Source organism: Phyllostomus hastatus, unplaced genomic scaffold (assembly GCF_019186645.2).
Source record: "Phyllostomus hastatus isolate PE091 unplaced genomic scaffold, TTU_PhHast_1.1 phas_scaffold_501, whole genome shotgun sequence".
In the NCBI taxonomy this organism is placed as follows: Eukaryota; Metazoa; Chordata; class Mammalia; order Chiroptera; family Phyllostomidae; genus Phyllostomus; species Phyllostomus hastatus.
The window spans coordinates 14,783,274-15,027,066 of record NW_025334033.1 but is presented as its reverse complement, the minus strand read 5'-3'; the positions used below and the strand labels follow the sequence as shown (position 1 = coordinate 15,027,066).

Genomic DNA, 243,793 nt, shown 5'->3' with positions numbered 1-243,793 from the left:
CTTTTCCTCCACCCTTCCTGCTTCCTGCTCCTCTCTTCCACGGGTGTTGATCCCAAGGGTGCTCCTCAATAACATGCTCCACACTCAACTCTAAGTCTGTTTTCCAGGGAACCCAAACTGAAACAGTCTCTCAAAGAAACAAGAGCCAGACTTTGCTGTTACAGAAGTCATTACTTCTCACCTTTCCCATAGACCCTCCCAAGTGCTTCAGAGAATGTCAGACCCAGGTGAAGCTGGGCACACCTGCCCCTGGTCACCACTTCTAGTCATTTGGATTTCAGGTGCAGAGGGCTCACGAGGGAGGGTCTAATCCAGAGCTGAGTTAAGTCAAATGCTCCCACACAGGGAGTGGGGATAGCCTACTGCTGCAGCTTTTTGGGCTCATTTGCTTCCCTGGTCATCCTTCTGAGACGAGTCTGGGCTTGGAAGTCCTAATCTTAAATCCCACTTTTCAATAACCTTCAGATGGGCAAATGATAGAAATTTTAAGGCTCGTATCTGCTCCACCAGTGCACTGTGATCTCAGTGACTGAAAAATAAAAACATGACCTAGGCCAAAGCGAATGAATTTCAGTGCTTTTATTTCAGGCTTACTGTTTCCTTTATATTTTAGCAGTTAGTTTAAACAGTTAAAACATGTCAGGAAAAAAAAACAAGTCAATCATCAGAAAACAAAATTTTGTTGTTTTTTTTAATGTGATTAACTATTATAGGAATACTAACAAAAATGGGAAAACAATTAGTACTTATATATTTCAAATTTCGCAAGTTTCTTCACATTTTAATTGCTCTTTTAAATCTATATAATCACTATATAAAGTAACTAAGTAAATGATTCAGGATATATTTCTTTATAATGTTTAAAAATTTGTGGTCGTTGGTTTTCAATTTCTAGACATCTGAAGATTTCATCTGCCCTAACCACTCAATTAGAAAAATATGCAAAGAAATACTGTGGTGGAAATTTCAAAATACTTGATAGGGAAGGAAGTTAAGTTTCCGCATTAATAATGGAACATTCTGCATTTAATGAGAGTACGTGTTGCCTCCTAGTGCAGCCGCGCGCACCTCAGCCGGCAGCACAAGGACATGCATGTTATCGCCAGGGATCGCTCTGATCACTCTAAGTGCGTAATCTGTGCTACATTAAATAACCTTATTTTGGGAACCGCTTTAAACATTTTGTAGACTCCAGTGCTTCTTAAAGTTTTCAGTTATTGATTCTCAAATCTTCTTTGTAGGTATAAGCCTCTCAGAAGGGCAAGCATAATCACGTTTCCTGCCCAGCTGGCCTTTCCCTTTGATAACCAGCCGAGTTCCTCCACCAGCCTGTCAATAAGCATTTAGTGAGAACCTGCCGTGGGGCTGGGGCCTCCGTGGGGGCCTAGGAGCAGACAAAAGGTTAGTTTTGCCTGGAGAAGCTTACAGTCAAGTTGCTGCTTCTCATGAGCATAAACCAGTGTGGGTTTGCTTAATTTTCTGGTGTGTCAACAGCAATGACAAAGATGTTTTTCTTAGGTGTACCAGTGGCTTTGACGCTGCCCTTAAGCTGACAGGAAAAAAACCCAAACAAACCCTCCTATTAACTAATAAAAGAACAATGACAAAGTGTATGTAGAATCCTGTAGTATAGCCCCCAGAGGTTGCATAAGTGCGGGTCGGATTTACAATATCAAGTACTAGACCGGTTCTTAATTATCCATATGTTCAGTTAAAATGTGCTGTGATTTTTCATGGTTTAAGAGTAAAATGTCAGGACATTTTTGTGGTTTCCTCTAACTAGTAAGACAGGAGGGAGGTTCTTCGTGAGGATTTCCAGCCAAGCCATGTACAACCAGTCTGATATGGATCCTTTTCTGGCCACTGGGAGGCTCCTGACAGAAGGGGAGGAAAACAGAAAACAAAGGCGGGAGTTACTGCATGGAGTCAGTGAACACCTCCAGTCGTCTGAGCTGCTTAGTAAGCAGTGGTCTGAAACTTTCATACCCCTTCTCCCCAAGATGAAAGCACTTAAATTACTGTGAATACAGGTATTATCCTGATGTATTTCTCAGATAACACAAATACCTATAACCAGAGAATTAGGTTTAGGCATTGTAGAGACAAAACACAACTATAGATTTTCACTCCTCTTTAAATGAAAAATTGTATCAATCAATACTTCTCCCCCTTTTTTGGCAGAAGCAATTTTTCCCAGTAGTTTAAAGCTCTTATATTTGGAGAAACCTCAGAAACCAAGTGTTTGAACCACTCAGTTCAGGAGGCCATTTCATGTCTTTGATGGACAGTCCTCCAGGCTGGACCTCTCTTGAAGACATATTATCTTTGTGTGTAGGAGTCAGTTCATAGACTATAAATGTGAAATAGTTGGAGATTTTCATATTTAGCTATCAATCTTTAGGCAAACAAACATTACTATTTTCAGGAGGTGCACCCCTAACATGTGTGGGGTGGAGGGTCTCCCCTTCACCTCTATGCAAACGGCAAGGAGCCTTGTGAACATGCAGTGGACTCCTCACCGCAGGAGCACCCACCTACCAAAGGGGCCTGTGGGCCTCGCTGGCCGACTCGAAGCTTGTTAGGCAGGGAATTCCAGGGCCAGGCTCCTGGAGCACGGTCTGGAAGGGCCGCTGGGGCCGCCGGGGCTGCGGGTGGGCACTGCCCTGCTGCAAAGTGCAAGTGGGGCCACTAGAGTCTGTGGGTCCCAGTTTTCTAGGTCTTAGCGTGACAAGTATTTTTTTTTCATTGTCTAAAATCCCACATGTTCTGAATTTTTTAAGTGTCCACCTGAGTAGGCATGAACTTTTAAATTGATTAACCCATTTACCTAAGATTTTGTTTAGGTAACATTCTTAGGTCTCATGCTGGAACATTCTTAAATGTCTGCCGTGATACTTACAGGACTATGAGATTAGCAGCTCTCGAGTGCTCCTGTAAGAGCTCATTCAGCCGAACTTGGCGGTAACTCTGTGGACAACATTCAGATTTTGTTGAGGGCAGTTTTCCCAGAATTACGAATAAGAATTTTTCTTCTTACCTCAAATTATAGACAAGTAGAAAAACCTCACTCTTAAAAAATATTACAGTGATTTCATTCAGGCTTAGAAACATGAGTGTTTTAAAAAACCCATGAGAAATTTTAGAAATATGAAGTATAGAACCAAGTCATCACTGTGCTGTAGTGTCTCATTAAATCCCAGGCAGGATAAACCGAGCAAACAACACAGACAGGAGGAGAAAGAAGCTGACGGCAACCAGTTCTGGGGACAAGGTTTGTGGCTGAAGAAAGCTGACCTGATCTTCATGCTAACTTGATATTCTAAGAATATAAATTATGTCCTCATCTACCTTTCTTTAAACTCTTTGCATGTTTTATCAGCAGAGGGTACTGGTTCAACTAAACAGGCACCAAAAGACTAACCGGGGAAAATAATTACACTTGACTATTTTGCAGTAATAAGAACAATAATATATATTATTATATTTTACTGGTTTAGAATGTGATTCCAGATATGTGATTTGTTCAATTATATGAAAAGGCTTTGTTAGAACTGGGCAGTTTGTTATGCAGTTTATGATTTTTAGTAATTTTCCCACTAACTTTGAAATGCTTTTACTACCTCTTGCTCTAATTTGTTCCAACTTCTGTTCCTAATATAATTTATTTAAAATTTTTAAATTTTACAATATGTGTCAATAACCTGTGTTTTTTAAAAAAGGTTCTTGCGGTTCGTCTTGAACATCCAATTCAAGTCAAATGTCAGTCCTTCCACTTTACTCTTCTGTCCCTGCCCTATTCACCCTCCTCCTCATCACAGCCTACTTCAGTACCGGCCAGATGGGGGAGTAACTTCCTTCTTGTGTTTTCCAGAAAAGCCCACCGTTTTACATCCATCCTACAACCTGTGCCTGCTCCTGCTTTCATCCTTACTATCCTCATTACCTATTTTCTCAGATCCCTATGCTAGTTTTCACAGCTATCTTTATTTGTTATTGCATCAAATGGTGAGACAATCTATCTTTATTTACTTTGCATACATGCTGACTTGACTTAAATTATTTTAGACTGGTGAGTCTGTCTCCTGTTCTAGAAAATGAAACTTGAAAGGACTTTTTACAATACGTGTCAATAACCTATGATTTTTAGCTGTTAAAAGGAATCAATTTCATACTAAATAAATAAAAAGTTTTCTAAATCCTCCTATCTGGTAATATAATTGAAAAGCACTTGAAAAATGCAGGAACCCTGGATCTTAAGTAATGAAATTCTGTAATAAATACTTCTTGATCTTTAAATCAACCACTGTTTCCTTTTTTCAGCTAGTTAGACAGCAAAGTAAAAATTAAGGAAGACAAGACTTTTACCTTTTCCTTGACTGCTTCCAGTTCGGCATCTGTAATTTTCCATGGAGTTTCTCTCTTTAATTTCTCAGCAGTTGTTACATCTTTGCAGCTTTCATGGAGCCGATATTGTTCTATCATCTCTTCAAAGACTTTCCAGCTGAAATTGGAATTATAAAGGAGGTCTCACAGTGGGAAACTAACTCATTATTTCACAGATACTTCTGGTCTGACCGGCTCCCCTGGCTGCTGAATCAGAGCTGAATGTCATGAAAATCTTTTAAGAGTTATTCTTGCAAGGGATGTATTGTGAGTGAAACCATGACTACAGTACTGCCTCCTTATCCAAGGAAAGGCCTTAGCATGCTTGAGGACTTGTTTAGATCCGCAATATAAACACACAAACACAGAGATAGTATTTATCCCGTAAGTATGTTTTCTATACAGTATAGTCAAAGACACAGTTGTAATGCAGACACTGTAGCCCAGAAATGAGTTTCCATCAGCCTAATTTACAGATTCCATGGCAGACATGCATGAATCAGTGCAGGAGATAAACTAGGTTCCTTGGGGGTTGGGGAGGGCTATCCTTTCACCTTCAGTCCACATGACAATGCCCACTCATGGCAGGCATGAGGTGTGGGCAGGTGGGAGAACAGCAAGGCTCCCACAGGTTCAGTGGCTACAGAGCAACTTGAATGTTTGCTGCTAATAATGCACCTTGTCCTTCTGTTGTTGCCTGAGCTTTTCAAATGACTGTTGTTAAGGTGCATGTTAGAAAAAAGAACAAAAATCAATAATGTCTAAAATTCTGAGGCATTTTAGAGTAATTAAGAAGAAATTATTTAGTAGAGAGTTGGGAGCAGTAGTATGCCAGCACTGTGGGACTTCTAAAAAATTGCTGAACAATCTCACGCTTGTCCTTCATAACAATCTCATAAGATATATCTCTTTTAAATGATAGCACAAAACAAAGCTTGTGATTGATGAGATTAGTCGTCTTTGGTATGCTACTCTAATGATCTCGAATATAAATAATTTTCTTTGGTTTTATATAACGTAGCTTGTGTGTAATTTAGTAACTTTGGAATGAGTGATAATTACATTCAATGTGCTGGTAGGCTTTGTAAAATACGAAGCTGTGAGTTCAATGATCTTATCAGCTGTCATGATTTAGGATTTGCAGATCAAAGTACACGGACTACTGATGAGTAGAAGGCCCCTACCCGTGTGCCTTTGTTAAGGGATTGGAAAGATACTTAATGCAGTAGATTTCTGACATGAGAACTTACTTAGAACTGTGGACAATGACAGAGAAGGAATAAGACTAATATGCCCTATTGTTCTTTCAACCATGCAGTACTTGTATTCACAGTTTGTTCCCACAGTGCCGTGGTTTCAGAAGCCTTGGGTGGAAATCAATGGGAAGGGGCTGGCCTAGGAGAGAAGAGCCTGGATTCTCCCTCCAGCTCTCCCCTCCTCCTCTACAACATGGGTGACCCCGCCTATAAAAGGGGTGACAATGGCTGCTCAGAGCTGGCATGAGGGTTGGCATGAGGGTCAGTATGATGATTTTGGTGACAGTGCTGTGAAAAGTGTGCAGTGCTCTGTAAAGGCAAGGAATTCATTTTACTGCAGAGCCCCAGGTTGAGGTTAGCCACTGAGAGGCTCTCTCTTTAAGCTCTCCACATGCTTATTTTGATCACGATAAGAGTTTTCTTTGTATCTTAGTGGGCTTATTAGAAAGAGCAGTTCAGAAATAGTTTCCTAAGAAATAGAAGGTGGAATGGAGGTAGCTGGTTGTCCCCCAGCATTTGTACTACCTTCCCCATTGTGGTCTGGGTGGGAATGACTCCATCCGAAGCATTAGCCAATCTGCACAATTCTATCCTTTCTGCCACAGTGGCTGGGCAGGGTGGGCACATAACCCAGGTAAGCGTGATCAATAGGGACCTAGCATTCCACCTGACCATGGTGAGTGGTGCAGTGTCTTACAGCCTAAATGGTGCCCATGACCTGAATTCAATGACTGGGGAAGAGACAAACTTTCTCACTGAACATAAATTCGCAAAAATGTAGTCCTGGTTGCTATGGACAGTTGTTTTTATCAGCAAAATCAATTTGAACTTACAATTTCATAATGAAAGGTAGAGTAGAGAGAATGAAAGAGAATTAGTCTTTGATTGCAAAATTAACTTTCTAGATCAAGCTTTGCCTGAAAACCAAAATACAAGGGGGGGACTCCCCCCAAAATGTAATTTATTAATAAAAATTGTGTATTTATTCTTACATGTGTAAACTTCAGTCACTTTCAAAGTATTCTCCATTTCATGCAATACCCCTATTGAGATGTTTTTTCCACTGCTCAAAACAGTTTCTGAACTCATCTATTTTGATGCCTTTTAGTACTGTTGTTTTTTGTTTCAATTCTTCCACATTGGCAAAACATTCCCCTTTGAGGCCTTTTTTTATCCAGGGAAACAAAAAAAGTCACTCAAGGTGAGATCGGGTGAACAGGGAGGGTGGGGCATGGGGGTCATGTCATTTTTTTGCTCAAAAACTGCTGAACACTCAGCGTAGTATGGGCAGGTGTGCTCGTAAATCACCCATCATGAAATGGGCAAGTGCGCTGAAAGAGTCTTCAAAAAAACATTCACTGAAGCTGAATGTAGCCTCTCACAACAACACCAGCTGGTACACTGCTACAGATGGGTTCCTAGAACACTCAACTAGCAGTGAGGAGCCAGTATTGCAAGGGGTCCACTTGCCAGGAGATAATTCCATTTTTTGTTTTTGTTTTTTGGTCCCCCCCATGTACATTTGTACTTTTTAGTTATGTTTGACATAATTTCTATTACTTAAGTCACTATGTGTTTTCTTTTACTTGCAATTGAAACATGCTAAAGTGACACAGAAGGTTGTCACGGGCTGTATTTGCCCATATGTTTTCTCTGAATTCTTACTACTCTTTGACTATGTTCACCTTTAACTTCATCCTCACCCTGAGCTGGTCATTTCCTATCTTCTAGCTAGGTAACCCAAAGTTAGCTGAAGACTTTTATTTTAATTCTCATTAAATGTGATTTTTCTTATAAGTATTTTTTTAAATGACTCAAGAATAGGCCAAGCATTACATGCTATTAAAAATAAATGAGATTTAATTCAATTAAAATATTACCTCCAGCTGCCTTGCCTTCTCCATCCTGTTCTTCATAATAACAAAGTTTAAAATGTTTTAATTGTATAAAAGTTCCCCCCCAATTTACATAAGATTTCTTCTTTCCAATTAACGTACTAGTTATTTTTATGGCCACTCTAGCATCTTTAAACTAAATTGTCTAGTTAATTGCTTCTAGTTTCTCCTGATTTCTATATAAAGACTATTGTCCTTTTGGCCTATGACTTTTAATTCAGTTACACAATAAAAAATGAAATTCAACCACAAGAGCTTTTCAGTTTTTCCTGGCTCAATTAGTTTCTCATTAACTTTGCTTTTGTACTCCCTCTCACCCTTGCTCTATATTATAGATAATGTTTCTATGATAAAATGTCCCCATATGACTTATTGATGTTTTATGGTAGTTGAAAGATTTATTAAACACAATTTAAGGACATTTAACCTTAGCCTCCAGCACCGAAATCACTAACAAACAATCCTGGACATTCAGCATCACCCAGTGACCAAAAACCAAAACCAGGGACCCGGCGACAGTTGTTGATGGTAGGTAAGGGCTGCTCAGCCGGGGAGGCCCAGGTGGGAGCCGACGCTGAGCCAGTGCTCCCAGCTTTGGGACCTGGGCCCAAAGCTGCGTCAGCCCACAGGAAGAGTACTCTCTCTCATTGATACACCCTGAGGTGTTGCCTTTTTAAAATCATCACCAAGGTGCCAGATGTGCTACCAAGTAGCCATATGTAAGATTTACTGAATCGCCATTCTGTCTTCTAAAATTTACCTGCCAATGTTGGAACAGCCGTTGCCAACATCAGATAGGTAGATGACTTGTATAAAGGAACATGGCATCAGGTGCAGCAGAGGCTGAAGAGAGGGGGGCAGCACACCCAGCACACTTCCTCCTGGTGGCCTCTTAGCTTTGTGCCAGGGTGTTCACTGCAAAAGTTCGCTAACTCCAGTGAGAAATTCAATTTTAATTCCTCCCCTGCATCTTCCTCAAGACCTTGAAATATCAGGGAAAAAACCCTCAGAGATTGTGAAAACTAACTCATGTTTTTTTCCTGAGAAAGGGAAATAGATCTCTTCATTGCAGGATGAGGAGGGTATGTAAGAAACACCCAATTAAAATGGTATCTAAAATTAAATTTAGCTACCAGGAAACAAGCAAAAATGCCTGGGTCTCTGCTTCTTACTACTGTTCATAGAGTTTGATCCCTGAAAAGAGGAAACCTTGATACAAAGGTCAGAGGTAGTAAGATGAAGAGTGGCTAGATGATGCTGGGCAATGGAAGAATGCAGAGGCATGGCTAATGGAAGCAGTACATTGACATTCTTGGTGATTGGACATAAATGATGGGTATGATAGGCTGACCATGGCACAGACTAGCATGAAAGAAAGGGAAGGAGCCCTGGACAGTGTGGCTCGGTTTGTTGGAGAATCAGCCTGTAAACCAAAATGTTGCAGGTATGATTCCTGGTCAAGGCACATGCCTAGGTTGTGGGTTCAGTTCCTAGTCAGGGTGCATATGAGAGGCAACAAATGAATGTTTTTCTCCCTCTCTCTCCCTGCCTTCCACTCTCTCTAAAATCAATAAGCACATCCTTGGATAAAGATAGAAAGAAAGGGAAGGAAACAAGGAGTTGGGTAGAGAAAATCATATTAATGGGTAAGGGGACAAAGAAGTAGGAACAAATTGATCAACAAGAATAGATAGTCCTTAGCTGCTAAGACAAAAAACAAATAACAAGAAGAAGAATTCAGCTACAAGTAGGTGACTAATTTGTGCCCAGGACTGAACCAAGGCTTATAGAAAATCCAGTCAGCAGGGCACGCTGTGACCACCCTCTAGGCAACAGTAAATGGCCCTGTACTTGAAAAGCATTGGCAGGCTCTGGTCTGCTGCTAAGTGGCACATGCTAGGGAGTCACTGGACCTGCAATGTTATGAAATTTCCACCAATCAGAGTCATAAGAATAGTTCATTTGATCACATCCCTGCAAATGCCAAGAGACAATGTCTTAGACATTAAAATTCTTCAAATGAAATATGGAAGGCTATCAGAGATTATTGCATGAAGGAATTTGTGGTATACGTGATATGAAGAAATATTACATAGTGATAACCTAGGTCAACCCTGACAACTACAGCTTATCACAGCTAAGGTGTTCGTAAAGCCATTTTAAGTGACCCATAGCCTTGGAGAAATCATGAATACCTTGCAACAGCATGAAGTTCAAGGTTATTCATTGTTAAATGAATACATGTTAAATGTTAAATAACAATGTATCCTAAATTCAGATGACTTTCAGTTAGTTATTAAGCTCATACAGGATATATGAACCAAAGTAAGGGAAGAGCAAGAAGACCCGAGGAACGTGGAACGGCAACCCAAGACCAGCAGGAGGAGGGAGCAGTGAGGGCCAACGGAAATGAGAAGAGGCCCGCGGCCGGGGAAGGCCTAAGGCACACCTTCCTGCCTCTCTCCACGCTAGCCTTAGGAGCCCCATTCCACACCAAATCAAACATGTAAAATCACATTCAGACGCAATACTAAACATGATTTCAGACTGTAAACAATTGAAAACATTTATAATGGTTAACTTACTGCTCTAAGTTGTTCACTGAACTCATATCAGCTATCATTTCCAGGTAATCTTGCACCTCTGGGAATTGCTGTGAAGATCTAACCTTCAACTTGTTTTTAAATATCCTGGACTTGACAATTTAATAATTAAAGAAGGTTAAAATGAAGTCATATTTTGAAGACACTTAAACAAGTGTTTCAATTCTGTTATGTTTAAATTTTGGAGCCAATACATTTCCTTGTCAGACTTCAGGTAGTATTAAAGACCTCCTTTTGGGGACCTCATAGACTCTAATTATTGAAACCTTAGTGCCTAAAAGCTAGAATGGCTGTAGAGGGCTGGTGCCGTCACTGTGCCAAGAAGACACAAGCTGTTTCCATGTCTTCTCCACCGGAGCTCTCCATCCAGGATGCCCCACCAGTAACTTTAAATAACAGGAACTTGCCCTGACTGTTCAGGTCAGAGTCCTCTCAGCTTATACTTCCTGCTATTCTTGCCATCATAGACACAAAGAACATGAAGGGCAATTCTAAAATGCTAACTAAACTGCATTTCAACAATTCTCCCTCTCAAGCTCGTCTCCACCATAAGAGTTTTTCTTTCTTTAGAATGTATTTGATAATCCTGTGTCGTGATCATTTGAAGTCCCTTTTTCTTACATCCTATGAGGAAGTTACTGCAGTTAATACATAGCATTTTTACCCTTTTAATAATTGACACAAAAGAGATGACAGACCATCACAGATTAAAAAAATGGACCTTGTTAAATGATTCATACCTTTCTTTGTTTGGTTTAATATTGATGTCACCAATGATATGGATGTCTGCAAATTTTATTCTAAATTTGCTCAGAAGGGAGGCCATTCTGAAAATATAAGGAGAAAAAAACCTTTGTCATTCCATATTTAGCTACATTTCATAGAGTTCTGTGTTTAAGATATCCAAAGCAATCATGTCTTATTTCCACTTAGCTTTCAGACAAAGTCTTGTTCGTGTTTGATTTTCATTATCATACTTGATAGATATATTAAGTGTGAATCAAGCTTCCACTGAAGGAAAAAAAAATAAAACAACTTCCTACAGGTACAGACATTGGAAATAGCGAACCCAGCTCTGCGTTAAGTTTCAGGGAAAATAATGTAGAGCTGTCGAAATGTCTTTATCATTTGAAAAAAGAACAAGTTTTAATACTTATTGACTACTATTTTGCTGATAATTTTTAGAGTTTACTGTCAAGATACTCACAAACTAATAATTACAGTGGACTCTGAGAAAGAAGATACCTTCTGAGAAGGGCTCCTGGTGGCTAACTGGACTCAAATTTACAATCAAAGTCCAGCAGCTGTTTCTAAATAGGGGCCTTGTGCACAAACCGCACTTGTGGGAGAAGCCTGCACTGCACTGCCTGCCTCCTGCACTGAACTGCCTGTCTGCACTGTGTTCCTGCCATCTGAGCCTGCTCTTGTAGAGAAAGTCTTGGAATTCGATTTCAACCAATAAGACTGAGACTTTCTCAGTCCAATCAGAGCTGCACAGCTATAGCCGCAACAGCATCTTCTTTGACCAGAGCGACTCCATTCTGACCAATGAAGACAGTGATTTTTGGACCAATCCAACTGTGACTATTTGGAGTCCTCATTTACATGAGGACAGACTAGTCAGGGACCAGGGGTTGGGACTTCTCTCTATAAAGCACTCTCCTCTGGCTTGGAGAGCGCACTCTCCCTTTCCACCAAAGACAGAGACTGCCTTTTCCCAACTGGAGCTGAAAAAGTCTCACTGGAGCAAGGGAGGGCAGAGCAGGATGAGTGACTGGTACAGAACAGGCCAGCGCAGGTGGAGCAGACTGGAGCAGAGCAGAGCCACCTTGCCCCAGGGCCGCCTCACAGCCATGCTGTTCCACAGCTGTGCTGCTTCGTAATTGAGCTGTAACACTACTGAACTGTTTCACAGCTGCGCTGTTCTCACAGTTGTGCACTATCACAATTGAGCTGTTTGGACTGATTAAAGTTTTCTTCTTCAGTACACCCCAAACTGGTGCTCCATTGATGCCAGTGACCATTGGTTGACAGTATATTATTATATATTAGAGGTTTTCTTCCACTGACAACTGAAAATTTTCATACAATTTCAAAGTTACAAAAAAATTGCAGGGATAGTGCAAAGAAATCAATTTTATGTTCTGCCCTTTTTGATTTATCATTCTTTTTTCTCTCTTTATATGTTTCCATCTATCTACATCTGTCTCCTCCTTTCTTTTCTTTGCTTGCTTTCATGCTTTCTCGTTATCTGCCCACCTACCTACCAAAGACAATCTCTTATATAGAGTACAATTTTTGAAATCAGGGAATTTAACATTGATTCCATGCTGTCATCTAATCCACTAACCATTTTCAACTTTTGTCAGTTGTCCCAATGAGACCCTAGAGGCTTTAAGAAAATGTAACTGTTATAGACATCATGTTTGTTTTCATTTTAATATGACCCTCTTTGAGAGAAATTAAATATATGATACCTCGTAAGAAGGGGGAGAAAATATTTAAAAACATCATCAAGTAAGAGCCCATTGCTACTTTGTGATTTCTGGAAGCAGATTCCAGAAAGGGCTCAGGACGCACACATGCCATGAAGGCCTGGAAGCTGCTGAAGGTCCTTCAGAGTTCCTGCAGAACTCTGGCTGCACTACATTCTTGCTCGGTATGCCTGTTGTTCTCACAACTACGCAGCAGCTCTTCATGAGTTAATTAATAAAGATAGAGACTTATACTGTGAGACTTTCTTTGTTTCTATTTTTAATTAGAAAGATTCTCAACAGTCATGCATTTAAACTCTTCCACACTACAAATGAGAAGGTGGGGACCCATAGGGGTGCAGTGACTGCAGAGTCGGGCAGCCGGGTGGTGGTGGGGCCGGGACTAGGACCAGGGGCAGCCTCTCAGCTCTCTGTTAAAAGTGATCTGTGCTGCAGTGCCTGCTGGGAATGACTGCGTGTGGGCCTCCCAGAAGGAGCTGTTGGACACAAATGCCAGCAGGCTCTTCCTTTCTGGGATTCACTTACTAGTCAGAACACAATAAACTCTATACAAGATAATGATACATTCATTCAAGACAAGATGAGGCTTCTGTGCCAAACTCCTTTTTGAAAGTATTTGTGGCAGAGGATGAAAGGACAGTGGTTAGAAAACTTACACAGATAATATATTGACTAGAACACCAAGTAACTATGAAGTGTATCATGGTGGGTTTTCTTTAAATCTATTGTACCTCAAAGTCACTTAAAGTTCTTATAATTAAAACATTAGAACAACAAACACCCAAAATGTGCTAACACAAGTGATAAGTTGCTTACGCAATTTTTTCTTCTTCAATGCGGTTAACCTTCCCTCCGACATAGATTCTTAATTTACAGTCTTTCCATTTTTTCCTGAGAGTCAAGATATAGGGGATAAGGAGTGTTAACCCTGAAAAAAAGTAAATTATGACAGAAAGAATGAGTATATCTTACTGAAAGGAAATGAATGGCTTTACATCTTTTCCATTCCCACATTCACAGCTCCTAAATAATGTAAAGTCTTTGGAGAGCACAGAAATGTTATTCTTTAACTGCTATCTTTTTCATATACCTTCCCATGCTGTTTGTTAAATTTATCAACACAGAAATTCTGCTCCCGAGAGTATATTCCAGAAAATTTTACCTCCATCATCAAACAGCCACCAAACATCAATTGTGCCTTTTCCTTGCTTCTTTTTAAATTGTGTGCTGGCTTCTACCAGTTTCTGGTTGAACTCCCCCACGTGCATAGACTGGATTGTGTTAATGCTGCTGTCTGCAATGAAAAAGAAAGTAGTATATCCATTCGTCTTTTGAGGAAAGAAACAAAATAATTTTCCAATAGATCTATTTATGAAAATGGAGGAAGGGTCACGAATTAAGAATTTTTTTACTTATAGGTAAATAGTGAACTTTGTTCTCTGAAAAGGGTAGATAAATGTTGAACACATGGTAATTTATATCATCTTCAGTAGTTTAAAAAAACTTAAAAAATCTTTACCCCAGAATATGTTTTAGAGAGGAAAGGGGGGAGAGAGAGAGACATCCATGTTAGAGAGAAACATTGACTGGTTGTCTCCCATAAGCACCCTGACCAGGCAGAGAACCCAACCTAGGCATGTGCCTTGACCTGGAATCGAACCTGTAACCTTCTGATGTATGGGATGATGCTCTAAGTGAGTGAGCCACCTGGTCAGGGCTGAAAATTTAAGATATTGGTTTTATGGATTATTTTCAGATTAGATCTTTTTCCATTCCCACATTGTCAGCTAAATAATGTAAAGTCTTTGGGAGAAATGTTATTCTTTAACTGCTATCAGTTACTGGTCTTAGAGTGAAATCATTACTTAGACACGTAACAATGCTAAATTAGCTAGAAAAAAATCCTGAGTTTTACAAATTTCATATATAACTCAATTTAATCATATTTTCAGATTTACTTGAAAGTAGAACACATGGTGATCAATTTTCTGGAAAGAAGTAATTGAATCAGTAGTATTCCTTCATTAGACAATTCCTGGTGTGAATTCCATGAATGCAAATCGTGCAGGAGGCCAGGGATGATATGTATGACTGTGTGCGACCCTTCGATCCTAACGCCAGCCTGTTTAAGGAGTCTTGTGAAGTTAAAATAAAGCCATTCGAGCTATTTCAGTTTCTGTGAATGAGATGAAAAACCCAAGAAATATGGAAAGACAATTTTTTTTACTTGAGCTATAATTAAGGGTGCACATGAAATACTTGAAAAAAGTTTTAGTGCGATTTCCAATCTGACATGGACACAATGAAAGTGTTCTGGGGAACTAGGCCAGTGTTTGAACTGGACCCTTGCTTCTGTTTGCCAGTAGGGGTTTCTTTGCTACACTGTATATATTATTTCTTATTTCCATGTCTTTCAAAGTTGTGACTTTATTGCTTATTTCAAAGAGGTGGTGTCACTGTAGTGCTTGGAGGAGAGCTGACAGCATGCAGAGCTTCCTCTCTGATCTAAGAGGTTCTAAAGATGCTTTGTTCTGTCTTTTGCTGTTTTCCTGTTTTGGGCCTCCCCCTTCTAAAGCAATTATCTTATATTGTTTTTATCTCCCCAGGACTGCTGAGGGAGAAAGTAAATGCATTTACAAAATGGACCAAACCCTGCCCCCACTTACACGCACATCAAAGCCCCCAGAGGGCTCTGAGCATGAGTACCTGGAGGCAGAGCTGGTCTTGATCTAGAGCTCAAAAGAGCTGCTAACCAGCAGAAGCCCAGAGCAGTGCACGGGCCTGCCTTAGAGCTGTGTCTGAAATTTTAGGTGTTGGGTAGAACACACAACCTTACTTTGCTTTTTCAAACAATGAGACGTGTTGACTTTCAGAGCAATATCTTTTTGCCAAAAGTATTGTGATGCAGAAACAGGCTTCTGGAATAAATAATACGTCCCCCTCATTAATAAGGACGTGAATACTGCCCTCCTTGCCATCAGCTAGAGAATGATACAAACAGTATTGGGCTATGACTTCTAAATTTTCCATTGCTTTTCCAGACTGTGCTACTGAATAGAACAGATTCAATGGAGAGTTAACTCTTCTAATGAATTAACCAAATAGTTGGAAAGAAAAGAAGATAGCAGTTAGCATCCAGATGGTGAGACTCTAATATTTACAGCCTTAAAGTCCTGATAATACCACCAACATTAGATTTAAACACGTTGTTTTCCTAGAAAATGACACTTTAAGGGTGACAATACAGACTCGGCTTTCTTAATTGCCCATGCAATATTGTAGGTACCTACGGGAAGCTCTGGCATTTGAAGGGGTATATAAAGATATATATATTTTATGTGTATACATAAATTTCACCCTTGGGTTACAGTAGAAAAACAAGGAAAGAAAACCAAACCTTTGCCAGGGTAGGAGACAGCTTCTTCAAAAGGTTGGATTCTGTCAGCCTAGTCTAGAAGACTGCTATATCACAGTTTGGATCTTGCTGTTTGACTTCAAGACCCTACTACAGAAAATCTTTCGTGGGCTGCACACCAGTGAATGACTCCAGTAACTAGGATTATTAGTTGTGTGACAGAAATAAATGTTAACATTCTAACTTTCTACCAGCAGAGGTCGCTGTGGACCTCATTAAACTCAAAACTGCTCTGTTTCTGGAAATCCAGAGCAGTTTTCAAAAAAACAAAAAACATAAACAAAAAAACCCCCCAAATGTTTGAATCAACTGTGTTTTATGAAATTTATAGCAAGATTTTTCATTTCCAGTCCTCTGTTCCAGGATGTACACCTAATATTTAGATATAAGTGTACTACTCCACCACTTACCTTTTTTAGAAGGTGTCTTAGTAATGTTCAACTTGCCAGCTTTTTTAAACAAGCCTCGGATGCCTCCACTTCCTTCCTCACTGTCATTGTCTTTGATAGTGGCTTCCAAAGCCAGCCTCTCCTGTTCTAATTTCTCTAGCTCATCTGAAGAGAGAAGACAAAGTCACTTACTAAACTCAGAGAAGCAAAATTTTTAGGAACACTCATAAACGATTTTAATATCAAAATGGCATATCAGCAACAAAATGATTATCATAATATGATTTTTTTCTGAATGATTATTAAAAAGTAATGTAATGTCAGTAAATGATATTAAGAAAGTAATAATTACCTAAAATAGCTCTATGTGTTAATTAGAACATATGAAAGTTACTATGTTTTTATTTATAAGGGCTAGTTAATGTCATCTTTATTCACTTCATGCAAAAACCAAACAGCCAGACCCACTGTACACAAGATCTTATATACTGAAAGCCGCTGATTTTCTGACCTGAGCCACCGAGTCAGGTATTTTCCAGGTGGAAGCGACCGAACTACAGAAGTATGCTGGGTGTAGAGCAGGCACAACAATGCCTTCCGAATCGAAACATAAGACTAGAGAACAGGAATTAAGGAAAGGTAACCAAACCTTACAGTAAAATTTATGGGCTCTGAATACAAATGATGGTGACAAATGTCCACCTCCAATTCTTCCCGATAAACAAAATACTTTCTGGAGTGAGTGACCAAAGCAAAAGCAACCAAAGCTAAGATGTTTGTGTGCTTGTCTGGGCTCAGATTGCTAAAAAGGGTCTCATGACACTAGAGTCTGGAATAACAGGCTGTGCAGAATTTCCTGTCCATGGTTCAGACCCACTATCCAAACTTTGACATTGTGTCTGGCTGCCTTTTATCTTTTGGGGATTCTGACTGTGATGAAAAACTAGCTGCTGTGTGATGTGTTACAGTCTTCTCTGGCCTCACTTGCACTGGAGCAGGGTAAATAAAGACTTTGAGAGTGGTCGTAGGACAGTGCTGAAGAGTGGTGGGCATTCCCGCTTCCAGTGAGCACAGTGCGCCTCTGGTCAGATCCCCTCATCTTCTTGTCTGCTGAGAACAGAGCCTTAGAAAAGGAGCAATGTTCTGAGACAGAGAGTAGAAAACCTAGATTCAATGTTACAAAACACTGGTAAGGCTTCTGCAAATGTCAACCCTCCGAGCCTGTTGCCTCATCTATCTGGGAAGCGAAGCTATACAAACTCTAGATTTATCAATTATGCACTAACTAAATCTGTCAGGACACTCACATCCCTAGACAGTGCTGTTATTCAGCTACACGGAATCGTCTGGCCCCTTTCCAGGTCTTAGCAATTAATCTTTTGCCAGTGGCATGAGATGTAAGGTCAAATCAGCCATGTGATTTCCCCAAAGCTTCAAAGGTTCTCAAGATCAGCAGCTATAGAAAATCTGAGAAATTAGACTGATGGTATTAAAGCTCAGAAAGGAGTTTCTTACCCCTGACTTTTGAAAAGTGAATACAAGCTGCATTGCACTGGGGGTCGTGACCGATTATAGCTCTGCTGCTGGCTTTATGTGACATTAAGCAAGTCATTGACTTTTTCTATGCCTCTGATTTCCTATCTGTGAAATGGAAAACTGTAACCCTTCCCCATTTTCCTAGCATTGCAAAAAGAGTAAATGACAGTTCTTGTGTAGTGCTTTGGAGCTCCTTAAAAAGCAAAGCAACCAGTACATTCTATAGGCAGTGTATTTATGCAACTCCTGGAAATGGGCTTAGTCATGCAAAGCAAATTGAGTATTTTGGAAAGCCTGGGAATTATTTTAACAGTTACTATTTATTATACACTCTCCAGGTGCCAGGAATGTGTGCATGTTATTCCTTGGCAAACAACTCTGAAATAGTAACTGTGATAATCCTCATTTTGTGGATGAAGAAACTGAGGCTCAGAAAGGTGACTAACCTGTCTGATGTCTGCTTTTACACAGCAAGTAAAAGGATTCAACTACAAAGAGGTCTGCTTGATTCCAAATCCCGCATATTTCCAACATGGAAGACCTTTTGCTTTTGGCTTATTGCTGTTATGTCAGAGTTGTCTTATTAACTTCCAGCTCTTCATCATCAGAGGAACGCAAACACTCTCAACCATGTGGGATAATGCCAAGTTAATTCTCCCAAACTATAGCCCCTCAAACATATCGTTGTAAAGGGAAGGACCCTAAAGATTCAGGTACATATATCAGGCTGCCCAGAGTAGCAACATCAGCATCATCCTGGCCCTGGGTGACAGTCCCCCAGCTATTATTATCCACATTTTGGGGTGCTGCAGGGGGCAGCTGTAGAGTAACTGCTCTTTTCAGGCATCTGGAAGGTGCATATTTGGGAGCTTCTTTGGGGGCAACTGTAAGGACAGGTGGGGAAGAGGTTCACTTGCTTTCATTTTTTGGCTGGCTCCAGCACACCCTGTGATTGGCCAGTTAGTTGCCATGCTCTTTGTCCTCTAGTTTGGACAAAGGAGAACAGAAGATAAATCCTTCTTTGTAACAGAGTCAGCTGGCTGAGTACACTGGGAGCTGCTCCAACAGTCTGCTCGAAGGTGGGTACACAGCCCATGCTGGACAGCATGAGCTGCAAACTCCCAGGCCTGAAGGACAAAGCCAGACTTTGCTTGAATGAGTCAGTTTTGACAGTTCCCTCAAAGATGACAGAAACAGAGGCTATTCTAAAGGCTAAAATCTGCTTGCTTGGCCATCTGGAATTTTCAGATCCACACAGTGGTGTGATCCTTGGCACAGTGATTTCACAAGTTCTCATTAGAGTTAATTCTTCATTATTCACTTTGTAGGTGATCTAAAGCCTCCTTCTGCGTACTCCCTCCCCTCTCATTTCAGCACCAAGTAGAAGGGATGTTTTGATGCTCTGTTCTGAATTATCTATCTGGTATACTGTTTGCCTATGTGTGCAAAAGAAATCAAGAGCAGACTCCGTCAAACATTTCTTTCAACAGGAGGGGGCAAGCTGACCATTAGGCACAGGCAGGTGATCCAGGTAGAATGGAGAGACATAAACTGATTTCCACAGGGCTGACAATAAAAACAACTCACTTCATCACTGCTACTGTCACTACCATACTACTTTTGTGACCTTCAGGGTTCACAAAGCCTTTCCACGTGGTATCTAATTTGATCCCCATGCCAATACTGGGATGCAGGCAGAGCTGGTAATAGTCTCCCCATTTTAATGTAAAGGAAACTTGGGTTCAGACAATTCGAGTGATTTGCCCAGGGTTGCACAGTCGGCCACCCAAGCCCTCTGCTTCCAGCTCTGGTGCTCGCCGCTCTTTACCATTGTTCTTCGGTGACATGCTCTGACTGCCAGCATCTGCCAGTTGAAGGAACACCCAATCTGCATTTTTTGAAGAACCGCGCCCCCCACCCAAATTTCCCAATCAGAGAAATTCACATAATGCTCTCCATTTCTGCAATACTCTGCTTCCACTTTATTGCCAAGGGACACAGAGCATTTGGAAGACTCACGCCTGTTCCACCCCACTAGACGGCAAACTGCTGAAGGGCAGCGTGGGCTCTACTTTATCACCACTGTTTACTGCGACTTTATTTTGTGCCAAGCACAGTCACACCTTGGCACTCATCTGCTTCAGATCTCGTCAAACTCTGTACTCGTGGCATTTTGATGAGAAAAAAATGTTTCAGCCCTCGGCACTTGCTTGGGATTCGTTGCATGAGCTGGAATTGGTATGAGTCACAGCACTGCCCCCCAAGAGAAAATGCTTCATCTCTGGAAGGGTCCTGAGGTACCACTGTACAGTGTTGAACACGTGGCAGCCATCGTATATTTTAGTGCAAAATAGTAAATCTATATGGCAGGCACTATAATTATTCCAATGTGGAAATGCGCAGTGAAACACAGAGGGTAAATAATTTGACTAAGGTCACACAGCCAACAAGTGTCAAGCTGGGGTTTGAGCCCAGGCTTGTCAGAGTCCTATGTTTAGACTTCACATTCTCCCTCTCTCAGTTTCTTAGTTTTCCCCACACCTCTTTGCTCGTACCACTATAACAAGTACCCAAGAATAGTGTGTTGAAATAAAAGAACAGGTCAGCACTGTTAGTACAGCTCAAAACACTTGAAAGTATTTCCTCTAGAAAGGGAAAAAAATAAGTGGAGAGTTGTCAGGGATGAGGTGAGTAATGTGTGTGTGGGGGGGTAGGTACAAAAGACAATGTTTGGAAAAAGTGGAGTTAATGCTGTACACAGAGGGATAAGAGGAGGTGCTAATGTACTGGTGGTATAAACCAGGCTGGAAGGGGCCAAAGGTAGGACAGGTGGCATTAGTCAGAAGAATGAGGGGCAAGGAAAGGGGTCCTTTCCCTGGAAAAGGCTACCACCTGTGCATCAGGTGGAAATTTTAATTTTCCATGTTAGATAATTCCATACTCCATCATAATTTGCAAAGCCACAATACTAGAGAGAGAGTGTAATCCTGCCATTCTCTCAATCTAAGATTAGGAGAATCCCTAATGTTGGATGAAAAAGGTTAGGCTTTAGGCTCTCTGTTGAGTGAGTTTATAACCAATTGTTCATACATAACCCCAAACAGTTCTTACAGTAAAAACAGTGAATCCTGAGCTGTATCTTCATAAAAATGCCAAACCACTTGAATAGTAGTTATTCTATTTTCATGTGCTTTATAAGTTGATTGTATGGTAACTAGCTGGAGTCACCATATTTTGAAATTCAATTTAGTGCTAAGATTGCCTCAAATGTTCTATCCTCAGTCTTTTTTTAAAAAAAGGTATCTTTTAGAAATAGTCAGGAGTCTGCACATCACAATTCACTCTGAATCTTCAGGAGAGAGAGCAGTCAATGATGTCACAACACCAGGGAGAACAGGGAAACCCCCTGAGGAACTGCATCCCCTCCCACTTTGCAGCATCCTTTTTCTTTATTAATTATTAAATCATGCTTCTTCCTTTGGTCAATCAACTCAACGCTGTAAACGCTCACATGAATCAATGTGCTGTAGCCTGGGCAAAGTCTAGTTGAACCAAAGGCAGGAAGCAGTCCTGCAGTGGCCACCGCCCAATGAAGTAGTTATTCACTGCACCGCCATCTGTCTCTATTTTGCTAAGCCACTTCCTCAGACACAGCAGAATCCCTGTGCTCTGAGATGCTCATAAATTGTGCAGTTCTTCCATGGACTACTTGATCACAATTATTGCAAACCACATGTCATCACTTGATTTCTTACCAGAATAACTTGGACTCTCTATTGAAGTTGGCAAACTTGCTAAACACCCCTGGGAAGTGAACAACATGAAATACTGAGGTTTTTGTGTTTTTGGGCAATAAATTAATTTATTAAGAGACGCTATCAGCCACCAGTATTGAATGAGTTGCTGCAGAGTACAAATTAGAATGTTACGAGTATCGATCTTATTTATACAAAAAGTTATTCTCTTCACATAAGCCTGTGGCACAGAATAGAAATAATTGTCATTAGCTACCAAATTACCTATAAAGTTGATTTCTATTCACTGCTTTATTAACTACAGTATATGGGCACTCTGAATTGCTAATATTTCCTTTAAATTATAATCTGTGATGACACCTTGGTGCCTGTGTTGGAAAAGCTATGATGATAATCATTAGCATAGTGTAATGCAATACTTAAGATTTATCAGGCTCTTATTAAGCCTTGTATTACAGTGTAATATAATGAAACACAAGCTTATTTCTTCCAATTCAAAATCTAATATGAGGGTTGTGCTATAAATTAAATAAACTTCAAAAGAATGCATGGAAATTCAGTGTAAAGTTAATTTCTATCATTATGCTGTTGTTTTTCTGCATGTTCTTCATGTATTTGTGTAATATTGTTTTTTTTAGCCTAGATAATTGGTACTTATAATTATTTTATTAGCATTCAACTATGCTTTCCCTTTCTTGACTAAGAAGCAGAAATATTTCAAACATCAAAGTTGATATAAATCAAATACATCCCTTGGGAAATTAAAAGGGGATGCAGTTCACTGCCAGGATTCCTTCAGAAATACTACATGCAAAATGAGCTTCTGTATTGCTTTAGCTCTGTATAGAGCTAAATTGATGATGCCTTTTGGTGGATGGAGTAGTGGGGGTGGGAGCAATATTTTTTAGCTATATCAGATCTTTCAGCTTGAAGAGATCAACATAGCATACAAAGCAAAGATGTAATCTAAATACAGTTGCATGTTTTATTCTCACTGTTTAGGGAAAAACATTACAGCACAAAAGGCAGCCAAAATTAAAGTAAAATATAGAAATTTAGCAACACAGCAGGTCTCTTAATATTAGGTTCTTACAATTGTCCTCGATGTCATGTCTATTTTGTCACAGACAGGCAGACCCTGTGCTGGGGTTTTGAAGAAACAGGTGGGAACAGCCTTGTTCCATTCCCATATTTCAGATTTTACAACTGTCTCTCATTATGTATGTCATTGTCTTCTCTAGCTTTCCTTTTTAGGGAAATTGAAGATACCAATTGGGAGATTGAAGATACCAAAGATAACCTTCATGCTACAATATTGCATAGGATGGACTCTGTTCTCAATTCTTTTAAAGCTCTTTGTACATAATCATAGAGTGTACATAACAGATAGTTATTCTCTGTCCTATACAAACTCTTGATCTCTAGTTTCCTTTTCCTTCTCCTTCTCCCTCACAACACACCAGAATGGTTGCATCAGAGAACTCACCTAATCCACTCATGTTTCCTCCTGTTACGATGGAGACAATCGTGAAATGGCCAAGTAGAATCTGGACCCGTCAGGTGCCAGCACCCTCAAATCCCTCCTAGGCCTTTCCTTTCTGTTGGACCTACCCAGCAAAACCCTAATCCTTATACACCCTGGAGGCCAAATGCTGCTGGAGAATAACTGGACAATGAGACAAATTGCTCCGACTTCAAAAAAATTGAGACTAATGTACACAATCCTCCTCAATTCATCACTCCACTCTTACAAAACCACATACTTCATGAAGCATTTTTCTTTTGTTTCAGGTCAACTCTTCTGTTCACACCTTTCTCTTGACCCCTCCTGATCCTCCAGGATCTTACTCCAAGGTCATTCCCAGCCCCCACCCCATCCCCACACTTTTTTTTAACTTTCATCTTCAACCTCTCCCACTCTGTTGGGCCCACTTTCTCAGTCTAAAAACATGGCTCTGTCTTCCATTCTAAGGTCTATAGGTCTCCCTGTAGTAAACCTCCTCAACATCTAAACTTCTCAGAATGGCTGGCCACATCCACATTCTCTGCTTCATCTCCTCCTATTCTTTCCTCAACCCACTATAATCTGGCTTCTGTGAATACAGGTTGACAGGAATTACTCTCACTAAGATTATCTGTGTTGTGTCAATTACATTCTATTCACCAGTCTTTGCAGTGTATTTGACAATGTTAATGATTCTTCCCATTTTGGGCACTCTGCTGCCATGGCATCATGGATGTCTGGTTCATTGCTTCTCTGATTGCTCCTTTTCTGTGCCTTAGGGCTCTTGACTACACACACTCTTTTGGCTATATTTTCCAATGTCCTACTTTTAACTTTCACCTTCACTATGATGTCTCCTGTATTAATTTGGTAGGGCTGCTATAACACATACCATCAACTCAGTGGCTTAAACAACATAAATTTATTTCCTACAGTTCTAGAGACCACAAATCCAAGATCAAGGTGGTGGCAGGCTTGGTTTCCTTCTGGTGTCTCTCTCCTTGACTTGTAGATGGCCGTCATCTCCCTTTCCTCTATGTTTGTCTGTGTCCTGATCTCTTTTTATAAGGACATAAATCCTATTGGATTATGGCCCACCCTAATAATCTTATTTTACCTTACTTCTTTAAAGATCCTATCTCCAAATAGTCAGATCTGAGGTGATGACTTCAACATATGAATTCTTGGGCAATACAGTATGGCCCATAATATCTCCTAAATCTACATCTTAAGCTCATGACTCTTCTTTAAGACCAGGACTATCTTACTGCTTATTGCACATTTCCAATAGAATTTCCCAGAGGAGATTATTTAAAACTGAACCAGGCATTCCGTCACTAAACCTACTCCTCTTGTGTTTCCTATTCCATTGGTAGAACCACAAGGAATCTTTTTTCACTTCTCCCTCTCTCATGTCCTATCCATCCACCCAACCCTCAAATACTTCTCTTTGTACCTCCAAAGTACTCCCATCCTTCTCTCTCCATCCATAGCTCTAGTTTAGGCTGTCACCTTCTCTAGCTTTGATTAAATAAAAATCTTTTTTGATTTGTCTCTCTGTTTCCATTCATGGTCCTTATTGAGTCCATGCCAATATAATTGAAAGAGTATAAGATTTAAAACCTAAATTTGACCACATTACTCTTTCACTTAAATCTCAATAGTTTCTCATTGCTTATGGAGTATGAGCCATGTTTTTTTAATATGGCAAATGAGGTCTTTTAAAATCAGGACCTTATATCAGCAGCCTCATATTTTCTATTGTCTACTTGAACTTTTCACTTAACTAACACTAATTTGCTTTTGGTGGCCCATACATTGCATTCCTCCATCTTACCATGCCTTCACACCTTTGCTGATGCTTTTCTCTTTGTCAGAAATGCTAGTCCCAAGACTCAGTTTTTTCTTCCCCAACATTGCCTAGTTAACTCCTACTTATCCACCAGATCTCAAAACCAAGGTAATTTCTTCCAGGAAGCCTTCTTGGAGTTAGATGCCTTTTCTCTCTTCCCCACAATGCCCTATCAATATACCCATCATCACACTAATCATATACTCATTTCCATTACTAGGCTGTGAGTCTATTGGGGACAGAGGCAGACTCTCACCAGTCTTTATACTCGGCACTGATACCTATATTGTGGCTGCTACATAAGATGCACCCCCAAAATCCTTTGTTTTAGTGCTGTGTCATCAGTGGACTCTATTGTGAAGTTAAGTAAAAGATAAGCCATGGATTATTGTTTTGTTCTAATATTGCAGTGACTTTTTAGATGTGTTCTTTATTTTATACACTAGAGGGTATGTTTAAGACTAAACAAGTACAGCTGATCCTTGAACTGTGCGGGTCAATTGAACTGTGAGGTTCAGTTGAACTGTGGTCAATTGAACTGTGCAGGTCAATTAAAAAAAGTCCTGTATACATGGACCTGCTATCATGTAGAGGGAAAAAGCAGAATCACTAATCGAATTAGTGTGCTTGCCTCGGACTTCGATTAGTGATTCCTAGCATGATGCATTCAGGTTCATTTCCATGTTAGTTGTAAACTAGATCATAGACTCTTAAAAACAAAATACATGGTTTTCCAAGGAAAGAATTAATCTTCATCTTCTGAAACATCTTCTAGTTTAATTTACCAAAGGTGTTTATTTTCAGTGATGCTGGCTTTGTGGTTTTGTGATAAGAAGAATAATTGATGACAGCTATGGATTATTTTATATTTCTGGTTATCAGGACAAAGGCCACTTGTGTTAGCGATGGGAAGAACACTGGGAAGTGTACCAACCTCAAGTCAGCACAAGAACGTCAGCTCTGTTTGTTGTTAGAGGCTTTTGTCTGTACTGTGCACTGCTCTATCCCCAGCACCTAGTACTCCGCGCCAGCCATGGAGTAGGGGCTCGATAAATGTTTGTTGATTCAATAAGGAAAGTACATACCTTGTACCTGAAGAACCTGAGAGATGTCAAACCCTTGGCTGATTCTGACTATGACCACACCAATCTCAAAATCAAATGCATCACTGAAAGTGGAAGCAAAGTGGTTAGTGATTTAAATGACTCTTTAATCCTCAAGCTTTGGACAAATTTAGAACTTGCCTCTAGGATTTTAATGTAATTAAACTAAGAAAATTTACTTCAGAATACTACCAAGAACTTATAACTTTCTGTTTTAGCTTGTCCTCCTTTTATACCTTTTTTTAAAAATATTTTATTTATTTATTTTTTAGAGAGAGGGGAAGGGAAGGAGAAAGAGAGAGAGAAACATCAATGTGTGGTTGCTTCTTACGTTCCCCCCACTGGGGACCTGGCCCACAGCCCAGGCATGTGCCTGACTGGGAATCGAACCAGTGACCCTTTGGTTCATAGGCCAGTGCTCAATCCACTGAGCTACACTAGCCAGGGTTCCTTTTATACCTTTAAAAAAATGTATTCTGGATAAAGGTAACTAACTTTTTACTCTGGAACCGATTTATTCAAATATACTATCAACTAGAATTCTGTTTAAGAGCTTATAAAATACTTTTAAATAATTGATTCTAATGTAAACAAAACAATTATTGAAATATTTAAAACAGAAACTTTGCAGACTGCAAAAACCCTTTAAAATTATCAACCAAATTTCTTCACCCACTGAGGAGGAATCCTATAACATTTCTGACATCAAGTTCCCAGTTAAAAATGTCTCCAGTTTCTCTAAAGAAATTACGCCATTGACTTTGGACAGACACTAGAAGCAACACTTTTTCATGGTAACTCTATGCTGTTGAAGTTAGCTGTTGCGCCTTCTCTACGCCCAACCCAGTGGAATTAGATAATCTAGAAGGGACAGAAAGGCTTTCTCTCTTTTATCTACATTCCTGTAGAATATTTTTTTCTCTGCCTGTAAATATAGGGCAAACCAATTAGTACTTTGAGTTCATTTACAGTTTTCTCCTTGGGAGTTCCTTTGTTCACTGTGTGTGGATCTGCAGCCCAGGACCCTTTCCACTGGGTCACCGTCCCCCAGAAACAGTGCAGTTTATGATGAACTCACTACGTATAAACAAGCTTCCAATAGCTGATGTAAACCTGAATTTTCACACAATGATATAAATAGTTCAGTATACTGCACATATATGCATCCAAAATTCTGTTAGGTGATGCTCTCTTAACAAAATAGATCCATTCTAGCAAAAGTTGCCACACATTCCTGATAAATCTCATTTCTAGCCATCCTAGATTATAAAAAGCAGACAATATGCTCCACAAAAACATATTTGGATTCTGTTAGGCAGAATAATTTCAGACCCCCAAAGACATTCACATTTTAATCCCTGGAGCCTCTGAATACGTTACTTCATGTGGCAGAAGGGACTTGGCAGATGTGATTAAGTTAAGAACCTTGAGGTAGAGAGATTATCCTAGGTGACTGGATGGGCCTTGTAATCACCAGTGTCCTTGAAAGTGGAAATGGGAGGCTGAAGAGGAGGTTAGAGTAATGTGATATAAGAAGGACTTGACCCATCAAGGGCTTTGAAGGTGGAGGAAGAGCCGAGAGCAATGGGCAGCCTCTGGACGCTTTTAAAGGCAAGGCCACCAATTCTCTCCTAGAGTCTCCAGAAGGTGACACTGCCCAGCCCACACCTCAAGGTTAGCCCCATGAGTTAGTGTCAGCCTTTTAACCCACACGACTGTAAGCTAATACATTTGTATTAAACCACAAAGTTTGAGATAACTTGTTAATGCAGCCAACAAAAACTAGTACAGATTCTCATTAAAACTAAACATACTTTAGAATATTACAGGCATTTAAAGTCTTTTATTCAAAGAAAAATGTTAAAATACTAAACTATTATAATAATATCTTTATGATAACAATAATACTGTGCTTGCTTTAGATCATACAACAAAGCAAAGCCAAAATGCAAAAGAGAAAAATGCTGCAGTATCATTTATGGTGGTCTTCCTCCTATACTAACACCATTGCTGTGGTAGGAAGGCCATTTAACGCTACCAGGCCAGCCAAATTTTACACTAGTACAAATTTGAACCACCTTAACACTGAACTTTATTACCAAGGAGACCAATTATTAATTTGGTATAAAAGTCAGAAGTCTCTTTGGCTTAATATTACTAGGTTTAATTATTTTGGTCCCTTTGAAATTCTAGAACTGTTTGGGCTAGTGTAGAGGTTGGAAGATAGTTCCAGTTAATTTTGTTTCAAATAATGGACTCTGTGACTATAGATTTACATATTTCTTCTTATAGACTCCACCTCTTTTTTTGCTCCCAAAAGTGAAGATAAAATTTTTTCCCTTCACCTTGTTTTTTTCTCCCAAAGGTAAAGATGAAATTGAATGGACAAATCTGGATAGTAGAGAGCAGATCTAAGCCCATTTCAAAGAACATCAGGTCAGCAGCACCCTGTGATTCTAAACATATCAAAATGCTATTTGCTGAGCCTGGCAAAATTCTAACCCTGATCTCCTGGTTTAGGCTCAACTTATTTAACTGGGAGCACCAGCAGGAGCCAGAGAGTGGCACGTGGTGTCTGGACTCCGCATGTTTGCAGAACACAATTTGGGAGCATGTATTTAATGCATAGGTTGCCCATGTTAGGAAGAGTAAGTGAATTTGTTTGATCAAGTAATGCATATAATTTCAGAAGATTAAACATTATTTTCTATGCTTCTTTTTTAGTAGAACTAATACTAGAATGCTTCTGTCATGTTGCCTAAATCTCCCCCAAATGATGATAAATGTGTGCTGGTTCTAGCAGGGGCCAGAGGATGTAGAGGCACAGAGCATATGCTTATTTGATGAGTGGGAATTTCTTTCCTGTGTATTCTGGACTTTTCAGACCACTCAGGGCATGTTCTTTACCCTTTGATATAAAATCAGAGTGAAATCAGCCCTGGAACAAGGAAATCTTCCATTGTCAGAGCTGTTGACACAAAAGATAGATGCTGTCTAGAGCTGGTAGTGCCTCCCTTGGGTGAATCTGGTTAAGTATTTTCAAGCCTGGAAGAAAGGACCAATTTCCTAGAATGGTCACTGAGGGCAACCTGTGCCTCTCTGTAAGTGTAGCTTTTGTCTACTTTTATGCAAAGGAAGGAACCAAACCAGGCAATACTCAGGGTGTGTACTATTGTGTACTTCTGGAGGCAGCATAACATGTGGTCAGGAGTGTAAACTTTGAATTCAGATGGTCCTGGGGTGAAATTACAGTTCTGACTTATACAACTTGCTCATTTTCTGCATGTTACTTGATTTTCAATGTCTGTGCCTCTACTTATAAAATGGGAACAATAACAGTACTCACTTCAAAGTCTTCTTGTGAGAATTAAATGGAATGACTCATGTTGAAGAGATGAGCCTGGTGCCTGCTCATCCTTTAACACCTATGGTTATTGCCTTTATCCCGAAATTCTTCCAATATTTAAATATCAGATGTCATGTACCATACCACTTAACACTCACTTTCTGTGCATACACTAGCACTGCTATGTAGCAGAGACAACTGGTATATGGGCCCCTTGTGCCAATGAAGGGAGACTTGAGGCTTTGGGCTGGTGACTACGTTACCCAAGGCTCAGAGGAAGACAACGACTGAATTGGGCACACCAGCTAATCCAAGATTCCAGCCGTTTTAAAAGAAATTCTTTTCTTACCTAGCTGGCCTTTGCTTTTAATCTCATAAATAGGTTTTAAGGTTGTAACTCTTCATATTTACCTTTTTTCTTTGATGCCAAATCTCCCCCACTCTGTTTCCTCTGATGCTATGATTCCTTTAAGTTCCATTATTGGCAGTGTGTTTTCACTTGGGTAAGGAATTCAGAGTACCAGGGGGATGTCCTCCTGTCAGGCAATTTCATCTAGTAAACCAGTGTCTGTCATGTTCTGCCCTGGCTAGTACTTTATAAACAAGAACATGCCTTGAAAGCCATCACTTACTGTATGATTCCCACGTAGTTCTCGATCTCTGCTAAGGGAGCCTTCCTCCAGTTTCTTTTATATCCAATCACCAGAGTGTTTGGTTTCATTCTTCCTAAGCCTGAGGCCTACACAGAGGCGATAAACACATAGACAATCCTTACCATACCAGGAAACCACCAAAGCAAATGAAAACTATTGTCCAAAAGAGCACTGAAGTAGTGTTCTGATGATTCTGAAGACTGGATTAGACTTCAGTGCATGTCCCTCATGCCCATACCCAGGCATAAAATAGAAAGACTAGTTCTAAATCATCTCAGCCATAAAAGGATTTTAGATGACAGAAATGTAGCTTTTCTAAATTAGCAGTCATTTGTATTTCTTCTGATACACTCATTAAAATGGTTCAATAACTTAAAATCAAGAGAGGGTTGACTTAACTGTTGGCATGTGTGTTATATAACTTAGTGGTTCAAAGCTCGTTTCCACCTGTTATGTCCATAATGTCTGTAGCAATAAAATCCATGTTTGTAAAATTCATATATATACAAAGTCACTGAAACTTCTACTTACATTATTTATTGAAGACTAGCTGGGCTATGTTTCCAGAACCTAACTTTTCTACATGACAGTATCATTAACAGCTATCTTCCATAGCAGAAGTTTCATTCTCCCATGAAATGACAGGGTATGACTTCCAGTTAATTAAATTTAATCTAGCAAAGTACTATGTTAGGTGCCATGGGACAATGGTGAGGAATGTTTTTTGGCCATAAGAAGCTTAGAATAGGTGGAGGAAACAAAATATACACAATGGAAAATTCAAGTGCAAATGCAGCCGGAACTCATCTGGAAGCATAAAGAAAGAGACCTTGAATTCCAGTTGAGGATTCATGGGGAGAGGCGGCATTTGTTCTGGATCTTGCAGGTTGGTTAGATGTTGACAAGTAAAGATAAGGAGGGCAGTGGGAGTGAAGGCAGAACATCCTGGGCCATGGGGATAGTGAAACAAATGCTCAGAGCAGGAGATTTTAGAGGCCAGTAGCAAGTAGAAGATGGGCATTGATGGAGGGTTCCTAAAATAAGCTCTGCCTCTAACACATTTGGTATATCGCTCTTAGAAATGTACAGGTAACAGAACAGCTCGTTTGGCCGCTGGCAGATGTATGGCAGTAGGGATGGATGGAGTCTTTTCCATAACTACAGTTTGGAGATGTGATTCATACCATAATGTCTTAGATGAGAAGGCTTTATCCCAAATGGTATCACCGGCAGTACTCCCCTTCATTACCACTCTGTCCTTCCCTTTGCTGAGACCCTTCTCTGCTCCACTTTTCTTTGAAGAAACTTACCAGGACAAATTCATGCACTGTCCTTTTTAAAACAATTTCTTTTGGATTAATATATGAACTGTTTTTTCATACTTAGGTCTTTTCTCTCCCTGTTCTTATTCTATACATGTCCTATTCCCAGTGGAAATTTTTATTATTTTTTCAATCTTCTGTGATAGTTTTACATTAACTGTGTAACCTTCCCAGTACATTTGACCAAAGAGCTACTGAAAAATAGCTCAGTAATGAAGGAAAACTCAGCTTCTTGCAATGACCTCTATTTTCGTGTTTTAGCAAATTAATAACAGCTGAAAAGAGGCTCATTGGGGTAACAGGACTTTCAGAAACTGTTTCTCTGCATATTCAGCCACTTCACAATTGTTTGTCAGGGATATTAGAGACAGGAATGCATCAGGACTCTTAATCTCCAAAATATTACACTTTAATCAATAGTTTTTCTTTTCTGCCTTCATAAACATCAGAGTTACCTGGATGCAGTTCGGAATTTTGAGTCCCTGTGTAGAGCAACTCTGAAAGCTAAATAATTCATTTGGTGTGTGTACAATCAGGGCTATTCAACCATGTTAATGCCACAATGATTAGAAAGCCAGTCTCCTGGATTATTTTAAGGAAACTCTAACACTCTGAATTATGAAGGTCAGAACAAGGGAAAAATTTTATGTACTTATTTTAGAAGGGAAAGGAAAAAGAAAGAATGAATGAGAAAAGATGGTAGAACTGTGGGTTTTAGTGTTGGACCACAGAGATTATTACATTTTATTCAACATTCTGGAGCTAAGTTAGAAGAATAGAGAAATTTTTGTGTCCACATCACCACACTTTTATTTAGCTTAGCAACTGCCCTTAGACCATTTGCAAAAGAAAAAGGATAAAGAATGCCTGACTTGAGCATTTGTAGATGCAAAAATAGTCTGAAGTTTTAATAGGAGCCTGAATAGCCTTGACCATCAGAACAAAATTGCGTTTCAGTAACCACGGGGACAGAATGTAGCTGTGGGCCGAGGGCAGCCTCGTTTCCCATTTCCAGTGGACGACTCATAGTTCATGGCAATAGGGCCTCTTTGCTCTTGTTTTAGCTTTGTCTGTCCCCAGGAACTCAAAACGAATTCCTTAACCATCTGCATTGGGCTCTGATGGTGGAATGCCTAGGCAGAGCCACTTGCTCTGGGAACTTCTCTAACATGGAGTGTTAATTGTCTTTGCCTCTGTACGCATTCCCTCCATACTAGCCTTACCTGGAGGAGACTCCGGACGCCATCCCTGAAACAGTCCGCCGCCACTGCAGCATAGAAAGCCTTGATTTTGTTCTTTATAAGCCAGGCCTGCTTCTTCGCCATGCCACTGTTCATCTCTTTAACACACAGCTTGCGTGGTCCCTGGATGACACAATGAAATATTGGTTAGAAGCCCTGCTATTATACATTGCATCGCTGTTGTTTTCTAACAGGCAAAAATAGCTGGCAATGCCCCACTGAGTTAAGAAGTGGGGAAGAAGGAAAACACTGCAATAAACAGGGTTCACACAGGTTCAGCTTTTCAAGAGGATCTGTGTTACTACCATTAATCACTGTCTGTCCAGAATGTCTAGATGTATTAATATCTGCTTAATTAACTGCTTCATGTGGAATGATAGGAAAAGCCAATTAAATAAAAACAAACAGGTAAAGTTAATTTAAATAATATACTTTATTTAATATAATATATTCAGAATATTGGGAAAATAGTGAAAATGTGATTGAAGAAGGTCAGAATAAATATACAATCAACCTGTGACTCAATAACAAGAGCCACTTTTAAGAACACCAGTTAGAATTAGCCCAATGGCAAGAAATGGATAGCCCTCTTGGGAGCCAGGGCATGATGATCTGCAAACGCTGCCATGGACTACTTTGTTCTGACAATTTTATCAGGCCCATCAATTTCTTTTGGTGTGTGATAAGGATACCACTGCATCACTTTTCCCTGTGTAATGTTAACATAATCCCACTCAGGTAAATAAACATTTCCCACTCAGTGAATTTGGTGAGAGCAAAAACTCACATACCTACAGCACAGGAAGAATAGAAGGGAGTAAGAGAGAAGGAGGCAGGTGCTGTCCTAGAAGGTGAAGCATTTTTTAGTTTCAAGATCTGAGTTCTGGAATCACATTTTTAAATAAAAATTTGTTCTTGTATCTTCTACCTAAAAGGGCCAAGCTGGCTTTTCCTTGCATGTTTCAAATCAATCCAAAAGGTATTTCTGACAGATAGGTACTATGGGCCTACAGGGTACAAATCTATTGTTGTCCTGGGAAATTATTTCAATTCATGGAGAGATTTAGAATTTTGTTGACTTGTTTTAGATTTCTTACAATCCATATGGAATCTTTTTTTTTTTAAAGATTTCATTTATTTGCTTCCAGAGAGAGGGGAAGGGAGGGAGAAAGAGAAGGAGAGAAACATCAATGTGTGGTTATCTCTCGTGAGTCCCCCACCGGTACCTGGCCAGTAACCCAAGCATGTGCCCTGACTGGGAATTGAACTGGTGACCCTTTGGTTCACAGGCCAGCATTCACTCCACTGAGCCACAGCAGTCAGGGCCCACCTGAAATCTTCATAAATTGCAGTGTGTAGGCCTGGAATGGGGCTCAAAATTCTGCATTTCTAATAACTCCCAGGCAACATGGATGCTGCCTGTCCTCAGACCACACTTGGAGTTGCAGTCTTAGAGGGTCTTTGATTTGAGAAAAAGGGCTTTGGATGTATGAAAAAGAAAGCAGCCTTTGTGGTCAGACAGGCTGATTTCAAATCTAAGCTTGGCTACTTTGGAGGTAATTGATGATCTCTGAACTTTCAGATATTATTCTGAAAACAGTATAAAAATGTTATGCTGCAAGGTTGTTTTAGGTAATCATGATAAGTGCCTAGTTCAAGGCTGATTTTTATTATCTTAACTGAGTGCTCCCAACCTCATTGAAGCCCCTGACCTAATTATAAACAGAGACAGAAGAGGGCTGAACTGGGAACCAGAGTGCTGGGTGGAGGTCTGGCTCTGGCACTGACCAGCTAACACCCTGGGTATGCCATTCGTTCTCTCTTGATGTGAGCTATACATTTAAAAGAATAAGGAAATTGTCTAAGTCATCACTGCCCACTCTCATAGTCCTTATCCACATATTATCACTGAGCATTTGAAATGTGGTCCACATTGACAAATGTTAGAAATGTAAAGTACATATACATACTGAATTTTGAAGTCTTAGAATGAAAAAATATAGTAAAATACTTCATTTACAATTTTATATTGATTGCATTTTGCATAGATAGAGAGCAGGATGACAGCTGGGGGTGGGTAGGGTGTGGAGGGATTGAGCAAAGAGGAAAAAGGATTCATGGACATGGACAACAGTGTGGTGACTGCAGGGAGGAAGAGGGTATAGGGGGACTAAATGGGAATCAAATAAAATAATATTTTGAATACATTATATTAAATAAAATGTTATTACAATTAACTTACCTGTTTCTTTTTACTTTTTAAAATTGGCTACTAGAAAATTGTACTTGTAGCACATATTAACTTTCTATTACATAACACTAGATGACCTCTGGGGTAACTTCTACTTCATTATTCTATTTAAATTGCATCAGATCCTTATGTACTTATTTTTACCAGGATATTTTCTAGAACATGTGACAAGTTTTCGAGGCCATTTGAATGGCTTACATTAAAGTTAAAAAACAAGACCCTCCAATGGAGATGGAGAAGGCAAAGCCATAGAGAGGGCAGTTACTAAGCCAGAAGACTTAGCCTAAAGAAGGACTTGTCATTATGGGTCAAGTTTTGCTCAGGGTTATAGATTTTCCATGTATTTTGAACCATTGGTCCTTCTTGGGCATTCTAGACTCTGTCAACTTCAAAAGTAAGAAGGAATATTTCATTCATGTAAGCGTGTTGATAACAACAGCCATGAAACAGAAGAAAAACCAACAGCTAGGAAAGGTATGGGGCTGTCAATATGTTGAGTTGTGTCACAATGACTGTGAACCCCGGGGAAACTCACATTTATTTAAATAAATACAGTGTAACATATGTCTATTTGTAATACAGAAATCCATATTAAATGCTAATTGTGACAGAGAGATTTACTTTAATGCCTAAATTTGCCATATTGAGAAGTCATAAAAATATTTCATGTAGAATCTCTCTTGGCTAAAAAATATTATCATATCCTTTTAGCACACTTATTAATGTGAGGCAAGACTGCAATACAAATGTAGTGAGCAAAAAGCCAACTAACAAAGAGGAAAGACATACTAGAAAATAATTATTCAACATTCACATGTATCATATCATAAAAATGAATTTTACCACTCTGTTAATATATTATAGAGATTAGCTTAGTTAGAATCCAAAATATGAGTACATAAATTAACTCAGGATTTAAACAAAGAAGCTTTAAAAGTCTTAAATACATTATAACTTTGACATTTATTGAGAAAAGGGGAAAGAAATGATAATTATTTAGTCTGGAGAAGTTGATGTGACACTACTTAAAAAAAAAAGGATATTATGAAAGAGAATTTACAAAGAAATTCCAGTATCAATAGGATTAAATAGAGGAATTTGGGCCAAGTGCAGTGTCCTTTCAAACTTTTATTTTTTCAGAACATTAAGAATCCTATTGCTCTGTTTATGCTTTTATTGCCATTCTGTTTAGAACTGTGGGAAAGAGAGTTTTTCCTTTTCTAATTTACCCATATTTTATCTCCCCATGCATCCTAGTGCCCATTCATAGGTCATTCATTCTTCTTGTATTTGGTCATGTCACTATTTTATTAACATCATGATAGAAACTCATTGACTTAAGGAGAAGAGATGCATCTAAAGAAAAATGAATTTTCTTCTCAGTGGATATGAGAGTTGAATTAAGAAAAGGTTGAAGACAGAAGGAAAATGAGAATTTTAGTTTTCCCTGGGTTATCTATGCTTGAACTGCCCTCCCTTACAATGAGAGGAAAGGTCAGGACATTCAAAGTTTAAAGAATATTAAAGAGAAAAAAAAGTTAAAGTAAATTTACATTTCAGTACACATATGTGAAATGACTAGAAGAGTGCCAACAAAATCTGTATAACACTCCCTTTGGAGAGCAAGAAGAGCCATGGGCCACGTGGTTAGAATGGGGACTTTAGCTTGATCTGTAATGGCTTATTTCATTCAAAAAGTGAATGGAAGGATCTCTGACAAAAAAAGTTAACAGTAGTTTATTATGAGAAGTGGAGTATAAAGCTTCTTGGATATAAGTATGCCACTGATTTATTACATGGTAATTCAAAGGAGAAAAAGAGACAGTATTTTATATCACCAAGCTGGATTCCTTAAAAAGGATCCCCAAATTTGTCTTGATGAAGGGTCCCCCATTTGAAATCTCAGGCTGCGTAGGAAAAAGGCATAAGAGAAGGAAGAAGCTCTGATGGGAGTGTGTAAGAGTGAGTTGGATGGCTGGAAAGCTGTAGTGTGGGCGATGGTGTAATAATAACTCTCTTCATTCCAGTTTCAGCAGCTTTGAGGGCTATGACGTCTAGTCCTTTAAAAATGCCTTGGTTGTAGGAAATGGCAGCTGTCGCCACATGTTGCATCTACCCACCAGCATCAAAATGTCAGTGAGCTCTGAATCTTGCTCCTTCCTTGTAGTGTAACTGCATTTTAAGCTAGCACTTTAAATACTGAAGGGGCCCAGAAGGACAGAGCGTAGAGCCTGCTGTCTTGTGATCACTCCAGTGGGAGCACATATCTCATTCTCTCATGATCAAGCTGTTGGATACCTAAAAGGTCCAAGATCCAGGGTCTGGACCTAGTTTGTTTAAGAGTAAGTGTTTTAGATTTCTGTTGAAGGGGATACATATATATTTTCTTTTAATCCTCACCCAGGGATATATTCATTGATTTTAGAGGGAGAGGAAGTGGGAGAGAAAGAGAGAGAAACATTGATGTGAGTGATAAACATCGATTGGTTGCTTCCCATATGCTCCCTGACCCGGGATCAAACTAGGTACGTGCCCCAACTGGGGACTGAACCCACAATGACACCAACCACCTGAGACATCTGGCCAGAGCAAAGGGGATATATTTTTGAAATGAAAATGGCAACTATGGTATATACTAAAATAAATATAATTAAAACAATGATAATGCTTATTATTTAGTTGAATAACAATGTCAATTAAAATTAACTGAGCATTTTTTATTTGACAGAAACACAGTTGAACACTAGAATGCTTATTTTATATAATTCTCACAACAACCCTGAGAAAATCAAGGCATAGGGAGACTAGATTTTATACCCTAGGGACCCACAGCTATTAGATGGCAAAACAGTGATTCAGATCTTGACCGTGTGTCTCAAAAGTCCATGAGCACCAGCTTCCCAGCATTAACCATTAAATTGTCATTCCTTAACAGCATCGTTACTATTTAACCTTTTCCACAAGGTTAGCCTAACCACCAAGCACATGCTTTTGGAAAAATTTTTCTGATGGTACGTAGACTTTACCCACATCCAACTTCCATCTATTTCTTTGCAAAGATGATTGACGACTGAATGAGGAGTTGAAAAACACTGACAGTATCTGCAGCCACAGGAGCTCACAGAAAGTAACTAACTGGGAAGTCATTAACTGAAGCAACAACTATTCTCTGTCCCCAAGAGAACCTCAGTACCTGGGAATAAGTAAGACTCCTGGGCCTTACTCAGAGAGACCAGCACGGTAATTTATAATGCGGTCCAATGTATGTGCCAAACAACCAGGGCTATTGGATGCATGGATTTAGGCACCTACTTCACATGAAATGATATTCCAGAATCATACTCTTGGATTGTAGTTAAAGTAGCAAAGGGTTAATTAAAAGCAATATCTTTTGTTTCTATAAAAAGACCTTTCTCCCTTGCCAATATATGACTGTTTATCTCCCAGTTCATTTCTCCTGCCCTAAAGGTATCTTATTGCCTGCTAAACTAAGTTTTCTCTAAATTGCTGGAGAAGAAAAATACCCCAAACTGCTTATTTCATCAAAACCCACTTCTGTATTATATTGGCCAAAATGAAATCCACTCATCCAGGGCACCAAAGTTGATAATATGAGAAAAGGGTGCCTGATAAGATTGTTTAAAACCCTCTGGAGTCACAGTTGGTCATTACTTAACCCGTCAATCTTATGTAGTCAGTAAGATCCCTGCACTGCCTACTAGATAATTGCACTGAGTTATATTGTTTGAGTTACTATCATATAAGCACAGAGGGGAAAGAGAATATGACCAACTGGCTTCATATAGCATTTAGAGTACTGCCAAGTATAAAAAGATGCTTAAGTGCTAGTTATGATGATGTGATAGATTAAGCCCTGAGGATGGCACAGCTGACTGGCTCCAGGGTTACACAGCTTCCTGATTGGCCCTATTATTCTCTGGGAGGTATTGGTGTTTAGGGAGTGGTGCCTGATTCTAATAACACTGTCAGAATACAAGTCTGCTATACCTTTCCCCTCATGATGTAACACAAAGTATAATCGGATGGCCTAGACTCACCTCCTGGATCTGCTGCTTTCCTGTCATTTGACCCTGTGCAATAACTTAAGTTCCCCAAATCTCACTTTTCTAATCAGTAAAGTGAGAACAAGGTTTCTTTTCCTTTCTGCCTCACCAGGCTGTTATGTAGATGAAATAAAAACAGTAGGAAAATGCTCTGAAAAATAGGTAACTATTATAACAGTGCATTGAAGTAGCTAAGAATTTTGAGTGTGTATGTGTGAGAGAGAGAGTGTTAGGGGAACACAAGCTACAAGTAGCAGTAGACTGGTTTGGACAATTTAGATTTGTTATTTTGCTATAATTTTAATGCTTTCTCCTAAATTTAGAGTTTGGTTATCAAGCAATAATTATGGTTAAATTTTTAGCATCTACTTTGATACCTCTTGGGAAAACCACTCTGAAGTTATCATTAGTTTACCAGATACTTCCTGAATAAAAAGGCATTCATTCAGCTCTGAATATTTATCTAAGACATGGAAAACTTGGTTTAATTCCCTAGATATCTATAGTGTCATCAAGGTTATCCAAATATTCAATCTAAATTCTCTGTGCTCTCATTTAAGGCCATTACGTCTGGTTCTGCCCTCATCAGGTAATCTCTATATGAGCACCCTCTGGCTCATTTCAGCCTTTTATAGTTCTGTGGACAGTTATGACCTCAAATGCCTTCCTTTTATTTATTTATTTCTGAGCCAAAAAGCCATCATTTGGAAATACTTATCACATTTAGTTGGTCTCTGATGAAATCAGAAACACATATTTTCTGCTCATTTAAATTCAGAACCACAGGCTCTTGCTGGTTCTTGCTATATGAATCAAGGAAAAGGGCTCTTGTCCAAACTGCCTTGCCATTCCTGACTCAAAGGCCATCATTTGGAAATATTTATCACTTTTAGTTGGTCTCTGATTTACATTCTCCTTCCATTACCTGTACCCGCTTGGCTCGCCTAAAATAACACAAGCTGAGCAGGGAGGGAAAAGGGCTTTGCTGGGATGAAGTGGCTCTTACCACAAAGACTTCGCAGCATATGCAAAGACCACTGTTCTTGGTAAAGGCGTGACTTATATCCAAGAGAGCAGGTCTTGTCATGGGTCCCCCTGTTAAGACAATGCACTGGGGCCTGGAAGTGGAAAAAAGAAAGAAGATGTGAGGACTGACCATTGCAAGAGGCCTATGAGCTCAGAACTACCCTACTAGAAATGGCAGGTACAGGAGGCTTAGCAAAATGGGAGAACCAACTCTCCCCTAAATATATCTTGGGTTTCTCACCAGAAGTCTTGAATCATCCTGCCTGTCCATCTTGCCACCTTTGCCATCTTAGTTTAGTTAGTGACAGCAAAAATGTAAAGCCAGGCAAGGTGGTCTTGGGTTCTCCCTGTCTTTTTTTCTCTGGATACTATCCTATTCTGAATCCCAATGTAGCCTATCCTTTTCCACCCAGTATTTTCCTTCATCCTCCTTGCAAAGCTTGTGTTTTTAGGGTACAACTGAAATAAGATATAACTAATAAAGATCTTAATGTGTTACTTCTAAGAGAATTCTGTAAGCCACAAAGCATTCAATTGAATGAAGATAGCACCAAGGGTTAAGGTTGGTGGGCATTTGGTGACATCTCCCTAAAATCATTTCACTCAGACCACCTTTTTGTCCCCATGAATGGAAGGTGATCCTTGGTACTAGGAGGGTTAATACTTGGAGGTGGGCATACCTCAGAGGGGAAGAGTTGGAGCTCTTATTTACAGGAGGTGCTGGCATGAGACTGTGGTAGTTTGTATGACTGCCTAGCCCTAGACTAGACCCACAGACCATTTGTCCCCCACAGAGAAAAACAACTTCTAATTTGGAAAAATACCAGGACTCCTGAGAAGCCAATTTTACCTGAAATTTTTTACATGGTCTTCCACTGTGGTTAATTCCAGAGCATTGTCTAAAGCACTCACGTAGGAAAGGGCCTGGGTGGAGGAGCCCCAGTTCACATCTGTGGATTAAAGAGGAGTATGGCATAAAAAGTATTGATCTTCCCTCTGTATATTATAAATAATTTTTATAAACCTTCTATGATTTTCCCTGGATGTGTCGGCAGTGATGAGTGCCCAAATAACAGAACATATAATGTATTGCCCAGAAAGAGCATTGTTCTTTTAGGAACACTTTGTGAATTCTTAGAAGTGAGACCTCTCTTTCCAGGTAAAGACCAGACTTGAAAGCTGCGGCCCCAGAAATCCTGCTTTGTGGAGAGGCTGGGTCATAAACAAACAGCAGGTGATACACCTGGAAAAATGATCAGCCCCTGAATAGATTCAAGGGTTTTTTAAAAAAATTCTTAAATAAAAAAAGAGGTATTTATATACACAGATAGTGTGTAGCAATCTTTGTATTTGGAATCATAAAACTGAACAGTTCAGTAATTCTTACTTCTGGGTGTCCATGAGTAGGGTTAATCATGATTAAGCATTTTAGTTTGATTTTTTAGGACCTAATCTTCTTAATAAGGGAGGTAAGCACTATTATACTTCACCTTTTTTTGAACAAATTAAACATTAGATGGACTTTGTACATTGTATAAGAGAAAGTACCTGATGGGAATGTACAGATTCACCCCAGATGGCAGACAGGGCCATCTCTCCAGCCTTGTTTAGAGGAGTGAGGGAAATGGTGGGGGGTCATTATCTTGAGATAAAGAAGATTAAAACTGATTAAGTGTTGATTAGACTTCAGGTATTTAGCATACTTTGAATTATTTTTTTTCTTATAAAAACCCTACTAGTCAACTGGATATTTATATGTCAAAAAATAAAGCTTGAAGCATTACTCACATATACAAATAATAATTCAAAATGGATAATAAACATATGTTTAAAATCTAAAGCATTAAACTTGTAGAAGAAGTTTATGACCTTAAATTGGGAAAGGATATCTTGATTAGAAGCAAAAAAACCAAACCATAAAAGAAATTGATAAATTAGATTTTATAGAAATTAAAACTACTTTTCAAAACAAACTATAAGAAAAATAAAAAGAGGGCCAAGGTGGAGGTGTAAGTAGATATACTTTGACTATTTGCACAATCAAAAGAAGGACAACAAATTAAAAAACCAAAAAACAACCAGAATTGCTAGAATTGAACTGTATGGAAGTCCAACAACCAAGGAGGTAAAGAAACATTCATCCAGACCGGTAGGAGGGACAGAGATGGGCAGCCGGATGGAGAGAGCTCGCTGCAATGTGGTGGCTGGAGGACCAGGTGAGGTGGCAGCTGGCAGAGCAGGCAGTCCCACAGTTGCGTGCGGATAAACCAGGAGGAATAACTTGGGAGTGAGACAGACTGCACAACCCAGGGTTCCAGTATGGGAAATAAAGCCTCAAAACCTCTGATTGAAAAAAACCTGTGGAGGTTGTGGCAGTGGGAGAAATTCCAAGCCTTATAGGAGAGATTGTTGGAGAGACCCACAGGGTCCTGGAATGTACACAAATCCATCCCCCTGGGAATCAGCCCGCTTTGCTTGTGGGTAGAGGAGGAAGTGACTGAAAGCCTACTGAGAGCCAAGCAAGTGGCATTGTTCCCTCTTGGACCCCTGCTCTACATACAGCCCCACAATGCAGTAAGAGGGTTGCCCTACCTGGTGAATACCTAAGGCTCCACCCCTTACTATGTGACAGGTGCACCGAGACAAAAAAAAATATGGCCCAAATGAAAGAACAGATCTAGCTCCAGAAAAAATACAACTAAGTGATGAAGAGATAGCCAACCTATCAGATGCACAGTTCAAAATACTGGTAATCAGGATGCTTACAGAAATAGTTGAATATGGTTGCAAAAGAGAAGAAAAAGTGAAGGCTATGCAGAGTGAAATAAAGCAAAATATACAGGGAACCAAGAGTGGAGGGAAGGAAACTGGGACTCAAATCGACAAATTGAAGCAGAATGAAGAAAGAAACATTCAACCAGAACAGAATGAAGAAATAAGAATTAAAAAAAATGAGGGCCCTGGCTGGTATAGCTCAGTGGATTGAGCGCAGGCTGCGAACCAAAGTATCACAGGTTCGATTCCCAGTCAGGGTACATGCCTGGGTTGCAGGCCATGACCCCCAGCAACCGCACATTGATGTTTCTCTCTCTCTCTCTCTCTATCTCCCTCCCTTCCCTCTCTAAAAATAAATAAATAAAATCTTAAAAAAAATGATGAGAGGCTTAGGGACCTCTGGGACAACTTTAAAAGTTCCAGCATCTGAACAATACAGGTGCCAGAAGGAGAAGAGGAAGAGCAAGAAATTGAAAACTTATTTGAAAGGAGAGCTTCCCTAGTCTGGCAAAGGAAATAGACTTCCAGGAACATAATACACACTGTAGTTAAAATGTCAGCTCCATCAGATTCTGACTGTTACCTTGGCAAGTGGTCAACTCTTTGAACTCATTTCTTCATTAATAAAATATGTCTAATAATGCTTAATATGCAGCCTTATTATGAGAATTAAATGAGTGCAAGATACATAATAGGTGCTCAAAAAGTTAACTATTGTATTACATTATATTACTAATATGTACCACACACATACACACCTAAGAACGTAGGAGCTGCTCAATAAAACTTTGTTGAGTAAATGGGGAGTTACAGGCTACTTTGTAAACCCATTCCTACACAGTCCTTCTTATCTTACCTGGCTTCTTATAGGTCACATAGATGTAGAGGAAGAACTCAATGACGTAGGTGATGACAGCAGCCCACCAGTTGATGACAAACATGACTGCACAGCACAAAACAGCCCCAAAAAGAGATACCCACATGTTGTAAATTCTGTATGCAGGTCTCCATCCTGAAAGCAAAAGAACAACAACAACAAAATGTATGTGCAGAAGGAAAACTTCCATGCTTTCACCATCATGCCACTGCAAATTATTAGAGTACAGGTAACATGTTTTTTCCTAGCATAAAAATCAGAGCTTTTAGGTCAAGTTTCTGTTATTAGTTTTCTGTGATCTTGGGTCCCTGGCCTATGAAGGTATAATTATACCAAATAAGGATGCTGTGAAATACAGTAAAATGTGTTTCTCATGCCCCCTACACTTTTTTGCATGTTCCCTGATTGTCTTTTCAAACTACAAAACCTTGAGCATCTGATATCTATGCCATTAGGAATTTAAAGGAGGCAGAAGGAATGGAAAAGTGGGCTCTTTCAGGGGAGGGGTGGGAGGCATTGCTTGGTGGACCAAGAAAGAGAAGGCTAAAACAATGGCTTTATTCCCATGAAGAAGGCAGAGCAGTCATCAAAAGCCAGTCCATTAACTTCCTCCTAGCTCTTCCTTTCCCCTGAGGAGATAGTGCTTGCCCTTTCAGAAATAATCATCAATGGGACAAGAGGGAGAAATTTGTCTGCAAGTCTTCTTAAACCTAATGCATTAACATATTTTGCATTTGCAGTGAAACTATTTCTCACAATTCATGTATGCAAGGGGGTTTTCCCCATGTTTCATTAGTTCCCTGAAATAAAGAAGCTGGGAGACAGTATGGCCAGGATGGGGAAACTCTGATTTGAAGGGTACATTTGGTCTATGGATAAAGTCCATTTTAAATTTGGAGTTGCCAAAACACAACAGAGCTTTCAAAGGCTGCTAGAGCAAATTCCTAAATGGCCACAAGATGGATATATCACCTTGAGAATGTCACTGGAAATGCCCTTATTTTTCTGCAGCTGGCTGTGTACATGCTAGCATGTGTGCACGCATGTGTGAAACAGAGGGAGGTGGAGGGGGTGGGGGGAGATGGGGAAGAGTCTCAGTTTCTGGGTCTGCAGACCTATGTGTCTCCTCTATGTGCTTTTCTATTTTCTTCTTTTTCTCTCTTCCCCTTTCCCTCCTTCCCTTTCAATCTTTCCCCTCCCCATCTCTGTTACTTCCCCTTATTTTTCAAAAATGAACATAACATGGCATGGAGCCGCACATTTCTGTGGCTTGTTGTATTCTCTGACTAGAGCTTTCTGTTTTCCGCTTGAAAGAAGACAACAAAACAGAAACAGAATGTCCTCAGTGTTTTCTGGAGCCTAGTGGCTTTGGGGGGAATGAAGGTTCCCCTCTTTTATCTACCCTTTGTTTTACTGGCAGCAGCTTTTCCAAAGGAGGTTCAACTGTAGCAGGCCCTAAAAGCGGAAATGTGTTTATATCCCTAATGAAAGTCCTCACGGTGAGGGACTTTCTGAAGGTCGATAAAGACTAGTCTCTCTTCTGGTGGAAAGGCAGAAGAAATTCTACTGGCCAGTGGAAGTGAAGAAGAGGTGAGGGATGACTGGACAGGGGAAGGTTTTTTGGTGTGAAATTTTACAGCACTTTAAACCACAGTCTGAGAGGGCAGGGATGTCAGCAGCTCCACTGTGAATCTGCATTGACTACACTCAGCAGGTAATTATGGGAGCTACTCATCCTTCTCTTCTGCACCATGGGACGGAAACAAATTGATAGTAAGGAAGTTTCAAATATATACATTTATTCCACTTCTGTGGTCACTTTCACCCTGGAAATAAATAGTGGTGTTTTTCTACTGCTGAAATAAATGTGGTTTCTCTTGCAATGAATAATTTATTGCTGTAGGAGAAAATTGACTTTACGGTTGGTCAAAAAGGCCATTGCTCAAATGATTCTTTTTCCATTTCAGAAGTCATCCCCCAACTCACCAAAACAAAGTGGATTACACTGCCCACTAGGATATAAAAAACAGATAAACACAAATTAAGCACTTCCCCTGACTTATTTCATTTTATTGATGCTAACTGTTGGCTTAGGCTTATTTTAGTTTGGAAAAATCAGCTTACCTGGAGATTTGGCATAAGAAGCATGGAAGCAGGAGAAATTAATAAGCGCATATGAGGCCAGGAAAAAGTTGGAGATGATGGGAGCGATGGTGTTCAGTTCCGCTGTGAACAAAGCAGAATTGAGCATGTACATATGACTGATGAGACCAGGGGCTGAAACAGCTGTGACAGCCTGGAAGCTTGACTTCATTTGGAAATTGAAAACATAGCTAGCATCTGTCAAAATTTACGAAGTTAGTGATTTTTCTTTGGGGCTGCATTCACTTTAAAATCTATTCTTAGACAGAGTTCCTTTTCTATAAAGAACCAGGAAAACCTACCATTCAGGAAACAAGCATCGTGACCTCTACCTGAATAAAAGTTTTTGTGGGAATCGATAGAGGGTTTGAGGAATGGGATGATAAACTCCCCTGTAGGTAATCCAAAGGTACCAAACTCTGTGTTCTTTGTCTGCTATGCATACCTCCATGGGGCGACAGAGCAGTTGAACACCAGTGCACCAGAAATGCCTACTTGGAAGTCTCTCTGCGTATTCCCAACTTGTTTTCTCTGACTTTCAGAATTCTTGTTAGTCATTTGTACTTTTCTACCTCTCTAGAGAGTTCTACCTCTCAAGATTTGTCAAAGATCTTTTACTGCAGTAGCTAAATATCCAGCATGATTTAATTCCAGCTGAATTGTTTACTTTTCAATAGAAGTAATAATTTAGAGGTAGTTCTGCTTCTCTGAGCGTCAGGTGTCTATCAGCCTCAAGTGCAGGTGGCAGCTGTGTGTGCTTCTAGCACATGGAGGCCAGCCAGGAAGCAGACAAAACAGGTGCCACAAAGCTGGGGCCGTGAAGCTGCCCTGCGTTGTTCTAAAAGAGTGATTTGTATGGATATTATTTGGTTTATACCATTTTTAAAACTTTGTTTATTTGATCACTTAAATGCAGGATATGGCTGTGATTTGAAGTCTTAAGAGTACATAATTGAAACATCTATACAGAATCACTTTTTTGTATGATTTAAAAAAAACTAACAAAACTTATTAGCTATAACAAATACCTTCAACCTTGTGGAAATGTTATGAGGATTCACGAATTACAGTCACTTCCTGAGTTTATGTGAAGAGGAGGAGCCCTCGTTGTTTGGTACCTCAGTGCTGAGAAGGCTCTGCCCATCCCTACAGAGTTGCCACCATCCCCACCTCTTGCTCCTTCTCCTTTAACATGCCCCCTAGCAAAGCTGATGCCTCGGGGGGCAGTGAGGAATGTGCAGGCTACATTGATGCATGTGCCTCTCCAAGACTAAGTAGTTGTTTCCATATTGTTTAGGGAGAAGGAGAGGAGGTTAAGTTCTAGTAAGAGGTTCTCAAATTTTAGTGATTTATGAATCTCTTGAGGAACTTGTAAAAATGCAGATTCCTTATCACTGGAGATTCTGATTGTAACTCTTGGGTCGAGCCTAAAAAATCTGCACTCTGAAAAACCCACAGGTGGTTCTGATTCTGACACAGGTGGTCGACAGAACACATTTGGAGAACAGACACTTCAACTCTCCTGCTCCCTGCCAGGCTGGGAGATGTAAAGACCCGTGGCAGCTGGGGGATGCTCTGGGATTAGACAAGAATGGGCAATTTGGAGGATGGATTCAGTTACATTGGGTTGGATGGATTTCCAACTCAGATTCAAAGAGGAGCTTAAAGTCCGAAGTCCACCTCAAGTCTTCAAAGGCCCAGTTGTACAAGGATTTCTCATTTCCTTTTTAGATAGAGTCCAATATTCCCAAATAGAATATTAAGCATAAAACAGGTAACTTCTCAAGCTAAAAGGGAAACTTATGAGTATCAGAAGAATTATTTGGCTTTCGATAAGAACAAGGACTCTACGAACCAATAAGAATGAATGCCATGGCAATAACAAAAGTGAGGATGTATCCTCTCAGCGGCTCGTTGTTTTTCCCATATCCTTTTGCAAAGAACTGCAGGGCTTTGTAGATGTTGTCCTTGCACAGAGCCTAATGGGAAAAAAGAGGAGAGCTTCGTCATTTATATCTATATACGATCCTTTTCCCTGGGTGACTCAAACAAGAAGATATGGCAAAAGATGAAGTGATACACAGTACGAGGCACAAGTTAACACTGCAGTTCATCATTCTTTGTATTATTTGAATCGATCTTGACTATGTGGCAGACATAGCATTTGAGCCAGATGCAAACATTAAACTGTTTCAGAAAATGATGGAAAATGATTGCTGGTGAGAATGAATATTTCAGCTTCATCTGCATTCAGTGGCAACAGCAGGAGAGAGAAGCACATGCTCTTGTGCCCGGATCACCTGGAACACTTTGGGAGCGCTGACGAGGGAGGCCAGGGCGGAGGAGAGTGTTGCAGAAAAGATGCCAGCCGTGATGAGGGGGCCAAACCCTGACACCATGCTCATGACCTTGAGAAGAGAGGTTCACGTAAGGAAACTCATCCAACAAACAGTAAAAACAAACAAACAAAGAAAAAGATTCAAGTTTTTATTCAAATGATTCTCTTGGGCCCTGGCTGGCATAGCTTAATGGATTGAGCGCGGGCTGCAAATCAGGCATTGCAGGCTCAATTCCCAGTCAGGGCACATGCCTGCGTTGCAGGCCATGGCCTCCAGCAACCGCACAACTGCACATTGATCTCTCTCTCTCTCTCTCTCCCCCCTCTCTAAAAATAAATAAATAAATAAATAAATAAATAAATAAATAAAATGCTTCTCTTTCCACTTTTTGTGATTTGGAATCTCCTTTATAAGCTAATTATTTCTAACTAGAATCCCCTCTCCCCTTCCTCCAGCCATTCTCAAGTTCTTAAGAGCTGTTTTTTTTTAATGGAAATGGCCTTTTTGTTGATTATAAAAATAATCAATGCTCAATGCAATATATTCAGAAGATACTGGAAAGAATAAAGTAAGAGGTTTCAAGGATTTTGACATGTCCCCCTTGTCCTTTGTGAGTATGTTTCTTTCAGAATGGGAAATTCTATCTTAAAGAAAGTGGGATTTTAATAAGGTTTGGGGGAGGACTCAGATGTTTCCCAGTCTTTTTAAAGGCATTGGACTTTCTTGTTCATCTTACATAGAGGCTTTTCAAACCTTTGTTTTTTCTGTACTCATTTAACATAATTTCAGATATGAGACATGATGAGATTCTATCCATTTAAGTCATATTTTGGAATGATGGCTTCAGCTGAGTTAATTTCTCTTTGTTGATTGCAAAAATAGATGAATGAAGCCTTCACAACAAAATTGCCTCTCCCTCTGCTCACCAATAGTGCAAACAAATCAGTTTGTTTCAAGTCCTACAGTTTTCCCAACTTCTCTATTCTTTCCCCGTTACTTACCTCCCCCTCTGCTACTCATATTTCTCTCTTGGCCTGGAGTTCCAGGCACTCCAGAGCCACTGCTGTTCCTAAGCCAAGGTCCATGCATGAAATGCATTCCAATGCTACCTAAGCTCTAAGTCTCTCCTCCCCTCCATGAAACAGTGCACAACTTCCCCCTTGCACAATGGCTGGAAGGCACAATGTTGGGTGGTGATCCTTCCCTGGTGGAGCAAGTCATACCAAGTGCCTGTTCTCTCCTCACCACAGTAAATGCAATCACAGAATTTGCTATGATTTAATGTCTGTGCAACTCCCTTCCCTCCCATACCATGTGTTCCATGTTGAATTCAAATTAATCAGTAATCTAATTAGTTGCAGCATCAGAAGTTTCATTTTACGTGATGCTAGAAAAATGGGAACAATGGCAATAAGCATCATTATAATTACTGCAGTTCAAACCTGGAAATTGTTCATCAGCCCATACTGACATGGCTCGTGTCGACATCTTGAGAAGTCATAGCCCAGCCCACAGGCTGCTGAGCCATTGCAGTTCATCCCAGAAATGATGGTGTCATTCACGTTCCCAGTGGCATCTCGGACGACACAGGCCCCTGGGGAAACAATGGTGGCTTGTCATTTCTTTATGTGAGGAGTTCTGTTCCCTGAGGGGTCTCTTCTGAAAACATACTTGGTTTACTTGGAGTCTGAGCAGGTCCCTTGACTCTCCTGTCTTCACTGTCAATGCTTCCTGGGACGAGGTACCTGGAGGCTCCTATCCCCTGAAGCTTGGGAACAGCCCTTTTTGTCTAACAGGCTGCCACTGCTACTGTCTTGGGGGAGGGGCTAGTCCTAGCTCTCACTTGCTTCTGCAAGACACTTGGGTATTAGAAATATCTTACTTTCTGATCTCCTAAAATGCACATACAATTCAGATGTCATAGCACTCAATTCAGATTTCGGGCTTAGTGCTACCGATTCAGTGTTTTTGCAGTAGGATTTATTGTCTCATCTATGAGAGAACCAAGAGATAGCATTTTTGAATTCAAGTAATGAAGAGGACCAAGCCCCTGCTTTCAACTAATGATATTCCTTGCATAATTTTTAAGCAGTTGTAATTCTACTTGACATATAATTTTAATAGTTGAAATAATAAATGAAATATTTTGGGACAAAATATTATAATTTATTAAGTGATATTAATGGTCAAATAATATTCTATCAAATATTTGCCTCAGTTTGTTCAATTTTTTCATACATTTAGGTGTTTCTGTTATTTTCTATTATAGATATTCTATGAACATCTTTGTGCATACATTTTTTCCCTGTGTATCAAAGTATTTCTCTAGGATAGCCTCCCAGAAATGGAATTACCAACTTTTTTAAAGATCCTTAATATATATTTTAATCACCTACATTCCTTATGAATTTTTCTAACCATAATCTCTGACATTATGCATTTAATAGGATTATTGAAATATATGAACATAAGCATGAAATGTATGTAAACTTTTCTGAACTACCTGAAGGATAAATACTTGACAAACCAATGCCAACCAATAAAACTGCTTATTTTGCTTTCTTCCTGTTTGCTCATAACTGTAAGAGAGGTCCAGTGATAGTTAGGTACTAATGAGAATGCTGAATTTTTGCCATGAATTCATATTCTTTAAATCTAGGAAAGACTTAAGAATCATAGAATCTTCAAGTTGAAAGAACCACTTCAGTACAGAAATTTTTTTCCTAAAGCCCTGAGAGATGGCCTGATTACTCTATACCTGAACCAGAGACATGTGTGTTACAGTTTAATTGCATTCAAACCCTAGAGCATCTAAGAATAGAATTAAACTGTTGCCTTTAAAAAAATGTTCTGCTTGTGTTCCATTGAAAGTCCATTGGACACAAAAACCCATAAAACCCCTTGTAAATCTGGCGTTCCAACACCAGAGACATACTACTTACCTACACAAATAGCAACTCCTATGTAGGCAACAGTGGTGATGAAAATGGCCAGCATGGTTCCTCTGGGGATAGCATCTTGGGGATCCTTTCAAATAGTAACATATAAGTACAAGGAGACAGGGTGGAATCAGCAACAGAGGTCACTAGGAGTTATTTCTCTGTTTTCAAACTTTTAGGCTACTCTTCCTGAGGCAAGTTCTAAAGAAAAGATCAAGCTAATAGCAAAATGGTAAGCTCAAATTCTATGGGGATAAAGCCGAAGTGTTTAGAGTGAATAAAGAAATCTGTAGATTTTTGCACTGAACAGAAGAGATCTCCAATTGTCCAAGAGGGAGTTTTTATAAAAAAGTATATTAGTTAGTTCACTCCCTAATGCCTCTCTCTTCCCCTTATCTCCTGTGAATTTCATGCTGATTTATTAAACCTTAAATTATTAGGAGAAATGTCCAACCATACCTGGCACATTGATGATATGTGTGTGTGTGTGTGTGTGTGTGTGTGTGTGTGTGTTTGTTTTGTACTAAGCTTAAGCTTGCCTTAAAAAAATAACTTTTGACTGAACAAAAAGGATCATCTTCTAAATTCTCCAATCTCTCAAATTTCCCATTGGAGTCTTATTCAGGAATGACTGCAATGGGGAATATTTAATTTTCATAAGCAGGCATAAAGAAAGAGGCAAATATAAACTTATACCCCAAAATGGGCTATTCTCTTGCTTATAAATATATATAAATTCACTGAGCTGAATCCACATCATACATAATATACTTTCTTATATCCTATTTGAAGGACTAAATCATATCATAATCAATTCCAAGCAGCATAACTTCTAAATAATTGAATTCAACTTAACAGGGATCATTGAATAGATATTTTAATATATTTATTGACTATACAGGACAGTGGCTGGCATGTAGTAGGAGTCAATGAATATTGAATTGAAGGAAGCACAGTTTCAGTAGGCATTAGTCCCTCCACCAGAGGACATGAGACTCATCAATGTGAATAAACAATCAATGCAGTTAAAGTATGAAGTTGTTTTTTGTTTATTTGTTTTTTAGCTTAAATCTGCTGATCAAACCCATCAGAAAGGTAAACTCGTGGTGAATGTATACTCAACCTGACAGCTGCAGAGTCAAGCAAATCTGTCCTCTCACAGGAGTGACCATCCCTGTGGAGTCACTCCGTGATCATTAATTCTTTCCTACTCATTAGGAATATCTCCACACATGCCTTGTCTAATACAATGATTTTCAATGTTTTCATCTCATGGCACACATAGACATATTACTAAAATTCCGTGGCACACAAAAAAATATGCTTGCCTATCTGACAAAAATAGGTATAATTTTTTTATTTATTTGTACTGGATGGCTGAATCCAGTATGGGATCCAGTATTGTTGTATTGGCTGTTGTCATTTTTTTAATTTGACAGTCTATGGTAAAAGAAGTCAGTGCCTCTGACTAAATAGTTAGGTTTCACATGCTTTAAAAATTCTTGCAGGACACCAGCTGGAAGTCACTGGTCTAACACATACATATGCAGCCTCTTCCTCCCAAGCTGTTGTTTCCGAAAGTGAATGTGGCAAGTGTGTGCAGTTGAGAAGCATGTAGAGAGAAGAAGAAGACCATTGCAGTTGAAATGGGCCCCGCTCAATCTTCTAATTCAATTATGTTTTAACATTTATTTTATTGATTAAGGATTTCTTGGGATCTAAGTGAAATGTGAAGACCTGATTTAAGTGGGAAGAAAGGAAATATATGTAAGTATTAAGAGGTATAAATATGGAAAGCAGCCTTGTACCTAAAACACAAAAACTTAGTTTTTGTTTAGAACAACCTGTTATAAGCTCTAAGATTGCTTATTTAGAATTTACATGAGGGTCAAACTTGACCTGAATGCCAATATCTTAATGTGTGATTGTATGTTCATATTGTCTGGTCTGGCTACGTTTCTCCTAGACAGGGCTCAGGACTTTGAAAAGTGCTTAGTTTTCATTCTAAATGTTAGTTTCCATCCCCCTCCCCAAGCAGTAAACCCCAATATCACTTCCCTTCACCTTTTCATTAAACATTATATATATTATATATGTATATATACAGAACACAAACATTTTATTAGACTGCTGCTTTTGGAGTATGTCAGCCATATCCTAATCTTGCATCTCTCAAACTGCATCCCAACTCTCTTGATTTGACTACAGTATCTCCCAAATTTTCTCCCAGGCACATATTTACAGGTTCTCAATGAATATGTTAACAAGTAGGAGGTTCAGGATGGAACTCTATTTATTCTAACTCTTACTGACTGCCATCTTCAGAAGAATGCTGGGTTGTGAGCAGAGGCAGCATCTTGCATATTCCTACAGTATGTAGAACATGAATGTTTACTTTGAACTGAATTCATTATGTTTTGATTATTTAGTTTCTCAGAAAGAAATATGTACTGAAGTTTCTTTACTATTTCCCAATACACAGTCACATCTCAGTCCTTACAATGCCTGATGACTCTGGTTTTTGATCATAAACTATTACTTCTCAAAGTATTCTCCCTTGGCTCACAGGACTCCACTCTGTCTTGGGTTCTCTTAAGTCTTAGGCAGCTTTTTCTCTTCTTCAGGGACTCCCTTTCCACCATCAGTACTTCCCTTTGCACAGCCCTGGATGAACTCAAGCACACCATGCCTTCTGATCTTGCTCTAGCTCTTTTCCAGAGCTCCAGACTCATAAGTCTAGCTACATGCCTAGACATCTCCACCTTGAGGTCTTTCTGCAAGTTCAACCTCAGGGGCCAAATATGAGCTTATTTTTTCTCACTTATTACACCCTGGAATTAATGCAGTTGGTTGCAACCAGCATGAAATGAATATAATAAAATAGAAATGATATGAAAATAATCAGAAGACATCATTTGTAGTAAAGAACTATTTGGGGAAAATTTTGTATGTGTACAGTTGGTTGTAATGTACATGTTTTCTTACTGAAAATCATAGTAAAATAAAATATCCTTTTTATTTCCTGTTCTAACTCTAACAAAAGCTGACCATTTTGACCCATTTCCCCAGCCACAGCCTTAATTCAAGTCCATGTCACCTCTTGACTAGACTTCTGTTATGTCCTTTAATTAATCTTTTTGCAGCTCTAGTCTCCCTACCTATCACCCCCCAGCATCCCCACAACAGACAGACACACACACACACACTCCATCCTTCACAGTCAGCTAGCAAGCTCTCTCTAAAACATATATCTTGATCTAAACTCCTTAGTGTCTCCAGCTAGTTTTGGGATAATATTCAAACTCCATTGTCTTCAGTTCAAAGAACCTCTGAGTTTTATTTAATAGTATAAATGAGGGTATATGTTGAAAGTCAAGCTTAATTGTAAAATAACCAAAATATTTTTAAATGGAAAGGAAAAAAACTTTTTACAACATTGCTACAACCGCTTGTGCCCTGAAAATCACGATGGGATACCTTTGCATTTTCTTCACATGTAAAATCGAAATAGGAGATTTCTCAGTAGAGATGGATAGATAAGTAAACATTTTCACTAATACGGTATCCCTAACTTGAGTTAGCATTTACCTTGGAAGAAAGATATTATAAGTTTTGCTTTTTTAGATAGTGATATTTTTTAGTTCATTGCTTACTCCTAGAGCGCCCAGGACACAGATAAGTTCCTTTATGAATATGTTTATTAATATATAGATGAAAAGATTTTTCTGCCTCATTGTACTCATTATGCATGTAAAATCATTTCCATCAGCAGCATCTATCTCTGTGCCTTCTTACATTCCATTTCTTCTGTTTCAAACATCCCTCTCTTCTTCATTCTATTGATGAATCTGGATGGACTGTCTCTCCTCTGAAAGCCTTCCCTTATTTCTTTAGGGAAAGCAATTACTGTTTCTTCTTTACCCTGCATGTGATCTGTTTTTGCTTCTTATGACTTTATTACAGTACGTCTGTCTCTCCGCTAGACCCTGAGCACTCAGAGGGAGGGACTGAGTTCTTCTTTGCCTCCCCAGTGGCTGGTGTAAGTGTTGGTTGAGATGAACTGACTAGTAAACATCTCATACAAAATTGTATTTAAGGAGTCTAAGAAAAGCACAGTATTCTTTAATTCAAATGTGTACTCTGTAGAAACTTAAGTCAGTGACACCTGATACTTTTCTGAATTTGAGAAACTGGAAGCTCAACATCCATAGCTAAATTTCACTAAGCAGTGATATTTACTACTTAAATCATTTTTGAACAAGTCACTTAATTTTTCTGAGCCTCAGCTAATCTTTTCTTGTGCCATATCTCTGCTCAGGAATTTACTGTGGCACTGTGGTTCTTAATGTAACAAATGCAAAAGCCTCTATTCATTCACTCAATAAGTGTTGAAGCTTTGCTAGCTAGCTCCGAGGATACAGCAATGACCAAAACCAAAGGCAAAGGCTCCACTTTCACAAGTTGAATTCCAGAGCCAGCACCTCTGGCTCAGGTCTCTCCAACACTGACACCTGTTTCTCCTCACCTTACAAGGTTATCCAGCCTCATGAGGGCTTCTCCAGGTAAACCATGAGAGATGCTTCCTCTCCCTAGTTTTCCCCATGCCTGACTGTTCCTCATCTCCTCTGTCTGCAATACCTTCTCTCACCAATAGTGAGTCTTTAGCCTTTGCTTTCAGTTCACACTTGAATGTTACTGCTAGGAGGATATCATCCTTAACTAAATTGCCCATTAATTTTTATCTCACAATCCATTTGGACAGTGCAAATGGTTTGAATGTATACATATCTCTCTTTTAAAATATATTTTATTGATTATGCTTATTACAGTAGTCCCAACTTTTCCACCTTTGGTCACCTCCACCCAGCACCCCCACTCCCTCTGGCAATCCCTCCTCCCTTAGTTCATGTCCTTGGGTCATGAATATAAGTTCTTTGTATACAAATCTCTTGATGGCTCTTATAAATATTTCTTGTTTTCCAAAGTAATTATAGATTTATTGATGTAAAACTTGTGCCTTCTATGGTGTGCATGTGTGTGTGTGTGTTAGACACTGTTTATTGCCTCCTAATATTTTTTCTCACCTTCTTCCTTTTACTATTAGAATATGATAAAATTTTATCTGGACACATGGCAGCTGAGCTAGAGACCACATTTCCCAGCCTTCTTTACAACTATGTAAGGTCTCAGACCAAATTCTGGCCAATGGAATGTCAGCAGAAGTGATACATTGAAGGTCCAGGAATTGCTTGTCCTCTGCTTCCGTATTCCCCTCCCTATGGACTAGAATGTGATCTTGGACATGATCAGTCAACTTTGACCTTGCAGATGAAGGCAATCCCCAAGGGAATGGTAAAACAAGGGAAGTTATCTGGGTCCCTGGGCTACCTTTCGGAGCACATCTTTCTTACTCCACTGGGTGGCTATGAGTGCAAACTTTTATTCACTAGAAACACTTCTGTCTTGTTTAGGTCAAAATTACTGGTCTCTTATAAAATACTTAAACCAATATCCTAACTAATACAATGCTCCATATAGTACTTAACATAGGATAATATGAATAAATGTTAAATAAATACCTATTAAACAAGTGAGTGCGTTCCTGAATTTAATATCAGCATCTAGCAATACAGTAATTTATCTTTGTTTTTTTTCTTAAATGTTCCATGTTCTTATACATTATATGTTTAAGAGAGAAATTGGTGGTTCTTCTATTTGTTTCATTGAATAGTATTGATTTTGTTGGAAATGTGACACACTGTCATACTCTTTCCTTCTGATATGACTAAGACTTGTGGAAGGACTATCAGAAATAGGATCGTTTGGCATTAAAATACGATTTTTTAATAATGAGGAAACCTTATGGAAATTTTATGATTTCAAAGCTGTAGAGAGACATGGCCACTGTCAATCTCTACAGCTCTTTGTGCTGCCTGCCAACTGCACCGCCATCTCCCTGGACTACAAAAGCAGAGAAAACAACATACCTCCAAATCTCCTGAGATATTGGCACCTGCAAGAATCCCAGTAGCTGCTGGGAAAAAAATGGCAAAGACAGAGAAGAAGCCTTCGCCTTTTGTGAAGCTTGGTCCAAAGTTTTCTGCAAATATTGATGCTGCAACACAAATAATGAGAAATTACCATTTAGATGTTCTTCACAGAGTAGGAGATAAAATTTCCTTTGGCTTCTATAGCCCTAAATGCAAATGAGTTTCTATAATCTCAATGAAACCCAAAGGTGTTGGTGTACTGATAAACCTCATGTTAATATTTGCCAAAGGTCAACACACATTTCACAAGGCTTTAGATCTCTAGAACAGAGCTCTGAGAAATCAATCAATTTTGTGCCAACAGAGACACCTGAATTCCTTGAATCTAGAAGACTGAAAAACAAAGAAATGGAGAATTCTCTCATGGTGTTACAGGCATACTCACAAATATACCACACATATACCCTGTTCTGCATATATATAACTATATTTTCACATGCATAAATACCTTAATCAACACATTGCTTTTCCATGTCTCTTTTAAAAAAATTGTAGAAACCTGTGAATGAGGCTATCTTACAATTTTTTAAAAACTGTATTTATTTATTTTTAGAAAGAGGGGAAGGGAGGGAGAAAGAAGGAGAGAAACATCGATGTGCAGTTGCCTGTCATGTCCCCCCAACCAGGGTCCAGCAACCCAGGCATGTTCCCTGACTGGGACTTGAACTGGCAACCCCTTGGTTCCCAGGCCAGCACTCAATCCACTGAGCCACACCAGCTGGGGTGCTACCTTACAGTTTTGCTCTTAATATTCTAGCCTACTCACCGCCTGCTGAGATTGAATTTTAAATTCTTATACCAAATTCTCACATATAGGAGAATAATATTATAATAATATTGTGATGGTATCAAAAAATAATACCATCCCACAGGTTGTCACCAAATTACTTAAATGAAAAAAATTATCTAGAAGAAAAAAAAAGAGAAGGGGAAAGAGAGCAAGAAAAGGAAGATAAATGTGGGCAAAAGAATCTAGAATAATGCAAAAACAAGGAAAGAAGATTTATAGCATCAGAAAAGAAATACAGCAGGAGCTGGAAGGAGAAAAAAGAATTAAAAAGCAAAAGGAAACGAACATGCAAAGCAAACAAGATGATCTTTACAGAGAAAAATAATCAGAAAGAAAGAGATGATGTGACATAAGAAGGAAATGAATACTGACAACTGAGCAAATGAAGGGGAATGTTTAAAAAATCTCAGCCGTGGATTCTGGAGTAAGCTAGAGTGGAAAGTTAGGAAAGAGTAGACAGGGGAAGTAGCAGAGGGGAGAGAAGTCAAATTCCATGCTCAGCTAAGGTATCACAGGACGCTGCCCTCAGTACTTCCTACAATCATTTATGCTTGAAAACTTGACAGTGCTGCTTAGCTAGGAAATACTATTAAAGCAAGGTGCAAAAAAAGTCTAGCAGAAAAAAACAACTGTCTGGCTTTAGTGGTCTTAATGGTTGGACAAATGGTCTGAGCTTCCTTCTCTTTCTTTGCATGTGCATTTTTCCCCTACTCTTTTGACAACAATAACAAATTGTCTTGCACTTCAAGGTTTTCGAAAATACTTTTACATCCACTATCTTAGTTGCTTTTAAAAATCCCCACAGGAAGTTATTATTTTCACTCACACCTGGCCAGGAAAATCTGAGAGCCAAACAGGTTAGTGAGCCATCTAGCTGGTAAGCAGCAGAGTTACGACTCACTCTGGCTCCTGAACCCAACATCTGGCTCTTCCTTGGATCACAGGGCTGGAGTAGGGGGTCACAGGGATGGCGATGGAGGGGAGCAATGAAGGACCGTTTATTGCAAAGCAACTCATTTGTCACATGCACATACCTTGATAATTAAAGAAACCTCTGGACCTCTTCTCGTTGTTGGATGGAATGACAGTTCCAATGAAAAAGTTTGCTATAGCAATAAGAAGAATAACCAGAAGGATCACTTGAGCCTGGAATGGCAAAGTAAAAAAAAACAAATTACATTTATTTAACAATTTTTTTACATAATCATGAAAGTTATGTGCCCACTGAAGAAAGATTCTATCTGGTTATTCCAGTTAAGACTCTACTACTCGGATTAAATGATAAGTGGACCCTTACAGAATGGCATCTTAATGAGCCTTATTTGGTCTGACTATAGATGTCACATTTTCAATGGGAGCATGTGATTGGTCACTTGAAGTTGACATTACAAGAACATTCTAAGTACTGAGCAGGTACCTTACTTATTCCTCAGGAATATAAATGGAGCCCAAAGCTTTAACACTGATAGACTTTATTTCCTTTTCAGGCAGAGCACCATGGATTCCTCCCATTCCCAGTGCTAACTGAAGGAGTATGAGAACACAGATTGACTCATAGAGTTCCCCTGACCCTCAGTGCATTTGATGTTGGGCTGCCATTATGTGTCCTGCAGAAGTAGTCTGCAAGGCTGATCAGCCAAATTGCCTTTTTTTTTTTAGTTCCTCATACATTTAGAGGTGTTTATTGGCTTGGCATTTCCATGTGCTGTTCATTCTGCTAAGAAGGCACTTCTACTTTTTACAGAACTGTTTCCTTCTCTTCCTTTCAGTCTTAGTTACCTCCTCAGACAGGCCTTTCTTAGCAGCTATTGTTCACCAAGGGCTTTCAATATAACAGCTGCAGATTTAACTTTACCATTATGCTTTCAGATATGGATTACCACCAATAACTCTGTGAAGCAGGTAATGTTATCATCATTTAAAGATAAAAAAATTGAGGCACAGATAAGTTAAGCAATTTATTAGAGGTCAAATGGATATAAACTAGATTCAGATCCGGGCATTCTGAGAGCAAAGCTGGGATTCTACCCTCTGCTCCTTGGGACTGCATTGCTTCCCTCAGGGAACAAAGTCATTGAAAGTACATTCCCCATTATTTTCCATCTCAGTGCCCTGTTTATTGCTGTTATAGTACTTTTACAATTTACCATTTTATATGTACTTGTTATCTCTTTGATTATTACTCATATCCTCATAGAGCATGTACTCAGCTGGGGTAGAAATTGTGCCTGTTTCTTTAATAATGGAATAAATATCCAGTGCCTAGCAGAATCCCCATCATGTGTAAGCACTTAATCCATTTTTCTTTAATGTGTGAATGCATAATCCATAGATAAGTGCAGTGCAGGAATGTCTCCTATTGCCTTACGTAGGTGGAAGGCTTAGGCCATCTTTCCATTGCTGGTGCCTTCTCCAGGCATACAGATTCATTTTCAATTGTACCAGTCACTGTACAGAGTTACAAAAGATGCAAAAAGGCATGTTTCCTGTCATTTAGAATTTTACTAATGGTTTTATTACGATTTAAATACAGATATTTACTAGTTCCAAGGCCTGTGTTGTCCTCCAATTTTCTGCTGGAGAACTGGATTTCAGAGAATTATAGTTTCTGCCTCTATTACCTTCTCTCAATGCACTTGCCATTTCTTTTGGTTTTGGCACCCACAACCACCTGAAAGGAGTTAACAAAGGTATGACTGGGAGACATAGGCTTCCAGCATGTGCTGCTGCTATGATCATAACTCGACCTGTGCATAAAGATGGGGCCAGCCTTGATGGCTCTGTAGCTACAATGAGAACAGAGAAGCACAAAGCTCAGGTCTGATCATGTGTGGCACATGCACTATGAGTCCAGACTGCTTGGACTCATGCTCTGAGGGCTTAGTGTTCCCCCCAGCACTAATCTGCAACTTTTCCATGGCTAGTAATAACAGTACTTCTTTCTACATAGGGGTCCCATCTATCCCTGCAATTTATCCAGGGTCTGACCAGAAGTCGTTGGAAGCCAGATTTTGAGAAATTTACCTTTGCTTCCCATTCCATTCCAGCCACCGAAATTCCTAAAAGGATCACCACTGTGATTGAGCCTATTATCCGGATGTCATTGGTTGGATCTACCATCATTGAATCACTCTCCTGGGGAAAAATCACAACAATGGTTAGAGTTGGAGCCTTTTCTTTTTTCTTTTGCATATTTTATTGTATCATTTAACAGTAAGATGAATACTAATATACTAATGTCTGGGGCCATACAGGATAATAGAAAAATGAAGTGCTCATAAACTTGAGAAGATAAAGAACTTAACATTAATTTTTTCCTATGATAATAGGCCTTTGATAGCTAAGGTTAGAAGATGGAAATTTTGGAGATTCATTCTAGTCACAGCTTCAGAAGCTATTATAGCACTAAGTAAAAGTATGTGCACATACACATATCATGTTTTGTTTCAGAATGACTAGTTATTTTTGTGTGTCAGGGATATCCTAGAAGAATAAAAATGAGTAGTTTCCAATGTACATATTGGAAAATAAGTGTTATTCAATTAAAGAACTAACTACACAAAGCAGATAATGTATCTCTTGAAGATAGTATATCTTATGAACTATATACCCCACTCATTCATTCACCTAATTTTTCAATAGAGGTAGTGTTAGCAACTAAATTCAGTGAATGCTATCCCTACCACAAAGGAGGACTAGATGTGAGTTCATCTGCCAGCTAATTCAAGTCTCCCATATGCACCACCTACACTAGGAAATGCCTGGTTTTCTGCAGTGAGTTATTCTAATGTTTTAACTTTCTTTCTGTTTGGAAATCTATACTCATAATAGTAATACAGTAGTTTCCCCTTTATTGGTGGTTTCTCTTTCCATGGTTTCAGTCACCCATGGTCCAGAAATATTAAATTGGAAATTTCAGAAATAAACAATTCACACATTTTAAATTAACTGCCATTCTGAGTAGTGTGGTGAAATCTTGTGTTGTTCTGTGCTGTCCCACCCGGATGTGAATCACCCCCTTTGTCCAGGGTGTCCATGCTGTAGATGCTACCCGCCGGCCTCTTACTTAGTAGCCATCTGGGTTCTCAGATCAACTATCACAATAACTTGGTGCTTATATTCAAGTAACCTTATTTTACTACATGATTTCAAAGTGCTAAGGTGGTGTGCTGGCAATTCAGATAGGCCAAAGTTACAGAGTGCTTCATTTAAGTGAAAAAGTGAGTGCAGTACAATAAGGTATTTTGAGAGAGGTCATATTCATGTAACTTTTATTATAGCATATTCTGCTAATTGCTCTATTTTCTTAAGAGTTATTGTCAACCTCTTAGTGTGCTGAATTTATAAACTTTATCATAAATATCTATAGGAAAAATATAATATATATATAGGCCCAGTAATACCCATAGTCTTAGGTATCCACTGGAGGTCTTAGAGCACATCCTTAGTGAATGGAATGGGACTACCATACTGCTGATGATAGTAACATCCATTATGTATCTGATGGTTTGTATTTTATGCAGTATTTCATGTACATTACTTCATGATCTGTACCACATTTATGTGAAATGTATAAAGCAATATTAGCCCACATTAACCATTTGGAAAACAAAGTTCAGATGAATAGAGGGACTGGTCCAAAATCTCTCAGCTGGAAAATGTGAGAGCCCAGATTTTAAGCTAGCTCTGATGTCAAACCTAGGGTTCCTTCAACTATATTCAATTTCCATATTCTGCAGAATAAATCTATTTCTTCTCATCATGCCATAATACCATAATATGACCTAGTGCCCTAAAAAGGCAAACTGAGCAAAATTATGTTGCATGGCTAAAGAAAAGCTTTTACTTACCTTAAGAAGGTCTACCACAGTCTCAGCAAATCCCACCACATACATAGCAACAGCCACTGCATTGGCAAAAGCAAAGATCAAGCCTATTGACCCACCGAATTCTGGCCCTAAGCTTCTAGAAATAAGATAGTATGCTCCACCTGAAACAAAAAGGAATATGCTTTACTTTGAGAAACTGCTAAGGGACTTAGTTTATATGACAAAGTAACTTTGAAAACTGAGAACATATGAAATATTAATTATTCTAAGAAAAAGATGATAATTTCCTAATAATTTTGGGAATCTTGTTTTACCTTAATGAATAGCTGAACCCTTCCTTGCACTCTGTACATAACCTACAATAGAACTATCCTGATTTAGTAAAACCCAAGTTATTGAAAGCTAATTATACACAAATGTTACAAAAAAGAATATAGTAAACTTTACCAATGATGCTTTGTCTTTTACAAAAGTTCATTGGAGAGTTCAGTTACATTATTGAATGTAACTGAGGTAAAATTTTATATCTGAAATTCCCAAGAACAGGTAGGCACAGGCAAACAATGAAGTGGGTGAAGTTTATTGTTGTTATTCTAACTTCCTTTCTGTTATAATTTTCTGGTACATATTTGCTGTATAAAAATGGTACCTGTATAGTGCTCTATAATATCCACTCTATAAATCAGACTTTTAAAAAATGTTTTTAGCTCAAAAAGGCATGATGTGTATGGAGGTGACAAACGGGAAGAAAGGGAAGGAGAACTTGGAACAATTGCTTCTGCCTCAGACCTTCAAAAGGCAGCCCTACATATGGCTGTATTTCTGTGCATGTGAAAGACTGACCTGGGCTGGTTAGCTGCTTAGGGGGCACTGAGAGTGTGTCAGTGATGGAAAAAGGACCAGAAATTGAGAGGCCTGGATAACTAGATGTTCGTGCAGACATAGTAAATTAATAGCTTCTTATACCAAGCTAGTCTTTGAGGTGCACAGAACTGGTAGAGAAATGACATTGAACAAATGTGTCTATAGCTAGTGGTGGAGGGAGGTTGGGGGATGGAGGAATTGGGCAAAAAGGAAAAAGGACTCATGGACATAGACAGCAGTATGGTGACTGCTGGGGACAGGGGAGTCTAAAGGGACTAAATGGTAATAGAAAAATTATAATAAAGATTGAATAAAAAATTTAAAAAACTAAAAAAAAATCAAACAGTCTTTTACTGAAGAGGAATTTCTTCCACTGTAGTGACTCTTATGGGTTAAGGGGTCAAAGCCCTCTCTAGAAATGTAACCTATTATCTAAGTGGGGCAAATCCCCATTATTTCCTTTGTGCAGATTATATTAAATAAATTGGCTAGCCAGTTCCTTAAGCCTGGCCAAAATGAGAGCCAGGCAGAAATTGTGAGAGGAGGTATGCTGTGGGTAGGATGGTGCTTTGAAGGCCTTGGGTGGGAGACCTGGATAAGACACCCAAGTAGAGACCCTGAAGAACCAAAGCAGAATGGGAAGGGAGAAGAAAAGAATTCAGAACATGGATCAACTTTACCCACTTCATTTTCTACTTAGGCCTGCTTGTTCCTGGATGATCTGAAAGAAACTTTGTTTTGTTTGCTTTTCTTTTCTTTTCTTTTTGAAGATCTTTCACAGCTTTGGCCACTGGAAGCAGAGTGTCCTTGGGGTGAGCTACGAGGACTGACTGAGTGGGAAGTATCAGCACTGTTGGCCGGGGCACTGGGGAAGGGCCCTGCTGAGGGGACCTGGGGGATGGCCTGCAGGGCTCGTCCGAGGCACAAAGGAATGCTTTCTTCCTACACACCTGGTCACTCTCTACTTTATAAACACGTTTACTCACTGGAAATGGGTTGGAGAAGTCTTTTCTGGAGATCTCTTAATATTAGTTGAGAAGAATTTTGCCTTACTCCTTACATTTTGGGTTCTTTTATTTTAAAGCTTTGGAGACTAATTATCAATACACAAATTTTATTTCCAACATTAAACCAACTCTAGACATTACCATGTCACCAAAGCTTGCAGTCATAGGTAAATGAATTGGCTTACCTCCTCTTACTACTCCATTTGTGCAAATGGCAGACATAGAAATACCTGTGAGTGTTGTCACTACCACACTCAGGCCAATGATGATGACTCCAAGACCTGCAAAACCCCCCAAGAAAACTGTTTGGCTCCAGGACTTCCCGAAGTCCTCAGTACTTCAGGAGGCAGCAGCCTGACTCTTGTCACAGAAGGATCCGTCTCCCCACGAAAAACCTGGAATGTTCTAAAGAGTCCCATTCCACGAAGATCTAGGAAACACCTGAAATGTACTGAACTTTAAAACTGAAGCCATGTCCAGGGATCATTTTCCAAGAAACACCAGTCGGAGGAATGCAGACTTGCCTGAAAAAGGAAACATTTACCCAAGGGATGTGAACAGCTGTACACCAGGACCTGCAGCGTGCAAGTTTCGAACAGGACCTCCCGTTCGAAAGGAGGTGGCAGTGGACCGGAGCGAACCGGGACGCACTCACAGTACCTTACGTTTCCTTCAGGCTCCCACTCATCCAAAGGGTTAGCCAGGCTTCAAGGACATGGGGCTACTTTCTCGTTCCCATAAAAAAATATATATATATATAAAGTTTTTGCCTACCCGTAACAAGTGATGAGAGCATTAGATATCTTAGAAATTTTACCTCCACGAACAAACCCGTTAGTTGCTATTGCGGCAGTTGACAACCCAGTAATAGAAGTTACCATGGTGGAAAGAAGAATTATGAGAACTCCGAGACCTGTCAGCAACGAAAGATAAAAGATATTATATTTTACTTGTCTTCCGTGGATTCCCTGTTGCCACAAACTACACTGCCTTTAATTTTTTATGTCCGAGACTTGGGCCCCAATGGAGTTCCTTTGTGCTACAGAGAAACCGGCTTGCCTGGCACACAGATCAAGTCAGAGAGCTGCTCATTAGGATGAAGGATGGTTTCCAGGAGTAAAAGTGTGAGCTGCAGCCCTGGAAAGGAAAAGTTGACTTGTGCTGGTGTCCTGGGAGAGAAACCACCCTGGCTATGAAAAGAGAAAACATGACATTTGACCTTCTCTCTTGCTTGAAAGGAACCTGAGTGAGAAAGTTGGGGGGTTGACAAAGGTTAAATCCTTCACCATTCTTCTTGCCTCTCTCTTGCCTGAGGGGTGGGGGGAGGAAGGAACCAACTTGGATTACCTTTAAAAACACTCCAGAAAGTTCACTGGTGAACAATTTGAGCCTGTGTTGCTTTTACCTTACAAATGATCATGCGGGTCACAAGTTTAATTACCTCCTCTGACATATCCATTTGTGGCAATAGCAGAGGTGGATAAACCAGTGATAGCAGTCACTGTCACGGCTAAGCCGATGATAATCACACCAAGACCTCAGTTGAGAGAGGAAAAATAAAGGCAATTAATCGGTGGAACAATCCATTAGATCGTTTACAAAAAAAGCCAGCAAGTCTAGGATCACATTTCACCAAAGGACCACATTTGAGTTAACAAGCTGGCCTAACAGTCACCACAGAGTAAGTGCTCAGCTTTAAACTTTCCTGCTATAGCAGCGCAGATCCTAGAAACTCAAGAGCTAAGACGGAGTGCGAACTTGCACACAACTAAGCAGCTATGGCCAGTCAAACTTTAATGTGAACCCCATGTATCATGACAAAGTTCTAAGGACACCTGTAAACATCGTAATTGATCTACACAGTACTAAGCTGTTCATCTAACTAAAGAGTGAATGTTCACCTTTCCAGGTAACTATCTTTTTATGGACATTTGGTTGTGTAGGAGTGGAGAATTACAGGTAATATAGCAGATTGTTCACCTAGCAGGGAAGTAATGAGGAAAGAATCAAATTGAACTATTTTCACTCATTGGCTATGTGACCTCTGACAAGTTACTTATTTTCTGAGACAAAAGTGGCAATAAAATTAGAAAGGGTGCATGGGTAAGTGGCTAGCATAGTGCGTGGTATGCACGTCACAATCGGTGGCACTACTTTTTGATCAGATCCCAGCAGTCATAACAACTATTTTTTATGAAAAGCCAGGTGTATATCCAGCCATGTGTTGGGTAACATGAGAAGTACAAGGAGCAAATAAAATGAGAAAAAAGCTTCCCTCAAGAAGCTTATGGTACAGAAGTCAATGATTATAAGAGGGAGAAAGTGGTAAGCCAGAATTTAAAGGAAGGCAAGGGTGCCTTTAGCTAAGGATTATTTTCAGCTAGAGACAATTGAGAAGTAGATAACTCTCCATATTTGCCTAAAAACAAGACACAAATTTGTAAAGATACCCGAGACCATTCTAGACCCTTATAAGCTGGAATTGATACCAGGGGAACATAACAAACTTTACTTATCTTCCATTAGTTCCTCCATATATTTGCCTTCCCACAATTTGCCAACCTAGAAATTCAGTCCTGTCCCTTTGTCTTGTCACTTCTCTAAAAATCTATCATCCTGTCAAGATTCTGTATAAGCCCAAGTTCTAACCACCACTTTGTTACCCATTGCTGAGTCTTTTTCCCATGTGTATGTACACTGCGCGTGTTAGTAAACTTCTGATAGTTTTTCTCTTGTTAATCTGTCTTTTGTCAGTCTCATTTACAGAGCTCTAGGCAATGAGCCTAATATCATTAGAGGGAAAACAGTTTTATTTTTCTATGATATCCTCCTCAATGAAGGTTGACCCCGAATTTGGGGAGAATTCAGAGGTCACAGGCATTGAAATCATACTGGCTCCAGCCAGAATGATTTTGCCTTGGCCTGTTTTGTCTGACCCCTGACATAAAATGGATGCTCCATAACTGTTGGCAATCTCTCTTATTCCAAGGATGATTAGAAAGGTAATCAGCCAAGAGAGGCTGTGATCTGCCTGGACATTCTCCAGGAGAAACGGAAGTCTAAGGAAGTTAAGGATAGAAATAGGAACGAGGTATTGGAGGCTGGCCCTTTTGACACTCTCAGCTATATCCTGGCTCTAGCGGAAATCTTTAGGCTATTTTACTGGTTAGAATGTAGTAGCAAGAGGCTAAGTGTGGGCACAACATGCATATTTGGACCCTATTGCTTTGGCTCTGTACACTCTTGAAAATTTGGTGTTGAAAGAAACAGTTGCACTAAATTCTTCATATCTATGGCAGGAATCCTAGGGTGAGCCTCACCTCTACAACACTATGTGACCTCAGTTCTTTTTACCCATAAAAGTAAGTTTTTACGATACTTACTTTTGCACATCATTTTGCTCTTGACTTTGTTTTGAGTAAGTTTGATATCAGATGTTTAGCTCACCCTATTGATTGTACAGAACTGTAGTTTGCATTTCAGGGCATTAAACCAACTCTTATTTTATTATTTCCCTACTCTTGCTTCTATTTTCAACAATTCTTAATTTATCCTTTGGCATTGATTGCGTACATTTCAGTTAACCATATTAAACCCTGAAACAAATTTTATATACTTAAACAGTGAGAAATTTGCTTCTTTCTCACAAACATAAAATCCCAGTGTAAAAGGCAGCTTAGAGACCATTCAATTCATGATTTTCTCAAAGTACAGTCCTTTAACCACCTGCTTCAGGAAATGCCTGGGGTTCGCATTAAAAATGCCAGACCTACTGAGTTTGGATCTTTCAAAGTAAGTCCCTGGATTCTGCAGTTTTACAACTTAATTTTCCAGGTAGTTCTTATGTACAGCACAGTCTGAAAAACCATTGCACTATCCGCAGCCTATCTCAATGTGTGTCTGCCTATTCAGCAAGGTTCTTTAGCATTATCTTTGAAGAATTAATTGGGAAATAATTAATCCAGCTCCCTAATTTGTAGATGAGAAAATAAAGCTCACAAAGTATAAATAACTCACTTCAGGTTGTACCTGCTTTTCACACCCTTCTTCCCTACCTGACGGTTACATTTATGGGAAACCCCAAATTATTCCCAAAGCAAAAAGAAACTACTTGTATTGTTTCTTTTCTTGCTCAATAAAGGAGGCTCCAACAGGACCCAGGTGGCGGTGACTTGATGAACTCATTTAGCTTTAAGCTTAGAGCAAAGGCCAGTAAAACTGAGTAAGAGTGGTAATAAGTTTCTATTACTCACTAAAGTCTATTTTCTGAGAATTAGAAGGAAAATGCCTGCCATTCAAAGGAAAGGATAATGCAAAACTTAACACTCATTTAGTTAGAAGAACTCTACTCTCTTCTAAGGTAGGATTGAACTACTTAAATAAAGGGTCCTTATTAAAACAACACTGATGTCTGAAAGCATAATAAAGAGTTTAGCAGAAGATAGGATTCTTCAGATTTTATGGTTTCGCAGTAAACATGAGCCTGGATTGCCTGTGAAGAGTAATGTAAGATCTGATTAAAGTTCAGATTATTGCACAAACATATGGATGTTAAATAAGTTGCATTAAAAAGAATTACTCTTGCCCTTGGCTATGCTCACACCTCCAAACAAAGTAATGTTTCTTGATGATCTCAATAAGTTACTAAACTGCCCTTAAAAACCTAATTTTGCATGAAACCCTGGAGCAAAACTTGGCAATATTAAGATGCAGATTTTCCATGGACCAGCATGCACTTACTTTGGGCCCTGTGGCGGTAAGCATTCATTTGACACGCATCATAAAGCCAGCAAGCAGCCCTTTGTCAGGAACCAAGCAGTTGCCAAACATGAAACATGGAGAAACTATGGGAACTGGTTCCAGTTTTTCAATTTACAACCCAGCCCTTTCTTTTTCAGAGTTAGTCTTCTGATGATTCTGAAATGTGTTTTAAGGAGCGAAGGCAATAAATAATGACCAACTACCTTTTAACTGTGAATTGAGATACATTCTGGAGTAGAATCTGAAAACATGTCCAAACCTGTATGTTTTTGATGCTAATGATTTATAAGTCTCCCCCAAGAGTAAATCCATAATGTATTTTCCATACATAGAGTAGAATGCCATGAGTTTTTATCACAGTAAGTCAGGAACTTTGATAAAATTCAAATAAATTTTTCAAAAAATTTTTATTAATATATTCTCAATAAAAAGATTTGCCATAGGAAAAATACTTTAAATAGAATATAATATTTGAAAACATTAAATAATTACTCATAATAATTTCAACATCATCAATTTTTCATTTGGAAAAAATTACCAAGTTATATACGTTATCTCAGTCATTTTATCTATGACTTTAAGCTTCTATCTGGCAATATTTTGTTAACCTTTTTTTCTTACTGGTGATATCTGAAAGTAACACAGTTATTTTCTTTGGAAAATGTTCAACAATTCAGCATTTTTATTAGTCAGGTCACATTTTCACCTGTTTTCCACCAGTTATTTTTACTTAGTGAAGTTTCGCCAATAATCCTAAGGGGGATGGATACTCTGATAAATGTCTGTATGTCCCCAAATATGAATACTATTATTTAAAATGAATGTGTGTCTATATACCTGTCACCTAAAACTCTATGAAAATATTGAAAATTTCCTTCAGCATTTATCTGGTTGGCACACTGGAAAATTCCAGTCCCCCAGGGGTTAACACTTCACCTTTCCTCTCAGACAAACATGGTCTGAGAGAAAAAGTAAAAGAGCCCAAAAGCTCTTCTGTGACCTTCAACTCATGTTCAGCATTAATGGTGAACACAAATTGCTTATTGAGCTTATCATTTACATCAGAGATGATAGAGGAGAGGAAAAAGTGCTTACCAATTCCAGCTTCTCCAACAATCCAGGAGAGGCGAATGAAGAGCATGACACCCCAGATATTCAGCATGCATCTTACCTGTGAATCAAAGGCACATTGACAGGGACGTGAGAAGTGAGAAAGGGGCAAAACCCAGGTCTTTGCAAGTCTGGCGTTCAGGCCTTGCTAAACTTCATCTACTAGAACACTGAGTGGATAACTTTCATTTGTAAACATAGGAGCTTTCTCACCAGCACACCTTTCACCCATCCAAACTTCACAGCACCGGATTTATCTTCTTCTTCTTTGTTTTCAGCTTGATCATCTCCAGACATCCCATCACCGTTAGCCACCCTGTCAGTCGAACCTGGGGCCACTGCCACATTCTGCATTTTTACAGACAGTTGAAAACACAGGATATGGTCAATAAACACTCGGTTCCGTACAAAGTTTGGAGCCAATCAAAACAGTGGACATACACTTTTAGACAAAAAAAACTGTAGACATTTTAATAAGATAATTAATTTTTGCCCTGGGAAGCTGAGTGATTTTAGGCACCAAGACTGCAGGTGTGGTAAAGGAACCTAGGCAGTTCTGCTGGTAAGAATATTACTGTAGAATAAATGGCTAGATTTGCATTTGTTTAGAACACAAAAGGAAAAAAGAGAAAAGAAGGGGTGCAATCAAGAGAGGACAGTCTATCATAAGCAAATGAGGGCCTTTGAGAAGAGGGCCTGAAAGTTAACCTTCCTTGTATTATGGAGGTCCTGGCCTTCCTTCCCTTATGATCTATGGGCTTCATTTTGCTCATCTAAAATAATGAGGACAAAACTTCTCTACTCACATCAGAGTATCTTTAAGAAGATTCAATGAAAGAATATAGACCTTTTATTTTATTTTTAAGAAAAACGTGTGAAGGCACCACATGGCTACAAGGATGCTATTTCTGTAGGGAGAACTTCCTTCAGATGCAACATGGCTTTGCCAGAGAACGGTGCTGTTAGTATTGCACAGACGGAGAGAAGTCTCACCATTAGACAGATAGGCTGAGTAGAAACAAGAAGTGAGTAGTATAAAAAAGGTTAAACCTTTATTTATTTGTTTATTTTCCCTGGGCCTAATTTTGAAAAAGAGCTTTCTCATCAGTAGGAAGTCTATGAATTCAAGGGGAGAGAAAGCAGCTCAGTTTCTCTCAAGAACAACTCCCTAATTTCTCTTTTAGGCATGACCTTTATTTATTTCAGCTGCATCCACTGGATTTAGCCTATCTGACACTTACCTGACTCATTAATGGTTAGACTACACCCAGTGTACTCCCCAAAGCAATCTTCCCAGGAAGGGGTTTGAGACAATTGGGGAAGTTTTTTAATTCAGCACTTAATTACCATTATTAAAGAACAACTTTATTTTGTTTAAATGTTTTAAATGATTTAAGCACAGAGTGATGTGTAATAGGTCTTAGGCAAGGGCATGTTTTCCCCCCTAAAATAGAACTGTATGAAATAAATACTCAGTACTTATTGTAAGAACCTTATTTGGGGATGATTGAAGTTCTTGCCCTTGCCCTGCTCAAGGATTCTTGCTGCTTTGGACTTTGTGTGCATTAGTCTACTCACTGTAAACTGACCCTAATTTGGGCTGTTTACTCCAATTGACTTTTACTTTATGTCTCCTTCCAGCATGTTTTTTTACCTCTCTTTGTACTTAAGGATTTCTCCCAACTTTGTTCTCCTGTAAGGCTTTTTTCATGATACTAATGTGAGGGGGGAAGCCAATGTAATACAATGCAATGAGTCATTGTATGTCAACTGAACTGAAGGAAGATGGTGATGTGGGTTACTTCTTGTCAATGCCAGTCAAGGCCTCATCCAGTAGGCCATCGATAAACAGCATTGAATCCATAAAGTGAACTTGAAGGCCACCTGATCTCCATCTCTTAGGAGCCGATAACTTAGTTTCTTATCCATTCATGCTTTTTATTTCTTTTCTCTTCCTCATCTGTTGGGCATTCCATTTTTCACTGTTTTCTTTGTGTAGGCCACATTAAAAGAGAAAAAGGAATGGAAAAAATCCAAAGCCAGATTGTTTTATTATCTGACAACAGCATTGGGGAGAAAAGTTGGATGACAAAGGATACAACTTGATAGTTAAAATTTAGTTCTGAATTACCCAAGGTATATCTTAATTAAGCATCCTTAAGTCCCAATTTATACAGATAATTGAAAGCTGACATCATATATTCACATCAGTGTAAGATATGAATAAACAAAGTCCATGGAAATGGAGGCTGAACTAACAGCGAAGGACCTGGTGCTCTATACCAACCACAAATGCAATTCACAATTTTTCAGTAGTTACTTTTTAAAAAGTAAAAAGAAACTAGTGAAATAGCATGGGTTCCAATGTGGACCCTTAAATTTAAAATGTATATTTAATTTCTGTAGAATATCATATTTTTTATATTTGCAGTGTAAATATTCATGAACAGTTTAGCACCCCACCTGGTAGGAGGAGCCTGAATCACAGACCATCTTAATAATATAATTTACTTAATAGAATCTATATAAAATATTATCATCTCAATTATATAATTGATATAAATGTAGTAATGAGGTAGCTTACATTCCTTTTTTCACACTGTGTCTTGGAGATCTGGCATGTGGTTTACATTGACAACCAATTATCATATCGATATCATACAGCCAATTACAGATAGATGAAACAGTTAAGGTTGTTTTCCAGTTAATTATAAACTCAACTTTTCTCTAAGAAAATTCTACACATGTAAGGTGGCTGGGTGTGTCAAATGTAACTTTCATTTTCCACAGCTGGAAAATCAGTGAGAGCAGGAAATTGAGAAATGTGTTAAAATGTCCATGAATGTTGAAGAGATTATTTGGTTAGGAGATTCATTTATTGACTTATCAAGAGAAAAACTTTAAAACTTGTCAGTACTTTACATGGGATCTTAATCAAGATCCCATGGCCAGATTAAGAAGTACAAATTGTCAATTATAAAAATAGTCACAGGGTTATAAAGGAATATAGTAATAAAATTATAATAACTATATGTGGTGTTAGATGGGTGATCACTTCGTAAGGTATATAAATGTCTAATCACTGTATTGTACACTGAAACTAATATAATATTGCATGTCACTACAATTGGAAAATGAATTAATTTAAAAATTGTTATTTAAATGTTAATATGCTGGGGGGCAAAAAGATCCATGGCCAGACCATTGGCAGCTACTCATTCAGGGAGAAGGCAATTTCCCTTCCTTGCATTAAGTGGGGATCCCATGAGACAAAGTCTTAATCACTTGCTCTATAAAAGCTGCCCTGGGAATAAAACCCACGTTTTATGATTAAACCTGAACTTGAAGGTTTGGTCCAGGAAATTGCTCTGCTCTCTGATGAACTCTGAGGGTAACTGTGACCCTTAGATCTGGATGAATGAGAATGCTAATTCCTGTGAAAAACATCTCACAAAGTAGACTACAGGATGACTAAGATATTTAACATTACCCTTTAAATGAACATTTCTATCTGATTGATATTCTTCCACTAATGTTTAACAGTTCTTTAATTTATAACTAAGACATCATAATATAATGTGAAAAGAATATTCTGTAGGGCATGTGAGGGAAATAATAATATATGGAAATTAGTAAGGCAATATTTTCTTAACTCTTCAAAAATAGAGTCAATGTAAGATGTCTAGCCCTCCCTCAGGTAAATATGTTCAACCTGCTAGAGTTTCAAAGTTTTAAATATATTTATACATTAGAGAGCAAAAAAACCTTGAGTGCATAGATTTCTTCTATTATCTGTAAAGGTCTGATAGTAAATTTACAAGTACAGAATGCATTCCATTGCTTGCTCTCATGTGGGAGCTGAACCACCGATGCACCACATACACTAGAAAACTTGGAATCTGGTTTGGGCTATTCAATTAATTCAGGGTGAGTCCTCCAGCAAGTTATGTAACCTTTTCCTGGATACTGCAAATGAGGATAAATCCACTGGGTTTTCTGAAAATCTTACTTTGAAGTAATTTACTCTAAGGCAAAATCATTTTTCTGTGTTTGCCATCTTCCTGTTCCGACATGGCAAAGAAAAACTTGGTATCACTTCTTAATAAAAGCCTCTTTTATAAGCCCAAACAGCAATTATAAAGTCACCTTATCATCAAAGTACGGACAAGGCTGCGGGTGGAGGCTTTGTGGGGACTCCGTGGCTGTGAGCTGTAGCCAGTGGCGGGCAGACTTCTGGCTGCTCCATATTCTTGGGACCAAAGTCTGTGAGACTAATAAAAATTTTATGATTGCTGCCTGAAACCAGTTTTTTCCTGTATACTTTGAATTAATTTGTTCACACTCCATTATCATAAGTGATGACCCACAACCTTTCATAAATGCATTTTAAATTGCATCGCTTTAGGGAATGATTATTTATTTACTGAGAGTTTGTACCTGTGCATCAAGTATTCAGAGGAAACAAAATAAAGTGACTCCGAAAGAAAAACAGGAAAAAAAGGCCATTTGATAAAAATTTTTGTTCCACTAATGCTGATAAACTAGTAAAGCTTCAGTCATATACAATTAAGGGGTAAATGAAAAAATTAACGTATTTATTCTTTAAGTTCTAATTAGATACATGTTTTCAAGTTTTTAGCCTGTCATCTAGGGAAAGCAGAAATTTAAGAGCACTACTAAGTAGTTCCATAAATATTTAGGCCTACATGATACCTTCCTCATTGTTTTAAACTTTCCTTTATTATTGAAATGTTTAAACCTATGTACCCTAGGAAGAGTACTGTATCTGACAGACCCACCACTCTGCTCCGACAGTTACCAACAGGTGGCCAACCTCATCCCACCTGTGTCTCTCAGACTGCTGCCCCTGGATTGTTCTAAAACTAATTCCAGGAAGAACCAGAGAATTCTGAAGGTTCATTTCAGGAAAAAAAGTATAATTCTACTAATATTTTATATCTTAATGATCAATATTATTATGTTTGTGCATTTCTAGCCCTTGTGATAAAAGGGAGCATTTTAAATCATGAAAATAAAACAAAACAGAAACAGACTCATAGATACAGAGAACAGACTGATGGTTGCCAGAGGGGAGGGGGTGGGGGTGGGTGAAAAAGGTGAAGGGATTAAGAAGTACAAACTGCTAGTTGTAAAGTTAGTTCTGGTTGCATAATATCATAGTATATACAGTCAAGAATATCATAACTGTACGGTGACATCCTGGTGACCGACTTTTAAGGTATAGAAATATCTAATCACTATGTTGCACACTCTAAAGGAATGTAATATAGTCAACTATAAATAAAAATAAAACTTAAAAAAGGAAATAAGAGGGTTTTTTTCTTGTTTTAAAACTTATTATAAACCATGCCTCTAAATCATACCAATGCTATAGTTTATAATCACAGTATTTTTCCTACATCCAAAAACACAGGGCTCACACGCAAAGTGACTTATGTTTTTGATACCTTGGGCCATAAGGTAGCTATATGTGATAAACCATGATAAACCTGAATGAGAAAATGAAATTAAATGATTCTTAACATTTTCAAAGTATGCTTTAAGGGAACTCCCACTCTACTCACCATCTATCACTAAACTATTTTTAATGGGAAACTAATCTTGTTTGTTTTCACAGAGTATTTTAATAGCAAGAGCTCCCAGGTATGGCCTTGGGCACTAAAAACTCAAACAGGTATGAGAATGAGGGCTAAGTTGCAGAGTTCCACTCCTACAAATATTTCAGGGGTAGCTTTTGGTCCTCACTGGCCTTCAAGGAATTCATTGTCTCAATTTTAATGTCTATTTTATTTGCCTTGGTGATATTTCTAATATCCCCAATTTGAAGGCTAAAGTTCAAATCTGACCTTCAAAATACTTTACAAAAAATTACTTTCTAGAGAACACATTTGTACATTTTGTTTTTCCTTTTATAGAAGATAAACATTTCTATACTAACTTATGTGAGTTAATGTTTTTTGACTACATATCCTTTATTTCTACCCATAGCAATGCTATTTGACTTATAAAATAAAATTTTAGAGAGTAGAGGTCAAACCTCTTTAACTCACTGTATGCAGTACCTCTTGTAAATAAATTGCAAATAAATGCTTTTGATGATGACAATGAAAATTGAGACCTACTGAATTTTGTAGGGAAAGCACCATAATCTCTTGACACCTTCCCAAAATAAGGAAGGAACTGGGATCTCCTGCTAAACCCATCATTACTGAGGTGCATTTTCTTCTTTGTGCCTTTCTTCTTTGTGTGGTTTTCTATCGCCATGGAATGAGCTGAGGCAAAGAACTATGGGAGAGCAGGCTGAGGATGAAATAGGTTATAAAGGACATGGACTTCAGAGTCATGTAAGCGTGGGTTCAACTTATTAATCACATGACCTTTGCTTCTTGACCTTGGAAGTTTGAGTTCTCTAAATGATTGTTTTTTCTTCTAACGTCTACAGGATTTTATAAAACTTTCACCATCTATAAAATAAAAATAATAGAAGCACCTAACTTGAAAAAATGTTAAAAAGATTGAATGAGATTTTGCTAAGTGTGTCATGCTTGATACATATATAGTTTATTATATATATCAGAGTCATATTTAATGCTTTTATTCATAAATTTCTTTTATTACTTAACAACCTAATGATCTGAATGTGAAGTCATTCTTCACATTCTGCTGTTTTTGTTTTGAATCAATTTGTAAACAGTTGACTTCCTAAGAGAATATATTTCCATTTTAACTTTTTAAAATATTTCATACTTTTTATAAACAGTTTATTTCAATGACTTCAGAATACCAATTTTGATAAAAAGGCTATATATTTTTTTGATTCCCTTGTAATTATATCTTTTCTGAAATGCTAACAACAATGGTTGTTAGTAAGGCTGAAAAGGAGTTCTATGGAAAGGTAGCTATAAGAATTAGGCTGGATACTAAAAATGGGATTAGTTTTACACAGTAAAAAATACTAGATTAATATTTGCCAGATATATAATAATCATTATACATGTTTTGATATGGAAAGATCTCCAAAGTACATTGTTAAATGAAAACAGCTGAGTGTAGGACAATGAACAATATTGTCCTACACTTTATATATATATATATTTATTTATATATATATATATTTATATATATGTGTGTGTGTGTGTGTGTGTATAAACATTTGTATAGGCATAGAAAATTTCAGGAGGGATTTTTAAGAAACCCTCAGTAATGAGTCCCTTGAAGAGAATAACTAAATATTTACATTATTTAAGAGAGATTTCATTATATATATTTTAGTACTTGTTAAAATATTGGATTGGTGTATACTTTTTAAATAATATTTTAAATAAAAATTAGCTAGTATAAAAAATATCATCATCACTAGCAACAAACATATTTGAGTTTCTATCTATTGGAGGCAATATGCTAGACTTTAAATTCATATAAAAACATTAGTATTCACAAGCATCTTGCAAGATCATTTGAAGTTATGTAGCTTGTATAACTGTAGAGCAAATAGGGGATGAAGTACTTTTTTTCTGCTTTTAGTTAGAGTTTTCAAAAATCCTTACTTCGTACTCACCAGCACAGACATTTAACTCTTTAGGACATAGATAATGAAAAGGATTTCTTCATCTATGATTTCAAATCACTAGGATTACACATTCTGTCAATATCTATCACTGCTAGAGTTTCACTTAAGATAGAAACTTAATATCTTTCAAACTTATTTTCTATTTTATCTATTAGGACAAATTTGTCATGTAATTTTTTCTGGCTTGGAAATTATAGCTACAGTTTGCACAAAATCCAATTGCTTTCTTACTATATATGTTCTGCCATTTAGTATAAATGTACTGTTCCTATAAGGCTTTTTAAAGTAATATAATCATGGATATAAAAAAGATCACCAAACATGTAATATTTCAACTACTTTCTACTTTTAAATTAAGTAAACACTATCATTCACAATTTTTTGCACACCAAATCTGTGACATATCTTTATATTATCATGTAATGTTCACTCTAGTTATGATTTGAGAAACTGTGCTAAAAGTGTCAAGGGCCACAGGAAGCTGGCAGTACAGTTACATTATGGGCAGGTCTTCATCTTTTATTTGGGGGTGTGGGCAGTGAAAAGCAGGGGGAATAGTAGTGGCAAATTCACTGTCAAGGAAGAATGAGTTGAACCTAAGAAGGTACAACTGTTACTGTCTGCAGCCAAAGGCTATCACAGGATAGAACACAGAGAGAAAGACTTGTCCCTACAACTTTAGTAACACTACAATGGCCCTGGCTATAAGAATGTGCCTATTGTAGATTCTGTGGTTGTATTTGAATTCTGCTCACAAGTTGGCTATGTGGATACTTCTGTGTGATTCAATCAAAATGAAGTACCCTAGATAATAAGGATCAAATTCATAAAAAGAGTAACTTATTACTATACTAATTCAGAATGACTTTTCAGGACATAGGACATAAACCTGATTTTTAATTTATTTAACTCGCTATGCTTTTGTATCTGAGAAAAAAATGCTAAAAGTCAGTTAAGTCCCCAGTCTCATTTTATCATTTAAAAATAATCTGAATCCCAAATAGCTATCACATCTGTCAAGCATAGCTATTGCATTGCTACTGAATCAGATGGCTTTTAACAATGTTCCCTCAGAGTTTTTCTCCCCATATTTAAAGATTTGTTTACATGTTGTGCATAAGCTACTCTTCTCTCTCCAGAATATCAGCCCCAAGGACAATGTTGAGTTTACTCCATTCCTTATTAATAGAGTTAAAATTTTATTTTATTTTGTTGTAAGTTGGGGGTGAATAAGAATGTTGAAATCTGAATCAAAATTTTATGAAAAATCAGCTCTAAAAATGTGTACTGTCCCCTGGCTGGCGTAGCTCAGTGGATTGAGCGTGGGCTGGGAACCAAAGTGTCCCAGGTTCGATTCCCAGCCAGGGTACATGCCTGGGTTGTAGGCCATAACCCCCAGCAACTGCACATTGATGTTTCTCTCTCTCTCTCTCTCTCTCTCTCTCTCTCTCTCTCTCTCCCTCCCTTCCCTCTCTAAAAATAAAAAAATAAAAATAAATTAAAAAAATTAAAAAAAATGTGTACTGATGTGGAGTATAGTGGGACAGAATTTCAGGTCTTTTTAAAGAGGACTTAGGCTCATTTCACTTCTTCAGAGTAAACTGAAATCTCTTTATAATACCCTAAATTTCTCTTTCTGCCGCCCCTGCATCTTGGAAACTCCTTGTACCTTCTTCTCTCAGCCTTCTTTCCCCTCCCTTTTTTTCTTTTTTTCATTCCTCTTCACTCAAATAGAAAAGGAAAGTGACACCTCAGCTTGAGTTCAGGAGCTTCAAGTTGCCCCCTTTTTCAAAAATCTTCGTGGGGGCTGTCATTTGGTTCAACATTGCCACATTACTAACTTCTTTTGATTTTAGTATCAAACATCCCAGATAAAGTCTAAGTCTCAGGTCTATAAAGAAACCAGCCATGCAGCAGAGTGCTGCCGATATAGCACACAGAACAGTCAGGTCTGGTGGGGAGGGGGCACAGGACAAAGTTCAGAGTGCTGGCTCCCCCTGTCTCCACTGGTAGAACCCAGAGTCAGGAACCTTAAACAGCTAAGGGAAGCAAGTTTTGGAAATGGGTTTCCTCATGAAAAGATGGATGAGCAGAAGCCAAAAGGAGATTTTCACCTTTATTAGCATCTTCCACGAGATCAGTGTTCCTAGATTCCCGAGAGGAGACAATCATTTAATTTAAAAATTGTTGAATGAATGAATGAATTTGAAACTTTGTTCCAATAAATTTTTTCTTATCTCAAAACTTGGGCAAGAGTAAACTATATTTGGATATGTGACAGCTAATTATTTTTCTTAGCAAGTAATTATATCCATAAAGAAGTATGTTAATTCCCAACTGTGTTCCAAAAGAACAGGAAGATAAAGTACATCGAAGTATTTTAGGGCAAGTTGTGGAAGAAAAAATCTACGAAGCTTATAAATGATTTGCTACCAGATTAGAAAAAGTGCTGTCTCATGTTTTTGGCAGATTTGGGAACCTTAACTCTATTCTTTAAATAAAAAGTAGTTTAGCCACATCTGCTGCTTCTGTACTTTAATTTAGTTACTTTTAAATGCTTAAGTGCACACTGGAGCCTCAGGCAAAGCTTTGAAGAGGAAGGGATAAAATGCTAAATCTTATAAATCTCTGCTGTCTCTTTAAAGAATGTAAAAAATACCCATGTGCAATAAAGGCTGGCACCACAGTATTAACTACAGCAAGCATCAGGATTTCCTTCTTTCTTTCTTTTTTTTTTTACAGCTGTTGTGCAGGCATTAATCCTAAGGTGAAATCAGCTTAGTATTCCGTTTGACATGTTTAATCAAGTGTGAATTGAATAGACTACAATTGTAAACAAGCTACGACATACTGCCTAACTTTCAGTCAATTCTCTAGTTCTCTGTCCTCAGTCAGTAAACATTTGTGAGACACTTTTGTGTATTTTCTGTTTATTGGAAACTAGGGACAGTGGAGTAAGTAAGATAGACGATTTAAATAGACTTCTTCATTGGACCCTTTTATATTCCTAGTGTCTTTGGAGATCAGGAAATCATCTGAAAGAGGAAGGGAGGCTCCCTGCTTGTGCCCATAAGCTTACCTTTGCAAGTTGCTCATGAATCTCCAGCAGGCTTGGTCGGTTGACCTTGGGCCCACTGACACTGCCGGTGTTGCGATAGTACTCGATCTTGGGAACAGCATCCACCGTGTTGTGGCCAAAAGTTTGCAGGTAGTATGTGTTTGTGTGAGAATCGTAAGCATGAAAACTAGCATCTGTTTTAGTGGTTTCTCCATTTTGGAGGAAATTGTCATAGCACTCCTGTTTCCCAGGCCTAAAACTAATTCGGAATCTGTTCTGGGCTTCCTCCGCAAAAGAGGTTTCCTCATAATGTGGAGGGTCGGTATTATCCACTGCAGCACTGCTCTCGTGGCTCTCGCTTATGACATTTACTTGAAAGCGACTGGTATTACTGGGCACTGAGTCCAGAAACACGTTGGAAGAATTGTTCACTGACATCTTCAAACTAGGTATTTTTTTTTGACTCAGATATTTACTTAGCAGTGGTTGTGGTTGTTTTTAATCTATATATTTCCTCCTCAAAATAAACACTAATGTGTTTACATTAGGGAGCTCCTGGCTTCTGTTCTAGAAGAACGCAAGTAGATTCTTGTTGTATTGCCTCCTATACAATCTTCACATTGTTCTTCAAAGCTGTGATTGACAAAGAAAATTAAACTGGTTCAAAGATATTTAAATAGGAGTGGGGGTATGAGGAAACAGTGTTCTTTCACAAGACTTGCAATTTAAAAATTCATTTCATTAAAAATTACATGTCCAGGAACCCTAAACACCTGAGCAATTAAATCTCATAATAAATAACTGAGGAACTGTTTCAGCAACCAGAATTTCCAATGGAGTCATTAAAATGTTACCTGTGTTTGTAGTGTTTGCTTAGATCCTATGTAGTTGGATTCAATATGATTTTAGAAAAGATATAACTACCAATTTCATACAGTAAGAGCTGATGAGAATATTCTTAGCCTGAAACACAGTTCTAAATGTTGAAACTGCAAAGTGTTTCATGACTGATATCTATATACATTAAATAAGTAAAATGTTAAAATATTTAATCTTCTAAAAATAATTCTTGTTAGTTTATAAAAATGTCTTGTCAAGATGATGTCTCTCTAAATTACCAGATATTTCACTAGCCTTTAAAATGTTTGATTTGCTCATAAATTTGTCTGTTTTACAAATGCTATTATAGAATCTTTAAAATAACATATGAGTATTCAGGGCAAGGATATAAATCACAGTCTTCAACAAAATCATATGCAATATGTAGGTTAAATAATCATGTTCCACTTATTCTCTTTAATGAAATATTCTCAATCTTCACTGATAAATTTGTATTTGACTTTCAGATAAACAGACTACATAATCATTTTCAAAATTTATGGTACAACCCTATCTTAGAGCCTTATTTTATTAAAATAATCTTTTATCAAAGAAAGTTCTATTGCCTCTCTTTAGAAATTACTAAAACTATTCAAGTAAAAGACAGAAAACAGTACTTGAACAACAATTAAAGTAAAAAAAATCATAAAAAATTTCAATTTCAACCCTAAGTAAACTTTTCTGGGAAAATCTCAAGTGAATCTGTCATCTCTTTAGTTTTTATGGAGTATCTCACTTCTCTTTATAGTCCTTGATATCCTCACCCTTCCTCTACTCTTCAGAATTTCCTTTATGACATAATATTAAGTATAATTTTCATCCTGCCCAGGAATGTTTAACTTACCACCGGGAGCCTTCTTCTGAAAAAGTGTAACTTGCTTCAGCATCACCCAGGCATATATGGGGCACTTAGCTTTCAGCTCAGAACCTTAGGCTTCTTCTTATTGGTTAGAATCTTCTTTGAAAGAGATGACTGAGCAATGGTTGGTCTGGAATAATACTGTATGTCCTGCCCAGTCATTAGCCCTGAGGAACCTTAAGTACTACATCAACTAGTAACTAGTAGTAAACCATTAATCCTTTTAGACAGAAAGTAAAATAAATTTTCTTTAATGCATAAGGGAGTTGTATTATTCAACAGCAATTGCCAATAATATGTGAGTAGTGCTGTAGTTGGTTGGAACTAAATAAATTGAATCCTGTCTTCTTATTTCCCATGATTCTTAGTGACCTCCTATTGTTCAGCATGTGCAGAAAATACAGTCCTCCAGAGATAATTTCTATATTTTGGAACTACAAAAAGATATTTGAGATCATTTTATCTTGCTTATAGCACATATTACTCTGACTCTTCTCTGCATGAGAAGTGAGCAGATTGAGAGTACAATCAATGATTTATTGAAAATATTTCTACCTAGTGGGAAAATGGTTTCAAGAAGAAATCAAACTGTGGGTAAGTTTTCCAGTGGCAGTGCTAAATGATCTTTCTGTCTCCCTTAGGGAAACATTGTTATCAAACCAGGTTTTTGAGTTTTGTGGAGGGAAAGGTTTGGCTCACATCCGTGACATGGTGATTATTAAGATGGTAGTGATTATTAAGATAGCACAAACAACTCCTCCCTGCAGGTTCTGTCACGGTTTCCAATTGTGATGATTGAATGAGTTCTCCCTGTGTTTTATAAGAAACTATCCACAGGAGTTCCAGTTGCCTGAGCAGGGTGGTGGTGGTGGTGGTGTGATACAGTGGTTAGGAGCAAGTCTACGGAGTCAGGCTGCTCCATTCCCATCCTGACTCTGCCACTTTCTACCTGTGTGATCTTTGGCAAGTTCCGCAATCTCTCTCTGATTTAATTTTTCTCATCTCTAAAATGCAGTTGTGGATCATAGTTATAGAGTTATTGTAAGGATTAAGTAAGTCAATTTGTGTTTATACTTAGCTCTTGCTTTTACTATTTTAGTAATACTTAACAATTAGTGACTTTTACTTAGTCACATCCAAGATTCTGGGGTGAATCATTAGAGACTAGAATAGGTACTATGCCTATTAAAACAGGAGGAAACGTAGGTTGGTGAACAGATAACAAGATTGTAGAAAGGGACTTGGAGTTACCTAAGTAAAACCTCTCAGATGCTCTTGGTCAGGTAATTATCTTGCTACTCAGGCCAGTATCATGAGGCTGTATCATATCAAGGTCTGTCCAGAAGGTATCTAGCCACATAATAGAGACATTTATTGAAGAAGATGCAAGCTATAAGAAACATTGTACATTGTACAATGGCACCTCAGTCCCCTCAAAGTAGGCACCTTGGGACCTCACATAGTTCTCCCAATTGCCATCAGCTACCCTGTCATATTTTCCTGAATCTCATTAACAGTCTGAAATCCCTTCCCTTTCAAAGGTGGTTTTAGTTCTGGGAAAAGTCAGGATTTGCAGGGCACCAAATCTGGGCTGTAAGAGGGCTGAGCCATCTGGGTGATTTGATGTTTCGCCAAACATCTCTTCACGAGACATGATGAATGAGTGGATGTGCTTTTCGTGATGAAGCTGCCAATCGCCTATTGCTCACAGTGGCCTTCTGAGTCAGCCTAATAGTTTCCATGGAGGAATCTTCAAGCTTAATGCAAAATTTGATGCCTATGGTACATCTACACAATGGAACACTACGCAGTGGAAAGAAAGAAGGAGCTCCTACAGTTTGTGACAGCATGGACAGATCTGGAGAGCATTATGCTAAGTGAAATAAGCCAGGTGGTGAAAGACAAATACCATATGATTTCACCTATAAGTGGAACCTAATCAATAAAACAAACAAGCAAGCAAAATATAACCAGAAACATTGAAATAAAGAACAAACTGAAAGTAACCAGAGGAGAAGTGGGAGGGATAATGGGGGGGGAAGGGGAAGAGTTTTCAGGAACACATACATATAAAGGACATATGGACAAAATCAAAAGTGGGTAGGAACAGGGGGGAAAGTGGGGATGGCTGGTGTGGCGGGGAGTAGTGGGAAGAAAATAGAGAACTGTACTTGAACAACAATAAAAGGTGTGAAAAAAATTTAAAAAGAAAGAAAAAAATGATGCAGATTTGTTTCTCTACTAGCTGTCATTTGGAATATGATGGCCACACAGTCCACATGCTTACTCAAAGGCATCTACTGCCCCCACTGACTAGTACAGTGAAGTCGTCATTGTTCACGCATGTGCATTCCAGTCCACTCTCCTTGGCTGCCAGGTTACATCAATGTTGTGCAAACATTCTTGTTATATTAACAATGTCTAAACTTCCTCTGGACGGACTATATATACATATACATATGGAGAGAGAGATTTACAAAAATGCACCTATAATTTCTGCTCCTAAAGGCCACTGGGACAAGGCATTTATCTGTTCTACAAAGGATTCTGACTTGCCATATAGAAGGTAGTCAGGCATATGAATTAGTCACATTTCAGATTCAGCTAGGTGGGGATGGTTATTTAAATCAGCTGAGATGAGGCTGAAACCCCAAACAAGTCCTATTCACTGGCCCTGGACATGAGCTGTGGACGTACTTGCAGTTACTTCTGCCACTCTAGTCTCTCTCCCTTTAACTGTTCCCCCAACACCTGCCCTCTTTCAGGAGTCTACCTATTTCTCTCTTTCTTTGTATTTTTTGGGGGGAGGGGGATAGAATGGACATTTATTATATTCCCTGTCTGAGATCTGGTGCCGGGCAGGTTTGTTGTGTTTTGCTTTTGCATTTTCACTATGGTAAAATACACTTATAAAATTTATTGCCTTAACCATTTTTAAGTGTACAGTTCAGTGATATCAAATGCATTCACGTTGATGTGCAACCATCACCACCATCTATCCCTATAACTCTATGTGTTGTTTAAAAAAATCTCTATACTAATTAAACAATAACTTCTTATTCTTCCTTTCCCATTTCCCAGTCTGTATTTATGATTTTTACTACTTTAAGAACATCATATAAGTGGAATCATATAGTATTTTTCTTTTCATAAATGGCTTATTTCACTTTGCATAATGTCCTTAGGTTCATTCATGTTGTAGCATATTGAAGAATTCTTTTTCAAAACTGAATAATACTTCATTGTATGTATAGACTACAATTATTATTCATTGATGGGCACTTTGATTGCTTCCACATTTTAGCTGTTGTGAGTAATGCTGCTAGGAATATGGGTGTCCAAATATTACCTGGGTACCCTGTTTTAAATTCCTTGGGGTATATACCAAGAGGTGAATGAACTCATGGTTGCCAGAGGAGAGGCATGGGGGTATGGTTGAAAAAAGTGAAGGGAAATATGAGATATAAACTTCCAGTTACAAAATAATGTATACAATTGGGGAATACAGGCAATAATATTGTAATAACTTTATCTGGTGACAGACAGTTACTAGGCATATTGTGGTGATCACATTGTAAGGTATATAAATATAGAACCACTATGTTGTATACCTGAAACATATAATATTGTATAAAACTATATACTTTAATAAAAATAGAATCACCATATGATCCACCTATTTATTTCATAAAGTTTTTTGTTCTACATCAGACTGTGAATGCCTGTGATAGCAGTCAATTTTTTTTTCTTGCTGACTGCTTGACTACAGGGTAGTGTGAATTAGTTTTAGTTTTGGTCTTACATCAAGCAGACACTGAAATTCTAAGACTTTTATCTCTAACTGTGAAATAAAAGCCTTTGTTCTCTGTTAAAGAGATTTGGACATCCTGGAGCTGGGGAGATGGTTTGGGGGATATGAGTGAAGCCAGCCATAAATCCAAACTTGAAAGGTAAACCTGAGTTAGGTATTTCAGACTGGTGGGTAAAGTACCAAGGGAAACCTGTCTGGCGGTGTGCTCTTCTATCTCTCTTCCTATCCCCCTTGACAGGGCTCTTGGGAAAGGACAGCTGGGGGATGATCTGGCTATGACATTGGACATCTATGTCTAGAAGGGTTAACATTTCAAAAAGTCTCTATGTTGTGTCCATACTAGAGCCAGCCTTTAAAATTTTTCATATTGTTCCTTGCTGTGAAACTATAGAGGCTGGCCTCTCTTCTTCTCTCCACACAAAATGTCTCAGGTGCACAATAGGCCATGAATATATCCCATTGCTGAAGGGCACTTTTGGTTAAAATAATTTCTCTCTAGAGGGATTGAAATAATATTACAGTGAAATTGATATCTGAAAAAGCTTGTCGATATTGAACTTTCTGAAATAATGTTCATACTTCATAAAATTTCCTTTTCCCTTGGTTTGGGTATTTTTTTTCTGAAATAAAGATCTAACCTTGTGTTCTAGTCACCAAAATAAAGGGACTTAGTAGCTCTCTTTCTTGGCAGACAAATGGAGCATCTGGTACTTAGACATATATCCTGGTGAGTACTTTAAAAGCCTGGGTCCCGAAGAAGATGCCAAGTGTCCTGGTAAATACAACTTTCAGTGTGTCCAGCTGACATGGCTCAATGAGGTGTTCTTGGACCAAATAACTTTTTGACTACAAGATGTCCCAGGCTGATACTCCTGTACCTACTGGGGTTTAAAGAACCTTGTTGAGGTATGGGTTTAGTCCAGAAGATCTATGACCAACCAGGATGTGTTCTAAATCTACTAGGAGATAGAAAGTGTCTGGGAATCTCACTGAGGCAGCTGGTTTTGTGGTGCTGTAGCCCTGAGCAGTGACCATATTTATAAGATATGTAGAATTATGAGGACAATGTTGGAGTACAGCAGGATGTTCGCAGACAAGGACTCTGACACTAGATTGCCCAAGTTCAATTTCTAAAGCAGCCACTCCCTAGCTTGGTGACCTTGGGAAATCAGTCTCTCTCAACTTCCGTTTCTCATCTGTGAAACTGAGATAATAAAATGGAAATAGTAGTACTGAACTCAAAAGATTGATAAGAGTATCATATCACATAATTAATAAAAAGCACATAATTTAGTGTTCACTCTCAGTAAATATTACTCATTCCTTTTAGGTATGTTTAGCAGTTCTTTGTTCTCAAGTGACACAAATATTTTTTGTATTTGTTTATCTCCTGTTAGTCCTCTATTCAATGATTACAGAGAATCAGAATTTTATAGCTTTAAAGAATTTGGAATTATATAATTCTATCTTTTTACTTATCAAATAGATTGAAAACTGAAGAGGTTCAATAATTTATACTAAATCAGTGCTTTTTAAATTTTAAGAACTTCTGTAACTGTTATCAATGAGGATAATAATGATAGTAAGTTATGTTTGAATAGGGCTTTATGGTTTTCAAATTCCTTTCACATTTTTTGTGTCACTTAGTCCCCTCAGCATCCTTGCAAGACATATAGGATAGGTTTCTTTATCCTTGTTTTGCAGATGTGGAAAATAAGTCTCCTGTAAGTAAATTTATAGATCATAAAGCTTGTTCTTAGCTGGGCCAACATGAAAATTCCTATCTCTGAGTTTGGGCTCCTAAACTAAAAAAAGTTTTCATCACATCTTAAGCCCTCATTCATCTCAGATTTCTGGGTTTCCAGGCATGCTTGTAGAGTTCACAGGACTGTAGGATTCAAAGGGCTGTTAGAACCCTCTAGTTAGCTTCCTTACTGAAGTCCACAGAGAGTAGTTGGCTTGACCATGTTCACATAGCTGCCACGGCAGCAGGGCAGAGACTGGACTTCCTGTTTCTGGAACAGTGCTCTTCCCACCAGATCACACTGGAAACTCCATTCCGTGCTGTTTATAAAAGGAGAGAAGGGCACTCTCAAGGCTCATCTATGTTGTCACAAGTGGCAGTATTTCATCTTTTCTTGTGGCTCATTTACACACACACACACACACACACCATTTCATGCTAAGAGAAATAAGTCAGACAGATAAAGTAAAGCACCATATGATTTCCCTCATATGTGGGATATAAAACTGAAAGCAACAAATGGACAAAAAAGACAAACTAAAAGGCCTCAAAACACTCATAGACACAGACAACAGTACAGTAGTTACCAGGAGGAAAAGAGGGTAGTGAAGAGTAGAGGCGTCAAGTGTGTGCGATGTCAAGGAAATTTGCTTTTGTGTGGTAGAGATACAATGCAATATACAGATTATATATCATAGAATTGTACACTTGAAACCTATATAATTTTATTCACAAATGTCACCGCAATAAATTTAATTTAGAAAGGAGGAGGTGGAGGAAGCATCAGTATGAAGCAGATCTGGTTTGAATCTCAAGCTATGGGGTGGTTTATTGCAAGATATTCTAGAAGAATAATTAGAAGGGTCAGGGCACTGTCAGATTTGGAAATCTTTAGGACCTGTGTCTATTTGTAGGTTTGTGTGTTAGTTTTGTGAATTTTTTTTTCACCTGTGAACATTTTAGATCAATGGCTATTATTAGGAAAATCATATTTGATTTATCCTTTTCAATGAGGGTCCCTTATGCTTAAGAGACCTGATTTTCTAATGCTAAATGGGCTGGAATTGGGAATGCAGAGAGAGTGTGTTGGCATTGCAGAGGGTCAGAAGCAGGAAGGCCCTGGCATAATTTATAAGCACAAAAAGGGAGCAGAGATTTAAAGCAGATGTTTGAGATAAGAATAAAGATGGTATATATGGCTGGAATAATCCTTCTACTCTATTCATTGGAAACCACAATACTGGCGGACAGGGAAAGTTAGGAAACCCAGCAGTGGTCTATGACTTAAACAGCATAGTGGATAAGTTAATGACACATGTTTATTGAATGTAGTGAATGACATAAGCCTGTCTCCAGCACTTTCAATGTAATCACAACTGTACCCATCACGTGTCCCAGTGGCACAGCACTACAAGCCGTAAAGCTGCAACTGTCATGCGAGTGCATATTCAAATGTCCCTTTGTCAAATTCTTCCACTTCATCTTCCCATGTAGAGGAAGGCATGCTACTATATGGGTCTAACAGGATTTTGAAGCATCTGATAATAAGAAGTCCCAAGAAAATACATAAAATCCCAACAAAAGCAAAGCCAGTTTTTTGCTCCAAAGTCAATGAGAAAGCTGATACTTCGTTGACACTCATCTTAGCTGAAGAGTTGCCACAGTAGGTACTACTCATTATTCACTGTTACATCGTTGCAGCTCTTCAGAATTCCAGCTGGAGTCACCTCTTGGCCTAGATATAAAATTGGAATCAGTTAGTTTTATCTGTGTGTGTTATTGAGCAGGTAATTATTTTATAAAATCTGGCAGTTTTTAAACCTTTTTGACTTAACTCGCAAAAAATGTTTGCAGACACCATTAGATATGAATCACAATCGAATTATGATCAAATCATGAGCATTGGAGAAGTTACTCCTATTGTAGTAATTGCCTTTGTGGACACATAAAACTGTACCTATATATGCTAAATATAAAGTCAAGTATGAAGGTAAATATTCAAAAAATTAATCCTAAAAGCTTTTAATCAAAAGCTTTGTGAGTTAGTTAAGCCATTGCTTTTTTCCCCGAATTAGATGAATTATTGTCTAATTTGGCACGTGTAGATACTACTATAAATAAATAATTACAGGATGTCAGCTGGTCAAATTCTTTAAAGTCCAGATTTCAAGGTCTATCTCCATTGCCCCTTTGTCTGGTACAGATTCTTATCTTTTTCGTGTCTTCTCTCTTTTTCACTCCTTAGCCTTTAGACTTATATCTATGTATTTTCTACTACTATTCCATACACTAAATCTCAATTTGTTAAAGAGGGAAATTGTATTTTTTAAAATTTGTTTATAAGTGCAGTGCCCAACATAGCAGCTTGCAAGTAACACACAACAGTAGCCGTGGACCATTAAGCATCCATCTCTCCCCCATCTCCATCAGTTTTCAACACCCTAAATAAACATAAAGTCCAAATTAAACACATGTTTACTATAAAAATGCAGCTTTAAGGCAAGGTCCTCAGTCCTCTTCCAAAGGGAACTTTCCTATCCCTAAGTTCCTACTATAGTGGGATTCTAAAATTACAGCAAAAGTGTTGGGAAAGTGGGTTTCAAATTGAAGTCAAATTTTTTTCCCATTCGATGTCTTAATGTTAATTACATTTATTCCAATTTGAATCAGTTAATTAAATCAATGGCTACTAACTCACAGGTTCCCTTCTTGAGAGGACTGTCACCAAATATCTTGTCATCAAATAACTGAGGACAATAGATTGTTAGTATTTTTATTTTTGTTTTTTGTCATTTTGAAGTTTTGTTTTAGGGTTTGGTTGCTGCTTCTTCTGATAATTTTTAAGAACTATGTTTATTAAAATGACTGGCTCTTGAGGGTTTTTTATGAATGGTAAGGAGTGGAGAAGGGAAGTAATTGATAAAAACAAGCCTTGTAGTTTTTAAAATTACTTACCAACTAATATACCAGTTAATATCAAACAACATTTTATTTTGTAATGGCTTGGATTACAATACATTCTGGAGTGTGCTGGTTATTTGACATTTTTGTTTAATAAAAGGAAAAATATTGTTTTAATCCATCTGCTGAATTTCTTTCCATCAAATCATTTTATGTCCTAATAAGTATGGTATAGTGAGTATACTTTAAAAAATTAGAATCACTTAGAGTGGCTCTGAATGGTTTTTCTGAAGATTGAGTTTTTGTACAATTTATCATATAGAAGGTATAGGAGATGGCACTGAATATCTAATGACCTTGGGACTTAACTAGAACTTTTTTTCCATCTTAATCTCTAATTTTATTGCCTTTGTCACTTGAACGTATTTTGTTGAGATCTATACATGCTCTGTTTTTTGTTGTTGTTGTTTTGTTTTGTTTAATGGTGGAGAAACAGAAAAGCAGTATGTTTTCTACTTGGAGATGCTGGACCCAACATTTGTCATATACCTGAATGATTCAGCCAAGTAACTTGTTTGAATTGTTTTTTCATTAAAACCATGACCTTTCTAGGCTATACCATTAGACTATATCAGGGGACATGTGGGTAAGAGGAGGCAGTAAACTCGGTTTACTGGTGAACACTGTGGTGTGTCCAGCAGACTCCCTCTACTGAGTGACCAACTGCCCAGCAGCCGGGAGTGCTGCCAGCAGCTGGTGTTCAACCATTAGCCCTGTTCACAGGTGGCCTCAGTAGCAGAGAGCTGCCTCACCAAGGTCAGGACACTTCCTAGGGAAGACCATTTGCAATGGCCTGTTGCCATTAGAATAAAAAGACCTGGCTATCTTGACACAAAGGGGCACGATTTTGAAGGACAATTCTAGTTCTAGAGTGTCACATGGGATACACCAAAGCTGTTGTTTGTTCCAATCACAGGTCAACTTCTGCCCACTCCTGCCTAATTCACACTTTTCCACAGGGTTGAGCCCAAGGGCATTACTTAATAAACATTCTGTGTGCTAAACTCTGCCTCAGAATCTGGTTTCTGAGGACACCAACCTGGAATAATTTGTATCACAAAAGTTAAAACACCTAACAGTTTCAATGATCTGTACATTTCTCAGCTAGTTAATTTTGCCATCATGCAGAAACAGCCTAAATTGAGTATAATTATGCTTTCGCTAAATTTATTTGTTTTTTAAAAGTCATAAAGCAGACAGACACAGGGTGACAGCTGATCATTACAAGAGTTAAGTCTTGTTAAGTTGGCTCCTAGCCAGTAATTAATCCACTGGACTCTTTTTCTCCATTCAAATCTACTAAATGACCAAAACAAACAAACAAATAAAAAATGCATTTTCCAGCTATCACAATAAAACACAACTAATTTGTCACTAGTAAATTAGAACAAGGTATCTTCCTACAAATAGGTAGTTACAAAGTAGTCATGAAGATGTAAAGTACAGCATAGGAAATATAGTCAATAATATTGTAACAAAACTATTTATGGTACCAGGTGGTAATGGAAATACCAGGGGAAACACTTTATGAAGTATATGATTGTTTAACCATTATGCTATACACCTGAAACTAATGTAAAATAATAATATTGAATGTGAATAGTAATTAAAAAACAAGGTATCTTTCTACTTAGAGATACAAACACCCTTATATTTTTAATTATAATTTGTCTAATATATATCAGATAATGCTTTGTTCTTAGAGTCTTAGACAGTCTGTAAATTGAGTTACTTATCATTTTTATGGAAAAATAACTACTTAAGCTGTGGCCACAGTTCTTGGCATATTTTAAATGCTCAGTAAATATTTTAATTGAATTGAATTAAATATATTGAAAATATAATATTTGATGAATAAAGTTCTGGTTTTAAAATACCTAAGTTTTAAACATCCAGAACCTTAAAATACATTTAGCAAAGTAAAAAGAGCAAGAAAACTTTTATTTGATTTTTTAAAAAATTCTGAAGATACCATGTAAAAATATTTACTAAGTTGCTACTAATATGTTCTAGTAGATGTGGCCCTCTCTATTCAAAGAGATTGCTCAACTTGTAAGAGAGGGAACCTATGCACAAACAAGAATGAAACAGTATAGGCTTCTACAAAGGAAATAAACCTGTATTTAACATAGACTGGGTATCAAGCATTCCTTTACATGCTATTTTATTTAATCTCCATAATAATGATACAGAGCTGATATTATCTTCAAAAACTTGATAAAAAAAGAGATTCAAAGAGGATAATCAAATTTAGAGGTATTGAATAGAAACTTCACCCATTTAGGGATCAGGAAAGTTTTTCTTGTAAGGGACTGTATTTGAACCTCAGTTCAAATACATGAACTGAGGATTGAAACACAGAAGATTTAGATATGTGTAGAAGGAAAGAGCATGACAATAAATATGAAGCAGAAAAGTTCTGAATTTGTTTAGAGGACAGTGAACAATTTGGCCCAAGCAAAGTAGAGTAATGGAAACAAACCATTAGGTATTAGGATAGGTTTGTATAAGCCAAAATGTGAAATATCTTGACTGTCAGGTTGAGTTTGAAATTTCTTTGCCTAGAGGCCAAGTGGTCAGATGATGAGACTGAAGTAGACATAGATTTCAGGAAGGAAGCATCATGGAAAGAAATGGTCCGGGTGAGAAGCAATGAGGGCCTGGACTACGAACTGAATGTGTGGAAGATGATAGGGGTTTGAAAGATATTTACAAAGATATGAAGGCTAGGATGTGGCAACTAACATAGTGGCCCATGAAGGGAGAGACATCAAAGGTGACTCCACTCTGTGAAGACTGGACAAGTGCAAAAACAGTGTTTTCATTAACCAAAATAAAGGAAAAATGAGCAAAGTATAAACTTACTTATAAAGGAAATGAAGAGTTCTGCGCTGGACTTAGTGAGTTAGTGGATCATAGCGGACACTTTAATGGGCAATAAATTAATCTACATCATTTTGTCCAGCATAAAATTGCTGGTGGGGAGAATATCTCAAGGGCATTATTGTCAAATAAATTTTGTGTAGAAGAATGCATCCCAGATGGAGTATCCAATACATACAAGCATCAAAGTTTTGCAGATTAAAATTTAAGAGATGGAAAGAACTGCTGAGTTTTGACTAGGAAAGGAAAGATCAAGGAAGATGATAGTTGCATCCAAATATTTGAAGTGTGATACTATAGGAAGTCAGATCTACTTGTTACTAATTGATCCAAAGGCAATTTGTTGTAATTCCATTAAGGTTCTATGTGCATGTGCTAGAAAGGATTGAAGATGAAAGAAGCCAAGGAATGAGCCTCAATGAATGTTTCTTTTGAAAGAAGAAAACAGGATCTGCTTGTGGAGTTGTATGAGGAGTGATCCTACTATGAGTAAAACCATAGGAGGAAGCTCACCTGCAACAAAGGAGGCTAGAGTGTCTAAAAGGGGTGGGTAAACAGTGTCAAATTCATCAGTGGTAATTAGAACTAAACACTGAAAAATAGGGCATTGCCATTCAGGATGTTTGTATCATTTAAAAATTTCAGTTGAAAGTCCAGGAAAGACAATCAAATGAAGAGGGTTTAAAAGAATAAAGAGAACATGGAGTCAGACGGTAAAGGAAACTTGACAGAAAAGAAGTTTTATTTGCACAAAAGTTAAAAGTGCAGAAGTTGAGATCATTAGACTAAGAACTTTCAATAATAAGAACATGACTATATATTCAGTTTTTAAAAGTAGAGCTGAGTAAATTCACATGGGTTTCAAAAGAACTATGAAATTTCAATTTTTAACAAAAAATTTGGGGTAAAAAAGAACAGACATTTTGTTAGTATCTTAAAAGAAAGGCCTTAGACTTTTATAGTAATCTTAAAATTCTACCTTCTACTGAAAATAAAAACAAAATATAGGTCAAGGAGAATAACTGAAAGGGTAGTATCCAAGGTTGAAGAAAGTCTGGCCATTTCTGTTGGCTGTTTCTATACAAGAAGAAAGGTAAAAAGTTAAGCAATTGCCTAACAATATCTTCAGCGAATAGGTGCTTTTGGTAATTTAAGCCATATACATAGAAATTGAAATACCAGTATTTTCAGGCCTAAATTTCCTAAACATTTGCCCAAACTCTCCATTTTTCTTGCTCTGTGAGGTGAACAACTTGTCTCATTTCAACACAGAGTCTAAAGTGTTTGAGAATATACTGCTAAGTGTGCTGAGCTTTGCACCTTTATATTGGTGAAGAGGATAATATGATATGAAAGCAATGTCAATAATAAGATACTGTTAACAATAAATGGAAGTCTTCAATTACAACAGTGATTTCTTCATAATTAATAAGTATCCAAAATTATTCTACAAGTATGGGTAAATGGTACATTTCAGTTTCTCTAATCCCTGGATAGATGGGAAAGCAAAAAAAAAAAAATCAGCAGGTTCTTCCTGCACAACAGACCCTTTAATGCATACCTCAGAGGGAAGCCATCATCTTAACATCCTGTTTACTGAGAATAGTAAATGAGAGAAATCTAGACCATGAAGTTACGAAAACAAATGTTTATTTGTGAGAAAAAACAGTTAAAAATACAATTTTCAAAAAAGAGTAGAATGTAAAATTGTGGGGTGAAAGTTATTTTTAAAATACTGTATAACAAAAATGGGTAAAATTATCAACACTGTACAGTTTAAATATCAGGGTCTATACTTATTATGATGAAAGCATTTAAGTACATTTTTATAGTATTACTGCAAAAAGATATTGCCTTAAGCCATATTCACTGAAATAATTATTTATATACTTCTAGAAATAAATAATTGAGTTAAAAGACACATCATTTCCTAGATGGCAGTTGTCAAAATCTGGGATCTCTAAGTCCTGACAAGTCATAGGATTGAGCCAAGCTTATACCTATAGATACCACAAGGCCCAAATCTCACTGTAGTTATTAACCAATAAATAAAATCTTTCCATTTTAAGTCTTACAAATCATACCATTGTGGGTAGTCAAGCAAAGATAGCAATATTTTTTATACCTGATATATAACCCTTTATAAACATGAATGTTATGTGTGATGTTTGCTTTTCTCTGATATAAGTTTACTGATGGAGATATAAAATTTCATTTTTCAGAAACATAGCTATTTAATTTGTATGCAGCAATGTACAATTTGAGAACAAATATTGAAAATATTGCCCATTAAAGATAAGGAAACTCCTGTATTTTATTTTAATCAACAGGTTTTTTTCCCATTTATTCTTCTATTAATAATATTCCAAACAGTAAATTGGAAATAACAACTATTACAGTATAATATGATGTTCTGGATGGAAAGTATTTTGATATTGGTCATTAGATACAATAATCTCTAATGCTAATAATGTGCACATTTATAATTTCATGAAATGAGATATATAAGAAAACCCAAGCTTAAAAATAATGAATCCTCCCCCCAACACACATACCCCCCTTCCACACCATATATCAAGGTTATTAAATCCCATTAAAATAGAGGGGAAAGAAATATTATTGAGGCCACATCTGCACAGAGCTAGTTAATCGTGAGGAATGGAATGTGTTGGAATCAAAAGAAAACCCTAAATTACAAACCCAGATGTCTTCATCATGATGAAATGCATAAATTTCGGGCCTTCCAGGGATGCAAAACCTTGGGGTCTGCCAAAATTCATCCCCCAACCATTTGGATTTCAACCTTAAGAGAATTTCCTTCTTAAGAGAATCTTTGGATGACTCCTCAAGGACTCTGATATTCATTCCTCTCAAAGCACTGAAAACCTTTTCTGTAAATTCTCAAAATGTCTTACTAGAGAAACCTAGACTATCATTGTCATTCTGCCTTGTTTGTCTGCAGTACTCTTTGGACATATTAAACTGAAGAAGCATAAAAATCTCCTGCAAAACATGAGAGAAGCATCAGCAAACTGCACACACACATTCTCTTTGTTTTGTTTTGCTCTTTTGGCAGCAGCAGCAGCAGCAGCAGCAGCAACAGAAACATTTGGGTTCTTTCTCCTTTAGAATTTGAACTTACCAGACCTGCAGGCTCCTTCCCCCCAGTCCCCCACCTCCTTTCCCTCTTCCTAGCTTCAGAAATACAAGAGCCTGAAGACATGCTTCTCATCTGGACCTGCCCTGGAACCCTTCAGTTAATGCGCAGGGTAGGGGGAGAAAGTTACTTCTTAGGCAGGGTTGTCTCACCTTCCATGCTTGTTGCCATGGAGATGAAATCCAGTGAGTAGACTTAAGTGCTGGCAGGTTTGTCTGTGTTCGCTGATCGGTTCAGTAATAATGTAAAAGGCGTGTCTTGGGAACCTGCGTGGAGTCACAGGACCGTGGTTAGCGCTTTCCTGGCCTACGTGTGTAAATGTCTGTATCTGTCGGTGAGAGGAAGAGGACGTGGGCGCCCGCGAAGTACGTGTGCGCGTGCGAGTGTATTTGCAGGAAAATGTGCATAGATTACTTCGATGTTGCAATGTGTAAAAATTTGCGCGCTCGTGCGTGTTTGTGAGGTTCTAAATTCTTATGCCTTTCTTCTCCGATACAGGAAAGACACAGTGAAAGGTTTAACTGGGGACTGCATGCGGCATTTCGGTTATTTTCCCCTGCTCCACCTTTTCTCCTCTACGCACACCCAACCGGATCCCCTCCCTTTCGCAGAAGTAGGTGCCTAGGCGCTGTCCATCGTGCTGAAACATTGCGTAGTAATACCTAGCTCCAATACAGGAGCTGGATGACACCAGGCAAGGGACGCTCCGATAAAGCCCATATGCAGTTGTGAGGCATGTTTTATAAACAGTGTTAAATACATAGAACCCAAGCCTAAACCACATTGAAAGCAAAACAAAATGAAAAGAGCAAAAACCTCTTACCTCATTCTTACTTAGGGGTCTTGTTCTCCAAACTCAGTTAAAAGGTTCCACTTCTATTCTTATTTGGATACAATATCCAGAACCTACAAGTTGCAAACACCTGTAGATTTCCTAAAAACTTAATTATTGACCTTATGAATTATTAAATTGTCATCAATTTGGGAAATGTAAGTACAGAATTGGGTCATCGTTCATATAAAAATAAAACTGTAAAATCATGTTATAGTTTAATAATACTCATTTAGAGTATTTGCTAATTTAGAAAATTTAATGGTCTTTCAGAAATGGGCAATGTGTAACTTGGAATTCATACATTATTTTACTAGAAACAAAAAACGTTATTCTTATTCATTTAAAACTAATAAACACCTTATAATATGGGTGAATTAACTGCCCACCAAAGAAAAAATAAAAGTATCTTCTTCCAGTCATAGCTATGGTCTTATTGACATTTTTAAAGCTTACTAACATCCTTTTTTTGGGGGGAGGTACTAGGTGCTAAAGCAGTGCCTCTTGAAATTTAATGTGCATATAAATCCCCTAAGTGTTAAGTATGTTGAATCCAAGCTTAAACCACATTGAAAGGAAAACAAAATAAAAACAGCAAAAACCTCTCACTTCGTCTTTACTTAGGGATCTTGTTCTCCAAACTCAGTTATAAAGATCTTACTAATATGAATGTTCTCATTCAGTAAATGTGAGGTTGGGCCTCAGATTTAGCATTTCTAACAATATCCAAGGTGATGCCAGAGGTTGCTAGTCTCCAAACCACACTTCAAGTAGGAAGGTGCTAGAAATATTGTGTTCTGGCAATGCAGTCACCTATAGAGTATGGGAAGGAGGTCATTTTATTTCACCTATTATTCTATGTATGTTTCCAGCCTGTTACAAGAATACTCTATTTATATTAAGTGCAGGGGTTAACCATTTTATTTGCACAGTATTAACAAACTTTGTGAATTTGATCATTTGATTTGATTTTGACATTGTTTGGACACACACTATAATTTACTCCACTCTATATTTCCATACTATGATCTGCTATCACCATTCTCTTTTCAAGCCCGGCTCAAGGAAGCGGGACTAAGTTGAATGATTCTACTGTTGATGTATGGGCCCTACTCAAAGGATTTATTATAATTGGAGAACTTGACTTATAATATTATGACTTTAAATATGGCTGAATAGTAAATGCTCAGGCCACTGGTTTTAAAAATCTGGATGTCACTAACATAATTCTCACCCAGTTTAGAAAGTGGGATATGGCCATTGTCTCATTGATCATTCAAGTGAATGCTGACCTGTCATGTCACTGACATAATAGAGATATAGTTAGATTTTGAAGGTTCCTATGAATTGTTTTCTGGCATTTAAAAAAATCATGTCTACCTCAGTTAATACAGTGCTTTTAGTTAATGAGTTTGAATTGATGCCAAAGAAAAGTTTTGACTATAAATTAGATTTCTTGGTTGTAGTTGGTGCATAACCTTGACCTTTTTCCAGCTGTATGAACAAAGGTGATGCTCTGAAATGTATGAAAAGTGGTTCATTCAAGGAAGAATAATGGATTAAAAGTTCATTATGTTCCACTTTGCTAGATGCTAGGATACAAAGATAGGTGAGATTTGGTCTTTGTCCTTGATGAGATACAACACAATAACTTGGCAATTTCTACAAAGTTCTATAGAAGCACAGAGATTAGTAATTTATATTTTATATTTTATTCTTTATTGCCAAAGAAGTAATGAAGAATAGAATAAAACCCAGCATACCTGTATTTTAGATTCTTAACAATGTCTGTGGCCAAACTTAAATTTTTTAAAAATTGCTGAAAGATATGAAGTATTTGAATGCTCTTCTAAAGAATATATGATTAGCCTATGCTTATGGATAGTCTATGATTTATTTTCAGAGCAGTCCAAATTATTATAAAGGTAAATATGTGTTGGCATTGTTTAGATCCTCCCCAAACAAAGTTGCCTTTACCATGCTTTGATGGTGCACTTTCAGCTTATACACAAATATTCTATATAAAGCAGCCCTCAGCTTACACAACCTGCTCTACATCAACTAGGATTGTTACTAAAAACTTATCCAACATATCACTTTCTATTCCTTTATGACATCCCTTCAAAAACATTTTTTAATATCAATTTCATGAATTGAACTCTCACACCACTCCTTACCACTGAAACCATCCCAAAGTAAGTGGTGTATTCTCCTTTTATATACAATGTATTATATCATATATTTGATCACATTTGCCTTTACTTTTAGTTACCAGGGATGTCAGATTCAAATTAAAAGTTACAGATTAGTAACATTATAAGACTATAAGGCCTTTATATTTGTGCTTTTTCTCTATTGCTTTGACTGACCCAATTTTGTTTCCCCAGATATTGGTACATTATTTTCTTTAAATTATCTGTTTTAATACATGTTCTCATGTAAATGTCCTCATAAAATCAGCAATGGAGTCAGTAAATCAAAAATAAGTAAATGAATACATTTATTTCTCTATTTTTTGGTGAAAATTTTTGACTACTGGGAGGATATATATGTTTGCTTTATAAATTTATTTTTAATAAGATACTAAAGTATAGAAAAAAGATCATCTAGTTTGCTCTGAAGATAAAATCTAATTTAATATGACTAAATTATAAATGTTTAGCTACCAGAAGAAAATTTCAACTTATATAACTACAGATCAGCTTTATTTCTAAACATTTTACTTCCTTTTTTCTCCTTCTATACATTATAAGTAGTGTGTCTTATAAGACTGGGACTTTTTGTTATGTCAGAGAGTAGAAATGTTAATTATCTACCTTGTTAGAAGACATGGTAACTATAGAAATTTAAAGAACATGACAGCTCTGCTCTAATGAATATACTGTAGAAGGAGGGTGTCACAAAGAAACTAAGAGCAAAAAATTAATCTCTAATATGTCAGCTCAGTGTTCTTTTCAAAAGAAAATTTTGCTTGCAATAAGTACTCCCCACCCTGGCTTAAGTTAACTGGACTTCCTCTCATTTATTACAGTGGGATCATTTCTTAAACTTATTGGATCAACCTGTTACCTTCAGCTTTTTATGGAAATCAGTCTGGCTGAAATTTGATTTTTCTGAGTTCAAATGTTTTAATGTTGCTGTGTTTTTTTGTTGTCATTTAATTAAATGTTAGATATTAAAACTTTCCAATAAAAAGTTAAAATGATTAAAGACAAAAGTGAATCACTTTTCTTATAAACATTTACAAAACTAATCCAATACTTATTTGGCTATAGATGGTATTAGGTAATTAGCTATATCCAAAAATCAACTGTTTGTTTTTTTAAATGCTTTTCTACCTATTTTGAGTGTATTTTGAAGCTACCCATACTTTTTTTCCTGCATAAGTGGTTTTAGTATTTTTGGAGGATCAGGAATGATTTTGAAATTCCAAAAAGAAATGTATACTCTCTACCTAAAAAGTAAACAGATACAGATAATTTTGCCCACAACTCAAGGCATTCATGGGCCCTTGGAAATACATTTTTATAATCTCAAAATAATGCAAGGAGTGATTTTAATTTTTTTGCTATAAATGAGTAAGCCATGGTCTCATTCTGTTTTGCAACTAAGTATTCTGACTTAAAGACCTATGGAGTTTTTTTTTGGTGTGGTTTGTTTGTGTGTGTGTGTGTATGTGCATGTGTGTGGGCATGTGTGTGATTCTCTCCCCCTGCCCCAATTCCATTAGTTTTCTGTTTTCTTCCCTTCGATTTCCTTGGAAACCAGAAGGGGTCACTTTACCATCTGATCTCTAGAAAGTAGCCAATTCAGAATATGCTGAAATAGGATTAGAGAGTACAGTAACAGGATGATTAAATTTGATTAGCAAATGGCTGTGTGGGAGTTTTTTCAACAGTGAGGAAATTAGCTAAGTAAGTGGACTCATAAGTGAATTGAGCACGGTGACACTTTCATGTAGATAATGATCTATTATTGTCTATTTGATGAGTCCTGCTAAAAACGAGATGTTATGTTTTGTTGCTAAACTCTTTTACAAAGAAAAATGCACTAAATATTTCAACTCAGAGTAATCTATGAAGTTTTATTTAGTTGGTTTTAACTTTATTGTTCATAATTGTATTACACATTGATTCATGTAAAGTATACTTCAAACCCTCTATGATATTTACTGTTGAATGTAATGACTACGATAAGGTATCTTGAGTACAATCTCCACAAATGTATGAGCTATAACTACAGTATATTTAATTGGTTTAAATCATTTTGCTGGGGTAAAGAAATAGGGAAACAAAAAGCAGTTTATTCTGCTATGGTCTATGTTTGTATAATATGAATAGTTATTGGCAAGTAGGGATGTCAATAAAATGTGGAAATCAATGGATTTATAAATGATTTTCTCCAGTACATTAGTGTTTTGACTACCAACTAAAAGCAGCTTAACCCTAACTCTACCAACACAGCTGAATGGAGTAAGCTGTGGCAGAAAGCAGTCCTATACATTATGCCCACTCACCACCCCTTCTTCCTCTTGGCTCAGTTTTGCCACATGCTCACTCTTGAAGTGCATATTGAACAGTTCTTCCTGATCCTTGTGCATTTTCCCTTATTTTCATAAATCAACCTTTCCTTATACTTTTGATTATTCTTAACTATTTTTTGTGAAGTTCTATATGCTCTAATGCATGTTTTGAAATTTTATTTTTAACTGTGCCAGTATTTTCATTAGGCTTTTGTAGTGCTGTGGTTGTGAAGTTGGGAGAAGTTACATTGGATTTTTCCCCAACATGATTATTTCCCTAAATCTTGCCAGTTACTTTTTTAATTGAATGAACTTTATTTATTAGAGCAGCTTTAGGACTACAGAAAAATCAACAGAAAGTTCAGAAAGTTCCCATATACCTCCTTTGTCTTGCCCCAGACTCATGTGTTATCAACATCTTGCATTTATGATGCATGTGTTACAACTGATGAACCAATATTAATACCTTATTATTAAGTAAAGCCCATAGTTTACATTAGAGTTCATGCTTTGTGCTGTTTAGTTCTATGGGTTTTAACAAATGCATAATGTTGTGTACCTACCCTTATATATCATAACAGAATAGTTTCACTTACCTAAATATCTCCTGTGCTCCACTTATTAATTCCTTCCCTTGCCCCCAACTGCCCTGCTGAACCTCTGGAAACCATTAATCCTTTAACTGTACTTGTAGGTTTGTCTATTTTAGAACATATGTGCAGAGTCATGTAGACTCTGTTACCTTTTCAGACTGGCATTTTTTCACTTAGCAGTGTGCATTTAAGTATCCTCCATGACTTTTCATGCCTTGATAGCTTATCTCTTTTTATTGCTTACTACCATTCCATTATATGGCTATACCACAGTTTGCTTAGCCATTAACGTATCTAGCTTATCTTAGTTGCATCTAATTTTTGAAATTATAACTAAAGATGCTTTAAACATTTAATTGCAGGTTTCTGTGTGAACAGAAGTTTTCAATTCATTTTCATAAATAAGGGTATGATTGCCAGATTAAGTGGTAAAAGTATGTTAGGCTTTGTAAGAAACTATAATACTGTGTTTCAGAGTGGCTATATTATTTTGCATTTCTACCAGCAAGAAATGAGAGTTTCTGTTGCTTCACATTCCTCATCAGCATTTGGTGCTCTCAGTGCTTTGGATTTTAGCCATTCTAATAGCTATATAGAAGTATCTCATTGTTGTTTTTATATTTGATTTCCTCATGGCAGAAGATATCAAACATCGTATGTTTATTATCTATTTGTATATCTTCTTTGGTGAGGTGTCTGTTGAGATCTTTCCCTGCTTTTTAATTGGGACATTTGTTTTCTTATCATTTAGTTTTAAGAGTTCTTTGTATATTTTGGATATATGTCCTTTATCAGATTTGTGTTTTGCAAGGATTTTATCTCAGCTGGAGCTTCTATTCATTTCTTATGTTGACAGTTATTTTTAGTGCATGATTTTGTAGAACACAAGGTGTTTTTTTCCATGAATGCATGCATTGTTAAAGAAGAAACACTTGCATATTTGATATCAGATTTCTAAAACTAATGTAGTCAAATAAAGCTCACACCCCTTATATTTTAAGCAAAACAAAATGGAATGAGTATTTAGTAAGATATAAAATCACTTTTGGCAAATATAGAAGACAATTAGCAAGGCTTACCAAGAGGCCTTATCTCTGAGTGCTACCTGAAAGTCAGTATAACATGATTTGAAGTTAGTGGTTATTTTATAAAAGAATATCTAAAAGATTTTAAGGAGAAAGTATAAACTTAATGTTCTGAGGACAAATTTTTGCATAGTATATACAGTACACAGTTGTTCTTATATGACTGTCCCAGAAACTTAGGTAATGCACAAAGCAATGAACAGTTGGGAAGAATAAGGTCTGATTTGGCAGAAATATTTTTGACACTAATTTCCAGAGATTTTAGGAGGCCAGGAGCAGAGACATCGATAGAAGTAAACAGGTGCTCGTGCAAGCTTACATTTCTTCAACAACTCTGGGACTGTCAGAAAGTCTACCTTGACAGTACTGCCATGCAGTCATCTTAGTAATCTGAAGGGTATCTAGAGGAACTCAAAATTGAGATTTGTTAGTGGAATCAAGAGAATAATGTAAGTTATAGGTGTTTTTACAGACTTACTCTTATTTAAAAGTATGAGAATTCTAAAACTAATAGACAAGTGAATGAATGAATGAATGAATGAATGAGTGAATGAATATAGGAATTCTTTTCTTTATATTTGGGTACCTGAGAACATATGTTGATGGCTTAGAAATTGTGCCAAATGTTACTTATTGATGCTCAGCATCATCCTTATCCTTTGAAGCTCTCCCTTGTATAAAACATTTTGCAGACTCTGTTGCCAGCAGCATTCCAACTTGGACTTGACCAATGAGAGACACTGGTGCAAAATTTTAGAGAAGGAAGAGAAAGAGAAATCATTCATCTCGGCAACAGTAACCTGGTAGGTATCAGCACGTGGCTGATGAGATGAAATGTTATGCCAGTAGCTTTGTGGTATAAGAAAATTTTGAGGCTTGCTACTGCAGGCAACAAGTATAGTGTTGATGGTTCCCCATGCTTCCTGCCCTTCCTAATTTTTTAAATTCTAGCAGTCACTCCTAGACCTTTGCTTCCCTCAGTCATACTAATTATTGTGTTAATCTGCTAAGTCTTTGTGCATTTAATCCTACTACTTTATACAGCAAATATTTATACAGCTTGACTTAATTCAAAGCTTTATTTCTTTTCATAGCTGATTGCTGAATAATGTAAAACACAAAAACTATGGAAATATACCTAATCAAGTTTGTTTAAGTACATATTTATGTGTATGTATATGCATATATATACATATGTTTCAACATGTTTAAACAGTTTGTGGATTGAAATGTAAAGACATGAAATCATTTCAGCCTACCATTCTACAATACACCATGGAGAATGTATCACATTTGTGTACTACTGAAAAAAGTCATTGCTTCTAACAAATTAGGTTCATAAGCAACCATCAAGAATGGTGTGGCCCTTGTAAAAAAGGGCTGCAAAAGGGTAGAATTTTTGGATTGTGTTCAGTTTCATGGAAGTGAGGTAACAGAAATCTAACGGCAATGCCTAAAGGCAATAGGGGCTATTTTTTCTCTCAAAACAAGAAGTTTGGATGTATGCAATCCAGGGCTTATGCAATGCTTCTGTGAGGTCACTAACATTGCAGTCTGCTAAACTACTGATCTGTCATCCTTATGTTGTAGCTTTTGTCCTCAGAACTGTTGTCTCATGATTTCAAGAGGAATATTACACCCTCTAGTCTCACAGGGAAAAAGAAAGCAAAGAACTTCGTAGGAAAGACCCTTCTAGGATCCATAGCATATTTCTTTTTACAACTTCTCAGACTTCTGTTCTGTGGCCTCATATTTCAGCTGGGCACTTTGCTACTCTAAACAAAATTGTGCTCCTGTCAATAAGGATGAAAGGGAGAATGGATATCAGATAGGAAAATCGAAATGTTATATAGAAATAAAGCAAAGGGACACACAAAAGCCAATATAACTGAGGTTTTCAAAGAAAAATATTTAAAGTAGTGGTGTTTGTGTGGCCACAATGTAGAAGAAACTATTGAAACAAATCAGTTATTTCAATTAAAATGTTAATCATCAGTATTAGGTTAAACTATGAATAATAGAAAGAGTCTAAATAGTATCAATTTAATCAGGATAGAAATTTATTTCCTATTCTTGAAAACAAGGGATAGGAATATGGGTGTTGTTACTATATGGCTTCCTGGTGCTATCAGAGACCCTAATTCTATTTTCCTCTTATACCTTAGCTTCCAATTACGAGGTTACTTCATGGTCCAATATGGTTGCTATTTCTTCAGTCATCATTTGCTCATTCCAAGGCCGCAGCAGGAGGAGGCAAAAGAGGACAAAAGGGCTATTCTACCAGTTAAGTGGGTTCCTTTCAGGAAACCTCCTACATGGTCTTTAAACATTTCTGCCTATATCTTACTGGCCAGAACATAGTTATGTGGCTCTGCATAGTTGCAAGTGTGCTTAGGAAATGTGGGCTTTTAGCAATATTCACAGACACCTTAAATAAGTTTTTATTATCAAATAAGAAGAATATGGATGTGTCAGTTATCTGTACGATCACCATTTATAGGATTATTTTCAAATAATCCTACAGGACAGCATGTGGATTGAACCTTATTATTCATCACTATAAGAAATCTATTTTCTCTCTTCAGTGTTGTAATTGAAAATTGAGAATGATATTGTTAGGTGGATAATTATTTACATTAAAAACAATATTTGCTATGAAGCAATTATGTTCATTAATATAGTAGTCCCTCCTTGTCCTTGGTTCTGCTTTCCAGGGTTTCAGTTACCAGTGGTCAACCATGGTCTGAAAATATTAAGTGGAAAGCTTCAGAAGTGAGCAATTCATAGTTTAAATTGCATGCCTTTCTGAGTACCATGATGAAATTTTGCTCTGTCCCACCTGTGATGTTAATCACCCGTTGGTCCAGAGTATCCGCACCATACAATCTACCCAATACCTGCCCCTTAGTCACTTTGTTGCCTTCTCAGATATCACATCAATTGTCATATTATTTCCATCTTTGTGTACAAGTGACATCTATTTTACTTAAGGATGGCCCTAAAGCCTTTCATGTAACTTTTGTGGCAGTATATTGTTATAACCGTTCTATTTTATTATTATGTTTGTTAATCTTTTAACTGTGCCTACTTTATAAATTAAACTTTATCTTAGGTATGAATGTATAAGGAAAAACATAGTCTATATGAACAGTTTAGTACTATCTGCAAGCTCAGGCATCCACTGGCACGTCAGAGAACATATCCCCTATAGATAAGGGGAACTACTGTGTTTTTGGGTTAGGATATAACATGAGAATATTAAAAATACTACTGTATGCCTTGAGTTGTGTGGCTCACTTGGTCGGGCATCATTCCACAAAGCACAAGGTTGCTGGTTCAATTCCTGATTAGGGCACATGCCTGGCTCGTGGGTTCTGTCCCCGGTCTGGGCGCCTGTGAAAGGCAACCAATTGATGTTTCTCCCTCACATCAATGTTTCTCTCCTTCTCATTCTCCCTTCCTTCCCCTCTCTCTAAAAGAATAAATAAATAAAATCCTTTTAAAAATTTAAAAAATAATACCATATAAGAGCCATGGGTTTGGACAGAGAAAATCCAATTCATGGAATTATTAAAGAGGAGGGAGTAACTATGCACACAGGGAGAGAAGTAGGGCAGGGCTCTTGAAAATTTGCTCTGCTGATCCTCCATTTAATGGAGTTAATGGGGTGAGGTTTCAGAAAATCTTAAAAATTAAGAAATTTAAGTAATTTAAATTAAGAAATGAAAAAATGAATAAATATGGAGGCTTAAATAAATATATGGGAATTAAAGGAATCTTCAGTCTTCAAAAAGATTCCCAATATTTCATACAAAACTTGAAAGTAAATCCGTTATTGGGCAATAACCCCAGCATGGTACAGTTGAAAAACATAAAAATTATCTAAGGAATTCAGTCAAAACCCTTGGTTTTATATGAATTATTTGAATAATTGAGGTGAAAGTAGAATTTCAGCCTGAATTATTCACATAATTGCCTTATTTCTAAACTTCACTTGGCTGTTAGGGACCTTTCTTCAGGATGTATTTTTAGAATGCTAAATGCTAAAAAGTAGATTCCTGCATTAAGCAGAGCAATGCGGGTGGGGGGACAGAGAAACAGTAAATAGTTGATTGTCAGAATAAGGCTATACTTTTCTTTCTAGTGACAATAACCCACATCCACCTTTTATCACAGAAAGAACTTCTATGATGCAAGAGGAAACTACATATGAATTTCAAATATAACCTGTAGTATTTTTTAAAGTTATAAATTCCTTTTTAAGTTTTAATTCTCTAAAATTTGGAAATGTAATAGCTCCAAATTCAGCCATTTAATTTTATTAAGCTGAGCCAAGCACCTTAAAAATGATACTATACTTTCTGTTTGATTTCATATTTTGGTCTTTGGTTCTAATTTTTAAAAATTTTTATTTTTCAATTACAATTGACATACAATGTTATATTAATTTTAGGTGTACAACAAAGTGATTAGACATTTATGTCGCTTAGTGAGTGATCACTCTAAGAAGTGTACTACTCATCTGACACCATACATAGACATAGTTATTACAATATTATTAACTATATTCCCTGTGCTCTACTTTACATCTCCATGACTATTTTTATAACCAGCAATTTGTACTTTTTAATCTCTTCACCTTTTTCATCTATCTCCCTGATGCCCCTCCCATTTGGCAACCACCAATTTGTTTTCTCTGTATCCATAAATTTATTTTGTTTGCTTGTTTATTTTGCTTTTTAGTGAAATCATGCGATATTTTTCTTTGTCTGAAATATTATTTAGCATAATACCTGCTGGGTCCATCTGTGTTGTTGCAAATGGCAAGATTTCATTCTTTTTAATGGGTGAGTGATATTCCATTGTATATATGTACCACAAATGCAAAGAGAAAAGAATGATCACATTTTATTTGCCACTAGAGTCTCTTGTTTGGAGGTAGAACTCTGGTCAGTGAGCCAAAATGAAAAGAAAGTTACTTGTCAACCTTCCCTACAGCTGGGTGTGTCATGTGACTAAGTTCTGACTCATGGGTGGAAGTGTTGTGTGAGAATTCTGGATCCAATCCTTCTTTCCTGGACTCCAATGTTGACGAGATACCCAGATCTCCAGCAGCCATCTTGGACCATTGGGAAAACTTAAGAGTAGAAGCCTCACACTAGGATGGCGTAAGATTAAGACAGAAAGAATCAGTCTCGATGACTGCAGAGCTACCATTTCTGCTCTGGGATGCCTCCCTCTGCTCTGCTTTTTCTCAAGAAAGCAATAACTTCTATCTTGTTTCGGTCACTAGTCCCTGTTACTAGCAGATGAACACAATTCCTAAATGATATACATGTTAATTGAAAATATTTGGGGATTTAGGATTAAATTTCTAGACCTGTATAACAGCTCCTCTCTCTCTCTCTCTCTCTCTCTCTCTCTCTCATGCACACACTTCAATTTGTAAGACAAAACTAAGTGGTTATGTGAAGTTTTATTATTAACACATTTTGTGTGATTGGAAAGGATGACATTTGTAATGGGAACTGTAAGAAGACAAAAGCTAAAGCATTATGCAATTATTTTATGGTATGTATATATGGACTTAAAAAGTAAAGGAAAAAAGGAAACTGTAGAAATGGAATATAGTAATAAAAAGTTAATAAGAATTTTTTCACAGATTTAGCTAAGATAAGGGCAATTTTAATAGCAAAAGAGGGAGGAAAGATCACTCTATAGAGCACTCAGATGGAGTGATAAGGTTTAATCATTTTCTCTTCAGAAGCTGCCCCCAATTCTTTTTGTCTTTTAAGATCCAGCTCCTCTGTGAAGCTCTCCTGGATCTTCCTTTAGGAATTAACTTCTGCTCTTTTTGCATTTATAGAATCAGGACCAAGGTACAGTGAGTAAGATATAGTGAATAAGGCATTTGTCTAAGGTGCAGAATTTTAAAGGTGACTAAAGAACTTAATAATCAAGACAAATATTTTAATGGAATATTTTAATTACCACAATACAGTATGTAGGCAGGTCTCGTGTTTTTGTAAATAAATTTTTAATTATACTTTGCTTTAATTTTTATAACTGAACTCGAACAGTGCTTTTTATAAACATCCTCTCTCAACAAGTCCACATTCATTTTTGTATTCTTCATGCTACTATCACTCTGTTTTAAGCATAAAGGCCTCCTAAAATATTAAATTGGATCTACTGAAGGAATTTTCAAGAATATACTAGGGACTCCAGGGTTACGTTTTCATCATTAAATTCAACTATAACAAAAGAGCAACAGAGAATGATGAATGTTTTGAACATACTTATAATTCAGTTCTTAGGAATATTACTTGACTACTGTATGACTAAAACCCTGACCAGTCTGGAGAAATAGAGGATTGTAAAACTACTTTACATTCATATAGTACTTCACCCTACATAAACTGCTTTCTTTTAATCCTCATCTCAGTCCTGCAAGGTAAGTATTATTATTCCTATTTATTATGGAGACAATGAGAGGTTAAGTGACTTGCCCAAAGAGTTACAAGCAGAAAGTGGCAGAGCTGGGGTTCTAACCCAGGTTTCTGTGTCAAAATCCCATTCCCTTCTTCTTTGAACACTAAGTTTTAGGATTGACTGACACCTTAAGCAGCAATATTTTACCAAGTGCACTCATTAGTGATTAAAATTGTTCTGATTTTTATGTGTGCATGTTTGATGACATAAATTAACTCTTCTAGCATAATGTTTTATGCTAGAATCATAAATCAAATGTTTTATGATTAAGTGCAGAGAACTACATATTGAAATATCAAAGAACAGGGGAAATTATGTAATACTTGAGTATGTTTCTAACTACTACTTTACCACTAATGTGTGTGAAATTCTGCAAAGTATGTAAATCATACAAGTTTGCTTCTTTATGAAAACAAATGTTTGGGAAGGTCTTTGAACTTTTCAGCTGGAAAAGGTTACTCAATGAGAAATTAAAGTACTGAAGAGTTAGGAGTTAAGCTTAATAGGTTTCTTTTTCATATTTAGGGGAAAAACATCTATGACTACATTTTAAAACTCCATATGGTAATTAAATTTGTTTGAGCCTATAACTGCTTAAAATATAATTTCCATTAGTATATAATAAACACATAACCCAAAACCAAAATATATATTATTAGCCAATCTAGATTTCTTATAAAAATTGTTCTCTCTATTGATTGCTGTCCAGAGAATTGAAAAACCTGTCTTCTTTTTACAAATTTATAGCTGTGTTCCAAAGAAAATCTCATTGTTAAGAAGAACCAGAACGCACAAGAAATTCAAAGCCATTTATTTTGGAGAATTGAAACCAGTCATTAATTACTATTTATTGTATATCCACAGGGTGCCTAAGCATTAAAGTGCCAAGTGCTTTATCTGCATTATTCCGAGGATTTCTAAGGGGACTCAAGATTTGCAGATGTCTTTTAAAGATGCAAAGTGGTGTGCGCTTCTCTAATTTAAACAGGTCCCACTTGAAATGAAGTGAATAGTACGAATTGAACGGAGCTCTAGAGGTTTCTAATCCCAGAACCGACTTTTGAGCGAAGACCCCACTGGGTGCCAAGAGACAGGCCGACTGGTGGGCAGAACAGGGCCCTACCAGGGGCTTCTGGACAAGGCAAGTCCTCCCCAGCCTGGTGGCAGGGCCGACTGCAGCAATGGCGTCCCTAACCTGCTACCCCATCCCTGCCCTTCCCCCACCCCGCACACCCACCCCCCATCCCCGGCTCACACTATCTCTCAGTCTCCGGGCCCCCACTGGTTCTCGCGAGATCCGGGCAACAGAGCGCTCGGGGCCTTTTCAAATCGGGATCCGTTACCGCTTCCCCGGCCGCCGCCATTGTCACGCTCGGAGCCTCTGTACGCAGGCGGCCGAAGCGGAGACAGTGGCGGCGGGATGGCGGATGCCGACAAGTCCGAGGTGTCCGGGGCCCCTGGCGACGACAGCCCGCTTCTACAGCCCTCAGAGCCGCCAGGAGAGCCGCGGGGAGAGCCGCGGAGAGAAACGCACCCGCCAGAGAACGAGAAACATCCTCCTCCGCACAGCAGCAGCTCCAATGGCGTTAAAATGTATTGTCTTTTCCTCCGGGGACCGGGACGAAGTGGGGGGCGGGAAGTCGGTCTGGGGGGTAGCGAAGGCTAGGCTGGGCGTCGGAGGATAACGGCCTTAGGGCCGTAAGCAACGGGAGGAGCAGGTGCAACCCAGCCGCTCCCAGGCCCAACGCGCCCGCCACGGGCCCAGTGAGCTGGGGTGCCGGTCAGGGGGGGCTGACGTCCGCTTTCCCTTTGCAGCCGGGGACCACGGCTCACCCCCTCTTCCCTCAGTTTGGCTGGAGAATCTTTGAGCAAAGCCACAGGCTGCTGGAAAACGGTCCCCCTTTAAAGGCTAGTAGTTAGTGTTCATCACTAGGGAGTAACTAGGGATGACATCATCGGGCATTTCCTCCTAACCACCTAGAGCGTATTTCAAAGAAATATCTCCGAATCTCCACGGCCTCACGCTGAGCTTTATAAATTCAGTTGTTTTCTAAAGTAGGTAGGCATTTCTGAACAGATACACACCAAAAGGAAGTTTAATATTGTGCTGTTAGGCTGAATCCATTGTTATCCATGAATTGGAAGAGTGATTTGAAAAAGGGAAATGTGCTTTGCTCCCTCGTCTTTCCCGGCCCCCAGATGTGTGTCAACCCTGCAGGCTATTATTTATAGACAGTTTGTGATGGTAGATTCTTAATGGTAAAGTAAGATTTTTTTAATTGAAGGAAATCCCCTGCTTTTAAAGTTGCAGCTGTCAAAGAATTTAGTTGACTCGAATTCATAATTTCGTCACTATAAGGAAATGTGCTCCCCTTTGTTGTTATATGGGGGAATATGAAGTCAGGCATTTACTTGCATATGCCCAGCTCTTTAAACCTAAAGTTGAAGTATGTTGTTATTTAGTGAGGACCTCCTTTTCCTTCTCTCTCAATTATTAGGGTAGAAAGCAGTGAACATACACTCACACTAAAATAGACCATGGAAATGTTCTTTTCTTTTGTATAAAAATATTTGAAATGGTGTAGTAAATCTGGACCTGTCTTTCTAAGGTTTGATTGAAGATAAGGAATCTCTGCCAGCTGGGTTGGTTATGACACTCTTGCTCTCAACTGGGTTTGGATAGGATGGGCAGTGTCTTCAGGCAGAATAGAGGTGAGGGTATAGGAGGTTCTATCTCCTTGGAGTTCGTGGGTGGAATATGGTGCACCTCAGTAACTACAGAACCAAAAGTGACTGAAGCACTTCTACCACGTTTATCAGTATGTGGGCTTTCAGGGATTTGGCATCATAAATGTGAATGAAAACCACTGAAATGATAAATGTAAACTGTGCTTTTAAAAATATAGATAAACATGGGTCTGCCACCCATCTTTTTCTGAACAGAAAGTACAGCCTTGAATTACAGAGAGAAGCCCTTCTCTACTTGGATATGATCAGTACTGCAATAGTGTTAGTGCAAGTAAAGCTGGCATCTAAACCTCCGTCAAATCGAAACGTCCCTACCCCCTTTTAAAGTTTCTTTGTGGTTTAGCTGGACAGGAGAGGAGAGAAGAGGGGTGGGAAAAGAATCTCTTTAACTTCTAAGTGAGGAACAGGAAAATAGAAGGTGAAGAAATTAAGCAATGTTACTAGTAAATTCAAATGTAGATCCTTTTCATATTGCTTATAATTCATCTCTTTCCAATAATCTTTTCTAAGAAGTTGAGTGAAGAAGCTAGTTTACTCTTGGGGGTTTCTTGTACTGTCTAGTCCATAAAAATATATAATGGTTCAGCATGGGTCACTCACACTGAATAATTAGGGACATTTACCTAATAATCTTTTTTTTGACCTTTGTGACCCAATGGGAGGAGTTAAGAACCCAACACATAAACTTCAGTTGATTTCCATATGTTTTTAATGACATAGAGATGATAAAAATTACCAAATATTGCTTTGAAAATCTATGTTGCATGGAAGTGAACACAGTGCTGCTTGTTATCAAGATTGAAATTACTTTTGCTGAAATCAACCCATAGTCAATGAGGATGGAAACCTCTCATCTTTGTATGCTTTAAAGGGCCTGGGATTTTTAGTGGTCATGTTCACATCGTTTGACAAAAAAATTTAAGATGTTTCCCTAGGTGTAGTGTTTTTCTTTGTGCCAAATGGTATACTAGCTTTTCATTTCTTTAGTGAATAGGAGGAAAAATAGTATTGTTATGTACTCCTCATTATTCAAGTGTGATTAAGTAACACCTTGGAGTATGTGGACATTAAGAGTTACATTAGGGTCTAGTATAAAATATTAAACATTGGAGTAAGGTAGAAGTAGAATAGTATTTTATATCCTGTTACAGTAGAGTAGTATTTTATATACTATTAGTAAAGAACTGGGCTTAATTTTGGATCTCATACTATAGCTTAATGTTTTTAAAATCCTTAAACTGTTTTTCTCATTTGATGTTAAATATCGATTTTTCAGAAATTTATGTTATAATGTGGGTAGGCATAAACCAGTCTTAAAAGTAGATAACATTTTTATGACTTAGAATAGTCATAGTGTGTACAGCAGTATGGTGATTACCAGAGGGAGAGGGGGATAGAAAGGAGTTAAGTGGAGATAAATGGTGACAGAAAGAGACTTGACTTTGGCTGGTGAACACACAGCACAATATACAGATGATGTACTATAGAATTGTACACCTGAAACCCATATAATTTTAACAACTAATGTCACCCTGATAAATTCAATAAAAATAAAAAAGAATAGTCACAATCTATATTTCAAGTACATTAAGAGAAATGTTTGCCTAAATGAATACTTTGGGAATTACTACATGGAATTCTGGATATAGTGTTATTTTGATATTATATAGCATTGTTTCCTTACGAATTTTTACATATGGTCTTACTGTGTCTTCCATAATGTATTTAGGACATAGAAAGGGTTTGGAAATTGAGTAATTACAGCTTAGTTTCTTAATCAGACCATATCTCTAGCGCTAAGTGATCTGCCTTCCATCGACAGTCTTACTTTACGTGTTGTAGATGAGCAGTAGCCATTTTCAGCATTGCAGCTGTATAGGCAAGTATTACTTGCTAGACTTGGACAGGTGTGATGATCACTTCCAGGCTGTGCCATTTCTGATGAAGGACAATGTCTGACAGTGAAGATGGCCCTGTCAGGGTCTGAAAAAGTGGCAAAGCAAGTTTGGCCCTAATGTCTCCTAATTTTAGTAGTTTTTCTGGCAGACATCAGCACCATCTGACTGTTTGCTTGTTCAAGAATTAATATTTATTGAGCACATGTTATGTGCAGTCACCATGCTAGATGCTGCTGATACCAACACAGATAGTTTTTGTTCTTGTAGAGTTTTATCTAGTATATTTATTGCTGTGTTGTTACCTGCTGAGAAAAGTAATGTGTGAAAATGTCTGTGTATCATGGAATGAGCGACTAGAGTAAGAGGTGTGTGGGGGGCACTGCATGATTGCTTGGCTTAGAAAGTATGTTTTTCTGCCAGAAAAACTGCTAAAATTAGGAGACATTAAGGCCAAACTTGCTTTGCCACAAAGATTTTATAAAATTCTGGTTGGTGCTGCATTTAAGTACTGCTTTCCTTTTCCACCCCATCCCCCATTATAGGTAATACTAATAAAAATGACATGATTCTATGAGGTATCCTATTCTAGTTTATAGGGTAAAACACAGAAAATATTGAGCATGAAAATATTAGGATACCTTATTAGTTTTCTTTGTTGATCAAAACAAAATAAACATTTTGAGTCACATTGGAGTATGTACATACAGATATAAGTTGTAATTATGTATTTTAACTGTTTTTAAACAACAGAGGAGAAAAGTTCTGGGAAGAAACTGTTAATCTTTAAGAAATGAACTTTTCAGGGTATCAGTTTGTAAATTAGTTTTTTAAGAGTTCGGAATAAGGCCCAGAAAGTCAATTCTCCATTAAAGGTGGCAGTTTTACATACTGTAGGAATATAATCACCCATTTTCCCTCTTAAGTACTAATAACATTTATTATGTACTATGATGGGGAAAAACTGGGTGATTGTTTGGATGCTGCAGCTGTTTAATATGGTAAAAAGGATGTGGAATGAGAATTTTGGTAATATGCCCAAATCCCTGCTTTGAAATAGCAGTGGGTAACTTCAAAGCCAGCGGTCTGAGTCTCCACCTGCTTTGCTGAGATCTAACTTAGTGCACTGAGGGTTTTGTGAAGTGGTAAATATTGAATATTTAATATAGACTTCTGTTTTGTTTTTAATTCATAGGGAGAATGATGAATCAGTAAAAGAGGAGAAATCTGAATTAAAAGAAAAATCAGCAGGAAATAAGAAGGCCCATAGATTTCATCCTTATTCAAAAGACAAGAATTTGGGCACTGGGGAAAAGAAGGGTCCAAATCGAAACAGAGTTTTCATTAGCAACATCCCGTATGACATGAAATGGCAAGCTATTAAAGATTTAATGAGAGAAAAAGGTAAACATCTTTGAAAGTCCACTGTTTGTTAATCTTCATATTATAAGGGGAGGGAACTAAGCAAACTTTTTGTATACCTCTGAGCCACACAGACTCATAAAAATTGGTTTTTGTTTATTTCTGGACACATGAATTAATCTTTTCCTCCTCTTTCATTTGACACAATTTCATTACAAGGTAGTATGGACAAATAAAGATTTTTAAAAAATTTTCTTGTTATTTCAGTGGGATGGTAGTGAGCCAGCATATGCATGCCACCAAATATTTTGTTAAAGTGATTGCTTTGTTTAGTTGAAGTTTTTTATAGATTTTTAAAGGACTATTGCATTAGTTAAGCAATACATTTAGCTGTTAAAGTATGAATAATAAGGTCTGATTAATTTTTTTTCCAAAAGCTGCTTTGTTACTATCTTGGTGGAATCTGGAATCTGGCTGTGGAATGCATTTTGTTTGCATTGTCATGAATGCGATGATGCTGTCTCTGCAGTTCTATATTAAAATTGTGTTACTGCTGTTGCAGTTTTGTTTTCAGAATAACCAGAAAACCTTCATTTTATATGTATGGTTGGTTTTGGGGAAAAATAATTTTAATATTTGATTTTGTAAAAGTTAGTTTTGTTATCTCTTGAAAAATTGAGTTTTAACAGTCCTGCTAACTATGTACTTGGCTTTGAGGCTCATCTCCTAATAAATTTTTAAAAATTGCATTGGTGTATCTGTTGTAAGGTGACAACTATTTGATTGGTTTTATTCATTGACTTTATTTAGAAAGTGTGTGGCTTGCTGTGAAGCATGACTTGTAAATTTAGTTTGATGGCAAACATGATTGAAGACATTCAGGTAGGAAGTCACCTTAAAACAGCTGTTGTGTGTAGGCGACTAAAGCTACTTGAAAAGTGCTAATGTTGATGTTTTTAATATGATAGGCTAAGGGAACATTTGTATGTATATGTGCATTTGTTCACCAACTATATCATGCGGGCCAAAATATGATCTGTAGTATGAATTAGGTTAATATGGTTGTTAGCTTTTTTAGAGAATGTGGATGATGTACATTTCTGAAAATTAGTTAAATTTACATAGCCATTGACAGGAGGTATGTTGGTCTGGTTTTGATTGTTGGTGAATAATAGGTGCTTTTCTGTAGAGTTGTGCACAGGTGTGCAGTAAAGCAAGACACTGGTGTTTAAATGTATTGTTTCTTGGTATCTTCCTTTTGTATGTCTTATGTAGTTGGTGAGGTTACATACGTGGAGCTCTTTAAGGATGCGGAAGGAAAATCAAGGGTAAGTGCTGTGGGCAGTAATCTGCTTGAGGTTTAAAAGTTCCTCAGCAGTTTACTTTTTGTATAATACTTGTACCAGTTTTTGGAAACTTAAGTTTCATTTTGTTTTACTTTATTATGCAAGATTTGAGGCTTTATACCAGCAAGTCTGACAACACAAATCAAGCTAGCTGCCTGAAAGGGATGGGTTTTGTAAATGCTCATAAAGGGCACTCACTTTTCTAATACTTGAAGGTAATGTTTCTTCTTAGACAATAGAACTTAATATAGGACTTTTTTTGTTGTGTTTTGATGTCTTTGAGGATATTTTTAAAGTCACTGAATTGATAATATTCCCTAAAGAGTTCTATGAGAGGCATATAGCTTAAATGTGTCAATTCAGAATGTATGTTTGAAATTTATACTGAAAAAACTTAATTTGGTAGCCTACAGGACGACATAAGAGGCAGTGCTCTGACCAATTGGTATGAATGACATTGATGATTAAATTGACATAGAAGGAATTGGGTGATAGTTGATTTTGATTTTTAGCAACAAGAAAGAATATATTGAAGAATACAATGGATAACTCTTAATAGTGTTTAATTTTATTAGCAAAAACCACTTGGGTGCATGAAAAATAAAAATTTTGTCATTATGTTTAGTGGCACTTTGAACAGTTACAATGACAAGTTATTATTTTAAAAATGATACTGCAAATTTGTTTCTTAACGCAGATGACTTTCTTAAAACTTTAAGATTTTTTTAAAGATTTTATTTATTTATTTGTAGAGAGGGAAGGGAGGGAGAAAGAGAGAGAGAGAGAAACATCAATGTGTGGTTGCTGGGGGCCATGGCCTGCAACCTAGGCATGTGCCCTGACTGGGAATTGAACCTGCAATGCTTTGGTTCGCAGCCTGCGATCGATCTACTGAGCTACACCAGCCAGGGCCTTTCTTTAAAACTTAAAACTGAATGCTGTTAAAACTGTGCAGCCAGTTTCCCCTGAGAACTTTGTTAAAAGTGAGATTAATCTTTTCTATTTTGATTTTAATAACATTTAAAATATACATTAAAAACTATTGGTGCACACTGCAGCTTTTGAAAATAGTTGTAACTATCTAAGGACAATGTAAAGATATGTATAGTGGAGGCTTCAGTTATTTCTTTGAATTACATTTGATTGAATTTGTGTAATGACATTACATTAGCTTTAAGGAAGAGTCATCTAAATTGTGCTTCAAGTTTGTTATACTAGGTCCTACTATCTTAAATAGATATGTTTAAAAATATACAGAAAATTTGTGGTCATTCGCCTTTTATGTTCTGGAGGTATAAAGACAATAAAAATGACTACTGACTGCTTTTGATGACTTAAATGTCATATTCTACTTTTAACTTCATCTACTGATACAACTTTTTTTTCTTTTACATATATTGACAAATCTACCTGGATATAGGGTTGTGGGTAAGAATTTTTTTTAAGTACCTTAAGTCAAATTTAAACTTCTGGTTGTAAAAAAATAATCTTAGTATATAAAAATCCCCCCATTTTTTCCCCTGATTAAGTGTGGTCGAATTTAAAGATGAAGAATTTGTAAAGAAAGCACTAGAAACCATGAACAAATATGATCTTAGTGGAAGGCCCCTGAATATTAAAGAGGTAAGATTTCTTATATTTGGAATAATTTAAACATATGAATATCAGGATATGTTTTCTTTGGATTTTCATCTTTGGTACTATATTTATCTGACTACAACATTTTTTTAGCATAAATGCTTATTAGAACATTTATATTGATGGTAGTTTTGCTTCCTTATTCATGATTTTCTATTTGCCCTTAAGCAGTTATCATATATATTTGATTTGCTCCAAATTATCATAAGCAGATATATATGATTTAAAGACATTTCAGGCCCTAGCAATTTAAAAATGACACACTTTTGGTGCTGAGTTTATTTAGTATATACATACTCAGTTTTTAGGTTGTGTTGTTTAATTTGAGAAGTATAAAGATATTTGTAGATATTTTTGTAGTTGATAATCAAGGTTGCTTAATAGTATAAATATCTTATGGATTTGAATAAAATTGGTGTTCACTTTCAGTAAAATTAACCTGAAATTGTAGCAGATTAAAATTTAAGAAAAATTATGTCTATTAGCAAAATTTATAACTAAAACTTGGAAACCCTAAAATGAAGATGTTCCCTTTGAATGGAATTGTTGCAGTAAAGATATTTTGATAAAAGATTGATTGGAAGATACATTAAAAAACTGTTGATAGTAAGGGTAATTGAACTTACAAATAATTCAGTTGAATAGCAGTCATCTTCCTGTCTTCCTTTAGTTGATATTATTAATCTTATCTGAATAGTTTGATCACAAACCAGTTATGTATATATCCTTGTTAAAGTCTGTATTAAACAAGGATAGAGGATATAACTTGGGGAACCTGAAGAGCCTCCACTAGCATGGATGTTAATCACTGGTAATAGAGCTGTACATCAGTGACAGTTTAACTTAGTATAGTAGTGACTTGACTCCCAGCTCTGTCACTTTCTAGCTGTGTGAGTAGGCATTTACTTATTCTCTAACCCTTAGTAATGATAACGGCACTACAGATAATACTTACCTAATAGGGTTTTTATGAGGATTAAATGAGGTACATAGTAAAGAACTCAGTCTATGGCATATGAGAATCCGTATGACCCAGGGCAAATTACATAACCTATTTTTTTAATCACTAAAATGGGAACAGTGATAGTGTTATAAGGAGTCAAAGTTAATACATATAAAACATTTAATAAATGTTAGCTATTTGTTATAATTGTACATTTAATTATAATTGTTATATAATAATTTATTATATAAAGTATTTAGCATAGTGTACCAAATATTATAATTACATAATAAATGTTACCTGTAATAATAATTATGATCGTTGTTATTACTATCCAGGGTGGGAATGTTACTGGTCATTGTTCTCTTGTTTCTGATTATGAGGCAATAAAGCAATAGTTCCATTCTTCCTTCTCTGCAAGGGATACGTTCCAAGACCCCTGGTGGATGCCTGAAACCAAGGATAGTACTGAACTCTAAATATACTATGTTCTTTCCTGTACATACATACCTTTTAACTTACAGGAAGCACTGTACAGCTTCTCTTTGGCATATTCGAATTGCCAGCATCAGTACTCTTGCACATTGGCACCATTAAGTAAAATAAGGGCTACCTGAACACAAGCACTGTGAAACCATGATAGCTGACCTGATAACTGCAATGGCTACCTAGTGACTAAAGGGTGGTAGTGTACATAGTGTGGATGACACTGGACAAAGGGATGTTTCATGTCCTAGGTGGGATGGTGTGAGACAATATGATTTCATCACACTACCCAGGAGGGCACACAATTTAAAACTTATGAATTGTTTATTTCTGGAATTTTTCATTTAATATTTTTGGATGTTGGTAAACCATGGGTAACTGAAGCCAAGGAAGTGAAACCATGGATAAGCAGGAACCTACTATAGCTTAAAATGAAAGGCCATGCTACCAACTTATACAGGTATCTCAAATCCCTTTATTTTCGTCAGCTTCTGAATTCCTCTAATCCTGTTTGACTCTGAGGGTTCTTTGTTTGTTTGTTTATTTTTATGACTGGGAAGTGGATAATTTATAGAGAAAATTTAGACTGTTATGATCTATGCAGGCCATTTATTGGGTTGGCCAAAAAGTCTGTATTTTTTTTCCATAAAATAAAAGATACATTTTTCATTTTCACCAGTAACTATTGATTTGGATTTTTTGAGTATGTCAGCCATCTCTTCTGGGTGGTATAATGTTGACTGTTCTCAATCAATGCCTCGATTTGATCAGTACCAACTTCAACTGGTCTACCCAACTGTGGAGCATCGTCTAACAAGAAATCTCCAGTACAAACTTCACAAACTGCTTTTGACATGTTTGATCAGTCACAGCACCTTCTCCATACACTGCACAGATCTTTTTTTGCATTTCAATTGCATTTTTACCTTTTTTGAAATAATAAAGCATAATTTGTTGTTTTGTGATGTTTCTTCTTAATTTTCAAAAGACAAGTGTTACAGATTCTCAGTGTTTTCATTTCTAATAGGAAAAAGATTTATTGAGTGCTAAAGGACAGGGCCATGTTGTTTGTGTTTTAAGTTTTAGCACATTGTAGATCCTCAGTAATATTTTAGAGATTTTAGGATAGAGTTACATGATCCATGATGATGTAGGATACTTCCATTTTTAGCCTCTTTAAGATTAAAAAAAATGGTATACTTTGGCCTAACTAAATGATGAGATGTTCTTTATTCAATTAATTCTTTTGTATTAATATCACTAAAGGTCCTTTTTCTGGGAATATCTGAGATACAAATGGATGGCTGAGGTTAGTACAGAGAAGTACTAGTGAGAGTCTAAGAAAAAGTTTATTTCCCATGTTCCTTTACAGATATTAGAGTTGTACTTTTTCATGTAATTTGGGGTGGGGGGTTGATAGCAGTTGTAAACTTATTATAGGCTCTCTAATAGCAACAGCTGGCAATGCCTGGCAGTCTGACATCCAAGGGAAAAAGAGGAATAAAAACTATATATAGTACATAATTTGTGTTATATAAATTGTATATATGTTTTACATATATTGATGTGTGTCATGTATGTAAAAGACATCTAAACATAGTACTATGCTTTATTAATGTTAAGGTAAGAACAAACAACCCATCTTAGTAGTTCATGAAGCCTTTATTCTACTATGTCCTCCTCCATAGGTAACCACAATCCTAAATTTTATATTTGTGCAAGATTCTGAAACCTTAGACCTAAAGCATTTATGATTTTATAGCATTCTTTAGAAACATTGATTTCTTCTTGTTTTTTTATTCTTCATGATAAAGAAATATATTGGAAGACAGAGTACTTTTATTCTTACATTCACTTTTTCACCTTCTATTCTATACCTTAAATTCTTCCTAAAAAATTTATTAAAGTCACCAAATTTTTGTTTTTTTTTTTTATTCCCAGTCCAGTGGAGTAGAGTTTATGGTTGCATGTATCATAATTACTTGTAGTGCAGATGATAAACTATTACTGTGTTTGGGGTTTTTTTTGTTTTTTGATTTTTGCATTCCACCTAGTGAAATGAGTGAGAAATACCTTTAAACTTGCTTTTCTTTGGTTTAAAGGTAGAATATTTCCTTATAAAATTAATGAACTAAAAAATAAAGCAATGCTTAGTATCAGTCTTCATTTGGACACTCTCTATTTCTTCCCTCCTCCCAGTCTTAGATCATAATGATATTGAGGACGGAAAGAGGTTGGAAGGTAGATGATTATATTTTATTTGTTCAGTAATAAAATTTACACATTATCATAGTTCCCTTGTAACCCAGTATTCTGTATTCTGTATAACAGTATTCTGTATAACAGTATTCTGTATAACAATCTGTTCTGCTGTTGAAAAGCTCTGAATTAGTCTTAATTAGGCCTTGCATTGGTCATCTAGTAGTGACAATTCACTATTAGTGCATTTGGGAAAGAAAAGAGTTACAGTATTTTGTTCCTCTTTGAGTTATGTATATGTATGTGTATGTTCCATATACTTGTACACTAGTGCAAGGGCAAAAGTAAATTAATTTCAAGTTCTTAAGTGACTTTAGTGATTGGATAGAGATATTTTTATTTGACACCCCTGGAGACTAATCTTTTGTTTGTCCACAGGTTTTTATGGGACTGAATTCTCTGGGTGAGAAAAAAAGCTCACTCTTCAACAGAGCCAATAATTTGACCCCAATGGGATACCTACTGTAGAATATGAACTTGTTGTTTTCATTATGTAGGCTTTATAATGTATGTAGTGGCATTTAACATTCAATGTGTGTTTTAGGATCCTGATGGAGAAAATGCTCGTAGGGCATTGCAACGGACAGGAGGATCATTTCCAGGAGGACATGTACCACCTGATATGGGATCGGGGCTGATGAATTTACCACCTTCCATTCTCAATAATCCAAACATTCCTCCTGAGGTTATCAGTAATTTGCAGGCTGGTCGACTTGGTTCCACAATTTTTGTTGCTAATGTAAGTTTAAGCTTTAGTCTAAAATTTTGTCATTCAGATATGTAGTTCTAATTATGAGATTATTTGATTAGATAAATGGGTTATAGGTTTATAGAACATTTTATTTTTAACTAAAGTAAGTCAAACATAAATTATTGTAAACTCAAACCCAATTTACATTTTTATATATAAGGTTAGAGTGTATGTACCAATATTTTTAATTTTTCAAAAAAAGAACCGTGCAATTTATAAACACTTAGCCGTTCTTGAAATTATTTACTTTTATGTGATTTTTGTTCATTTTGGTAAATTGATTTTTTTAGCTTTAATATTTGATATTTGTGAGTGTGCATGTTATAGTTGGTTTGTCATTTGTTCTTAGCTTTTGAAAGTCAGTGATATCAACAATAATTTATAAAATCTGAATTTCTCCTAGTAAAAATAGATGTGCAAGTTTCAAATGTACAAAACAGGATTGAATAGGTGAGAGACTGTTTTGTGAATTTTTAAAAAATTAAGGATAAGGAATAATGCAGTTGTAGCTTAACTAATTTCAAACAACCTAATATTTTATGTGAATATTATTTGATATACTGATTAACAAGAATAGTAGTTGTTTAGAGCTTTGAGAGTTTATAAAAGATTTGTTTATATTATTTATAAGTGAGGAGAGGGGTTATTAGGTACATAACTTTATATAATTTTATGTTAAGCTTGATTTTAAAGTTGGTTGGAAGAAGCTAAAAGAAGTGTTCAGCATAGCTGGAACTGTAAAGCGGGCAGATATTAAAGAAGACAAAGATGGCAAGAGCAGAGGAATGGGCACTGTCACTTTTGAACAAGCAATTGAAGCAGTTCAAGCAATTTGTATCCTCATTAACACTTTAGGATTATTTAATAAGGGTGAAGAATCTTGTTACCATTTTGTGAAAGTTCTGGAATTTAAGATTGCCTGGCTTAGAAATGTGTGTTAGACTTTAGTCTCCAGCACAAAGCTTTTTCTGTCCAAGTACTAAAGTCACTCTTAAAACTTGAATTGGCCATGGTATAGGCCTGGTGTGAACCTTTTTCTGCTTTCTCTTCCTGCCACAATTAATTGTAAGGTAAACATGCTCCTGATATTTATGTAATCCAATTATGTATTACAGTTGCTTCAAATGAAGTCTTGTTAATTTTCTTTATTCAGTGGTTGAATTAAAAGCTTACATTTTATACATAAAATCAAACTACAAAGAATGAAAGTTTTTCTTTGAGTATATGGAAGAGACTAATATAAATAAGTAAAATATTAAAAATGTTTATTAAAATATTCAAGGTAGCCTGACTCTAAATAAGATTTAAAAATGTATTTGTATTCAAGTATAACTTTATAGTTGTCTTAACTGGCTTTCCTTGACTGAACCAACAGCTATGTTCAATGGGCAGTTTTTGTTTGATAGACCTATGCATGTGAAAATGGTGAGTTCCTGTATGTCACTTCATCTCTCCAAATGTTTTAAATCTTTTCTCTGTTCTCTACATTACAGATCTTTTTAGTTATATATTAAGCTTATAATAAACTTTTTTGCAATTAGGATGACAAGTCTGTCCCTCATGAAGACTACCGTTCACATGACAGTAAAACTCCACAATTACCACGTAAGTAAAAGCCTTTAGAAACAACCAGAATATTGTGTTTCAGCTTTACTGTGTGCTAAGCAGAACTCTTTGTTTTCATGTCTGTATCCCAAGTTGCCCAAAGTTTGGAGTTACAGAGATAGTTTGGCATGATGGACTAGGATGATTGAGAAGATAAATGTGTGCCATTTTTCTCTTTTTGGTAGGTTTTCCCCATTATAGAAATGTATACTAAAAATGTCCACATTATAAAAGTTTTGATGAGGGGAGAAAAAGTCTTTGTAATTTTACTGCAAGTAATCTCTATTATAACACTTTTTTGGTATTTTTTTCTAGTCTTCTACATATATTTTTTATATAGTTGAGAATTACCATATAATAATTTTGTTTCTTTGTATTTAACATAGAATATATGAAAATTCTTTCCAAATATGTTTATTGGTCGAATAATAGTCTCATATGGATTCCTCATAACTATTCCACTGTTATGTATATTTAGGTGTTCTTTTTTCCCTTTAATCACCAGCAGAGTAATTCATGTCCTTTTGTATACCAATCTTTGCTATGTTTTTGGTTATTTCCTTAAAATAGATATTCTGAAGTAGATTTACAGGTTCTTAAGCCATGCTTATTGATCAGTGTTATCAAAATGTTCTCCAAAGGATTATGAAACCAAAATGTAATGTACCTAACACCTGTGACTCAATACCAAGTTTGTGAAATGAGGGTGCTATCAGTACCTATTTCATGGGATTGCCATGGGTGTGTTGTGAGTTAATATATAAAGCTTTTAGCACAATCCTTGCATAATATAAGCAGTCAATAAATACTAGTTCTTATTCTTACTGTTTCACCATGCCTTCTCTGGTTATTATTAAATTTTTTAATATTTTAAGTATACAACCAAACTTAAAATTACTCATGTAGCTATCATGGACCATACTTGTTTTAGGTGATTTTTCTTTAAAATAAAACTTTATAGATAAAGTTGAGATTACTCCACTCCCCTGCCCAACTCCCACCAGATAGCTTACCTTGAGGAAACAACTTATGATGAATACAGTGTTTATCTTTTAAGTTCTAATGATTTGATTACAGATTTACACATTCACAGACATTATATGGAATTGTTATGCTGAATTTGAAATTTGGCATGCGATATCATATCATATATATTCTGCAACTTGCTGTTTTTAGTTTAACTTTTTTTTAGATTGTTTATGTTGATACATATAGTTTTATTCCCTTATTTTATCTCTTAATACCACATTTTATATATTTTTCTGTTTTTCAGTTATTCTAATTTTTGTTAGCAATATTACCAAGTTGGAGAGAGTGTGTTCTTTTTCTAATAGAATGATGTTCTCTTAATATTTGCTAGAAATTATGTATAAAACAGTCTAGCCTTGGTGTGTAGTTTTGGGGAAGAGTTTAAAATACTGATTGTTCATATTTTCTATTGCATCTCGAGTCAATTTTATTTTTATTTTTCTAAGAAATTTACCATTTTTGTCCATTTTTAGATTTATTGGCCTAAAATAGTCTCTTAAATTTCTGCCACATCTATAGTTCTACCTTTTAAGTTTTTGAAGGGTTGCAGTATCTCCTTTTCCCTTGGTCAGTTTTGCTTGCAGTATGCCACACTGGAAGAAGAGGAATTGTTTTGTGCTGCATATTAAATACATTGCAACACATAATCACAAAACAACCTCATGTTTAAGTAACTTTATGGTTTTGTTTTGGGCCACATTCACAGCCATCCTGGGCTGCATGTGGCCCGTGGGCCTCAGGTTGAACACCCCTGGTAGAGGTTGTCAGTTTTTTAATGCTTTCAAATAAGTAATTTTGTTTTCTGTATCTCAATTTCTGTTCTCAGCTTTATTATTTTCTTCTATCTGTTTCTTTGGGTTTAGTCTCATTTTTTCCCTAATTCTTTAGGTTGAATGATTCACTAATTTGCAACTTCTATTTCTTTTTAAAAAAATTTTTTTTAAAGATTTTATTTATTTACTTTTAGAGAGGGGGGGAGGGAGAAAGAGAGGGAGAGAAACATCAGTGTGTGCGAGATACATCAGTTGGTTGACTCTTGCATGCCCCACCAGCTGGGGACCTGGCCTGCAACCCAGGCATGTGCCCTGACTAGGAATCTAATTGGTGACCCTTTGGTTTGCAGGGCAGCACTCAATGCACTGAGTCATATCATCTAGGGTTGAAGCATATTTGTTGGGCTTTCATAATGTGTATACTCATTTTTTAAGGATGAACTGGAAAATTCTTAGCGCATGTGTCTTTCAGTATTGCCCCTTCTTCTATAGGGCAGTTCTTTCCGTCTCCATGGAAAAGTGGAGTTTAACTCCACGGATAAGTTTACCTTATCACGCAGAGTGTCATCCTTCAAGATCCTGGTCTTAATGCAGGGTATCCCAATTAACTTTCAACTATTAGTAATCTTTTATTTGGATAAAAATAAATCTTATATTACATGTTTATACTGTGTTCTTTTTAAGATTTCATTTTTATATACTCTTTTCTATTGATATATGACCTCATAGACTTTGACAGAATCAATTTGTTGTAGTTATGCTAATTATTATGAACCTCCCCATATTTTTTCTCCTTCCCTTCCTTTCTTTGCTTAAATTGTAACTTGGCATGTGGGAACATCCTCATTTCCCATGCCTCTGATATTCTTTTTAGTAGAAACAGGATTTCCCAAAACCATGAAGATTTTTTCTTGTTTGAATACAAGGAATTGACCTACTTTCAAGGAATCCCAGGTCCTTTAGTGAAGAATGATAGTGCTAGGTGTAGACATGGGCATTGCTGATGTACAAATATGCTATTGCTTTTAGTTGGACCATTTTTAGGGACTGAGCTGAGAAAAGATATTTCCTTTACCAGGTTATATTCATCATTCCAATTTAACACAATGTACCTCTACTCTACCTTTAATAACATTTATGTGTGTGTGAGGGGGTTAGCCTCTAATTGATACATTAACTAGAGAGAACTTTAAAAGTAGAATAAAACAATACCTATTCAAATATTAATTAGTTATACCTTTAAGGTCATCTTCGGGTTATCTTCTTGAAGTCTATTTTAAGAGAAGTAGTAAAAAGAGTATTGGATTTAGAGACAGAAAACTTAAATTCTATTCTTAATCACATAGCCAAATGGCATTGTGCAAATAACCTAAGGTCTCAAAAATTCCCTTGTCTATGGATAATATATGTGAAAACACTTAAGGTACCATATAAATATAAATAAATATGTATGATAAAAGTGGGTAATGCAACATTTGCTTTATTTAATATTGTTTTCATGGTTGTTGACTTTTTAGTTTGATTTGAACCATTTTAAAAGTAGTTCTTAGATTTTAAGTGGTTTTACAAATTTGAGAAAGTCTTATTTTCAGATATATATGCCATTTATAAGGTGACACAATTTTTAAAATCCTCTCAGTATTTTACTAGTCTTTCTCAATATGCCTTTAACTGAAATATAAGATGGATCTGCTTTATAAAACAGTTATCATTACTTACAAATTATATTATACTGAGGGTTCAGTGTGCTGCACCCCAATGAAAACAAGAACCAGTGGTCTTATTTAGATACATGCAAAATTTTAGAGGTACTACTATGGGTTTATGGCTTAAAAAAATTGTAGTGCCAGTTATGTAATCATATATGGGTTGGTGATATTATTATTTGTGTTTCAGGTGGTCTTGGAGGCATTGGAATGGGACTCGGTCCAGGTGGACAGCCTATCAGTGCCAGCCAGTTGAACATAGGTGGTGTAATGGGAAATTTAGGTCCAAGTGGTGAGTATTATAACTTGCTTATTTCTTTTTAAATGATACATTTGCTAGGTCATAAACCTCACATTCAGTAGTTTGTAATAATGTTTAAAGGACTGCATTTTATAGTTGGGTATTTAGGATGTGACTTCAGTTTGAAAAAGGAATGAATTTGGAGAGCAGAGAACACAAAAGAGAATGGGGAAATGTCAGGAGGGTCCCTCTGAGGCCAGCTGTGCTGTAGCTAGCCTGTTAGCTCTGTGGGCTTTGGAGTGGCTTTGAGGCAGAAGGGGAATAGCACGGCACCTTGTGTATCATGGATGTACGGTGTTTGTGGGATGGCCAAAAGGCCGCTGTATCATAAGCAGTTTAACTTTGCATATCTAGACGGGTAGTAGTTTTTTTAGATAGCTTTTTGGCTCTTCACCTAGACCTAACTTAGTTTATTTTTAAGATTTTTTAAAATTTTTTGGTTTCAGAACCTTTTTATACTCTTAAAATACGTTGAGGATTCCAAAATGCTTTGGTTTGTATGGTTATCTTTATCAATATTCACTATATTAGAATTTGAAATATATATATAAATTTATTTAAAAATAGTAAGCCCATTGTGTTAACATAAATATACTCTTTAAAAAATAAATTATATTTTCCATACAAAAGAATTAGTGAGAAGAGTGGCATTGTTTTACTTTTTGATACATCTGTTTAATGTTTGGCTTAATGCAAGACAGTGATGCCATTGTATCTTCTGCATTTAGTTTGTTACACTATCACACATCATGTAGTAGTTTATGGAAAATTCCACATTATAACTGAAAGAATAAGAGTAAAACAATCATTAGTATGAACTAAATAGTTTTGACATATTGGCTCCTCAAGGATCCCCAGAGCACACTTTGAGAACTATTATTTTAACTGATGGTTTAATAACATGATCGGATTTTTATTTTTTGAGATGCTATAGCTACACTTTAAATGATAAGAGTAGTTATTGTAATCATTCTGATCCAAACAAATGGAGATTTTCTTCCTTACTCTTAGACCCTCCACCCTCCTGAACACATACTATTTTTATTCTTTAATTTTTCACTGCTCTCTTGGCTATCACGTGTAGAGTGCTTAACTTTCTCACTTGATTTTCAAATCTGCTATAGTGATACTCCTGTTTGTCTGAAAAAAATCAGTGAGAGTGGTATTTTACGTCTACTCTGAAAAAAAAAGAATGATTTTCTAGTTCTGGATATTTTCTAACAGAATGTAAATGTGACCAGTGACTTTCCTTGTCTAATAATTATTCAGTGAAGCCTTTTTGAATAGTCATGATGAGACTGTTGCTGTGGCATAGTGCTTTGAATCATCCCACCTGTGCCCTTGCTTCTCTAGTGTTCCATTGTGACTAAACCAATGGTATCTGTTTGCTCCTTTGTGTTTTGTCGTTCTTTAGTCATAAAAGTAAGATTTACTCAAAGTGTATACTGTGTTTTTATTTGAGGTATGGGAATGGATGGTCCAGGTTTTGGAGGAATGAATAGAATTGGAGGAGGTATGTACAAGCACTTGTTTTTTTGTGTGTACCCACTGCCATTTTTAGTAAATAAGGAACTGTATTGAGAATTCCAAGGGCAAACAAGTCATGGTTTTTTTGTTAGCTTACTTCCTAAAAGATGCTAGTAGAAATTGAGTCTGGTACATAAGAAATATGGAAGGTGATGTGTTAAGAAGCAGCTGCATGAGGTAGGGTAGATGAAGAGCTTACGGGTGAGACTCAACATTTATAAAATATATCTTTCAGCTATACAATGGACAGTCAAATCTCAAATTAATCTTTATTTCTTAGGCATTGGGTTTGGTGGTCTGGAAGCAATTAATAGCATGGGAGGATTTGGAGGAGTTGGTCGAATGGGAGGTAGGTAAATGTATGTAGTGGGACATGTATGCTACATTTAGTTTACCTTATATGTAAAATGTTCCCCCCTACTTAGGGATGAGTACTATAGTGGTCTTTAGAGTGTGGGCACTTGGTGTTAGGGACAGGCATGGTGAATTGGTATATATGTGGAATATGAGGTTGGGTAAATAACAGACCTTTTTTGTTTTTGTGACTTTGGCTATCTCTTTAGTTTCAGCATGTTCCTAAATGGGTTCCTGTGTATTGATATACTTGAAAAGGGGTTAATTTATTGCATAATTTTTTCAGAGCTATACCGTGGTGCGATGACTAGTAGCATGGAGAGAGATTTTGGACGTGGTGATATTGGAATAAATCGAGGCTTTGGCGATTCCTTTGGTAGACTTGGTAGGCTGGCTGCATACTTCTTTTCTTTTCACAGGTTATATTTTTCCAAGTTTGTTTCCTTTTTCTGTGAAAAATTAGAAATTTGTAATGTTCCACTAAATTTATTACTAGAAGAAAATACTTTATGGATTTTAATGTACTAGCTCTGTTTTGCAGTATCTTAAATATTTGAACCCTATTTCTTGAAGACTATACTTGTCAGTTACTGTACATCTTTTGAGAGCATAGTACCTTGGGACTTTGAAAGTATGATTGTTTAAATTAATTAGTATATTATCTCTCCACCCTTGTTTAGGCAGTGCAATGATTGGAGGGTTTGCAGGAAGAATAGGAGCTTCTAACATGGGTCCAGTGGGATCTGGAATAAGTAGGTTTAAATTTTACTAGAATTTATTCAGTATTATTTGTGTGCTTGCAAAAGACTTGCAAGAGTAGTTATCGTAGTATAGCAGTACTTTGTTCTTATATGTTAATAATGTCATGTTATAATGTACAGAAGCTTTGATAGTTGTTGAGCTTTTTTCTGTGTGATCACTGAAATTTCTAAAGTACTTCGATTTTTACTTTTTTGGTATTTCTAAACTAACACCAGAGTATGTATTAACTGTCAGCCAGTCCAAGAATCTCCTTTCCAACTAAAAAATCTGGGGATTTCTCTGATCGTGTGTGAAGAACACCTTTTGCATAAAAAGTGAAACAGTAAAAATAAAAAGAACAACTTTTGTATTAGCACCAACTTTGTTTCCAACTGCTATTGGTTACTAGTTTATTTCATTTGTGGATACCTTTTGGAATATGCAGGTGAATTGCCCCAGGTACACACTTCTAAAGAGACCTCCTGAAGTTGAAGATGTTTATTTCCTTTTAAACCTTTCCTGTGATAGAATCAACAGTAGTTGAAACACTGGGGAATGCTGAATCTCTTTCACCTGTTTCCACTACCACATTTTTAGGCCTAAAGGCTTAACATGTGGCTTAGTTATTGACCTCTTTTGCTTACTCAACCATGTCTCTATGAGTTCTCCATACTTTGACTTCCTTAAATTGATTGAAATCTCACAAATAGGAAACACAGAATGAATTAAAAAATCCTGCCAGCTGAAGATACCTCTTTCCATTTTCCCTTGCCTCTCGTTTTATTCCTTCTTTTCATCATCTTTTCCAGACTTGGCCATTTTTCTATTGATGGTAACTTCCCTGCCTTTCCTTTTTCACCTCAGAGTTTACACTTCTGTTTCCCTGATTTTATATTTGTTATTCACAGAAAGCCAACTTGAGGGTAATGTTAATTTTTAGAATTTCTATGTCTGAGGGCTTTAGGTATGAGAAAAAAGCATGCATTTTGAGAATGAGTAGGATTGGAATGAAGTGGATATGCTTTCTGAGATAAATTCTCAAGCTCTGGCCAAAGGGTTGTGATTTCATTTGTTGTTACTACCTTCGCAAGTTTTATATGACACTGAGGTTAAAATTAACTGTGTTTCTGTGGTTATTGAAAATTGAACTTACACAAAAAGAGAGATTATATGTGAAGCAGAAGATACAAAGATGAAAGGGAATCTAGGAAAATAATATTTTATAGGAGAGTAGGATGAGAGCAACAATTGATGTCCTGGAGTTGTAATAATTTGAATTTGCTCCGTATATCTTTGCTCTAGCAATTATTAAAGTTAGTGTGTTATTAGAAAATAAAAATGAGAATAAAACTACTCTAACATTATTGGATAAAGTAATTGGTAGAAAATTTATATTACATATATGGTGGGTTTTATGATCAGAGTGTGATTTTATAGAAGGATATGTATATAATGTTATATAGTGGCTAAAATTAACATTTAGTTAGCCATTAACATTCAACTAACCAAATGTATACCAAATTAAATTCTGTTCTTGAAAGATTGTTATATTGTATGTATGAAATTAATTTTATGCTTACATATAATCTAATTACATAAATGAATTAATTTTTCTCTCCCTTTGTTTCTCAAAAATTATTCTTTCCCTCCTCTTTCTCCCTTTCTTCTTCTCCTTTTCCTGCTTTTAAAACAAAACACCAAACTCCCAAACCCTCTTGTCCCTTCCTGAAAATCCAGGTGGTGGAATGGGTGGCATGAACAGTGTGACTGGAGGAATGGGGATGGGACTGGATCGGATGAGTTCCAGCTTTGATAGAATGGGACCAGGTATAGGAGCTATACTGGAAAGGAGCATCGATATGGATCGAGGATTTTTATCAGGTCCGATGGGAAGCGGAATGAGAGACAGAATAGGCTCCAAAGGCAACCAGATATTTGTCAGAAATGTAAGCAACTAAATGTAAAGTGTACTTAAAGTTATTTTTTGCCTCCTGTATCTGTTACTAATACCTTTTTTCATTCTAGCTGCCTTTTGACTTGACTTGGCAGAAACTAAAAGAGAAATTCAGTCAGTGTGGTAAGTATGCCAATGATTGCAGATATGTTAATAGTGATTATGGAGGAAAAATTTAAACTTTTTAAAATTGTCTTGGACCTTTACCTGTCCAGATGCTTATTTCTAGGCTGTATGACGATCTAATTTTTCTTCAAATAAATGAATTATTTTTCTGACCAAGAGCAGTGCAAATTACTACTAAATAACATGATGTAGAATAGAGCTTGTCATTGTCTCCTGTGGATAAAAGAAAATGATTGGTCTACTCTCTGATTATTAAAAGGTTGCTATATCATGATTGTTCACATTTAAAAATATTTTTTCTTCTGGGAAGTACTAGAATTGGTTTGTTCATTTCCTACAGTGCAATACATTGTCAACATGACCCAATGATATTAACTCCAAATGATGAGATGACCCCATTCTATAATACTCCATTACCTACACAGCACAGGAAGCTAACCTGATAGTGTAGAGCCCCCTGCCCAGAACTCTTTAGATGTAGGTGCATTCTGGTGGCCTTCTGATTCTTTTGTAAACTATTCTTGGCTATAATGAATGATACTACCTGTACAACCTTAATATATTTATTAGGTCTGTAGAAGATTAGGTGTTTTAGTACTTTTAAAAAAGGACCTTTTTTGTGTGTGTGTGTGTGATGATGAGAGAATTAGTGTGAGTGGAACAAAATAACAGGTTTTCTGCCAGTATTTTTCTGCTATTGGGTGATGTCCTAGAGACTGTAATCACAAAGTAAGCTGTATAGGTGGGCGTATACCCTATTTTTCAGACTGTAAGACACTTCCCCTGAATTTGGGAGGAATAATGGTTGCTAATGCTGCTGTTGAGTTCTGTTACATCTACGTTGGTGAAATATTATGTTATTTATGTTACTAAATATTTTAGCACATTTTTTGCTTCAAAAGCTTTTTTCCTATTTTCCTCTAAAACCTAAGTGCGTCTTATGGTCTGAAAATTACAGGTAATGTTGAAAAAGGGCTAAAAATGATACATTCAGTCTTTGAGAGTTAATGAAAAGTTAAGAGCATTTGGAATATATCTTTAATTTTTTGAGCTCATAAAGAGGCTAAATCTAATGTCCTCCCACAAAAGTAGCCTGTGTAGCCACTTATCAAAAAGTGATAGATCATTTGTGATCAAAGCGATCACTGTGGGATCTATTGTCTGTCTACTGTGTTCTCAGAGTACTTTATATGAAACTCTATTGTAATTAACTGTTCATGTTTTCTTCCCTCCTAAATGGAGGCTGTTGAGGGCAAGAACTGTCTCTTTTATCATAGCACCTTTTATTGCCTTGATACATATAGTAAGAGTTTGTTAAGTATTTTTGGGTGAGTTAAACATTCTGAGCAGATCTTCATTTATTTACTCATTCATTAAATCTGCTAATACTGTATTTTGGCAGTTTGTTACCATGATGTTCTTTTGTCTTCTTCTTTTGATTATTTTTTAAAAAATGTTTTATTCAAAGAAGAGAAACTCAACCTTTTCTTTGATAAAAAAATTTGTTGAAAGTGACTCAACTAGTAAACAGTCACCACTAAGAGAAGGCAAAATTATAAAGTTGTTTGGAGGTGTTGGTAGTCTTCTGTAGGAGCAAGAGTATCTACCAGAATGAGTAGGCAGCAACTGGCCACCCATAGATTACAGAGGAATGAACACATTAGGGCCTTACTGTAATGTATGAAATGAGGAGCAATGGCAGCAAGTGTAGATAATCTCTGTTGAAGTTTCAGTGAAAAAAGAAATCTCCAGTTGTGATATAATATTATGTTAAAAGGTAGAAATGAAACAAGATAAAAAGAACACAGTAGGGCAAACAAAAATGACATTAATGAAAATGCAACTAATATTGAGTTGACTGTTCTTTATCCTATGTAGGCAGATTTTTTTTGACGTTAGGTATGAGAAAGGCTTGCAACAAATTTGAGGGTTTTTTAGTGAGTGTCTAGCTGGAGTGGTATTGTTGTGACAGAAGGACACCAGCAATTCAAGGACATTTTCTAAAAGGAAATATTAGTATCCAAATCTACATTTAAAAAATTTGTACAACATTTTAGACAATAAAAAGTGGTTAAATTATTATTCTCTACTTTGTTATTTTAGCTCTAATGTCCCTTTTTGATCAGCCTATATTCTTATCATGAGAGTAATAATTTTTGTTTTGTTTTTTTTTCCAATTCTAATTGTAAAAGCTTCTGACTTTTAGATTTATATTAAGGTAATAACATAAATACTTAAATAATTGCCTACCATCTTCCTGTTTTTAATCTTGAACTGCATTGATGGGAAAGGAAGTAAGTTATATAGTAATACAGAATTTCGGCCAGCAATTGACAACTGTTGAAATTACCTGGTTTGTATGATCTGAACCATTTATTTTTCTGCCCCATCATTTTGTTATTAAATCTTAAGAGTGTTTCTTTCTTAGTGTGGGAATTTTTTTTTAACCTGATGTAAGCCAGCAGTAGCTTCTTTTGCAGTAAAGGCAAGGTTTTGTTTTGTTTGTTTTGCCTCCTGAGCCCAGGGCATGTAAGTATACAGGGTCCGGCATAGATAACTCTCCATTTTCATTACAAGATCTTTTATTACAAAATCATAAGCATGTAATTCTGTAACATAACAATATCATATTCAAGCACACCATGTAACATTTTAGGCGAAATGTTCAAATTAAAACTATAAATTATTACACCCCTACCAGCCACATCATGCAGGCATTACTTTTGCTGGACCCTGTATTCTCTTGGTTGCTTCCTAGTAAGAGTCCAGTGGTACTCCATGTGTCTTCCCCAGACATTATGTACCTGTAAGTGGCCTACTTGCAAGCCCTCTGCATATTACATTTCTACAGTGGTTAATTGTCCTTGATGGGATAATTACAAAGGCTAAGAAATGTTGTATTATGGGTTATATTACCCTCAATACAACCAACATTTTCTCAGCCTTTATAATTTAGAAAAAAGGGTTTTCATATATCCCCAAATATAAAATGGTAAGTAATAAGTGAATATAATTTAATAGGTCTTTTATCCTGCCTTATGCAATTCTTCATTGACATGCATTTTTAAGAAGGCTGAGGAAGTGAATTAACTGACTCATTCAGAGTTGGACCCCAGATTAGTTCCCGTTGTACTAATGAAGTCAAATGGGCATAGTCCTTTAAATTTGTTTCGTTTTTGTCTATACACTTTAGCTGTACTCTGGTTTACTGGCTTAGTGTGATTCAAGGCCATAATATTTTAGAACTACAGTGCCCACTCTTTTTTTTTTTTTGATTAGTGAAGAAAAATGTAGGGTTTAACACACCCTTTTAATTTGTTTTTACATATTTTTAAGATTTAAAAGTGTTTAAACTTTGTAATTCCTAGTAGGCAAACACTATCTGAAAGAATACTGTAATGGCAAACCACTGTCAAATGTTGAGGGGTAGGGATTCTCCTCAACACACCCCAGCTTTCTTCATGAGAAAGTCAGAAGTACACTGGTTTGTATTATTGCGACATCCATTTGTTGATCCAAGTTGCTTTTCCTTCAGCAAGGGCTTTATCTGTCAGAAGGGCATTATGCTTGACCTTCAAATTTGGCTGACAACTTACTGATTAGATTCATAACCTTTGGATTGCTCTGATATTTGGACATATTTGCTGGGTTTTGAGCCATATCCTGGAAGGCCACCATAACTTCTGAATCCTGCATGGCTGGCTGCAAGAACCTCTGGATCACTGAGAATTTCATTGAGCCCAGGCATTCCTCCAGGAAAATTACCAGGCATTCCCCCAGGAAAGCCACCTGGAAAAGAGCCATACTGAGCTCCTGATTGTCCTCTGGCTTCTTCTTCCCTCTGGGCTCTCAGGTTCTTCCCAAGCCTTCTTAACCCTTTCTGTTCTTTCCGTGTCCTCTCACTCTTCATTTTTCTGCTCATACTTTCTTCGATATTCGGCGATTTTCTGGGCCCTTGGTTGAACTTCTTTCAGCATTGCATTAGCATTTCATCATGATCCAATCTACATGCAAGGGCAAGATTATGGGCTGCTTTTTCCCAATGGCCCAGAAGTCTGTGTGCTTTCTCTCACCATTTATAAGGCTGAGCTGAATCATGGTGTATTTCAATAGCTCTGTCACAATCTCGGATGGCAGCATTTGGCGTCTGTGATTTGATGAAGATACTGGTTCTCTTGGCATACAGAATGGCCAAGTGAGAATTCAACTTGATGGCATCTGTGAACAAGTCAGTGGCTTTCTGTAGTTCACCATCATTTAGGGCATCAGTGGCAGTCACTTTTTTATTGTTTGCCTGATCCATCATCTTGGTTATCTCTACATTTTCATCTCCCATTTCCTGAGGGGTATCAGTGTCTGTCTCAGTCGCACCCTCAATGACAATTTCTAGATAACTTTCCCCATTTGATAGTTCGTCAGTCTTTACGTCTTTCTCCACCTTCTTAATATCTGTTTTTTCTTCCTTGTTTTCTTCTGATTTGACTTTATAAGTAGCAGGTAGTATTTTATCTCCGTGCTTTCCACCTACTCCGTCAGGAAGTGCATTCCCTCAGCATGCAGAATGCTCAGATCCTGCCTGCTCATTTTCACGAAGGCCTGAAGCTCACTCACTTTGCAGGGATCCGTGGCCAGGAAAGTGGTGGGAGGCACGGCTAAGATTGCTAACTTGGAGTGACCATGTGGAACGGGCAGCTCTACAGTGCCCACTCTTAATTATTACTGCTATAAACTATATAAACAAATAAAGTTTTTTCCCACAGATTTCTATTATGTAGTTTTCTACATGAGTATGCTTGCTGATTGCATAGAAAATGGACACTTGCTAGACTTTATCTACTAAAAGCCATAGGCTTCTTCAAGCATTCATAGTAGACTTTGACTCTAGAAAAACTTCACAGTAAAAATAATGCAGTGACAGTAAAATACTATATGAAGAACATTTATTGATAGTTGCTTTTTTTATTTGTAAAGAAACAAAACTTTGTTTTTTGTCCCTTGTGTCATAATATACTTCTTGTAGAATATCTGATTTTGCTTTTTTTTTTCCTTCTGTGGTTATGTTACAGCTTTGCTTTGGAGGTAGATTTCATTTATTTATTTATTTATTTATTTATGCTTTAATTTGGTCTATTTCTGGATATGCATTTTCCAAAATACACACCACAAGTTAATAGCCTAGTAGGCTAAGTAAAAGTACAAGGTTTCTTTTACAGCAGGATATCATTTTTATCACTAATAAATGTAACAGCAATATGTTTGATTATTCTGTGGTACTAATTTCTCATTGCATACTATTTTGTCCTATGCTTTTGCTAAGATAGCAGTCCTATTTTTTTCTTGGGATTATACAAGATATTTGTAGATTTAAGTCATTTAAGAAAGTCCTCAGAGAGTGTAAAAAGGTAGAGAGGTCTGATTTTAATTGGTTGAAACTAAATCTTTTCTCCTCAGTTATTTAGCTTAAGAAAAGAAAATATCTCACATAACGTTTTTATGGGATTAAGAAAGAACTTAGAAAACACACAACTCTTTCTGGTTCTATGCCTATTGGGAATTTTGGGATAGTCTAACCATGAAGCATGTGTCCATAGGCCACTTACTGTGCACCCTGAGTCTTCAAACTAGGAAGTTTCATGTATCTTTGCTAAGAGACCCTGTCAGCTGGAAGAGCGTTGAGATCATTGTGAGCTCAGGAACTTGGGGCTCTGAGTGATGGTCCCTAAACCAAGAGACAAAACATAAGAGGAAAACAAAATAGAAACTTGTCCTGAAAGATTGAGAGAGTTTGCAAGAGATAAGTACATATTTTCCTTTGAAATTTAAAAAATTACTTGAGTGAACCTTACTATTGCTAATACACCTATGGTGGAACATTTAATGTTAAGAAAAACCCTAAGTTTTTAGGTAACATTAGAATAAGGACGAACTTTTAACCTTAAAAGCCCTTCAAAATTATCCACAGTTCCCTTTAAAATCAATGTATAGTATTGCCATTTACCAAGGTATGTTTCTTTAATTAAACTTGCTTTTTTTCCAGATCCCAGCATTCAAGATAGTAAGAAGACTCTGGAAATTGCTCTGTATCTATCTTTAAAATTTTTCAAAAAATTTTCCAGTTTCATTTTATAATGTATTAGAAAAAGTGGTTCCTGTATGTGTCTTTCTGTGTCTGTATATTTTTTAACCACTTGTAGGGTGAATATTGTTTGAGTCTATTTTAACCATTATAATTTCTCTGGGAATTAGTCTGTTTTATAATTTTTAGAGAACAGTTAAAGATTTCCTGATCTGGGTTCTAAAATCATGGTTTTAGCTCAACATGACATTTATTAACTTGGACCATTAAATTGGTTTTGAGTGAGTGACAGGCTATCAGTTTTTTAAAAAAATATTTACAGTTATCAGAGGGAGGATAGATGGAAAAACAGTAGAAAAGTAGTCCAGGATGTTTTAGATTGGATATCAATCAGATCAATATTTAAAAAGAAAAAAAGTCTTACTCATGCATTGAGATTAAAAACTGTTCCCATTGCCTGAAAAGAGCTCATGGAATTTTTTGCTAAGCCCTTTGCTTTTACCTCCCCACTTCTTCCTTTTTCTCCCTTTAAAGAATAAAATGTGAACTGAGTATGTCTGGCACTCTGACTTTGTTGCCAGACTAAAATTAGCCCACGGTGATCTGGCAACTAGAATATTTCAAGGGGAGGGAAATATTATGGTAAGTAGTCACACACCTCCCACTTAAATCTTTGTGGATCGAGTGGTCATACCTCCCGGTGTGCCTGGGAATAGTCTCACCTTACACATGTTACCTGTATGTAATGATCATAACTCTGGCTTGGGTCACAGATTTTTATGGCCCCTTTGTATTTTGACAAATGATCATCTCTGTCTACTTCAAATATCAGTCTCTAGGGTCAGCAAGGGATATTAACAGTATATGGAATAACTGTCCAGTTTTCTTCTCTTTCTGGAGACTCCTCTGAAGTTCTTCTTTGTGCTCTTAACGATAACTGGTTTTACATTTATTGATTTACATCTGCACTGTCCCTTCTGTACCTATTTCCATAACACATTTGGTGCCATTCTTAGGTTGGAGTTCAAATTGTGATAGTGAATAAATGACTTCAGCCCTGTGGTTGCAAAGCAGAATTAGTGGGGCCCTTTTGTAACCTGGCAAAAATTAAATTTCTGGGAAGTTGTTAGTATTTTCAGGGATGAAGGATTAAAACAGAGGATACAAGAAAGGGAAGGAAGAGAGGATTGGGCAGAAAGCAACAATTTTCTATAAAAATAATTGTGTTTTAATCTGTAATGTGTCATCGGGCACGGTGACTTAGTGGCATTTTGTGCTAGCTTGCCCTCCTTCTGTAAAATTTACTTCAGAAACAAAGGGTTTAACATAAGTAAAATTTTTGTTTTATTAAAATAGTAAATCTTAAGCAAATTTGAGTTCAGCTTTATATATTCTTACCTGCACATTATTTTATATGAATTGCATTATATTTGGAATATAAAATGATGCAAAAATGCATTTATATGCTGTTTTTCAATCATTGATGTTGATATTTTTAGTCAAGTTACTAATTGCTTCATTGGCAATGAGAAATTTCAAACCTGTGTAGTGCAACATGGAACCTGTTTAAACAGGCTGGTATAGTAATTCTATAATTTTTCTTTTACAGGTCATGTAATGTTTGCAGAAATAAAAATGGAGAATGGAAAGTCAAAAGGCTGTGGAACGGTCAGATTTGACTCCCCAGAATCAGCTGAAAAAGCCTGCAGAATAATGAATGGCATAAAAATCAGTGGCAGAGAAATCGATGTTCGCTTGGATCGTAATGCATAATTTCAAACCACGGTTGGAACATTCCTGTATCTGTTTCGCTGAATCTCCTAGTAAAAGTCATTTTAAAAGTAACACTGTATGCTTTAAAAAGCTGTAAATATGAACTTTTAAAACTTCCACCAGCTTTTAACAGTATAGTGTTAAATATACTGTGATTTTTGTTAATCTCAAGTTTGGGTTTTTAAAGACAGCAAGTCTGGTCATTCAGTTTAAATGAATGGTTATACTGTTTTTTAATAAAATAAGCCATTTTCTTGTTATTTTCAGTACTACATAGTGGGATTTGTTTGTTCAGGTTTCTCTAGCTTTTATCAACTTATTTATTGTTAGGTAAAGCATAGATTTTTTTTTAAACTTCTGTTATCTCTGTGTAATTGTTCTTGATAAGAAAGGACTCAAGACAAATTAAGATGTGATTTTGGTTGATTTTTAAATTAGTTTTATTTGATGGTAAAGAATTACTCTGAGTAAGTTTTAGAGTCTAAAGTTCAGGATTTTTTTATTTGACTTAAATGAAGAAATGGAGTACTCCTTCTCTGCCCCTTTCTGTCATTCACACTTCTACCTATCACTATTAACATTAACCTCCACAGCCACTTATTTTATTATCTCCAACAATTCCAAGTTCATATAGAACTGATAACGTAGCAAGCCCCAAGTATAATAATAGGCAGGCTAGGCCCAACTTTTTGTCTAGTTTCCAGCCATTGAAGTGAACTGATAAAAAAAGAAAAATAATTGAAACGTTGAGAGAGATGGTTATGTAAATTAGTCCTCTGCTGTTCACTTCTACAGGAGCTGATGTATTTATAAAGGCAGTTTTAATCAACCATGGAACACCTAGGCACAGCATGTCAAACACGTTCGACCCCACGATGTTAGACATAGCCATATCTCCTTTGCCTGCAAAAAAAACCCATGTGGTTAAAATGTGCATACCAATACTGTATTTTATTAATAAGCCTAAAAGACACTGGATACTGTTTTTGTTTGTTGGGTTTGGAAGATTGTATAAGAGCAAAAATCTTACTGAATTTGTATTTTGTAATTTTGTGAGTTTAGTATTTAAAGTATTAACATTTATTTATCTAATAGTTACCTCTATTAAACCATTTTTCAATAAGTTGTAGATCACTTCTTTTCATTCTGATTTAACCTGTTTAATTACAATTTAATGCTCATTCCAAATGAATTTTATTTGGGGAATTAGATATAATGAAATTAATCTGTTATTAAACAGTAAATCCTTCCTCTTGAGTTATTTTTTTTAAAGTATGTTACTGAGGAAATATTTTTAAAGGTAATTTTGCTTAGTGTTCAGCCAGGCCTGAAGAATGGGCATTGCAGCTTGAGGGATCTGATTCTTACCTTTTCTTGTGACCAACACACTTGCAATTGTGTCTGGTATGCTCGTTCCTGCTGCTAATAAAGTAAGGCCCATTATTGTATCTGGAATTTCCAGTGTTTCCCCTGTAAAAAACAGATATTATGAGTTACAGATCTCACAGGTTCACTAACCATTCTCTGCAGATATTTCAGGTATTTCCTTTGTAAATGAAAAGAAAATAGATGCATTTAGATTTTAGCTAACAAAATATTTGGAGAAGATTGGTAAATTGAGTAATATGGGTAGAACAGATATTTAACAGACAAAATTCTATCGAGGAGTAGTTCTCCTCTGCAGTGTGTTTACAGAAATTTTGGTTGTCATCACTGTTTTATATCATCAAGGCTGTGCTTAATGTATGCTAATGAAATTGGTCATTTTTTCTCTTTAAAAGCATTTTCTTAATGTACTCAGTGTTAAGCAAATTATTTATAGCTATTTTAAAATTTTAAATGTGTTACCATGGTATATATTTTTAAGTCCAACTTTAGTGATACACCTTACTTTCATGTTTTCTTTGAGAAAGTACCATAAATCTGAGGAAAACAAAATAGGGTTCTTCTTGAGTCTTTCTAACATCATAGTTCCAATTTATTAAGCTTCTGTTAAATTTGATGTCAGTTCCACATTTTTCAGAAACGTATTCATTTTAGGAAATAGAACCATTGGGAAGTTAAAAAAAGTACATGTAACTGTTTTATTGTTATAATTGAAAACTTGCTTTAAAGTCATTTTTCCTTTCTTTCCTTCAAGTAGCAATTAAAAAAACTTTTAGTCTGTTTATTGCATGCTTACATATATTGATAATTGTAATTGTAATTGATTGATAATTTTTGTTACTGATTGGCCAGAGTTCATATGTACATACATATAACACTAATATTTATCACTTTGGGGGGAGGCTCTATGATCTGTTACGTGATTTTGCTCTTTTCCTGTTTTCTTAATGTCAAATATGTTTTGGCTGAGAAAGTGTGGAGAGATTTACTTTGCAAACTAATTGGACTTTTTCATCTTCTTCATTAAAAAAAGAAAAAGAAATAATCTGCTTTTGGCTAGCATACTATTCTAAGTCATATATTAATTTGGGAAAAGTTGGAGATCAGCAAGCTTTTTTGTAAAGGGCCAGATAATAATTATTTTAGGCTTTGCAGACTATGGTCTCTGTGGCAATTCTTCAGCTCTGCCAATGTAGTATGAAAATATTCATAGGTTCGATGTAAGTAAATGGACCTCATTTAGCAAAAACAGGAGGCCCAGTGATTTGTGCATATAGGAGATTGTTTGCTCACCTCTGACACTAGTTCATTCAGGTTAACCTCTGGGGAGAAATTTCTGAATTTTTTGTTCTGTGTTTATATTCAGTTTTTCCTTCTGGACTAGGAGTACTATAGGACTAGAGCTGATTCCAGCCAAGCAGTAATAATTAAATCTCAGTCATGAAGGTAGTAGAAACCTAAAATGAAACTTTATTTTACATCCTTTTTACTCATTTCATAGTATGTTTGTATTGCCATAGTAATGAGCAAAGTAAAATGTATTCCAGTTAAACAGTGAGCACCCATCATTTTCCCAAAACACTGGCATCTTGCTATTTCTTTTTATTTTGTAATTGAACTCAATATAAAGGGTGAATTATGGACCCCCATACAGTGTGACTTAATTTTAGCCTAATAGAAAGCCATCCTGTGAATTTGATTTCATTTATAAGATGATCCCTTTATTGTATTCCTGGACTGTATAACTGTGAGACTATAGTTGATAAGTAATATGCAACTCACAAAACCTGGATGATTGTTAATATTAATATATAATTTAATTAAAACAGCATTGTTCTTCAGTAAGAACAATGGTAAACAACATTATTCTTCATTCTTTGCTGAAAAAGAAATTTTCTCCTTAGCTGGATTACCTTTAGTGAACATATGAAGTTCTTATATGAAACTGATTATTTTCTTTTAAAACTGTGCTCTTGTACTTAAGATACATACCAGTTATCGTGACCATCCAAACCAGGATATATGTAAATGCAGATATCCATAGTGCTGACATGAAAAAGGTTATCACAAAATAATTTTTCCAAAACTTCCTTCTACAATCTGGTGTGGTTAGAAAAAGTAATGTAATAATAGGAAGGGAGAGTACCCAAAAAACTCGTTTTAAATCTGCTTCAGGCATGTTGAAAATGCTTGGCGGATCTGTTGAGGAAAAATTAAATGGTTGTGAGTTTTCTCAAATGGCCAATTAAGTTAGAAATGTCCATTTAGAAAGCTGTATTGAAATAAATTAGCTGTATCAGGTTTAAAAGGCTATTTAAAACATTTGAATACCTCATTACTGATACTGCTGGCAAAAAAACTAATTGAGACGGTAGGGCAGACAGTGTAAAATGTGATACTCAGCATTTCTCAATTTGGGGCCTTAAACTCATAGTCACTAAAGGTGTTAGTGATAATGTTTAGGAAGCGTCAGTTGACATCTCTTGGTTTTCTACAATGTGGATGGTCTGTAGTAATTTTTTTTCCTTAGGGATTAACCTGGCTTCTACCTTCGCTATCTGGTTGCCTCCACTTCTCAAACTGATGATGCCACAGCCCGGCCCTCTGTATCAGATAGAGTATACTTAGGGATTATAAAATAATTAGAGCATAATTTTTATTAAGTTGAATATTCCAATCTAATTCTCATTGTAAGTGATTTTTGAGGGGCTTATTTCATTTTTTTATTACTAACTTCAGAATTCATAGTTCATAGAAAGAACCTTAAGAAAATAGGAACTAGTATAGAATGTACAATGTCATTTATAAAACTTGAGTATGTTCCTTATTCAATTTTTTTATGAAGTCAGTGGAAGACAATAGTAATATATTGGATAAAAATGATAATTCACTTAAAACTTGTCTAAAATTTGTATGGCATTTACAAAATAATATACCTATATATTTGATCAAATCACATTACAACTAGTGCTAGTAAAGTAACTCAAAAAATTTGCAAAGCCTCAGCCAATGGGCCATTAATATTAGATATAATTTTAGTGTAATAATTATAACATTTTTTAATCCTCACATGAGGACATTTTCATTTGCTTTTTTAGAGAGAGGAAGAGAAAGAAACATTGATGCAAGAGGAGTATTGATTGATTGCCTTTGTACGCACCTGGGACTGGGAACTGTACGTGTCAGGATGGGGGTTGCACATGCTGATGACAAACCCGCAACCTAGGCATGTGCCCTGACCAGGAATTGAACCCACAACCCTTCAGTTATGGGATGATGCTCCAACCACTGAGCCAACTGGCTAGGGCTGTTGTAATTTTGGACTGATTCTTTTGACTTGTTATAAAATTTGACTTAGAGATGTATAACTCTTTTACCTGAAATACTAGAAACTAATTAAAAGAGGAAAAATCATGTAATTTTTTAAGATAGTAAATTAGAATAAGTTCCCTTCCTAATGTACTAAATTAAATTTAGACTGTTTTATACAACCATTTTATAAAAAAAGTAACCCATACTTTCGTATTTCTGGCCATAATTGCATATGACTTTCTCCTAAACATTTGTACCTAAATGTTTTGCTACTGCTTCAAATGATATATTTAAAATTCAACTGTTTTTTTCCTTTTCTCATCAGCCGTTTTCCCTAAATTCCTAATTTTTGTAAGCAGTGTTCCATTTTCTTAGTCTATTATGGTCAAAGCTTCAGAATTTCTCTGTTCTCTTTTCTGGCTCCATATTGTCCTTTAATTGGGATGCTTTCTCTGCATTGTCTCACATCTGTTCTCTTTCATCCCCACTGCCTCCGCTCTGTGTAGTCATCTATTAAAACACATCAGCTGTTTCAGTGGCCTCTAACAGCCCTCCGTGTCCTTTAGCACATGTTTCAGTTCTAATGATTTACCTGCTCACAAACTTGCACAGACTCTTAAACACTTAAGTCTCTTCCTATCCTGTTCCTTTCTATCCATCTTCCCTCTGCTTTCTTACTGCGCACATTTTGCTCTCAGTTATGCTAGTACTTGAACAAGATAATATTTCCTTGGTGTCCATCTATGGAATATACTTTATTCTTACCTCTGCATCATTTACCTAATAAATACTTCAGTAGCTTTTAGTTACTGGTTTCAAATCAGGTCATCAATTAAAATTTCTATGCTACAAGGCTCAGTTTAAATGCTCCCATGTGTGATAGTCCTTTCTTTCTAACCATCCCCATCAAATTTTCAATAATCTATCCCATTTAGGAAACAGTTACACTTTCTTTAAGTACTTAAACCTTTATATTTTAGCTATTTTGGTGTTTAATTTTTCTTACAGTATTGGAAGCTTAAGGATATGGCCTAACTTCTTCATCTCTGAATCTCCAGTGTCTTTTATATAATAAGTGTATAATACTTGCTGAAGTGAGATGAGGCTAAGTTTCATTAGTGAATAGACTTTAATAGGGGGCAAGATGTGGTTATTACCTTCAGAAACCTGATTAAGACCATGCAAACTCATAGAAAGCTGGGAGTAACCAGAATCTTCATGAAATATTCCACTATCATTTCTTGACTGCCGCCGGATGAAGGGTTGACCCTCATCTTCCCAGCCCGTCAGTGATTGTTCGCTTCTCTCCATTGCTTTGGCAAGACGGGTGCAGCAAGGACTGCATTTCTTTATAATGTAGTGGTTAATTTTAATGTCAAAGCACAGCACCAAAACATATAATCCGTATATCAAAAGTAGTAAAGTTCCTTCATACCTATAAATTAGAGAAATTTGTGTGTGTGTGTGTTTTAATAAAAAATGAAAGTTATTTGAGAGGTAATAGTTTTTGGGCAGTACCTGCTTCATTTTTAATGCAATAGAACAATCAAATATTTCTAGATATATTTTGGTTTTGTGGATGTGTTATATAGCATTATTATAAATTTATTGATAGCATCTTTAATGTTTTTTCTATATTTAAAGAAACACAGATTGGAAAACTCACCTTCATTTATAGATTTCTTCAAGATAGTAGTCATAAAAATGCTTAGAAAATAATAATTACAGATTTTCAAAATTAAAGTGAAGCTAATGGATAGTAATGGGCATTCTTCATCTTTCAGTTCATTGGCAGAAACCATTCCCCAAAATACATAATTATAAAAGAATATAGTATGTGTTAGTTCATTTTACTGTGTTCAAATTTTTTAATACAAGAGCTTTCTATAAAACATTTGGAATATGTTAGGTTTTGGTTGGGGCTTTTCAGTTTCCTATACAAAGATTAAAATATAATATTAATGTAACTGAATTAGCAAGAAAATGAGATAAATCTCAAGAATAAAATTATACCTTAGGCACTGACAGCTCTATTTCCCTGAACTGTGGCTTCCTGTATAAAGAATACCATCACATTTGAACCGTGCATTTACCTTTTGTTTTATAGCTAGTGAATCTCTGCTACAGCCGAAAGCACACAGGTCTTGATTTCTCTCGTGGAGGGATACGCCCACAGTCATTGTGCCCTTACAGACAGTGCCTGTGTCCCAGAAAGACCCCAACTGTAACCAACAGTTTTTCTTTGGGAGACAGACTAGATTTTGGAATTATTTATCTTGCTCCCCACTAGATTTTACCTTTCTTGATAGCAGGTATTAAGCAGCACTGTTAAAGTCCAGGGGGAAGCCATTTATATTGTTTTTTTTTTTCCTTTCTGGTGTCCTTTGGCCATGTGTAAGTCACAACCTGTGCAGCTGTGGGTTTTATATTTGCTTATCCCTTATGATTCCTAGCATACTGATAAATACCTAATAGACACCTGGTGCGTATATACTGAAAAAGTTACCTGTCCACTATGCTATTCCCTTTTTTTATTGGAACATAAAAGTATAGGGATATTACAAAGAAAGCAAGCAATTTTTAACATTGAAACCTAAATGTTTTGGAGTCTTAGAGGAAGAATGCTATAGTTCCTCTTCCAAAATAATGTCAGAGAGAAAGTTGCAGGGATTCAAAGGGACTTGTACTTCCTCCATTATCATCCCTCTCCAGTCTGGTGACCATGACCACTCCTAACTGAGGTGAGGTGAATAACCCAATAGATGAAAGTGCCAACTGTTGGGACTTTAAGGGATAACAAAGTTGGGAGACTTTGTGAACAGTCAAGTCAGTGGAGAAGGAAGGAGGGTAACATCCAGTGATTATTAAGACAGAAAAAGGAGACTGATGAGAAAAAATTGCAAAGAAGGGAGAAAAATGCAACCAGCAATTGTGATGAGGAGCTTTAGCTCAGAGGCCCACTGGAAAATGGGGTGAACGTGGCAGATAACTGAGAAGTGACTGAAGTAACATTTTTTTGAAAGAGATGTTAATAAACCATTAGAATTTCATGAAGTCTCTGTAATTGTGTTTTACATAAGAGTAATGATTCCGTCGAGCTTACCAGTGCACTTGGTTGTCAAGTAGTGTACCAAGAACGGCCGCCGCACTGACCGCATACGCCACGCAGTCTCTGAGGAGGGGCCAACATGACAGCGGTGACACCTGTAAAGTGGCAATTTACCGTTTCTGTTACACTGTGACTTCCTGTGCAAGCTTAATGTAAGAAAATTGTTTGTATATTTGTAGCAAAATAGTATCTTTTGCATATTGCTTAGAGAAAAAGGAATTTTTAAGGAAAATTGTTTCTAAAACTCTGATTTTCATAAATTTGACCAAGAGCTATTTGTTGGTTAAGTTAAAATTGAGTACTTGCTGGTTTTTCTACTGATTAATAAATTTGATTGAACACATCCCTAGTGCCTTGTTAATGCTAAACTATAAACGGTTCTTTAATTTGTTGAGACAATAGGTTTTGTTGAATACATTTCTGGTACATACCACGTTAGATAGCAAGCCACAGGCAGCACTGATTCCAAGGAGATTATAAATTGCAGATCCAAGAATGGTGCTAATGCCAATATCTCCCTTTGTGATAAATACACCTATGAGCAAGATAGTAGGTGAGTTAGAGTTGATTTGAAATAGATAAAATCATAACAGGGTTAGCAAAAAATACAAGGTACAATATTTACCTAGGAAAGCAGTCACTAATTCAGGAGCTGAACTACCGGCTGCCATGAAAGTCGCGCCTGCAACGTCCTGAGACAATCCAAGGGCTGAAGACAAATGAGATTATGTTATGCCTGGGAAAGTGAAAGAGTGTGTCTTTGTAACTAAAACAGGTACTCAAAGCCACAGCTTCACAGAAAAGAACTAACACTGACTGCAACTGGAAAAGTAGAATATGTAGGTTAAGAAATAGAGGAATCCAGTGTCTTGCTTTCTTTATGACTTCACGATTTAAAGCTTCTGTAAAAATAGAGATGAGGTTGGAAGTATATTGAAACTACGCTGCAACTCTGTTCTGAGTGCAAAAATGGATGTTTTGGGATCCAGAAAAGGTTGCTTGCTTTTTGTAGGTGTGTAGCAACAGCATGACTTTTAAAAACTTTAATGCTCCCATAGGAGCTGAGAAAAATCAAGGGAATTCGGGAATCCTAATCCAACTTGAAAGAAGAGAAAAAGTGAATATTGGTAGTTTTTAAGATCTATAAATGAAGTGTATTAAGGCACACCTTCACAAATTGGCTATTTGAACCTTTTCTAAATACAAATCAGAGAAAATGAACTATAAACAAGATTGACTATTGTGTAATAATAGTGTTGGTTTAAATCACTGAGCCATGAAAAAACTGCTCTAGAGTAGGAAATTCAAGAAAATGCCACAATTCAAACTGTGTGGTACCACACAGTTTGTAATACCACATTCACAAGAATGCAAATCATTATCCTCAGTGATTGATGGGATGAGAATCTCAAAATTTTTTACCCCTTAAACTTTAGAGCTAAGGGGCCTACTATGGGAAGGAAAGAGGGAGCCACGTTGAAGAAACCATCCTGCTTTGGGAAGGCTGAGACAGCATCACATCGGAAACCCCCACGAGGCTTCATTGGTAGAATAAAAAAACAGCTGATGGAGGTAGCAGGGTGGGTGTTATTTACCCTAGGTCACAAAGTTAGGACTGAAATTCAGGTTTCCAAGGCTCTTGATAGCAATAGTTTGTTGATGTTTATTGTTTATTTTACCTATTGATTCTTGACACTTCAGTCTTCTGGGCCCTTTAAATTCTGGTGTGCTTGGTTGAGTCTCTGTCACTTGTGGTCAATTTTTCCTCATTCTTGCCTGTGGGGACCATTATATGTTGCTCGTTCTCCGGTCTTCCGCATGTTCTACTTCCCCGATGGGACATCTGCCCTTGACTTTACTGATTTTTTTTTCTTAGTGTGGCAGGTTGTATTTTACAAAAATGGCTACAATATTTCTGCCCACATGATTTCCCAGAACCTTTTATTCCGTATCAAAAAAGCGGGGTGGGGGGGGGCAGTTTATGTCTCTTCCTGGACCCAGATGAGCCTTTGTGACTGATGCTTTGACTAACAGGATATGGCAGTGCCACAATATTGGTAAGGCTAGGACAAAAGGTGAGCAACTTCCATGTGTTTTCTCTCTAAGAACATTTGCTTTAGAGCCATAAGCCTCCCATAAAATGTCTGACTTGAACCCCCATACTGGAGAGACTTCCTGAAGAGCCCGTAAAGAAGTAGAGACGCTTGAGGAACCCCTGCTGTTTTGAATCTCCCCATCCCAGGCACCTGCCATCCTAGGGAGGGGATTTCGGATGATCCCACCCTCTCCTCTGACCTTGAGCAAGAACCATCTAGCCGAACGCAGTTTGTTAAGGGGTGTTCTGTTAAGCATCCGTGGTTAATAGGAACTCCTGGCTATTGTTCATTTATTTGTTGCATTTACTAACAACCTACTATGTCAGATGCCTTTTCATGTGCATAGGAGTATGGCAGAATGTTTCTGTCCTTGTGGAGCTTTAATGCTAGTGGGAGAAAACAGGCAAGATAACACACCGTTATGTTAGAAATAGCAAGGAACACATTCACAGAGGGGGAATATGAAATTGCGTGATGGAAAGATTGTAATTTTAGACTGGGTTAGCAGAAAGGGCCTCACTAAGATATGGTGACTTAACAAAGACTTCGAAGGGAGGGAGCCAGCCATATGTATACGTGTGGTAAGAGTATTCCAGGCAGACGGAGTGCGTGCCAAGGTTCTGAGGTGGAAGCTAGCTCGTGTGTTCAAGAAACAGAAGGCCAGCTTGTCTGGAATTAAGTGTGTGAGGGGAAAGCAGTAGATGACAAAGTCAAAGGTAATAGGTGGCCAGATCATGTGAGGCCTTTTGGATCCTAGTAAGGACTTAGGTTTTTGCTGCTAAGCCTTGTGGACAGTGCTCTGAGGATAGCTGGGATGATCCGGTCCAGGCCCTCTGTCCTGTTCCTCACTCTTTGCCCTTGGTCATATCATTGGATAAACATCTACTTGCAGTGGCTAATGAATGGAGAGAAGTAATGATTTACAAAGGTGATATTTCATAGCATTTCTTTTACTGGTTAGAGTGATATATATCACTCCATGTAATATATGACAATTATATAATTTGAGATATAATTTATACATATATCAACTGACCATAAAGCAAAATAGAACAAGATGAAGATTATTACTCTGTGATTAACTTTTTTTCATTTGAGGTATGAAATACGTAATAAATTACACTGATGGTATGCAACTCACTCTCACAAAATTTATTAATTTCATCCATCCTCAAATATGAATGGTGCTATTTCCATTTTACAGATAAAGAAATAGGTTCAGGAGGTTAAGTAACTTGAGGTTACATGGATAGCAAGGATCTTAAATGTGAGAAGTTACTACATAAAGCCCAAGTATTGTATATTGGTTGCATATTAGTCCTAAGTCCAGTGCTATTTCAGTTTCATGACAGAAACCCAGTATAAGAATGGCAGTTAGGTGGGCCAGTTAGAACATGACTGAGTCACTATCTACTCTGCCTCATGGCACTGGCATATAAATGCCCCCAGTGCATTCCTTGGGGGAAACAGTAGTTACTGGGAGTCAGGGATACTTTGGAAATTTCCCAGCTTATTCCAGAGAACACATAAATTTATGAATATTGGATATTTTCATGAATTCTCAAATCAAATCAGGGCTAGATAATATATGGAGGAAATTGAGAAAGAACAAAATACTTTATCTTGAAGTTACTGTCCAAACTCGATGCAGCTGAAGAGTTAATGACGCATCTTTGTTTAGCTGAAGATGCTTCATTCGAGTTCAGTCTCAAGTGTGATCCAATGGGTTGCTGCCAGGTAGGGAAGTGGGGCGCCCTTTTGAACATTCTCACAGTCCGAGGGCAGTAACAGTAAAGCCTGTTGCTGTTCACGGGCTCTGACTGAGTTCTGAAAGGAAAGAACCCATATCAATGGATGTGTAAACCTTCAAAGATATTTTAACAAGTTATATCTTAAGGTTATAAGCATATTTCGTGAAAATGGTTTATACATCTGAACTTTAGAATAGACTGGTTTTGTGTTTGCTGACCTTTGGGTAGCATTTCTCTCTGCTATAGTTTATTATTAAAGATAAATTGTTTGGGTTTTTATTTTCCCTACAGCTATTACTTTCTTTCCTCTCTATTACTCTAAAGGAATCATCACATTTTCCATCAGGACAGAGTAGAAATGTCTAAGGTGAGTTTGCTTTATAAGTTTAGATATCATCACATTGTTTATATAAAGTACAACTTTATGATAATGAATGGATTACTAAAACTCATCACACTTTTTCTTAGGTGTGTTCTCTTCTAGGATGTTGGGAAATTTATAACAGATTTTTTAAAAAATCGACTTCTGGAAATACTGTAGGAACAGGTTTAAACTAAAATGGGGACCCAGATGCTGGCCCTGCCAGTAAGGCCCTTAATATTGAGGTTTTAGACAAGTTAGTTCAGGCAAGGCTTGCGCTTTGCCATCTGTAAAGTTGGGGGGAGGGGGTTGGACTACACAGTCTTTAAGGCATCTTCTAATTCTTTTATAAACTTTTACTCAAAATTTCAAGTATAGATTCTATACTCTAGACTCCGTACCAGTTTTCATATTAAATAATTTTTTTTACTGTAATCAAAGAAAAAAACCCTACATTTTTGAAAATTTAGGGGATAAAGGAAAATAGAGGGAGAGGAGTCACTTATACTCTCGCTGCTGTATTTAACCACAGCTATCATTTTAATGTGTTTCCAGTTCCTTTCAGATTTTAATGGAGTTAACAACTATAGACTGTATGTAACTGGGTATCCTCTGGCATGATTTTTAAATGTCCTCAACAATTGCAAATTTTCCTGTTTTGTGAATGAATTCAAATTTTGGAAGCAATCAAAAGTCACTCAGACCCAACTCTAGTGACTGGGGTGGGTAGTCATGCTGAGTAATTCTATTTAGGGTACAGAATGAAGTGTGACAGCAAACCAAAGTTTTTTATGCTTTGCAAAACTTGGTCTGACATTAATTTCAAATTTTTTTAGAAAATTTTGAGCAAATTTAACATCATTGGAATGAATGCCTGCCTCTTCGTGCACATCTGCATGTGTACGCTCTGTGAGCACATTTACTGTTCTGAACAATAAATAAAAACATTTTGAGAGCTTTATAGTCACCACCTTATATTTTATGTGAGCTGTGATGGAATAGTTCTGAAGCCTTGTACAATGGTTTTAAATGCTTGATTCCACTGAAAAAAGGACCCTGCTAACCCCCAACCTAATAGCTGTACTATTACAACGAATGTCCACCTGCCCTAAGCCTGTTACATAATGCCTGTGCAAGGCATTTCTCACAATTACCTGAGTTTAAACTCCATAATTTGCCAAGGTCACATAGTAATTGTAGAGGTGGGATGGGCACAAAGATCATTTTTGTTTTAAAAAGCTGCCCTCTCAGTTGTCCATGTAGGTAAAGTGAGGAGATGAATACATAACTTTATCATCATCATCACTTGTTCCTGTAGTAGCATCTTTATAATATCCAGACAAGTTGATGCTTATTTAGATCCCTGCACCTGGGGTAGATTTAGATGCAACCCAAGGTGGCCACAATTTAGAGCAGAGAGAGAGGACCAACGAAGAGGATGAAAGTGCCCTCAGGAGGAGGATGAGTGCCAGCGTGGCAGGGAAGAGGCACTGTTCCTCGAGTCTTTGTTCTTTGGGGCGGCTCTGCCTCAGTAAATTTCATGAGGATTAAGAATCAAACGCTCCCTGAAACTGTAGGCCAGCCAAATGCCATACTCACAGAAGTACTTGACTCCTTTTCAATTTTATCAATTTAGAACCAAATCTACCTGGAATTAAAACTTGCATTCCTTTCTTATTTTCTATTTCTGAAATATAAAGTAGAACATGGGTAAATGTTAGTTCAAAGCAGAGTGAATAAGCAAAACTTTAAATACAAAAGTAAATATTGAATTATGTTTCTCCATACCTTATTAAGATCATGTTCACTTGAGATGTGTTATTCCTCAAAGGATCAGTATGGTAGAGGGGTTAGAATTTCTAATAGAATGGTGTAACATTTAAAATGAGCAGAAAGGAAAAAGGACTCATGGATGACAACAGTGTGGTGATTGCTGGGGGGCGGTAGGTATAAGGGGACTAAATGCTAATGGAAAATATTACAATAAAAATTAAATAAAAAAATAAAATGAAAAGTTTCAGAGGAAAGAGATTTCAATAAAGGCTGCTCTGAACAATGTTTAACTAATTCTAAGAGGTCCCCATTACCAATCAAAAAATATGTAAAAAGGATTTTTTTGGCTTTATACTGAACTTTTGTGTTTCTAAAAATGAACTGCACACACACACACACACACACACACACACACACACACACTCCAGAGAGTATCCGCCCAAGTACCTGACTAGAGCAGCATAGCTGATGGGAATGAGGGAGCTCTCCTTAATCATTTTCCTTACCCCACTACCCTCAGCTCTAACTTCTCTCAGGTAATATTCCCACTCCGATGACACCTTTTAACCCTTTCCTGAACCCCTGACCACCCTCCCACCACAGAAACCAGGTTTTATTTGCAAAAGTAAAATGCCCTAGACAGCTAGAGTGTGACTTTTTAAAATTTCCTCTAATTGGATTAATTTCACTTCAGCCTTCTGTGCTCAAAAAATCATTAGCCTCCTTTTCTATAGAATATAAATGGACAAAAAAGCAATAGGACTAGAGGAAGGGCATAAAGCAATACCATTTTGTTAGGATGACAGTGCAATGTCTCAGGCTGTGTAACACAGGTATGTGCTTGCTTTTCCAGGGTCGAGTCGGGGAAGAGAGGTTGTGTGCCTTTTATGATTATGAGTAGAACAAGGAAGGAAAGATCCTTGCTGGAAGCCTCAGGTCATGGCAGCCCTGGGGGAAATTGCCATTCTAGCATACACAGCTACAGACAAAGAGCACTTATTTGCCTGAGCTGGTGCCAGGCCAGGATGTCAGCAAGAGGCTCTGCCCTCCACTTCCTCCGTCCCCTGCATAGAGATCCCACTCCTGAGCCTCTTCTAGCCTTCATCTTGCTGAGGCCCCTTCTGCTGGTGATTTGAAGAAGAGTAATGGGGTGATAGGGCCAGGGTGGGCCAGGAGCCTGCCAATTCTACAATTGTATTGTAGGTTGGGACACTTAACATGTATGGCAAAGAAAGTCATTGCATCATACCTGATTATTTGATATACTATATTCTCATGTACATCCTCCACACAGTGTAGACCTCAGAGTTTCATTATTGTGGACAAATGTTTATTACATTAGTTTACAACCTCCAATAGGTTGCTAAAAGACTAAGCTTACTTTTTAAGTGGATTGTCTTCATTTTGTAGTATATTTCCTTTATCATCATTGTGGGTAGTGGTTAGGATTTTGGTGGGGGGGGGTCAAAATTTTCAGTGTCCTTGGGAAGAAAACATGTTTTAAGATTGTTCATATAAAAAAGTTTTTCTGAAATAATCATGTTACAGCAACTACTGTCAAACAAGGATGTGTAAAATTATATAGCAATTGAGAACATTCTTGCGTTTTGGCAGTAGAGAGACCAGGGCTTTGCTGTACACTGACTGTGAAGCCTTGAAAAATTACATATCTTCTCAGACTCAGTTTTCTCTTGAGGAAAACCGTCTGACAGTCTCTACTTCATGATATTTTTTGAAGACTAAATAAAACCATATATATGTAATTTAGAACCCTGCTTTGTCTTCTCTAATTGTTTTTAAGATAACTAACAAATGAATAAGTAAATAACACTTCAGTACTCTGTGGAATGCTTCAGTAAACTGTTTTGAAATGATATTTATCAGTTGACAGGATGGGTGGAACTATAGTAACTCAGTGCTCATCAAGCAACTATGGAGAAGTAGAAAGCATTTGCAGACTTTTCTGTGGATATAAATAAATTCCAAGGAGACTGTTTTTTATTGCTTATGTTCTCATTTGGATGAGGCCATGCTAGACCTTCCTTGAAAAGAGAAATGATGGTATTAATTGACAGACATTTAAAAATGAATTGAGCTTGCACTATTTCTATCTCACTTTGTTGCCAGTATTTTCAGTACTCAAGACCGGGGTCAATTCTCAGTGGCTGAGGAAGACTTGGCAGTGGCGTGACATCCATCAGTCACGCATCTATAACAGCTATGGTGTTCCGTTTCAGAGTCAAGGGCAGTGCACTTGAGAAGTGCGTGTTGTCGGTGATGTTTCAGAGTAATTCCACAAGGGGCACGGTAGAAGTGATTGCTATGGATATGCTGTGAAGTCACTTAGTGAGGATTGTTTTTAAGTAGCAATCTAAACTTTAATGTAGTGGTGTCTTTCTGCAGGGTTGGACAAATTATTTATTTACAACTCCAGAGGCAATTTTTTAATAAACATTTTTGATGGGTTTATTTTTTCAGCCAAGTCATTGTTTGGAAATGTGAAAGCAAAACATTTTTTTAAAAGTGATTATTTTACTTTCCTGAAAGAGAAAGATTCTAGGTGGGATTGCATACCTTGAATTTTCTTGGATTTATATAATTAACATGATCTATTTTAGGTTTTCTATTTGAAAGTATGGTTCTTCCCACAAGGATGAACAAATAAGATTGCTACAAATAAGATTAACAAATAAGGATGAAAAAATAAGATTACTACAACAGAGTTGAGAGTATAGAAATAGATCCACACATATATATATATAAGAATTTAGTATATAAAGATTGATCAAATTTTGAGAAAAAGCCATTGTATCCTATAGCAAAACTAATTCTTACAGGATGAAATAAATAAATGTAAAAAAAACTATAAGTAAATAAAATATGACAATTTTTCTGACCTAGGGATAAAAAAGTCCAAGTATAAAACCAAAAGGAGAATCATAAACTATCTATAAATTTACTTAAAACATGTAAAATTTCAATGTGATAAATAGACAAAATACAAAAGAAAAAATGAAAAATATATTATAAAAAGGGTTAATGTCTCTATATTTTAAAAATATATTATAAAAAGGGTTAATGTCCCTATATTTTAAATCTCCAAAGTCTTGGAGATCAATAAGATAAATACAAATTATACCCACCCACCCCATTAGAACATGGGCAATAAGACACAAAAGAAAAAAATAAAATTCCAATAAAATTATATAAAGTTCAACTTCACAAACACAGTAAAAGATAAACCAAAATTTTATCAAATGAAGTTCCATTTTTAAAGCACTTGACAAAGACATTTAGAATGATATTGTTCGTGGTTTTGTGGAATGGAAGCTACCACGCATTCTGGAGGTTGAAGTTCATTCACCCTTTGTGACATGCTTTTGACAATGTGTAAGAAAAGCTTAAAATATGCACAGCTCCGCATCTTTATCAGGATGTGATCAGAAAAGTTTGCAAAGATTTTATACTAGTGGAGGCATAAAATTATTTAAAACAAACAAAATTAAAAAACAAATAAAACATCTCATTAAATGAATAACTTAAAAAGTTATAAATTTCTCTATGGTGCCTACTATGTATATAAAATCAGATTTAGGTTCTCCAATCATTTACAGAATCCTAAACTGTCATGCTAATGTTAAAAATCATGCTTCTGAAGAGCATTTAATAATATGGGAAAGTGTACACAATATTATATGATAAAAAAGAAAAGCCCTTAAACTCTATCGGTAGCAAGATCCAAAAGACTGAAAGCACATACACCAAATGGGAACTGGGAGCCTCTGGGTGGTGGAAATGCAAAACAACATCAGCGTAAAAATGTACACGTTTACATCTACTTCAGTTAAATGATAATTATAATAAACTTATGCTGACTTAGTCTATAATATTGTCATTGTTAAATGTGTTGAATGTCCCCACTATCGCCAGGCCTTGTATTAGGTCCCAAGGATACTGCTATACTGTAGTGAACAAAAGAGAAGAAAACCTGACTTGCATTTCAGCGGGGCAGGGGACTGGGGCCATGGATAAAGGAGAGTTTGTGTTCCTGCTCTTCCCCTCAGTGAAGAAATGCTAGCTGTTTGGGTGGGGCGGGGGATGCTGTTTCTGTCCAATAGGCAACCTAACCCTTAATTTTGACTTCCTCTGAGGTGAGCCTACTCAAATAATGAAACTAACCAAGTAGGATGCTCCTACTTGGCATTTTTGACTATGAGGCATAAAACACCATTAATATCTTGATTTTAGGGACCAGGGCACCAGTGAAAGACCTGTTCTTAGAATCCTGGGTGATGTCCATGATTGAAGGGATACAACCAATGGACTTGAACCAGTAGATCATGTTTTCAGAAACTGCTAAGTGAGCTTAATTTCTAATCATGAAATGCTGCAACCAGTTGAGAGGTGGTTGTGCTGAGCTATTTCAGAGATAGTCCTCTATGTGTGTGGCACAGCTATTCTGGAAGGCCACAGCAGAGATTTCCAGCCACTTACATTCACTGATGATTTCCAAGGAGGGTAGGAAGTACTCGTCACAGACAATAGACACGGCCATGAACATGTAAAGGATAATTAGGAAGTAGATTACGATGCCTCCATCTGCACGCTCCTGTTTTGTGAAGAACCCTTCCGGAAACTCCGATGATGGAGAAATAACACACTGGGTGCTATTTCCTGGTAAGGAAAAGGTGGTGAAAATTTGAAGGATGTTGGAGTCACACTTTCCAAGCCCACACCAGGAAATTGCTTAAGAAAACTGTAAAGTGGGGGGTTTCTGGGTGGCATTTTAAGAACCCTGGTGAAATTGTATAAAGCAATTTTGAATATGATGTAGTTGTGGATTCTCAAAAAAAAAAAAAAAAGATTAGTCTTTGGGGGACCTGAAAGAGGTACTTGAATGAAGCAAGTTGATGATAGTAGAAGAATTAAAAAGAGGAAGACATGAAACCACTCTTCCCTGTCTGCTTAATTTCTAAAGGGGAATTCTGAACCCCTCTTTCTCCTCCAGGGGAAACTATATGCCTAATTATAAAGATTTCTGATATCTGCACAATTTCATTTTCCCATTTCAGAGCCCAAGTTGTTCACAGGCCAGCAAAGAATCATCTACTGTGGGTAGAGTGAATTTCTCGGATGAAAGATTTTTTTCATGAAGTCTCCAACAATAAAAACTGGAGGCTCTCCTGCTTCATGATACCTATGAATTATATCGGTGCTGTCTTTGAGAACTTATTTGAGGGATCAAAAATGTTTCAAATCCTTCCAAATGCTAAAAATCAGAGCAAATACAGAAGAAAGCATAAGCAAAAGAGTCAAATGAGAATTTCCCTTTCTTTGTCCCTTCATCTACATGTGGCAGTGGCAGCAGCAGCAGCAGGGGTAGCTGACCCCAGTGTCCACCTACCTGTGGCCCTTGGGACACGCTGGGGCAGGGAAGCGCCTGGGAGAGGCAGGTGTGCAGTAGCCCAGAGGATGCCAAGGAGCAGGGCCCTCCTCGTCCACCGTGGACCCCCTTTTGTCTGCATTTCTGCTGTGCTCTTAACTTCAGTGTGTAGCTTGAGGAAGAGAGGAAAGGAGGATTAAGCAGGATCATGTGAGGAGTCTCTTTCCTGCCCAATGCCCTGCCCAGGGCACATTTCAGCAAGGCCAGCACAGGAGGGAGGGTGATTAGAGCCAGCCAAGCTTCTCTGATCAGGAGTCCCAAGCCCCAGAGAGGCTAGAAGAGGCAGAAGGAAAGCAGGCAATCCTTATCTACAGCTGCTCTGTGCCCCAGTCCCTGAAGGTAGATCCTGGAGGCTTGCATGTTATGGGGTCATTTTATTTAACACCTTCATATGGGCTCTGCCTTCCTCTTTCTCTAGATTTGTAAGGATCTGAGTTTTGCACCCACTTCCACTTCTCTCCAGCTCCTGCTTCTAGGTATTGTTGGGACTGGTGTATGTGTATTCTTTGGCTGGCTTGGTGGTACCTTCTGTACTTCTGTTTTTGCCATTCATCCTTATCTCCAATTAGGGCAGGAGGCAGGAAGGTGACTTTGGTGGAGGGATGATAGTGGCTTGAATCCAAGCAGCAGTAATGGGGATGGAGAAGAATTGACAGCTCTAAGAGCTATTAAGGAGACAGAGTGGATGCCATTTGATCATTGATTGGCTGTGCTCTCTGCCAGAATTGTTATCTAAAGTGCAAATTCAACAAGGCAACGAGTGTTCAAACAGAAACCATTATCTTCCATTCCCTATCATTTACTGGGCTTGCCAAGGAGTTAAGAACTTGTGGCAGTGTTATAGGCTCTGTTGCCAGGCCACTTGGTTTGAGTCCTAGCATTGCTACTTTCTAGCTATGTGACCTTGATCAGGTTATTTAACCTCTGTGCTCCCCGGTCCTACTAGTTGTAAAATGGGAATGCTACAGTACTACCTCTATTTGGGTTGTGATGAGGACTACATAAATGAATGCATGCAATCTGCTCAGAACAGCCTCTTCCACATGGTCAATGTTATCTCTCTATCATTGATCTATTATCATCATCATCATCATCATCATCATCATCATAATCATTTATTATATAACTCTTGATTGAGGTAGAAGCTTCTTGGACTTAAAGCAATTTTATAGCTTTGCAACTCTCGTAGATTCTTTGCTTTGCAGAAAAAGAAGATGCCTGTTAACTTTTAGATTTAGAAACTGAGTTTTTCTGGAAAAGAGTTGCTTCTGGATGTTTGTGATCTCAGTTGGGGTAAAAATTCTCAAACACCCTTTAGTTTTGCTGGGAATTGGTACCCACTATAAACCACTCTGAAACTGTCATTTCATGGAACTGGCTTTCCAGATGGGTGGTGTGGTTATGAGGCTGGGATGATGAGTCAGTGAAGTGTAGCTCAGTTACAGAGAGTATTCTCTGCAAGCAGAGTGCCTGATGCCGACACCCGCAGGAGCAGGCAACCTGGACCACTAGACAATGGTTTGGTACCAGCAGTGGCTAAGACCAGGAGAAGAGGCCACTTCCTTTTGTGCTGAGTGGAGGTGTTTCATGAGCTTTTTTTCTCGAAAATATAGTAGTTCAATCAATTAATAAAGCTAAATGTTATAAACAAACAACACAAAAACTCAAACCCATGGTGAATACTTCAAATACCTGATGTTAATCTAGGAAACAGAGGAAGTATTTGAATATATAATCCAATTGCAATGGGACAGCAATGTCTTGCACAAAGTAGATTCTTAATAAACATTTGTTAACTGATTACATTGTAGTGATCTTTAAAAATATATTCCAAGAACAAACATGCACTTGCTCTGATTAACTATGTAATAAAATAAGGATTTGCCAAGAAAAGAAAATTTAGGAAGTTAATTGGATTTGCTTTGTACATTTATTCTTCTTATTGCAAAATGATCTTAAAAAGCTTCTTATTGTAAAATAAAACATAAAGAAAACCATACAAAATAACTGTAGTGTATTGCTATATTATTATCTTTGTTATTTTTCTATGATAAACACCTCAGGTTAAGAAATGGAATGTTGTCAGCCACTTCAGAAATCCATTCCTGTTCCTCAATCTCAGCTCCTCCTTTCCTCTGAAAATGACCTGACTCCTGACTTTCATAGGAATCATTTCGTGTGTGTATTTTTAATAGTTTATCGCCCATCTCCAGTTGGATATATCCTTAGAATAGTATAGTTTAGCCTTAAAAAAAAAGCTTTTTAAGTCTCTTATAGTATATAGGTTTCCCCTCCTTCCTTTTTTTTTTCCTTATAATTTATCTGTTGGAAAAACCCGGCTGGGTCACTTAATCTGTAGAGTTTCCCAGTTTGGTTGATTTTGTCCTATAGTATAGCGTGATGTGTTCTTCTGTTTTCTGTATTTTTGTTAACTGGCAGCTGGATGCAGAAGTCTGATCACTCTCAGTTCTGTCCCTCTGGCAAGACTATAGGCAGAGGTATGATCTCTCCTCAGAAGCACACACTATCTGCTTATCTCTCTTCTTGTGACATTAGCAGCTTTTCATGCTCACTACTTTAATATGTTCATTCTTTAGAGGTTACAAAAGGGTGATATTCTAATTCTGTAATTCCTTCTTCATTCATTACTGGGGATATTTTACAATGGTATGATTTCTATCATCTACTCTTTGAGTATCCAGGGATACCCAGTTTATATAGAAATGATAAAATACATGCTGGATTCTTTTTCTTTATCAGTTCTCATTATTATTGAGAATAATAAATTCTCAATTTATTATTGAGAATAAATGTATTTCTTCTAAATATAATTAGTTAGATTTTTAAAATTATTATAAATTAATATATTTAAATATATTTGATATGTTCCAATTGCAATTATCTTGTTTGAAGCTCTGATTGTCTCTTCTTTAGCTAATGCAAGCTTCTTCAGGTTGTTTTCTGAAGGCCTTTGACATGATCTTAGTAGGGTTTGCTAGTTTCTTCACTACTTGATATGGAAAGATGTTCCAGATTCATCTTACACATAAAACCAGCCATTTATACAAAATGCCTCTTTGTTGTTTTAAGTGGAAAGTGTATCAAGACCGCGATCACAGAATCTGGGCTCCTAGGGACGCTCACTGCTATTAGGTTGCTTCCATTATCTGAAGGGGTGCTCTTCTGCCTCTTTGTGTCTTTTATTCCTACAACTTTGTGTAGGACTTGACCTCCACACCTTTCTTTTCCTCACTTCTGTGTGAAATTATTTTTCCTGAATTTTTAGAAGAAGGTGTTTTTCAGTATAGCTTTTCTCAGTTCACAGAGATCCCTCTTTTGTTGTTTTCTTATAGTGAGTGTTACTGGCTCTGTCCTCAACTCCTACTTTCACTGGGAACTTCTCTTTCCCTTTCTCTCTGTTGTCTCCATCCTGCTTAGCTTTTATTCCATGAGCAGCAGTTTCAAAACTCTATGCATTGGCCTCAACCTGGAAGGGAGCCCTGGTTAATCAATTTTTAAGGTTCATACACATCAGACCTTATTGTGACCCCTGGTACTGTCTAACTGTTCAACTGTGCCAAACCTTTTTTAGTTTTAACTTCTATTCTCAGATTTTTTATGTCTTCCCCCTGCTTTCTCCCACATGCATGGAGATACACATGCATGGAGATACCATGCATGTTTTATGTCATGAGAGTGGCTTGTCCCCATGTACTTGTATTTGGGGTTCATGGAGATAGCTTGACACAATTTTATTTAAAATGTTGCCCTGGCTGGTGTGTCTTAGTGGTTGAGTGCTGGCCTGCGAATCAAAGGGTTGCTGGTTCAATTCCCAGTCTAGGGCACATGTCTGGGTTGTAGGCCAGGTCCCTGGTGGGGGGTGAGTGAGAGATAACCACACGTCAATGTTTCTCTCACTCTCTTTCTCTCTCCCTTCTCCTCTCTAAAAAACAAATACATTAAATCTTTAAAAAAAATAAAAAATATATAAAATGCTGTCCATGGGTCTTTGGGTTTGCTATCTAGTTGTTTTGTCTGTTTCTACGTGGAAATTTGGAAAGATTGCAAAACCATGCCACTCCTGTCTCCATCTTGAAAAAAGCTTTTTGCTTTCAACCAAAGGGATTTATGGTTCTATTCTTATAATTAGAAATTTCTTCTAGTACATTGAACAAATGCTTTACTTTACAAAGATTCTCTTTACATACAATCAGTAGGAAACTCATCTGTTACGTAAAGTTGCACAGAGCTAAACTGTTAGGTAGCTTCATGCCGAACAATAAAACATCACTTCACTTCCTGGGGCTTCCTTGTTCTTATTTGTAAAATGTTAAGGGCTAGGCTAGATATGATTCTAAGATAAAGTCTTAATTTTTCTCCCTACTGGCACCATATTAAACATTATTCAACTCTAAGTGGTTGTTTGTACTGAAAATGAAAATTAAAATAAACAAATAGAGAAGTTTCAGAACATCTCTTTAAATGGCCAACTAAACTCATCTATTAACATAGAGTGCAAAGGTGGTTATGAAGCCATGATCAAGTAATAGGTTGGCGGTCATTTTTTTTTAAAGAAGAACACTATCAGAATTAACTTCAGTTCTTCCTTGCTCACTGACAACTTTCAGGTTAATAGTTTTCTCCTAGATAGCTGGACCTCTGCTGGGTTAGACAGCACCTATTATGCTTGGGAATCGAAGCTAACAATTAGGTGTTTGCAAAACTGGAGGTGTTCATGTGCACCATTCAGTGCAATTATCCCATCAATCCTAGAGGATGCAGGAGTGGTTCTCACTGGCTGCACAATAGAAGTACTCAGTGGCTTTTAAAATTGCTGAGGATTTGGCAATTAACCAAAACAGTTGAATCAAAATCTATGTGGGAGGCTCGGGCATGGATATTTAAAAAGTTTTCCAGGTAATTCTAGGAAGGCTGAAAACTACTGGGGTGGCTATTACTGCTCCTTCTGTAATAGATTGAGTCAATTGCCTAAGATCTAATAAGGTTACATTGTTCTCAACTAGGTAGGAAAGCCAGCGTGGAAACAAAGGTCTGTCTAATGCCAAAGTGTGTGAATGTCCTTACCTGTTCATTGAGCCAACACCTCAGAAGGTAAGTTTTGTGAGGGCAAAACCATTCCTATCTTAATTTCCAGTGTTGAACACAGGGCCGGCTGGGCACATGATGGGGCTCTGATAAATATTGTTGAATGAATAAATAAGGAGTTCCACAATGACTTTTCCTTGACAACAACCACAGAATCTCAGAGGAATACACAGGGTCTTTGTAATTTGGTCCCTTTGTCCCATCAACATGCCACCTGCTCCATTGTCTGAACATTTGTCTGAAGTGTCCCTTTGCTAAGTGGTTCAATGAGCTCTCCAGCTCCACCTGCTGATGCTTCACCCACCGTGGGGATTTCCAACTTCCGGTGGGAAGAAACATGGGAAAATCTACTAGGAGCCCTGTGAAATCTGTCATTTGAAGAGACATTTTGACTTTCCCTCATGGAATGAGAGCTAGGAATATTGGCCACTCTCAGCCTATATCTGCACCCCAAAATGGAAATGAAAGTTTTCATGAACTGTCCCTGTTACTGTGAAGACAGAGGAAGGAAAAGGAAGCCAATGGCTAAGGTTCTTTCTACATTCTGACTCCAGCTGGTTGCTATTACTCTTCTTTTTAATGGAGAGAGGGGAAAGGAAGGAGAAAGAGAGAGAAACATGGATCGGTTGCCTCCCGTATGTGCCCTGGCCGGAGACTGAACCTACAATCCAGGCCCTTGCCCTAGCTGAGAATTGAACTGGTGGCCTTTTGGTTTGCAACATGATGCCCAACCAACTGAACCACGCTGGCTAGGGTGATATTACCTTTTTATTTTATGACATATAATATATAATATATAATAAATAAAAACTATATAATATACACGCAGAAAAGTGCACATATTTTGCCACTGCCTTTTGCAAGTTAAATATGCAGAGTCCTATCCCATAGATAACCCTTACTCAGGTGAGGGATTGATTGTCACCATGGTAAGAGCAACCTGGCAAACTGGGGCAGAGTGAGTGTTGAATGAATGCGTTGCTGTAGGGAGCCTGCAGTGTCTCCATCGCTGGCTCTCCTTCAGGTTGCTTGTGCAGGAGAGAAACCTGGGAATTCTCGGGACTCCATGGTGTGCGCTCAGTGCTCCGAGCTCCCTCCTTTGTCTAAGCGTCACAGGAGTTGCTAGCTTGAGCGTCAGCCACGTCTGTGAGTTGGTCAGCATTCCACTCCATGGTTCACAGATTTATTCACAAGGTACCTGCCTGCTCACCCTCACCCTCAGCGAGTTTACCAGCAAAAATCAGGATCAAGTGTAGGTTTAGAGTATGACTGAAAACTTTCCATTTTCAACCCAGTCAGGTTGGTCTCATTCATGGCTGTGAGGGTCCAACTCAGTGAAAATTATTCAAAATATTTTCAATTTCCAGAAGGCCTCCATGATCTTCCAAAAATTTATACTCTTCTCCCCTTTGACTAGAGGGCATGATCCAATTCTCTGAATACTAAAGGGGAGTTCAAGTTCTGCAGATGAAATATTATTTAATAAAGCATTTTCAAGTAGAAATGATTTTAGAATTAGTGAAGCCTAAGTTAAATCTCCCCTCCTTCATTTTTTGGGATCACAACACCTGGGGATAACAGCACATGCTTTTCAGCCTGTGTGACTGCAGACCTAGAACATAAATATTCATCCCTTTCCCTCTGTGTTGTACCCGCATGTGGTCACATTGTGTGTTACCAGGACTTGGCAGAGCCTTGGCTGTCAATGGAATGGAAGGCACTGGGCAGGCCATCAGCTTGGGTGGGGAGGATTTTTATTAGCCGTATTTACAAAAAATGAACTTTTGCCTTTAGACTGTTTTTTGATCGTGTTACTCCCACTTCATTTGTGCTAGCTTTGCTTTGTCTTTGTTGGAAGAATTTAAATAGAAGTCTTCTTTGAGTGTTTCAGTAGGTGGTGGTTTACTGACTGATCTGGAAAAAGACTCGCCTTAGTCTGGCTTTGTCCTTTTATCTTTCAGCTCTGTTTCAGGGAGGTGTTCTGAGGGGGTACAAGTGACACAAGAAGAGGAGGGACCCTGATTTCAGCATACTGCACTATGGAGATTTATTGTCTTCACTTTAACATAATATCCCACCTCAGGGTCTGCCTCCTTTACTCTGAATAACAGGGACAGAGAAATTCTTCAGTTTGCTGGCCTTAGAATTTCTCCCCGAGGTTAGGAACTCAAGAGCCCTAGAGCTCTTAGGGCTGAATGTAAGAGAACCTTGTCCTGGAGAGAGAAAGCCAGTAAGTGCTTTGTAATTCTCTCTGTGCAGGGACAGGCTATTCACATTACTTCATGTGCTTTGCAGTTCTTCCTTGCCAAGAACAGATGGGGTTGTTATAGCTGTTTGTGTGTGTTGCGGGGACTGAGGCTGGAGGAGTAGTAGGGAAGTTGACCGGAAAGATCAACTACTATAATACGGGTAGCTCAGTGTACCATGTCCGTGTAGCCCATGACTATTTTGGGGACTAAGACTATGGTCATTCTCTGTGAATCAATCTCCTGAAGGTATGTCTCCACACAAGTGCCTGTGAAAAGGGCCCCTGTGTGCCTGACCACTGTTCTGTCTTAAACTACATATTGCCAAGGACCTAGAACTGTATGACTTTTTACTGGAACCCAAGGACACATATATCTCACATTTTGCCCTTCTTCCCCTCTTTTTCTGGTTCTCCCCCAAGTTGGAAAGTCACTGTGCTGCACTGCACGTGTGTCCCCCAGACTCCCCTCAAGGGAGAACTGGACCAGCACTGGGTGTGCTGTCAGCAGTGGCCTTCAGGGACTGCCTGAGCTGCAGAGGCGCCTCGCCTGATATCACACTCCACGGCCCGCGTCTAAGCAAGGCAGGGTGTAAAAGCCCAGCCGTTTTAGCCTGGCACAGACCACTCATTGCGGAGCTCTCCACTGGCTTGGCCAAGGCTTCATGGGGCCTGCCTTGAACTTCAAGTTCTTTCACCCCCCAGTTCTGCTTCCTCCCTTTCCTCTCTTAAGTGCTGAGACCAAATAAAGGTCACACACCCCAGACTCCATGTCAGTAACAGCTTCAAAGTGCCCTGCCCGTGACAGACTCGAGCCTGTTTGGTAGAGTTCTATGCTCAGAACCCCAGCTTACTCTTGATATGAAAACAGTGATTTTTAGATTTTAGAAAACACTTTTTCCTTCAGCAAATCTTGCCTTTGAAACTGTTGTCATGGATAGAAAAACAAGTTGAATTTAGAACTCAAAGTTGAGAAATGGTTCCTTTGTTCTGGGTTGTGTACAGCCTTTCTTTGAAGCAATGTATGCTGTTGATTCCATGGGCAGGTAGTCACAGGTCAAGAGGAAATACTTTTTAAAAAGAGTTGGAAAGTATTTATAAAACATTATCCCCCTTTGTAAACTCTAGAGCTCTAGACAAACCTGGGGTGGCTGCTCTTCCGATGAAGAGCACTGTGCTTTCCACCATGTTGCAGTCCAGTGAACGCCCGGGCTGCCTCGCCTCCACCCCTCCCTCAGCCAGCTCAGTTCCAGATAGGTCGGGGGAGGCTGTGTAGACAGGATGAGGCAGCACCATGTTGGCTGGAATTGCTTTCATCTAGTTAGAATATTTTAATTTCAGCCCCTGTCTTTATTGTGTTTTCTGTCTGTACTTCCCTTGTATACAAGTGCTTATTTCTTGGCTCTGGAGTGTCCCTCTAATCCAGACATTTTCGGACTTCCTCCAAAGTACACAGGGGGCAATAGGTTCATTATCAAAGGGTAGTCTCCTTTTCTGTGCCTCTGCACTTACCTTTGTGACTGTGCAGCCATCAGTTTGTCTTGGTAGGGGGACTCGTGTCACTGAAAGGTGTGGGCACTGGAGAATTTCCAAGTGACAAGCAGCCTTCAATTCTCTTCAAAAGGAATTTAGCTGCAACATTGAGCATTCACTCAGCACCCCCATAGCAGACACGTTTTCCTTTTAGAAGGGATTATGGTGAGAAACAGAAACAAAGCTGCCATGTGGGTGCAGTCTCCCTGCTGGCTGTACCTCATAGAGTAAAGGTGTTTCTGTGCCTGGGACTCTGGACCAGGCCCAGACATTCTAGTCAAGCCTCAGAGTTCTATCTTTAAGACATGGTTTTCTTGAAAAAAAAATTACAGAAGTCACTTGGCTCTTTCACATGGTAGAGTAGGTGTTCCCTAGAAAAAAGAGTATCATAGCTTTTTTAAAAGTTTTTTGAGCATTTACTATGAGCCATACAGTATCTTAGGTTCTAAGTTTTTACAGGTATTATTGTATTTAATTCTTAATAACTCTAAGAGAAAGTGGCTACTAATATTTCCATTTTATACAGGAAAGAGGCATCTGTTCTGGTTCAGTCTCCCACTGTTCAGACAGAGTTGCTAACTACCTTTCCTTTTTCGGTTACTCAGTAACTACCCACTGAGCAATGGCTGTGTGCCAGGTGCAACGCAGGTACTGGAGACAGGATGCTGAACGAGATGGTCACAGTGTAGGGTTCTTGAGGGGCAATCCTAGCATATCAGACTTTTTTTGCTGGGGAATAAGCCTCAACCCTCTGCTTGCTGCCTCATTCTTTTGAAAGACTCAGTTGGGAGAAGCCAGATTTATGGAAAATTTCTAGAAGATGTACTGTATGGAGCCCACTTCCCCCCCCCCCCCCCGCCACCCCAGTTCCTGATCTTAGTGAATGACAGCACTCTGGTTGTCATCCTTGACACCTACTTCTCCCATCTCCTACCACATCTGTCAGTCATCAAGTCCAGTTAGCTCTTGTCACTCTGCAGTCCACTGACCTTCCAACATCAGTGTGTCAAGTGGTCAGTTGAATGTACAACTACACAGCTAAGAGGTGTAGCCTGGTGGAAGAGGAGGTGTCCGCAACTGAGTTTTGTGAAAGGTCACTGAGGTAGGAGGAAAATCAGAGGCATGAGGTGTTGGCAGGGTAGAAGATGGGTGGTTTTCAAGAGGGAAGTGTTAACAGGTCAAGGTGAAATATGAAACAGCCTATTATATTTGCCAGCAGAGAGGTCATGGGTGACCTTAACAGAGAAGTTTCACTGGAGTCCTGTGGGCAGAAGTTAAATGCTAGTCAACTATGAGAAGGAAAGAGCAGGGTGTGTGTGGGTTTGTTTTTTTTTTTTCCTGTATGTGAAAGAGAAATTGAATTAGCAGCTGAAGGAGAATATTAGATGAGGGATTTGGTATTTTGTTTGTTTTTACCATGGGAAATTCTACAGCATGTTTATGCATTGATGAGAACAATCCAATAACAAGCAAGAGATTAAAAATACAGTGAAGAGCAGGGAATCCTTGAGAAGGAGCCAGGGGTCAGTTCCAGAGCTCCGGACATGAGATGGCCCTTTGGTGGAGGAGCTCTGCTTCCTCCCCTGAAGGAAGGGAAATGGAGAGGTAGGTATAGAAAAGGGGGATTTACAGCTTTGGTGGGGAGAAAGAGAGATACATTCTTACCGGATGGTTTCAACTTTTTTCTCTTGAACAGTATTTTTATTTTTTTCTTTTTAATTTTATTTTTCAATAACAGTGCACATTCAGTGTTATTTTGTATTAGTTTCAGGTGTATAGCACAGTGGTTAGACAACCATATACTTTATAAAATGTTCCTGCCAATATTTCCAGTACCCACCTGGCACTGTACATAGTTATTACTACAGTGTTGACTGTGTTCCCTATGCTGTACTTGACATCCCCGTGACTATTCTGTAACCACCAGTTCGTGCTTCTTAATCCCTTCACCTTTTTCACCCCGTTCCCCAGCCCCCCTCCCTTCTGGCAATGGTAGCTTCTACTTTTATAGCATAAAAAAATTTAAAATACCATGTTTAATTCACATTTGGAGCAGGTTTGAAGAATGGGAGTGTAAAAAGGTATAATCATCATTGAGACTGGAAAAACTTGCTAGGGAAACATAAGAAGAGAATTGAGTGTTGTATGTTGAGGTTGAGTTTTTGATCCCGAATTTAAAGAGAAACTGGTCAGCTATATTTTTGCTGTGTGCTTTTCCTCCAGTATCTATTTTTTAAATGCAAGTGTGGATAAATTGGACTCAGCTAGGCTTGGTGTTACTTCACACAAGTGTGACAGAAGAGAGAGGTACAAAGGAGGAGAGGAAATTTTCAAAGAGGTGATACAATTACAAACATGTGCTCTAATAGAATAAGAAGGAAATTGAAGAGGGAACTTACGTGGGAATAATAAGAACATGGTTGATGGTTCGGACTTATCAGTGAGGGCAAATAATTATGTTGGTGAGCTGGAGACAGGGGAGGAGTTGTGGGTTAGAGAAACAGGTTTGGAGGTGATGCTGACTGTAATAATACCAAGGCAGTGTGTGTAATAATAAGACTAGACCAGCTATAATAAAGTGGAGGAAGAAGCAACTGGAGAGGAGAAGGCCAAGGAGCTGGAAATCCAGAGTTTAGATGCCATCTCCTTTGGCACATATCTCCATGCTTTGCAGCTGTTGGTCTACCTTTCCAACAAGCATTCCTAGTCTGAAGGAAGAAGGGACTACATTTGTCTTGTCTCCGCTCCTGATTCCCAGCACAGTACCGGATCCATTAGCACTGTCTAGACCTGTACTCAATGAATAAGTTCATTCTTTAAAAAATTTTAAGATATTTTTGAATTGAGAGCTGCACCCTGGGACACCATTGTCTTGCCTCCTCGTGGACCACTTTTGTGAGCTACTTCAAGGGTAATGACATTTACTGCTGCCATGGAGGCTGTAAGGAGCACTCCTGGTTCGTTCTCCAGGAGTCTGCTGAAGCAGTAATTCATTCCCTCATGCACTATTCCCTTCATTAGGACCCACATGGGGAAATTTTTTAGGATTTCATGGCAAGGAGACCTTGTGACTCTCCTACGTGAATGGGCGCTTTGTGAGTGTCATAAGGAAATAGGTTTTCCTCTTTGCTTTGCCCATTTCAACCAGATTTGTGGCTCAGGCTCAGCTTTAGCAATTATGAAGAAAAATATGATATCTTTTTCTTAGAAATAATTTTACCCTTTATCTGATTATCTTTTTCCAATTTCCTCATATTGGTGATTTCTTCTCATGTTTCTTTTTCTATTCTAGTTTCTCTCTTGAATATTTAATGTTAAAGTGCATTTCCCCAAGGGTCAGCTGGATGAAATTTTCTTTTAACCACTTCAATTGATTCAAGATTCTGGCAATCATGAAAAGCAATCCTCTTATTTTATAAACTCCATAAATTTTATTTTATAAACTTTATAATAGTAAAGATTCATCAGATATGACCATTCATAAATAATATGTGTTTCTAAGGATTTGTGGAGCTAATATTTTCTTAGTTAAAGTTAGAGTTTCTGCAACATTTAGTGTTAAATATGTTGCCTACTTTAGATTTAATACCAGGCACAACATTGCTAACAAAATGTAAATGCTTTTCTGAGCATTTCTCAATTAAATCAAAAGCTCCAATCTGAGACTTTATTAATTTAATTAAGGAAACTGATGCATTTTTGAGCAAATATTTGCATAATGAAATAACTTAAGAAGTGTGAAGGGAACTAAGTCATGACTAAGGAGTCTGGGAGCCTTGGAAAAACTGCACATAAAATAATAACCAGAGATCAAGATGACAATTATGGACAGAGGCATTACTGAGTGAGAAGAATGAATGAAATGAGAAGAAAAATGAAACTTCATAGGACTAAGCACCAAGGAATACCAGAAACAAAAACCTACAGACTATAAATACAGGAAAGGGAAGGAAAGAGGAAGTGTGTTGCAGTGTGAGTTTTGTAATACACAATATTGGAGAGTCATTAAATACAGAGTACATTAAATGCAATCATTATGAGAAAGTTGGTTCCAGAACACTAGTTGAGACACCTACTATATTTTATAAGAGTTGTTTTCTGCAGATAGAAATGTCAAGCCTGCAGAACCAAGAATGATGCAAGGGTATAGCTCCGCAAAGGCACTTGCACCAGGGGAGCAAGACCAGACCACTGCGTGTGACTTGGTTAGGGAGACGTGTGAGCTTCTTTCTGTAAAGTTTGATCACTAGTCTTATTAAGTGTTGTATATGAGAAGAATAAGATTGTTAATGGTATTTGCATGAAATACATGAATAAATAAATAAAACCCATTAAAGTTTTATCAACAACTGTAAAAACAGTCCAGAATGGTAGAAGTTATGTTGGCTCTAGTTTTACATATTTTTATAAGCTACTTCCAATCCTTTTTTGGGAGAAGCTCAATTATTCATTAAAGAATATAAAACAAGACTGCATAAAGTTGTATTTTCACTGTTGGATTTTTAAAAAATGACTCTGGGGATGGACTGTTCATTACTAGTAGCAGAACTACTAGCTATCATACGTTGTGTGATTCCAATATGTTGAACAACATGCTAAACATTTTCATCCTTTATTAAATCCTCACAACAAGTGGATGACTGGTACAATCACTAATCACATTGAAAGAATCAGGAAAGATTTACTGACTTCTTAATATGTGCTGGCAGCTCTTCTAAAGTAAGACAAGGACCTTGCTTTCTTGGTGCTTTCCTTCTAACAGAGGACAACGAACATATGATCTAACAGGATATTGATAGCAATAAATGCCATGAAAAATGTAGAGTTAGACAATTGGATGGAGAATGACAGGAAACCATTTTAGACAGCATGGTCTAGGGGAACCCCTCTCTGGAGAAGGGACTGGTGCATTTTACAAAAGAGGTAACAAAAGCTCAAAATGCTAACTAACTTGCCAAGGTCACACAGATGGAAAGTGACCCAGGTGGAATTCAAGTCCAGGGGTACCAAACTATGGAACTTTTACTTTTCACCATTAACTTTGCTGCCTTAACGTTCTGGGCTAATTCCACGGCAGGCCCAGAGGGCAGTTTTGAAGGTGGGATGTCAACTTCTGGGATTCCAACCTTCTGAGTCAGGACTTGCTGCTTGCTGATGCTCAGTGTGGCCATCTTGCTATGTCCACTGTAGTGTGGCTCAGCTGCAATTTCTTGGCAAAAAAATAAACATATCTTTGATTACCACTGATTTGAAAAACAGCTGGGAATATGTTTTGCTGTGTGAAAATAGTGGGGAGGGGAGTTCTTTTGGGAACTGTTTTGCGTAATGTTAGCACTTCTAAAGGGCTACTTCATGTTGAACTTGCAGAATGTTCTGACTGCTTGAGAGAAATCCACATTGTATCCTTAGCCTGGGTCCTACATGATAAAGTTGACAGCAGTGGAAACACATTTCCCCCCTTTAATCTGCTCTCATTTATTTTCCTTGTCATGCTATAGTCGCTGCTAAAGGAAATGCAGACGCTGTACCATTTATACTACCAGCCCCCTTTTGTTCAGCTAGAATTCCTGTAACCTTTCCATCTCTCCCTTGGTATTCTCAGTGTAGGTGAGAGTCCCTGGCAGTCCCATGGCACTGTGTGTGTGGACTGGGTTTAATCACCTTCTCCTCTCCAGTCCAGAGATTAGCACTAGTAGGAGGGAAAAATCATTCTACTGAGAAGAGCCTGGATCTGGACGAGTTCCAGAGGGAACTCTAGCCCCTAAATGTGCAAAATAACAGTCTTCAAGTTGATGTGGGTTTGACTAAGTCTCTGACATTTTTGAAGATGCCACAGATGGACTCAGAAAAATTATAACGTGCTCATTCATTTGCTCACTTGCACACTTATCAGGTACTTATAAAATGCCTTTAATAAGCACATCACAGTTCTTGACTCAGAAGATACAGAGAGCACATGGTCTCTCATGGGAGAGACAGACATGAACGAGATCATTGCATTTAGTGTTATAAGTGGTTTAAAAGAGGCATAAACAGGGTGATGTGGGAAAAACAAAGAGCAACACTGTTGGGGGATCCAAAAAGGCTTTGCAGAGAAGGTGGACCTTGATGGATGAGTAGAGTTTGCCAGGGGAGGAAAGAATGAAGGGTAGTATTCTAAGATAGAAGGAACAGCTTGTCCAAAGACACAGAATTCATGCTTGGCCTGACTTACTCAGAAAACAGCAAGGGGATATGAGATACCCCTGCAGAGAAATGGGGGAGGGATGACTAAAGAGAAGGTTGGCCAGGCCAAGTGCCTCTGCTGCCAGCCAGGGGGCTGGGCGTTTTTCTTTCTCTATGTGGAATAGAAGTATAGGTTTTCTTTTAAAAAATAATTTTTATTGTATGTTTTTCTATTACCAGTTAGTCCCCTTATATCCCCTACCCCACCCCCAGCAGTTACCACACTGTTGTCCATGTCCATGAGCCCTTTTTCCTTTTTGCTCAATCCCTTCTCCCCTGACCTCCCTGACCCCCAGCTGTCATCCTGCTCTCTATCTGTGAGTTTGTCTCTTTAATTTTTTGAGATATCTCCATACTGCTTTCCATAGTGGCTGCAACAATCTGCATTCCCACAAACAGTGCAAAAGGGTTCCCCTTTCTCCACATCCTTGTCAGCACTTGTTGTTAGTTGATTTATTGATGATAGCCATTCTGACAGGTGTGAGATGGTATCTCGTTATGGTTTTAGGTTTTTGGAACAAAAGGGACCCTAGAGAACATCTAGTCAGTAAATACCCCAAAACTTGGACGGTGATTGAGTTAAACTAGAAATTTAAAAATAGAATATGATTTAGGAGTTACTCTCAAATGAGAAACTCTTACAGATTTTTGTTTTGATTGAATACATATATATTACTTATCAGCATAGACATTTTGTTTCTTAGGTGTGCTTGTGTGCCAGTGAACGTTTCAGATGTTTATAGCCATGGAGGTTGAGTCTGTCTGCAAGTTTACTGCACACATTAAGATGAATGGTTTGGACATTCACCCACACCACACAGGTGGGAGTATAAGTTGGAGCAGCTCTTCTGAAGGGCAATTTGGCGATGTACATCAAAACAGCCTATGAAATCTGAACAGCATCGACCTGCAATTCCTTTTTAAAGCTTCTATCCTAAGGGAATGCCCAAAAATGCATCTATCATGTATTTATTCATTATAGTATTGTTTATAATGTCAAAAAACCTAGCTAACTTATATTTTCTAATAAAATAATTATGGTACAATGGAATGTTATGTAGATGTCAAAATAATTAAATAAATTACTTGTCTATATAGAAATATAGTCCTAAGTGAAAAAAATAGGTTACAAAATAGTATGTGCAATAACCCTAATCTTCTAACATTTGAATACATAGTCTATCTATGTGTATGTATAAAAAGGTCTGGAAGAATATATACCAAATGTTAATAGTGGTTATGAATGGGTGGTAGAATAATAGCCAATTCTTAATTTATACTATTGGTTCCTCTATATAATTTCTAGTTTTATTTTTGTTTTGTTTAATAATAAACATATATTACCTGATTATTGCACAATATAAAATTATATATTATTTCTCCACATAGGTGAAGACTGGCTGGTTGCCTGTTCACCAAACCTATTTAAGATTCTTCTGTTGTTCCATTCAAGACTGGCCAGCAACTAGGGAAAAGAAAATAAAAAAGTTTGGGGACTATATGTCATGGCTGGAAAAATTCTGCCTGTTTAGGCCATGTCGGTGATGGGAAAGATAAGCTAAGCATATCTCCACTTCTTTGTTAAAAACACACATTTTTAGATTAAGCATGACTGGCCGACTTCCAAAATTTCCATTTCCTTAGTAACTGAGTGGTATAATAAATTGGATAAAAGCATCTGTTATTTTTTAAATCATTTGTACTGAGCAAGAGTTTTACCTGGACACCTGGATTCTCTTTCAAAAACTGATTTTCATATTTAGCACAAACAGATGGAAATAATCTGGGGTTACGGCAGTCCTCAATTTTTTTTTTGACTCTGGTATGCAAGTGTACATCACCAAAGTCTCTTGTCTATTTCTAGCATTTTTAGAAAGGATTCTGTGCCTGGTTTTATGAAGATGGTGTATGTGTTGTGAAGAATGAATTGCAATACCATTTGCTGTTCTTATGCATAGAATTCAAAATGCAAATGAAAGAAAGGCAGGAGATTCTGCCCTTTTCTCTTTTTCCTCCTCACTGAGGAACTTGTAGATAACTTTTCATTAGACTTGCTCTAGTCCAGACTTACTTCTTTTCTGCAAGCCTCATGTCGCTCTTATCTGAAAAGGTCTTGTCTGCCCTGTGAGATCTGCATCTTGCTTGTGCCTTTCTTACAGAGTCTTTGTTTATGGCAGAATAAAGGGCTGAGATAGTAATTGATGTGGACAATCTTCCTCCTTCTTTCCTATTTCAGTGGGAAACAAGGATGTATTTCTTTACCATGGAAACTTTACTTATACAGGTAAGAGAAGGGAAGCTGCTTGAGGACAAAGGCTCCTCTGCTGTGTTATGCAATCTTGAGCTCATCATAGAGCTTGAGCTGGGTGTGCTGGATAAGATGGTGCAGAGGGAGCACCTTCAAGGAGAAGATGAGAGCAAGGGAATCCTGGATATTGAGAGGGATCTGGAGAGCAGCAGGGGCCCACACCCTGTTCTCAATAGTGCTCTAGTAGGGGCAAAACTTCCCTCCTAGAAGGGTGAAGTCCACTGGAGCACCTGGGCAAGGCAGGCATAGGTTCTCTGGTTTGGAGCAGTCAGGCTTTAGGGAATCATGTGGATGTAAACCCTGAAGATGTCGGAAGAAGCCATTAGAAGAATGAGGACATGCCCTTATTTTCAGTTTCTTATAATCTTCCAAATACTGGAGGCAGGAATAAAGTCTGAGAGGCCATGTATCTCCAGCCCTAAATGACATGAGCTATAGGGCATACTTAGGTGTAGGAAAAGATAATGCTGTTTCCAGCTCTAGTATCACTGGCTCTGAGTTCATCATATACACTTTTTAGAAGACCTTGTTTCTCTTCAATATTCCTCAACATGCTGCATATGGTTTATATAGACTTCTGTGTTTGGTAGCAATAAGAAAAGATTGATTGGACTATTACATTCTCTTTGTGAGAATTAGTAATTTGGGAGCCAGAAAGTGAATTTTTAGGGGCTATGGTTATTAAAGGGGTTTGCAACCCCTTTGTGTGGGAAAAGCTACCTCCAGTTTGGAGCTAAAAATAGATAACCCATTTCTGTAGCCTCATGAGATTTCCTCTATCACATCATTAAACACCATCCCTCTCTTCCATATTAGCTCCAGCTATAACTGTTTCTCTCTGCCTTGGAGCAGGTAATCCATTTTTAGTCACACTATTAAAAACTGTGCCACTGATTATTACTTGCATTGTGTCATGTTTTCTGATACTGTAATGTAAAGTCACTGCGTATTGAGATCTCTAATAGCAGTTGTTACACATCAGGTGGTGTAACAGGGTGCAGAGCATCCCCCACAATCCTTGATTGGGGGAAGAGGGGAGTGGATGATACAGCATTTAAGATACATTGCATATCCAAGATGGTGGAGGAGTAAGTGGAAGCTACACTAACTTTCTCCCAGGACCAATCTGGAATTGCAACTAAATTGTAGAGAAATCACCCAGAATAACAAACTGAACACCAGCTGGAGAGAAGCCATACAACCATCCACAGACTGAAGAAAACACCTCAGCACAATCTGACTGGTAGGGGGTGTGCAGGAGACGGGAGAGGGATGGCTGGGCTCCCACAGGCAGCATCTGTGGGACATAGGGCAAGAAATACTAACAGGGGAATTCACAGCATTACAGGCCTATCTCAAAAAAAAAAAACAAGAAAAAACTTAAATAAACCATCTAACTTCACTTTTAAAGGAACTTGAAAATGAACAATAAACAAAGCCCAACATGAGTAGAAGGGAGGAAATAATTAAGATCAGAGCAGAAATAAATGAAATAGAATCTAAAAAATGATTTAAAAATATCAATGAATCTAAGAGCTAGTTCTTTGAGAAGATAAACAAAATTGACAAACCTTTAACCAGATTCATTAAGAAAAAAAGAGAAAGGACCCAAATAATTAAAATCGGAAATAAAAGAGGAGAAATAACAACTGACACCAAAGAAATACAAAGGATTGTAAGAAAATATTATGAACAACTATATGCCAACAAACTGGACAACCTGGATGAAACTAATGAATTCCTAGAAACATACAATCTTTCAAAACTAAATCAGGATAAATCAGAGAATCTGAACAGATAGCTTACATTTAGTGAAACTGAAGCAGTAATAAAAAAACTTACAACAAACAAAAGTCCTGGAAGATAGCTTCACAGGTGAATTTTAGCACACATTCCGAGAAGAACTAACACCTCTCCTTCTCAAACTATTTCATAAAATTCAAGAGGAGGGAAGGCTCACAAACTCATTTTACAAGGCTAACATTATCCTAATTCCAAAACCAGATAAAGACAGTACAAAAAAGAAAATTATAGGCCAATATCACTGAAGAACATAGATGCTAAAATCCTCAAAAAGTATTAGCAAACCGAATACAACAATGAATCAAAAAAAATTATACACCATGATCAAGTGGGATTTATTCCAGGAATGCAAGGTTGGTACAACACTCACAAATTGATAAATGTGATTCACTACATAAACAAAATGAAGGAGAAAACCACATGATCATATCAATAGATGCAGAAACAGCTTTTGATAAAATCCAGTACCCATTTATGATAAAAACCTTCAGCAAAGTGGGAATAGAGGAACATACCTAAACATAATAAAGGACATATATGACAAACCCACTGCCAGCATCATACTCAATAGACAAAAATCTACAAGCATTAACATTAAGATCAGGTACAAGACAGGGATGTCTGGTTTCACCTCTCTTATTTAACATACTGGAAGTCCTAGATACAGCAGTCAGACAAGAAGAAGAAATAAAAGGCATCCAAACAGGGAAGGAAGAAGTAAAACTGTCACTGTTAGCAGATGACATGTCATTTTAGCAGATGACATGATACTGTACATAGAGAACTCCAAGGATTCTGCCAAGAAACTACTAAAACGGATAAATGAATTTAGTAAAGTAGCAGTATACAAAGTTAATGTTCAGAAATCAGTTGCATTTTTATATGCCAATAACCAATTAACAGAAAGAGAAGTTAAGAAAAACAATCCCATTCACAATTGCTTCAAAAAGAATAAAATACCTAGAAATAAACCTAACAAAGGATGTAAAATACCTGTACTTGGAAAATTATAAGACACTGAAGAAAGAAATTGAAGAAGATACAAAAAAGTGGAAGCACATACCATATTCATGGATAGGATGAATTAACATAATTAAAATGTCCATACCATCCAAAAAAATCTGTAAATTCAATGCAATTCCTATAAAAATTCCAATGATGTATTTCATAGAACTAGAACAAATATTTCAAAAATTTATGTGGAACCACAAAAGGTCCCACATAGAAACTACAATCCTGAAAAAGAACAAAGTTGGAGGAATCATGTTACCTAATATCAAACTATACTACAAGGTCATAGTAATCAAAGCAGCCTGGTACTGACATAAAAACAGGCGCATGGATCAATGGAACAGAATAGAGAACCCAGAAATAAACCCACGCCTTTATAGTCAATTACTATTTGACAGAGAAAGTAAACACATGCAATGGGCTAAAGATAGTTTATTCAATAAATGGTTTTGGGAAAATTGGACAGATATGTGCAGAAAAATGAAACTTAACCACCTTCTCACACTACACACAAGAATAAATTCTAAATGGATCAAAGATTTAAATGTTAGACCCCAAACCATAAAAATCCTAGAAGGAAACATAGGCGGTAAAATCTCAGACATTACTTGTACAATTTTATTATTGGATATATCTCCCCAGGCAAGGGAAACAAAAGAAAAACAAACAAATGGGTCTATATCAAATTGAGTAGTTTTTGCACAGCGAAGGAAAACATCCACAAAATAAAAAGACAACCCACAGAATGGGAGAGCACATTGACCAATACATATGATAAAGGGTTAGTATCCAAAGTTTATAAAGTACTTACAAAATTCAACACCAAAAAAAACAACCAACCCAATTAAAAAATGAAAAAGGACCTGAATAGACACTTCTCCAAAGAGGACATACAGATGGTCAATAGACATAGTAATGATGCTCAACATCACTAATCATCAGAGAAATGCAAATAAAAACCACAATGAGATACTATATCACACCTGTCAGAATGGCTATCATCAATAAATCAACTAAAAATAATTGCTGGTGAGGATGTAGAGAAAGGGGAACCCTTTTGCACTGTTGGTGGGAATGCAGATTGGCGTAGCCACTGTAGAAAGCAGTATGGAGATACCTCAAAAAATTAAAAATGGGTCTGCCTTTTGTTCCAGTAATCCCACTTCTGGGAATATATTTGAAGGAACCCAAAACACTAATTTGAAACAACATAAGCACCCCTATGTTCATAGCAGCATTATTTACAATTGCCAAGATATGGAAGCAGCCCAAGGGTCTATTGATAGATGAGTGGATAAAACAAATATAGGGCATTTACATAGTGGAATACTACTTGGACCTAACAAAGAAGAAAATTTTACCCTTTGCAACAGTATAGGTGGACCTGGAGAACATTATGCAAAGTGAAATAAGCCAGTCAGAGAAAGGCAAATACCATATGATTTCACTCATATGTGAAATCTAATGAACAAACTGAACCAACAAGCAAGATAGAGACAAACTCACAGATGGAGAGTAGATGTTAGCTAGTGCGGGGTGGGGGAAGTCAGGGGAGGAGAGATTGAGCAAAAAGGAAAAAGGACTCATGGACATGGGCAACAGTGTGGTGATTGCTGGAGGGTGGGGAGTATAAGGGGACTAAATGGTAATGGAGAAAATATAATAAATATTATATATTAAAAATACATTGCATAACAATGGCAGGTTATTAGCCATTCCTTCTTGAAGCAAGAGGGCTGCTGCCATGAGAAAATTGTGCATGTGACTCTGAGAGCATTCAGGGACTCGTGACATAGCCTTGGGTCCTTATACTGAGTCTGCTCCAGAGGCAAGGGGCCAATGCCCACCCTAGATGTCTGTGTATTGCTGGGATCTTTTGCCCTGACTAAAGATGGCAGCCAAAAGAATATAAAAGATATGGGGGAAGTGGCAAAATAGGCAGGCACTAACATACCATAGGAGGGGCCAGATATGAGATCATGCAGGAAGTTGTGGGCAGATCACTTAAGTGAGGGTGGGCTGAAAGAGAAGGGACAAAGTTACATTGTCTGGAGTACAAATGGGTCTGCCTCAAGTGTTGGTGTGAAAGAGAAGAGGGAGAAGCCATGTGGTCTTGTAACAGAGCCCCTGTGGGTCTTTTGCTCTGGGTTCTATTGCTTGCCACTGATAAGAACTGTGGCTCTCAGTGCCAGAGCTTGATAAAAAGGAAAGGAATTATTTAATTAAAAGTTATAGGAGTTTAGAGTAATGGCGGAATTTTGCTGTTAAGTCCCACTTCCTTTGAATGCCCACCAACACACACAGTCTTTCCTGCCCTCCTCCTTTGCTCAGTCAGGCCAGTCTTAGAGCATGCGAGTCAGAGATTCCGCCTTTCAGGAAAGGAAAAAAAACAACAAACACTGAAGCCTGTGGCTCACTTCTCCCAGTTCCTCCCAGTAATCTGCGCTGGGCAGGCCTCCCCTAGTTCCCAGGATGGTGTCACTGCGATCTCCAGTTCTCAATCAAAAAATCGTGTGGCACCTCCTTATGGCCAGCCAGCAAGGGTCCTTCCAGCCCCTCTTGACCTTTGTGGTCCTGCCTGGGTCCTGCCACACCTGGCTGCCTGCTTTTAGTTTAAATCCTGGCTTGGATCCTCCTCTGCAGCCCCATTTCCGACTCCTCCCACACCTGCTAGCACTCCCGTATTTTCTGCCTTTCTTGGCTGCCATTGTTAGTCTGGGTGTGGTGTGGAGTGAACCATCTCCAAGCTTTCACATAGGAGCTGTAACCGGGGGAGCTGCCTCCCAGCCACATCATGGGTCAAAGTCACTTCTGTCTCCCTGGCCCAGGCAAACTATTGAGCATTACTATGAAGCTAGTCTGCTGTTATTGACATGCAAAGTAACTCTCAGTGGCCCTGCTCCATATCTCCCATCCCCCAGCCAAGTTTATGGGGGTTATTCTATATTCCCAGACACTCCAAGTTCTGGACCTCATTTCACACCTGTTACAGTCTGGGTAAGAAAGAGGAGGTCCAAAATTTAGAAGTCCAGTACTTCACTGGGGCTGGCAGTGAGGCAGGGACCTATCCAGCCACCTAGATTCCAGTCTGCTTGGAGAAGACAGGGGCAGAGCTAGTGTAGCTGTGTGGGACCTGCTGCGAGAGATTGGATTTGTGAGAGGGTCTTGGAGCTGAACCGTGACTGGGAATGCTGAGCTGCAGACTTCTACTTTTCTGAACAATGGTACCTCTGATTGGCACGTTCTGGAACTGGCCCAATTTGGCAAAGGGAGGCAGGACTATGTGTTTTGGGGTGGCTTTAAAAGGGAGCAGGAGCTAACAGCAGAAATCTGCCATCATTCTAAATCTGTATAAACTTTAAATAAGCAGCCCCTTTCCTTTTTCACCAAACTCTTGCATTGGGAGTCACGCTTCTTGGTGGCAGGCAATTGACCCACACAGCTGTTCTGGGATGGCATTGGTGGGGTTCTGTGACAGCGGGATTCTTGATGCAGGCTGGAGCAATGAGGATGACCCAACATAGAAATGAACATGAATTGCAAGCTATGGGTGAGAAATAAAGGAGGATTCCTGACCTCAGATTCCTGAGAGCTCAGTGGAAAAGTCAAAATATAGTTACCAACACTTTTAACACACAAATAACCTTAAAATAAGGCAGGGATTACTAAGGGCTAGAATCCAGTTACAAGGCATTATGGGCATGTAAAGAAGGGGGAGTTTATTCCTGGGTGGAATACTTGTACAGTAGTCTTGAATGAGGCATAGGATTCAGGTAGGCAGAAGGAAAAAAAGTAATTTATGTGACTATTTTTAATGAGGTATTACAACTAAAGCCCATGGATTTAGTTCTGAAGAAAACCCATAGGCAATCCAATCCACAATATTTTTTTTTATAATATCTTAAACCTCAGTTGGAAGTAGATTGGACAAGGTAAAGTCATGTCCCATGTCTTTTTAGGAGAGTTTTAATTCGTTCCATTTTCTTTTTTCCTTTTCTTCCCTTTTAACTAAAGATTTCACTGAGCCAATAGTGTAAACTCAGCATTCTGCAGAGATGAGGGATGGCTGGGATGAGGGGAGGTCTGGGATTTCCCTATTCCTCTGAAAGTCTTTCACACTGACCCTACTATTCTGCTTGTGCCTAAGGGCCACATCAGAGCAGAGAGGAGCGGGGAGTAGAAAGGAGTCAATGTCTCCAGGCCCTTCAGTTCTATATTGCTGGATATCTAATATAGGAAAAGCTCAAGGCAAAATGAGGGAGTGAAATGTGGAAAGCATAATTATCAATAGAAGTGTGCTCTTCACACATAGATCCGAGCTCAATAGGCAATGGAGAAAAGAAGAAGCACCTGGATAGAAAAATTCCAGATCTAATGGCACCGAGCCTGGCTGATATATTACAATATAATTATAACAGCTAATGTTTATTGAGCACCACTTGCTACAAAGCTCTTGACATCCATTATCTTATTTACTCCATGTCACCACCCCATGAAGGAAATACAACTGTTATTCCCATTTTACAGATGGGGAAACCTAGGCAGAACCGTTAAGACAATTGGTCAAGGTTATGACCCAATAAGCATTAAAGCCTGATTGTAGAGCCCCAAAGCACAATTCATAGCTGCACCAACTGTCTGATTGCAGAGAGCAGAATGGGGTGTACATAGGGAATTTCTGTTAGAGCTTTCTGTGTTCTGGTGGGTAGTGGAGATATTGCTGGGTTTACCTGCATCAGCAGGGATAGTTTAATGAACTGTATTAAAACAAAAACAGTGGTTGTGCTCACAGAATTCATGTCTCTCATTTCCTCAGATGTTCTCTCTTTTATCTTTTGCCATCAGTAGGGCAGTGGCTAAACAATGACATTTTTAAAAAGCCTCAATAATGAGCTAAAATAGTTTTTTGATGGAAAAAACTATTGACAGCCTGCAAAAGAGTAACACGCTTAACAATTTGTCTGGAGTTAACTGAAGACAGCAAATGAAACACATTTGCAGCATGTTGTATTTTGTTGGTTTAGTTTCTGAAAAATAAATAAGCCAATAAACTCTACTATTGAAGATTTCTGGCTGTGTGTCTTGAGTTACAAGACTGTAATATTGATTCACCAATCAGGAAACACGAGTTTGCATCCCTAAACATGCCTTTGCTTCTCAGACACGTATTTGTATAATTCGTCAGCTTCCTGTAGTAGGAGTGATATTGAATCTATATCTATGTTCACTTGTCATTTACAAGTTCACAGCCAATTCTAGACTCTATTTCCAATACCAAAAAGAGGAAACATTTCCAAAAGAACCTTCAAATTTTTATCTCCAGCAGAGCTGTGGTGCAGAGGCATTGACATTAATAAGAATTTTAACCTTTTACCATCCTGGATCTGGCATACACTGTTCTCTTAACCCCAGGGCAGTGGGTCTGTTTAGGGCATACACAGTCTTAGAGAAACTCATTTGTGTTTTGGTGAAAATGCGATGTGTGCACACAATACAAAATGCAACAGGATTAATTATACATACTGAAGAGTGAAGATCCTTTGGCCCATTCTCTAGCCACAGCAATCGCTGCTTTCCTTTTCTTATGTCACATGACATCTTGATTCAGATATTTTCATACGAGAATATTTTGACCTGACTGAAAAACAAAGAATTAAACTTTCACCTTTAAAGAAGTTATCAAATCGTACTCATTTCCAGTGCACCATAGCCCTTCTCACCTCCTCCCTTATAACCAGTTCTTTCTTTAGTCTATCTGTGCTGCTCAGCCCACTGAAGATCAGGGAAAAGGTGGGAGTGATATTCTGAGGCTCAGGCAAGGTCAAGGATGGCAGGAGTTTAGCTGGGTGGGACGAACCATGGGGTAAGAATCAGGATTGTTTGCTGTGCAGATTGATTTTTAAAATCCAGTTTTTAAAACTCAAACTGCTGCTTCATAATGTCATGTTTTATGTAAGCAAAGCTTTACTGATAGCCCTCAGATGAGCTTGGAATGGGATTAGGGCATTTAGTTGTCTGAGGCCATAGAGCAGGAGCTGGTGACTAAGTCCAGATGGTGAGTAAGCACTGCAAGCGTTAAATGTGTTCCAGCCTCCATCACCAGGGCTTCTGAGCTGCACCCTGACTTTAAACAGCATGAGCAGGGATAAGGTGGGAGGCTGGTGTAGGGTGTGCTCCCAGAATTCACCGAGGCTCTTCCATGCCCAGAGGCTGTAAATACATTTGTAGCACTTGTTCTTAATCCTCCCCTTTGCCCCAAAACAGTCTACTTGGAAGTACAGGTAGGGAAATAGCATGAGCCAAAGTGTGGAGGAGGGACAGCCCCTGTGAGTTCGTGTAACAGACAGTGACAGTGAGTGCTCTGTTAGAGAGTGGGTGAGGGGCGTGCGATGATGATTTCTCTAGAGAAAGCTTGGGCCTGGGTCATCCATGGTCTAGTGAGAGACAAGGAGCCCTGGACCATTTGAATCAGTAGAAGGGTGTGTTCAGAGTTCAGAATGACTTCTTTGGTCACAGTGTGGAGGGTCTTTGGGAGAGAGGTCAGAGTTGTCTGTTTCCACCATGCATACTGGCTAGCAGTCTTAAATGTGACTACACCAAGAATTCAGGAATATACTTAAAGTAACTCCATCATCTTTTACCAGAGACATGAGGCAGGTTAATGCCAGTCATCTTCCTATATGTTAGGCTTCTTAATGAATATATCTAACCATCTGGCTGACTGGCTGACTCTTTGGACACTGCCTGGTTGTGTTACCATCTGTTTGGGGGTTGGAACTGAGACAATTGGGGGTTTTCCATCACGTCTCAATTGTTTATGTTTTATATATCCCTGAGTTAAGAGGTTAGTTAAGCTGTATGACTGGGCAGGTCAGAATTGCCAGTTTACAGGTAGGTTTGCCATGCCTCAAATAGGCTGGAAATATGCTTGTGCAATAACATGAGCACAATGGCAATGACAAAGGCCAAGATGAGACCACAGCATGGGAGCCTGTGGTGTAGCTAACACACTTCTTCTGGGCCCTGCTGCCGTGACTCAGCCCAGCCCAGCAGGGCATGTCAGGGTCGTGCACAGCGGCACACACTGAATGGTTCCTTGTTGCGCGTGGGTCACCGGCTAGCAGTGACCACGGAACGCTGTGGATAGCTCGATGATAAACACGCGAGAAAAAACATGCACAGAGACAAACTAGTTTCTGTGGAGAAGTAGGGACGAAATGGCCACCCCTTCTAGTGAGGAGCGCGCCGATTTACAGTCCATACCTGCTTTTATTGGGCTCATGCTACATAATAACTCAGGTAAAGTACAATACTCATTAGGGGAAGTAAGGAACTATAGAAAACAAAGAACTCTGCCCGTCTATTGAGTTGGGGGTCAAAGAGCTGTAAGGCTGAGGAACAAACTAGCTTCCTCCTAAGAACCTTCTCATTCAACTGAGAGCGTTCTTAAACAAAGGTTTCACAGTAATTTACATGTTCTTTCTTAGGCCTGATCACCCCGGGAAATCCGCACTTCCCAGTACCGAGCTGTACTACCCTGTCATTGTTTCAGGCTTAGGTGGAGCACAGGAACTAAGGCCACCGAGAGATAAGGAGATTTTCTTCCGGACGCTGAGAACTCGGACTTTGTCAAAGCCGAGGAGTGAGGGTCCATCACCCCCTTTTGCTGCAGCCCCCCAAGTCCTTCTTTTGGGGGGCCTCCCAAAAGTGATCGTGCCTGGCTTGGGTTGTTCCCCCCATGGGGAATCTTACCCGTCTTTGGCTAACCGACCAAGCTTTTTGGGGGTTCAGCAGCAGAAGCAGCATTCCTGCCAGGGAGATAAGCTTTTGTCTCCTTGCTGGCTCACGGTTCCAAGGGCGTTCCCTTAGCCTTAGCTAGGCGGGGGTTTCAGCTTCTGATACCAGTCAGGGCGGTTCCCAACAGTTCCTCCAGGGTGAGTGCAGGTGGGTGATACAGGGCACTGAGGAGATGTGCTACGAGAACATACTCCAGAAGAATTTCAAGCAGTACAACATAAATTTAAAAAGATGAGTGAGAAGCTGTAAGAGCAGATCAAGATGGCATACAGCAATCAGAGATTGTGTGGCCCATTCAAATGACTGCAAACATCTACTACTCACCTCTGTGTTCCTGGTACACAAGGCAGAGAGGGAGGAAATGAGATACATTTTCTGCCCTTAAGTACCTTCCCATCTCAGAAGGAAACAGATTCCCAAGTAACTAAAGTATGGAAGTGAATAAAGTAAGTACACATAACATGCTGTGGAATTGTGGGGGAAACAGAAGTACATTAAAATGAGGTAACAACTGAGCTAAACTTTGAGAGAGGAATAAATGAGTAACTAAGAGGAAAGAAGAAAATTCTCAGCAAAGCAAAGAGCATGCACAGAACCCTTGGGAGCCCGACAGGCACCCCGTGACGAGGGCGGTGAGTGTCCCAGCTTGTGGGGTGTGTGGAGGCATGAAGAGGGAGCAGTGGCTGGAAAGGTGATCTGGGGGATAGACTGGGGAGAGGCTTCATTACCAGACTAAGCAGGTTAGACTTTACCCTGGAGGCGAGGAGTGGGTGTTGCAGGATGTTGAGGAGGAGAGAGATGAAATGTGAGAAAAAGCAGGGACCTGCAAATAATGAGGCTAAAGACTGGGTTGGAGGAAGGCCATCAAGGGGGACCATGTCTAGTTTATTTTCTTGATAACACTAAACATAGCTAATGTTTATTGCCTTTATTGACAGGACCTGTTCTAAGATCTTTTGTTGTTCACCATTCACAACAATCTTTTATGGAAAGGAGAGGTAAAATAACTAGGAAGGACAGAACCAGAATTTACACGTACACCACCTGACTTCAGAAACCATGCTCTTAATTCAGTGCTCAGCCCAGGCAATGTTTGTTGGATCAATAAACACTTGAATAAATGAAACCATCTGGCTTTAGGCACCACAGTCAAGAAGATCAATACCGAATATAATGATCATAGCTGAGGCCTCCATGTCCACCCTGAAATAGCTGGAGGACGAGGGCCAGGCGGGTGCCAGAGGCCTGAGAGGCCATGACATCTGCAGTGTGAGTTAGAAAAGGGAGCTAGAACTGGGGTCCATCCAGCGAGGCCCTGCGGCCCTGTGGATACTTCAGTAACTCCCAGCAATTATAAATTGTACTGGGTTGTACTTCCACATTCATGCCCATCCAGGAGCTTAGAATGTAGCTCTATTTGGAAATAGAATTTTTGCAGCCATAATTAGTTCAGATGAGGTCATCCATGATTAGGGTAGACCCTAAATCTAAGTCTGATGACTGGTGTCTTCATAAGAAGAGGTGAGGATGACATGGATTATATCAGTCAGGTCTCTCCAGAGAAACAGAACCAGTGGCATGTGCATATATACATGTCTATACAATATACATACATGTGTACACACATATATACATAGATACATACACACACCAGCTAATTATATATAAAATATATTCATTATATATGTATATTAAAATATATATTATATGTGTGTACACACACACACACACACACACACACACACATAGAGAGAGAGATCTACTTTAAGGACCTGGATTACGAAGGCAGGCAAGTGCAAAATCTGGAGTGGCCTATCAGGTTGGAGAGCCAGGCAAGGAAGAGCCGACATTATAGCTCAAGACAGTCTGCTCTCAGACTCTTTCTTGCTGGGGAACATCAATATTTTGAGGGGGAGGCCAGTTTTTTCTTGTACTTCGACCTTCAACTAGTTGAATGAGACCTGACCTCACTAGGGAGGGTAGTCTGCTTGACCCACAATCCACCAATTTAAATGTTAATCTAACTCCAAAAACAACCTAACAGAACCTTCAGAATAATGTTTGACCAAATATCTGAGCAACCCGGCCCAGACAAAATGACACATAAAATGAACCGTCACAGAGACCCAGACACACAAGGATGAAGATGATGGGAAGGATGGTGTGAAGATGGAGGCAGAGATCAAAGTGATGTTGCCTGCGAGCCAGGAAGTGCTATGGACGGCTAGCGCTCTCCAGGGGCCAGGGTCGGGGGGGGGGGGGGCGTGGACGGGGGCCTCTCACACAACCTCCAGGAGGAATCAGTCCTGCCAATTCCTTGATTTTGGCCTTCTGGCCTCCTGAATTATGAGACAGTAAGTTTACATTGTTTTAAGCCACTTAGTTTATGGTAGCTTGTTCCAGTAGCCCATGAAGCTGATATAGACGCATAGCCAAACTCAGCAGGGGCACAGCCTTAGCTCCCAGTAGAAATCAGGGTCTGAGGCCCCACCGGGAAGAGGCTGACATGTCCGTGATGCCGGGCACATTGCAGACGTCTGTGTGGGTGCTGGGGAGGACCGGGGGAGGGGAAGAAAGGCTTAGAGATGGGGTCTCCAGGGTGCCCCCCGTCCAAAGCCAATGGCAAACTGCACACAGAAAATAAGTGTGAACTACATGATAGGAAAACAGGGGTTACTTTCCTTATATATGAAAAGTTAATGCAAAGAAATTAGTAAGGAAAAGATAAGTGCCTTTTAGAAAAGTGAGGAAAATGAAGAAACAATACCCAAAGGAAGAATGACCAAATTACTCATAAACATATCACCAACCAGGTGACCTGGGCTCATTCTACCTTATCTTAAATTTGTGCTCAAGATTCACTCTTTTAAGTGTGTTCCAGAGGTGCGTGTTCGGAATCCAGCTGTAAGGACCAGGGAACAGGCCCGTATCAGGCTCGATCGTGGGGGCTCACAGCTGGCTCCATCAGCGGGAGAGGTGCTACTGCGCAGAAATGGTTCCAAATCCGAAACGAAAGGTCTGTGAAAATGAAAGCATAATCAATTGAAGAATCAATAGCAGACATTTGCTGAAGGCCGGTTTAGTCTCCAGCACTGCACTGTGTACTCTGAGGAGCACGAGAATACCACGCCTTGCTCCCCACCCCCCGTCCCCCGTGCCATGGGGGGGCGGGGGGCGGGAAGGCAAAGGGATAAGAGAGAACGGGACAGCAACCCAAGCAGAAATGAATTGTTTGGTCTCGATCGTATCGGTGGTTTCCAGTTCTGCCTGCACATCGCAATCCCCGGAGAGCTTTTTAAAAACACAGATGTGTATTAGAATGTTCGTAACAGCACTACTTTCAAGAGCTCCTAACTGGAAATTATCCAAATGCACATCAACAGTATTATGGATACGTAATTATGGATTACTTACGAAATGGACTGGTACCATTTAGCAACGAGAATGAAAGACTGACAGCTATATGCAACAATGCTGATGAATCTCCTTAGAATAATGTTGAGTGAAAGAAACCAGATAAAAATGTCACAATGTACCATTGTAATGCAAGAGGTTAACAATAGAGGTAATTTGGTGCAGGGTAGCCCTGGCTGGTGTGGCTCAGTGGATTGAGTGCTGACCTGCAAACGAAAGTGTCACTGGTTTGATCCCTAGTCAGGGAACCTACCTGGGTTGTGGGCCAGGTGCTCAGTAGGCGGGATGTGAGAGGCAACTACACACGGATGTTTCTCTCCCTCTTTCTCTCTCTCCCCCCGCTTTTTCTAAAAATAAATAAAAATTTAAAAAACTTGTGGTGCAGGGTATACAGAAACTCTCGGTATTATAGTTTTTTCTGTAAATGTAAACTGTTCTAAAATTTAAAAGCATGATTTCATTTATGTCAAATAAAAAAGCATCCAGCAGGGACGCTGTCTGGAAGGGTACATGAGGGGACACTGGGGTGCTGGTGATATTCTGGTTACGAGGGTATGTTCCACTGTGAAAGTTTTATCCTGGTGAACACTTATCTTCACTCTCTGATAAAAGTTGGTCTGGTGTCCAATCCTACCCTGACTGACTAAACCGGATTTCTTGGAGAAGGGGCTGGGCAGGAGTGTTTTATAAAAGCCCCCTAGATTAGTCAAACCCCGATCGAGAGCCCCTGCTCTGTCTTGTGGGCAGTGAGAGGGGCCAGAAGCCAGTCGAGACTGGAGCTGTGAGCACAGGCTTCCCAGAGAAGGCGGCACACGCCTGGATCTGCAGAGGTGCCCAGAGGCCGGGAGGGACTGACGAGGCCGGCAGGACTTCACCAGAAAGAGCATTTCCAGCCCAGGAAACATTCAATTGCCTGCTCTCATTTTTCTGTTTTCCTGGTGGTGGCTACATTTTCTTAGAAACTTGATTCCTTATCTTAAATGCTCTTGTTGGCCACTTAGTTTCATGAGCTGCGAACAGAGTCTCACCAGGCTTCATGCAAATAGAATGAAAAAGCAATTAGTTTTGTGTACCCTATACACGATTTTATTGAATTTGTATTTTTGTATTTTTTCTGTATTTTTTGTATTTTTTCTGTATTTTTACTCAAGCTTCAATAAGACCTCTAAAAAGCATGCTTGAATTAAATGACTGGAAAAACAAGCCTTGGTGTTTAGGTTGGACCACGAAAGCACTGCCTGCAGTATTAGCGATCAACTGCTAGACATAACATGCTTAAGTGTTTAAAACCGGAGAGAGGAGACTGCTCAGGGGCAAGGATGGACTGGTCCCCAGCTTACTGAGGGACTTATGTCTGAGTGTGTGTGGCTGTTTACGATTCTTCTTAGTCCAGACAGTCCAGCTGAGTCACTAATGAGTGTCATAGGGAAGAGGAGCCATAGGATAGCCACACAGAGCATCTGTGAACTCATTGTTGGCATTTTCGTTCTGACAGCATTTTATTTCCTTGGGCTCATTCGAGGTGACAGTGATTATAATAGCTGGCCTTTACTGGATGCTGACATCACGCCACGAACTTTTTCAAGCCCTTTCCGTGAGTTATCTCATTTAATCCCCACTTCAACTTCATGCACTCCCACCTGACAGATGAGGAAACTGACATCCAGGATTAGTCACTTAGCCACCGTCCCAACAGCTGTCAGAAGCAGATGTTCTGTCAAAGCATCGACATCCAGACCATGCTTTCAACCGTGGTGTGTGCTACCTGCAAAGCTGGGGTGATGTGACCCTGTACCAATCTGTCCTTAAAGCCCTTCCCCCAACCCTTCCCAACCCAGATGTGTGCCACCCAACCCTGTGTCTCACACTTTGTCACCTCATCTTTTCTTCTTCTCCCCTAGCTCCCCTTTTTCTGCTTTAGTACTCACACTTAGTCCATTTCTCCTTTCCCACTTCTTATCTCTGAAAGGGGGGATGATAGATTAAACCATTCTAAGATGTCTGGGATCTGCTGAGTCATTTCTGTCAAGAACAACGGCATTTGAACAGAAAGTCTGCTGGGAGGACAGTGCTGAGGAAAGTGATGTAAACCCGCCCAGGAAACCAGGCCTGCCGGCCAGATCTAGCTGTGTGGGAACAATGCTGCACCCTTTTATGTGCTCATTACTCGTGGCTGCTTTGGTGCCATGAGGGTGGAGTAGAGCAGTTACCACAGAGGTCATATGGACCACAAAGGGGATTTGCTTTCTGGGCTGCACAGATAAACTTGGCCCACTCCTGAGTTGCCCAATGGAGATGGTCTAGCGAGAACTGGGTGCATAAGGTGCTCAAAGAAACACCAAGGTTCCCTTTTGCAGGTTCAGGAGTCTTCCTGCGGTGGATTCCAGGCAGGTTCAGAAATCCACTCACATGGGCCAATGCTGCCTCTGCTCACTGGTGGAGGGCATGGAGGCCGCCATCCTCGCTGAATATTCATCTGCACTTTGGCAAGTGCAAGAGTAACCATGGTCCTTAGAGAAACAGAGGGATGTATTATTCATTTTGAGGAGAACATTTCCTGGTAGCAAGCAGCAGGAAAGACCCAGCTGCGGTGGGAGCAGCCAGGGGTCCTGGGCTGGGCTGCAAGCGTGGCGCTCCAGTGCCACAGGTACAGGACAGTTCTGTGTCTCAACAGCTGTTTCTTTCACAGGCTAAAAGAAGAGACTGAATTTCTCTTTCAAATTAGGTTCAAAGTATAAAAAATCTGAAGCTAGTCTCGAAGCACTTGAAGTGAACTGCAGTGTCTGCCTCTTTCTTATACTTTTGTTAAGGACTATTTTCCATCATGCAATACTGGTTTTCCGCTGGTGGGTGGCGGGGTTGGGGGCATGGGGTATTGTAGGTATAGACACGAGCCAGTGGCTAGGCTGCAGACACTTGCTACTGGCTCCATTCTAGGAGCCCACTGAATGTGACCCCCTTTGCTCCATGAATTCTACTCTCCCTAATTTTGGGGAAGTAGGGGTCTTGCATTTATGGACCCTTTTTTTTTCCAGGAAATGTATTTCCCTTCCTCAGGACACCCAAGTACTGGGATCTAGTATTTTGTCCCGGATAACTTAACTCTTAAATAGGTCACATATGACTTGATATCTCACATTGCACCCTTCGGTGCTCTGAATAAGATCAAGTCTCTGCGAGGTTGGTGCAGTGATGGAGATGGGGATTAATAGGAAGTTAGTCCTGTTGTCTTAGCCTGGCTTCCCTAGAAGGCAGGCTTCCTGGGACAACCTAATCTTGGGAGCAGGAGTGAGGCGGGAGGGGACTGAGGCAGGTAGGGGACTGAGGCAGGGAGGGGGAAGGATGAGGACGGATTGTAGAGAGAGCCTCTTCTAAGTGAGACGGATCACGTCATTTCAGGTGACCATTTTCCAAGAAAATGTATAAACTGAGTCTGGGAGAGATGGCCCAGACCAGACAAATGAGAGAGAATCATCCACTAGCTCCCGTCTTCCCCACCAGCTCCTGAAAGTTTTATCCACAGGCTCTCAAATGCCCTGTGCTGCCTGACTACATGCACAGGCCCTGAGTGGGGTCCTGAGAAGCCCCAGGGCTTTTAGTCACAGGTGTAGCCACTCTGTCGGCACTGTGCCCGGGTCCCTCAGCACTCCCTATTTTGTACACACTTCATTTTCCAGGTGAGCACCACCCGCTCTCTGCTGGAGGCTTTCCCTAGTGGCAGGAGCATGCCTGTCCCATGGACCAGGGAGTTCACATCCCTGGGATGGGAGAGTTAGTGGCTAAATACTCCCACATCACTCCTTTGGGTGAACCAACCATGAAACACATGCTGCTGTTCTCCCAGAGCTTCCGGTGGTGTGGAACCCCGTTACCCATGGCAACAACCCTTCACTAACATACCTTTTCTTGGCTTTCTTCTCCTCTCCATCTCATTCCCTCCAGTCCCTTATCAGTGTTTGTAGAATCATCTTGAAATTTGTATCTTGGCAACTGTTTCTGGGAGAAACCCAACCAAAGACAATACAAAGGCCCTGGAGGAGGTAAGAGGCACATGTGCGAGCATGTGGTGGGGGTTCCCATGTGCTTCACCTGGGTAGCTGCTCCAGATGCAGTGACAGCTGGCACAGAAGTCAGGGGACCCCTAGAGGACCCAAGGTGGTATGTACAGGTGTCTGCTACACCTGGTGAGAGGGTTACAGTTCACTGATTTTCAGTGGGCCTGAGTAAGTATTTACACTGTGCAGCAACTGTGCTGAGCACCACATGCAGATCACTGCATTTAAGCCTCATCGTTGTGAAGCAGGCACTGTAATTATTGCCCACAGTTTACGAATGAGAAAACTGAAGTTCAGAACAATGAAGTAACCTGCCTATGGTAACACAATAAGAAAGGGCAGAGGCAGAACTTGAACCTAAGCCAACCTGCACCCAGAGCCTGTGCCTGTAAGTGAATGGTTAGAGTTGGCACATTTTAACCACTACTTTTTGCAGGTGTACCATGACCCAATTTAATTTTAGGGGCCACAGCCTTGCAGGCATCCTGTTCCATTGATCTTTTATCAGACTCAGTTTCCCAGTTGCCTGTGTGAGTGTGTGAGTGTATGAGAATGTGTGTGAGTATGAGTGTGTATGCATTGGGTGGTAAGAGCATGGAATCTGGGAGGTAAAATGTAGAGACGCCTTTCCCTGAAGTATGACCCAAGGAAATAACCTCCCACTATTTGTAATCAACGCAGAAGCTGGGTCTGTGTGATTCCCATGTCTGGTTGTGGGTCCTTTTCCAGGACCACAGGCTATTTCTAAATTAGACTCTATAGCACAAAGCAAAACAACTTTTTGATGAGTTAAGTGTAAATGAGTCAGAGGCAGAGAGATTAAATTTTCCCCCAAGTACACATGGGTTAAAAAAAATTATAGTCTCTAGAGGCGCTGGCTCCTGAGGACTGAGTTTCTGCCAAGTCAGCATATTGGAGAAAGAGTTTGTGATTCTGCCAAACCCCAAGCGCCACTGGCTTCCTTGCCTCAGCTTCTTGCTGAGCCCAGGAGGAATCCATCTTTCTAAATCCTTGCTGTCTGTCAGGACTGAGAGCCCATTTCTGTGCAAATGATTCATTGTTATAATTTGTTGTGTCACCTCCTCACAGGCTCATGGACTTTCCATTTTTCACACCAGTCCCTTTGTAGTATTTCAACAAGTCTCTCTTCCTCCTGGCCTCTCTCCTGCCCTTCCACTGTCTCTCTGCCCACAGAGTCAAAGCAGGAGTTTGTGACAGGGCTTTCTTGGACCCTACTCCCCAGGCTCACTCTGCCTCTGAAGGTGTATTTCTGACAGGGGCCAAGCAGGCAAGAGAAATGACAGCATTATACAAAATGTAAGCAAATATGGCCTGTGCATTTCTCCTGCTAGTGTCCCTTTGGGTTACAGTGAAGTCATCTTTGGGGATAATTTTTGTTCTTTTACTGAAAGACATTACTGTAAATAGCATCCTCCAGCCCCACTTTTAAGGACTCAATGATTAGAAAGGAGTTAGATGATCCAGAGTATCTTGATACTGCCCATCCCAAGGTTTGGGGTGAAAATGTGTCCCTCATTTCAGGATGGCTCTGAAAGTGCAAGTGCAGGAATACCATCGACGTGTCCTTGAGTACTGGCAGCAGAGGGCAGTGAGATGGCATTTATAAGGGGTGCACAGGCTGATTGGTGTGAAGAGCAAGCACAGCCTGGACCAGCTTGCCTGGATTTGCTCAATTGCAAGCCATTTTAGTTCCAAGGTAGGTGAAACAAACAATCCAGAGCCAGGAAAATAAACCTTTTCTCTTTGCATTTTAATACCAATGGATTCAGTTTCCAAAACTAAGCCACTGGCACTAGCCAATGCCTTTGAATTTGGCATGAGTTTTAATGAGCATCCAGACTATAGTTGTCTCTCACTGGCTTTCTGCAGAGGCTCCAGATGATGCCTTGGAACCCAGCTGGTAGAACCTATTCCATCTCCACCTGCAACATTCTGGAGGGCTGGTCCATTTGGGCACTTCTTGTTCTATGGATCCTGGAAGGTGGTTGGGTCTGAGTGTGGACCAGATTCTAGAGAACATGTGCATCTGCTTGTCAAACGTTCCTTCGTGTTGCTGGCACACACTGGCACAGAGTCGTGCCCATTTAATGGTCTGCACACAGCTCGTGAAAGACTTCTGAAGTGCAGCTTTCTCTGACACTGAGCCATACTTGGTAAAGTTGAACAGCAGATGGAAAACTCCATCCAACCTTTTATTGGCCATATGTCACTTTTGAGTGTTGGCCAACGAACCAAATTTGCAGCTAATATATAATGATTTAAACAGCAAAGAGAGCAGCTGCACTTTGATTTCTGATGCCTTTCCTTCAGGCTTCCCAGCTTGCTGGAGTTTCTGGAGCTACTTTCTTGAGCCCCGTGCAGCTTCTCTGAATCTTCAGCCAGTGCCACCCTCTTTGGAGCTACTGTACATTCAGTTTAGTTGGTTAATCTCTTTGCTTTTTCTTCCTTGAGGCTCAAGTTTTATACTTTTTTGTGATTATTATTATTTAATTGACAAGAAAATGCTAGAAAGCACAAGACTTGAAATTTTTTATCCTTCTGCCTGCTTAGAGCTTTCCCTTATTTTTTTCACATCTCTTTTGGACGTGGGCCCCTCGCCTTCTCTGCTGGGTGGCTGGGCTGGCCTCTGCTCAGCCAGAGGGCTCGTCCTTGGAGGAGACTGGGGAAGGGTAGCTCATTCTGATTTATGAGGACATGACCTGGGATGGTGTTCCTCTGGAAAAAGTCAGCTCTCTTACCGTCGGAATCTTCTGGGAGGAAATGATTGATACTAGGAATAAGGAGAACAGGCCACCTCTTGGCTCTTTAGTCTCTTCTGGCTCTTCTAGCTCAAGCAGTTGAAGTGCCAAGTCTCCATCCCAGCCACCATGGACATGTTCACTGGCTTAGCACTTGAAGCCTCAGGGAAGAAGAGGCTCCTTGCTGTGAAGTGAGAGGCACACGGTCGTCTCTGGGGTCAGTGTGCTGGAAACCGCCAGGAGAGAGTGGGGAAGTGATATGGATTGAAACCTGCACACCTGCCAACCACTAACCCAACAGCTCAATTTAGGAATGTGTGATTGTGCGATCATAAAATGGCTCTCCAGTTGTTACTCTATCAAACTCCAGCTCAGGTTTCTGTCCATTAATGCCTGCCAGACTCAGCCCCTTCCCTAATGGTATTCAAAAGACTTTGAACAGCATTGTGGATAAAAATTATAACAGAATACATCAAACTCAATGATTTTTATAACATCTGGAGCAAAGCACATTACATGGGGAGTAAAACACACATTCATCATGGGTGTTCGGTTTGTTTTCTATTTTTACAAAGAGAGAAAGTAAGAAATATCTTTCCTGTAGGGATTTTGAGTAATATGTTCCTGTGCTAAACTGGACACTGCACAGAAGAGTTACAGCCTTGGTTTCCATATTCACAGCAGTTGATTTTCTTCATGGGCCTGATTAAGATTTTGTCCTGCAGCAACTTCACTTTGGGGAATTTATCCTACAGAGAAAACTGCTGCGCAAAATAACATGTGTATATCGTTAACCATTCCAACATTACTTTATGAAAGCAGGAGATTGGAAACCACCAAAACGTTCTTCAATAGAAAGTCAGCTGATTTATAATATATCCACACACTGGAATGCAGCTGGATAGAAGAACCAAGATGCTTTCTATAAACAGAGATGGAAAGAGCTTCAGGACATTTGTTAGTAAGTCAGGTACAGAACATAGTGCGCAAGATATTACATTTTAATCCATGCATTATTTGTACACACACAAAGAAACTTTGGGAGGATACATAAGAAAGTAGGTTGATAGGACAGCCCAAGGAGCGAAGAAGCCACTACTTCTTAACCTCTTGGAATGTGGCTTTTGTATCCTCTGTTCTGAAGGAAATTCCTCCTCCTGGCTCACAGACAATATTCTAAATGCCAAACTCTCACCCTCCTTGATGTCACTACCCATTGTTAACCATACACACCCGTGGAATGAGGTGCCTCCAGTGTAGTACAATTCGAAATTCTGCTGCTCACTTGTTCTGTGTGCACAGAAACGCCACTTCATGGACCTCTGCAGATACAGCGAGGGAAGAAGGAAGGTGTGTTTCTGGGTTCCTGCTATCTGTGCACAGGTATTTCTTTAAACCGTTACAATGGCTCTATGACATAGGTACTATTATTATCTCTTTTACAGATAAGGAAATTGGGGTTCAGAGGACTTAAATGACTTGCCTGAAGCCTACGTAATAGGGTCAAGACCTGAACCTCAGCTGACTAGTCATTCCTGCAGGTTTGTAAGATCGATTTGTGAATGAGAACACAGCAGTGTTTTCGTTCACCACTTTTGTCTTCTCTTCGCCCTCAGTCTCCACTGGACTATTTTTTCCACTGGTCTGGCTACTTAGTTCCTGACTTCCTTTGCTAGCTCTTTTTCTTCTTCCCCTCAAACAAGATTGTCTCCAAGGTCCTGCCCTTATCCTCCTCCTCTAGCTACTCCCCCTTCCCCAGAGGAGTTTTGACTCACACCCCACGGGTTTACATTCCAAGCCTGTGTCTGTATCTTCAATTATCTCCACTTGCTTGATGGACATTTCCACCTGGACGTCTTGCTGATACCTGAGGGCCAATATTTCCCAAACTAAATGCATCATCTTTCTGCTTGTAATCTGATTCTTCTTTTCGTTTCCCTTTTCTGATAATACCACCTCCCCCAAACTCCCCATCCCTTAATTTCAAAATCTTAGAGAAGAGTTTTATTCCTTTTTTTCTACCTAGCTTCTAGTTTCCAGCAAGCAAAATATTCTGCTGTTTTGACTTCAACTGCCCCCAGATAGTTCAGTCGCTCACTGCATCTTGCCCAGAGTGTGCTCTCAACTGACCACCCCAGCCAGCTTTTTTCTCTGCTAACTACCTGACAAATAATCTTCATACAGTAGGGCCCTCACACTAAACTCTATGTGAGTTAAACTTTCAAATGCTAATGAAGGACACACTTGAAAAGACTTCCTAAATGAAAAGGCCAGGAGCAGAAATTACTATAACACTGCCAAATTCTCCTTAAATTAATCTATAAATGTAATAGGGCCTCGATAAAAATACCAACAGCTTTTTCATATCTTTTGGCAATGAGACAAGCTGACTTGAGAGTACATATGAAAAAATAAATTTTCTAGAATATTCCAGGAAAATCCTGAAAATGAGGAATAAAAAGGGGGAACTGATCTTAATAGGTATTAGTAGTATTATAAAATGATAGTAATTAACATAGGCTAATATCTATACATGAGTAAACAAGCAGAACAACGGACAGAATGCAATCAGAAATTGGCCCCGATACTTTCATGAGGATTCAGCATTAGATACAGGTTGCATATCTTAATCAGTAGGGAAACATTTACAATTCAGTAAATGGTGTTGGACAATCGGGGAGCCATCTGGAAAATAATAAAGTTCTTTCTCCTAACTCTTTATACCAAAATATGTGACAGATGGACTATCAACTTGAAAATTAAACTATCAGGTTTCTAAGAAAAATATTTTTTAATGATTTTGAAGTAAAAAGAACTTTCTAAACATGATAAAATTTGGAGACATAAAAGAAAAAAATTGATAAATTTGGCTCTAAAAACCAAACATTTCTGCATGGTAGGGAACATTATAAATAAAACCAAAAGGCAAGTCATAAACATGGAAAATATTTGTAACAAATGTGCCAGACAAAGGGCTCAATTTGTTAAAATATAAAAGAGCTTCTACAAATCAATAAGAAAAAGATCAACACTCTCGTGGAAGTACTGGCAAGGGACATGAGCAAATACAGTCAGTAGTCCCCTTACCTCCAGGGGGACATTCCAAGACCCCCAGTGGATGCCTGAAACCACAGAACTTTCACCTTTTCACTTACAGGAAGCACTTTACAGCCTCTGTCATATTTGAGTTTCCAGCGTCACCACGGTTGCACTTTGAGGCCATTATCAAGTAAAATATGGGTTACTTGGACACAAGAACTGCACTACCATTACAGTCAATCTGCTAACCGAGAGGATGCTAAGTGACTGATGGGCAGGTAGTGTGTATGCAGTGTGGAACTGCTGGACAAAGGAGCGATTCTCATCCAGGCTGGGAGGGAGAGGAACAGCTGGAGGTTTCATCACACTACACAGAATGGTGTGTGTTAAAATTTACGAATTGTTTACCTCTGGAGTTTTCCATGTACATTTTTGGACTTCAGTGACCGTGGATAACTGAAATGGTGGCGAGGGATACTGCAGAGATGGGGCAGCTACTGCAGTTCATAAAAGGAAATACACATGGTACTAAGATAGTTGAAAAGATGCTAGGTTCCCACACAATAAGCAAATGTAAATTAAAACTGCATTTCTCCATCTAATATCTAGAGTTTCTTAAAATATGTTTTTGACAACCTATTTTCGACCAGGGTGTTTGGGAAACAGACATTAATGCACTTTTAAGGTATGTAAATTTATACAACCTCTACAGAGGGCAATTTCAGAAAATCTCTTAAATTCAAAATAAGCACATCTTTCACATATTGATTCAATGCTTAAGAATTTCTCCTATAATTATATTTAAGCTTGTGCCTGATGGAATATATAAGGAAATTCACTGCTGCACTGAGTGGAATAGCATCTTCTACCATCTTAAAAGAGAAATGAAAAGTAGTAAAGCAAGGAACCTGCCATGTTTAGCCTGTACTGAAATCCCCTGTTTCCCATTAGCTGTTGAAATTACTGTGATCTGGTCCCAGCCTACCCTTCCTGTCCTGTATCTTGCTTCCCTCTGTTCTCCTTATATTTGGCCAATGAAACCATTGCTTGCCCTGCACCTTTCCATCTCCTCTCTTTGTGCTGATCCTATTGCCTGGCGTGCAGTCTTCCCAGCCCCTCCTCTTCCTCCCTGTGTGAATCCTAACTCTCCTTTGTAACCTGACTTGCATGCTGCCTCTTTCCAAAGATGTTCTGGCACCCTCTGTAATTCCTCATCCCTAGCTGACACTGTGTGCCTGCTCTGACTTTTGACATGACCCCTTTGTCACAGCAGCTTGTGGGCATCGTGAATGGCAGTGATATTTTGATATTCTTCCTTGGATGCAACTGCTTAATTTTGGAACACTTTGGTACAACCTACATAAGACACCATTCACTTACGTTTTTCCAAGAATGAAACTATTTTTATTGTTTGTTTCTAATTATAGAAGTAATATGCACATGCTCAACAAAGGTAGGAAAATCTGACAGGACTCACTCCTGTGTGTGTGTGTGTGTGTGTGTGTGTGTGTGTGTAGTAGAATGAGGGAAAAATAAATTTCCCAAAGTAGATTCCTGGGTTAAAAATATATACATACTTAAAATTTTGACATATGTTGCCAAACTGTTCTGTGGAAAGACTCACGATTCATTTAACATTTACTGAGATCTTAGCATGTGCCAAGGACTGTGGGCTAAGTATTGAGGACACAACAGTGAGCAACACCAGACGTGGTCCCCGCCTTTGTGGCATCTTGTGTGTTACTAAGGAAAGATACACAGACTTTTAGCGAGTAGGACAGAGAGGAGTTGGGGAGATCAGGGCCTGAAGGGCAAGTCTGAGGTAGCGAGACTGAAGGGGGATGTAGGGCTCTGCAGCCATGGGCTGTGCAAATTTGGCAGGACAGGGAGCTGAAGGCTGTGTGACTGGAGCAGAAAGTGAGGGGAGCCAGGAAAAGATGAGGCTGGATATATGGGAGAGAGCTGTAGATTAATTTGTAGGTCTTGTGAAAGTTCTACTGTTATTCCAACAACCAGCAGAGGTAAGAGCAAGATTTAGGAATCATACTTGTGTTTTGAAAAGATAACATTGGCTGAGTAGAGAGAACTGCTAAACAGAGGAAAGAGTGAATGCAGATTGACAGTTAGGAAGCTACAATGGTAGTCCAAGTGACAGACGACAGTAGCATAAACGAGCCTAAGCTATAGACAACACTAACAGACTAACCAAGGCATAATAAATATAGCAAAGTAGATGATTTTATAATTTTATCAATTCATATCATTATTACAAGTGATACCATTGATTGTTCTTGTCTTTGTCAATCTAAGGTGTGTATGTAAAATATGTATATTATACACAGTATGTAATACATACATATACGCACATATATAATTTTTCTTTGATTATTAGTGTGATTGGAGATCTTTTCTTACCTCACTGGTAATATTTATTTCTTCTTTTGAATTATGGGTACATATCCATTTTCCATTTTCTTATTGGGGTGTATGTCCTTCTTCTGTCCCAGGATCCATTCCAGGATCCCGCACTGCCTTTCTTCTTTGTCTCCTGTTGTCAATGACAGTTTCTCAGGTGTATATATTTTTATTAGTGATTTGAATAAAGCATCCTTATATTGAGGCAGGGCAGAGCTTGGTAAGAATCTAACAGCAAAATCAAGGTTAATTTAAACCAACTTAAAATAAAACAAATGACCCCTTGTGATATACATAGCAAATATTTTTTCCAGATTTTTAAAAACTTGGTTTAAGTTTGTGTGTTTGTGTGTGATACCATAGTCAATTAATCTTTTCCTTTATTATTTCTGGTTTTGGTATAATGCTTAAAAGTCACTCCATCCCAATGGGTATTACTTCTACTACTTTTGCAAACATATGTATCCAGGATGTATCAAGTCAGATGCAAAAGAGACATCCTTATACTATTCCTTATTCTCTGTGCCTTCAACTTCACCAGATGGGGCAATAAAAATCTGTAGTCAGGTGGCATGTGTGATATAATGTCAGCAATTCAAAATGACAGTGTCAGAATGTCTTGCTCTGCTCTGAGCTACTTTCACTTTGTCCTTGGGTGCTGACCAAAGCCTTCCCTGTATCAGTGCTACCCTTTGACTGTCTTACCAATCCTCCTTGATCATGAGTTCCTTGAGGGCATGAACCACATTTATCTCATGCTGTGTAATACAGATGTAGCTGGGCCTTCCTCACCAGTCTCTGCCACCATCGTACTTCAATGCATGTGCTCCCATGAAAAAACACAAACTCTAAACACGATAAAAATGCTGATTTTTTTCAAAAGTTTTGTGAGGTATTTATTGGATGTGAGGATGCATCATAAATCATACAGTCTGACAATCACATTTCTACATCAGACAGCATTTTTATTCACTTTCTCTTTCTCTCTTCTTTACAACCTCTCCAATGACAGTAAAGTCTACTCAGCAAAATGAAACCCTCCAAAGTAGCCTAACGAGGACCAGATATTTTCCCATGAATCTCCCTTAAGAGTTCTAATGAATCTTATCATGGCTGAATTCCTCGATGATTTTATCACGAAACTTTGGGCACAGCACAGCCAATGCATGCTTGTGGGATCAATGACTTTGGCAATCATGCTGCTCTGATACTGGACTCATGCAGTGACTGGGTTGGTATCTAGGAGCTAAAAAAAAAAGTCTATTCTTCTAATTCCTCTTTGGTTTTTTGAAGAGAGTCAGGACTCTATTTGAAACCCACCTTAGTTTTATGGGCTACCAGGTCCAGTTAATTATAATGAGGATCCATCTTAAATTCTTACCAAAGGGTTTAATTATTAAAGCAGCATTTTCTTAAGTGGTCCCTTAGCACAGACACCTAGGATAGTGTTATTGCCAACTGAGCAGATGGTCTGGGTGAGTTGAAAATGTGGATTTCACCTGCCTGTCCTGGGGGCCTGCCAGATGCAGATCCATTTGGGATACAGTCTTTGGGCTAAAAGCCAACACCCACAAATGAGAAGTTTTATTTCTTCCCTGAGGTGTGAGAAGAGAGGAGCTGAGGTGCTAGTGCTGCACCAGACAAAGCAGACGTGAAGATCTTGGTGCAAAGGAGGAGGGCATGACCCTGCAGGTGAGCAAGCCAGATCAGAGGGATTGGGAGGGTAGCTGCTTGGTTTCAGGTCAGCCGATGCCTCACCAGGGCTAGGTGCAGGGCTGCACAATGGGACATTTTAATATCAGTTAAGCATCAGGACACAAGTTATTAGGGGGCTAACATCCTGGCACCTGAATTCTGGCCCAATGGCAAATAATAGGATCATTTCCCCTACCCTCATTTTCTAATAGTCTCACCCTACTTCCTAGGCTCTTTTCAGTCTTAATTTATCTGTAACAAGCTCACCTTATGTGAACTTATCTCTTGTAAGTCATGTGACCTCTAGAGAAATCACTTTCTCTCTCTTAGCCTCAGTTTCCTCATCTGAAAAAATATAAGGAAGATAATGAAAGAAACTATGGGTAGAGCAACCAGCACAGCGCTGAGCACCTAGTAGGTGCTACTGTGGTTCATCTTAGAAGGAACTAAGGCTGCTTCCAGCTGTCAAGATGTCTGAGGCTCCTTCTGTGTCTCAGGCCTTTGTGGGTGGATGGGTGGGGGTCACCTGAGTAGCAGAAACAGCAGGAGCCTCGCTGTTTCCTGATTCCTTGCCACTTCAAAGTTCTCAGCATTTGGATTTCTTGCCTATTATGAAAGGCTGGATGATGGTTCTCTGGTATCTCTTCAAATGCCACAGCCCATGAGCTTCTCCTGACCTCTCTGCAGGGTGACACAATGGGCTAGTGACAGCTTTGGGACTGTGGTAAAAAGCCAACAGTCAAATCTGAAACTGGGTTAATGACACTGTGGTGTTGGGGTGGCTCTCTTGAGGATTTTAAAAAAATAAAGAAAGAAAAACAAGGAAAAAAATCCCGAGTCCCAAAACAAAGGAAGATGTTTTGACTTAGGAAAAGAGCACAAAGAAGTAGCAGTTTAGAAACTTGTTTTCTTAAGAGCAAATAGATGATGCTTGATTGGCTTATTATAAAATAGATCAAAAGCTATTTAACGTTTACATCAAAATTAACACAAAAAGATAAATGAAAATCTAGTCCTCTCTACTCTGTCATTTCTGTCTTAACTTCCTTCCCGTCCTCTATTACAGTAAACATCCCTCTTCTTCATGATCCCATGAGGCCCAGGTGGGCTGGAACCAGAGCTGTGGTTGGTGCAATCCATAAAAGGGGAGCTTGGAAATTCCACCCCCCGACTTGTGCTGCTATGTGTACTTGAATCTGACTGAGGCAGATTCTGTTAATTTAAATGTGAATTTAGCATGCTGATGACATGAGGGGAGAGTGATCATCACCAGCATTGTGGAATAGGGTAAGAAGACCAAGGCTGGGATTCAGGAGACATAGGTTTTATTTCTGGGCTGGCCCCTAATTGATGTATAACTTTGGGAACATACCTCAATTTCTTGGGGACTCCACTCTCTACTATCTCTCCCTCATCTGATATTCAAAGTCTATACCTTGGGCAGAGCTGCTGTTTACAGTTGTGGACATTAGCAGCCCATCCTGGGGACAAGTCGGGGTTGAAATTGAGCCTTCGCTCCACTTACCACAACTCTGACTGCCTGGAGATGAGGGGACTTGCCGAGACCCTGATAATGGGTTTGGTTAAAGTTGGGGCAAAGATGAAGAAAAGGGGAAGCACTGTGAAGAGACTGGGTCCTGAAAACCCAAAGCTGTGACCAAGCTTGCAGGATGGTCAAGAGTGACCAGAAGATGAGAGAAATCTTCAGGAGTTAATCTGGAACAGTTTAGGAGAAAGAAGGGGAGGCTGAGAGTCCAGCAGGGGAGGAATCGGGAGAAGGCTGTGGAAGGCAGGGGGAGGATCCCTTCTCCGAATGCCAGGGTGACTTGGAGGGCAGCCCAGCCTCAGTGCAATGATAAGACACAGAGAAACCAGACAGGGAGGATGGTGCATTCCCAACAGCCTGCACAGTTAGGACAGAAGCTGTGTTTTGGCTGGGTGGAAAAACAGTGGAGGGGTAGGCCGTAGGGGGTGGGGATAAGATGAGGATGAAACAGATTCAAAGCCTATGCTTTTAGGGAATGGAGAGCTGGGATTTATTATGTATTTGAATAGAGAGTCTTATACCCCACAGTAAAGTGGATTTGCCTGACTGACTGGCCTCAGGTTGTCTTTTGAGGTCCTCAAATGCTGAAGTGAAAGGATGGGGAAATGGAAGGCCCAAGGGGTGATAAAAATGAGACCTTTTGCTAGGGATACCCTAGACCAGTTTCTCTTAGGGGGTGAGATGAATTATGATCTGCAAAACCAGGTCAGGAAATGTGAGTAAGTTGTTTTAAATGGCTGTTAAGAGATGGATAAACCCTAGGATATCCCCAGAGAAGGCTGGGGACAAAACGAAATAAGAAAATCTCCCCAAAATACATTCAGACCTGTGGGTCTTGGGAAAAGTGGGAGAGAGTGATTGGGAACCTGGGGTGGGGTGGGGTGAAGTAGTAGCTTTGGGTGAAAGCACTGTGGAGAGGGTGGATTTGACCTGGAGCTGGCCTGGGAGAGAGACTGTTGTCTGTACTTGGAACTCGTCAGAAAGGCCTGGTTCAGTTCCATAGACATAGGAAGCAGCCAGCAGAAGTCAGGACCCACTACAGGCTGGGCCAAGCGTGATGTGGGAGTTGATGAAAACCCGTCTTATGACTGTCAGTACGGAGCTTGCACCGTGGACTCTCCACAAATGTGCTAATGATGCTTTCTTATTTGCTGCATGAGCTGCTGAAAGCCCACTTGGGCAGCAGGGGGTGGGGGAATTGAGAGAGAGAGGTGTTAAAATATTGGAGAAAAAAGAAGAGCTGTGCAGCCATCCTGTTTCGCCGCCGATGTGCAGGCTGAGGAAGACGACGGGAGCATATGCAAGGAGTTTGTCAGGGAGCGAACATTTCACCGGGTTAGAAGAGTGAGATGGCAGGTGTTAGCTTTTCCCCAGGTGCTGACCTTGCGTACCAAATGGGCCTCTTGGTCTTAAAGGCTCTTTTTTGTTCTCTGAGATTGAGATAAACCTCATGCACCTTCACTGAATACCCTCTGCTCAGCGTTCATGAAATGCCAGAGGCTGGGTTCTAGGGTGTCCTTACAGCAGGGGCAACCCATTCACCCCATGAAGAATGCTGGTCTCCAGGGCCCGATGCCTCAGCCCTGCAGCACCTGCCTGTGGGCACCGATGCCACACAATTCCCCATTGTGATTGCTGCCCCCTGAACACCCAGTACTTGCACACACTGCCCAGGACCCTGACATCTTTTTCTTGTTTAGCATGTGATGAATTCAGAGTTCAGGAAAGGAAAGCGGCCTGCCAGAGTCACAGAGCTGTCAGTCAAACCAGACTGTGTCTTCCCTACTCTACCTCAGCTCCCCAGTAAAGTCCATCTCCATCCTGACTCCTAGAATTGCCCACATTTCCTCAAACTCCCAAATTGTTATTTTACAAAAGAAAATTCTATTTCTTATAGGAAACTCTGGTGTCTTCATGGATATACTGGTCAGCAGAACAGACATACTCACAAAAACTCACTCTTGGCAAATATGGTCAAATTAAGATTTGAAGGCCAAAAAAGAAAATCAGATAAAATTATATTCTTCTTTTTAAAAAAATCTATCACAAAACCAGAAATCTCTAATGGACCAGAAAAATCTCTCCATAAAAATCATTAAGTTAAAAATAAACTTTTAAAATTGGCTGGCAATCAACAAGAATAAACAGAAAACCTAAAACCTTCAGACTACAGTGGTAATTATCTTATTGATCTGAAGGATTAAAGCAGAGAGGAAACTTGGGGATAGATGATGATGAATGATTGCTGCCCTTTGGGAACTTTGCGGCACGATGGACGGTTAAGTTGTAGGAACCCAGGAGGGTCCCCAGCATGAAAACGTTTGTTTCAACAGACTATACCCCAAACGTGTATTACTAGCACCTCCTAACATGGCCATTCGATCAAATCAAAGTGCTCTGTAAACTCTGAAAGGTGTTACAAAGCAAGCGGTGCCTTAGTTCTAGAGGCCAGACTTTAGGCCTCGACCACTGTTGTAGCTTCAGAGATCCTGGGCTCAGTACATATTGGTTGCAAATGAGTTAAAATATTCTACAGGTAATGTCTTTTTGATAATACTGATTATAGTCAAGGGTTGCAATGGGGCAGAGTTGCTCATTTACCTTTTATTGCAACCTGAAAACTGCCTTAGGGGCTCTATTGCATCCTACTCTGCTTGGGGAATCTTATAGGAAAGGAGTCCTATTGAGAGGCTGAATGGAAGAGATGACACTGGTGATCCTTTCAAGGGCCAAGATTCATGTCATTATGGTTCTCCTAGTGACACCATGTGATTTCCCCTTACTTTGCTCCCTGCCATCCTCCTCTGGTGGCCTGGCTGGGCTCTCGCAGGATGCTCATTTCAACTCCTAGACACTCATGCATCCTTGATTTCTATGATCCAGTCCTTGGAATTGCCTTTCCCAAACCATAAATAAGTCCACTGAAGATACCCTGGGGTGGTCTTTCAGGTTTCTCTCCCTCATTTATTTAAGAGATATGATGCCAGTCACTCTATTACTGAAGTTTCCACCCCGAACAACACAAACCAGTCACTTTCTCTTCTCATGCACCTAGAATGTTAGTGGCTGGGAGAAGGGCCCTGGTGGGAAGGGCTGTGCTGTGACCGGCCTCTGCCTTCCTGGTCCGTCCTCAGACAGGCTTTGAAATAGAAAAGGAAACAATAGCATGTCTGATAAGTCTGGGTAACTAACGAGAGGTGACCTCGAGAAGTGACTTTACTTTGAGTTTAGGTGGTTTTTAGGATCCTTTAAGTTCTGGTGAGCCAGTGGACTGGGCTGCTAGTGCGGATGGCCACTCGGAGTCGGAGAACTGCCCCCAGGCACAGCCGCCTCCAGTCCTGTTCCTTCATTACCCTTGCCCTTTTGACCTCTTTCTCTGTAGAAGTGCAGCACAGGTAGATTGGTTCTGATATTCACTGGAACTAATTGGCTTGAGATTTAGGGACAACGTTCTGCCATCTTGTTCTCCAAGTGTACCCTGGTAGGGACTTTGCTGCCTGGACATTTTCCTCTCTCTGCGGAGCTATGTACTGTAGTAGTTATGAGGGTCCAGATCTCAGCTGTGCATTTGTGGCTGCCAAAACCTCCTTCCAGGGCCATGATAAAGCAAGGCTTTACTCTGCTACAGAAGCTCTGTGAGGACGCTTGGCCTCAGGAAGCAGCGAGCCCTGGCCGCCTTTGCCCTGGCTTCTTGGAAAGAGCTTGCAGGGAACTTGCGGTCCCCACTAAGGCTCCGTGCCTTCTTGAACTGTGGGAATGTGGGCAGTGAGACACCACCCACCCCTCCAAAGAGCATTGATGACAGGAGCTGACAAGTCCTATAACTGAGTCTCCCTTAGAGGTTGTGTGTGATGGAGTATTTCATCCAAAATCTGGGATGACTCCAGCCAAGTTGGTAATTTCATTTTTTAGGAGCCTCAGAACAGATTTCACCTGGTCATCTGAACTAGTTTGGGCACCTCGCTCCATATCTTATCTCGCTCCCAGGAAGCTTGAATCATTTGTCCAACGATTTGGGACCCCCAAGAGGTCGTTTAGTCAACCACCAAAATAAACAGCTCCTTGAAGCTACTTAAAATCCTGGAATAAGGTGAGGTTATAAATACAGAAAGTAATCAAAATAAAGAATTGATAGAAAAGATAGAAAAGAAAAGAAAAGAAAAGATAAAGAAAAGATAGTTGACGTGGAGGAACCATGGGAGAGTGAAAATTTCCCACCAGGTTTGCCCTTGCCGTAACAAGAATTTATCTTGTAGTTCTCTGTCCGCTTCATTCTGTTCTGTTGCCTGAGCACTTACACATTGCCTGCCTTCTCCATGGCTAGATCTCTGCTTTCCCTTTTCTCTTGTCCCACCCCTCCCTGAAAGTGGGGAAGCAAGCAACCAAGACTCACAGGAACAACGCTAAAAACTGTAAAACATTAATGGAATATTCGCTCCAAATGAGATTTTTAAAGAGGCACTTTAAATGCAGCAAAGACCTTAGCACTGATGCCAATGATTCTGTAAACAGAAAATAAAATCTACAAATAAAGTTCTGGTGGAAGATGTATCATTTTATTTTATTAATATTCATATTCTGGACTCACATACACAGTGGAGGAGAACTACAGGGGACAATTTGTTGTTATGAAACAAACACCAGCCCCAGACCAGCATGGTAAGCACCTAAAGCAGCATTCACACCGCGCACAGGTGCTCTCCAACCACACCTCTGCTAATGTGTGGTGAGTGGGAGCCCCGGCTGTGATCATCATTTGTGTTCTGGCTTTGCATCCCACGTACCACTGGGATGAAATAGGCCAGTTGGTCCTGTCTTTGTGCTGGAGGCGACAGGGCCCTCAGCATCCTCCTGGCAATAGACCTGTCTTCCAGTTTACTGTATTTGTGGTCAAAATGACACTCCTCCCAGCCTCCCCTGTCTGTTCAAAGACAGGGTCACTCTGAAGAAAGGTGCTTGAGAGGCTCCTGGCCTGCTCCTCTGTTTTACGTGGGCTCTGACTCACAGCTGAGCGCTGGGGAGGCCCTTAAACTTAGGCGCTGTGACCTCCTCTGAGCAGGTGTAAGCTGGTGACATGATGTGCATGCCCCATTCAGAACCGGAAGAGTCTGATTTTTTTTCATAAACTGGTCTGGCCTCAGAGAGAATTTATTGGGCTATAGGAAATGATGGTGCTTTGCTACTTATAAAGACAAACACACTCGCTGTGTTATTGAGCCTTGGCATTCCCGTTTTACCCCAGAGGCACCAAGAAGTGAAGTGACTTTACAGGCTCCCAACACTGTGCTTTTGTTTCCAAGGCCAGAGGTAGCGTTGCTCTCCTCCCTCCACAGCTGCTCTCAAGAATCACACCTTCCTGGTGGAGTTACCTCCCTGTTGAAGTTCTGTAAGGTCATACAGGGCAGGGCCTGCAGAAGGGGACATCCCGATTAGAGACACAGGGAAGAAACCTGAGGGAAAACCAAGGATTTCAGCAATACATGTTTGAACGGGAAGGAATCTGAAAGACACCCCAGTGGGGAAAGCCACACAAATTGAAGCTGCGAAACCAGGGGAAGTGTCTGACCCAGATAAGGAAGGTTTGGTTTAATCTCTAGATTCTGTTTGCTTAATTCCCAGACCATTTGCTGTCAGGTCTGCACGATCAATTGGCCGAAGGAGATAAGAATCCTGTTTAGATTAATGTCAGAAAGAAAAATCAACATCCTCTCTAGTGGAAGTGTCAGTTTTTCTCAGCAAACAAGCCGAGAAAGAAGATAGAGCAAAGTCAAGGGGCCGGATGGTGCCAGAGCATTCCACCTGACTGGACAAACCAGTGGACACCCTGGAGCCTGGGGCCCCTTGCCTCTCCCTGCCTGCTGGGTGGGTTTGAGGAGGAAGTGAGCTGACTTGAAGAAAGCACTGTGAACCCAGAGCCGCTGCAGGAGGGGCGAGAACCCTGGCCACGTCCAAGGCCAGAGCACTTGCCTCAGCCTTGAGGAATCAAATGACAGAGTGGTTTAGGGCACAGGTCTTTGAGACTGATCTGACGGGGTCACCTCAGATGATGTCACTCGAACTGCTCTGAGCCTCAGCATCCTCTTCTGTAAAGCGGGAATAATAAGACAGATGTGCAGGTCGAATGTGAAGCATTATGTTTGCAGCAGTGTTTGGTATGTAGCATAGTGATTATTAGCATAATCACCACTATCGTTATGTTTGTTGCGATAACCTTCTAACCAGGTTTCATTTACCCAGATTCTTCTGTTTCAATAGCTCCTAGTTGCATCTAGTTCCTGGACTGCATTCCAGAGCTACAGAATCAGAATCTCTGTGGTAATAATCTGTATTTTAGTAAATGTCCCAAGCAAGTCTGGAAAACACTGGTCCGCTCACTGAGCCAATTCTCCATCTGGGCCCGGAACCAGCCTAGAATGAATTCCATCTCTGAGGCCCACTCGGCCTCTCCTCAGCTACTTGGCCCTCTGGTCACATCTTCCTTTGAGACCAGGATGTGTTCTGTTTCTCGTCCTTGGGTGAGGAAGTACTGTTCTGGGCACGTTTGGACTTCCCTGCTCCCTGGCCGTGCTCAGCTATTCCTTCTCTTCCCTCCCCTCCTACTACCAATCCCTCCCACCCCGACTGGCCATATACCAATGTTCTGCATTATTTTCTTCTTGAGGACTTCTATCTCTCTTCCTCGTCATCCAGCATAATTTCTTATGCAAAAGAGCTAGTGATGATCATCTTCTCTGTAGACTTGTCTCCTAGCTCACCTGCAATCCACTCTAAGTTGGACATTGGATTCTGACAGTAAGAAACTCTGACCCCTGTGTCACCAGCTGGTGTCGCCTCACCCAGGCATGGTGGGGTGTGGGTGAACAGAGGATCTTTTTCTCCTAATGGTCAGATCTTGCACTGAGTCTCACACTTGCTGGCAAACCCTTGGCCCCTCCACTCCTTGTGTAAGCTCTTTTCCTTGTATTTGGCCCAGTTCCCTAGAACTACTGTTGCCACTTTATTTCTCCACCATTGCTGCCCACACAGGATGTGGGCCCCGTCTCCACTGCCTTCACTCTGGGTCTGAAACAGCCCAATGCAGCCACCACCTTGGTCTGGCCAGCCCTCGTGGGACTACTGAGTGGAGCTCTCCACTCCAGATGCTGTGGCTTCCCCAACAGTGGGGGAGGATTCTGTGAGTCTGGAGTGTGAGACCCCATGGTGATAAGAGGTCAGAGAGGAGGCCTGGGGCCACAGACTGGCCTCAAATGGCAGACCTCCCTGGAGACAGGGAGCTGGGTAAGTGGCAACCTCGGGGCAGACATTCCTGGTGTTTCCGCTGCTGCCTTTGTACCTCCTGGGGTTCACCACATGCATTTTTAGGTCTGTTGCTACATTGGCTTTGTTATCAGATCCCGTCTCCTTCCTCCCAGCCCTTCCTCTACTCTATCCTGTGTGACAAAGGGGGTGAAGGTACAGAGGCCAGCAGGCGGTGGGGTAGTGTGTGTGGTATTTGATACCCCATCATGGTGCAAGAGAGCCCCCAAGTCTAGGAGGCACAGCTGGGGATGGTTCTCTGTCTTCCCACATTGATATCTCTCCAAGGGCTAGGGAGGGCAGTGAATAGGCACCATGATGCTGTTTATGTGCCTGGAATATAACTTCTTTATTAACTTCTTTTTTTTTTAAGATTATATTTATTTACTTTTAGAGAGGGAAGGGAGGGAGAAAGAGAGAGAGAGAAACATCAATGTGCGGTTGCTGGGGGCCATGGCCTACAACCTAGGCATGTGCCCTGACTGGGAATCGAAACTTCGATGCCTGGTTTGCAGCCCACACTCAATCCACTGAGCTATGCCAGCTAGGGTTACCTTCTTCTTATTGTACAGATTCTATTCTTTTTCCAATAATCAAAGGTGACTTTTTGCGAACAGATATATAACTTCCTCTTTAATTTATTCTTTTGTTCAGCAAATATTCACTGAGAACACACTCTTCCTGGGATGGGAAGAGTGGAGGTGCTGGGAAGAGGCTGGGACAGTAGGCTGGGACAGTAGGTGACACAAGCCTGGGGCTGACATATTCCCTAAGGATGTGCAGACCTCAGAGACTGGCTCTCAAACGGAATCAGGCGACTCCATCGAAGGTGCTATAGACCAAATAGTAAAGGTCAGAAACTCTTCCTTGGCTGTAGTGCTTGGGGGAGGTGTCAGGATGGAGGTAGCACTTGGGTTGGCTTTGAAAGACAGGTGTGCATGTCACTTGTCAGGTGAGGTGGACATGAGTCCACCTGCAGAGATATGGAATGATGGAAGAGTTCTGGAATGTTTGGGGATTGAATAATGTTAAGGTTGCCTAAGGCCTAGTGTTTCTTAAGGAAAACAGCTAGCTAAAAGTCAGGAAAAGCTGGCCAAAACAGGCCTGTGGAAGGCCTTAGACACAAGACCAGGTGTTTTCACTTGATTTGGCCAGATACGCAATTTGGTCAAGTGAGTGAGCAGGGCGATGAATCGTGCTTTAAGAAGCTGAATCTTGTCTTCTAGATCAGGAAGACCATCAGTAAAAGTGTTTGGGAGGGAAAGGGTGGTGGCAGCATGAGTAGAAAGGAGAAGATGAGATATTGACGGTGGTCTGGTAAGGCTCTGAGTGTGGCTGAGGGCCCAGGCCAGCCCACACTAGTCTCCTGGGAAAGGAAAGCAGAGATGGCTGGCTGTGTCCTGTAATATCCCCCGTGAACTGTGGATGAGGGAAAAGGGATCCAGGATCACTCATTCCCTGGATCATTCAATGATTTTGCTTTATTCAGTGGCTATTTCTTTTTTAAAATTTTTATTAAACTTATTGGAGTGACACTGATTAATAAAATTATGTGTGTTTCATTTGTACAATTCTACAATAAATCATCTGTATATTGTATTGTGTTTATCTCCCCACCCAAAGTCACTATTTATACGCCCTTTGCCCTGTTCCACCTCTCCCCACCCCCATTTCCCTCTGACAATCACCGTATTGTTGTCAGTGTCTATGAGGTTTTATTTTTCTTAATCCCTTCATGTTTTTCACCCAACCCCTCAACATCCTCCCACCTGACAGCTGTCAGTCTGTTCTCTGTATCTATGAGTCTGTTTCTATTTTGTTTATTAGTTTATTTTTTTCCTTAGATCTACATATAAGTGAAATCGTATGGTACTTGCCTTTCTCTGACTGGCTTATTTCACTTAGCAAATACTCCCCAGGTCCATTGATGCTGTCACAAAAGGTAAGGTAAGATTTCCTTCATTTTTACGGCCAACTAATGTTCCATGTGTAAATATACCAAAGCTTTTTTATTGCCTCATCTACTGATGGGCTCTTGCACTGCTTTCAAATCTTGGCTATTGTAAATAACACTGCAATGAACATAGGGGTGCATATATATTTTCAAATTAGTGTTTTGGGTTTCTTTGGGTGTATTTCCAGAAATGGAATTGCTGGATCATAAGGCAGCTCCATTTACAACAATTTGCGGTATCTCCATACTGCTTTATACGGTGTCTGCACCAATCTCCATTACCAACAATAGTGCATGAGGGTTCTTTTTCTCAACATCCTCACCAACTCTTCTTTTTTGTTGATTTGTTGATGATAGGCGTTTTGACAGGTGTGAGGTAATATCTCATTGTGGTTTTAATTTGCATCTCTCTGATGATTAGTGATGTTGAGCATGTTTTCATATGTCCACTGGCCATCTGTATGAACTCTTTGCAGAAGTGTCTATTCAGGCCCTTTGCCCATTTTTTAGTTGGATTGTATTTTTTTTTGGTGTTGAGTTTTATAAATTCTTTATAAATTTTGGATATTAACCCCCTATCAGTAGTGTCATCGGTGAATATGTTCTCCCATTTAGTGAGTTGTATTTTCACTTTGTTGATGGTTTCCTTTGCTATGCAAAACCTTTGTAGTTTGAAGTAGTTGCATTTGTTTATTTTTTTTCTTTTATTTTCCTTGCCTGAGAAGATATATCAGAAAAAAATATTGCTATGAGAAATGTCTGAGATTTTACTCTCCATGTTTTCTTCTGGAATTTTTATGGCTTCCAGCCTAACATTTACATGTTTACTTCAATTTGAGTTTATTCTTATGTATGGTTGAAGAAGGTGGTCTAGTTTCATTATTTTTGCATGTAGCTGTCAGATTTTCCCAATACAATTTATTGAATAGACTATCTTTACCCCATTGTATATTGTAGCCTTCTTTGTCAAATATTAATTAACCATAAAGACATGGGTTTATTTCTGGCCTCTCTATTGTATTTCATTGATACATGTGTCTGTTTTTATGACAGTGCCATGCTGTTTTGATCACTATACCCTTGTATTGTAATTTAATATGAGGTAAAGTATTTCCTCCAGATTTGTTTTATTTTTCCCAAGATTGCTGTTGCTATGCAGGGTCTGTTGTGATTCCCCATAAATTTTTAGAATACATGCTCTAGTCTGTGAAATACACCACTGGTATCTTGATAGGAATTGCATTGAATCTATAGGTTGCTTTGGATAGTATGGACATTTTAATGATGTTAATTCTTGCTATCCATGAACATGGTGTATGCATCCATTTACTTGTATCTTTTTCAATTGTTTTCTTCAGTATCTTATAGTTTTCTGAGTATAGATCTTTTACATCCTTGGTAAAATTTATTTTTAGGTATTTTATTTTTTATTTTTTGATGCAATTATAAATAAGATTATTTTCTTAGTTTCCCTTCCTGATAGTTCATTATTGGTGTATATAAATACAACTGATATTTGAGTATTTATTTTGTATCCTGCTACTTTAGTGAATTCATTTATCAGTTCTAGTACTTTTTGGTGGAATCTTTAGGGTTCTCTATGTACAGTATCACGTCATCTGCACACAATGAGAGTTTTACTTCTTCCTTTCCAATTTGGACGCCTTTTATATCTTCTTCTTGTCTGATTGCTATGATTAGGACTTCTGGTACTATGTTGAGCAACAGTGGTGAAAGCTTACATCCCTGTCTTATTCCTAGTCTTAAGGGAAACACTTGTAGTTTTTGCCCATTGATTAAGATGCTGGCTGTGGGTTATTGATAAATGACCTTTCCTAGTTTGAGGTATGTTCCCTCTATTACATTTTGCTGAGAGTTTTTATCATAAATGGGGCTAGATTTTATCAAGTGCTTTTTCAGCATCAATTCTAATTATCGTGATTTTCATCCTATACTCTATGTGATGTATCACATTTATTGATTTGTAGATACTGTACTAATCTTACATCTGTGGAATAAAATCCAGTTGATCATGGTGTATAATCTTTTTGGTATATTGCTGGATCCAGTTTGCTAGTATTTTGTTGAGGATTTTAGCATCTATGATTATCAGGGATATTGGCCTATACTTGTCTTTTTACATAGTTCTTTATCTGGTTTTGGAGTTAGGATAATACTGGCTCATAAAGTGAGCTTGGAGTCTTCCATCTTCCTGAATTTTTTGGAATAGTTTGAGAAAGACAGTTGTTAGTTTTTCTTTGAATGTTTGGTAAAATTCACCTGGGAAACCATCTATCTAGTCCAGGTCTTTTCTTTGTTAGAAGTTGTTTTTTTTTTTTTTTTAAATTATCACTTCTATTTCATCATTGTAATCCATCTATTAAGATTCTCTGATTCTGACAGAGTCAGTTTTGGAAAATTGTAGGTTTCTATGAATTTATCCATCTTTCATATTACTCATTTTGTTGGTATGCAGTAATATTTTCTTACAATCCTTGGTATTTCTTTGGTGTCAGTTATTGTTCTCCTCTTTCATTTCTGATTTTATTCATTTGGGTCCTCTCTCTTTTTCTCTCAATGAGTCTTATTAAAGGTTTGTCATTGTTTCTTTTTAAAGGACCAGCTCTTTGTCTCATTGGTCTTTTGCATTGCTTTTTAAGTACTCTATTTTCTCTACTTTCTTTATTTTTACTTTGATTTTTATTATTTCCTTTCTTCTACTCACTTTGAGCTCTGTTTGTCATTATTTTTCTAGTTCCTTGAAATTTAAAGTTAGGTTGTTTATTTGAGTTTTTTCTTCTTTTTCAAGTAGGCCTGAAATGCCATAAATTTTCCTCTTAGGCTTTCTTTAGCTGACTCCCATAGATACTGTGTTGTTCTGTTCTCATTTTCATTTGATTCAAGTTATCTTTTGATTTCTTCCTTGAGTTCATTCTTAACTCATTCATTGTTTAGTAGCATACAATTTAGCCTCCATGTCCTTGTGTGTTATTCAGTTTTTTTCTTGGGGTTGATTTCTACTTTCATATCATATAGTCAGAGAAAATGCTTGATATGATTTTAATCTTAAATTTATTGAGACTTATTTTGTGTCCTAATGTAGTCTATCCTAAAGAAGTTTCCTTGTGAGGCTCTGGGGTGAAATGTTCTGTAGTTATCAATAAAATCCATCTAGTCAAGTGTGTCATTTAAGGACATTGTCTCCTTGTTGATTTTCTGCCTGGAAGATCTATCCATTGAAGTCAATGGGGTGTTAAAATTCCCTACTGTGGCTGTATTAGTGTTGATCTCTCCTTTCATGTCTATCAAGATTTGCTTTATAAATGTAGGCATTTTTATGTTGCATACATAAATGTTTGCAAGGGTTATGTCTTCTCATTAGGTTGATCCCTTTATCATTACGTAATGTCCTTCTTTGTCTCTTGTTATGGCCTTTGTTTGAAGTCTATTTTGCCAGATGTAAGTATTGCTACCTCAGCTTTTTTTTTTTCATTTTTGTTTGCATGGAATATTTTTTCCATCCTGTTACTTTTAATCTGTTTGTATCTTTATTTCTGAATCTCTTCAGAATCTCTTCAGAAATAAAGATACAAACAGAAAGAGATGGATCTCTTGTAGACAGCATATCCAGCTTGTTTTCTCATCTATTCTGCTACCCTATGTCTTTTGAGTGGATCATTTAAGCCATTTAACAGTTAAAGTGAGTATTGATAGGTACTTATTTATTGCCAATTTATTCTTTATAAATATATTCTTCTCTTTTCTTCTTCCTTTTCTCCTCTTCCTCCTCCTTCTAATCTTCCTCATCTTTCTTTTTCTTCTTCTTTTTAAAGCAGACTCTTTAGTATATTTTGTAATACTGGTTTGGTGGTAAAATTCCTTCAGTTTTTCTTGTCTGGGAAGCTCTTTATTCCTCCTTCAATTTTAAATAATATACTTGCTAGGTAACGTAACCCTGGATGTTACCTTGTTGTCCATCACTGTGAATATTTCATACCAATCCCTTCTGGTCTGAAATGTTCCTGTTGAGAAATCGGCTGACGGTCTTATGGGAGTTGCCTTGTAGGTAAATGACCATCTTTCTCTTGCTGATTTTAAAATTTTCTCTTTGTCTTTACCTTTGCAATTTGGGTTCATTTTTTGGGGGACTGTCTGTGCTTCCTGAACTCTATGTCTTTTTCCTTTACCAGGTTAGAGAAGTTTTCAGTCATTATTTCTTTAAATAGGTTCTCAATCCCTTGTTCTCTCCCTTCTCTTTCTGGTACCCCTATGATGCAGATGTTGTTACACTTTATGTTGTACTGAAGTTTCCTTAAACTATTATCATTTTTTAAAATTCTTTTTTCTTTTTGCTGTTTTGATTGGATATTTTCTGCTACCTTATATTCCATATCACTCGTGCAATTTTCTGCTTCATCCAATGAATGTTTGTTCCTTCTAGTATATTCATCATTTCAGATACTGTATTCTTCATTTATGACTGGGTTCTATTTTATGGTTTCTATTTTTTTTCATGCTGTTGTAGTTCTCATCAAGTTCTTTGAGCATCCTTATCACCATTTTTTGAACTCTATATATGATAAATTGCCTGCCTCCATTTCATTTAGCTCTTTTTCTGGAGATTTCTCCTATTCTTTCATTTGGGGCATGTTTGTTTTTATCCCCAGTTTGGCTGTCTCTGTGTTTGTTTCTATGTATTATGTAGTTGTGCTGTGACTCTCAGTCTTGGTAGGGTGGCCTTATGTACTAGGTGTCCTGTGAGATGCAGTGGCATAATCTCCTTGATTATCTGAGCTGGGTGCTTTAGATGTATTTCTTGTACGGGTTATGTGGGCCATCCTGTTGTAATTGAGTCTTGATTGCTAATGGCCTGTTTGTGTGTGGGGTCAACCCTCAGGCTGACTATGGGTTGACTGTGAGGATCAACTCTGACCACAGTGTATGAGCTTCTGTGCAGGTACTGACCACACAAAGTGGAATTCACCTCAGCAGGGTCTGGGGCCTGCCAAGATCTTCCTTTGCATATGCCACTTGTGAAGCTAACTGGATCCTGCTCTAATGTGTGAAGTTGGCCACTGGGTGTGTTAGTTCTGGAACTTCTTAGGAGGGACTCTGGTGTAATCCAGTGTCAGATGCTGCCTGTGACTGGTGCTGAGCAACCTGTTTGGAGCTAGAAAATGATCCACAGTTTGTGACTATCTCTGCTGGGTCTGTGGTGTGTGGACAAGACCAAGTTGTGCAGCAAGCCTGGCTTTTTACCAGGAAGAGGGTGGAGGATGGGTCAGCTAAAGTTATAATACACTCTGACACCTGCTTCTGTTTTTCTTAACCTACCAGATACCTGTTAGACTCAGTCACTGAAGGAGTCTCTGGTGGTACTTGAGTTTCATGGTAGGTTCTCAGTGAGTCACCAGGTATAGGCAAATGGTATTTACTGGATTGATATAGGTTCATACTCAGTGCCAGTGCTGGTTCTGAGGCCACTCAGCAAATGTCTCAGGGTATTCCAAGTCTAGCTGCCACCTGACGGCTGCATTTGTGGTGGGGTGTGGGATCTCAAGATCTTGGATCTCAAGGTGCAAACAGACCAAAATTAGGTCAGACAAAAGGAGGGCTCTGTACTGCTCAGATGTGTGAGGGAAAAAATGGCCCACATCCTAGAGACACATAAGTCAGTCTGTCTCAGATGATGTTGGGAGGCTAATTTCAGCAGGGCAGGCTGTTGGGAGTCATTAAGATAGGGCTATTGGGAACTCATTAAGTGGGGCTAGCAGATTTGCAGTTAGGGGGAGGCACCAGTTAGATTTGTGGGGAAGTGGGAAGAATGGCTTCCATCCCAAAGCCACACAACTCAGTCACTCTTACCCCCTGAGTCTGCCCAGACCTTTACATGCTGGCCCAAGAAGCTGACTATTCAGCAGGACACAAGTTGCACAGGGTGGGCTGACAGAGAGTCTAGTGGGTGGGGCTATTGCCTCCCCTTACACTGATGCTGGAAGTAGGAGAGTGCTCCACCCAAGATAGATGGCATCTCTGGTGTGGGAGACTCAGCACAGGGATCCTGATGTCTGTCTCTTCAGCTTTCTCCCCAGAGCCACAAAACCCCGTATTTCCTCACACACCTCTAGTTCACTCTGCCCTTCCTCTACTAAAGTCCAGGGTAAGTGACTGCTAACAAGATTTTGTGTGTCAACCCTTTAAGAGGGTGCCCATGTCCCTAGCAAACTCCTATCTCTTCCTGGTGGAGAGAATCCCTGTTGATTTTCACAGCCAGATGTTATGTGGGTGCCTCTCCCAGGCTTGGTGCTCTGGGCTGGGGAGCCTGGTTTGAGATTGAGATCCCACTCTTCTTAGGGGGGGAACCTTTGCAGCTGAGAGAATTTTAGACTCTTTCCATGGGGGCAAGGCCAGAACTTTTTGTGTCTCTGCCCTTTCTACCAGTGTCTGTGTAGTTTCTCCTATAAATTCTTGGTTTTAAGACTTATTTTCTGCTAGTCTTCAGTTGCTTATTCAGGTTGATTGCTGTATATTTTAGTCGTAATTCCAGTTTGGTCCTAGGAGGATGTGAGTGTAACATCCATCTACTCTATCACCATCTTGACTTTCAGTAGCTTTTTTTTTTTACTTTATTTTACTTTAAAATGGGATATGTATGAAGTCACAAAGATGGTGAGAGTCATTGCACACACACACACACACACACACCCCTCCAACTTCTTCCAGCTTTTGAGGATAATCAGAGGAGTCCAAAAGAACTATAGGAAGAGGAAACAAGCAGGGTTATGGGACTGAAAAGCAGGTCTTGTGCTGCAGTTGGGGAAAAGTGTTGAGGAGAGTCTTTGTGGGAGGTATGACACTTGAGCCAGACTTGATACAGAGTAGATCGATACTCTGGGGAGTAGATCAATACTCTGTGGACATAGGGGAGGTGACTGTGGTATTTTAGGTAAGAGCAAAGGTGAGGAGACAGAACAAGGGGCAGGTTTGGGGTATGTTACACGGTCCTGTTAAAAAGGGGTAGAGGCTGAACAGTCTTGTTAATAGCTAGGATTTTGTTTTGATTTGTTATGAAGTCAAAAATAACAGTTTAAAATCCAATTAAGTGGTGTAGAAGCTGTGGTTTAATTGCTTCCAGTTATATACGGTTCTGAATTTTTTGTCAGGCTTAGAAGACATCCTTGTCAGTTAGCCAACTGTCAAGCATCCTTTGATTAGGTGATTTCTCCTTTCTAGCCAGGGGCTACGTCTTTTGGGCATTGACTTTTGGCAATAATGTGTTCTTGAGAAGGAGTCTTTCATTATTCACCATCCAAGGGGTGGAAAGCTTGCTGATTTCTCTATGGAGTCTGTTTAGTAACATTAAAATGTGTGAGTGACTAGACATATGTGGAAAAATATGGAAATCACCAAGTTTCATAAACATATTCATGGAAACTCAAATGCTCAAGGCAAGGACCAGCCTGAAATTAGTCTTTCGTACTCTTATGTCATCGTTCTGGATCTTCCTTCTCTCTCAGAGTTGTTGATTTATCAAAGAGCAACTAGAAATATTATGACAACAGTATCTTTTTTATTCTAAATAAGAGGACAAGAATGACCACCCAAGGGTAGGAGACACAATTAACCAACTTAATTATCAGCAGTAAATTGTCAGTAAATCTTAACTATGTTCTTCAGTAATATCGTGTGCTGGTATAGTTAAAGTAAATACGAGGATACATTTGATTTTTTTCTTTTTGGCAAGGCATGGTAGGAGGATGGTGGCTGGAATTGAGGAGTTGCTTATCAAAACAGAAAGGATTCTAATAAATCCACAAGAATCAAATCCTAGATGCCTTCAGTGTGAGGTTTTAAACTTGACACCTGGTAGTATCCTCTTCCTAGGGCTGACAAAAAAAAAAAAAAAACAACAAAAAAAACTGCCACAAATTAGGTGACCTGAGAACAACAGAAATTTATTTTTTAACAGTTTTGGGGACTAAAGCTTCAAAATCATGGTGTTTCCAGGGCCACATTTTCTCTGAAATCTCTCAGGGTGAATCCTTCCTTGCCTCTTCCAGCCTCTGGGGGCTCCAGGTGTTCCCAAGCTTTATGCTGCATAAATCTCTGCTTTCCTCCTCTGTGTCCCTGTGTCTGAAATCTCCCCGTGTCTTTCTCTTATAAGGATATCTATCACTGGATTTAGGTCTAAATCCAGGATGATCTCTGAGTTCTTTAGCTTCATTCCTCCAGTAAAGACTCCTTTTCCAAATAAGGACATGTTCAGAGGATCCAGGGATTAGGACATAGACATGTTTGGGGAGGATACCATTCAATCTATGACACTGGAGATGCATTCTATGCTGGCTCAAGGATGTGCCCCTGGATGCTCAACAAGTTCTTGTTGATGGACGGATCATCCACAGGACAGCAGAGCAGAGTTGGACTGGATTCAGTGCAAGGAGACAGGAGGTTGCAGTGAATCTAAGTAAGCTGCACTTGGAACAAAAGAAGTTATATTATTTACTGGCCAGAAATTATAAATTCATTTCACGAATCACTGTATGTTTCAGAAACTTATCAACAACTTTCTGGACAGATCCCAAGGCTGGGAACCAGAGATCCCCAAAGAAAGTCGTTTGTCATTCATGACACATTGTGTTGTTTCTTATTTTTTGTCCTCTGCTTTAAAAATAGAAAACTTTGAATTGATCCAGGTGGACATTTGAAACACTGAAAGATGTGAAACACTGAGGTCTTATGGAATAAAAGCTACATTTTTAAAGCAAGTCTCCCTAAAATAAATGGAAGACAGCCCAGTAAATAACAGAAGTCTATGATTTTCTCAAGAATGTTTAATGATACCCCATAAGGTAAGAGTTCCTTATTTTTCATATGGGAATTTTAAGACATAGAGAAGCCAGAATCATAAATGCAAAGTCAGTTCCCTGAACAATAGTTTCAAGATCGCTTTTCTCTTCTAGCTGAGAAACATAGCCACTTATATGTTTCTGCTGCTCTTCCCCCAGTGCTGTGCAATGGTAGTAGGAAATTGCCAGGAGAGCACTGACTCGCTGGAAATGTTCTCCTTTCTAAAGTAAACAGCAAGAATGAAATCATGTCAGCACCATTTGCCAATTTTAGTTTTAATTGGCTAATACGCCTTTGATCACTGAAGGGGAAATAACTGAATGAGGGCTGGTGCTGGCTTAAGGACCAACATTATTACCTTGTATGTTTGTTTAGATCGTTTTCCACCGTCCACCTGAGATGCAGTTATTTGTTAGCATAATATGGTTCCGGATCTATCTGCAGGTATTAAAGATGGAAATTGAGACTCGGGGATGATTTAGCTGAAAGTTACTAGAGCATTCATAAAGCTGTCAGAATTACAAGAGAAAGCACATTAACAAAACACCAGTGCTAGTTGCTATTAAATGGATATTCAAACATTGTCAGCATTGCTATGCAGAGAGGGCTGGTCTAATTTATAAGCTTCTGTACAAGGGAATAATGGTAGCTGTAGGTTCAAAGGAAAGTGGATCATAGAAATGACATTAGGAAGAATGATCATATGTTTTAAAACATATATCAGGGCATAGGACAAAGGACATTTCCCTGATTCATTCATTTATTTACATCTTTAGAAGATATCCTCACTAATAAAGTACATTTATAGAAAACAACAAAATAAACTGAAAAGGCACAAACTCAAGTTTTAGTCATTCAGCAAATACCTGCCGAGTGTCATTTGTATATCAGGCATGGTTTTAGGTGCCAAATACGATATAGACAAACAGACAAAATAATGGCCATAGATGGTATTCAATCGTCTGTCTTAACCAAGATTTGTAGAGTGGTTGCTGCATACCAGACATGTGCTATGACTGATAATCTGTGAAGTCACAATCATATACATTTGTGATCATATAGATTTGGGGAATGAGGTGTTAGTGAGTGTCCTACCCTGGGAATTCTGGTGAGTATCCAGGTGTCTCTCATGAATTGGCTGGTCACTCTTGACCATTGGCTGTTGCTCTGCTGGCCAAGCTAGAGGTCTGTAGACTTGGGCCTCAATGTACAGAGCAGCTGCTCTGCACTGAAACTTTGTCCCCATTTCTGTGACTGCCTCCATGTCCATGGCCTCAAAGCAGGTGGAGCTGGAAATCTGGGTGTGCTATTGGTGTCCCTGGCATGGAGCCACGTGCCAGGGACTGGCGATCTGTGTGATCACCTTCTCCAGCACACTGAGCTCAGGTTGCTTGGGCCTCAAGTGTTATGATGCTTAGTCAGTCAGTTCTTTTAGTTACTTTTCTCAAGCAGAGACCCTGTTGCAATCCTGCATCTGCCTGACATGTCTATAGCCATTTCCTCAGTCCCACATATGGCTGAAGATGTCAACGTGTAAAGGGAGAGTGGAGGCACCTCATTCCACTCATTGTTGGCCCCTGAGACCCAGACCTTGCCAGGCCAAGGCATATTATTATACACATATACATCTTTGAACACAACATGGCCTGAAAAAACCTGGGGCAGGTTGCCTTGGGAATATAGCTACTAAGTCAAAACCGAATGCCATAAAAGTCAAGGTAGAAAAGCTAGTGTTCTATGAAAATAAACAAGAAGATGAGCCAGGAAGAAACTATAAAATAGGGAAACACATTTGAGTATGAGTTCTATACCCAGCAATTAGGTTGAGCTGAGGGTGCAATAAGTATAAACATGAGAATTAGCACATAAGATTAGATTAAATTGGCAAAGAATGTAATGATCTACACCCCAATTTTCACCAGGGGGAATTATTACTTACACTTATTCTGCCATTTAAAATAGGAATATAAGTGCCTACTCTGATGCAGACTCTGCATTAGGTAATGGAACGATAGGGAAAAGTGAATCCTTGCCCCTCCTTTAAGCAACTGAGAGCCTAAGACAAGGATCAGAAAAGTACAGCCCTTGGGACAAACCCTTTGCATTTGTTTTTGTGTAGTCTGTGAGCTAACAATGGCTTGTACACTTTTTAAATGTTTGGGGAAGAGAAATAAAAAATAATATTTTTTGACATGTGAAAATTACACGGATATAAATGTCAATGTTAATAAACCAAGTATTATTGGAACACAGCTGTGCCCATTCGTTCACGTATTGTGTGGCTGCCATCCTATTGCAGAGGCAGAATTGAATACTTGCCACAGACACAGTGTAAACCACAAGCCCACGATAGTTACCCACCCTTGGTATAAGAGACACAAGTGCATGACTTAGGGGAGAATACGGAAGTCAAGATGTACCCAGGGGCATCCCTGGAGCATTGAGGAGGTGATTATATAAAAGAGGTACAATTTTCAGTTTCCTTAAGGTCACTAGAACAAATGTACAATGAACCAAATGGGACTTTTAAATTTTTTCTTTTTTGCTATCACCTACACAAGGAGCCAAAGAAGCAGAAGAAAAATGTTATTATATGTCTGGCTTAACTCTTCTATGCTTTAACTTATTTTATTGTTAGTTTTAACATTGCTTCAGCTTTCTCTTAATACCCGTTTATACACACAGATATAAAGTTTGCTTTATTACCAGTTGTCCTATATGTATTATTAAAACATTATTTGTTCAGGATATCCTGCATAGGATGGAGCTTATAAAAAATAAAGCTTCTTTAATTTTTAAGTGGTCTGTAAGTTGCGGTCTGGAGCAGTTCAGCAAGGCTGGTTCACGGCACGTGATTTAGATGGCAAGTCTCCCAGGGAGGCCTGAGAAAGGGGTGCCCTCTGAGCAGTGTCTTCTTATTGAATTGGTCTTCTTCAAACGGGGAGGGGTGAACTTGGATGCCAGTGGGGTGGGGGCGTACCCACTGTGGCAGCTCTGCCTGGCTGACCTCAGAGGCATTTTTAAGTAAGACTTCTTTTATGTCTGACCCAGAAAAGCTGAGCAGAAAAAAAAGAAAACAACCCAGAGAGAGGTAGAGGGAGATATCTGGGGCTTTGATGCCATTTTGCTCTTTCATTCTTGGCATTCTTTAGTTGAAGTGTAAACTTGTGCTCTAACAGGCTCATGGTCGAGGGCACAGGCCGGTGTCCACACTGACTCACTGACAGGCAACACTGCGCTGGCTGTCGGGTAGGATGCCTGGATCTGAATCCTAGTTCTGATGTTCAGCAGCTTTGTGACTTTGGAAACTTGACTTAAACAACAACAGCTATCTCACAGGGTTATTCAAGCTAAAATAAATTAATCAGTGAAAACCATTAGGAACAACGCCTGGAATGTGGCTGAGCTCTTCACATTTGCCTTGACGGCAATGATGATGATGATGATGATGATTACTATTACTTTGCTTCCTTGGAGAGATCCTTTCAGAGTCTACCCTAAACACTGTTGGTAAGCTCTTGATGTTTTCCCAGCACTGCATCTTTCTCATCATCTCTATTTTTTTCCCCTGAATTCTTCCCTGAACTCTGGCTTATTCCATCCTTCATTCTCTTTTTGTCTTACTTCCTTCTTTTAAATCCAGACTATAGCAATCTAATTTATATGCCCAGGCACTAACTTTCATTAGCCAAGTGTGGGGGAGTGCAGCGGAGTGATTTAACAGTGTACACTGAGTGATACCACTGATGATCGAGGTTCTGTCTTAAAGCATCCCTCATTTCCTTTGCATCAGAAGGAGTGACCATTGCATATTTGTTGGATTGAACTGAATTCTGTTCTTGCTCTGACAGTGATGAAGATTCTATTCTCAAAAATTCATTGCCATTTTAAATTAGCTAAGAGCTCAAGAACTGGACAGGTACCCATTCATTTACACTGAACTACCTGACACCTTCTGCCTGACTGTTTTGTTCTGGAATGCAGAGTTTAGAATCTCTGTCCCCTGATCTATATGAGGTATGTGTTATGATTCTTCAGGCAGATGATCCTTATTCACAATTTCCTGAGAGCCTTGCTTGAAGTGCATCCTTACTAGGCCCCTTATCTTCTCCCAACTGATTTGTTATTGACCCAGCTTCCCCCCTTTCCTTGCTCATCTCTGAGTTTCAGAGATGCTTGCCAAGGGCTGATTTAAGATTGTAATAGAGGATGAGTGAGTGTTTTATTTATCTATTTCTATGTAACAATTTAGCAGCTTGAAACAACAAGAATTTATTATCTCATAGTTTCAGCAGGCCAGGAAGCTGAAAGTAGCTTAGTTGGGAACTTTGCCTCAGAATCTCTCACAATGCTGCAGTTGAAATATCAGTCAGGGTTGCAGTCATCTGAGATTTGATTGCTTTGGAGGATATACTTCCAAGGTCATGAACATGGCTGCTTGCTGGAGACCTCATTCAGATCACTGCCATGCTGCTCTCTTTGCACACACGCAACAGCAACCAGCTTCCTCCATAGGGAGTGAGCCATGTGAACGAGTAGGAGTCATTCCATTTCAAAATGGAAGCCACACTTGGATAACCTAACATCAGCGGTGGCACGTTATCATGTCTGTACAGTATCGGACACAGAGATCAACCCTGGTGCAAAGTGGTGGAGAAGGCACAAGAGAATAGACAATAGAACGGGGATTCCTTGGGGCCATCTTGGGGCTCAGCAGTTGACTGCTGTATTTTGTCCCCTGGTTCCCAGTGATTCACATTCCCACATGCAATATACATTCATGCTTGTACAAGGCCCCCCAGAGTACTTCGCTAAAGCATCAGCTTGAGGTCCAGGATCTTGTGATCTAAACAGGGTCCAAGAGAAGAAGAGGCTCCTCAGGCGTAGTTCCTTAAATGTAACTCCTCCAGTGCAGTTCTTATTCACTTATGAAATTAAAGAAACAAGTTGTATGTTTCCTGAACCTAACATACAGTGGGGGCAGGTACAGACATTCCTCTTCAAAAAGGGGGCAAATGGAAAGCACAAAAAAACTCACCAGTATTTTAGAAATAGCAATTCTGGAAATAGCAATTCTAGCAATCCAGGTGGGCAAATGTCAGGTATTCCTGGATTATGTATTGAGGCTTAGGAGTAATTCCTCGTGGCTCTCAGCTATGCTTTAACAATTTCTACAGTGAAGAAAAAACAAAGAATTCAAATAAAGTGAAACAGTTTTCCTCTGACCCTTAAGCTGCGAGTAAGAACATAATAGTGTCCTGGAATGACAAGAGTAACTCATACATGGAAATGGCCACTGTCATACAGCTAATGAGAGTGTGGAGTGGTACAAATTTTCCTAGGAGCTGTTTGGCAATATTTATCAAAACCTTTGACCAATAATGTTACTCATAAAAATTATTTTAAGAAAATATGTAAAAGAAAAAATATATGAAAAGTAACATATAAGTACATATTACTTATGTACTATAATGAAAATAAGAGTTTGTTTTTTAAAAAGTGTATTTCTACTATACTATTCTGTCATTAATGACATAAAGGCATATCTCAATTAACCTAGAAAGCTGTTTAGTTTTGGTATTGAGTGGAAAAGGTATATATAGTGTCTGTCATATTTTGTAAATACAGCTACAGATATAATAACAGGGATTGCTAGATGTAGAATGTTAGCGATATTTGTCTTTAGATGGTGGGATCATGGAAGATTATTCTCTTTTTGCTTATCTTTGTATTCTTATTTTGTATTGCAAATGTGTACCTTGTGTAGTAAAATATAAATTTTCTTTCATGATATCAAAGTTTTGAGTAGATCTTCTTAATCTGAAGACTCTTGGACATGGACAGCAGCAGCCACATTTCGAGCTGGGCGTTTTAATTTCTGTAAAATGTGTTTCAACTTTTTTCCTTTTGTGGGGGAGTTAATTTCATTTAGTACATTTCAATTTAGATCTTTTTTTTTTTGCTTGTGTTCTCTATGTATGTTTGCTCCCTGTACCTAGAAAACTTGCCCTTTTGTTTGGTAAGTAAAGCAGTCAGAGAACAAAGCCACCAATGTGATTTGAGGTGGTGTGGATCTGAATGAATTAAGCTGCAGGAAATGGTTTGGGATTGTTTTTCAGGGGTTTTTTTTTCAGTCTTTTGTATTGGGGAAGATTGAAAGCCCAAGTGAGAGAGGAGGACCTTTAGATTCTCAAGTTTTTAAAATGCAGATCTCGAAGGCCTTAGACTGAGTTTCCTTGGTAGGACAGAAAAAGAATTTGGTGCAAGAAGCAAGCAAATAGCCTTGGCTGAGACATTATCCCTCCCATCTCCCCAAGTTTCCAGGGCTCTCTGTCCTTTCCTCCTCTGTCAAATACCCTGCTGCCTTTTCTCTGCTTCCTCCTTCAATCTTCCCAAATTGCCAGTGCCCTTGAATTTGGACATCTTCCCAAAGAAAGCAGAATCGAGAGAGAAGTTAAGGTGAGAAAATGAAAGTTTATTTTCCAGGTTTCAGGGGCTGTTTCTTTGTGAAACAAATAGCTCAAGGGCTATGCCAAGTTTGTGTGTGTGTTACTTTGTTTTACTTACTTCTGCATACACACATTGCCCTAACTCTGCATCTCTTGTAGTCTTCTTACCTACCTCCTCCCTAAAACTGCACACTCTTCTCACCCCACAGGATTCCTAATTGGGTAGCATGGTAACAAGCAGGAGGAAAATGAGATACACAGGGAAGTGTTGTCTTTGACAAGAGGAGCAAAAGTGGCTGAGAGATGGTCTGAACAGAACAGGCTATGAGATGTCAAGACACAGATATTCCTGGTTTTTTTTCCAGATTTATTTATTTATTTATTTATTCATCTTTAATTTATTCACCTATTCTTCAAACACTAATGTATCAATAGTTCCTATGTATGTGAGACACTTTACCAGGCCAATGGGATAGAGGGATAAGCCTGTTTCCATTACTCAAGTAATTCATGGTCTAGAGCCAAGATCCCCAAATATGCATATTCATCAGAATCATGTGGAAACCTTTGCAATGATACAGATATCTGGACCCCGTCTCAAACCTCCTGGATAAGGAATTGGTATTTTAATCAAGCTTCCCCGATAATTCTGTATAGTCAGCACTGGTCTGAGGACCAGTGTTAAGAAACTACTGGTAAGGACTTTGTGATGCAAGAAAGAAAAAAGTAGTGAGGAACTGAATGACAGTGTAGTTGCCAGGCTAGCCAGCTAGCTCGTCCTCTCTTGTCGTCTTCTTACCACGCCTCTTCCTCTGAGCATCCAAGTCAAGGGAGGAGTGTAACAAGTTGTCCCAAAACTTAGTGCCTTACAACAACAACAATTTATTTTTCACAAGTCCGTAGGCCGCTGAGACCCAGCTGGGTGGTTCTGTTCCACATGTTATAGTGGAGGTCACCCAACTGGCTGCATTCAGCTAGGAGTTCCACTGAGGCTGTAATATCTGAACTGCTCTCCTATCCTCTATGAGTTCCGCTCCATATGGTCTCTCCTAATTCAGTAATCTAGCTCAAACCTTCCACCACTTTTGCAACTGACTTCCAACAGAAAGATAGATGATGCTAATAGTTCTTTTAAGGCCTGGGTTCAGATGTCCCAGAATATTACTTCTGCAGAATGTCATGCATTCTCTTCATCAAAGCAAGACACAAGGCCAATCCAAATTCAAGGACAAGGGAAACAGATTCACCTTTATTGAGAGGAGCAGAAAAGAATTTGTGGTCATCTTTAATCCACCATAGATTTTTTTAAATCCATAGGAAATGTTATGCTGATTTATAAGGCCTACAAACCCATCAACTTCATAAATGACTTCAGACTAGGGGTTGTGGATACGGTGCTAGAAATCAGACATCTTTGACCAAGATCTTGGCTAGTTGTATAAGTGGCCATAAAGGAACAATAAAATTTAATAGGGACAGGCTGTAAGTACAAATGGGCTCTACTTCATTGTGACTACATAAAAAAGAGCTAAAGGTAAATAATGGACAAACAAGGCATGAGGATGTAGTCTAGCCTTCTTACCGAAAATGAGCAGGCACGATATTGGATATATCTAGAAATTCTAGAGCATAATGAAACCATGACTAGATTATCATATCCAGTTTGACCCTTTATGATTAAAACTCAAAGTTTAGTATAGGAATAGAAATTATTTTTCTTTCTTCAAAATGTCAGGGGCCTGCATTTGATTAGGAAATCCAGGCTAGCCCATCTGGGAAATGAGGAGTTTGGATGACTGAAGAAAAGTGGTGGAATTCCAGGTCATTAGCCACCTGTTGCCTCCATAGAGCCAGGACTTAGAGCGTAAATTGGGCCATGTCTCTTCTCTGTTTCCCCTCTTTGGCTACTTAGATTTCTTAAAGTAAAGTCGAAGTCCTTGTAAGAGCCTGCAAGTCCTTACCTCATCAGGCCTCCCTGACTCCATCTTCTACAAGTATTCCCCTTTCCCATTCCATTGCCACCAGAGCTGCCTTTCTGCGGTGGCAATGGAATGGGAAAGGGGAATGCTTGAAAATACCAGCACACACTTGCCTCCAGGCCTCTACACTCAGTCTGCCCTCTGCCCGGAGTGCTCCTCCCACAGGTCTCTGAACAGCTTATGCCCTTGCTTCTCTCAGGCCTCTTGCCTATATGGGGCCATCGCCCCTCTCACTCATCCACCTCGCTATTACCCTGCTTTCCTCCCTGCACTTGCTGCCATATGATTATGTCCTTATCTCTACATTCTTTGCCTCTCTTCCCCCACCAGCATGTGAGCTTCAGAAATGCAGCAACTTGATTTTGTTTTCTGTTATATTTCCAGAGGCCCTAGTGGTGCCTAACACCTTACAGGTACTCAGTAAGGGTTTCCTGAATACATGAATGAGTCTCTTTGTGAGACTCAGGGAATCTTAGATGGGAACAAGGTTTGGTAAGGAAATTACCAACCATCTTGTATTATTCTTTGAGAGTCCTGCCTGAGGCTCAAAGCAAGAGAATTGAAGTCCACTCTCTCAGTCCAACTCTGTGTCCTACAGGTAGGGAGAGATGCTGTCAACCCAGCCCATTGTTAATGCATCAGGAAGTAAAGGTGATGTTGGCATTCTCGGGATGTGGGGGAGGGCAGGGGACCAGATGGGTGAAGACAGCAACCAACGGCCCGGACACTGGGAGGTGTGGGTTTTCTCACTGTCAGAGTGAGTTAGAACACACACCTGGAATACTTGTGCAGGTGTTAATTAGGGTTTTGAATCTTTCTTTTGGTAGAAATGGTAGTTATTTTCTAAATTTAATGACTATAGCAGGAACATGAGCTTAGGTATCAAATTCCCTACTTTGAATTCCATTTGACCACTTGTTAACTGAAAACCATAGACAAATTACTTAATCTTTCTAAATCCTAGTTTTATTTTCTGTTAAATGGAGGTTTTAGAAACTGTCTACCGCATCTTGCCAGGTCATTATGCAAATCAGGTAAAATATTCCATGAAAAGTGGCTGGAACATATACATGTTTATTATTATTATAATTGTTACCGCTTAGTAACTTAAATCCTCTGAGTCTCATTTTCCATTCAATAAAATGGGATGGTAACCTACATTACAAAGCTGTTATCCCAGCTTTGCTTTGGAAACCAAATGTCAAAAAAAATTGTAAATGTGTGAGCTTTATCCAGGAGTTAGTTATTATTGACCAAATGTTAAGATTCAGCTACTGTCACCAGCCCTATCTCCCCTCCCCTGTGGAATGGAACACATAGGACGGCCCCTCAACCCTGGCTGTGGCCCCACAGTCTCCAGACTCTCCAATTACAGTGTCAGACCATCCTCCAGGCCTGAGGGGACCAAGGACTCAGTCCCAGATGCAGGATAAACACAGGCCTTTCTCTTGTTAAGTCCCTGTGAGGGACTCTGGAAATCATGATGGAGAAACATACATTAAGAGCTGACACTTCAAACTCATCAGATGGCTATCAAAACTGTCAACAAAGAAGGCTGTCAAGTATCTTTCCCTGAGGTTTTTAAAAAGAAGTCTTGCCTGAAGATGAAGTCTGAATTATACGACCTCTCAAGATCACGTCTCGTTAAGATTCCATGTCACTTCCAGGATTTGTGTAGCCTCTTTTTTGGAAAGTAAGGCCCTTCAGTAATTAAACATCTGAAGGAGCTGGGCATTCATTATCTGAGCATTAATTCTGAGGGCAGGTCAGGCTATTCTGCAATTTCAAGTTGGTAAATGGTCATTTGAATGTTATCCAGCTGATGGAATTAGAAAGAGATCTTTGAACTCAATCTTTGTTCACACCCCTGTTCTTAGGGTTTCTGTGTATAAAGGTCTTTGATGAACTTGCTGTTGAATTTCCTTCGTAGACACATCTGTCTTCCCTGTGATATGGGGAGCACATTAGGGGCTAGGAACCTGTCTTGTCCCTGTGTGTCCCTCACTGGGCATAAGTTGTACAAAGCAAATGCTTTCTTTTGTTTTGAATAAACAAATTAGTAAAAGTTCAGAAAAATTACTCAATTGATTGTGAGCAAACTTGGGATTGCAACTAAAAAATTACAGCATACATTCTGGATCTGCTTTGTGGTTGTCTGTCCCTGGAAACAAAATAATTAGCAAATATTTCTAAATTAATTTTAATAAAATTGAGTATACTTCCAGAGTCAGGAGAAGTCATTTCATCATGTGAGGTTTATCCACAGAGAGTAGAATGAGACTCTCTTTTCAAACCACTCAGAACCTGAAACAGAAGAAGGTCCCTGGTTATGTCAGCCATGAGAGTAGGGATGAAATTCCTGCTCCAATCCCACATCTGGTGCTTTGTCATCTGGTTAAAATGAAAACATCTGACAAAAATTGGCAATCTAGATCCACTTTTCTGGGCCAGCGATGTCTTGAGATGGGGATAGATTGAAATCACGAGATTTGAACTTGATTCTGACTTTCTTTAATACTGTGGACCTCAATTTCTGTGTGGGTTATGGGGGTGGAGTGGAGAGGGAAAGCTCTAATGTTCTATGACTCACTGCTGGGTTTCTGGTAACTCACCCACCAGAGAATGGAAATGACAGGGGACTTTATGGTTTGAAGTGAATTCTTTGAGACCAGAGCGTCTCACAGTGCCCGATGCTTGAGAAGCGCAGGGACCACTCACTGCCTCTTGGGTTCATGGCTGAGAGTCATGGTGGTTTAGACACTGCCTTTGGGGATGAGCTGAACTGGACTCTTTTCTTAGACCTGCCACTCATTAGCTTATCAGTGTATGTATCAATATGTTAACATTTCCAAGTTAGTTCAAAATCCTCACACTTCTATTTCATTGAGAGATGGAAGTAAAAATAGTGCCCACATTATGGGTCATTGAAAGGACTGAAATGATGTGGTGTGTAAGATGATGTAAGAAGTGTCTGATACAGAGAAAGGGCTAAAATTTGCCTTTGTTTGGACATTTTAGATAAATAATTGAAAATTTATTAGGAAAGAGCCTACTTAGTCATTGACCAAACTCCAAAAGAAATGCTAATACTGTACTTAATTTTTATGAAGTAGCATTTTTAAAAGTTTTTTAAAAGGGTACATGAACTTAAAATAAGACACCTACCTAGACTCATTTTGGTGAATCCCTGTTGTTTTCTTTCATCTTTATAGCAACTTCTGCTAAATGGACTCAAGCTTATTACTAGAAACATACTACCTTTATTCTAAAAAGCACCCATCCAAAATCATGATATTTAATGGGCTTTATTATTATTAATATTTCTTAATATAGTTTCCCCCTTTTTTGATATTGAGGCATTTCAATGAAATATTTTTTCCAAAATAATATTTTAAAAATTATTTTGAATATGACATCAGATATTTACTTACTATAAATAAAAGAACATCTGCCCTGGCTGGGTGGCTCAGTAGGTTAGAGCATGGTCCCTATACACTAAGGTTATGGGTTGGATCCCCCATCAGGGTACATACAAGAATCAACCAATGAATGCATCAATAAGTGGAACAATGAATTAATGTCTCTCTCTCTTTCTCTCAAATCAATCAATAAAATTTTTTTAAAAAGTAAAAATAATAATAGCAGGGTTATGGTGGTGGTTGAAGATGATGGTAACCATGGTGATTCGGGGGAGAGATGAGGCTGTCAGTTTCCCATCTGCCCCTTAGAGTGCCAAGAGGATTAAACAAATTAACTTGTGTAGAGAGTTTAGTTGAAACCTGGCACATGGTACATACTATTAAAGTGTTAATTTTTAAAAGAAAATACATAAATATTTCCACACTCTCCAAAATGAATCAAGCTTCCACTCATGAAACAGTAGGAGAAGGAAGGTGTTTGCTACTACTGAGACATTTTTCTGGGCAGTGTTGTTCAGGCTCATGATCAAGAAGAAACAATTTCTTTCCTCCTGGATGTGCTGTTGTCTCAGAAGACAACAGGTGCTCTGTCAGAGAACACCAAACACTTCTTTCTTCTCCTCTTTCCTCACTCTCCCTTCTTTTGTGTTCTTCCCCTCTCCCTTTGGTTTGTATTCAAGTTACTTTCCATCTGCTGTGACAGTTCCCTTGCATCTGCTCCTAGTCCTCCTTTCCTGCTAAGCCACATGAGTCAAGTGGGGCCACTCGGACAGAGGTGCAACTGTTCTTTGGCAATCAAAGAGCTTCTCATGCCCTGCATGACGTCATACGGTAATGCTGCAAATGCCAGTGCAAATGCCAGCAGACAGCCGGGCCCACTTTCATCTCTTCCTTTTGAAGAAATTCTTTGTTGGGATGTATTCATGAACACTATTTTGAGACAGAGTGTGTTTTAACCCATTTGTTTTGCTTTTTTCTCAGTCCTTATTGAGGGAATGGAAAGTTGGAATCTGTGAGAAAAACTCTTACTCAGCAGTGGGGAGACTCCCATGAAACTCTGCCCCAAACTTGGATTAGCAATGAGGTGATTTCCCGGGAGGGTGAGTTTGTCACAAGCCCTGGGTAATTCAGGAGGCCTCCTCTGCCCAGATTTCACTTAGGCCTTACAGGTAGCCCCTGGAGTTGACCAAAAGATTATGGAAAAGCCTGAAGGATGGATGGTTTGTCTTTGGAAATCAAATGGGTTTTCTCATTTGAATTTTGTGAATCTGAATTTGGTTTATCACATCGGTCTTCATTTTAAATGTTTTAAACTGGTTTGTACAAACCACTAGGAATACCTCAGGCTCAGAACTTTATAGAGTATGTTGGATTCTGAGAATAATCCCAGCAGCTTGTCTTTCTGTCAGAGCTTTTGTAAAGAGCTTTCCTTCTCACATAAGTGAACACCTGAAAATGAGAGCAAGATTCCTTCTAAGTCCCAGCATTAACTAATCATTGTTTTAGTTACTTATTTATATTCAGTCTAAAAGACTTAGCATGGATGCAAAGATGTGGGAAGAATTAACGTCTTAATCCCAGAACTGAGCTGATATCTCCTCAAGAGGAGATCCTGGTGAGAAGTACCCAGGACAATTAGGAAAAGCCTGAAGGATGGATGGTTTGGCCTTTTCAGTCTCATTCTAGTTCCAACAAGCATCAGTCCCTGTCCAGGTCCAGGTGTGTCAGCAACCTTTGCATGAGCAATAGATCATTTCTGCCTCCCCACATCTGACCTCAAACCTGAACTGAGAATTGGTACTGAACATCTATTGTGTGTATTTATATTATCTTTGTGGAAGGAAAAGGGCCATATATTAAACCTGACAAGTTCAGAGGAAGCCTGTGAGGTGGCCTTATAAATTTAGAGACCTAACATAATTGCATAGGATGGTCTGAAATTAAAACTTTTTAACTAAAAGCAGTTCATGGTGAGCAGTCATGTCCTAGGTCAGTATTTACTTAATTGAACCTGTGTATTGTCTATTTACATCTAAGATAAGGTACCTTTGGAATGTTAAATTTCCTTTTCCTGAACTCCTTAAAACATAGGCACCACATTAGGGGGAGACCACAAATTCCCTCACTGTTATTGTTATGTTAATTGTTAACTGCTAACTATCCTGTACGCACCTGTAATAAATGTATGGGTTTATCACTTTGCCTTTTATCCAATCCCAGAAGTTCCCCTCACCCCGGCTTTGCTTCCTCCCACCTTCCTATTCTATCACCAATGGATTTCTTGTAACCCCCTCCTGCTCCTCTTTTGATTATAGTGCATAAAATGAGGTGCAAAACTGCCATTCTCTGGAACATTTCTCAATCCATTGAGATTTTACTTCCTGGCAATTGTTGAGAATTTGGCTCAAGTTAACTCACCAAAAATTCTCTATAGGTTTTAACATCTCTTACATTGACATCTTTAACCTTTGTAAGTAGTCTGTGGAATTTGTCGTCCTAATTCTTCAGGTAAAGAAACTGAGGTTCAAATAATCAAGTAACTCAACCAAGTATGGAAGATTAGAATTTCAAAATCTGGCCTCAGCCATATTGCCATTCTCCTATCCAAAGGTGAGGTCAGTTTTCTCTCCCATTTAAACTTGGGAGTTCTTTGTGATTGTCTCAACAAGTAGAATGTTGTGGAATTGATGTTCTATGACTTCTCAGGTTGGGTCAGTGAAAGCTGACAATTTTCTCTGTAGTTCAAAGGGACTTATATAAGACAAAGAAGATCAAAAATACGAACAGTAAAATGACAACAAACTCACAACTACCAATAACTGAACCTAAAAAAAAAACAAAAAACCCCACAAAAAACAAAAGAACTAAGCAAACAACTAGAATAGGAACAGATTCACAGAAATAGAGATCACATGGAGGGTTATCAGTGGGGAGGGGGGTGAAGAATGGGGGAAAAGGTATAGGGAATAAGTAGCATAAATGGTAGGTACAAAATAGACAGGGAGGTTAAGAATAGTATGGGAAATGCAGAAGCCAAAGAACTTATACGTACGACCCATGGACATGAACAAAGGTAGGGGAATGATGGTGGGAGGGGAGGTACAGGGCAGAGGGGAATAAAGGGGGGAAAGAAATGGAACAACTGTACTAGCATAATCAATAAGATATATTTAAAAGAAAAAAGAATACTCACCATTGGAACCCAGCCACCATGTTGCCAGGAAACTCAGGCAACATGGAGAAGCCACATGTAGGTGTTTTGGCTAATGGCCCTGGCTAAGGTCCTAGCTAACAATCAGCAGCAATTCCCAAGCCTTCCAATGATTCCAGCTCCCTGCCTCACGCCACCCCGGGTTATACCTAGTGGAGCAGAGATAAGCTGACACTACTAAGTCCTGCCCAAATTGCAGATCTATGAGAAAAATAAATATTGTTGTACTAAGAGGCTAAATCTTAGGGTGGTGTGTGACATAGCAATAAAACCAAAACACTCAGCTTGTGTAGCTAGTCTATGGATGATCCAGGGTTCAAACTGAAGTCTGTACGACTTTATTCCACTGCAGCCTGGTTCCACAGTCCTGTATCCTTGTTCTCCTAAGCCGTACTTGTCAAGGAAATCCTCCAGCGTAGTTCTCTTTCAGCCTGGGACCCAAAGCCATTCTACCTCTGCTTGGTGTAGGTATGCTCATTGCTAATCAGACTCTAACTAACATATAATATACAGAAACCTGAACATCAGCATACACACTACAGATAGAGATCTGCCTTATAAACTCAGGAAACTTTCCACATTAGATTGTGATTTTCATTAATGTTTCCTAAGGGCGTAATAAGAAGTATTATGTAGTGGTAAGTATATAGTTACTGAAACCTGAGTATCTGGGTTCAAATCTCACCTATTCCATTTACCAACTCTTTGACCTCAGTCAGTTTAACTTCTGTGTATCCTGGTTTTCCCATCTATAAAATGGGGCTAACACAGTCTCTTCCTCACAGAGTTGCTACAATGGATTGATGAATTAGGTTATTGAATCTTTAGATCAGTGCTCAGCATATTAGCTCCCAGTAAACATAACTTATTTATGGGTCACTCATAATTTAGAACTGTATTTTACCACACGTTTTTTTCCTACTCAGGTTATCGGACGAGAAAAAAATTGGTAATTGTCCTCCTCGTCTGTTTTTCTCTGTGGTTTTGTGTAACACACTTGTGTTTTACGTGGAAGGTAGGGCAAATGCTGTGGAGCACGCCTCTCCCTGGAGGGAGGATTCTCTTTCAGGTGGGGTAAAGACTCTGTCGTCCACGGTTCAGCCTCGCCCTTATCTGAGCTCTATCAGCTGATCTGCCAAGTGAGAGCTTTCGGTTTCACTATTAATTGTCTGTAGTGTATGTGAATGGATGTGTGAACTGAAATGTATTTTGGAAGACACTTGAGAAAAATCTCTCCATAAGGACTCAGGGGAGCCGAAGGACAGACAGCATAAGAGATCAGGGAAGTCTTTCTGCCTTAACACAGACAATAGAGAAACACAAACAACAGGATAGGACAGGGTGGTTGCTGACACAGCACCAATGACCATATGCAGGACAGAATTCATAGCTTCTTTGGTCCAATCTCCTCCCTTACAGATGACATCCCAGGGATAACACAACTGCCCCGAGGTGGCACTACCTGCATGGGCTTTAAGTACCTGACGGCTTGACCATCTCTGTCTTGGACCGAAAAGGACATTTGACTTTGGGGTCTATTAATGTGCTTACACTGTTCTAATAAAATGACTTGGATTTTCAATCTTCCTAATTAACTTTCTGTTCAGTTTCTTTTGCTTGAAGAAAAACTGAGGTGGACAGGTAGCTGCAACAAAGTGATGTATATTTAGAAGTGCCATTTTTGAAACTGCCAAGTGTCAGAAATCGTAGGAAACATGCAATTATCCAGCCTGTCTCACGGCTGAGGAGCGCTGTTGGTGTGATGGCTAAATTAGTTTTATGACATTATTTCTGGCTTCAGTTCAGGTGAATCTAGGGACCCCAGGAGGGACACAGACTCTCTTCCATCTCTGTGTTTTCAGGACCTATCCTTGCTACAGGGGAACGAATGTGATGTTAACACAAAATATAAATTGAAAAGCTTCCCTTGGCCCTTTGTGGACCCCCTGGCTTTTTATAACACTTACCTGATTTCTACCACTTGTCTGTCACGCTCCTGACGTCTTGGCTGTCTCAGTGCA

The 243,793-nt window shown here is 38.6% G+C and overlaps 4 protein-coding genes across 16 annotated transcripts; 1 reads left to right on the top strand and 3 right to left on the bottom strand.

Annotated features, from left to right (window-relative positions):
- Window positions 1-564: 564 nt before the first annotated feature.
- SLC12A1 (solute carrier family 12 member 1) lies at window positions 565-83,100 on the bottom strand. Of its 7 annotated transcripts, XM_045822701.1 has the most exons (29): window positions 82,945-83,100; window positions 81,243-81,854; window positions 70,786-70,920; window positions 70,558-70,633; window positions 66,143-66,238; window positions 65,519-65,614; window positions 64,887-64,982; window positions 62,852-62,991; window positions 61,026-61,136; window positions 59,036-59,147; window positions 57,149-57,276; window positions 51,165-51,249; window positions 49,665-49,816; window positions 48,184-48,291; window positions 47,739-47,862; window positions 45,866-45,967; window positions 43,721-43,876; window positions 40,940-41,039; window positions 40,070-40,181; window positions 32,731-32,871; window positions 30,165-30,271; window positions 26,169-26,251; window positions 16,458-16,601; window positions 13,795-13,926; window positions 13,449-13,560; window positions 10,878-10,964; window positions 4,366-4,501; window positions 2,900-2,967; window positions 565-1,874 (listed from the first exon to the last, which is right to left on the bottom strand). In XM_045822701.1, exons 2-29 carry the CDS (start codon window positions 81,657-81,659, stop codon window positions 1,739-1,741), a joined length of 3,492 nt encoding a protein of 1,163 aa, XP_045678657.1. In that variant the 5' UTR covers window positions 81,660-81,854; window positions 82,945-83,100; the 3' UTR covers window positions 565-1,738. The 7 variants fall into 7 exon arrangements, with proteins under 7 accessions (XP_045678657.1, XP_045678659.1, XP_045678658.1 ...); XM_045822703.1 differs by lacking the exon at window positions 64,887-64,982; XM_045822702.1 differs by lacking the exon at window positions 66,143-66,238 and having other exon boundaries at window positions 82,945-83,099.
- A 6,846-nt stretch (window positions 83,101-89,946) lies between these two features.
- CTXN2 (cortexin 2) lies at window positions 89,947-97,741 on the bottom strand. Its single transcript, XM_045823734.1, has 2 exons — window positions 97,668-97,741; window positions 89,947-90,249 (listed from the first exon to the last, which is right to left on the bottom strand). Exon 2 carries the CDS (start codon window positions 90,190-90,192, stop codon window positions 89,947-89,949), a length of 246 nt encoding a protein of 81 aa, XP_045679690.1. The 5' UTR covers window positions 90,193-90,249; window positions 97,668-97,741.
- Window positions 97,742-112,344: 14,603 nt separating this feature from the next.
- On the top strand, window positions 112,345-148,122 carry MYEF2 (myelin expression factor 2). Of its 7 annotated transcripts, XM_045822603.1 has the most exons (18): window positions 112,345-112,632; window positions 116,878-117,086; window positions 118,320-118,372; window positions 119,811-119,818; window positions 119,920-120,013; window positions 124,261-124,455; window positions 125,148-125,301; window positions 125,843-125,892; window positions 126,009-126,072; window positions 129,771-129,872; window positions 131,344-131,394; window positions 131,689-131,757; window positions 132,049-132,147; window positions 132,443-132,514; window positions 134,241-134,449; window positions 134,529-134,580; window positions 142,269-142,444; window positions 146,917-148,122. In XM_045822603.1, exons 1-17 carry the CDS (start codon window positions 112,460-112,462, stop codon window positions 142,430-142,432), a joined length of 1,818 nt encoding a protein of 605 aa, XP_045678559.1. In that variant the 5' UTR covers window positions 112,345-112,459; the 3' UTR covers window positions 142,433-142,444; window positions 146,917-148,122. The 7 variants fall into 7 exon arrangements, with proteins under 7 accessions (XP_045678559.1, XP_045678557.1, XP_045678560.1 ...); XM_045822601.1 differs by lacking the exon at window positions 146,917-148,122 and having other exon boundaries at window positions 142,269-142,501; XM_045822604.1 differs by lacking the exons at window positions 131,689-131,757; window positions 146,917-148,122 and having other exon boundaries at window positions 142,269-142,501.
- Window positions 142,657-161,745, bottom strand: SLC24A5 (solute carrier family 24 member 5). The gene is made up of 9 exons (XM_045822609.1): window positions 161,625-161,745; window positions 160,715-160,894; window positions 150,865-150,948; window positions 150,671-150,774; window positions 150,234-150,334; window positions 148,288-148,565; window positions 145,811-146,017; window positions 143,801-143,902; window positions 142,657-143,335 (listed from the first exon to the last, which is right to left on the bottom strand). Exons 1-9 carry the CDS (start codon window positions 161,743-161,745, stop codon window positions 143,013-143,015), a joined length of 1,500 nt encoding a protein of 499 aa, XP_045678565.1. The 3' UTR covers window positions 142,657-143,012.
- Between the last annotated feature and the right edge of the window lie 82,048 nt (window positions 161,746-243,793).

Coding starts and splice junctions, on each gene's coding strand:
- SLC12A1 (XM_045822701.1), bottom strand. CDS start 81,659: ATGTCAGTGAACAATTCTTCCAACGTGTTTCTGGACTCAGTGCCCAGT. Junction 49,817..51,164: donor AGGAGTTGCTATTTGTGTAG/GTAAGTAGTATG, acceptor TTGTTTCCCCAG/GGGCCTGTGTCGTCCGAGAT. Junction 32,872..40,069: donor TATGCTGCGAAGTCTTTGTG/GTAAGAGCCACT, acceptor TGTGTCATCCAG/GGACCACGCAAGCTGTGTGT.
- CTXN2 (XM_045823734.1), bottom strand. CDS start 90,192: ATGAGTAGTACCTACTGTGGCAACTCTTCAGCTAAGATGAGTGTCAAC.
- SLC24A5 (XM_045822609.1), bottom strand. CDS start 161,745: ATGCAGACAAAAGGGGGTCCACGGTGGACGAGGAGGGCCCTGCTCCTT. Junction 146,018..148,287: donor TCTTAATCAGGTTTCTGAAG/GTAATAACCACA, acceptor TTTCCTCAACAG/ATCCGCCAAGCATTTTCAAC. Junction 143,336..143,800: donor TGTGTTGGTCACAAGAAAAG/GTAAGAATCAGA, acceptor TTTTTTTTGCAG/GCAAAGGAGATATGGCTATG.
- MYEF2 (XM_045822603.1), top strand. CDS start 112,460: ATGGCGGATGCCGACAAGTCCGAGGTGTCCGGGGCCCCTGGCGACGAC. Junction 124,456..125,147: donor CCACAATTTTTGTTGCTAAT/GTAAGTTTAAGC, acceptor TTTTATGTTAAG/CTTGATTTTAAAGTTGGTTG. Junction 131,758..132,048: donor AGGAGTTGGTCGAATGGGAG/GTAGGTAAATGT, acceptor TAATTTTTTCAG/AGCTATACCGTGGTGCGATG.